Here is a 246,563-nt window from a genome sequence, read left to right on the forward strand (position 1 = left end):
CCCCCCTTCTGTCATTGATGGGTGAAATGCATAACTCTGGGTGGTTCCTATGTCCATCAAGTTGAGGCTGTCATTTTGGAAGATAGCACAAGATGTCAAGATTAGTACAGGGTCTGTGGAAACTATCATTCATGACCATTCGCATATGCATAAGGTGTCTGCCAGATGGATTCCCAGGTTGCTAACACCATTCCAGAAGCAAGAACGCGTCAAGTGCTCGAGGATGAATTTGGAGATGTGCCAAGAAGATGAGTCAAAGTTTTTCAAAAGACTGATTACACAGGATGAAATCTGGGCCCATCACTATGATCTAGGGACCAAAGCCCAGTCAATGCAGTGGAAGCACTTGGACTCATCACCTCCAAATAAGGCAAGGGTGCAGCCCTCTGCTGGCAAGGTCATGCTTACAGTCTTCTGGGACCAGGACGGAGTAGTGATCACAGATTTCCTGGTAAAGGGTACCATAATTACAGGAGCCTATTATGCTTTACTTTTGAGGAAATTAAGGGAAGCTATCAAAATCAGGAGGCGGGGCAAGATCAGCAAAGGCACCCTCCTCCTGCAGGACAACACTCCGGTCCACAGCTTGCATGTTGCCAGATCAGAAGCACGGGCGTGTGGTTATGAAATCCTCCCCCATTCTCCCTACTCTCTTGCCCTTGCACCCTCTGACTTTAACTTCTTCCCAGCTATGAAGTTTTTTGAAAGGAAAGTGTTTCCCAGATGATGCAGCCTTGATTTCTGAAGTCACGTCGTGGTTGGAGGACCAAGCTGGGGTGTTCTACAAAAACGGTTTCCAGAGCTGCATCAAACGATGGGTAAAATGCATAACTCTGGGTGGTTCCTATGTAGAGAAAGACTAATAAATGTGCCGATTTCGTTGTTCTACTGCTATGGGAAGTGGGTCAGGGGCATTACTTATTGCACGCCCCTCGTAGTCACCACCATTCTTAATGCATTTTTGCCAGTGATGAACGATGGTTGTGCATGGGTATTCGGAGTCCATTTTGTCATACAATTTCTATTTAGAAAGACATCAGAAATTATGGGAAGGATCACGTGAAGGTTACCAGCATCCCAAGTGAAAGTGATTTTTTTTTTTTTTTTTTTTTTTTTGTTTTTGTGAAACTAACATAGTTCAACTTGGAACACCCACGTTGTGAGTCCGTGTCATTAACCACTAGACCATTTGGATTCTGATTGAGAATTAAGATAGTAATATTAATGATAAAAAATCTCCTTTGCTCTAAATTTGTATATATATATATATTTTTATTTCTTTATTATTTTTTATTTTTTTTTAGCAAAAAGATCTTCATACATGGATCCGAAAAAAACACAAAATGTCTTGATTCTGATGAAATCGGATATTTTTATTCAGACCGTAAAGAAATTACAAGAATTGATCACCTCCATCGAACCACCGGAAGAAAATGAAATCGATATGATACGCACGTTACAAAAGTAAGTATCTTTCTGTAGCTGACCAGCTGGCTAGCTGACTTTGACCTTGTAGTCATTAGCGTTTTGAATAACCCCCCACCCCACGTATTTACATTCAGTAATTGCCCATATTTATCACTATAAAGAGTAAGGTGTGTTTGTGATGTGACTTGGAATATATATATATATATATATATTCATTTTTATGATAACTAAACTTATGAATTCATGGCATGAAAGTTTAATTTCTCTGTTGCAGATATTGACAGTGTGAGATTCTGAGAAAAAAATCCCTGTAATGGACGTGCATCAGAAGCTAGAGATACGTCATTGAATTCCTGGCAAATGCATTGAAAATGGTGATGACTATATAATAGAATAAATTCTGAGGAACAAAAGGTTGCGCGTTTTAATGACATCATCATCATCATCATCATCATCAAAACCACCACCACTATCATCCTCATGTTTAACTTTAGATATTCTCCGTTTTTTTGTTTTTTTTCCTTATTTTCAGATATCAACCGACTGTGGATGAGGTTGAATTGTACCAAAAGCTGATGGGGGAAAATGCGGAACTTAGTAAAGCAGACAAAATCATGTGTACACTGTCTTCAATTCCATGTCTGCGGAAACGGTTGGAACTTGTTCTGAACTTGTGGACATTCGACAGCCAGTATGAAGAATTCATTGAGGTTTGAATTTTCTTTCGAAGATCTATATCCAAAACAGGGCCAGAAACTTGGGGGGAGGGGGGCGCTGTCATAAATTTTGTAGCTGCAGAATTGGGAGTTAAGGAGTTGGAGTAAATTTATTGCTTTAGAAGTTAGAGCCAGGATGGAAGAGTCAGAGTTAAAGTTATTTTCTTTTTTTTTTGTTTATTTATACAAATGTGTTACTTTTTACCAAAGCCAAAATGCCAAAAGAGGATGAAATTTAATGAGATTTGTTAGTGAAATGATGAATAATGCAATAAGAGGATTTGAAAAAAATGGTTCATGTAAAAGAGAGAATTCTGGTGCTTATGTAAATGGTGTTGTTAATCTAGGGGGAGATAACTAGCATTGACTAAGCATATTTTTCAAGAAACAATTTAGAATGCTAAATAATCAATCGAACAATGAAACAATTTTTAGTAACCCCTCCCTCCCCCCGAAAAACTTGTCTCCACACGTGTCAAATGAAGAAACAAAGAGGGAAGAATAAATGAGGAATAGAGAGAGAGAGATGAAGAAAAAGAATGAGAGAGGGGAAAATAAGATAGAGCCAATTCTTTATTGATTATTATATTGTACCAAATGCATATCAAACTGTACAAATTAATACAATTAAAAGTATAAATGTATATTTACACATGTGTAGCGCATACACATTACATCAAACTACACAACCGCTAAATTACAAATTTTCAATTTTGACCCCTTAGCAGCTCTTTTTCTCCAACTAAAAACCAAATTGGTCTTGTTCCACAGGTTTGAATACCCCATATATCAAGTTTCAAGTAGACCAAAAATTGACAGAGTAATCTAGTAGAGAATATGTTTCTCATTGTGAACACATAAGTTATGCATACTTGGTAGTCAGACTGACGTATAACGACACGTTTTATTTGTTCAATTTCTGTTCAATATATTTTCTTTCTACTATTTTTATTCATACATACCTTCCCGCAAGAACTTAATACACAATACATTGTAGTTTACATTGCACTGTAGAGAACCTATTGTTAATTTTATAAAATTATTTTTATATATAACGACCTTCTACTGAATCATGAATTATAAGTTATGTGCACTTGGCAGTCGGACTGGCATATAAACACACTCTTTATTTGCTTTTTTGATCAATATATTTTGCTTCTACTAATTATCTAGTTGTATCTTTCTTCTGGACCCTTACGGTACCACAGCAAGAATATACTACAATATCCAATTTTAAAAAGCAGTCTTGGACAATCATGCAGACTGTATATAAATATATTCTACTTTCTAGTATGCGGCATAGTCATTAGTTTCCTGGTTATTATTTTCATGACTGAAATATTTTCTGGCTCTTCACATGACTTGTCACACTTTGCTAATTTTTTGGCCAAAATAAATTCAACAAAATTTCATTTGTCATTATTTATTGTCAGTTTTTGAAATTTTCAATTCAAAATTACTTTTGTTTTTCAGTATTTGAAACAACTGTCGATGGCTTGTAATGAGATCTTGACTTCCAAGAAATTTCCCAAAGTTTTGGAGTACTTATTGGCCATTTTGAATCTCATGAACACATCTGGTCCATCGGACGTCAGATCTGCAACCCAAGCATTTCACTTGAAATTTCTTTCACAGGTGAGATTTTTTTACACTTCCATCAACATTTGAAATCACTCACACTCTTCATTTGTTGTGTTTGCTTTTTTGTTTATTTTTTTTTTTTTCGCTTAAACTCGGCCCTGTCGGTGGGGCATTAGAATACACCGACTGCCCCCCTGCAGAGGGTAAAAGTTCCTCAATGGAGATCCTGGATATGACCTTAAACTATATCCAGTTGTGAGGCCCCAGCTTGTGGGCTTTGGGGAGTGTGGAGCCACCCTTTAATTACCATTGCTCCCAGGTCGACTCTGACCCGGAGTGGTAGTACCTGTTAGGGTCCCAACTATGGGTTAAATAGAAACCGACGTGAAAACAACAAATATATTCTATTAAAAAAAATTTTCTTCCAAAATCTTTGGATTCGGCATTAAATAACCTGAAAAGGGTTGATATGCCATAAAAAAAAAAAATATCCAACCAACCAATCCATTTCAACTAAGTTGTGTCTTTTTTTATTTGTAATTTTTTTCTGCTGGATCATCTATATGAAACATAGATTTGCTCCACGTATATTACACGGGGATTTTTTTATAAGATTTACAAATTATATTAAAAAATATATTAAGAAATAATGAAAGAGCTTGAAGAATCTAAAAGATATATATAAAAGTGTGTTAGTTTGCATTTGTGTGTGTGTTTGTGTGTGTGTTTGTATGTCTGTCAAAAACTTTTGACATACATATCGAACCATGCCAAAATTGGTATCATTAGAAAGATCAATCTCTCAAATGCAAAATATGTAGCACTTGCCTAGCTTAAACCACTATCAATAATTTCCCTCTCTCTTTATCTGTGCCTAAACCTAAACGTGGATTCCATGAACAAAGCTTCTTTCTTAGAAATTATGGAAAGTAAAAGTTTCAGCTGACTATAAAAGGGTCATTTTCAAGTCCAGTGTAAACAAATTCTTGTTGAACCATCCTCTTAAATAATGAATTTCTACAGAATTTCAACTATTACCATTTTTCATGGTGAGTCACCTATTAGCCCTTATCCTTGAGTAAACTCTGGACCGTGATAAACAGTAAGTCTCCCTGTATAAAAAAAGGAAATCTCAAGGCAGGAGTGGTCAATTTCCAGGTAGTTAACTGGGAGTGGCTGAGTAAATGAATCATTTTCCATTGATTAGTCACTTTGCGACAAAGACCAGGCATTTAGGATTTCCAGTCAAAGTTGATATATTAAGTAGTCAGAGTTATTCCAAACTGTTACACAAGCTACAACTGTGAAACTCTGTTCTGTTTCCTTGCTTTCTAGCTGACTACAATATGGTCGTCTTCAAGTCCAATGTAAACAAATTCTTGATGAGCTATCGCCTTAAGTAATCCAATTTATCAAGTTTACAATACTAACGATTACTACAATATTGTTCCAATGACTACTGTATACTCATTAACCCTTATCCTCAAGTGGCTTGCAGATCTTCATAAGAGGTGACTCTTTTATAAAAACACACACACACACACGGAATATAACTGATATTTATAGATTGTATCAGAGTTTGTGTTTTTTTAATTATTTTTGGCAATGGGATAGGGATGCTGAGCATTGTAACTGTATCCCTAGTAATTACTGCCCTCCACAGTTGTTGTTGTCTGACCACGTTTTGGGCAACTAATATTCTGGTCTGCTTGGGTAGGATTGAAACCGCTATCTTCTTGCAATCCTCACCTGGAACCGTAGAGACTCAATGTGTCTATCGACAGCACCATGGCTCAGAAGATGAACATTGAAACCACTATCTTCAGACAATGTTCACCTGAATTTTCTTTTCAGTTGGGTTTTTATATACTTGTAAACTAGTGATCGCATTCTCGGCAATCACTAATGTGAGAGACAACACAGCCAGAACGAGAACAAGATGAAGGAGAATATAACCACAGCAAACAGCATTTGGGGTCAGCGATTGTCGAGAGAGGCATGACATAGTTCATTTTGTTTATTCCAGTTCTTTGTTTTATCTCTCATCAGCTAAAAACCATTCATTCCAGTTCTTTGCTTTATCTCTCATCAGCTAAAAACCATTCATTCCAGTTCTTTGCTTTATCTCTCATCAGCTAAAAACCATTCATTCCAGTTCTTTGCTTTATCTCTCATCTCATCAGCTAAAAAACATTCAGAATGCACGTGGCTTCAATCTAATGAACATGCTGGTGAAGCAACTAAAGAAAAACAGTCCCGAACTTCTCAATTTCCACAAGGAACTCAGCACTGTCATCGAATGTGAAGATATGTCGGTTAAAGCCGTCCATGCAACAATTGAAGGTGAGTTTTCCCCGGTTCAATTCTATTATACTAGTAGGCTGCCCGGCGTTGCCCGGTTGTAAAATACACATAAATATAATATTTTAATTAATGCAGAATTCTTATTTATTATAAACAGAACTACCGTAGGTATTAAATGTAACGTTAAATTTCTTTAAAAAATGAAGTAAAAAAAATGAAAGAAACTGAGATATGTGCATGCGAGTATTATGTTGTTTTCTAAACAATTCACTTTTTATAAGTACTCTAGCTGAGATCGCAATTAAAACCTAAAGACAGTGAGTCAAGTAAGATAACCATTTGACCAGCTTGCCACAATCTTTCAAAAGTGTTTTTAAACCTACTTATTCTTAACATAAGGAAGCTGTTATGTTTCACAACCGTACATGTGCAGTTGAGAAGCAGTTGACAGACAGATAAAAATCCAATGACCCCCCCCCCCAACAGTTAATTTTTCTGGATGAAAACCGATTAAAAAGTTTTCCACATGTCTGAATACCCTATATACCAAATTACAAGTCTGTAAATCAAAAATTGATAATTGTTTTCACACACACACACACACACACTTTTACAGATATACTAGCAGGCCGCCCGGTGTTGCTCGGTTGTAAACTATACATAGATATTATATTTTAATTCATGTAGAAACTGACACATGTTCACTTCTAATAAGTAGAAAAAAATATTCAGGCTGAGATCGAAACCAAAACTTAAAGACAGTGAGTCAAGTACAATAACCATTAGGCCAGCTTGACACAATCTTTAGAAAATATTTTCAAATTGCACTTATTTTTAACATAATGAATCTGTCCTGTGTACTATTCAAGTATACGCATTCATGGAATAGTTAGCAAACAGATAAAAATTGACCACCGTCGTGTACACCAAGTGTTCAATTTTAACCTCTTAGCAGCATGTATTTTTTTTCCGGCTGAAACCCGATTTAACAGTTTTCCACATGTCTGAACATTGAGTATATAGGTTGAGAAGTGTCCTCACACATATACACGCATTCTCACTTTTATAGATATATAGATTAACAAATCTACACTTCATATTGCAGTCAACATCAACTATAAGAACAAGATAAATATTTGTTTAATTTCAAACGAATGTGTTTAGAAAGCCTGGAACGATCATCCTAACCCTAATCCCAAATTTATTTAAAATTATCATTTTTTATTTAAACGTATTATTTATTTATTTTAAATTATTATTTTTTATTTAAACGTATTATTTATTTAAAATTATTATTTTTTATTTAAACGTATTATTTATTTAAATTATCATTTTTTATTTAAACGTACTATTTATTTATTTAAAATTATTTTTGATTTAAAAGTACTATTTATTTAAAATTATTCATTTAGTTGAAATTATTATTTATTTAAAATTATTCTCTCTGCAGTTCTTAAAAGTGATTTGCAATTAATTCTTAATGATTCAAAGAAAATCAAATCCATGATAAAGAACCCAACGTCCAGCGAGTCGGAATTTTTCGAAAATATTAAGGTAAGTTTCGATTTTTGACATTTCAACAATAAAATATACCTGGCCTGATGATTTCCTGCGTGAATGAAACATATACATTTCTGTATAGCTTACTTGTCATACTACTCAGGTATTGAGCACTGCTGAAGTGACTACTGAATATCTATACACTATATATTATTAGCAGAGACGCGATGTTTCCTGGGATTGAATTTGGATCAACAAAATTTCTAATACATTTATTTTTATTTTATTAGCGATGGAGGGAGGGGGGCGTCATTGCCCGGTTGCAAAATACGCTTAAATATTATATTTTAATTTGTCCAGATTTTGTATATATTATAGAGTCGTGATTTCAAAAGCAAAAAAAAAAAAAGAAGAAACTATTAGAGTAGAATGCTTTTTTTATTTTTTACAGGGGGGGTCACCACTTATCAAGGCCCGAAGGCCACTCAGGGATAAGGGTTATTGTGTGTACAGTAATCAATGAGATAGTATTGTAGTAATCATTAATGTTAGAGATTTAATAGATTAAGGGGGCGGTTTGTCAGGAGTTTGTTTATGTTGGACTTGAAGACATCCAAGTTGTAGTCAGGTGGGAAACAGGTAAGTGGCAGAGAGTTCCACTGGCGTGCAGTTCTAAGAAAGAAGCTTTGCTAACGAAATCTACGTTTGGATTTAGGCACAGATAAAGAGTGGGGAAAATTATTGACAGAAGTTTCAGCCAGACGGGTGTTTCTCGTGAAAGATTGGCGAGGGAGGATGAGAGATTGGAGCTCAGACGAGCACCTGCCATGGAAATAACGATAAAACAAAGACAGGTTCGCAACGTCTCTTCTGTGGGAGAGAGGTTGCAGGGAAGAGAAAAGGGCCCCCCCACTAAACCTCGAAGTCTATTTTGTACTCTGTCAAGGAAGGATAGGCTGCTTTCAGCAGCTCCTGCCCAGATGTGGCAGCAGTACTCCACATCTCGAGACTTCTACAGTGTTAGGGCATGATTTTGTTGCTAAATGAGTTTGTTGGTGCGGTACATCAACAGGGCACAAGTGCACATCTATCAGATCACATTTCACTAAAATACTTGCAAAACAGGCACAGGGATACAACATTGTGGCGATAAGACAGAGGTTGTAGCTTAGGTAACAGTTTGGAATAACTCTGACTACTTAATATATCAACTTTGACTAGAAATCCTAAATGTCTGGTCTTTGTCGCAAAGTGACTAATCAATGGAAAATGATTCATTTACTCAGCCACTCCCAGTTAACTACCTGGAAATTGACCACCTCCTGCCTTGAGAGTTTCCTTTTTTAAACAGGGAGACTTACTGTTTATCAAGGTCCAGAGTCCACTTGAGGATAAGGGCTAATGGGTGAATCACCATGAAAAATGGTAATAGTTGAAATTGGGTAGAAATTCATTATTTAGGAGGATGGTTCAACAAGAATTTGTTTACGTTGGACTTGAAAGTGACCGTTATAATCAGCTGGAATTTTTACTTTCTATAACTTTTTCTTTTGCGTTGAATCTTTTCTTGGCACTCTCTGGTGTTATGGCTTTGTTTCCAGAGGTGGGGGCAGGATACAATCTATAGTATCACAGTTGGTCATGTTTAAGATTGAAATCACGTTTTCTCAATCGAACATACAGATTGAATATCCATTGCTTTTTTTTTTAATTTTGTTTTGTTATTTGTTTTAGGATTTTCATACGAAGCTGCAGAGAAAACTTGATTCAACGGTGACTAAAACGGACAAAATTGAACGGCAATACAGTCAAATATTGGTGAGTTCGCCAAATTAAAATTGTTGCAATTTTTTTGATTAATATCTTTATTTCTTTAAAAAAAATTTTTAACTCCTTTTTTAATTAACAAAATTTTTTTTTATTTCATTTCTAATTTCTTTTAAACATCTTTTTTAATATTTTTATGAAAAATTTTTAAAACTTTTTTTATTTCTTTTTAAATTTCTACTTATTCTTTATTTCTTTAAAAAAACAAAACAAATCTTAACTCCTTTTTGAATTAAAAAAAAAAATTTTTTTTTTAATTTCTGTTCTCTTCGTTATCACTATTTTTTTTTCATTTTATATTTTTAAACCTGACTTTCTTTTTTTTTTTCAGGTTTGGTTTTTTAATTTTTAAAAAGATTCTTTTTAGTTTTATTTTTTTCTAATTTTTTTCTTACTATTTTTTATTCCATATTTAATTTTTTAAAATCTTTTATATTTTTAAGACCGACTCATTCTCTTTTCTTTCCAGGTTTGGTTTGGCTTACACAAAGATACGTCATCGGAAGACATTTTTAAATACTTGACATCTTTTATGCGAGAATTTATTGAAACTAAATCGAAAAACTAACATAAAAGATCTCAAAATATTACTCCTTACATCTGGAGCATATATTCAATTTTAAAGAAATTGTCAGAAATGAGTTTACATTTAATTTTATAATGCTCTCTTTTTAACTTTAATATATATATATATATATATGGGAGTATCAATGCACTAAGAAAACAATATAAAAATATATACTAATGTATATAGATTTATTCATTTATTCAAAAAGGATGTCACATCACGGTGAATATTATATTTTTGTAAACCCAAAAGCACAAAAAAGGATCTGAATTGATGTATGCATATTTTTTTTTTTTTTTAAATAAAGACCCGTAAAACTTTTTCTTTCTATTTTTTTTGCTAACATATACAACACTTCACCCCCCACACACACCTCATCTTGGGTAAAAGTACAGAATAGTTAACACTGTTAGCATTATCTACTCTTCAACATTTTTTTATGAAAACCACTCCAGACAAGATATGAAGCCACTTGATGTAAGGAGCAAACAAGAATGAAAGACGGTTATTGCAAAAACAGAAAATACCTATTGACTTTAGTCTTGAAAAGAACAAAGCTATATGTAAAAGGAAAACAGTGAGCAGGAAAAGAGTTCCACAAAATTGCAGTTCTTAGAAAGAAGCTACTGGAATAAGAAGCTGCATAAGTTATCAAAACATGGAATTGATGAAGACCACTAGACTAACGAATCAACAAAGCTGGAACAAAGGAAACAGGGAATAGATTAGACAATTCTGAAGAGCATATGTCATAGAAAAGACTGAGACTAGTGAAAAGAGCATATGTCATAGAAAAGACTGAGACTAGTGACATCACGTCTGTGAGTGAGAGGTTGCAGAGAAGACGGTTGGGGGGAGGCAATTAAATCACATATTTCTGCACCTTATTAACCACCCTCAAATGAGACAGATTCACCAGCCCAAATATGACAATACTCAATACACTCCATTTACATTCATCAGAGGGTGTTCTACACTAATTAGCTCCCCTTTTGTGATACTAGAGGGCGCTACAATCCATAATTTTTTTTTATTCCATTTTCACCCCAAACAAGGCAGCCACTTTGATGTAGGGGGCTATTATCGGAGACATAGTTGCAAGAATACTATGTAGGGAGTTGAGCAGCGAGATGTCTGTTCACATTACATTTGAGCTTCTGTATGTCAGTTCAGTTGGGAAAACAGGAACCTGGAAGGGAATTCCAAAGTCTAGCAATTCTGGGGAAGAAACTATTAGAGTAGAAGGCTTTCTTACGTCTAGGGATCTTTACTGTGTAGGGGTGAGATTTTGCTGCTTGTCGAGGGTATTTACATCAAAGGAGTACAAGGGCTTGTAGTTGGTCAGAGCATTCACCATTAAAATACTTGTAGAACAGGCAGAGGGATACAACAATTGTCGTAAACTCCAAGACAATCTACAAACAGCCCCTAACTGTTGCAAAGCTAACTCTAAATATACTAACCTCTATTGCCCGATCTTTTGTCACCATTACTGTCACACCTTGATTAACAATCCTATTTCTAAACGCCTTTGCGAACAACTTCCTCTATTGTCTTTCCAATAACCTCATTTCCTATAACCATTGTTCTGCTGATAAACTTATTTCCTCTTTTTTTCATTTCCTAACATATTTTGGGGTGGAGGGACATCTGAATGATGTACATACCTTTGACGAAATTAAAATATCATGTTCCAAAAATCATGTAAATTGATCAAATAGTTTAAATAATAATATCAACTTGTAAGAGTAACAGAAAGGTGGCCTTCTGGTCTGCCAAAGTTCTGATATTTTGAAAAAAAAAAAAACTCAACAATAATTTAAACTTGCAGAATTTGTTGTAATGCCTACAAATTCCCATTAATTGTGTAGAAGCTAACTTTAACTCTACCAACCTAAATGTGTAATCTTTTGTTCAAGTCATCTGTCACACCTTGATTAACAATCCTATTTAAGCTTTCCTTTGTGTTCCTTTGTGAACAACTTCCTCTCCATTGTCTTTCTACTAAGCTCATTTCCTATACTTTTGTTTGATCAGCTTATTTCCTCTTTTTCAATCACTTCATAAACTTTGCTTTTTATAGGGGGGGCAACAGTGTTATATAATAATAGGTCACAGGTCATCTATTTAAAAAAATAAATAAAAAACAAAATAAAAAGGAAGACTTTTTTGGATTTATGAATTAAAAAAAAAAAAAATGTTTATTTTGGCAGCTACAAAAATGAGATAATGAAAGAAAAATGATGAAGAAAGTTTCCAAAAATGAAAGAAAAAAAAAAAAATAGAAAAACGGGAGACCGTTTTACAAGATGATGGCGTTGTCACAGTCGGTGCCATCGGCTTTACTCTTTTTGCTCTTTACGTCATCATCTGGAAGTTCCTCAGATGCTTTCCTTTTACGTTTTGTGGAACTCAAATCAAGAACAACATCCTGTTCTGGTTCGATGATCAGCAAGTCGTCATCTTCATCCTCAACTGAAATGAATTAAAAATAATAAGCAAATGGCGGGATATGTGTGGAAAATGGCTAATTCATACATATATAATTATATTTTTTTCAGTTTTATTTATATATATATTAAAACACACACACACACAACAGAAAAGAATAGACACTCAAATAAATATTTTTTCTAAGATTAATATATGCTCATTTATATTCACAGATAAGAATAGTGCTGAAATAACTGAGTATCGCATTTAAATTGCATCTAAAAACATTGAAGCATACTACGAACCAAAGGATCATCAGACCTATCAGAATTTCTGCGAGCACGAATCATGGGTTGACATAAAGGTGGTCCTAGTCCACGCAAAATAGCAGGAAATCTTTTCAATACCCTCTTTTACTATTAATAGAATGATCGTAAAGTCACAAAGAACAAAGATGTTTTTGTTTTATTGCATATCAACCCTTTTCAGGTTATTTAATGCCGAATCCAGTGATTTTGAAGAAAAAGTTTTCAATAGAATATATTTGTTTTCTTTCAAGTCAGTTTCTATTTAACCCATAGTTGGGACCATAACAGGTACTACCACTCTGGGTCAGAATTGACCTGGAAGCAATGGCAATTAGAGAGTGGCTCCACACTCCCCAAAGCCCACAAGCTGGGGCCTCACCATTGGATATAGTTTAAGGTCATATTCAGGACCGAAACCATTACGGTGAAAAAGTAGTCAACAAATGGATCAAATGGTCATCCTTACCTTGTGTTTTCGAAGTGGAAGGAAGAGGTGCATTATTTGAAGGTCCGGCCTTGTTTTGGTCCTCCTCTTTCTGCTGCTCTTTAGCCTTCAGTGCACTTGCATCCCCGACAACGGAAAACTCTACATTGTCCTCGAGTTTCTCGCTACAAAATAAAATTTAAAAGATTCTCAAAATCATAATTACAACAGAATCAGTCGTGATTGAAAGCTGCTGCAATTTCTTTTGTTTTTCTCATATTAAACATCTGTGTTGCACACCAAGGGGACCTTGAAGCAGTTCCTGAAGGAGGAAGCAACTTGCAAAGATTTAAAAATTGCTGTTTTTTTACACGACTTCCTAGAACCGCACAAGATCAGCCGTTCCTCAGTCAATAGGTCAAAAGGACATTTCAAAAACGGGTAATAATCTGTTGGCTTTGGAACCGATGCAATTTCCTGGCTGAATAATCACATGGAATATGTGCTTCATGCTACAGAACTGTTCGTACTTAACTACCAGTGCCAAAGAATGATTTATGCAAAAGAACTGCTAGTGCCAAAGAATTATTTATGCTAAAGAACTGCTCATTCCAAAGAATTATTTATGCTAAAGAACTGCTCATGCCAAAGAATTATTTATGCTAAAGAACTGCTGGTGCCAAAGAATGATTTATGCTAAAGAACTGCTGGTGCCAAAGAATTATTTATGCTAAAGAACTGCTGGTGCCAAAGAATTATTTATGCTAAAGAACTGCTGGTGCCAAAGAATGATTTATGCTAAAGAACTGCTCATGCCAAAGAATTATTTATGCTAAAGAACTGCTCATGCCAAAGAATTATTTATGCTAAAGAACTGCTGGTGCCAAAGAATTATTTATGCTAAAGAACTGCTCATGCCAAAGAATTATTTATGCTAAAGAACTGCTCATGCCAAAGAATTATTTATGCTAAAGAACTGCTCATGCCAAAGAATGATTTATGCAAAAGAACTGCTCATGCCAAAGAATTATTTATGCTAAAGAACTGCTCATGCCAAAGAATTATTTATGCTAAAAAACTATTCATGTAAAAGAATTGTTCTGCCAATGAACTGTTCATGCCAAAGAATGATTTATGCTAAAGAACTGCTCATGTAAAAGAATGAACTGTTCATGCTAAAGAACTGTTTATGCCAAAGAATCCAAGCAACTTGCAGTTTTTAAATTTGTTTGCAGTAAACTGCGTTACTTTATAATTTTGCAAAACATGATTGAGTTTTTCAAAGAGAAAGGAAAAGAAAACAATAACATAAACGTTGGGTGCAGTTTAGATCAGGATACCAGTATCTTTAGACAGCCTTATCTTAGCATCAGAAACTATTTAAAAGAATTGTACATTTTTTACTTTGCAGAACATGATGTTTGCAAAGGAAAAGGTAAAAAAAAAACCCACAAAAAACAATAAAATCAATTTTTGGTGCATTTTGAGTTAGACGGATAGTGTCTTCAGAAAGCGACTGAAAACTATTTATGAGAATTGTACAAAAATATGAAAGAAGAGGAGAAGTAGAGGATTTAAAACTTACACGTGTTGGATTGTGATGACCAAATTATAATTTTGCAAAAAGTCATCACATTTTAATCGAGTTCCGTTTACAATGTTGAAGTCACTCAGCATCTTTTCGTCGTTTGCTGGAGGAAAAAAAAAAAAGACAAATTATTTTCTTCATAAAACATCAACGGACATTCTTAGCATTTTATCAACAGGAGTATCTGGACTTGTCCTCGAATAAAAGTGACCCTTATATATTAGATCAGAAGTTCTCAACCAAGGGTGAATTTACCCCTAAGGGGTAAAAAAATTATTAGTCCTCGCGCAAAAGCGCAGGGCACAAAATGTTTTAAATAATAATACAATAACAAAGTCTTTCACTAGCGAGGACTACTATTGAGCATAACCAGTCATACACTCCTTTTGAAATTTTCATCTCTATTTTTTTCGTTATCTACTGAATATTTTTGATGAAACCTATATGAAATATGTTCTTTATTAAATTGTAAAGATTTTCTATTCTGAAAGAAGTTTTAAAAAAATTAATCTAAAAAAGTTTTTGTTAAAAACATTCAGATTTTCTTATTATTCAGACATGTATGACAAAGAGAGAGTTGCAAAAAAGAGTTGTGGAGTGAGGAGAATTACAAACTGAAACAGAAAATATTCAGACCTGCAATAATACAAAGAGGGGGTTGCAAAAATGAGTTGTGTGAGGAGAAATACAATCTGAAATAGAGAGTAGGAGAGTTTTTATAAATACATACAAAATCACATTCATCTTCTTTAAAATCCAAATTAATAAATTAAATAAAATATAATCTTAAAAAGATAGGATAGAAGTTAGAAGAGCATTTCATCCAAGGCATGAAAATTGTTAAACAAAATGTTTTTACTATAGGCTTTAAAAATAAGGGTACAAGATTCAATTTGAAATTTATCTTCAAAGTGCACTTTTATACATTTTACAAAGTAAGGTATTAAATTTGCATACCTTACTTTGTAAAATTTATAAAAATACACTTTGAAGATAAATAAATTTCAAATTGAATCTTGTACCTTTATTTTTAAAGCCTATAGTAAAAACATTTTGTTTAACAATTTTCATGCCTTGGATGAAATGTTTTTCTAACTTGTATAGTCTTTTCCAGCCCTGAGGAGGAGTCTTGTGGATGAAATCTTCTGGGTGACAACAAAGCACGTAACCAAACCAGCAAAGACATCTTGAGAGGAGACTTTGTTGTTAAGAGGATACGTTGCAAGAACGAACAACAGCATTCAAGATAAACTGCTGCCAATGAACATGAAGGAAGCGACACAAACAGCAGTGATCAGACATCTCAAACTTTTGTAGGTCACTTGCTCTCCATCGGCAATATTTCACAGCTGTACTTGGCTTAACATTCACAGGGAACATGAATTTGAACAGATACATGAAGGGCATTGCCAAGGTTGCTGCAAAGAAGATGGGCACTTTTTACCATTCTAGGAAGTTATTTATGTCTGAGAGTATCCTGTATATCTAGAAGGCCACCATTCGTCCACGTATGGAGTATTGTTGTCACATATGGGATGGTGCATTTGCTACTAGTCTCTCACTCTTAGACAGGGTTCAAAAGAGAGTCACCAACCTAATAGGTCCTGCACTGTTAGCTAGGCTTCAACTTCTGTCCCATCGATGAAATGTTGCATCCCGTTACCTGCTTTACAAGTATTTTAATGGTAGGTGCTCTGATGAACTACAAACCCTTGTACCCCTCAACGTAAATTCCCCTGACAAACCCAACAAGCAGCAAAATACCACCCCTACACAGTAGAGATCCCTAGATGCCAGAAAGTCTTCTACTTTAATAGTTTTTTTTTCCTTTGGATGGCTAGATTTTGGAATTCTCTTTCCAGATCCCTGCTTCCCTAACTGTACTGACATGGAGAAGTGTAATGCAAACAGCTCCCTACATAATCTCCCTGCAAATTACATCCCTGATAGTAGCCCCCTACATCAAAGTGGCACTGTGCCTTGTTTGTGGTGAAAATGCAAGAAAAAAAAAAAGGTAGATAAAGAAATAAACACTTACCATCAGTTTCGCCCTCTTCGCTTGTAATAATAATTGTACCTAGAAAAGAAAATACAAACACTGGATTGAAATGTTTATCATAAACACATTTTATAGGTAGAGAAAGCTGACACTGACCGAAGAAGGGGAGGTAACAAACAGCCTGTATCTAGTTTTGCTTTCGAGGGTTATATGTAAGTTATGTAACGTCACCAACATTTACATACATGTTAATATGCAGACACTCAGAACCTAACACGTTGTAGCAGAGTATGTCACAAGGAACATAGGACAAATAATAACTTGACTCACTTTTTCCCACCAACATTTATTTTCGGGTACTTTCCCAAATAAAACATGATCATGCTATTTCTCTTTGACCTCTGTCCTCTTGAACGTGGTTGTGTCTGTGCACACATTCTTTATAACGTTTTTCTTTTGTGATGTCACTTTGCACACAGTTCAGAATTTTGATGCATGTTACATATATCTCACATTCACCTTTGGCGGGTTAGGTTTAAGGTTTAGTGTCAAGGGAATCTTAAATTTAAAAATGATGTATAGTCGCATGTATACCCTGGTTAGGGGAGTTGATGGTGTTCGGTTGTTGCAACTCTTGCAGGAAGGTGTCAACATCATCCTACATACAGCGGCTGGTATTTCCAAATGATCCCTCATCTAATACTGACCAGTCTCAACGTTGCTTAACTTTCGTAATCTACCAAGAACCGGTGTGTCAACATGATCATGGTAATAACCGAGATATCAAACGCCAGGGCAGGAGAGGCGACATGCGTCTGATTTAAACTAAGTTATTGAGCTTACAAAAAGTTTTTTAAAAATTAAAATACACACGGAAGAGGAAAGGACAGAAATAGAATAAAAAAAAGAAAAAAGAAAGCAAACTTCTGCTAAAAAGCAAATGTTTGTCATCCTTGTTAAATAAAGGATTCAGTTCGAAATTCCGTGTATGATCCAGAGTTCAAAAAGATGCAAAAGACAATTTAGTTTGTTCCTATAATAACTAATATGCAATTTTATTTTAACGTAAGATTCTCATACTGACCTTTTCCATCGTCAATTTCCACATCAGGTTCCACCATTCCCAAATGACCTTTAACTATCTGTAGAAAAACGAGAAAAAAAGCAACCAATCAGAATAATTTATCACAATGTTGTATAGATTAGTAATTTTTTTAACAAACGCATTTCAGGTGAAAACATTATTACATACTTATATGAAATGTCAAAATTAGTATGAATTAAAAAAAACTGAAAAAGATAATCTTGCGGGGAGACAATAGGAACACCATCTCTGCAATGCTTTATATTTTTTAAAAAAATTTGTTTATCATGAAAAGCTTTGCAAAAAAAATTGTATTCTTTAATTTTATTTTATTATGCTTTAAATAAATATTTAATACCCCCACAGTATTAAATAAAAATCTGCAAAAGCAAGTTATGCAGGGTGAAACGATAAAGTTGCCACTTTAAAGAAAACACTACAGTTTTATTTTAAAACTTTTAATAAAAAAATCAATTCAGGTAACTTGATTACATAGTAGAGCTGACGTCTATTCAATGTAACCACCTTCAGCCTCAATCACCATCTCAATATGGGTCTGAAACTGGAAGCATGCCTTTTCCACAAGCGGCAGTGGGAGATCGGTGAATATTCTACGGATAGTAGCAATCAGGCTAGCTTTGGTATTGTGGGAGGCCATATTGGTGATGTTCTCAACATGTGACCAAACGAAGTGGCTCAGCAGGCTTAGGTTCGGGGAGGAAAGGGAATCAGTAAGAAAAAGGTCCAAAGTTGTAGCACTGCTTCTGAAGCCAAGCCTGGGTCTCTTTGGACTTGTGGGCAAGCGCAAAGTCCTACTGCCACACCCAGGGTCTGCCAGCAGCCACCTGATTGCACTAGGAGATCACCACACTCTTTAACACATCCAGGTACATTTCGGCGTTGACTTTAAAGCCGACTTTGAAGATGTGAGGTGGCATGATGTGGCCCTTACTTGAAACCATACGAAAGATCATAACCATAGCCAAGAATTTTATTTTCATCATCCTGGGCATGTCCCTGTTATTTGTGTAATTCAGCAATTCATTTTGAGGGTGCTGGCAATGGTCCTGTTGTCATAACTTTGATCGGTAGAGAGCATTAAGCTTTTCATGATAAACAAATTTTTTTAAAAAATATAAAATGGCACATCTCTGATCTCGCTCATTGAACATTGTGTCATTTTCAGACATGATAGAACGCTCCTATCGGGGTCTTGGGATTTGTATACAACTGGCCAACTAGTAAATGGTTCGCAACAAAACAAAAAAAAAAAAACGATTTTCATCAAACGGAAATGGAATCATGTCGTCTTTTCTAGTGCGACAATTTTATCGTTTCAACCTTGTAAATGTAGATATTATTTTATAATTCGACTGGAAATAAAAGCCAAACGGTGTCCTGGCCGTTGCTTATTATGGGATGCATTTAACAAAAAAAAAAAAAAATGTATATTTTATATGGTTACAAATCGAGTGGGAAGTTCAAGGGAGATAAGTAACAAGTTATTTATGGACTATGAAAAAATGGATTGTCTCCCTTTAAAAAATAGACTTGGTTTTTAATAATCATTGTAACCAAACTTTTATATTGAAATGGTCATTTTTCTGAAATGGTTTTTAAGGGGTAAGCTTTATATATATATATATATATATATATATATATTTTTTTTTTTTTTTTTTTATTACATTTTCACCCCAAACAAGGCAAATTGCCACTTTGGTGTAGGGGGCTACTATCAGGGGCAACAACTACTGGGGTACTATGTAGGGATTTGGGCAGCAAGGTGTCGGTTCACGTTACACTTGAACTTCTGCACGTCAGTACTGTTGGGGAAGCAGGGACCTGGAATGGAATTCCAGAGTCTTGCGGTTCTGGGGAAGAAACTATTGGAGTAAAAAGATCTTTTACATCTAGGGACCTCTACAGTGTGGGGGTGGGATCTAGTAGCCTGTCGGGTTTGTCGAGGGTGCTCGCGTCGTGGGGGCACAAGTGATTGCAGTTCATCAGAGCATTCACCACTAAAATACTTGTAGAACAGGCAGAGGGATGCAACATTTCGTCGATGGGACAGAGGCTGAAGCTTAGATGCCAGTTCAGGGCCTATCAGATTTGCGACTCTCTTTTGAACCTTGTCAAGGAGCGAGAGACTAGTAGCAGATGCACCAGCCCAGATGTGGCAGCAATACTCCATACATGGGCGAATGGTGGCCTTATAGAGGTACAGGATACTTTCGGGTGTTAGTAGTTTTCTAGCACGGTAGAGAGAGCCTACCTTTCTTGCAGCGGCCCTGGCAATGCCTTCAATGTAATTGTTCCAACTCATGTTTCCTGTGAACGTTAGGCCAAGGAGTTTGAAAGATGGACTCTCAGATAAAGGGTCGTTGGCCATTGCTATTGGTGGTAGAGAGGGTTTCTTGTAATTATTGAATGAAACTAGTTTAGTCTTGGCAGCATTGAACGCGACCAACCACTTTTGTCCCCATTCCACTACAGATTGGAGGTCTTCCTCTAGTGTTTCTGCCATTTCTTTAGAAATGTGTTCATTCGTCTTCCTGTCGTGTCTGCCATAGAGTGTAGTGTCATCAGCATATATACCCATCTCAGAGGCAATGTTGTCGGGGAGGTCATTTATGAATATCAGGAACAATAGAGGTCCAAGGATAGAACCCTGGGGCACTCCCGCATTTATATCATATTGTTTAGATGTGCGACCGTCGAGGACTACCTGGATTTTTCTCTTATCTAAGAAGGATTTAATTATGTTAAGTATTCTACCAGTGATACCGTAAGATCTAATCTTCCTGAGGAGACCCTCATGCCATACCCTGTCAAAAGCCTTAGATATATCTAGAGCTACCGCTCTGCCTTCCCCCGCTTTGTCCAGTGATTGGTATATACGTTCAGAGATCACGGTGAGGATGTCTGCCGTGGAACGGGCTTGTCTAAATCCATATTGTTTGTCAGTCAGTAGTTTAGCATCTGTAAGATGATGGACTAGAGCATGGTTAATTATGGTCTCAAATATTTTGGCAAAAAGTGGGAGGAGGCTAATGGGGCGATAATTTGATGGGTCTGTCCTTTCGCCAGAATTCTTGAATACTGGTACAACAGAAGCAGTTTTCCAACAGCCCGGAAAGCAAGCTTCATTAAGACATTTGTTGTAGAGTTTGGAGAGAACTGGAGCTACTTCGGCTGAGCACTTTTTTAATAGCACAGCTGGGATAAGATCGGGTCCACATGCTTTTGAGGTGTCAAGGGTTTTTATGATAGCATGCACCTGAGCAGGGGTGGTTTTCAGATCGTCTAGTGTGGCGTCTGTCCGCATAGGAAAGTCAGGTAGGGGGTGGTTGGAAGGGTCCAGTGTGGAGTTTGAGGCAAACCGACTGGCAAGCATGTTAGCCTTGTCGGTTGCTGAGGAGACAACCTCGTGATTGTTGGTTATATATATATATATGATTAAACTCAAATATAATGACAATAGTGAAAATTAATATTTATTCTAATAGAGACAGAAGTAGAGACAAAAACGGAAGGGAGAAAGAGAGGAAAAGAACAGGAGAGAAAAAGAAAGAGAAAGTTTTACGGCATATCAAACCTTTTCAGTTTATTGAATGCCAAATCATTTTCAAAAACAGTTTTATGTTTTAAGTTCTTTATATCTTTGAATATTTATTAATGATGTTTAGTTTAATTGTTTTGTAGGGGAAAATTTTTTTTTTTTACTTTGCAAAGGGAAAGGGAAAACAAAATAACATCAATGCATGGTCAGAAAGCCAGTAACTTAGCACGAACAAAGAAAGAGTTAGAAAGAGAGAGAAAGTGAAGGAGAGAGAGAGAGATTGAAGTAGAGAGAGTTAAAGAGAGAGAAAAAGAAAGAGAAAAAGTAAGAGAGAAAGTGAAGGAGAGAGAGAGTGAAGGAGAGAGAGAAAGAGAGAGAAAGAGAAAAAGAAAAAGAGAAAGTGAAGAAGAGAGAGTGAAAGAGAGAGAGTGAAAGAGAGAGAGTGAAAGAGAGAGAGAGAGTGAAAGAGAGAGAGAGAGAAGAGAGAGAAAGAGAGAGTTATATAGAAATTCAATTCTCTCCCTTTCTTGCCTTACTTTGTCTTCCAATGTTTTGATTGACGTCTTCTGTGTGTTCAACAGCACAGTCACTTCCGGTTTGTCTGCACACACGTAACATTCAGGGTTGGGTTTCACAAGGGCACACGGGGCAAGCAATTGTTTCCGAGAGGCAGGTTGACGATTCAGATAGACCTGTTGGGATCATGCAATTAAAAACATGGAATAAAAAGAAAATTTAAAGAAAAACAAAAAGAAAAACGCAACAAGAGAAAAAAAGCAACCAAATATAAAACACAGTTTCACATTATTTCTTTAAAAAATTTATTCGGGGTTCAATCCTTGCTAGAATTTCCTGTAATTGAATTTTATAGATTCTATCCATTTCTTTTCTTTTTTTTTCTTTGCTGTTAAATTTGTAATTCTGGTATTTGTTTTAATTTTAATTAAGTATATTATAAAAGCTTTCATTTATTGAATTATATATTTTAGTGATGACACAATTCCAATGTTTTTCCAGATTCCAATTCTTTATAAATTGTAAGTATTTAACTACTAGCTGGGCGCCTGGCATTGCCCGGTCATAAAACATGCTTAAATATGATATTTTGATTAATGCAGATTTCGTATTTATTATTATGCTAGCCTGGGTGCCCGGCATTGCCCGGGTGTTTGGAGGTGCTCGGGACCGTATAAACAATGAGAAAATTGAAGCTGATTTTGGACATATTTGTTATTCTTCGGAGAGAAGAATTTTTAATGTCTATGTATCATAAATTTTTTGAGCAAAAGAATATTTTACCTACCCTAGGACGGGTATTACACGTATCAAATAATTGTACCTTATGTAGGATAAGTAATTTATACCATATATATGAAATAATGTTTCTTTGCGGGGATGGGTAATATACAACACATATTTAAAATAATTTTACCTACCCTCGGACGGGTAATTAAAATACATACATGAAACAATTTCACATGCTATTGACAAGTATTGTACAACATGTTAAATAATTTCTCTTACCACCAAGGCTACCATAATTTTAAGAAAACTGAAGCAATTTTTAGAAAGTAGATCATTAGACTTTCCAAATTAGTACATAAATACATCATCCTGGTGTTAAGAATTAGGCAACCATTGCTTCATCATAAATTTCAATATTACTGAGTTTTTTCTTCGTCACTATCGGCACTAAAATTGTAAGAAAAATTATGACATCTTTTAACAATGTCTCAGTAGGATTTTCAAATTAATGCACAGTTAGTGATTAGACAACCCTTGCTTCATTATCAAATTCCACATTACTGTGTTTCATTTTAATTCCCCACTACCGACACCAAATTTTTCTTGAAAAAATACCTCATTTTATGAAAGTTTTACAAACAAATACACAAATCTGTTAAGTTTAGTGATTAGGCAACCCTTGCTTCACTACAAAATTCCACATTACTGTGTTCTATTCCTCCTAACTACCGATGCCATATTTTTACGTGAAGTGATAATTTCTGGAACATAACTGAACAGGTTTTCCAAGTAAGTTTGGAGATGTGTGTTGAGGGGGGGGGGAGAAAAAAAAGAAAACAACACTCTGAGGATGGAGTTTGACTATATACAGGATGATCCCCCCTCTCGAGAGAAAGAGAGAGAGAGAGAGAGAGAGAGAAAAGTGGAGAGAGAAGGAGAGAGAGGAAAAAAGGAAAAAGAGAGAGAGAGAGACGGAAGAGAACAGAGAGAAAAAGAAAAAGAGAGGAGGGAAAGAGAAAAGAGAAAGGGAGGAAAACAGACAAAGAGGAAGGAAAGGAGAAAAAAGAGAAGGAAAAAGAAAGAAATAGGGAAGGACAGTGTGAGAGAGGGAGTGAAGGAGAATGAGAGCGAGGGAGAGAAGGAGGGAGGTAGGGAAATAGAAAGACGGAGAGGGGCGCAGGAAGGAGAAAGGCAGAGAGGGGAAAGAGAGAAAGGGAAAGAAAGGAGAGAGAGAGGGAAAGAGAAGAAAAGCAAAGAGGGAAAGAAGGGGGATGGAGAGAAGGAGAAAGGAGGAAGGAAAGAGGTGAGGAAAAGAGAGATAGAAAATCAAATCTCAAACAACTTACAGTTTTACAGTTTTCAATATTTCCGGATAAAATTTTTAGGGCTTCCATGACAATCAGTCCAGCAATTATCGCATTTGTTGTGGCAATTGCAGGAATGATGTTGCCAGCCATTGCTGTTGACGACAAGAACAACAAAAAAAATTATCGGTAAAGAAAAGGAATTAAAAGTCTGAAAGATTTTTTTTTTGTTGTAAATTCTTACCCCAAATATGAATTCATAAGATGTTAAGTGAACATAATTATGCAATATATATTTGGTAATTGGATTTTGCACTGAATTTGTGCAGATGGGGGTCCATCAGCCAGGTTTATGACAACCAAACTAGGAGAAGGAAACTGTAAACTTGTATTCTTCAAGTATATATATCTCATAAGTTATTATTTCAAAACCAGAAGATGTATTTAATTAATATTCATATTTTATTCATAATTTTATGATGTACATCTTACACATGTTTCATTGAAATAGTGGAAGCTCACAAAACAACTCATCAGATACAAATGATATATATATATATATATATATTATATATATATAGTTAAAAAGTTTGTTATAACAAATTTTCTTACTATATATACATATACACACACACACACAAATATATATATAAAACAAACTTTCTTACTAAATATATGTATATATACATATATATATATATATATACATATATAAAAACGTTCTTATTTAATATATATATATAAAACAAACTTTCTTACTATATATATATATATATATATATATATATATATATATCTCCGAACGGTACGGGTCCCTGCTAATGAAGCCAGACATGACTTCTGTCGTCATGTTCGAATCTCTCAACCGGCGAAATCGTGACACCCTGTGCTGATGATTCCCGAAAGGATGAAACACTAGCGTCTGTAGGTATTTAATAGTTATTATAGTAAATAATGATTACATATGTTTGTATATTAAGGCAGCATTCTTTCTTTTAAGCATATTCATTAAATATTATAGTTATTTTAGTTTTGATCCATTTTAGGTTTTTAATGTATTTTTTTGTTTCCAGTAAGAACTGACCAATATAACTGCCATAAACACTTTACCTGAATACTTTTAAATCCGTTGTAGGTAAGTAAAAGTGCTAGGATATTTATAAATTGATTTCCTGGGATCATCCTTATAAATATCCTTACTGATAATCATTCCTGATGATGGATCCGGATAGATAAAAAGTGATGATAGCAGATACATCGGCCAGTTCTTGCCATAAACAAGAAAATTCATTAGAAAGCTAGAATGGATCAGAAGTAAAATATGCAGACAGAAATTGTCTATAATATTTAATGAAATTTATATAACTTATTCATGCATATCTTTTTAAACACGACTGAACTTGTCTTTTTTCAATTTTGCTGGTAATCTTTTCTATTCGCCGAGCGATCTCTCTTATTTTTGACTGGTAAGTTATATTGTATGGCGCGTAGTGGTTGTTGTTCGGCCATATTATCTAGCGCTTTCCATCGGTACTTCCGATCATTCTCAGGTGTACAAATAGAAAACGCTTGAGAATATGGCCGAACAACAACAACTGGGCGCTATACTATATAACCTACCAGCTGAAACAAGAAAGATTGCTCGACGAATAGAAAAGATAACCAGCAAAATTAGAAAAAAGGCAAACTCAGTTGTGTTTAATCAGACATGCATGAATGATGATTTGCTGCTAAAGTATAGAAATACACACACACACACACACACACACACATATATATATATAGTTATATATTAAGCATCGTATTAAGCGATGCTCTTTGTGTAAACAAATTGAGCTTAGGTATTTGGACAATGTCAAAACCTTGTTAATTCACTGCCCACATAGCAGCAGCAGTATAGCGCAATGGTTAGAAGCTCCGATTGTCGTTTGGGTGGTCGGGTTTCGATCCTGGCTTGAGGTAGTTGCCTGTCTAACCGCACTGATGAGCTGTGAAACAGCGAAACAGTACTGTGTTTGGATGAGTTAACATCATTTTACAGCCTAACACATTTGAAAAGTTTTATCACCACACAAGCAGAAGAGCCCAGCTTATAAAATCAAAGTAGGTTCTTTGATAAGACAAAGGTGTGTTCAAAATTAATGTTTCTATTTAGAGCACAATTAAGCCATCGTACTTGACTTTTGCATTTTGAACTTTAATTCAAGACATTATATAAAAATAATTTTATAAAATCAAATGTAGGTTCTCTACAGTGCAATGTAGAATACAATGTATTGTGGGCCAAGTCATTGCGGGGAGGTATATAAAGTTTCTTTTCAGTGAACCGCGACGGGTTTCTGACTAGCACAAGCAACCAATAGATTTGAATGAAAATTGATTGATTTCACCAATTTCGATGACAATAAAAGTATGGCTGGTATCAAAACATAGCAGAAAGGAGGTAAAGAAGGAAGGAGGGAGGGAGGGAAGAGGGAGGGAAGGGGAAAGAAAGATGATCTGTTAATTGGCTGGACAATGCAGATAAAATTATTTATGTTAAGATGTTTTCATAAAAAAATAACGTTAGGACACAAACAATTTAAAAATAGGTCTGACCTCTAGAGTCTGGCGTAGTCTTATGAGGAGGTCACTTAAGACGACATGGGCTTTAGGGTAGAGCTTAAAAAACACCCATCATTTATTCGTATTATTTGAATGCATCGGACTACTGTTCTCATCTTGAGTGTCATTTTCGCAACGTTTCAGTCAATGTAACCTCCAACCTTCATCAGGTGTATCGTGTCAAACTCAGGAATACAATTGTAAATTATTGTATATTTTGGTGTATAAAGCGACCGTCAGATAAGACGAGGTACAAAATTGGAGCAAATTTTAATAACTTTTTCATATATCGGTTGTATAAGATGACTGCTAAATCATGAAACCAAGTTTGTTTAGTCTAGGCTAGAGATTGCAACACCTGGTATTTTATGAAATGTACACACACACACACACACACACACACACACACACACACACACACACACACACACAACATTGGAAGTGTGAAACATTTGTTGATCCTCATTCAATTCTGGGCAACATTGGGTTTCCCTGTTAGTATATATATATATATATATATATATTATATATAGAAAAGTGAAATTGTGTGTCTGTGTGTGTACATTTCCCTACCAAACTATTGTCAATTTTCAGTCTACAGACTCGAGATTTGACATAAGGGGTATTGCGATTTAGGAAAATCTTTTTAATCGGTTTTCGGACAGAAATTTGGCTGTCAAGGGGTCAAAGTTCAAAGATTTGACCTTTGAAAACTCTACCAAACTCCTCTGCAAATTTTTGGTCTAAACACATGAAATTTTAGATGCAAGTTACTTGGACACAGATCAAACTTTTAATTTTATTTGAGTCCAAAACAATGAATGTTAAGATGTCAAAATTGGGGTCAAAGTTAAAAAATTTGACCATTGCAGTCTCTAACAAATTATTCAGCCAATTTTTGGTCTAAACATTTAAAGTTTTACATAAAGGGTATTCAGACATACAGCAAGCTTTTTAATCAGTTTTTGGGGTGAAAATTTGGCTTCCAAGAGGTCAAAGTCGAAAGAATTGAGATTTGCAGACTCTACCAAACTCCTCTGCCTATTTTGGGTCTAAACACTTGAAATTTTAGATGTAGGTTACCTAGACATGAGTCAAACTTTTAAATAAATATATATATATACATATGCACAAAGTTATGACCAGTACATAGGGCCCAAGCAAAGCCAGGCTGAACTGCTAGTATATATATATAAATGTAAAATCTCAACAAAAGTATATAAAAAGAAAAGCCCATCTGCTAACTAAAAATAAATGGGGAAGGGGTCAAAAGGGGAAAAAAAAGAAAAAAGAAGCGAAAGCTATTTAGACTTACATTTGATATCAAATTTTGATTTTATTGGAATGCTAAATATATGAGCACGGATGTTGCTTGTGGCTGTGACAAAATCCATGGCAACGTCATCGTCCTAAAAGATAAAAAAAAAAACAGAAAATGGGTTTATTAGCAGGAAGATAGTTTTGTTTATAACAAAATAAAAATTAAAATATTTATTACAATATGAAAGCATTTATTTAAAAAGATAATATTTTTGAAATGTTTTATATTTTAAATGATATTTAAGAAATTTTGAAAACAAAATAAAAGCATCACTTTTTTTTTTTTAAATTAAAAATTAATTCTTTTTTTTAAAATAAATAATCAGTTTTTGTCTAGAATTTTTTTTCGAATTTGAATTATTGATGAGTTATTTTCCTTTGTTTCTTAAGATTTTTTTCAAAATGGTGACGCAAGACATTTGCTTCTCAGTTACTCATAAAATTTGATTTTCTTGCTTAAAAATAAAATTACTCAATCAATTCACATGATTTTTGGAATAGGATATTTTCATTTCATCACATAATACAGATATTTCCTTTACTTTTTTTTTTTTTTAATATAGGAGAATTCTGGATAAGAACCAAATAAATTTATTTTAAAACCTGAACTTTTGGGGAAAATTACCCTTTTAAAAACAAAACATCCTTCCTCCTCCAACGCACCCATTTTAACTTGTCTTTCATATTTGAAGCATATCTACTTTATTTTGAAACCTGAATGTTCAGAAATTAAAATTTGTGCTTGTGAAAGCGCAAGTTTTTTTTTCTTTTTATTCAACGCAGATTTATTTCATCTTGGAGACAGTACTCTGATTGTTTGATCAAAATGACTATTAGTTTGTAAATAAACCTGAATATGTGCACATGGTTTTGAATAGTGTCGAGATGATTAATCAGAATCGGGAAAATCAGAATTTTTTGAGGTATTGGAATCGGCATGAGAATTGGAAAAATATTAGCCTATTTTCCAATCCCAAAAATGATTCTTTTAATATCTCTCTTTTTATTTTTTACATTACCAATAATAAAACGATAAATATTTATTGTTTTGAAAATACCAATAAAACTAACACTAATGTATAATTAGTAGGCCAGCCGGCATTGCCCAGTTGTAAGATACGTTTAAATATGTTTTAAATTATGCAGATTATGTATTTACTATTATAGAGACAATTTTCTATCGTCTATTATATTGACCACAACATATAGCAGTGAGATCAAAACTAAAATATATAAGCATTTAAAAAGAATAAATGTTTAATTTCAACTGTATCTCTTGCAGTTATCGGTAGCTGAGTGGTTTGGGTCCTTGCTAATGAAGCCAGACATGACTTCTGTTGCCAGGGTTTGAATCTCTTGACTGGTGTTATTCATGACACCCTGCACTGATGATTCCCGAAAGGATGAAACACTAGTGTCTGTAGGTAATTATTATAGTAAATAATATTATATATATATATATATATATATATATATATATATATATACTAGCAAAAGTACTCGTCATTGACTGGGTTCAAAAACAGCCTACAGAAAATACTCTGATTTATGAAAGTATGATAGGTTATGAAAAAGAAGGGTTATAAAGAGATAGCTTCGAATTTGGGGGTATCAAAACTAAAGCAAAATATGATGAAAGTAAAACTAAAATAGATAAATCCCATAATTTATTATACCATACCTGTTCACACTGAAACACTTATCACAATATTCTGTGGATCTATATTAAAAAACCTTGTTAAACTTTGTGACATATTTCCATTCTATGGAGGTCAGGTGCGAACGAACACCCCATAATTTTATTATACCATATTTCTTCAAACTGAAACATAATTATCAAAGTATACTTATGCAGATAGATATGAAAAATCTTTATTAAAGTTTGTGCCTATTTCCATTCTATGGAGACCAGGCGCGAACGCAGACACCACAATTTTATTATACCATCCCTATTTAAGTTAAAACATACTTATCAAAGTATTCTTATGTACATCTATATCAAAAACACTTGTAAACGTATTTTTTTTAATTTTTAAATTTTTTATTTCCATACTTTGTGGACCAGGCGCGAACGCAGACCCCACAATTTTAATGAACCACCGTTCTGCCAGATCAAACATACCCATTCCTGTGTCTCGATACATCTTCTATCCTTATATGTAATCAGTTTTTTTAAAATAGTCAACCATATAGGAGCCTATTCGTGACCACACACACACAGCTTTATATTATATATATATGAGAGAGAGATAATAATGACTTTAGGTAAAAATGACACATAAAATTGCACAAGTTAGTAAATAGGGACAAACGGCACATGAAAATGTCACAATAAGTTTATTAAATCACTATTTGAAATCAATTATCGGGAAGAGATCAGAGAAAAAAATGTAAGACTTGTTCATTTAATGAGTGACATCTACCCAACACATTTCTTCAGTGCACTTTTACTTTTGTGAAAAATATATGCACACGTTTTCATAGTAATCAGGAAAAAAACAATCAAACAGAAATTTGAAAAAGTAAAAAATAAAAAAATAAATAAAAAATCAGAATCGGGAAAAATATTGGAATCGTCCCATCATTTATAAAAATAATAAAGAAATAGTCGTATCTTTTGAAACATTTTGTATTCAAATGATATTTAATAAATTTGTAAACTACAACAATGTAAATTGCTTTTTGTAAACCTGAACTTTCAGGAGAAAATTTGCTATTTGTCCGAATTCCTCCTATATTAAAAAGCATAAAGAAAAATGTACGATATATGTACTCACGACAAAATGAAAATATTACATTTCAAAAATCAAGTAAATTGAACAAGTAATTTTATTTTTTACTAAGAAAATCAAATATTTTAAAAGAGAGAAGCGACTGTCTCGTGCTGTCATCTTTAAAAAATTTCAAGAAGCAAGAGAAGAGAGATAACACAACAATAATTCAAACTTGCCAGAATTTTGTTATAAGTCTATGAATTTGGATAAGTCACTTAAAAATGATTTCCTTTATGAAAATAAAACTTTATCAATTTATATGATTTTTGGATTATGATATTTTTTGTTTTATCATGAAATTTTTTCTTTTAGACAACCAAAAACTTAGCCTTTTTTTTAAATTTTTTTTTTTTTAAATTTCATTTTCACCCCAAACAAGGCACATTGCCACTTTGATGTAGGAGGCTACTATCAGGGACATAAGCTACAGGGGTACTATGTAGGGAGTTGGGCAGCAAGATGTCGGTTCACGTTACACTTGAACTTCTGCATGTCAGTACAGTTGGAGAAGCAGGAACTCGGAAGGGAATTCCAAAGTCTAGCGGTTCTGGGGAAGAAACTACTGGAGTAGAAGGCTCTATTACCTCTAGGGATCTCTACTTTGAAGGGGTGGAATTTTGCTGTTTGTCGGGTTTGTCTGGGGTATTTACGTCGAGGGGTTACAAGTGCTTGCAGTTCGTCAGAGCATTCACTGTTAAAGTATTTGTAGAACAGGCAGAGGGATGCTACATTTCGTCGATGGGACAGAAGCTGAAGCTTAGATGACAGTTCAGGACCTATTAGGTTGGCAACTCTCTTTTGAACCTTGTCTAGGAGTGAGAGACTAGTAGCAGATGCACCGGCCCAAATACGACAACAATATTCCATACATGGGTGTATGGTGGCCTTATAGAGGTACAGGATACTTTCGGGCGTTAGTAGCTTTTTAGCACGGTAGAGAGAACCTACCTTTTTCATAGTGGTCCTGGCAATGCTCTCAATGTAATTTTTCCAACTCATGTTCCCTGTGAAATAGCATTTATCCAGTTTTACCTCATTCGAATTAATCGGACTTCTAGGAGTAAAAAATATCCGATTCCTAGGTTTTGAAAATGCCCAATTCCTCACATTCTAAAATGCCCAATTCCTCACGTTCTAAAATGCCCGATTCCTAGGGGTCAAAAACTTGGACTCTTTATTTTAATGTCTTTCAATATTCAGACTTTGGTGGAAATCCAAAGTTCAACATAAATAAACAAAAAACAAAAATGCAGGAAAATCTGTATGATGCAGTTACAGAACAAAGATGTCATATTCCAAAAATTATGTAAATTGATCAAGTAGTTTTAATTTTAAAAAAGAAAATCAAATTTTTTGAGTAACCAAAAAGACAGTCTTGCGCTGCTATGGTACCCCCCCCCCCAAAAAAAAAACAAGGGCAGATAAGTCCATAATAGTTCAAAGTTGGGGGATCAACCTTGTAATGCTAACGATTTCATATTAATTGCTTAAAATCATTTAAAAATGATTTTATATGTATAACTACGTGATCAATTGGTGTGATGTTTGGAATATGTCATTTTTGTTCTGTGATGGGTGGATACATCATAAAGATTTTTCTGTATTTCTTTTTTATTTAGACTAGCTAGCCAACCGGCGTTGTCCGGTCGTACAATACACTTAAACATGATATTTTAATTTATGCAGATTGCGTATGTATTATTATAGAATCAATCCTCTATTGATTATTATATATTACGAGGAATACTTTCGCTGGTGAACTAATTTGCAAAAAAAAAAATAAATAAATAAATAAAAATTATAATGTCGTTCATAAAATTCCATTGATGTTTGTTTACAATATCACATCAGCTAATATTTGGGCTTGACGATGAATGTCCAGGAAAAGTCACTTCTGATTAATGTTTACTTTTAAAATATGCAAGCGATTTTAAATGGTACCTCTTCTTTTATCATAAAGTGAACTCGTTAATAAGAAAAAATTTAAATAAAATGGTGAGATACACCCGTGCTTGAACAAGGGATTATTCAATCTGTAGTTGAATGCTCTACCACTGAGCTTTATAACTAAATAGCAATAAATCTTTTTTTTGGGGGGGGGGGTTAAGAAGAAATGCTTTGCTTATATTTTATTATCTCCCTTGGCCAGTGTAATGGAAAATATTCCCCTGTAAAAATAATTCTTTTTTATCTAGAAGAGAGAAAAGCTATTTTTAAGATGAGATTTTTTGGATTTTTGATACTTATTGGATGACTTCCTGTACAAAACATATCTAAGAACACTGCCAGACATATAAATTACCTTTGTGTGAAATTTGCAAAAGATTGGCTCAGCCGTTTCGGAACCTATGAGGCAGGAACTCACACACACATACACACAAAATGACTTTTATATCAGAGTAGAGATATATATATCTTTTTCCTGTATTTTTGTTTTTTTATTTAGATCGAACTGTTGACTTGCAGAGTTGATTCTTCAGAGATTAATAAATCCAACTCTGACACCTAACAAAATTACCAACTCTGCAACTCTATGAAGAATACAGTTTAAGAAACAAAAAAGTTGATCAATTGTTTTTCTTCAGCTTAGATGACTTTCTTTGAATTCAAAAAGACTACAATGAAAGGGGGGGGGGGAGACTATGACAATGGCATTTGAAAATAGAAGTGCGAATGATGAAGAAAAACGTCTTTGAGGAATGCAAGTACGTATAAAATACTGACCTTGTCCCAGACGAGAATGCCATCTGGTCCTTGCTTTGCTAATTCCACTTTCAGGGAATCAAGACAATTTCCAAACATTTCAGCATATTTTTTGACGGAATGAATTTGCTGGTCTTTAATCAGAGATGCTGTCGACTGCACAACTGAAAAATAAAAACAACTGATGTGAAAAGATGAAGATAGATTGTTCTTATTAATCTCCATCGCATTGTTGGGATGCTGTAAAAATTGTTTTAGTTTTATTTCATTTGTACATAAGACACCTATTATCTGTGATTGAATGCATAGAATAGTGAGAGAGAGATGAGAAAGAAAAAGAGAGAAAAGGTAAAGAAAAAAGGGAAGAGAAAGATAAGTAAAAGGAGAGAAAGAAGAGAAAAAAAGATAGACAGAGAGAGAGAAAGAAAGAGAAGGGAGAAAGAGAAGCGAGAAAAGAACGGAGAAAGAGGGGAGAGAATGAAGGGAGAAACAGAGGGGAGAGAATGAAGGGAGAAACAGAGGGGAGAGAATGAAGGGAGAAACAGAGAGGAGAGAATGAAGGGAGAAACAGAGAGGAGAGAATGAAGGGAGAAACAGAGAGGAGAGAATGAAGGGAGAAACAGAGAGGAGAGAATGAAGATAGAGAATAAAGAGATAGAAGGGGAGAATAAAGAGAGAGAAGGGGGAGAATAAAGGGAGAGAAGGGGGAGAATAAAGGGAGAGAATGAATCGGGGGGATGGGGTGAAAAAGAAGAAGAAAAAAAAAGAACAAAAAAGATACAACAAAAAAAAGATAAAGATTTACTGAACCAACCTGAAGTTGGAAGATTGTTAAAATCCAACGGATTCGGACGTTTCCTTTTTTCCCAAAGTTTTTCCATTGAAAGAAGATATTTTATGTCATCATGAAATAACTGAAAGAGAAATTTTCTTTTTTCAAAATAAAAAAAAGAATTCAAATCCCTAAAGTCAAAATTTAGAAAAATATTTTTCTAAATTTTAGATATTATTCATCTAGGGGAACGCAGATCAAGAATATACTAACTTTGTAGGTGTTTGTTTTGATGTTTTTGACTAGCTAAACATACAAACAGATAACTGTTCTTTAAATAATACTAGTGGGGGGTACCCGGCGTTGCCCGGGTGTTTAGAGGTGTGTGTGCTCGGGCGGAGGGGGGGGGGATTAAAACATAATGAGCGAAGTAAATATTTTTAAATATTAAAATGTTAAAACTTAAAAAAAAAATCGAAAAAAAAAAAAACATCCCAAAAAACTAATATAAGGCAAACCAACAATGTTAAATGTAAAAATGGGAAAAACAAAAAAGAAAACGCGAATGTGATGGAAAAATAAAACAGAAAAACGAATGCTAAAACTTCTTTAAAAAATGCAAAAAAAAAAAAAAAAAAAAAAAAAACACTGGCTTAAATAACCCCGTTTCAATATTAAAATTAAAAAAAAAAAGACATCTCACACCATGATTCGAACCTAAAACCTTTAGATAATGAGGTCGCCCTCTAAGCAACTGAGCTAAGATGACGTCGACAAAATTGGATCGTTTTTTTTTAATATTTAAACTAAATCATGTTCCGACGTCATTTGCGCATGCGTAGAAGCGAACTTGTCATGAGAGGATGGTTTTTGCTGACTCCTCCCTGTAGAAAACTGATGATTTTAGGGTGAAGGAATTAATGTTTTTGGCCAATTTGTCGGGCGAAGGTTGGAACTTTTAAAATAACACCAATCTCGTGAAAATCCGTGACCTGTGTCGAAAGTTTTTGCGAGGCATACAAACACACATACATACATACATACAAACACACATTTTCGCTTTTATATATATATAGGTAGACTAGTGGGGGGGGATACCCGGCGTTGCCCGGTTGTTTGGAGGTGTGGTGTGTTAAAAAAAAAAAAAAAAAAAAAAAACGTTGGGTAGGTGTATGAAGATAACATCAATGTTTGGTGCATTCTTTGGTAAGGAAGCCAGTATCTTCAGACAGCCAAATCTGGTAGCACCAAATGCCTTGATAGGTATTACCATTCTGGGCCAAAGTGGACCTGAGAGCAATGGAAATCAAAGGGTAACTCCACAGCCCCCAAATAGGGTTTAATAATTGTATGTTTTTTTACCCTTTATGATGTAAACTAGCGAGTGGTATCCGGCGTTGCCCGGGTATTTGTAGGTGTGTGTGAAAAAAAAAACGAAGCCTTGACGACGCGCAGTTGGAAAATAGTAAAGTGTGAAAAAAAAAAAAAAAAACAGGTGCGTGTTTTTGATTGACGTGATGGCGATAGCTATTCAGCAGTTAGCATTTTGTGTGGGACAGTTTTTAATGAGGTCAATAAATCGGTTTGTTTGTTTTTAAAAACCCGCTCCCCCATCTGATATGACAAAGTCGACATTGACCAAACGTTACTTAGCTCTCTAGAGACCACTGGCTCTGGGCCTGTGATTAGAGTCAAGTTTCGCTTTTTTTTATACCGAAACCGAATGTAACGCGTGCCGATGTGGGAAATGTGAAATAATTAATGTTTGAAAGTCAATAAAATTAAATAGACAGGCGAGCTCCGTGGTTAAGTGTGAGATATTACAATTTATAGATGATATAAAAAGTTTTAAGAAGTTGCGAAGCGAGCGAGCGCTTCTCTGAAAGAAACCTTTTGTGGACATCGAGGAAAAGCGTACATACATACATACATTTTCGCTTTTATATTTATACTAGCGGGGGGTACCCGGCGATGCCCGGGTGTATTGAGGTAAATCAAAACTCCGGGATGGGGGGGGGGGGGGGGTTAAATAATAATAAAATAAAATAAAATAATAATAAAAAGATGTTTTGGTAGGTGAGTATGATAATCGAACCTGTACCCTTGTGTTGGAAATTAATGTGTGAAAAAAAAAAAAAAAAAACGTGCGATGTTACCATTGGGCCACCGCGGCATACAGCGTAGACGTGTTTGAATTTATTTATCTAAGTATAACTATAAAAACAGGCGTGCGTAATGAAAGTTAACTTTGCTGCTTCCATTTGACCTAATTAAGAAGGTCAAATAGCGTCTGTTCCCGGCGCATTGCCGCGAACACGTCCGTTTGAGTTTAGTTTCATTTTATTTATACTAAAAAGCCCAATGAACACGCGAGAAGCCAAACTAGCAATAATTTTGTAAAAATCGACGTAAATAAATCTATACGCTACGCGCTTTCCTAATTCCTAGATATTATGATATAGGACCTATATACAGTTTTAAGCGATAGTAACAACCCCGGGAGCACGTGCGAAAGAAGCCTTTTGAAGACATACATGAAATGATCACACACATTTTGCCTTTTATATATATAGATATGATTAAAAAAATATTTATTGTTGATTTTAGATAGTGATATACTAAATGTAAGCAATCATTAGATCACTATGGACGGATGTCTCGATATTTAATAATAAACGTTTAAATTTTAACAATATTTCTTGCGGTTAAAGTTGGCCATGTGGTTTGTTCCTTGCTAATGAAGGCAGAGATAGCTTCGTGGCTGGGTTCGAATCTCCCGACCAGCTGTAATCATAACACCCTGCATGATTGCCGAAAGCATGAAACACTAGTGTCTGTAGGTATTTAAAAATTATTATAGTAATAATTATATATATATATATATATATATATATATATATATATATTAGTCTAAAGAAGCCTTGAATAAAAAAAATGCAAAAATAAAGAATGCAGTTTAAATTCCCGGATGGAAAAAAAATATATTAACTTTAACCTATCGCAGACTTAGCACCTACATAATCCGACTTTTAAAAAGTTTATAATGACCAAAGAGAATTCATTTATATGAGGAAGAAAAAAAACAAAAAAAAAAAAAAAGGGGGCCTTAACTAAAATTGTTAAATAGAAATAGACATAGCATTTGCATAAGCCGATTTCGCAAAAGTCTTCAATTTTAAACCAGAATTTAACTACATCAGGATGAAAAGAGAAAACCTTAACTAAAATTTTGTAAATAGAAAACGGGGATCATCAGCTGCTTACCATGAAGCTGTTTCGGAGATTTAAAAACAGGACAGCGGTTTAATACATGGCTCTCCAGTGGATAATATATATATATATATAAAATTTTATGAAAAGGCCATTTGAGGTCAAAGGTTAATTAATGCAGTAATCGTTTAAATTGGGTAGAATTTGATTATTTATGGGGATGGTTCAACAAAAACTTGTTTGCATTGGATTTGAAGACTACTATATTGTATTCAATTGGGAAGCAGGCCAGCGGAACAGTGTTCCAGAGGCGGGCAGTTCTGGGAAAGAAGCTTTATTCATTGAATCCACATAGACACAGATAGAGAGTGGGGGAAATTATATATAGTGGTTGTAGCTAGCTGAGTGTTTTTTTTTTTTTTAAAGTTTGGCAAAGGGAATCATAGATTGGAGCTCAGATGAGCACTTGCCATGAAAATAGCGATAGAGAAGAGACAGGTTTGCAACGTCTCTTTTGTGGGAAAGAGGTTGCAGGGAAGAAAAAAGGGGCATCACCTACTAGATTTCTAAGCTGGTTTTGAACTTTATCAAGGCATACATCAGCTTTTCCTCCTCCTTCTCCACCAATGTTTTGTCAGTAAAAGATCTGTTCGTTCTGCTGTCGACAAATTGTCTTAATGAATTAAGCATAAATTTTCTGAAAACAGTTTTACCTTATTAAAGAGTTTCTGAGGGTTATATCCAGTGTCATGTGCCCAGGTCCGAGTTGATTTACGCTCAATACCCCCATGGGCATCGCCTTTGGCACCAGTATTTAATGCAGTCTCCCCTGCATCCCCTATGAAATAAGGAGAGAAAATTTTTTTTAAAAAACCAAAAATACATAAATTAAATCAGACTTGGTCAAAATAATAAGACGGAAAAACTGAAAAAAATTGCGGGGAGGGGGAGAAAGGAGAAGAAAAAAAATGAAAACCGAAAAAAAAAAAACTGAAAAGAAAAAACAAATTTCATATAGTTTGTTGCTTGAGAACATATCGTTATCTGAATGTTGCATGAATTTTCTTAACCAGTTGAGTTTGTTAAATAATTTGAAATCAACAATAGTCTAATCTGGATTACAGGTGGATTAATATTATTAAAATGGAGAGTAAAAAGTGAACTGATGTTTCTGACAAAGGGGAAAAAATAGCTTTCTGGGTCAGAACCTATCCATCTACTAAAGACAGTAGAAAATAGACCTTAGCCTCATAACTTTAGCTTCTTATTTTGTCCTTTAGTCCTCACATTCCATGAGCAATATTTCTGACAAAGGGAGAAGAATTGCTGTTTTCTGAGTCAGAATCTATCAATATAACATTTATCATTGATTAATTTTTAACCTTCTAAGTGCTTTTTGTTTTTAGTTCCTGTTACAAGGAAAGACTGTCCCCTTCCCATGTAAATAAGAAGAGTATTAGGTAAAAATGAGATTAGGATAAGCCGAGACTCGAACCTTGTAAGCAACGTGAAGAAATAGGATGTTAGAAATCAAAATGTTAAAAAGGTCTATTGTTACATAATATTATATTGTTTGTATTGTAAAAAGAATTGATTGTTCATTCTTTTACAAAACTGAATATTAAAAAATGTCAGCTAAAAAGAATGAACAATACAAATTAAAAATATATTGTTGAAAAAAAAAAAAAAAAAGGTTACGTTAAAAAATAGGTTAGCTGAGAATTCTTTGTTGTCAAAAGTGTGTTTGAAAAACGTATGCTTAGCCACGTGAATTAGTCACGTTGGGAAACACACTTCTGACATCATATCAAAAAGGGGGATTCTCAATATAGGAGCTAGAGTCGGTCAGATTGAGGCAGAACAGTTGAGTCTGCTAGTCAGTCAGACAGAGAGTTACAGTCAGAGTCCTTTGGAAGCAAAGGAAGGAAGATTAAACTATGTAGATCCCAAATGTGAATTCCTGACATCATCATCATTCGACCTGTCCAATAAAAATAAAGAATCACCATCGATTTTTGTAACTTGTCTTCGTGTCGTCATTCCACAAATCAAAAGGTAATGTATTAATCATCTTATCATAAACATTGCGTAACCCTTCCAAGAATATGTATCTCCCCTCCTCCTCCTCCTCACTATATGTGTTATAAGAAATATAAGAACTGTGCATCTATCACCCTCAGTATCTATATGAAGTCCCAAGCATCTCAGAACAAAACTGTAATATGTATAAATGCCCTCTCATCATCATCGTTTTTTATATATATATATACGGCATAATCACGTTGACACACCGGTTCTCGTCAGATCACCGAAGTTAAGCAACGTTGAGCCTGGATAATACCAGATGGGTGACCATTTGGGAATTCTAGGCGCTGTATGTGCTCTCCGCTTATCTCGGCATTGTTTCCAGTCGTCTTGTACCTCAACTTGCCACTGGTATGCAACAATGTCGACTCAGAAGAGGTGTGGTTGGAGATTGCGCAACTCTTGCCACACAAATTTCACACGCAGGCACCCTTACAGTGGGTATCCATAGTCTGTCAAGACTGAAGGAAGCCTTTTTATATATATATATATATATATATATATATTATGTATATTTATTTAAAGGGAGTTAGAGCAATGTTCTATAGAGCAGAGTGTATTTTAATGTTATAGTAAAAATACTAATTTAATTAAAATACAGGAAAAGAATAATGCTCGTTGTAAAGCCGATGTATCAAATTATCAATCACCTTACCAAATTATATATATATATGTGTGTGTGTGTGTGTGCCCAATATGAAACCCCACTATTTAACATTCCTTCCAGCAAGTAATTTCATGCTTTGTCTGAAATGATTTCCATTAAAAAGCAAAAAAAAAAAAAAAAAAAAAAAAAACAAACACACTTACCGGCCAATTCAGGATCTTCTGTGTCTGGGGAAACGTCCTGATCAGGATCTTCCTCTCCAAACAGTTGACTAGAAAAAAAAAAGAAAAAAAGTTTTAATCAAAACAAATGTGCAGATATACGGCATAATCACGTTAACACTCCAGTTCTCATTAGATTATTAAAGTTAAGCAACACCAGGCGCTGTATGCAGGACATTGACACCGCCCTACAAAAACCTAATGTCATCATTTCCCCTGACCATGCGACTGGGGACCACTTGTGAATTTAATATTCTCTTGACATTTCTTCCTTTGAAGGAAGCCAGTTAAATCCGCCTAGGATGAAATCATTGGCTGGCTGACTGATGCGCAGATATCCTGCAATTTCACAATCAATTATAAAAAAGATTTTAATAAAAAAATAATATAATTACTAGCAAAATGTTTCTACATTTTTTTTTTTTTTTTTTTTTTACATGAAAATGGATTATTTGGACTATTGTTCTCATCTTGGATGGTATCACCAACAATATTTTGGCCAATGGAACCTCCTACCTGCTTCAGGTGTATCTCGTCAGACTCAAGGGTAGTATACTCTCATTCAGTCAGCCATGACCGGGTAAAAATCTTAAGTAATTCACAACTGTATTCTTAGTATTATCGGCACGGAAGATTGAACCTTCAACTTCTCTGTAAGCTTGACCTTTGACACAAACATTAAAAAATTATACAAGGTAGATCATGACCGATATTTTGATCACGTTTGGTGACAATTGGTCAACTGATGTAAACACGAGGTTGTACACAAAGAAACAAACTCGACTGAAACCATAACCTTCTCTGCAGAGATAATAATTTACTTACTTAAAGAGATGTTTAGCCCAAACAACACAATGAATTGGTTCAGAAGGTGTGTTCCTGATGGTGCATCCTGGGAAAGTCTTTTGAGCCGACTTTGGCTGGCACTCGTAACATTCTGTTAAACCCTGAAATTAAAAATAAATAAATAAAAAATAAAATTAATTTTTCTTTTATATTATTTGGATTCTTCGGACTACTGTTCTCACCTTGAGTGTCATTGGCACAACGTTTTGGCCGATGTAACATCTTTCCTGAACATTCTCACATCCTTACGAACCTTGAACACTTTAGTTTGTTTTTGCTTTCGTTAAGTTTGTTTTTTAAATAAACGATTGAGAAATCAACCATTTAAAATTTATATATATATATTGTTTGTCTGGTTCCTTCTCGCCACCGTACGCTTATTCCTAATATAACAAACTGAAGAATAGATCTTCAACCTCCAGAAGAATGTAACTTACAACTGAATTTTACCAAGCATATTATCCACTACGTCATTGCAGACAATTCTTGTATGAATTTTTAGTTTGGTTGGTTGGTTGTTTTACGGCATATCAACCCTTTTCAGGTCATTTAATGCCAAATCCAGTGATTTTGAAGAAAAAGTTTTTAATAATATATATATATATTTTTTTCAAGTCGATTTCTATTTAACCCATAGTTGGGACCCTAACAGATACTACCACTCCTGGCCCTGTCGGTGGGGCATTAGAATACGCCGACTGCCCCCCCCCCTGCAGAGGGTAAAAGTCCCTCAATGGGGGTCCTGTATATGACCTTAAACTATATCCAGTGGTGAGATCCCAGCTTGTGGGCTTTGGGGAGTGTGGAGCCACCCTTTAATTACCATTGCTGACCCGGAGTGGTAGTACCTGTTAGGGTCCCAACTATGGGTTAAATAGAAACCGACGTGAAAACAACAAATATATTCTATTAAAAATATTTTTTCTTCAAAATCTTTGGATTCGGCATTAAATAACTCGAAAAGGGTTGATATGCCATAAAACAAAAACAACCAAACCAACCAAACTACCACTCCGGGTAAGAGTGGATCTGGGAGCAATGGCAATTAAGGGATGGCTCCATACTCCCCAAAAGCCGCAAGCTGGGGCATCACCATCGGATATAGTTTAAGGTCATATCCAGGACCATGAATTTTTGGATCCTTAAACTTATTTTTTCATTTTTGATTTACATTTTACTACTTATCATGATATATATATTATTAATTACTACATATGAGATGCCTTCGCTCACTCTTTCATTTTTCTTTAGGCAACAGAATCTATGCAGTGCTTTCAATAAATTTCCAGACTTTTTTGTTCATATGGGAACTTTTATAGATAGTAAACATATGAAACTCTAGCCCCCTTCAAAGTAATCTCTTCGGCTGCAATGCACTTACTGTACCGTTTCAACAGCTTCTGGAAGGCTCCATTGAAAATAATACACAATACATTGGATGATAAAGATCTTAACATCATTGCCTTTTGATTAATAAATCAAAAATCCTTTATTTAAAAACAAAAAGAAAAAAAAAAATACTAGGAGGAAGTGTGCATAGTACAGGTCCATCCTAGTTATATCTAATCTTCAACAGATAAATTATTTTTAATATAGCCGATATAAACAAATCAAACAAGACTCATAGGGAAATAAATCTGTTAATGTTATGTAACAGGGGAGATAATTTCTATTGTTTAATATTTTTTTTTTTTTTTTTTTTTTTTTTTTTTACAAAACAGAAGAAAGAAACGGGTTTTATTTGCATTTTTATTAATACGGAGTTATATATGAACATACAAGGTGCCTTAAATAAGTTTCTAGACGAAAAAGTGTAAGGAAAAATTCAAGATGGCGCCCGACTCTCTCTTTAACACGGTAAGATATCCTCAACACGGCACAAGAAGCAACAGCCACACGATTCCCCAGCCAACTCAGTCGTCACTCCCCCACGTCTTTCCCCCCTCACCCGCTTTTATCGTTCTAGGCCGGCTAAATTTGCATATTCCGAGAATTCGTGTGACTTTGCGAGACATCATACTTTACAAAAGACGGCGGCCGCCATCTTGGTCTTTCTTTTCTATTTTTGGTCGGTAACGCTGAGCTGGTCTCGAGGTAAGTCTTTTTCCCCCTCATCCGTCTCTCCCACGTACCCACACAACACGCAAACACGCGGGCACTTATCTCCTGGATGCACATTACACTTTTTTTAATATGGGCACTTTTTTTTGATAGTACACAGATGAAACTCTAGTCCTCTTCAAAGTAATCTCTTCCGGCTCCCATGCACTTGTTGTATTGTTCCAACAACTTCTGGAGGGCCCCATTGGAAATTACTTTAAAGAGGACTAGAGTTTCAAGTGTGTACTATCAATAAAAGTGCCCATACGAAAAAAGCCTGGAAACTTATTTACACACACACACACACACACACACACACACACACACACTTCAGAATAATGTAATGCAATAAATCTACTGGTATGTAAATTAATTACAATACGCTTTGGATCCTTTTACCTTCCTCCTACCAAAAACTCATTTCAGAATTTCCCACTAAATTTGGATATGAAGTTCAATATCCTTTCATTTTGAACCAATATATAATTTCCCTTACTCTATGATTTAAAAACTTTTAATTATGATTTTCTATGTTTATTGTATTTAGCAAATTAAGTATAACCCATTATAATATTTGCTAATATTTTTTCCTCTTAGGAGACGGGTAAACATCGAAAACCTATACGTTAAGCAGATATACTTATTGAAATGTATTCTTTGTCTTGCATATAATTAAAATTCTAAATTTGAAATTTAACCATTTCACACCATAAAATTTAAATTACTAATTTATGAGATATATATATATATATACACACACAAATAAATTCTATCTTTATCCAGCTTTAAAAGTGCCATCTTATTCGTTATCCCTTTCCCAAGCAACACCAGGTAGCCCTGATAGTTAAAATATAAGATATTAATAAGTAAAATGTTTATAAAAAGAAGAAAATGTTTACCTTTTTGATGACAGTAACCTGTCCGAGGTAACCGGCAGTACCACTTTCAATCAGTGGGACATTTGCAGCAAGACAGAGACGGTTGACATGGTTACGAGCCGCTAGAATTAGATAAAAGCAATAAAGAAGGATGCAAATTATTAGTAAATAAAACAGAAGCGAGATTGGTTGAAACATCGATCTGCAGAGGTAATTAATACCAATGCAGTTTTGTTATAGATGCACTTTTACAAAACACGTACCAAAGTGGTCTATTGTGTCTAGTTTATCAGCATAGACATGCGACTTTACATATACCCAAAGAAAATAATTTAATGGGGTTCAATCACACGAAAAAGGTGGGAAGATGATAGGTTGGTTTCCTGACATTATTGCTGCATCAAATGTTTCCTGCTGCAAATTGATCGCATCGTGTGCTGTGTGACATGTGGCTCTGTCCTGCTGAAACCACATGATGAATTGTGAAACCAAACTAAACTTAAAACAATCAATAATTGCCAAATCTACAATTAAAGGAAATAGAATTGTCAAAATTTAAAGGTTGCCGTCTCTCTCTCTCTCAAAAAAAAAAACAAAAAAAAAAAAACATTCTATATTTATTATAAACATAGGCTGCTTTTTCTTTTTCTACTGAATTAATTTCTAAGCAAAATTCTTCCCCGGTGGGATATTAGCCCCATATCGAATTCACAAATGGTTCTTGGGTGCATGTCTATCTATACCATGGTAAGATGACAAACAGCGCCTAGCGTTACCAAATCGTTACTCATCTGGTATTAGCCAGACTCCACATTGCTTAACTTTGGTGAGAAATGATGCGTCAATGTGACTACGTCTTATATAAAATTTTTTATCTCAACTGTTTATTAATAAAAAAAAAAAAAAAAAGAAAGAAAGAGAAGGGAATATTAAAAGAAAAAAAAATTACACTTTTATTTATTTATTTTTTTAACTTTCACTCATCCTAAACAAGGCATATTGTAACAGAGACATAGGGGGCTACTATGATTAGATGTTAGACCTACAGAGCATTGTAAGTGAGGAGGAGTTATTAGTTATTATTAGATTTTTAGTGTTACATGAAAGGGCTGTCCCCTTCTCATGTAAGTAAGACGTACTAGATAAATGAAAATGATATTAGGAAAAGGTTAGAATCGAACCCTGTAAGCAAGTGGAAAGATAATGGAAATTGGAATCTTAAGGATTTCAGTCCATTGTTAATTCTATTAGAATAGCTAAATATTAATTATGTCGGAAAAAAGTCGACTGTCCATTCTTTTGGAAATCTGGATATTAAATATGTCTGTTACAAGAATGCACAATGCGAGTTAAAAAAAATATTGTTTAAAAAATAGGTTAGATATTAAACAATTAGAATTGAGGATTCTTTGTTTGCTAAAAGTGTGTTTGGACGGACATATGAAATCCATGTGAAAATTAGTCACATTGGTAAACACACTTCTGACGTCATAAACAAAGGAGATTTCTCAATATAGGAATCGTGGGTTCAAAGTTAGAGCGAGTTGATGAGGATAAGATAATCAGAGCAGATCACACATGGTGATAGAGTCAGTTGGAGAGTGGGAGCCCCTTAGAGGCGAAGGGAGAAGAGTAGACCATGTAGATGAAAAGGTTTGAATTCCTGACATCACGATCGGCCGCTCGAAGAATAAAGAAATCAACTATGTTCGTAACTGTTTGTCTTGTGTCGTCATTTCTCACAACCAAAAAGGGAAATGTGTTTTTATCATCATCTTGTAACGGACTTTGTACAACCCCTTCCAAGTATTATGTGCCTCCTCCATCATCAATAATGAATCTCCTCCCCTCCTCTAATATGTGTTATAAGAACTGTTGCATCATATCTCCCAGTCCGTATTAAAATGTGTTAACAAGAATCCTCCCAGTCTGATATAAATGTCTCCCTCGTTATCATCGTCATCTGTTATGAGTTCCTGTTATACATGTCTTTCACTATGTCCCCAATATGGACCCCCGACCCGCTACACAACCTTTGTAAATTATTATTAAGTTGTTATCAAGCTATTATCAGGTTTTTAGTAAGTTATTATTATTATTATTTTTTTTTTACATGGAAGTCACCACTTATCAAGGCCAAGCCACTCGGAGATAAGGGTTATTGCGTGTACAGTAATCAATGGGATAGTATTGTAGAATCGTTAGAATTGGATATTTGATAAAGTGTCTTACTTAGGGGGGGGGCAGTTCATCAGGAATTTGTTTATGTTGGACTTGAAGACATCCAAGTTGTAGTCAGGTTGGAAACAGGCGACGGAAGAGAGTTCCACTGGCGTGCGCTTCTAAGAAAAAAAGCTTTGTTCATGGAATCTATGTTTTGGTTTTGGCACAGTTAAAGAATGGGGAAAATTACTGACAGTGGTTTCAGCTAGACGGGTGTTATTAGTTATTATTAAATTATTATTAGTTAGAATGGATGGGAATTATATTTTATTTATTTATTCTTTTTGGAATCCTTTGAGATGAGTCTTCATAATTTGCGCATTCATTTTTTTTTGTGGACTGTTATCCTCATCTTCATAGTTGGTGTTGTTTCATTACATTTCAGTCAACTCATCCTCTGGCCTTCTTCAGGTGATTAACCACGATGGGATAGGAATGCTGAGTCTCTTAACTATATCCCTAGGAACTACTTCCTTCAATAGTTGTTGTTGTCTCACCACGTTTTGGCAAACTAATCTTATCTTGCTTGGGTAGGATTTAAACCGCTATCTTCGCACAATGCACACCTGGAACCATAGAGATTCAACGCCTTTATCCACTGCGCTACGATAGAGGCGTTGAGCCCCTGTGGTTCCAAGTGAGCATTGTCTGAAGATAGCGGTTTCAATCCTACCCAAAGCCGGCCAGAGGATTAGTTGGCCAAAACGTTGTGAGACAACAACAACTATGGAAGGCAGTAATTACTGAGGATACAGTTACAAGACAAAGCATTCCTTTCTGTCACTTGGGTGACACTGCTGTCCGAACTTTCACCTTCCCGTTCCCGCGTCTTCTCTCCACTCCAAAACGCACTTTTGCAACTTTAGCTTTTCTCTTCTCCAAATACACCTTCTCTGCTCGCAATCAAACTTCAGTGTCCCCTCCTTCCCCAAATCACTCCTCTTTTATCTCCAGTCAGGAGCATCTCATTTGCATACCTCGTGGTCACCCTGTAGGCATATAAAGAAACAGGGCAGCCATTTTTGTTTCTTTCTTCTTCATTATGAACACGAGGTAAGCCACACAAAAACGCGGTCGGTCGTTCTTGTTTCTCTTCATTTACACCACACTTTCCATGAGTGTTAAATCATCTGAAGAAGGCCAGAGGATGAGTTGGCTGAAATGTAGTGAAACAACGACAACTAAGATGAAGATAACAGTCTGCAAAAGAATGATACACAAATTATGGATAGGAATTCTTTTAATCTCATAAACAAAGACTCTCTATTTATCAATGTCGTTTACATCAACCCCATCGTAGACATTTTCCTTTGTTTCCAACCCAACATATAATTCTAATCAGAATTTGAATGTTTCTACGTGAATCTACTTTGGAATTTCATTTATTTGCAGAAATCTTAATAAATTATTCCTTCCATTGTCTGTTGACTGATATCATAAAAAAAAAAAAAAAATGCCTAAAAAAATTGCGTTTTTAAAATTGACATTTTACTTACCCTCAGGCCTGTAAAAACCTGCAATTTGGCAGGTTAACTAATAGCTGCGATTAACAAAGAGGTTCATACAGACCAGAGAATCCTGAAGCACGATTCTTCTGAGCTCTATACAGTTCAACTTCTTTACAACAACAGTCAAACGTATGAAAATTCTTGATTTAGGGCATGTTAATTTTTCATCTCGTTTTTGTAACAACATATGTTACAAACACATTTCCATCATGTGACCTGTCTTTTCTCTCATTATAACATATCCTAATACAACAAAAGAAAAACAGGAAAAAGTTTAACTCACCTCTGTTGTCAAGAGCATTCATAACGATGTCAAACTTCTTGAAGAATTCTGTGCTATAATCAGTGCTAAAATAAACAAAAAAAAGAAATAAGTAGCTAACACATATATAACAATAATATTTTTTCAATAAATATTAATAAATTTTTTATAAATGCTATATAATATATATATTAATACTATGAAACAATTTTGTTTTCCATGTCAGCTTTGATAACTAATCGTTTCATATTTTAAAATCTTATTTTTATTATTAATCGAATATTTATTGAAATAGTTAAAAAAAAAAAAAAAAAAAAAAGAAATCGACCATTTTAATAGTTTGTTAAATAGTTGGGTGGGGATCAATTATTTTGTGACCCTTCAAAGTTTAAAAGAAATTTGGAAGCCTTTTAAACTGCTAAATAGAAAATTATTTCTGATCTTTGAATTTTTAGCAAATTCTCATGTATTTGAAAATTTTATAAGCATTTATAAAATTAATAAAATGGAAATTAAAATATCTTAGCAAAATTTGTTTTAGTTTTATAATAATTTGATTCATTTAATAACAGCTAAATGTTATCGTAATAATTAATTTTAAAATCATAGTTTAAATAATTTGGTAAGAAAATAAAAGGCATAGTTAAAAAAAAAAAAAAAAAATGATGCTTGTGTATTTTGGGTAAAAACACTATTAAGTACTTGCATATCATGTAAAAAGTAAACAAAATTACAAAAAATGATCAAGTAGAAAAATAAGTAAAAATAACATTATCAAAGAAGTTTTATCATATTTGTTGGAAACTTCATAAAATCCGGTCAGTAAAAACGGCAGTCTATAATTTTGACAAAATAATTTTAATCTGCTATTTCAAAATATAAAATGATGGATCGATTATATATATATATATATATATATATATATAGCGGTCTGATGCAGTGATTGCAGGTGATTGAATGACTTACTGACTAGATGGTTTTCTAACGAATGATAAAAAATATTTTTTTGTATAGTTTTAAAGGTAAAAAACTTCAAAGACATATATATATATATACATACACATGTATAGATATATATTTGTGTAGAAGTCAATCTTTTTCACTTTTTATTTGTTTTTCCTTTTGTTTTTCTTCTTTTTTTTTACTCACTCCAAATCTTCTCGCCAAGAGAAATAAAAAGTAAAAATGAAAACAAAAAAAATTGAAAAACAGAAAAAAAAAAAAAAAAAAGGATCGACTTATACACAAGTATATAAGAAATAGGAAACATAAATGAAAAATAAAACTGAATAAACAATATTTATTGATCTATCAAACGCAAACAAGAAAAATTCTTTATCCATGGATTTTCAAAGCTAAGCTCTTTTCATCAAAAGATAAATATTGATAAAACAAGTGAAGCATGCATGGTCCACAATGAGTTACCAATGAACGAGGCATAAAAAAAAAAAATAACTAAGTTCAGCATTTTCCCCACCCCCATTTAGCCCCGAAAGTCCTCAGGGGACGTCAAATCCTGATGAAAATGAACCAACGGTGCAAATCCAGGCTTTAACATATTTAAATTTGAGTTCATCACCATGCAAAACTGCTTAATAGACATACACATAAAATTTTGGACAAATATGGTAAAATAGTCCAAAAAATGGAGTGTTTTTATTAGCCCTAAAAGAGCCCCTGAGGCACACCCAAGAGTTATTGCAAAGTATAGACAAACATAATTATATAGAAATCAGTCAGTTAGAACTTTTCAGAAAGTTTTATAAAAATCCAAGGCATTAATTTTTTTTAATAAGCACAAAAGTGTCAATTTAAACCATTTTAACCGGAAAGGCACTTTGGGGGGGGGGGGGGGGGGGGGATTTTTCCCCGGAAAATCCGTTCTGTTACTTTTTTTTTTTTTTTACTCATATCATGTTTAATATTTGTGCAAAATTTCCAAAAATTGAGAAAAGTGCGGACAGATGAACAGACAAGAGTGAATTTACAGGTACCACACAAGCCGAAAGGCCCAACAAATAAAATCAACAGTAGATACTTGACTTTTGCATTTTAACCTTCAATTCAAACCCTTATATATAAAAGATAATTTTATAAAATCAACAGTAGGTTCTCTACAGTGCAATGTAGACTACAATGTATTGTGGACCAAGTCATTGAGGAGAGGCATGTGAAGCTGCCTCTCGGTGTGCACCACGATGAATCCCTAACTAGAGCAGGTAATCAATGATTTCACTGATTTCGAGTACAATAAAAAGATGGGAGTGTGAAATATTCGTTGATCATTATTCAATCCTGGGCAACATTGGATTTCCTAGCTAATATATATATAGGGTGGCCCATAGTCACTTTACAGTTTGAAAATCAAATAAGTTTTTCTTAAATAACTGTATTTAATTAATTCTTTTTTTATTACACAGTTTATAGTATAGAAATTTGTTCTGGCTTAATTACGAAAGATAATGTCTCTTAAGTAGCCTCCATTCTCGGCTTTTGCAAAGTCGAGCTCTTTCTAAGCTATTCTTTATGACACTTCTTAACATCGGAAGTATTAGGGAAAGAATTTCCTGCGTATGTTTGCCTAAGTTCTTGGATGCTTCGGGGCTTATTTGCATACACTTTGTCTTTAAGATATCCCCAAAGCCAAAAGTCTAGTTCTGTCAAATTAGATGAACATGGAGGCCATTCAAAATCGAAATTTTCAAGAGATTTTTCGATCCTGAAACGTCACAGTTAACAACTGCATTGTTGCTCTAGCTGTATGTGCAGTTGCTCCATTTTGTTTGCCACAAATACCCTGGCATGTTTACTAACTGAGGTTGAACAAATCCAATAGCATATCTTTTAAGAGGATATTGAATATTGGAATGGCGCAGAGAACATCTTTGCATTGCAACGATTGACCGTCCATTTTCAAAGTGAAATTCAATTATCCTCACTCATTCTGTTGTAAACTTATCTATACAAAAAATTTCCAAAGATTCTATTTTATAATTCTGAAAAGAGAAATTAAAATATATTAATAGAAAAAAAGTTATTGAATTTTTAAAATGTAAAGTGATTTATGGGCCACCTCGTGTGTATATATATATATATATATATATATATATATATATATATATATTTCGGTAGCATTTTTTCATTTAAACAAACATTTGGTTTTAGTTCTACTCTTTTATTTTTTCAATTTTTCTGATGATTTTTTTTTTTTTTGAGTATAAATCAAATGTATTAATAAATGTTGTATAGTTAGATCTGTGTCTTCGAAGCATGTCACAATTTTATTGTTTTTTGTCTTTCGTCAAGACATCGTCAAGAATGTGTAAGATTTGGTTGTGCTAATGTGTTTGATTTTTTATGGGTTGTAGTGCGCTGCATGTGTTCAAAATTGTTGGACGATATCAGCGAGTCGTTGTGGAATTTCTTTATTTTCTTCTTCGGTAATACGGTTTTTGAGTTTCTGTTCAAATCCGTCGAGTTCGTGGGTGTGTTTAATTATTTCTTCAGCGATGGTAATCTGCCTTTTAATTAAATTGCTTCATAATTTGTGAGTGGTGGCATTATATTACACTGCAGAGTCATGTAACTTGAATTGTATATATTTAGGCAGCATTTTTTCATTTAAACAAACATTATTAAAGACAACAGAAAGTTTTTGTTTAGTTATACTTATAAATAATTTTATAAAATCAACAGTAGGTTCTCTACAGTGTAATGTTGATTACAATGTATTGTGGACCAAAGCATTGCGGAAAGGCATGTGAACCTGCCTCTCGGTGCAACATGGGAGTGTGAAATATTTATTGATCATGATTCAATCCTAGGCAACGTCACCCTATCACAATTGGTATAATGTTTCTTTCTTTCAGAGACCATGTCGTTTTTAAAATAATTTTTAGGTCCTTTTGTTATTTTTTTTTTTGTTTTGCGTTCAGCTCTATTAAGGCCATTGTCATTTGGGACGGTGATATCAATAATATTTGCAGTTCTTTCAGGCTTGTTCCATATTACATTGTCTGGTTTTATATTTATGTGTGTATGTTATTTTTGTTTTTTTTTTACACGGTGGTCACCACTTATCAAGGCCCGGGAGCCACTCAGGGATAAGGGTTATTGCAAGTACAGTACGTTAGTGTGGAGATTTGATGAAGTGTTTACTTAAGGGGGCGGTTCATTAGGAATTTGCTAACGTTGGACTTGAAGACATCGAAGTTGTAGTCAGGTGGGAAGCAGGCAGACGGAACAGAGTTCCACAGGCGTGCAGTTCTAAGAAAGAAGCTTTGTTCATGGAATCCACGTTTTGATTTAGGTACAGATAAAGAGTGGGGGAAATTTTTCACAGCGCATTCAGCTAGACAGGTGTTTTTCGTGAAAGATTGGCAAGGGGGGATCAGAGATTGGAGTTCAGATGAGCACCTGCCATGGGAATAACGATAAAACAAGGATAGGCTCGCAACGTCTCTTCTGTGGGAGAGAGGTTGTTTATAAATTGTAAATCTTAACAGCACAAAGTTTATCCAGGAGAATTCCATCTCAAATCATCCAAAAAAAAAAAATACATCTTTGACACCCTTACCTCTCAGATTTTTTTCCAAACTTTCATCATATGTTGGTATCATAAAAACTAGGGAATCCTGAAAATTTGAGCTTTTAACTCGAAGCGGTTCCAGAAATATCGCAATTACGTATATCGCGTTGAGGCGGATATTTGCGAAATTATGAAATTACGTTTTTGGGCATAAATTAATTTCTAAACTAGGTAGAACCTTGAAAAGTTGCATGGACAAGGTTTTCCACACGCGGAATCCAAAAATCACGTTTAAAACCTCTGAAAATGAACTATTTCTGAGTTATTGAACTTTTAAGCCAAGATTTGGGTATTGGTCTAAGGTGACCCAAAAAAACATGTGGTACCATTGGAAATTGAATTTTTTTTGTTCCGAGACATTCTTGATAGTCTTAACTTAAATTCCACCAAAAAAGGTGCTTGGTTCTTTCCTCGTTAACTCCCAATGAACCGCTTCGAGTTAAAAGCTCAAATTTTCGGGATTCCCTAGTTTTTATGATACCAACATATTGTGAAAGTTTGGAAAAAATCTGAGAGGTAAGGGTGTCATGGTCTAGATGATTTGAGATGGAGTTACCCGACTAGTGTAATACTAGAGTTATCATATTTTTTTATATACTATTATTATATACACCAAAAAGTCACAAAATTCTCATAGATTCAAAGGATCAATTATTTTTATATTAGCAGCATACAATTGTTTCAGCACACCATCAAGACAGATATAGGAAAAAGAGATTTGGTTTTGTTTTACGGCATATCAACCCTTTTCAGGTTATTTAATGCGGAATCCAGTTATTTTGGAAAAAGATTTTATGCTTCAAGTTCTTTATATCTTCAAATATTTATTTGTAGAGTTTGGTTTGGTTGTTTTATGGCATATCTACCCTTTTCAGGTTATTTAATGCCAAATCCAGTATAATACATCACCCCTTTTGTGTTATTCATGCTGCGTTCAGTTATTTTGTAGAAGGTTTTTTATTCTTCAAGTTCTTTGTATTTTCAATCGCTAGTTTGTAGTGTTTCGTTTGATTGTATTGTAGTGGATTTTGTTGTTTTTGTTCCCTGCCTTGCAGAACATGAATGAGTTTTGCAATGGGAGAGGGGAAAAGGGTTATAGTATTAATGTTCGGTACATTTGAAGTTAGGAAACCGGTTGGGAAGTGGGGGAGGGAGAAAGAGAAGGGAAAAGGGGGGAAAGTTAAGTTTTGTAAAAGGGAATAGAAAAACAAAAAAACATCAATGTGAGGTGCATTTCGTCTCAGGAAGCCAATATCTTCAGACAGCCTGATCTGGTAGCGCCAGAAAGAAAAAAAGAAAGAAAGGAAGACTTACGTGGTAATGCTGTCATGATAAGCCACAATACGAGCATCAGGATTGTATCGACTGACACTGTCTTTAGCTACCTGTTGAAAAAAATAAAAAATAAATATGTTAAACAATGGCATAGGGCGATGCCAGAAGGGATAAGTTTGGAAACTGAAGTAAGAAAAAAACTCCTGGGCAACACTAGGTTTCCGAAAAACAGCAAGTAAAACAAAAGAACGCCCTCTGATGTAAACGCGTCCTGGATTCAGACCCATGATGAAAATAGTTAACATAAATGTTTGACAAAGTGAATTAAACAATGGTGAAATGGAAATACAGGCTAATATAAACAAAAGACAGTTATGAGAGAACAGAGTGACAATAGTCACTCGCAATGCATCGGGTTGTTGGTGCCACATTCTCCACTTCTCTTGCTCCTACACGTCACATGTTGATTTGTCAAAATAAAGTTTGTTTTATGGATGAAAGTATTTTGTCATTTATCCGATAAAAACAACTATACACTTGTACACACTGAAAAACGCAGAACTGACTTTCATACATACACAAGCAGGGAGATCTGATGTTGCCCGGGATTGAATGAAGATCAACAAATGTTTCACACTCCCATATTGTGAAATTATTAATTGTACGATCACTATTATCAATAGAAAGGGGTACTGAAGGATTTCCTGCTATTTTGCATGGATTAAGACCAACTTCATGTTGACCCACAATTTGTCCTTGTAGAAATTATGATGCTCCTTTGTTTCGTGGCATGCTTCAATGTTAGATGCAATTTTAATGAGATACTCAAAGTTATTTCGGCACTATTCTTATCTGTAAACATAAATAAGCATATATTAATCTTAGGAAAAATATTTATCTTAATGTGTACTCTTTTCGGTCATGTCTGTGTGTGTGTGTGTATATATATATATATATATAGAGTCATTCACATACAGTACTGTTTCGCTGTTTCACAGCTCATCAGTGCGGCTAGACAGGCAACTGCCTCAGGATCGAAACCCGACTGCCCAATTGACAGTCAAGTCTTCTCACCATTACGCTATACGGCTGCTGCTGTGTGGGTAATGAATAAACGATGTTTTGACACACACACACACATATATATATATATATATATGAATGAAAAGTTTTAAGCTGTTATACTTTTCGTATTCTTTTTAATACATTTCCATTATATATATATATATATTTTTTATTCGTTTTCAATTGGTGACATGCAGAAATACAAAATAATATTATGAAAAAAAAATTAAAAAACTTTTTTGCAGGTACATAATTTTCGACCGATCCTTCAGTCTTCATCGGTATATATATATATATATATAATATAATAATTTGGTGCGTATTCTTGTATTCGGGGAGGCATGAATAATTTGCACACGTTGGTGTATACTGATAAGTGTTGGGATGATTAATCAGAATCAGAAAAATCGGAATCTTTGAGGGCATTGGAATCGGAAAAATTTGTACCAATTTTCCGATGCGAAAATGATTCTTGTAATTATCTTTTTTATTTGATCTTGTTTAAAGGAAAAATCTTCCATTGCTGGTAATAATGATAAAATAAATATTTATTGATTTTACACCACCAGTGAAGCTAAAATTAGTGGTGGGACGATTAATCGGAATCGTTAATTGTAAGAATCGTGTATTTTGGGGGAATCGGAATCGCATCGTTAAAAAATACCTTAGATTTACGATTCTTTCATTACGATTCTCTTATATTTTTAAGTTGAACTGTTTGTTTGAAGTGAGATTAATGCTGTCAAAAATTCATCATAAAACTTTTCATAACATATTTAATAGGATATACAAGAATTTTTTAATTACTTCAAAAATTAATCTTTATTTATCTTAATGAGTTTTCTTATTCCATCACATACATAGGTGCTGTCTGTCTGTTTCGAAACTTCGAGGCCCATGATTAGTTATCTGTCGATCGGCTTTTTTGAAGTATCCAAGAACAAAAACGTTAGAACTACATATGCTGACTGATGGTTCCGCTTAAGTTCTTTCGAAAACTACAAAAGAAAACAATCATTTTGCTATCTGTTAAATAAATGCGATAAGTGAATTCCATTTTTTTTCTTTTAGAAATTTACATTGCATTAAAATATTCTGCGAATGAAGCAATTAAACATTTATTTTGGAACTTCTTTGCATAACAAAAACAAAAAAAACTAAAAATTTATTAAAAAAAGGAAAAAGTTTAACTTTTTTAAAAAAAATCCTTTGGACCCTAATTTTGCAAACTAAGTAGTAAATCAGAGCCGTGCAACTACAGGACTGTAGGGTCTTGGTCGACATTCACTGATGCCTGGTATCACAGTCATGATGTAAGCATAGGTAAATGTTTCCCAACCCCTAGCAAAAAATAAAAATAAAAAGGTTGTCAGAAACAGCATTAAGGTGGAGGCGATTTCGAAAGTTCAATAAATGCCTTTTCTTAAACAATAGAAATAAACAATTGCCAAAAATTTACTTTTTTATATAGAAATAAAAAGATAGATTAAGGCATTAAATAAGAATAAACATTAAAGGACGATAAATATATACGGTAAATATAGCGATACACAACAATAGAACACTGACCACTCTAATTCAGCTTTTTAGAGGTAACTGAGGTCGCTTACAACGAATATGATAATCGTACCCACAAATTTACCATCACAAATTTACCGGTTGCATGGTATTAACTCCTGAACCCAAGGACTATTTTCCGCCATTTTACAGATTCCGTTTTTTTTTTGTGTGTGTGTGTGGGGGGGGTTCTAGAACATAAAATTTTCAAACCCTTTTTTTTTTTTTTTCTTCATTAGCGGACAATTTAAAATTCGAAGAAAAAGTTGTCTAAAACAAAATTTAAAAAAAATACATTATAGTACTTTTTTTTTTTTTTTTGTCTTTTAGTGTTTTAGTTCTTTTTATGTTGTCAACACTGTAAAAATTATAATGGATATGTGAAAGATTGCCAGAATCTGGAAGAAAGTACTTTACTGTAAAGTGTTCTTGGCACACCATGCATTTTGAAGGACCTTCACTTTTCAGAAGGAAGGCGTGGGTTACGTATGTGCGTGTCCTATGCATATACAGACAAAACTATTTCCTTCCTTACAGGGAAGTGTCTACATGCTCCTACATACAGTGCCTTGTATTCCTAAATAGTCACCCATCTGATACTAACCAGGCTCAATGTTGTTTAATTTTAGTGACCTAACAAGAACTGGTGTGTCAATGTTACAAAATTCTTTAGGTTCTTCCTGGAGGAAGAATATGGACAGAGAACTCTTACAGGTAGTGCAATACCAGGTCAATCCGTGGAAAAGAAGTGAGTTAGCTTTTAACCCTTGACTTGAGTTACAAAAGTCAGTTTAATATTGTGATCCCTTCACACAGTCGTCTTTAAAAAAAAAAAAAAAAAAAAAAAAAAAAAAAAAAAAAAAAAAAAAAACACCCAGGATTTATTTACCATAAAAAAAAAAATCTGTTAACTTCCCTAAAAAGCTAGAATAGCTCAAAATTTACATATTACATTAAATTCTAAAATAATTTTTGTTTATCTTTCATATATATATATATATATATATATATATATATATAAGACAAAAAAGCCGTGTGCGTTTTTGTATGCCCAGCAAAGGCTTTTTTCGCCTAGGTTTTCGGGGGGGGGGGGGGTATATTTTTAGAACTTTTTATATACTACCTAGATTATAATATCTACGATTTGCGAACAAAAGTCGTCTCTAACTTTTATTTGAGCGACTTTTACAAAATTCACACTATTCCTTCCTCTTGCATGTTTTTTGTATAAAATCGAAACTAATCAAAAGCGAAGGCAGATTCCTGGCTTTTTTGCCAGGGACGTCCAGAAAGCAATTAGCTTTGATTAATGTAGGGGACACCTCTCATATCAAATAATTGCTATTCATTAAGACACAGCCAGAATTCCCCCTTTTTCAAGGGAATGACCTCGTGGGGAAGAAAAATACCACAAGATAAAGCGAAAGCTTGACTGGCCCCAGGCCAGGTTTAAGAACCACTTTCATTTCTTCTCAATTTAATTATCATTGAGCTAACAACTTTTTGACTGACATCGCTAAATTTGAACGCTTTTCACTTCCTGTGACGTCATAACGTAGTTGTAAGATATCAGGTTTTCTTTCACTTTCTTTTCCGCCTTCATGTCACAGGTTCAAGCCTGTCTGCCTACTAACACTTTTGTTATTTTCTCAACACACACCTACAAACATTCCAGGCAACGCCAGGCACCCCTGCTAGTCTACAATATAAATCTCACCTGTGTTTAAATGTATGTATGTATGTTTGTATGTCTGCCTAAAACTTTTGACAGAGGCGACGGATTTTCACAAGATCGGTATCGTTTTGAAGCTCAACCCTTCAGATGATAAATATCGAAAAATTGGCTAAAAACATTAATTCCTTTCCCTCAACTGGGCAGTTTTCTATAAGGAGAGTCGTTTGTTTTGGTGTCACTATTTTTGCAAGTCATCGTATTGGCTGGATTGACTTTGCCTAATTTTAACGTTCCGAACTTCCGGTTGCGTCATGGAGTAGCGGTAAGACGTCAGATTTTCTTTTCTGTCTTCGCATCACATGTTCGAGCCTGCTTGCCTACTACGTCTTTTTTTGGGGGGGGGGCTCAATACACACCTACAAGCACCTGGGCAATGCCAGGCTAGTTGTCTATAAAGGTACAATCACATATTTTGGAAAGGTGGTCAGATGGGGAGAGATAACGGAAGGTATTAATCTACAATAATACCAAAGAAATATTGCAATATATTCATTTTTAAACAGCCCTAGATTTAGATTTCAGTTTCTTGAACATAAAATGCATTACAATTCAACTGAGTTCTCAAACTTTTTTCTTTTAATGGATACATGGCATTTTTTAGGACTTGCAGCATATTTATGTGCATTTACTGCAGATTTGGAAAACATTAATTTCTGGAGATTTTCAGTAGCATATTCCGATTCCTTACACAAAAATACACTTGTATAGTAAATTTCATTGCTTAATCTTGTGTTTTAACAAATATATAACATTTTTACTGAAAAAGTAGTGTAAAAATATGTGACAAAACACATATGGTCTTAAAGAGGGGAAAATATCCAAACATGCAAGGTATAAAAATAGCCATAACTTCCTTGATTTTAATCGGATTTAAAAAATTTAAAAAGATTCTATCTTAGCTTATCAAGCTCTTTCTATGTATGCTGTTATTAAAATGTTAAGCCCTTTCAATTTTTTCATGTGTATTGCCAAAATATGTGCAAAGATTTCAAAACAAAAATCTGACTTACTTGCGCCTTCGATTTTCCGACATGTTCTTTGTGAAAAAGAAACTGACGATTCAAATTGCTAACATCAATCGTGTCCAAATCAACCTGCACAAAACAAATAGAAAACAAAAAAACATGTCAAATAAAATTTTCATGATCTCTTTTGTTCAGCTGTGAAGAATTCCTGACAGACAAACGGATATGAGAAAGGCTAACTCCAGAATCTATATATTAATACCATAGTACCTTTAACGTACGTACGTACGTACGTACGTACGTGTGTCTCGGTTTCCAGATAATAAATTATTTAATCGGGAGATCCTATTAATTAAAGAGGAGGATAGAACGTAATAACATTACTAACATTAAATTAGCATGGAGACACTAATGGTCATAGTATATTATCACCTCCTATCCTCCGTTTTAATAAATAAGATCTCCCAATCACTTAAGACGCAATGTAAAAAAAAAAAAATACAAAAAAATGAGGTACTTGTACAGTTTAATCAACACATTCCAAAATGAAAATATCGGAAAAAGGTTATATTGTACGTATCCGTTTTGGACTGAAGATCTCCGAAAAAAAAATTTCATTTAATTTGAGCAAGTAGTTTTTTTTTTACAGCAGAAAAACATGTTTTTATGAGAGTGTGTTGAAGTCAGCCATTATGAAATTTGTTGAACATGCCAGTGGAGATAACTCCAGTTAAAACGATGGCACTTCTTCCCCATCTTTATTACTAACTTTTCTTCCTAAAAAAAAAAAAAAAAAAAAAAAAAAAATCGAACCTTTTGCTCGGTATCATAACAAATTGTTTTTTTTTTCGCTGTAAAATAAAAACTACTTGATGAAATTGACTGAAATTTTTTTTCGGAGAACTTCGTTCCATAATGAATACGTACAATATAACCTTTTTTTTTCTCAATATTTTCATTTTTAAATGTCTTGATTAAACTGTGCAAGTACCAAAAATGATGTTGCTTTTGGGTCATACATGAAACTAAAATATACCTTCTTGGTTTTCTGGTTAGGATCCAAGGGTAATATCTGTTCTGTCTAAAGATGACATAATGATATCGTGAGGTTTCTGTTCGCGTCGTGCATCCATACAATGGAAATATGTCAGACTCGTATAAGGATATTGGAGATAAACTGTAATAACCAAATATATTCTGAAACTACATTAACCAGATTACTTAGATAAATACTTTTATAGTTTTAACAAAATGGATACAATAATATTGTGGGATCTCCATTCACACTGAACGTCCACACAGCATTATTACATATGAAAAATACTGCTATGGAAGTTCCACAGGTCCCGCTAGTAAAATTAAATAATTTTGTTAGAAATAAAACCAATCAAATAATTTCTGAATTTTTGAAATGAGGATTGACATGTACTATTTGGATTGTTCATATAGTTGAAGACATGCGTTGCATGGAGAGAAATGATAAAAGACTCATGGTCATGTCAGAAAGGCACCCATTTATTTTAATATATTTTGTTAAAATTTACGTTCGTTTTGTTACTTACACAAAAATAAAAAAAAAATAAAAAGAATGAACTATATTAATTACAAAACATTCGAAACTGAAAATTTTGGACGCTAAACTTATTTTGTCTTTATGGAGAAGTAAACAAAGTTTTTTTTTTTTGTTTTTTTTAAATAAAAATGAAAATTATAAAAAGATTTGTACACTTCATCTTTATAAAAATAAAAGTTATAAAAGATATGTGAATAAAATATATTTTTTAGAATCTTGATTGTTTATACTTGTGATTTTATTATGCATAAAAAATTGCCTCGGTCTAGAAGGATTTCTCCTTTCACTGACAACCTACATATCGCACTTTAAATAAATATTGAATTGTATTAAAAACGCACAAAGATAAACACACACACACACACACACACACACACACACACACACACACACACACACACACACACACACACACACACACACACACACACACTGTACATAAAAATTAATCTTGGTCGCAAAAATCCGAACAAGTCAGTTATTTTATATTCGTTTCTGCTATTAAAAACTTTGGTTATAATAATTTTATTTAAATTTTTTTTTTAAATTGTGTATTTTTTAATTGACATCATCCGAAATTCTCAGTTATAACGTCGGTTTATTTATTTATTTGGTATTATTTTACGACCTGCCCCAGCGTAGTATAAACACCCCCAACCACCCGATGTTAAGAACGGCTTTCGGAATAAACACCTCCCCATGTTAAGAACGGCTTTTGAGGTTGGGGGTGTTATTCCGAAAGCCGTTCTTAACATAGGGAGGTTGGAGTGTTTATAATATGCTGGGGCTGGGCACGTCGTAACAATTTACCATTTATTTATTTGTATTATTATTATTATTATTAATAGTTTTATTAAAAAGTGCTGTAAATATATAAAAAGAGCGCACCCAGAAAGATACCCATTTACTTAAACATATTTTGTTTAAATAATGAATGATGGATACAGAAAGTAAATTAACCTCTCCGAATTGTTTTATTTACAAAAATATTTCTTAAAAAAAAAATTCATTGTGTACTTGTACATTTTAATCAAGAGGAAGGAGTGTCGGCGTTTTAAGTGGAGTTATCTCCCCATGACGTTTATAAACTCCAAACAAAAATTAAGAAAAAATCCAAGATATCTGCCTTCAACGTGCTCGTACAAAAACGTATTTTCCGCTGTAAAAAAAAAAAAAAAAAAAAATTACTCGATCAAATTAAGTGAAATTTTTTTTCGGAGATCTTCAGTTTAAAACGGATACGTACAATATAACCATTTTTCGATATTTTCATTTTTTAATGTCTTGATTAAACTGTACAAGCACCATTTGTTGAACTGCTTCATGCAAACAAACATTTGCTGTTTAAAAAAATCTGTTTTCCTTTTTACGTTGACTTTTCTTGCCTTTGGTTACAATTATTTATTTTTTTTATTTTTTTCACTTCTTCGTTATGTTTATAGTAATAAATTCCGAAATTTCTTTGAATTTTTTCTTTAATTTTTGAATTAAAAAAAAAATTTTTTTTTTTTTTTTAGCTTATTTCGTTTTTTAGTAATAAATGCTTCTCTACATTAAAAACTGACCTTATGTCTAACTCTGCCCTCGTGGGGAGGCAAGTAAATAGGAAGTAATATGACAGCTGAAAAACGTTTTCAGACCACCATAAAAGCATTACAATAAACCCTGAAGAATTTCTGCCAGGGTTGCCAGTTTGGCTTTTTAAAGGCCAAATTTCACGAATTTGGCCTTTTTTAAAGCAGTTTGGCCTTCAAAATTTCTGTTTGTCTTTTTTTTTCTAATTTGGCTTCAAATTTGGCCTTTTTCTAATCATTTTATGTAAATATTTTTTAATAGTAATTATTAAAGAAAAAGACATAATTAGTAATTTAAAAAGTAGTTCGGATGTCCGAAACTTGTAGATTAAAAAAAATTTTTTTTTCTCAGATTCATGGATTTGCATGAGAAAAACAGACCCAAGAATCAACAGCTGCTAACATTTGTCATATCAGGAAAAAAATCCTTTTTCTAAAAGACTAAAGGCTCAACTAAAGGAATCTTACACCTAAATGTTTAAATTTGTTTTCACACTTACTAAACATTTATATGGAACATCTCAGAGAGTTCACAGTTGAGTATGAAACGTTCTGGAGATATTCTTTTTAGTGCTGGCACCGTGGCTCTGTCCAGTCAGGTCACTCGGTCACTTGAAATAATTAATGTTTGTATTTTTCATTTGAAATTCTTTAAATCTAATACTTTGAAATTAATTGAATCAATTTATTTGCAATTTATGGAAATTTAAATCATCTCTCAAATAGCTATTTAAAGTTGTATTTAAAAATAAATGTTTAAAAATAATCTCATACTTTTCCTGAGTAAGTTCCAAAAGTTTCTTTAAAAATCAATAATTATAGATTTTCTAACTATCTTGGATTAATAGGCACATTTGTCTTAATAATTATACATATATTTTCTTGGAAACAAAATCTAGTTTTAGAGTTATGACTAAAATTAAATTTATCAATATTTTAGAGATATTTTAAGTTGATACCCCCACCCCATGAGTAAATTTGGTTGGTTGGTTGTTTTTGTTTATGGCATATCAACCCTTTCCGGGTTATTTAATGCCGAATCCAAAGATTTTAAAGAAAAATTTGTTAATAGAATATGTTTATTTTCAAGTTGGTTTCTATTTAACTCATAGTTGGGACCCTAACAGGTACTACCACTCCGGGTCAGAGTGGACCTGGGAGCAATGGTAATTAAAGGGTGGCTCCACACTCCCCAAAGCCCGCAAGAAGGGGCCTCACCACTGGATATAGTTTAAGGTCATATCCAGGACCAGAGTAAATTTGGTATTGTGGCAACTGAAATAATTCTTCTCTAAGAATATGATGGACAAATAGAGAAGACAAATAGGAACTTATGTACAAACTACACTAATAAACATGGCATGGGAAAATTGGCACTAGTAAAATGGTAAAATTGGTTAAATATGAAAAAAAAAAAAAAAAAAAAAAATAGCAGAAGTGAAAGATATAGATAAAAGTCTCATAAGTTTATGAAAATCTTGGATGCAATGCATAAAGGGAAAACATTAAGAATTTTGGCAAATTAAAAATAAATCATATCTATATTTAAAAGTAGATTTGGAGTCTCAGCTAATAACCAACTATCTTTCAATCATACCACCATCTTAGGACTCTTTCGATTATACTAGCATATTTATTCATTTTAAGCGTTTTCTTAAGATTTCATTTCTAACTCCAAAGCATTAATTATGTCATAATCTTAAAAAAGTTTATATCGCCTATAAACATTTCTTTTATCGTAATCTGTCCCAGTCGTGAATCAATGTTTACGTTAAAGTGTAGTACTTGTTCTGATATTTAATCCAGTCTGTTTTTGGTCAGTGAAAGAAAAATTCATCTAAACTGGGGCATATTTTTGCTATGGGAGATAAATTCTGCATTTTTTACTTTTGAAGGCGATTTCATCTGGGTTTACGATTGTGTCAGTCAGACTTAGAGATAGAAAAAAGTTAATTACCCTAAAAAGTTATGATGGCCCGAAAATGGAGGATCATTTTATGTTTAATTTTTATGCGAAACTAATTATAAAGTATTTCTTTACTGGATGTTCACACGTAATTATTTTAAAAAAGTAGAATCGCATCTTTAGGAGGGATAGCTGAGTTTCCTCATCTACTTTAGAATATAGATATAATTTAATTTTAATTTTACAAACTTCTTAATGTTGTCCTGGTGCTTGTACATAAAAATACCCAGGTGAAAATATCAGTTTCAAACAAATTAACAAGAAAACTCTTTGATATAATTACGTATTAGGCAAAAATAGGTATACACACCAAAAATCTTATCTCCCCGGTTTTAAAAAAATAAACCAAATACAAACATAATAAATGCTCATAAACAGAAAATTAAATACTAATAACCTTACACTTTTCTATGCACACATTAACAACATGCAACTATTCCCCTTCCCCCCAAACAAAAACAAACCCTTAAAAAAAAAAAAAAATGTACAGGTATCATTTTTTATTTTTCGATTTTTTTTTAGCGAGTTATCGAACCTTATATGATATTAAGGTTACATTTGAGTCAAATACTTTGACAACCATCCTCACAAAATGGCCGTTCGTCGTTATGTTTGATTTTAGACAAATTATACGTTCTGTGGAGTATTTTGTTTACTTCTCTTTTTCTGACTCTTTATTGACACTGCACTAGGTGTGTCAGAAATTTCGTGAAAAATAGTGAACAATTCCACCCCATCTTTCCAAGCTTATAACTCTTTGAAAAATGTAATTCAATTTTTTTTTTTTTCAATTAAAGGAGCAAGGACCAAGGTTTCATTAAGGAAAAAAAACAAAAAAAAAAAAAACTGTTTTTTTTTTTTTTTAAAAAGGTTTTAAACTTCGGACATTACAGGTAAATTTCTAAAAAAAACACTACTTTTTTTTGTTTTAAATTTGAATATATTATTTATTGACCTTTTCTCTTCAATTTGTGATACATAACACTTTGGTGAGTAAATTAATTATTTACTTTTTAATAGACATTTCAAAATGAGAGGCGTGAATTATTCGACTCCCTGTCTTTCCAAGCTTATAACTACTCGAAAAATGTAATTCAAGCCTTAATTTTTTTTTTCAATTAAAGGAGCAAGGACCAAGGTTTCATTAAAAAGAAAAAAAAACAAAAGAAAAAACGAACAACGTGATTAAAAAAAAAAAAAAGTTTTAAACTTCGAACTTTACAGGTAAATTTCTAAAAAAACACTACTTTTTTTGTTTGAAATTTTAATATATTATTTATTGACCTTTTCCCTTCAATTTGTGATATATAAAACTTTGGTGAGTAAATTAATTATTTACTTTTTAATAGACACTTGAAAATGGGGGGGGGGGGCGTGAATTTAAAAAAAAAAAAAACGTTTGTCTGAAATATTATATTCAGTTTATTGGAAAGAGCATAAAATTTCACATTGACCCTGAAAATATCATAAAAATAGAATCATTAGAAAAATTTTGATTGATTTTTAAAGTTTAAAAATTGAAAAATATTGAGTTCGTAAAATTCATTAGTTTTTTAAAAAATAAAAAAATAATATTTCTATTACTTTTAAAACAACTTTAATAGTTTATTTTGGAAGTATAATCCATAAAGAAAATAAACAACCCACTTTTAAAAGAGAAATTACGAGTTTTTTATATTTTATTTGCAGTTTCGTGGTAGGGGTGTCAAAAATTCCTACAAAAATTCTGATACACCTAACACTGCACATACATTACCTTTGTTTATGTTTTTTTATAGGTAACTTTTTACTTTAGCTCCGCCTTCACACTTTTCTTTAAAGTGCCGACTTTTCACGGTTTTCGACTATGCTGATTAAGAAAATCTTATTTATATTTGGCAGATACAAGTAGTTTTCAAGATATAAAGACCTGTTTTATGCATTTTAAATCAGTGGCCGCCAAATTTTTATGTACTCGTGAGAAACAAATTTAATTCTCTCCGACCGACACTGCCACCCCACAATTTTTTTTGTTGGTGGGTATCCTGACAACGATTCTCAAGGTTAAATTTGGGGGCAAATATTTTCACAACCCCCACACACATAAAATGGGGTGTCTATTCTGATAGTCGTTCTTAACATGGGGAAGTTGGAGTGTCTATTCCAAAAGCCGTTCTTAACATTGGGAGATTAGGGGAGTCTATTCTGAAAGCCGTTCTTTACATGAGGAGGTTGGGTGTGTCTATTCCGAAGGCCGTTCTTAATATGAGGAGGTTGGGATTGGCCAACAACAACAATCATACTTTAATTTTTTTAAAGGGGGAGGGATAATTCCACCAGTTAACGGGTCCTGCTAGTATTTTAATGATTTAAGTTAATAATCTTGTTTTACAATTTATTTTCTTTTGCAGAAGAAATTCTGGTTATATGCTCTTAAAACGCTATCTTATTAGAAATGGATAATCACTGTATGTTAAATTTATATGTGAGACTGATCTAAAAAAGTAGATCTGTTATTTTTTGGGGACGGGAGCACCTTAGAGTTCTCATCTACAAATTTACCAACTTTTCCTTAAATTATTTAATATTAAAATAATACTAAATATTCTTTAACGTTTTCTTGTATAATGTTAAAAATATCTAAACTTTAGAATGTATTGTAATGAAATTATTTGCCGTAATATTAAATATAAAACCATTCCCTATTAAATTAAAACTGAAAAATATGTTTGGATGGGGGGGGGGAGCATATTTTTCAGTTTCAATTTAATAGGTACCGTTTTTGCCAAAAAAACACGACAAAACTAGTACAGAAAAAACTGTTAAAAGTAAACTTTTCTTTAATTTACAATTTGGCTTTTTTTTTTTTTGCCTTTTTTACATAAAAATGTGGCTCTGCTTTTGAATTCGGCTTTTTTTGGCCTTTTTTCCTGAAAAATTTGGCTTCAAACATTTATTATAGTCTGGCAACTCTGATTTCTGCCATGCGCACTTGTTCTAACTTAACAACTAGCCACTACTTGTGGTTCAAACTTTAAAAAAAAAAGGAAAAAAAAAAGCGCTTTAAAATAGTAAAAACACTGAAGTTTTTTTCGTTTTGGAATAGAGGTTTCAGGCGCCCCTATTATCCCAAAGAACCAGCTATGTAAACACTTTGGGGTTTGTTTTACTGTACTTTTCTAACTAACTGGATATGTTTTTAGTGTTTATATTTAATGTAACATGTTTATTCAGCTTGAAAAACATACAGTGTTTACCGACGTATTGGAAAATTTAAAATGGCAGCCGACTATCTTGAGGCGGTAAGTTTGGGAAAATTAGTTATAAAAAAAAAACAAAAAAAAAAAAACAAAAACAGACAAAATACTGTTAGAAACTCGCTCAATATATGTTATCGTGACATAGGCTGACATATATTCGGCGGGTTTTTAACAGTATTTTGACTGGTTTTTTTTTTATTTATTTATAACTCCTTTTCCCAAACTTACCGTCTCCGAGAGAGTCGGCTGCCATTTTGAATTTTCCAATACATTTACATACATCGGTAAACACTGTATGTTTTTCGAGCTGAATAAACATGTTACATTAAATATAAACACTAAAAACATATCCAGTTAGTTAGAAAAGTAACTTATCTTGCCTTTGATAACATTTATTTGTCATATATTTGTTTTGTGACAACTTTTTCGAATCCTTGTGTACAGTAAAACAAACCCAGAAATTATTTTCTAAAACGTTTTTAAGTAAAACTAAGAAATTAATTTAAAAAATATTGTTTATATCCATCTTCATTCAAAAAGGTTATTTTTCGGTAGCTTCGCCGGTTGTTAACCTAAATTTTCCGAATATCAGAAAGAGGCTCGTCTGCGGAACCTACTTACTTCAGCTTCACAAAAATCGCGGTGAATGGTGTTATTTTATTTTAAATTCTATTAAAATAGTAGAAAAAGTTTTATATTATTCTGATTTTCATATAAAATTCAGGCTTTTATCTTTGTGGAAAAAAGCTGATAAAAAAATAATGGATTTTAATAGATTATAATTCGTTAAAAAAAAATCCCAAAAAACAAAACAACTTGGTTTCTCTTTCACTTTTTGGCCGTGCCTAAGTTATTATGATTATCGATTATCAATACTTATTGAAAATATTCCGATACAAAATCTTTCTAAGAACACTGCCAGGCACAAAAAAAAGTACTTTCATGTAAAATTTCATAAAAATCGGCCCAGCCGTTTTCGCGTCTATAGGGAACGAACTCACGTTTCTTTTATATAATGATAGATAGATAGATAATTATTTCGGTACTAGTGCAAAGAGTGATCCGGACGTAAATAATAACGTTATTATTTAAAAAGCCATTCTTAACATGAGGAGGGGAGGGTGTTCTGTACCTATTCTATACTTCAACCTTAAAATTGAATAAAAAAACATAAAACTTTAATTAAACTTGCAAATACGATTTTAAAAAAATAGCGCGGATCAGTAGTGCACTCTCTGCACTAGCACCATTATTTCCATGTTATTTAATAACTAAAGTCGTTTTTCGGTGATTATTGTGTAGATCGGTGATCTTTTAAAAGAACGCATTTCAGGTGAAAACTATTAGGTACTTGCGTGTCATTTCGAAAATTAGTATAAATTCGAAAAATTGTTGAGTAGAAAAATAATTACAAGTAAAAATAGAATTTATCAAATTCTTGAATTTTATTGTATGTTGTTTTAATATGTAAGAGTTGTGCGACTAATTAAGTGCGACAAACTGATTTATCTCCCTTAACTTAAGGTCCGCAATTTTTTTTTTTTAAACAAACTTTCAAAACGTTGTGGCGGATTTTTTTCTTAAAAATACAAACATTTTTTCTACTGAATCATTTTTTTTTTTTCTTTTGCAATTTATACAAATTTCGACATGACACGCAAGTACGTAATAATGATCTCACGTGAAATGCGACGTTTTAAAAAGTTTACCAATCTACAAAAACACCCGCTTTTCTCCTAAGTTTGAAATTTAAAAATAAGGAAGAAAAAATAGTTTTTCCTTTCGAAGCCAAAGTTTCGTATTCAAGGCATTTTTTTTAACGTTTTTATTTTTAATTAATATCATTATTTAAAAAAATAATAATTATTATTATTAATTGGTTTAAAATCTAATAAATACTCATAATCATCGATGAAGTTTGGTTTTATTAACCGAGGAAACAAAAAAATAATAAATAAACAACTATTTAACGAATAAGAACATGCGGTTAGTTTCTTTATTTAACACTAGAAGAAAGAAACATTGTTTTTATTTCTAGAAATTTTCAGATTTATAATAAAAATTTAAATAACTTATATGAAACATGAATAGAATTTATGTAAATCTTCTAAAAATAGTGTATTTTAATTTGAAATATAAAATGGGTCTAAAAGTTATTTAAATTTTAAAAATCCGTTAATACGAAAATATGGAAGATTTCTTTGTTTTTTTTTTTTAAACCGGATTTTTTTTTTGTTTTTAAATAAAAATGAATATTCAAAGTTTTTAATTTATTATACAAAAAACTTACATCAATTACAAAATCTTTACAGAAAATAATTAATTGGTAAAAAAAAAAAAAAGAATAAACATTAAAAAAAATATATAAAACCGGCGTGATTTTTTTCTTTATAGGAAGAAAGAGAGATGACATGATTTTTCAAAGAAAAAAGACGAAAAATTATTAAAAATAAATAAAACTTACGATTTCAATGTCGTTAAATCCAGTCAGAACCAGATTTTTCATTAATTCACAACCAATTCCTCCAGCTCCGACAACCAATAATTTACAATTTTTAATTTTATTTTGCAACTCGTCGTGGAAGACTCCATTCAAGGAAGCCGCCATACTTGCTGTTTGCGTGCACGCACACTTAACACACACGCATAGAGAAAGCGCGATAAACGCATACACATAACAATCAAGAATTATACACACACTAATAGAAACACCTACACTAACATGAACATACATTAACTAATAAATAAGCACACTATTATTTTAATACGATCTAAGAAACACTCTAAGAAATAACTTAATACATACGCATTATTTATAAGCGTATTCTCCAAGAATATTATTTATTCAATTGTAGAGTAGGAGCGGTTGAAAAAAAAAAGACATTTATTTTCGTCCAAAGTTTAAATAAATCTAACTGTTCGTTTTAAAATTGTATTTTGAGTCTCCAAATTTAAAAATAAAATTGGGTTGAAGTCCACGTTTCAACCTAAAAAAAAAAAAAAAAAAAAAAAAATACTGAAAAATCTCTATGGTGTTGTGCTCTGTTGTGGGTTAAAAATCTCATATTCCTAAAAGATCACATAAATTGATCAAGTAGTTTTTTTTATAGATAAAAATTATTATTATTTTGCTTTTACAATATATGCGATTTTAATAGTAAATCGTAGCCATTACAAGGTTGATTTTGATTTATGTAGTTGTCTCCCTTCATTTATTGAATATGGCGGATCAATACAAAACGTTCTCGTTTCCTTACAAAAACTGATTCTCTAATTGAAAAAAAAAGATATTTGATCAGTTTATGTGATTTTTGAAACATGACATTTTCATTCCATGACGGGTATGTATGTATGAGGTGCCTTAAGTAAGTTTCCAACCTTTTTTCGTATGGGCACTTTTATTTATAGTACACACATGAAACTCTAGACCTCATCTAAGTAATCTCCTCCGGCTGCAATGCATTTTTTGCATCGTTTCAACGAGTTTTGTAAGGCCCCATGGAAATCTTCTTGTTTGAGCGTGTCAATGACCCTCGTCACAGCCTCTTTCATCTCCGCAATTGTTTCATAACAGCAACCTCTAAGGTTTTCCTTGAGCTTAGGGAATAACCAAAAGTCGCAGAGAGCAAAGGCTGGACTATGGAGGGGTGAGTAAGGAACTGTCTTGATGCTCATCTTGGTCAAATAGTCTGTGACAAGGATGGAGATGTGGACTGGTGCATTGTCCTGGTGGAAATGCCACGGACCCGATTTGAAGAGTGCTGGCCTCTTCCGATGGAATCTCTTTCTGAACTTCCTTAAAACCTCAACATAATATTCCTTGTTGATTGTTGCTTTTTTTTTTTTTTTTTTTTACACAGTGATCACCACTTATCAAGGCCCGGAAGCCACTCAGGGATAAGGGTTATTGCAAGTACATTACGTTAGTGTGGAGATTTGATGAAGTGTTTACTTAAGGGGGCGGTTCATTTGGAATTTGTTAACATTGGACTTGAAGACATCCAAGTTGTAGTCCGGTGGGAAGCAGGCAGACGGAACAGAGTTCCACAGGCGTGCAGTTCTAAGAAAGAAGCTTTGTTCATGGAATCCACGTTTTGATTTAGGCACAGATAAAGAGTGGGGGAAATTTTTCACAGTGGATTCGGCTAGACGGGTGTTTTTCATGAAAGATTGGCGAGGGAGGACCAGAGATTGGAGTTCAGACGAGCACCTGCCATGGAAATAACGATAAAACAAGGATAGGCTCGCAACGTCTCTTCTGTGGGAGAGAGGTTGCAGGGTAGAGAAAAGTGGGAGCCCAATGCATGTAGATCATGCCTGTGCTGTCAAAAAAAGGGATCATCATAAGTCTCTGGGTGGATTTGCTCTGTGTGACCTTCTTAGGTCTGGGAGAGCCAGCATGCTTCCACTGGGAACTCTGTCTCTGGGTCTCTGGGTCATAGTAGTAGATCCAGCCATTATCGCAGGTCACGAGCATCAAAAAGTGCGAGATCTGAATTCGTCAGTTCAAACATCTTTCTGCTGTCATGCCGTCTTCTTTTCTGATCTTTTCTGATCACCCTTGCAAAAAACTTTGCGCAAATCTTCTGCATCTTCAGTTCCTTTCAAATAATTGCGTGTACAGTTCCCACATTGACATCAAACTGTGCACTTATTGTGTCCATAGACACGTGACTGTCCTTATCCATAAAATGTTTTATTTGGCCAATCAACTCTGGTGTTTTGATTTCCTTACTCCCCCCACACCTCTCATCATTCTTTGCAGATTCCCTGCTTTCCTTGAATCTCTTATGCCACTCAAAAACTGATGCTCAATTCATGCAAGATGGTCCAAAAACAGCCTGAAGCATTCCATACGTTTCTGTGCCATTTTTCCAAGTTTAAAACAGGATTTTATTGCATATCGTTCTTCTAAAATGTTCTCACATCCAGATAGTATTTTTTGAAATTCACCAGGCTTTAATAGGGTGTATTCCTGCTGTAACCTGAAATCATAAAAATTGGTCAGTCATTTCATAAGATGTATAGTTTTAGCATACTGAATTTTCAAGAGTCTATGACAATTTTAAACGCCTGTACAAAAAAGTTTGGTGTCATGGTTTCCAGATTATAAATTATTTGATTGGGAGATCCTATTTATTAAAAAGGAGAATATAAGGTGATAACATACCACGGACATTAAATTAGTAAATAGATTCGCTAATTTAATGTTCGTAGTATGTTATCACTTTCTATCCTCCTTTTTAATAGACTAGCATTTCAGCCCGGTGTTGCCCGGGTGTTTGGAGCTGTGTGTTGAGCAAAAAAAAAAAAAAAAAAAAAAAAAAAGTGGTAGTAGGAAGGCAGGCTCGAACCCGTACCGCGAAGGACGAAAAGAATTGAAAAAAAAAAAACATGACATCTTTGCTGTTACGACCACCATCAAACCGGAAGTGACATAGGTTTAAATTAAGGCTAGACAATCGAAAAGAGGGGATGACTTTTGAAAATATCAGTGAAAAAAGCGACTCCTCCCTGTAGAAAAGTGCCCAGTTGAAGGTGAAGATATTAATTTTTTAGCCAATGTTTTGGTATTTGTTGTCTGAAGGGTCGAGCTTCAAAACGATACTGATCTTGTGAAAATCTGTTGCCTCTGTGGAAAGTTTTAGGCAGACATGCAAACATACATACACACATTTATATATTGATAGCTCAAATTTTCGACCCAAACCGATTAAAAAACTTGCCCTATCTCTGAATACCATTTATGTAAAATTTCAAATGTTTAGACCAGAAATTTTCTGAATAATTTGGTAGAGACCGCACAGGTTAATTTTTTTTTAACTTTGACCCCTACTATGACCCCTAAAATTTATTGTTTTGGGCTCAAATCAAATTATTAAGTTAGATGCATGTCCAAGGAACCTATATCTAAAATTTCAAGTGCGTAGACCAAAAATTGTTGGAGGAGTTTGGCAGAGCTCTCAAAGGTCAAATCGTTGAACTTTCACCCCTTAACAGCCAAGTTTCTGGGCAAAAACCGATCACATCGATTTTCCCAAATCTCAGTAACCTGTATATCAAATTTCGAGTCTGTAGACTAAAAAAAAAAAAGACTATTGCGTAGGGAAATGTACACAGATACACAGACACGTTCACTTAATTTCATGTTGCTATTTTTCAAAGGTAAGGTAACCAGTGAAATATAACGAGGTTAATATAAGAGTGCTCAATACCGGGGTAGAGCAAGTTGCACTTTCAATTTGTCTTTACATGAGCAGTAATGTGTTGCTACACAGTCATGGGCATGTTTCGGTTTTCTAATATTTAGTAACTAGAGACCTCTTCAGGCAACAACACTTATTTTTAAAAGCGGGATTCTCATTAAGAATCCCATTTTTTGTAAAATATATTTTAAAAATTAAAAAATGTACAAAACTTTTACATATTTTCCAATTATTTGCCAATAAAACAAGAAGTTTGGGTTAGTAAGCAGCATATTTCTAGGGGCTTGTTAAATAGAGTCGACGGATCGATTTTTCCCCCTTAATATATGGTTTTACACAAAAACAACAGCACTTACTTCATTGTCATATCGAAAATGGTAAAATATCAAAAAATTACGAAAATTCATTGAGTAGAAAATTATTTATCGTCAAAAGTAATTTTTACGGAAAATTGTGGAAAACTGCATTTTCGCTAGATGTGAACACCTTGACAATTGCGAATGCAGGGAACATACTTATCTCTCTTTTTTTGCCACTTTAATGGCTTCCGATATTTGTTGTTTATAGCGAAAGACTTTTTTTTATTTTACTAAAAACACAATAGCATAAATGAATTTTCGTAATTTTTGGATATATTAATATTTACGACATGACAAGTAAGTCCTGTTATTTTTACTTAAAATCACATATTAAAAATAATCGATCTGTCGACTCAATCTAAACAAGCACCCATTTTTATATCAATGTGAAATTTTTTCATGTGACACCGCTTTCGGCGGACTTCTACTCGCCAAAATTCAAGTAAAACGGTTTGACTTTCTTATGTAATGGAGAACACATTTTATATTGACACCGTTTTCCTATGTGCGTAACAAAGTTTCAACACCTAATCTTTACCATAACCTCAAAGCTTAATAATCTCGCGTACCAGTCAGAAATAGATTTATGTTGCTTTATGCAATAGCTTTAATTTTTGAAAAAGCAGAATTATTGATTAAGCATTTTTTATTAATTTATTTTTAAAACAATTAAAACAACAAAAAACATTTTAAACAAAAATCCAAACTTTAAAAAGAGGAAATATTCTCGCATTTTTACTGGGTTTGAGATTAAAAGTTTTCTTCTCCTTCCTTTTCTTTCGAAAAACCGATTGCTAATTTTTTAAAAATATTTTTAAACTATGTATGTTTTTTTTAATTATGAATATAATTTTCATTTATATTTTAAGAATTAGCTCGAAAAAGATAAACAAATGCAAAAAAAAGAAATCTAAATCTTAAAATCTATTGAAAATGTCGTAAAAAAAATGATTAAGCCTCGTTTTCAACTTTTTTACTACTTCCGGCGCGAAACTCAAAACTGTCAACTAGGAAAAACATGTCGCTGGTAAATAAAAGTAAGCTTTTTTTTTTTTACTTTTATATTTTAATTGTTCGCACATTATTTATTTTTTTAATTTTAAACTGAAATTTTATATAAATATATTAAATTATCAAGAATTTCATAGAAGTTTCCCTATAATCACCATTATTACGAAAAAAAAAAAAAAAAAAAAATTGAATGTAATTTCATTCAACGAAAATATAAATAAGCATAACGGTTATATTGCAGCGGTTAACTCCCAAATAACTGTTTTTCCTGTCTTTAATTAACGACAGGAAAAATGAATTCACCGTATTTTTTGTCTGATTTTTGTAGACTCATTCATATTTTTCAAATATTAAAATTATAGGGCATTTATTACCACGGACAACAAAATGAAAAAGTGGTTAAAAAGGGGCAATATAAATTACTCTTCTACCTACCTAGATTTGAGTTCCCTGCCGAACACCATTAAAAAACACTGACTTCTGCCTACGCATGAGCAAAGGACATGTTTTAGTTGCCATAGTAACTAAACGATCATGAATTTTTATCGACTTTTTTTTTACTGTTTATGAATATTGAAATAAAAGAAATTACTACACATTAATAATATCTCACTTTTATCGCCTTTGTTTTTTATCACTTTTATCGACTTTTTTTTTTTTTTTTTTAATAGCATTTTCGGTACTGGTCGCGGTAAGAGTTCCCTGCCGAACACCCTCCAAAAACAATGATGTCTCCCGTTTCTCCCGCGCAGCCGCAAAGGACATGTTTTAGTTGCCATAGTAACAACACTTTTTATTGACATTGTTTTACTGTTTAAAGACATTACTACACATTTATTAATAATATCTCACTTTTAATCACTTTTATCGACTTTTTAAAACTTTTTTTAAATTCTTTTTAAATGACAACGTTAATGTTTATGAATATTGAAATAAAACATTAATACACATTTATTAATATCTTTTTTTTTCTTTACTGTTTATGTGTCAATTTTATCGACTTTTTCTTTTCTTATATTGAATATTGAAATAGAAGACATTACTACACATTTATTAATAATATCTTTTTTTTTTTTTTTACTGTTTAACTGTTTGTGTCACTTTTATCGACTTTTTCTTTTATGAAACTTATCGGCGGTTCTTGAAATTTACTTACCACAAAATGATGATAGAATAATAAATTTACTTACGTTTAATCAATGTTATTTTCTTTTTTAAATAGCATTTTCTTTTTAAATGACGACGTTTTTAGTGTTTATGAATATTAAAAGAAAAATAATTACTAAACATTTATTAATAAGAAAATTGAATAAAAACACAAAAAATATATCCAGTTTGGCAGAAAAGTAAATTATCTTGCCTTTGATAACATTTATGTTATATATTTGTTTTTTGACAACTTTTTCGAATCTATGTGTACAGTAATACAAACCCTAAATGTATTATTCTATCACCATTTTGTGGTACTAGTGCACTTATTGATCCGTGCTGAAATAACGTTATTATTTAAAAAGCCATTCTTAACACAGGGAGGGTGTTTTGTACCTATTCTCTACTTTAACCTTACAATTGAAAAAACATTAAACTTTAAGCTTAGAAATACGATTTAAAATATAGCGCGGATCATAAGTGCACTAGCACCCATTTTCTTATTAATAAATGCTTAGTAATTATTTTTCTTTTAATATTCATAAACACTAAAAACGTCGTCATTTAAAAAGAAAATGCTATTTAAAAAAGAAAATAACATTGATTAAACGTAAGTAAATTTATTATTCTATCATCATTTTGTGGTAAGTAAATTTCAAGAACCGCCGATAAGTTTCATAAAAGAAAAAGTCGATAAAAGTGACACAAACAGTTAAACAGTAAAAAAAAAGAAGATATTATTAATAAATGTGTAGTAATGTCTTTTATTTCAATATTCAATATAAGAAAAAAAAAAGTCGATAAAATTGACACATAAACAGTAAAGAAAAAAAAAGATATTAATAAATGTGTATTAATGTTTTATTTCAATATTCATAAACATTAACGTTGTTGTCATTTAAAAAGAGTAAAAAAAAAAGTTTTAAAAAGTCGATAAAAGTGATTAAAAGTGAGATATTATTAATAAATGTGTAGTAATGTCTTTAAACAGTAAAACAATGTCGATAAAAAGTGTTGTTACTATGGCAACTAAAACATGTCCTTTGCGGCTGCGCGGGAGAAATCATTGTTTTTGGAGGGTGTTCGGCAGGGAACTCTTACCGCGACCAGTACCGCATTTTCTTTTAAATGACGACGTTTTTACTGTTTATGAATATTAAAAGAAAAACAATTACTAAACATTTATTAATAAAAAAAATGGGTGCTAGTGCACTTATGATCCGCGCTATATTTTAAATCGTATTTCTAAGTTTAATTAAAGTTTAATGTTTTTTTTTATTCAATGGTAAGGTTAAAGTAGAGAATAGGTACAAAACACTCTCTCCATGTTAAGAATGGCTTTTTAAATAATAACGTTATTTCAGCACGGATCAATAAGTGCACTAGCACCCATTTTTTTTTTTTATTAATAAATGTTTAGTAATTATTTTTCTTTTAATATTCATAAACAGTAAAAACGTCGTCATTTAAAAAGAAAATGCTATTTAAAAAAGAAAAGAAAAAGTCGATAAAAGTGACACATAAACAGTAAAACAGTAAAAAAAAAAAGTCGATAAAAGTGATTAAAAATAAAGGCGATAAAAGTGAGATATTAATAAATGTGTAGTAATTTCTTTTATTTCAATATTCATAAACAGTAAAACTTATAAAAAGTCGATAAAAATTCATGATCGTTTAGTTACTATGGCAACTAAAACATGTCCTTTGCTCATGCGTAGGGAGAAGTCAGTGTTTTTTTTATGGTGTTCTGCAGGGAACTCAAATCGCGACCAGTACCATAAGTTGTTTTGTGTTTTATTTTAGCGCGGTTTATTAAAGTTCGAAGGTAATTTATTATACTTGGAGTTCTTTGAGATGAGTAATTTGTATATTTATGTTTTTTTTTTTTTTATTTATTTATTTATTTGCGGACTTATCTTCAGCAACTATGAAGATGAGGATAACAGTTCGCAAATAAATAAATATTCGAAGGTAGGAATTATTGGTGCTAGTGCAGAGAGTGATCCGCGCTATTTTTTAAATCGTATTTGCAAGTTTAATTAAAGTGGGTTTGTATTACTGTACACATAGATTCGAAAAAGTTGTCAAAAAACAAATATATTTTTTTTTTTTTTTTTTTTTTTTTTTTAATTCAATTTTCACCCCAAACAAGGCACAGTGCCACTTTGAAGCAGGGGGCTACTATTAGGGAATTAATTAGCGGGGTCATTATGAAGGGAGAAGAGTAGAAAGATGTTTGTTAACATTACACTTGAACTTCTGCATATCATTGCAGTTGGGAAAGCAGAATCCCGGAAGGGAGTTTCAAAGACCCGCAGTTCTGGGGAAGAAACTATTGGAGTAAAAGGCTTTCTTGCACCTAGGGATCTCTACTGTAAAGGGATGAGACTTAGTAGCTTGTCGGGTTTGTCGGGGGTAGTTATGTCGGGGAGGTACAAGTGTTTGCAGTTCGTCAGAGCATTCATCATTAAAGTATTTGTAGAACAGGCAGAGGGATGCAACATCTCGTCGATGGGACAGAGGTTGAAGCCTAGATGACAGTTCAGGACCTATCAGGTTGGCGACTCTTTTTTGAACCCTGTCCAGGAGCGAGAGACAAGCAGCAGATGCACCAGCCCAGATGTGACAACAGTACTCCATACATGGGCGAATGGTTGCCTTATAGAGGTATAGGATACTGGCAGGCGTAAGTAGTTTTCTAGCACGGTAGAGTGAGCCAACCTTTCTTGCAGCAGCCTTGGCAATGCTCTCAATGTATCTATTCCAGTTCATATTCCCTGTAAACGTTAGGCCGAGGAGTTTAAAAGAAGTACTTTCAGGCAATGTGTTCTTGGCCATTGCTATTGGTGGTAGAGAAGGTTTCTTGTAGTTATTGAAGGAAACAAGCTTAGTCTTAGCAGAATTGAATGTGACCAACCATTTTTGTCCCCATTCCACTACGGATTGGAGGTCGTCCTCTAGTGTTTCTGCCATTTCCTTGGATATGTGTTCATTTGTTTTCCCCTCATATCTGTTATAGAGAGTGGTGTCATCGGCAAATATACCCATCTCCGAAACAATATTATCAGGGAGGTCGTTTATGAATATCAGGAATAATAGAGGTCCAAGGATAGACCCCTGAGGTACTCCCGCATTTATGTCATATTGTTTGGATGTATGTCCGTCGAGGACAACTTTGATTTTTCTATTACTTAAGAAGGATTTAATTACATTATGAATTCTTCCAGTGATTCCATATGATCTAATTTTCCTTAGAAGAGCATCGTGCCATACCCTGTCAAAAGCCTTAGATATATCAAGGGCCACCGCTCTACCCTCCCCTGTTTTATCCAATGAACGGTATATACGTTCAGAAACTACAGTTAAGATATCTGCTGTTGAACGGGCTTGCCTGAATCCATATTGTTTGTCAGTCAGGAGTTTAGCAGCTGTTAGGTGCTGGACTAGGGCTTGATTAACTAAGGACTCAAATATTTTGGCAAAGAGCGGGAGGAGGCTAATGGGGCGATAATTTAGTGGGTCAGTTCTTTCACCAGAATTCTTGAAGATTGGTACCACAGAGGCGGTTTTCCAGCAGTCGGGAAAACAAGATTCGTTAAGGCATTTATTGTAAAGTTTGGACAGAACTGGAGCAACCTCGGCAGAGCATTTTTTTAATAGCACAGCCGGGATGAGATCTGGTCCACATGCTTTTGAGGTGTCTAGGTTTTTTATAATAACATGTACCTGAGAAGGGGTGATTTTCAAATCGTCAAGTGTGGCGTCTGTTCGCAGAGGAAAATCAGGGAGTGAGTGGTGTACCGAGTTCAGTGTGGAGTTTGAGGCAAACCGACTGGCAAGCAGATTAGCCTTGTCAGTTGCCGTGCAAGCAACCTCATGATTGTTTGTTAGTGTGGGGGAATAATTGACTGTCCATTATTAACTACGCTGTTGTAGATTTTCCAAAAATCCCGGGTTCCTAATTTCTGTGCTTCGATGCGCTTTCTGGTGGTTTCAGAGTAATCTGTCTTAGCTGTGTCTATCACTCTCTTACAATTATTTCTAGCTTCTATAAACTTCTGTTTATTTGAGCTGGACTTATGTCGGTTGAATCTGCGGAACGCATGCTGCCTTTGACAAATGGCAGCTGCACAAGCAGAAGTAAACCATTGGGGAGAGTGGGGCTTGCTATAGTATTTCCGTGCGGGAACATGTGCTTCAATAGCAGTTTTGAACCATTCAGTTGTCTCATTTGCACACTGTTCCGCTGGAAGAGTAAAGATATTTTGCCATGGGGCATTTCTGATGAGCTCCCTGATGGCTTCCCAATCAGCCTTTTTGTAATACCTAGTTGTTTGGAGTAGTGGGTCTTCAGTTTTAGGGCGAGAATTTAGGCTGATTTCTACCATTGTCACAGCGTGATCAGCATTCCCGAATGGGCTGTGGGCATTTGTTGTACAGTCATTGGGAACCATTGTCAGAAAGAGATCTAGAAGTGAGGCATGTTGATCGTGCTGGTCTGGGAAATGTGTCGGAAATGTAACCAACTGAGATAGGGAATGAGATATAGAGAAGCTATGAGTTGCGCTACCAGCTACGTCTGTGTGATTTAATAACGTTATTTAAAAAGCCATTCTTAACATTGGGGAGCGGAGGGTGTTTTGTACCTATTCTATACTTCAACCTTATAATATTTTTGTATTACTGTACACATAGATTCGAAAAAGTTGTCAAAAAAACAAATATATAACAAATAAATGTTATCAAAGGCAAGATAAGTTACTTTTCTACCAAACTGGATATATTTTTCGTGTTTTTAGTCAGTGTAACATGTTTATTCAGCTCGAAAAACATACAGTGTTTACCGATGTATTGGAAAATTCAAGATGGTGCCAGACTCTCTTTTTAACACGGTAAGTTTGGGAAAAGGTGTTATAAATAAAAAACTAGACAAACTACTATTAAAAACCCACCGAATATATGTCAACCTATGTCACGGTAATATATATTGAGCAAATTTCTAACAGTATTTTGTCTAGTTTATTTTTATAATACCTTTTCCCGAACTTACCGTGTTTAAGAGAGAGTCGGCCGCCATTTTGAATTTTCCAATACATCGGTAAACACTGCATGTTTTTCGAGCTGAATAAACATGTTAAATTGAATAAAAACACGGGAATTATATCCAGTTTGGTAGAAAAGTAACTTATCTTGCCTTTGATAACATTTATAAATGTTATCAAAGTAACATTTATAAATGTTATCAAAAGTAACTTATCTTGCCTTTGATAACATTTATTTGTTATATATTTGTTTTTTTGACAACTTTTTCGAATCTTTGTGTACAGTAATACAAAACAAAAATTTTAAGGTTGAAGTATAGAATAGGTACAAAACACCCTCCGCTCCCCATGTTAAGAATGGCTTTTTAAATAACGTTATTATTTCAGCACGGATCATTCTCTGCACTAGTACGGAATTATTTTATGTCAAGATGGGAATTTTAACTAACATGCTCTCTGTTGAAGGCAAAAAATGAGACAATCACAAAACAGCAAACGCTACCTGTAAAATTCAAGACAAACTTTATTGGTACACATATTGCAAAATAGTGCACCCATCTTGCGTCCGACGTGGTGGAGCAGCTGTGCAGTGTCAGAAATCGCCATTAAAAATTTGTGGTAAACACTGGAATATTTCGAAGCTTATAACTACTTGAAAAATGTAATTGAAACCCTAAGTTTTTTTTAATTAAAGGAGCAAAGACCAAATTAAAAAAAAAAAAAAAAAAAATAGCAGGTTTTAATAGCAAATTATGCAATATTTTTTTTTTTAAATGGGTTTCCTTTAAAAAAGATTTAAAGAAAATCAACGAAATTTTACTTACTTCGATTATAAAAATATATATAAATTCCCAAAAAATCACTTGCCTATAAAAATACTATTCAATGGGTACTTCCATTGTTTATTGTTAAGAATTTATCCATATTTATACGTATATTCCATGTCCTTTTTAAATAAAAGACTTTTTTAAACAAGGTTTACAAAAAAACGCCAACTCGGATGTTTTTCAGTGTTCAAATAAAGGGAGACAAATTTCTGATTTTCTTCACGTTTATCTTCCGGTGGTTTCGGCCCTGTCGGTGGGGCAATAGAATACGCCGACTGCCCGCCTGCAGAGGTTAAAAGTCCCTCAATGGGGGTCCTGGATATGACCTTAAACTATATCCAGTGGTGAGGCCCCAGCTTGTGGGCTTTGGGAAGTGTGGAGCCACCCTTTAATTACCATTGCTCCCAGGTCTACTCTGACCCGGATTGGTAGTACCTGTTAGGGTCCCAACTATGGGTTAAATAGAAACCAACGTGAAAACAACCAATATATTCTATTAAAAAAATTTTTCTTCAAAATCTTTGGAATCGGCCTTAAATAACCCAAAAAGGGTTGATATGCCGTAAAACAAAAACAACCAACCAACCAATCCGGTGGTTTCAAAAGGCCACAATTAATGTCTCTTTCTATTGCGTGCTGTAAACAAAAATTAGTATTTTGGGGCCTCCATAGGTATAAAATGAACACATTCACTTCTAAGTTTTTGCTTTTAAACAAAAAACTCACTCTACCGATTTTTTTTTATTCTCTTAATGAAATACACGAGTTTTCATTAATATATTTTATTTCTTCTTTATCGAGTGAATTTTTTTTTTTTTTTAAATATCTAAAAAAAGAAAACATTGAATGAAACAGAAAAAAATTGTTGTAAACGTCGGATATTTGCTTGACAATCTAAGCATAACATAAGCTTCTACTTTAAAAAAAAAAAAAAATCCACATGGTTTTTTTTTTAAAAAAAGGTTTTACACTTTGAACTTTACAGGTAAATTTCCAAAAAACACTTTTTTTTGTTTTAAATTAGAATATTGTATTTTGTTGATCTTTTATCTTCAATTTGTGACATATAAAACTTTTGTGAGTAAATTAATTATTTAAATTTTAATAGACATATCAAAATGGGGGGGGGTGAATAAAAAAAAACGTTTAAAGTGCGCCGGCACTTTGTAAACACTGTTTTTTTAAAAAATAAAAAATAATATTTCTATTATTTTTTAAACAGCTTTAATAGTTTATCTTGGAAGTATATTTCATAAAGAAAATAAACAACCCACTTTAAAAAGAGAAATTACAAGTTTTTTTTATATTTTATTCGCAGTTTTGTGTTAGGGGTGTCAAAAATTCCCTCAAAATTCTGATACACCTAGTGGAGGTGGTAGGTTGCTTCAATGAAGCGATAGTTTTAGTCCTTTTGCAATTCTTATGCTGTCGTAGCCTGTTGCAGAGAAGGATGAATTTAGCCCTAAAAAATTGGTAACAACGCAAACGGGCTTAATACCGAAGATGAAAAGTTCACAATGATGAGAAAGGTCTGTAATGCGGTTGTAGACATCCTGTCTTATAAGTATGTCTAATTCGTAGGCTTTTACAAATATGTTCTATATTTCATCCGCGGCTGAGATCTGATGCATAAAAGGCACTAATGTTAGCGCCCAAGTCTCCTTCTTAGAAGACATAATAAAAATGAGTGCTTCCTTCTTCACTGACCTGGAACGAACTGAAGAAAACTGAAAAGGAAATAAATTGTTGTGAAAGGCATGTGACATGTCTGGTTAGATTCGACCAATCAAATCGATCGATATAATGGCGGTTAGGGCTTGTATGATGACTATATAATTTCTTACACAGTGGGTGATATTAGAAAAATAAAATAAGACATTCAAAAATGGTTCTTCTAACCATCATTACATAAGGAGTCATTTTAGTACTTCTGCAGTTTAAATCCCGTTTTTATGTGAGTCTCGTCGTTCGGCAACGCCCGGCAGACAACAAAAAAAAAACACCAGATTATACTGAGTGATCGGAAATCAGAACAAAAACCAAAAAAGATATTGTAGAAAATTTAATTCCGACCAGAGTTGGGCTGGATGGTCCGAGAAGGGGTTGGTATCAATGAAGGTTGCGAAATGATCGTTATTTCGCGACCCCCAACTCGGGAGTCAGTTAATAGCTAGATGAAGAAATATGACGCATTGTCTCTCTGGTGAGATGTTGGACAAACTCCGAAAGAACGAACGACACCCACATCCCGCAGAGGGCCCCCTGTCCACAGCATACATCATTACCACGCCCAGACTTGGAAAGGTGCATGTACGTCGGAAACCAATTGGTAACAGATAAAGTGCTCATCAAGGTACTGCTAGCAACCTACCGCGTCACGTAGCTTGACTAGACGCAATATAAGAAACTACTGGGCAGACAGAGAACACTGCAGAGCATGGACAACGTCAGCATCCCTCAAAACTCTATCGATGAAGTGGCGTGCACCACTCACCAATCCACACTTGGCCCAAGCGCCTCCCAGTAACAACGTAAAATGGCCGAGTCGAAGATGTCTTAGGGTAGAATCGACTTTCTCAGACCTCCACCCCCTTCTTGGCATTGGTGCTTTCCTTATTTTTTCCACAATACAAAATAAGGTAAAAGTGACTATCGGAATACCCTCGCCAAATCACTGCTAAAAAAATTGTCTGTGTCCATAAAAAAAAGCTTAAAGACCGAACCAGAAATTCGAAAATGAAATGAAACAAAATTTATTTGCTGCACTTCTTTTTTTTTATTCATTTTAATTCAGGTACGCATTTACCAGAAAAGATGTATTTCCCTATTAATATTTTAGTAAGAACGAATGGTAATGCTGACCGAGTTTTTACCATGGGTGTGATTCGACCCAATGAAATAATTTGCCTCGAATTCAAATTAAGACAGCAAAACATCAAACTGGAAATGAAAATATGAAACGAAACTGAACATTACGTATTATTTTTTCCTCCATTTTTCTCGGTTATTTACTATCAAATTGAAACTAAACAGCTTTATTTTTGGGGGTGAATGTTACTTTTAGCTGTAACCCGACGCCAACCATTCTAGTTGAATTTGTGTGCTCCTCAGAGCCCTCGTACTCTCTCGACGTAAATTCACCAGACAAACCTGACAAGCAGCAAATCCCACCCCTACTTAGTAGAGACCTCTAGATGTCAGAAAGCCTTCTATTCCAATAGTTTTTTCCCCAGAACTGCTAGACTTTGGAATTCCCTCTCTGTTCTCTGCTTTCCTGACTGTACTGACACGCAGAAGTTCAAGTGTAATATAAACAGACATCTTGCTGCTCAACTCCCTACATAGTATCCCTACTATGTCCCAGATAGTAGTCCCCTACATTAAAGTGGCACTGTGCCTTGTTTGGGATGAAAATGGAATAATAAAAGAAGTAAATCTCATTTTGCAAGTCTATTATTTATTTCTGGTTAGAGTCTCAAGGATTTCTTACTAACTCGGCCCCATGTTATAATTTAAGGAGAGTAAAAAGTGGATCTTGAGTTTATTTTTGGCAGCCGGTAAACTTTGCTTCCCTTATTTTGTTCTTGTACTTCTCACATTCTATAAGTGATGTTTCTGACAAAGAGGTAAGAATTGCTGTTTTCTAGGTCAGACTCTATTCCAGACTTAATGTTGGCAAGTTTTTGACCTTGAAATAGTTTTTTTTTTTTTTTTTTTTCTTTTTTTAGTTCCTTACATCAACTGGCTCCATGCCTTTGTGCTTATTTGGATTAGGACTTTTGGCGGCATTTAAAATGAAAGAAAATACAGAAATGTCTGTATGATGTAAATAAAAATCATAATCGTCATAGGACGAATATGGTAAATTCCAAAAATCATATAATTTGATCAAGTTGTTTTTTTTTTTTTATTATTCAAGAAAATCAAATTTTACTCTATTTCAATGAAGGTGAAAAAATGAAATCAACAAATTAGTGGACAAAGGTAGGCAATCCTAATGCATGTGGAAACCGTCAAAATAACTGATTACCTCCCCTTACTATTCTCTTTAAAGAAACCTGGCTTGATCTGTCACTTATTGGTAAAAAAGCAACGAATTGGTGGACAAAGGTAGACAACCCTAATGCACGTGGAAACCGTCAAAATAACTGATTACCTCCCCTTACTGTGCTCTTTAGAGAAATCTGGCCTGATCTGTCACTTATCGGTAAAAAATGACAAATTTATTTTTCGTAAATAATAAAAAAATTACTTGATCAATTTTGTGATTTTTTTTTTTTTTTTTTTTTTTTTTTTTCTGAACTATAAAATCTTTAAAGCCGGCCTGAGGCTTACTTAGTCAAAACGTGGTGAGACGACAACAGAATGTAGTCAGGAGATTCAGAGTTCCTATCCATCGCGGTTACCACCTGACAAAGGCCAGAGGAATAGTTGGCCGAAACGTTGTGGAAGCAACTAATAAAAAGATGAGGATAATAGTCCGCAATAAATAAAATTAATAAATAAAACTCATCTCAATGAATTCCAGTTGAAAATAAATCCTATACCATTCACTATGCAATTTTTACTGCTATGTATCTAAAAAAAACGGAGCTATTTAAGCTATTTAATCTGACGTAGTCGTATGAGACTAGAGGGAGGAAGAAATACTCCTAGTACTATCTCCAGTGATATTGGCTTATACAGAGCTGATAAGATCTCCATCATTCCAATAATTATCGGAGCACCTGGACTAACAAGAAAGAATTTCTTAAACTACTTGGCAAATATACCCAGTGAACCAAGTGTAAGAGAGATAAAAACAATTGTACTTAAAAGGACGGTTAGAATCTTAAAAAGATCTCTTAGCTGGAATATCTGTGATAGTGGAGGAATGTCTTGTGTCTGATAGCATGCATATTTCCAGTATAAACAAAATAAGAAAAAAAACAAGAGTTTTTGATTTGTTTTTTATTTAATGCACTAAATATTTGTTGATTATCAAAATTATCACGTCTCAACACTTGAATATTTTTTAAAGTGCCTTTAATTCTAGCAAGACCCACATGCTTCTATTATTTTATAGTTGTGGAATAGAAGAGAAATTAGCTGTTATTTATCGATCTCGTTATCTATCTTTGTATCTATTTATCTAACTGGAAGTAAACAAGAGATGTGGAACTATGTTTTCATATATTATCAAACCATGTCAAAATACATCAAACTTGGTGACCGATCGGGTTTGCACTGGAAGCTCTGACCAGCTCATTGGAAGTATGTGTTGGTCTATCACGTGTTCTGATTAGCTGGGAAAATAGTCGAGTTGGATTAAGGACATCAACAGAGGAAGATGGTCTGAAAGATGTCTTCTCCCTTCCTCCCGAGGGACGGAGAGGGGGGAGAGTCTTAGACGTGGGACGTGTAAGAACTAAGCACCCAAACAAAGATTGTCGATCACTCCTCTGCTAATGTCGACTACCTGGGAGTAATAAAAATATAAAAATACACAGCATCTTGGTCTCTCTTGTAAGCGTCTATGTTTACACAGAATCCTTCTTTTCAAGATTGGCTGAAAAACATCTCAAAGACAGCAGAAAAAGCAGTACGTCGTCAATGTGTGTGCTTATGTATTTATGACTGACACACATATCAACACTTAAACGAAATTATCACGGACCGTGAAATAGACAGTTATGCATGCATATATATATATATATATATATATAGATAGATAGATAAGAACATATGGTTCAGATAGTGAAGAAGCCCTCTATAGACATTAATAACACGTCACACAATTCCATGACATGTATAATAACCCCTCCGTCACATAACACTATTCTATACACATAAGTTATATTAGCTGTATTTTCATACTAGCGGGAGAGGGGGGGTAGCCTTGCCTGGGGTCGTAAAATACCCTTAAATATACTTTAATTCATGCAGATTTCCTATTCATTATTACAGAGCCAACTCTCTATTGAATATTATAGTGTACCTAATATATAGATATAGTACTGATTTCAAAAGTAAAAAAAATGACTTGGGTGCCATCAGCTTGAATCAAAACCAAAAACGATTAGTGCTCCAGCTGCTTCGCTACTCATGTAGCTACTGAGAGATAAGTAAGAAAGATTTAATATTAAACGACTTGAAGAAATTAATTGAATTTGTGCATGCACGTAAATAGAAATATGTCGGCAAGTTAAAATTAACATTTCAACCTGACGATATACGGCTGTTTGTGTTATTCAATCATCAAAACAAAGATTTCACTTGTTAAAAACCATCCTTGGTGTATGATTACTTTTTCCTATTAATTTCAATGTCATGTGACCAGTAGTTTAAGAGTTTATCAGTTAAATATTTACGCACACACACTTCTGTTTTCTTTATATAGATTTTTTTGTTAAAACTCTATTTCAGTTAATGAAGCGTTGCCTGTGTGCATCACAGAAGACGACGTGAAAAACATGCCTGGATTTGCCAGCCTGTTGCTTGCCCTATCCAAACGGATCCAACCGAACGGCATGAGCATGAAGATACAGAAGGAGGTCGATGAGGTAAGACGAGTGAAAATTTGGCACAAGTGCACTTTGACTCATCGGAAGTATTTTTTTTTTTTTTTTGTGTTAATTTTTGGAAGAGTTATACTAGTGACAAGGGAAGACAATCTAAAAATCTATGCTTGTTTCTGAACCAAATTTTTCAAGCTATGTCTCGAAACAAACAAACAAAATGATATCAAAATATTCTAAAATGAATGTTACCATTCTTAAGACATTTTTTTATTAAAAAAAAAAATTTTTTTTTTTTTTTTTTTTTTTTTTACAAAGGAGTCTGCACTTATCAAGGCACAAAGGCCACTCAAGGATAAGGGTTAATGAATGTAAGATTGTAAGTGTAGTAATCGGTAATGGTTTTAGTTGGGTAGATATTGATTATTTAAGGGGACATTTCAACAAGAACTTGTTTACATTGGACTTGAAGGCTACAATATTGTAGTAGTATTCCACAAGCAGGCTGTTCTAAGAAAGAAGCTTTGTTCATGGAATAACTAAATTTATGTTTTCAAAAAAAATAGAAAAAGTTATTTGAAAAATATTTCATCCATTTCATAATATTCTAAACTGGATATTTTGTTGGAGCATTTTAAATAAATATTTTTTTTTTTTTTAAATATTTATTGTGAAATATAGAATCTTCGATTTTACTTGTAAATTTAAAAAATAATTTAATTTGAAATATTCTTAAATTTTTAAAATTTTATATTAACCCTTCATGACCTGAATGATGTAGATGATTAAAAAATATTTGTTAACTTTAGTTCGTTTAAAGTGTAATGATACTATTATTTTAAGACTTTTTCGCTATAAGTCTTTCATTATGAAGTTCAATAGTTAAACTACCACTGAAAATTTTTGCATTTCATAAACGTAGCTTGATTATTATCCATAGTGCTTGAAAAACGTGCGTTAATGACAACAAATGAAATACTCCATTCTCTGAGACAGATGGCGGCATACTGAATTTAATCAATAGACAGTTGCAATCTGGAGGTATCTGGCATCTACCCAGATACTTAACTAATACGTACAAGGCGTGTTTGAATCAATTCCCACTTCATTTATGACTGAACGAATTAAAGGTCATAAAGGGTTAAATTCAATAAATGTTTCATTATTTAATGTTTGTGATATTTTAATTTATTGAACGTGTTTTGAATTATCAGAAAAAGTTTTTTTTTTTTTTTTTTACAAAGGAGTCACCACTTATCAAGGTCTCAAGACCACTCGAGGATAAGGGTTACTGAGTGTACTATAATCAATGGGACAATATCTTAGTAACTGTTAGTAGTGGCAATTTGGTAAATTGGATGACTGAAGGGGACGCCTCATTAAGAACTTGTTTACGTTGGACTTGAAGACGGTTAGATTGTAGTCAGCTGGAAAGAAGGGAAACGGAAGAGAATTCCACAGGTGTGCAGTTCTAAAAAAGAAGCTTTGTTTATGGAATCTACGTTTAGAAGTTTAGGCACAGATAAAGAGTAAGGAAAATTATTGATCATGGTTTCAACTAGACGAGTGTTTTTTTTTGTGAAAGTTTGGTGAGGAGAGACCATAGATTGGAGCTCAGACGAGCACTTGCCATAAAAATAATGATAAAGCAGTAAAGCAGAGACAGGCTTACAACGCCTCTTCTATGGGAAAGAGGTTGCAAGGAAGAGAAAAGAACATTCTCCACTAGGCTATGAAGCAAGATAAGCTGTTTCTAGCAGCTCCTGCCCACATGTAGCAGCAGTACTCCGTCCTTGGACGTACTTGGCTCTTATACAGGTATAGAATTGCATCGGCAGTGAGATATCTTCTGGAGCAATAGAATGATCCAACCATTTTTCCAGCGACCTTGGTAATGGATTTGATGTACGTGTTCCATTTCAGATCAGAAGTAAAGGTCAGATCCAGAAGCTTGTTAGAAAGCAAGCATTAATTTGGGGTTGTCTCCCCGTTTTGCTAGTATAACTCTTTTGAGAATGAAAACCAAAAAATAAAGTGCACTTGTGTCTTTTGTTAGATTTATTTCATTACTAGCAAGCTGCCTGGCGTTGCCCAGTTGTAAAATATGCATAAATATATTTTAATTCATGCAAAAACTGAGATGTGTGTGTGAGTATTATATTTTTTCCAAACAATTCACTTCTTATAAGTAAAAAAAAAAAAAAAATATATATATATACTCTAGCTGAGATCCAAACCAAAACCTAAAGACAATGAGTCAAGTACGATAACCAATAGGCCAGCCTGACACGATCTTTAAAAAGTGTTTTCAACCATATTTATTCTAAACATAAGGAAGCTGCCATGGGAACGATTCATGCATGCACATTCATGAAACAGCAAACAGATGAAAATCCGATAACCCCCCCCCCATTTACCAATTTTTCAATTTTGAGCCCTTAACAGCCTTTTTTTTTTTTTTTTTTCAGATGAAAATTGATTAAAAAGTTTTCCACATGTCTGAATACCCTATATACCAAATTTCGAGTCCGAAGATAAAACATTTGTTGAGTATATAGGTTGAGAATTGTTTTCACATACATTCTCACATTTATAGATATATAGATTATGCTAGCAAAAAGAAAGGGCAATCCAAAATTAATGTTGATTTTTAATCAAACTTTACTGATAATTGAAAACAAATTCTTCTATTATATAAAGAGCAAAATGGGTGCGAGTGTTTGTGTCTATGAAAGGCTTTTTGCATCGGGTTTCTCGCGTCGGTTAGATTCCGCAAGAAATTTTTGCATATTTCCCAGATCATAATATTTCAGATTCGCAAACAGGCATCGTCTTTATCTTTTTTTAGTCAAGTAAAAAAAAAATTCCCACTGTGCCGTCGTCTCCAGTGTTTGTTTGTCTTTTTCGTATAAATAAAACAAAACTATTTGCAAGTCTGCAAGTCAACTTTTGTTTTTTGATTGACTACGTTAAATCTGAACGCTATAGATTTCCGGTCGCATCATGGAGTTGAAGTAAGACGTCAGATTCTCTCACTTTCTTTTCCGCTTTCGTGTCATGGGTTCGAGCCTACCTGTCTACTACTACGCCGGGCATTTTCAGTCATTTTTTTTTTTTATACAATACTTCAAAGTAAATTTTATTTCAAATTTATTTTTAATACTTTTGAAAATAAACATTTTTTTTTTATACAATACTTCAAAGTAAATTTTATTTCAAATTTATTTTTAATACTTTTGAAAATAAACATTTTTTTTTTTATACAATACTTCAAAGTAAATTTTATTTCAAATTTATTTTTAATACTTTTGAAAATAAACATTTTTTTTTATACAATACTTCAAAGTAAATTTTATTTCAAATTTATTTTTAATACTTTTGAAAATAAACAGATTTTTTTTTTTTTTTTTTTAAATTTATAAAGCTCATTATGTCTGTCTGTCTGTCTGATTGTAGAAAATGGCTAGGCCGATTTTTATGAAATTTTACATGAAGGCATTTAATGTGCCTTGGATTTTGTATCGGAATGTCTTCACTAAGTGAAGCTTCCTCTCTGTGTACCGAGATGGGTCCCCAACTAAAGCAGGCAATCAATTGATTTAATTAAGATATGGATGATTTCACTAAGTTCGATGACAATAAAAGTATAGGAGTGTGAAACATTTGTTGATCATTATTAATTCCCAGGCAATATCGGGTCTCTCTGCTAGTATGTATATATATATATATACACAAGCAGTTAATAAAACATGTTAAAAAAACACTTTGAAATGAGTTTAAAAAAAAACATTTAATCTGAAAAGGAAACACTAGATAAGTGGATAGTCCTTAATCCGCGGAATTTCGAAGAAATACTTTCCTTCTCATCAGAGGGTAGGAATTAGCAAAATGCGGGATCAGATTTTTATATATATATATATATATATATATATATATATAGTGAATGAATGACAAAAGTCTATATTCCAAAATTTATGATGTTGACCATCTTACGATTTATTCCTTTAATTCAGTTGACATTTACCATTCTTAACATGATTTAAATCCGAAAATTGAAAGAGAAGCTGTAAATACCTTATATGTTTCCATTACACCATTTTGAATCATGTCAAAACGCACTTTCTTTCATTGTGATGGATTGATTGTTGCTATTTCTTCTGATGCGTTAAGGGCAAAATAGATTCACTAATTGATTGTTTTTGTGCTACGAAACAGATACTGCCATGAATTGTAAATGTCAATTGAATTAAAGGAATAAATTGTAAGATGGTCAATATCATGAACTTTGGAATATAGACTTTTGTCATTCATTCACTATATTGCTCTGTAATTACATTGAGCTTCTTAAAAAGGATTGGTATATATGGTATATATTATTACTTTATCTCTTAAAAAATTATTAAAACAAACTTTAATAAACTCAAAATGACTTCATGAATGTTAACTAATTTGCATATTCCTTTGAAAAACAAACGTTCATTAATTAATTATTTTTATGGCTTCTTATTGGATGATTGGTTTCATTTAACTATTACGCTTAGTTCTATTTATGCATATTTTCTACATTAATTGCATAGCATTTAGGATGAAAAAAATTCTAGCACACACCCATGTGTATATATATATATATATATATATATGAACAAATGATTAATAAAACATGTTAAAAGACATCTTGAAAAAGAGTTAAAAACATATTTAATTTTAAAAAGGAAGCACAAGATAAGTGGAAAATACTTTTTACCTTTTTAATTTTTAATTTTCAATTTTTAATTTATTTATTTTCATTTTTTTTTTTTAATATAATAGACGCTCCATTTTATAAACTTAGCCTTGTTCCTCTGACTCGTGTTTCTTAATTTCATTCTGGGACTTTCACGTGCATATTTAAGTTGACCTAATTATTAACGCTAACTTTCGCGCTTTTTGTCTGCGTCAGTTTGACCTTGCTTTTCAAATCTAAACTTTCACCGTTTTTCCGTTTTTTTTTTTTTTTTTTTTTTTTTTTTTTTTTTTTCTTGAACCTTAATTTACTTGATTCCTCCGGCCTTGGCAGACATGTTTTAAATATTCTCTCCAGTGCTTTTTCTGTGCACATTTGAACTTTTCTTTTAATGATTTGGAACTCATTCCATTTGTGATTTTTTTCCAAGGAATTCTGCCTTTTGGATCATTTTGGACCATTTGGAATTTACCTGTTGGATTGGAAATTTTTAATTCGACCGTGTTTGGATTTTACCATTCTTGGATTTTTTACCCTTCACCGGACTATCCATTCATGTGAAATCTTTTTATCATTTTTCTTTTACCTCCTATTCCCCTTACCTCACCCTTTTTTTTAACCAAGTAAGATCTGTGACTTACTTGTAGTTTCATTAAATACTTTTACATGCAAAATCTGATCCTGCATTTTGCTAATTCCTGCCCTCTGATGAGAAGGAGAGTATTTCTTCGAAACTCAGCGGATTAAGGACTATCCACTGATCTTGTGCTTCCTTTTTAAAATTAAATATGTTTTTAACTCTTTTTCAAGATGTCTTTTAACATGTTTTATTAATCATTTGTTCATATTATAAGCTCTATTTCCTTTTCGGTTTTATTGAGCTTTTACATCTGGTTGAGATTACTTTACTTGTAAATATTAACTCTTTAATATTTATAATATATTTTAAGTTTACCATTTTGATTACCTTTGTAAACTTATTGTAATTTTTATTTCTTTTATATATATATATATATATATATATATATATTATTCTTCTAATCTTATTTAAAAAAAAAAATGTTAATATTTTTCTAGGCTGAAGAATTCCTGCGGCGTGAAAAACACGAATGGTTACAACAAAAGATTTTACTAACAGAATCTCGTGAAGTTGTGACTGAAGGTGAAATGAAAGCCCTTGATGAAGAGTTATGTGAATCTGACAAACAGGTGAGTTATTTAAGAATTTTTGGCATTTAACTGACTTCACGTACCCGTTTATCAGCTACCTTTTGAAATTCTATTCTTTTCTCGAGCCTTTTTGTTCATTTGCCTCCTGATTCAACAAGGAATCAAAAACATTTGCGGTACAGTTGAAACATACATTATTTCTTTTTGATTTTAACACACAAAAAAACATTAGCAAATTGAAAAAAATTAAAGCGATAATTAAGCTGAGAATTTTGCTCTGTTTAATACTGTTTACTTATATATATATATATATATATATATATATATATTAATGAAATCAAAGGATGTAGTGTTTATTTGATATATGCAGTGGTAAACTTCAATCTAATATAAATACCAGTATTTATATATAGAAAATTTAATCTCAACCGAATAAAAAGCTCAATACACAATAGAAAGTAGAGCTTATTATAAGAGAAAGAAAATTCAAATGTGTAAGTTGAACTTTACAATCAAAATTTATTTTAATTTTGATTGTAAAGTTCAACTTACTTTTAATTTTCTTTCTCTTATTGGCCCTGTCGGTGGGGCATTAGAATACGCCGACTGCCCCCCTGCAGAGGGTAAAAGTTCCTCAATGGGGGTTCTGGATATGACCTTAAACTATATCCAGTGGTGAGGCCTCAGCTTGTGGGCTTTGGGGAGTGTGGAGCCACCCTTTAATTACCATTGCTCCCAGGTCCACTCTGACCCGGAGTGGTAGTACGTGTTAGGGTCCCAATTATGGGTTGAATAGAAACCGACGTGAAAACAACAAATATATTCTATTAAAAACATTTTTCTTCAAAATCTTTGGATTCGACATTAAATAACCCAAAAGGGTTGATATGCCATAAAACAAAAACAACCAACCAACTTTCTCTTATATATGTGTGTATATATCTTATTATAAATTTTCCTAGTGTGTGTGTGTGACGCGGTTTATCTCAGCCTACAGGCAATCCACCCAGGCAAGTAAGGTACCGCAATGAAGCTTATGGCCCAGCGGATGTTTTAATGATATTTATATACATGTTTGATGTATGGAAATGCAAAAGAAATAACAATTTACTAAACAACGTTTTATTTACTGGATATTTTTCCGGTATTCACTGGAAGTTATCTCCCTTAGTAAGTTCGATTTACTCTGTGTGTGTGTGTGTGTGACGCGGTTAGCTCAGCCTATCGCCAACCCACTTAGACAAGTAAGGTACTGAAATGAAGCTTATGATCCAGCGGATGTTTTAATGATATTTATATCCATGTTTGGTGTATGGAAATGTAAAAAAAATACAAAAAAAATAACGATTTACTAAACAACGTTTTATTTATTGGATATTTTTCTGGTACAAGGACTCAAGTTTGCCCAGCTGGGCAAACTTGGGTTCTTGTGTGTGTGTGTGTGTGTGTATATATATATATATATATATATATATATATATATATATGTGTGTGTGTGTATATATATATATATATATATATATATATATATATATATTGAAAATCAACTTATCAAAATAAAATCTTTCACTCAAAAATGACACCATATGCTTTAAGATAGTTCTTTAACGATAAACAATCAAAAGGGTTTATGTATGTGTATATATACAGGGTCCTATGGACGAATTTATCTTTAGTTAACCTTTTGACAACTAAATATTTTCTTTTACTAGTAAAGTTACTAGCTAAACCCATGTGATTTTTGGAACATGACATCTTTGTTTCATGATGAGTACGTACACCATAAAGATTGTTTTTAATTAAGTTTATAGGTACTCGAGTAGAAATCATTTCGTATCAGACATTTCTCTAACATAACTAGTTCCTTTTTTTTTTTTTTTTTTTTTTACAAGGTGGTCACGACTTATCAAGGCCCAGAAGCCACTCATGGATAAGGGTTATTGTAAGTACAGTACATTAGTGTAGATATTTTAGAGTGTCTACTTAAGGGGGCGGTTCATCAGGAATTTGTTTACGTTGGACTTGAAGATATCCAAGTTGTAGTCAGGAGGGAAGCATGCAGATGGAACAGAGTTCCACAGGCGTGCAGTTCTAAGAAAGAAGCTTTGTTCATGGAATCTACGTTTTGATTTAGGCATAGATAAAGAGTGGGGAAAGTTTTTGACAGTGGATTCAGCTAGACGGGTGTTTTTTGTAAAAGATTGGCGAGGGGGTACCAGAGATTGGAGCTCAGACGAGCACCTGCTATGGAAATAACGATAAAACAAAGATAGGCTTGCAACGTCTCTTTTGTGGGAGAGAGGTTGCAGGGAAAAGAAGAGGGCATCCCCCACCAAGCCACGAAGTCTATTTTGTACTCTGTCAAGGCAGGATTGGCCCATATGTATGTTCTGTTGTTATATTTTACATACATTGAGCTTCTAAACAAAGGATTGGTATACACAAATATTGAAATATATATCAGAAAACATATTTTACCAAAACAACATACAGTAGAACCCCGGGATACGGCATTAAAAATTCGTAACAAGATACAGTACAGTATATAATACACATGTATATAATCAAATAACATTATAAATAACACTGGAAGACGGGGAAAATACCGTAACCAGGGATTGGACAAACATTGTATTCCACATCACAACCTGAAAAAAAATGTATGCTGGTGCCACCATATCCCGAGGTTCTACTATATATATATATATATATATATATATATATATATAGTAAGTTATAAAATGTATATGGTGATTAAGCTACACTGAATATTCCGCGTTTCATCCACTCTAGGATTCTTCAGGCTCAGGCTTATTTTATAACTTACTAACTAGCTCTATCCCCCCACTCTTTATCTGTGCCTAAACCTAGACATAGATTCCATGAACAAAGCTTCTTTCTTAGAACTGCACGCCTGTGGAATTGTCTTCCGTTTTCCTGCTTTCCGGCTGACAACAATATGGTTGTGTTCAAGTCTAACGTAAAAAAGTTCTTAATGAGCCGTTCCATATAAGTTATCAAATTTACCAAATTTTCATTACTAATGATTACTATATTGTCCAATTTCTACTGTACACTCTTTAACCCTTATCCTTGAGTGGCCTCTTGGCCTTGATAATGTGGTGATGCCTATGTAAAAAAAAAAAAACCTACGTATTGAGCACTTTTTAGTAAATACTTAAAGTTTACTCATAAATCTATACTTTCGTATATTAATTTTATGTGAGTAAATTAAGTAGTTATGTATATATATATATATATATATATATATATATATATTTTTTTTTTCTGCACATACAAGCTGCAACTAAACAAGGCGCAAATATTAACTTTTGCCGCAATAAGTAAAAAATGATGAAGCAAATGGAACTGTATTCTATATTAAAGAAAATGGAAGACTACAGGACCCCCAGGATATGGCATTAAAAATTAGTAACAAAATACATTACAGTATCTCATACATATGTATATAATCAAATAACATTATAAATAACGCCATAAGGCGGGGCAAATACTATAACCAGTGGTCGGAAAAACATTGTATTCCACATCATAACCTGAAAAAAAATGTATCCTGGTGCCACCGTATTCTGGGATTCTACTATGTAATAATAATAAAAAAAAAATACATGTTAGTTTGTGTCCAATGTAATTTCTCATTTAAATCTTATTACTCTTTAATGTCAGTCTTTTTGTTTTGTTTTGTTTTACTTCAGTTTTACGAAGAATTCAATAAATGCCTGACAATTGGTGAAATTTTGCCTTTTATGTATCCAAGTTCTGAGACGGACGTTTCCGTGCTTGGACTCACGCCTGAAGATTTACAAAGACGACATAAGGTAAGAGAGCAAACGGAACCTACATTTTTCTGTCCTCCTTAGCATCGGTCCTGGATATGACCTTAAACTATATCCGATGGTGAGGCTCCAGCTTGTGGGCTTTGGGGAGTGTGGAGCCACCCCTTAATTGGCATTGCTCCCAGGTCCACTCTGATCCAGAGTGGTAGTACCTGTTAGGGTCCCAACTATGGGTTAAATAGAAACCGACTTAAAAAAACAAGTATACTCTATTAAAAAATTGTTCTTCAAAATCACTGGATTTGGCATTAAATAACCCAAAAGGGTTGATGTGCCATAAAACAAAAACAACTAACCAACCAATCCTTAGCAGCACCATTCCCCTTCAGATTTAATTTTTTAATATAGGACCCCCAGAATTATACAACATCAAATATTAATAGAGAAAACGAGTTGTGTATACTAGTGTGTCTCCCAAACTCTCCTCTCCACAGGGTGCAGGCCGGAGGTACAGGATGCGTCTGACATCACGGTTAAAATCCATTGTTTATAAAAGCAATTTTTGTTGGTACATTCTGAAAAAAAAAGACAAACTGACTGATGTGGAGGATCTGCTCACTTTTGTACACCTGCACATGCTTCTTAATATCCGTGATGTTCTAGATCAGTGGTTCTCAACCTTTTTTTACTCATGGACCCCTTTTCCCTTCTTTTTATCTTGGTGGACCCCTTCATAACTATTGGTCATAAGACAATCTTCTATTTTACACTCATACAAATTTTGAGGTTTTAATAATCAAAGACTGGTGCTACCAGATCAGGCTGCCCTGTGGCTTCCTGAGACGAAATGCACCTACATTGACGTTTTTTTGTTTTCTGATCTTTTTTGTAAAACTTAATTATGTTCTGCAAAACCAAAAACAACAGCCTATTCCCCCCCCCCCTTTTTATTTTATTTTTTCCTACCTTACTCCCAGTCCTGGATATGACCTTAAACTACATCCGATGGTGAGGTCCGGCTTACGGGCTTGGGGAGTGTGGAACCACCTCTTAATTGCCATTGCTCCCAGGTCCACCCTGACCCGGAGTGGTAGTACCTGTTAGGGTCCCAACTATGGGTTAAATAGAAACAGATTTTTAAAAGGAAAAGAAACAACAAAAAAGAAAGAAAAAGAAAACAAATATATTCTATTAAATTATCTATTTATTTTTTTTTTTTTTTTGCCCTGTCGGTAGGGCATGAGAACAAACCGACTGCCCCCCTGCAGAGGGTAAAAATCCCTCAATGGGGCAACCAGTTAGCCGTGGGTTGCTACCCGTAAAGTCTTAGGACGTGATCCTGGTGATTGAGCGAACCTAAACCAGGATACATAGAAGTTTAGGCACCGCAACACATTACTTTGGCCCTTACTTCGATTAGACGGGCGGTCGGAGAGGCCCGATCCGACCAATCGGCCAGTCACGCCAAGCCCCACCATATATTGCCCATTCCAAAAACTCACTACTAATACAACACATCCCCCCTCTCCCACAAATAACCCTACTCCCTAATATATGATGGAAAGCGGTGGCTGAGGGTCAATCGATTAGGTGTGAATATCGATGACGAGGCTGTAAACCCCTCAGGATTGCTACAGATCCCATATCAATATCTAGAGAGAACAGATAATCATTATGAAACCACCAAAGTCGGTTATATCATCATTGTACCCCTGTAGAGGCTGGGAAAATGGGTTTCCCCCCAGGCTCTTCCCAAATAGGACTCCGAGGTGGGTGGGGAACAAAGATGACGAAAAAAAAACAAAATATATGGCTTATTCCTCCCAAAAACCACCCAACCACCCAAAGAGAACCCACTCTGATGTCTCTGACATCAGTAGCTCTGACGAAGAGACGATAAAACCAAGGAACTCAACATTCGTAGTAATAGAATCAATGGAGGAAACTCCTTTGAGCAAACTATCACTTTTTAAAATTGAAAAAAATCTTAAAACTCTAAAACCAAAGTCTATTAAAAAACAATTTAACGGCAGCCTACTAATAGAAACCCATAACGAAGAACAAACTAAAGAAATATTGAAACTAAAATTATTTGAAAACATCAAAGTCAAATGCTACAGACATCCAACCCTAAATACCTGCAAAGGAGTAGTGAAAAGCCACGAACTTGCACTTTGTCCCTTGGAGGAAATCAGGACAAACTTACAGAAACAGAATGTGTTAGATGTTCGCAGAGTTCAAATTAAAAAAAAAACAGTGAGAAAATCGATACCAATACATATATACTAACTTTCGATTCCCTCACCATACCCAAAGAAGTGAAAGTCGGATATATGAAAATAAATGTAGAAATTTATATTCCAAACCCCCTCCAATGCTTCAAGTGCCAGAAGTTTGGACACCATCAAGATCGGTGCACACGATTACCAGTGTGTGGAAGATGTGGAGAAAGTGGCCCACACATTGACTGCAGAAAAGATTTCAAGTGTGCCAACTGCCTGGGAAACCATGGCGCTGGCTCTAGATATTGCGAAATATGGAAAAGAGAAAAAGAAGTGACCAAACTAAAACATATAAAGAATATATCCTACCCAGAGGCCAGGAAAATCATCGAAACTAAAACATATGCAGATGCAACAAAAAAAACTAATCCAATCAACAATCAAAATGGTCATATACATGTAACGGATACAACTGACAAGAAAATTGATGTCCTAAGCAAACTAATAAAGGAAATGAAAGAACTATTAGAAGAAATGAGGAAAATGAATAGTGCAATGTCTGCAACCAATCCAAGGATAATATTAAGTAAAGACACTACTGAACCACAAAAAGAAACAAAACCACAAACCATTTCTACAAAAACAACCGAACAACCATCAAACACATCACAAGCCAGAAAAGAATCAAAAATCCCCCCAGACAAAAAAAAAAAACAAACAAAAACAGGAAAAGAAAGATCCCGATCTATATCTCGAACAGGGACTCCGACAGAAAATAGATTTGAGGGATTGGAGACGATGGAAGTTGAACACAATTCAAAATGATGAACAAAATATTACAATGGAATATCAGAGGGATAAAAGCAAACCAAAATGAACTCACATTATTAATAACAAATATGAGCCCAGCACTTGTCTGTCTACAGGAGACCTTTCTGAAAGAAAATAATACCATCAACATAAAACACTACACATCTTACAACTACATAAATAAAGATACGGACAGAGCTTCTGGAGGCACATCAATACTTGTGAAGAATGAAGTCCCTCAAAGACAAATAAATATAAACACAAACTTGCAAGCAATTGCAGTTTCAGTGACTCTACATAGAACTATAACACTTTGCTCAATATACATCCCTCCAAAAGATACAATCAACGAAACTGAGATAACTCAATTAATAAAACAACTCCCTAAACCCTTTTTTCTACTAGGAGATCTCAACAGTCACAATGTAATATGGGGAAGTAAAGAAACAAATAAAAAAGGAAAAGAAATAGAAAACATAATAAATAAAAATAATCTATGCCTCCTTAATAATCAAAACTACACCTATATGTACCCAGCAACAGGTACTTTCACCGCCATTGACCTTACCTTATGTGATCCTTCCATATATATGGACTATGACTGGAAAGTACACAATGACACCTGTGGGAGTGATCATTTCCCAATCATCCTGGAAAGTCTAAGTACTAACACTGAACAAAAAACACCCAAATGGAACCTACATAAAGCGGATTGGGAAGACTTCCAGGAACAGTGCAAAAACCAATTAATTATCGAAAAGAATGATGAAGATGACCATTTGAACTACTTCATTAAAACACTGACAAACATAGCAAATAATACCATACCGAAAACAACCAAAACCAACAATCACAACAAACCTTGGTTCACAAAAGAATACAGAAAAGCCATCAGAGCTCGACGAGCTGCCTTGAGAAAATTCGAAAAGTATCCAACAAGCGAAAATCTGGATTTCTTCAAAAACAACAGAGCAAAAGCCAGACGAATCATAAAGGAATCCAAAAGAACAACTTGGAGAAATTATATATCCAAAATTAATGTGAATACCAAGGCGAAAACAGTTTGGAACATGATGAGGAAAATAGAAGGAAAGTGTAGTAGTACACCAATATCCCACATCTCTAAAGGCAACAAAATATACACCGATCAAAAAGACATTTCCAATAACCTGGCAGATAATTTATCAAAAATTTCATCATGTGACAGACAAACAGAGAAATTCAAAAAGATTAGAGAAAAGGAAGAGAAAAAGAAAATTCTATTTAAATCACAAAATACTGAAAAATACAACCAACCTCTTACCTTGCCTGAATTAAAAGAATCGCTAACCAAATCCCATGACACAGCTACAGGGCCCGATGAAATTCCATATGAAATCCTCAAAAAACTTCCAGAAACCTCAATGAAATACCTACTTGAAATTTTCAACATTATATGGTCCAGTGGAAACGTACCCGAGACCTGGAAAGAGGCCACAATAATACCAATCCCTAAATCTGAAAACTCAAACATCCAATCCCAATCAAGTAACGTCTCAGATCCATTGAATTTCAGGCCAATAGCTCTAACAAGCTGCATTTGTAAGACCATGGAAAGGATTATAAACAAAAGACTAATCTGGTTCCTGGAAACAGAATCTTATTACAGAATTTCAAAAAGGATTCAGGAAAAACCGAAGTTCAATAGACCACATAGTCAGACTTGAAACCTTCATCAGAGAAGCCTTTGTAAGGAAGGAACATTTAACAGCAGTGTTTTTTGACATGGAAAAAGCCTACGATACTGTGTGGAAGTACGGTGTTACAAGGGATCTGAAGGCGCTTGGACTAAAAGGCAGAATGCCAATTTTTATTGAAAATTTTTTAAAAAATAGACGGTTCAGAATAAAGGTTGGCACAGCTCTCTCGGACTTGAAAGAACAAGAGAATGGAGTACCTCAAGGGAGTATACTGTCAGTGACCCTGTTCAGTATCCGAATTAACAACATTGTAAAAAACCTTAACCCTGGGGTAGATTGCTCCCTATATGTGGATGACTTCCTAATATGCTGTAGATCTAGATATATATCTATAATAGAAAGGAAGCTTCAATTGTGCTTAAACAAAGTAATGAGATGGACGGAAGAGAATGGATTTAGATTCTCCAAAAGAAAAACGAAATGCATGCATTTCTGCAAACTAAAGAACATGCATAATGATCCTGTCCTAACCATGGAAGGAATGCCCATACCAGTTACTGACCAGTACAAATTCTTAGGGATTTTATTTGACAAAAAGTTAACATTCATCCCACACATAAACTATCTGAAAAAAAAATGTAACAAAGCTGTAAATCTTTTGAGAGTGGTAGCACATACCGATTGGGGTGCAGACAAGGAAACACTCCTTAAACTTTACAGAGCACTAGTCCGCTCAAAGCTAGACTACGGTTGTTTCATATATGGATCAACCCGAACATCATATATAAAAAGCCTAGACCCTATTCACCATACTGGCCTAAGATTGGCCCTAGGAGCATACAGAACTTCCCCTGTGAACAGTCTATACACGGAAGCACACGAACCCCCACTAGATCTAAGGCGAGAAAAGTTAGCCCTTCAATATTTACTGAAACTGAAGTCTTGCCCAAACAACCCTGCATACCAATGTACCTTCTATCCTAAATATGAAGAACTCTTTAACATGAGAAGAAAAACTATCAAAACGTTCGGGCTCCGAATGAAGGAAAGCATTGAAGAATCGAAAATTCCAATCTCCAGCATTCACAACTTCATACTGCCTAAAACACCCCCATGGACCATGAAACAAGTTGAAATAAAACTCAACCTAAACAAAAAGTCCAAATCTACCACAAACCCTATTGAATACCACGACGAACTTCAACATTTAAAATTACAATATTCAAACTACACCTTTATCTACACAGACGGGTCTAAAAGCAACAATCACACTGGATGTGCAGCAACGTACCATAAAACCACAATGAAGAGAAATCTTCAAAATGAAGCATCTATATTCACTGCAGAGACTATAGCTATCGATCTAGCACTCGACATAATTTCAGAGAAAACCACCAAAAACTTCATCATTCTCACAGATTCTCTATCAGTCCTATTATCTATACAAAATCAAAAACAAGAAAATCCACTAACAACAAAATTAATAGAAAAAATCAATATCCTTTCAACTACTAAAAACATTATTCTTGTCTGGATCCCCAGCCGTGTGGGGATCAAAGGCAATGACAGGGCAGATATAGCTGCAAAAAGATCTTCTAACCTTCCAACTGACAATTTTAAGATTCCACATACTGATCTTAGACCCCAGATAAAAGCATATATACAGGAAAAATGGCAACTGCGGTGGAGTCAGCAAGAGGGCAACAAATTATACTCAATCAAACCTGAACTTAAGGAACGATGTCCGGACATCAAGAGATCACGCCGAGAAGATGTGATACTGACTCGGCTGCGCATAGGACACACCAACTTTACTCATTCTTATATACTAAATGGAGAATCGGCGCCAGAGTGCATCCCATGCCAGGAGACACTCACAGTAAAACATATCCTAGTTGGGTGTGATGACCTTGCCCCAACTAGAAAATTATATTATACAGAAAGCAATATGGAAGACCTTTTTGAAAAGGTCAACTCAGCAAATATTCTAGCATACCTAAGGAAAGTAAATTTATATAAGAAAATTTAAGGAAGTTTAAAGACACCCAAATATACACATCCATGTATAAATACAACATTTAATTTCTTAGTTCCATTTTATAAAAAAAAGGGAGGAAAGGCTGAAAAAGTCATTCCCCCCCCCTCCCAATAAAAAAAGTTAAAAAAAAAAAAAGGACTCTGGCATTAAATGACCACATAGGTTGATATGCCGTAAAACCAATCAATCAATCAATCAATCAATCAATCAATAATCAAAGAAATATTATATAATTAAGCTTTATTTTTAAATGAAAACTAATTTAATGCAAATAAAGTATTCTACAACAACTATAATAATTATGATAATAATGATAATAAGTTTTGTTATGTTTTGTCTGTGGACCCCCAGAAATATTCCATGGACACCTAGGGTCCATGTCAACCCCGGTTGAGAACCCTTGTTCTAGATGAACGAAAAGCTCTTCTTTCAGACATAGAAGAAAACCTGACCTCACAGGCAACTTCAGCTGTCAGTGAAGAATCTGATGACGCTGATGATCGCAATGCATTCCTGAATTATGTTGATACCAACATCAGTACAGAATGACTTTGAAGCAATGTAAGTGCAGTAAAACTGTTGTGTTGTTTCTTTAACTTTATTAAACTTTATTACTATGTTTACATGCAATAATAACATATTTCATTGTCACCATTCTCACAATAATCATCATTATATCACAACTATTATCATTGTTGAAATAAACATGTGTAGATGTGATAGCTTAGGTGTTATGTAACATAGTCGTTAGATGTCAACACTCGGGACCCACACATTGTATGCATACAATCGCAAAGAAAACAAAGACAAGAAAAGAATTTGACTTTTTTTTTTCTTTTTTTTTCCGTTGAACAACAGACATTTATTTACAGGTACTTTCAGAATTATGTGCATGACCCTCAGTCTATGTGGCAACTCTTATCTTCAGCCGTTCGTCAGATGCTCTGATGAATGGCTTGTATGTTGCTCTTCTCAGCTGCAATTAGGCATCGGTGCTGTAACAAACCGTGTTTCAATTCAACCATTTAAAAAAAAATAACTCAGAGCATTTCTTGTGAACAAAAATAATTATTTTTAAAAAAATCTTCACGGTAAAGTTTGTAGGTGGAAAGCTAAGTTCTTCGAGTTCTCAATGACTTTCTGATGCAGGTTGTTACAACTAGGTTCATTTAGACAATTCCCAGCTAGGAACAAGAGCTTTTCAACTTAGCTTTCCTGGCGGTTTGGCCCCGTCCCACCAAGTGGGAGGCCAAGGCAATGTGCACTACTCGATGCTTACCAACAAAAGACTCCTATTTTTAAAAACAATTGTTTTTATCAAACGCCAATTCTAGCCATCTATCTCTTGAGATCACCCTGTTTTCCGCTCCAGAGTTTACTCCTTCTTTTCTTTATCTCTCTTTAATTCCCTCTTTCCTTTTTTTCTTCTCTCCCTTATCTCTCCCTTCCAACCAAATATATGCTTAAGTCAATTTATCTGTCCAAACTAACTCATCAGCTAACTCTCGCATTTTCCAAGTTTCATTTCCATGCTCACTTGGTGGTGTGACACTTAACTAGACCAGGTGACTTTATGGCAATATTTTCCAGATAATAGAGCAGACCTCTTGTTGCCATGACAACTTCACTTTTCTTTTCTGTTTATCATATCGGCAATAAAACATATTCCAGATTTTTGGAGAAAAAGATAAATTTCTAATACCCCATGTCAAACACCTCACCCAACTCTTAGCCTGTAGCAGGGTGAATTGGTTTTACATGGGCGAGTAACATCATTACATATCTGCAGATAAATAATTGAAAAGAAGAAAGGTGAGGCTTAGGCTAAAAAGGGGCTTAGGCTGGGCTAAGGCTAAAAAGGGACAGGCTGGGCTTAGGCTAAAAAGGGGTGAAAGGCTGGGCCCAGGCTAAAAAGTAGTGAAAGGCTAGGCCCAGGCTAAAAAGTAGTGAAAGGCTGGGCCCAGGCTAAAAAGAGGAGAAAGGCTGGGCCCAGGCTAAAAAGAGGAGAAAGGCTGGGCCCAGGCTAAAAAGAGAAAGAAAGGGCCTTTTAGAAATTGGTTTTCAAACTAATATATCTTTTCCTAGTTTTTTCGTTGTTTAAACTTATCACTTCCACCAATGTGTTTCTTGGTCTTTCCCTGCCAACTGACCTTGCTACCTAATCTGTTCTACTTAAGTTACAGTGGCATTTCATGTTTGTGTAGGTGTCACCATATTAATATTGACATTTCATATTTGTGCAGATGTCACCATATTAATATTCACATTGTAACTGTGTTTGCTTATTCAACTTTGTTTTTGTAGAAAAATGAATTCCAATTTTTTTTTTTATTTATGTTATGTTTCAGTTTGAATCGCTTGCTCCTCGCATTCGAAAGGAAGTTGAAAATCAGATGAGAAAGAAATGCATTTCAATTTCGCAGTTTTATGTTCCCGGCGGAAAAACGAGTGAGTCTGAGAATTTTTTTTTTTTTTTTCTCTTGTCTACATGATGCTTTATTGAATCAAATAAGTGGAAAAATATGGTTCTTGTCCAGAATTCTCTCTATTTAAAAAAATAAAGAAAAATCTTTGCAGTTATTTGTAACAAAATGAAAATATCACGTTCTAAAAATTATGTAAATTGATAAAGTAGTTTTATTTTGGGGAAAAAAAAAAAATGAGTAACCAAGAGGACTGTCTTAAATGCGTAGATATGTGTGTGTGTGTGTGTATATATATATATATATATATATATATATATATATATATATATTTTTGTAGAAATATATTTTCTTATTATATATCAATCCTTATATAAAAAGCTCAATTTGATTACAAATCAGTATATAGAATAAATGACAAAAAACTATATTCCAAAATTCATGATGTTGACCATCTTATAGTGTATTCCTTGAAATCAGTTGATTTTTACAATTCTTGACAGTATCTGTTTTGTAGCGCAAAATCAATCACTTAATTATTATATCAATCAGTGAATCTATTATGCCCTTAACTCATCAGAAGAAATAGCAACAATCAATCCGTCCAAAGGAATTAAAATGTGATTTGACATGGTGAAAATCCCAAAAATTGGAAGAGAAGCTGCAGTTACCAGGACAAAATAGATTCACTTCAATCAACTGATTTCAAGGAATACGCTATAAAATTGTCAACATCATAAATTTTGGAATATAAATTTTTGTCATTTATTCTATATATAATATATATATATATATATATATATATACTCACACACTAGGAGGGAGACCTGACATTGCCTGGGATTGAATTCAATACTTGTTTTTTCATCCAAATCTGTGAAATTGCCCATTTTTCAATCAAATTGATTGATTGCCTGCTCTAGCCTCCCCTGTTGCACTGGGAGGAAGCTTCACATACCTACTCGCAGTTACTTAGTCCACAATACATTGCATTGCACTGTAGAGAACCTAGTTGATTCTATATAATTATATAATAGCTTGAATCAAAATTTAAAATGCAAAAGGTGAGTATCATGGTTCAGTTGTGCTCTAAACAGAAACATTCATTTTTAACATGCCCCTGTCTTATCAAAGAACCTGCTGTTGATTTTATATGCAGGGCCCTTCTGCTTGTGGCTGAAAGGGGATATGTATTTTGACTTGGTCCGGCAAACATGTTATTCTGCAAGTCTGCCATTCAACCTTGGAACAATGAGTAACACTTGTATACCCTCCAAAAATAAACATTATTTGTTTTCATTTTTGTTTTCATTTTTGTTTTGGAGGGAAAAATTCCTTTGTGGCAGGACTCACTGGATGGAAACAACTTTGAACCGGCACAACAGGTGGTGTCAATCACGGTCAGTGCAATAAACACATGTGGCGGCCGATATTTACATCTCTGTGTCCAAAATCAAAATTCATGAACTCGTTTGTGCACATATACTATTTTGAATAAAAAAAGTTATATTTCGGACCAATCAGAACTTTCTGAATTTATTCAAAATGATCTTTCTGGGAGTCACTTCAATCTCTTAAAAAGACAGATTTTTCTTCAATAAACCAGCTAAACCGAAATCCACAAACAGGCGTCCTTGGCACCTCTCTGTCAGGCTTATATTATATTGTATACAAGCATACACACACACACACACATCTTAAAACAGTCCGCTTGGTTACTTTTTTTTTTTCAAAATCAAACTACTTTATCATTGTACATGATTTTTAGAATGTGATATAAAGTGCAACAGACACATGCACACAAACTGTTGGAATCCCTTTTTGTTGTCTGCTCTATTAACTCGTGTCAGGACAATTAATCGGAATCGGAAAAATCAGAACTTTTTTGAGTATCAGAAGCAGTATTGGAATCAGAAAAATTTGTGCCTTTTTTCTGATGCCAAAAACGATTCCTTTATTTTTTTATTTTTTTTTTTTTATTTAAAACGAAATCTTCCACTACTGGTAGCAATAATAAAATAATTATTTATTTTAACAACTTGTTAAGCTATAACCCCCCCCCCCAAACACAATTTCACTTTTATAGATATATAGATTCCATTTTATATTAATTCGAATTATTTGTTGACTTTATTTTTTGGAAATTGCAAAAAAAATAGTTTGTCAATGACAATAAATTTAGTAGAACTATACCTGACAATGAATGTATTAAACATAAAAAACTTTTTCAACGTATTAAACGTGGGCACCTTTCTCATCGCATAAAACGTGGGCACCCTTTCTCATCGCATAAAACGTGGGCACCCTTTCTCATCGCATAAAACGTGGGCACCCTTTCTCATCGCATAAAACGTGGGCACCCTTTCTCATCGCATAAAACGTGGGCACCCTTTCTCATCGCATAAAACGTGGGCACCCTTTCTCGGCGCATAAAACGTGGGCACCCTTTCTCATCGCATAAAACGTGGGCACCCTTTCTCATCGCATAAAACGTGGGCTCCCTTTCTCATCGCATAAAACGTGGGCACCCTTTCTCGGCGCATAAAACGTGGGCACCCTTTCTCATCGCATAAAACGTGGGCACCCTTTCTCATCGCATAAAACGTGGGCTCCCTTTCTCATCGCATAAAACGTGGGCTCCCTTTCTCATCGCATAAAACGTGGGCACCCTTTCTCGGCGCATAAAACGTGGGCACCCTTTCTCGGCGCATAAAACGTGGGCTCCCTTTCTCATCGCATAAAACGTGGGCTCCCTTTCTCATCGCATAAAACGTGGGCACCCTTTCTCATCGCATAAAACGTGGGCACCCTTTCTCATCGCATAAAACGTGGGCTCCCTTTCTCATCGCATAAAACGTGGGCTCCCTTTCTCATCGCATAAAACGTGGGCTCCCTTTCTCATCGCATAAAACGTGGGCACCCTTTCTCATCGCATAAAACGTGGGCACCCTTTCTCATCGCATAAAACGTGGGCACCCTTTCTCATCGCATAAAACGTGGGCACCTTTCTCATCGCATAAAACGTGGGCACCCTTTCTCATCGCATAAAACGTGGGCACCCTTTCTCATCGCATAAAACGTGGGCACCCTTTCTCATCGCATAAAACGTGGGCACCCTTTCTCATCGCATAAAACGTGGGCACCGTTTCTCATCGCATAAAACGTGGGCACCCTTTCTCATCGCATAAAACGTGGGCTCCCTTTCTCATCGCATAAAACGTGGGCACCCTTTCTCATCGCATAAAACGTGGGCACCCTTTCTCATCGCATAAAACGTGGGCTCCCTTTCTCATCGCATAAAACGTGGGCACCCTTTCTCATCGCATAAAACGTGGGCACCCTTTCTCATCGCATAAAACGTGGGCTCCCTTTCTCATCGCATAAAACGTGGGCACCCTTTCTCATCGCATAAAACGTGGGCACCCTTTCTCATCGCATAAAACGTGGGCTCCCTTTCTCATCGCATAAAACGTGGGCACCCTTTCTCATCGCATAAAACGTGGGCTCCCTTTCTCATCGCATAAAACGTGGGCTCCCTTTCTCATCGCATAAAACGTGGGCACCCTTTCTCATCGCATAAAACGTGGGCACCCTTTCTCATCGCATAAAATGTGGGCTCCCTTTCTCATCGCATAAAACGTGGGCTCCCTTTCTCATCGCATAAAACGTGGGCACCCTTTCTCATCGCATAAAACGTGGGGACCCTTTCTCATCGCATAAAACGTGGGCACCCTTTCTCATCGCATAAAACGTGGGCACCCTTTCTCATCGCATAAAACGTGGGCACCCTTTCTCGGCGCATAAAACGTGGGCACCCTTTCTCATCGCATAAAACGTGGGCACCCTTTCTCATCGCATAAAACGTGGGCACCTTTCTCATCGCATAAAACGTGGGCACCTTTCTCATCGCATAAAACGTGGGCACCCTTTCTCATCGCATAAAACGTGGGCTCCCTTTCTCATCGCATAAAACGTGGGCACCCTTTCTCGGCGCATAAAACGTATGCACCTTTCTCGGCGCATAAAACGTGGGCACCTTTCTCGGCGCATAAAACGTGGGCTCCCTTTCTCGGCGCATAAAACGTGGGCTCCCTTTCTCGGCGCATAAAACGTGGGCTCCCTTTCTCATCGCATAAAACGTGGGCTCCCTTTCTCATCGCATAAAACGTGGGCACCCTTTCTCATCGCATAAAACGTGGGCTCCCTTTCTCATCGCATAAAACGTGGGCTCCCTTTCTCATCGCATAAAACGTGGGCTCCCTTTCTCATCGCATAAAACGTGGGCTCCCTTTCTCATCGCATAAAACGTGGGCTCCCTTTCTCATCGCATAAAACGTGGGCTCCCTTTCTCATCGCATAAAACGTGGGCTCCCTTTCTCATCGCATAAAACGTGGGCTACCTTTCTCATCGCATAAAACGTGGGCTCCCTTTCTCATCGCATAAAACGTGGGCTCCCTTTCTCATCGCATAAAACGTGGGCACCCTTTCTCATCGCATAAAACGTGGGCACCCTTTCTCATCGCATAAAACGTGGGCACCCTTTCTCATCGCATAAAACGTGGGCACCCTTTCTCATCGCATAAAACGTGGGCACCCTTTCTCATCGCATTAAACGTGGGCACCCTTTCTCATCGCATTAAACGTGGGCACCTTTTCTCATCGCATAAAACGTGGGCACCCTTTCTCATCGCATAAAACGTGGGCTCCCTTTCTCATCGCATAAAACGTGGGCACCCTTTCTCATCGCATTAAACGTGGGCACCTTTTCTCATCGCATAAAACGTGGGCTCCCTTTCTCATCGCATTAAACGTGGGCACCTTTTCTCATCGCATTAAACGTGGGCACCTTTTCTCATCGCATTAAACGTGGGCACCCTTTCTCATCGCATAAAACGTGGGCACTCTTTCTCATCGCATAAAACGTGGGCACCCTTTCTCATCTCATAAAACGTGGGCACCCTTTCTCATCGCATAAAACGTGGGCACCTTTCTCATCGCATAAAACGTGGGCTCCCTTTCTCATCGCATAAAACGTGGGCTCCCTTTCTCATCGCATAAAACGTCGGCTCCCTTTCTCATCGCATAAAACGTGGGCTCCCTTTCTCATCGCATAAAACGTGGGCACCCTTTCTCATCGCATAAAACGTGGGCACCCTTTCTCATCGCATAAAACGTGGGCACCCTTTCTCATCGCATTAAACGTGGGCACCCTTTCTCATCGCATAAAACGTGGGCACCTTTTCTCATCGCATAAAACGTGGGAACCCTTTCTCATCGCATAAAACGTGGGCTCCCTTTCTCATCGCATAAAACGTGGGCACCCTTTCTCATCGCATTAAACGTGGGCACCTTTTCTCATCGCATACAACGTGGGCTCCCTTTCTCATCGCATTAAACGTGGGCACGTTTTCTCATCGCATTAAACGTGGGCACCTTTTCTCATCGCATAAAACGTGGGCACCCTTTCTCATCGCATAAAACGTGGGCACCCTTTCTCATCGCATAAAACGTGGGCACCCTTTCTCATCGCATAAAACGTGGGCACCCTTTCTCATCGCATAAAACGTGGGCACCCTTTCTCATCGCATAAAACGTGGGCACCTTTCTCATCGCATAAAACGTGGGCACCTTTCTCATCGCATAAAACGTGGGCACCTTTTCTCATCGCATTAAACGTGGGCACCTTTTCTCATCGCATTAAACGTGGGCACCTTTTCTCATCGCATAAAACGTGGGCACCCTTTCTCATCGCATAAAACGTGGGCACCCTTTCTCATCGCATAAAACGTGGGCACCTTTCTCATCGCATAAAACGTGGGCACCTTTCTCATCGCATAAAACGTGGGCACCCTTTCTCATCGCATAAAACGTGGGCACCTTTCTCATCGCATAAAACGTGGGCACCTTTCTCATCGCATAAAACGTGGGCACCCTTTCTCATCGCATTAAACGTGGGCACCCTTTCTCATCGCATAAAACGTGGGCACCTTTCTCATCGCATAAAACGTGGGCTCCCTTTCTCATCTCATTAAACGTGGGCACCTTTTCTCATCGCATTAAACGTGGGCACCTTTTCTCATCGCATTAAACGTGGGCACCTTTTCTCATCGCATAAAACGTGGGCACCCTTTCTCATCGCATAAAACGTGGGCACCCTTTCTCATCGCATAAAACGTGGGCACCTTTCTCATCGCATAAAACGTGGGCACCCTTTCTCATCGCATAAAACGTGGGCACCCTTTCTCATCGCATAAAACGTGGGCACCCTTTCTCATCGCATAAAACGTGGGCACCCTTTCTCATCGCATAAAACGTGGGCACCTTTCTCATCGCATAAAACGTGGGCACCTTTCTCATCGCATAAAACGTGGGCACCCTTTCTCATCGCATTAAACGTGGGCACCCTTTCTCATCGCATTAAACGTGGGCACCCTTTCTCATCGCATAAAACGTGGGCACCCTTTCTCATCGCATAAAACGTGGGCATCCTTTCTCATCGCATGAAACGTGGGCAGCCTTTCTCATCGCATAAAACGTGGGCACCTTTCTCATCGCATAAAACGTGGGCACCCTTTCTCATCGCATTAAACGTGGGCACCCTTTCTCATCGCATTAAACGTGGGCACCTTTTCTCATCGCATAAAACGTGGGCACCTTTTCTCATCGCATAAAACGTGGGCACCGTTTCTCATCGCATAAAACGTGGGCACCCTTTCTCATCGCATAAAACGTGGGCTCCCTTTCTCATCGCATAAAACGTGGGCACCCTTTCTCATCGCATAAAACGTGGGCACCCTTTCTCATCGCATAAAACGTGGGCACCCTTTCTCATCGCATAAAACGTGGGCACCCTTTCTCATCGCATAAAACGTGGGCACCCTTTCTCATCGCATAAAACGTGGGCTCCCTTTCTCATCGCATAAAACGTGGGCACCCTTTCTCATCGCATAAAACGTGGGCTCCCTTTCTCATCGCATAAAACGTGGGCTCCCTTTCTCATCGCATAAAACGTGGGCTCCCTTTCTCATCGCATTAAACGTGGGCACCCTTTCTCATCGCATAAAACGTGGGCACCCTTTCTCATCGCATAAAACGTGGGCACACTTTCTCATCGCATAAAACGTGGGCACACTTTCTCATCGCATAAAACGTGGGCACCTTTTCTCATCGCATAAAACGTGGGCACCCTTTCTCATCGCATTAAACGTGGGCACCCTTTCTCATCGCATAAAACGTGGGCACCCTTTCTCATCGCATAAAACGTGGGCACCTTTCTCATCGCATAAAACGTGGGCACCTTTTCTCATCGCATAAAACGTGGGCACCCTTTCTCATCGCATAAAACGTGGGCACCCTTTCTCATCGCATAAAACGTGGGCACCCTTTCTCATCGCATAAAACGTGGGCACCCTTTCTCATCGCATAAAACGTGGGCACCCTTTCTCATCGCATAAAACGTGGGCACCCTTTCTCATCGCATAAAACGTGGGCTCCCTTTCTCATCGCATAAAACGTGGGCACCCTTTCTCATCGCATAAAACGTGGGCTCCCTTTCTCATCGCATAAAACGTGGGCTCCCTTTCTCATCGCATAAAACGTGGGCTCCCTTTCTCATCGCATTAAACGTGGGCACCCTTTCTCATCGCATAAAACGTGGGCACCCTTTCTCATCGCATAAAACGTGGGCACACTTTCTCATCGCATAAAACGTGGGCACACTTTCTCATCGCATAAAACGTGGGCACCTTTTCTCATCGCATAAAACGTGGGCACCCTTTCTCATCGCATTAAACGTGGGCACCCTTTCTCATCGCATAAAACGTGGGCACCCTTTCTCATCGCATAAAACGTGGGCACCTTTCTCATCGCATAAAACGTGGGCACCTTTTCTCATCGCATAAAACGTGGGCACCCTTTCTCATTGCATTAAACGTGGGCACCCTTTCTCATCGCATTAAACGTGGGCACCCTTTCTCATCGCATTAAACGTGGGCACCCTTTCTCATCGCATAAAACGTGGGCACCCTTTCTCATCGCATAAAACGTGGGCACCCTTTCTCATCGCATAAAACGTGGGCACCTTTCTCATTGCATAAAACGTGGGCACCCTTTCTCATCGCATAAAACGTGGGCTCCCTTTCTCATCGCATAAAACGTGGGCGCCCTTTCTCATCGCATAAAACGTGGGCACCCTTTCTCATCGCATAAAACGTGGGCACCTTTCTCATCGCATAAAACGTGGGCACCCTTTCTCATCGCATAAAACGTGGGCACCCTTTCTCATCGCATAAAACGTGGGCTCCCTTTCTCATCGCATAAAACGTGGGCTCCCTTTCTCATCGCATAAAACGTGGGCACCCTTTCTCATCTCATAAAACGTGGGCTCCCTTTCTCATCGCATAAAACGTGGGCACCTTTTCTCATCGCATAAAACGTGGGCACCCTTTCTCATCGCATTAAACGTGGGCACCCTTTCTCATCGCATAAAACGTGGGCACCCTTTCTCATCGCATAAAACGTGGGCACCTTTCTCATCGCATAAAACGTGGGCACCCTTTCTCATCGCATTAAACGTGGGCACCTTTTCTCATCGCATAAAACGTGGGCACCCTTTCTCATCGCATAAAACGTGGGCACCCTTTCTCATCGCATAAAACGTGGGCTCCCTTTCTCATCGCATAAAACGTGGGCACCCTTTCTCATCGCATAAAACGTGGGCACCCTTTCTCATCGCATAAAACGTGGGCACCCTTTCTCATCGCATAAAACGTGGGCTCCCTTTCTCATCGCATAAAACGTGGGCACCCTTTCTCATCGCATAAAACGTGGGCTCCCTTTCTCATCGCATAAAACGTGGGCTCCCTTTCTCATCGCATAAAACGTGGGCTCCCTTTCTCATCGCATAAAACGTGGGCTCCCTTTCTCATCGCATAAAACGTGGGCTCCCTTTCTCATCGCATAAAACGTGGGCACCTTTCTCATCGCATAAAACGTGGGCACCTTTCTCATCGCATAAAACGTGGGCTCCCTTTCTCATCGCATAAAACGTGGACACCTTTCTCATCGCATAAAACGTGGGCACCCTTTCTCATCGCATAAAACGTGGGCACCTTTCTCATCGCATAAAACGTGGGCACCTTTCTCATCGCATAAAACGTGGGCACCCTTTCTCATCGCATAAAACGTGGGCACCCTTTCTCATCGCATAAAACGTGGGCACCCTTTCTCATCGCATAAAATGTGGGCACCCTTTCTCATCGCATAAAACGTGGGCACCCTTTCTCATCGCATAAAACGTGGGCACCCTTTCTCATCGCATAAAACGTGGGCACCCTTTCTCATCGCATAAAACGTGGGCACCCTTTCTCATCGCATAAAACGTGGGCTCCCTTTCTCATCGCATAAAACGTGGGCACCCTTTCTCATCGCATAAAACGTGGGCACCCTTTCTCATCGCATAAAACGTGGGCTCCCTTTCTCATCGCATAAAACGTGGGCTCCCTTTCTGATCGCATAAAACGTGGGCTCCCTTTCTGATCGCATAAAACGTGGGCACCCTTTCTCATCGCATAAAACGTGGGCACCCTTTCTCATCGCATAAAACGTGGGCACCCTTTCTCATCGCATAAAACGTGGGCACCCTTTCTCATCGCATTAAACGTGGGCACCCTTTCTCATCGCATAAAACGTGGGCACCTTTTCTCATCGCATAAAACGTGGGCACCCTTTCTCATCGCATAAAACGTGGGCTCCCTTTCTCATCGCATAAAACGTGGGCTCCCTTTCTCATCGCATTAAACGTGGGCACGTTTTCTCATCGCATTAAACGTGGGCACCTTTTCTCATCGCATAAAACGTGGGCACCCTTTCTCATCGCATAAAACGTGGGCACCCTTTCTCATCGCATAAAACGTGGGCACCTTTCTCATCGCATAAAACGTGGGCTCCCTTTCTCATCGCATTAAACGTGGGCACCTTTTCTCATCGCATTAAACGTGGGCACCTTTTCTCATCGCATTAAACGTGGGCACCTTTTCTCATCGCATAAAACGTGGGCACCCTTTCTCATCGTATAAAACGTGGGCACCCTTTCTCATCGCATAAAACGTGGGCACCCTTTCTCATCGCATAAAACGTGGGCACCCTTTCTCATCGCATAAAACGTGGGCACCCTTTCTCATCGCATAAAACGTGGGCTCCCTTTCTCATCGCATAAAACGTGGGCTCCCTTTCTCATCGCATAAAACGTGGGCGCCCTTTCTCATCGCATAAAACGTGGGCTCCCTTTCTCATCGCATAAAACGTGGGCTCCCTTTCTCATCGCATTAAACGTGGGCACCTTTTCTCATCGCATAAAACGTGGGCACCCTTTCTCATCGCATAAAACGTTGGCACCTTTTCTCATCGCATAAAACGTGGGCACCCTTTCTCATCGCATTAAACGTGGGCACCCTTTCTCGGCGCATAAAACGTGGGCACCCTTTCTCATCGCATAAAACGTGGGCACCCTTTCTCATCGCATAAAACGTGGGCTCCCTTTCTCATCGCATAAAACGTGGGCACCTTTTCTCATCGCATAAAACGTGGGCTCCCTTTCTCATCGCATTAAACGTGGGCACCTTTTCTCATCGCATAAAACGTGGGCTCCCTTTCTCATCGCATAAAACGTGGGCTCCCTTTCTCATCGCATAAAACGTGGGCTCCCTTTCTCATCGCATAAAACGTGGGCTCCCTTTCTCATCGCATAAAACGTGGGCTCCCTTTCTCATCGCATAAAACGTGGGCACCCTTTCTCATCGCATAAAACGTGGGCACCCTTTCTCATCGCATAAAACGTGGGCACCCTTTCTCATCGCATAAAACGTGGGCACCCTTTCTCATCGCATAAAACGTGGGCACCCTTTCTCATCGCATAAAACGTGGGCACCCTTTCTCATCGCATAAAACGTGGGCACCCTTTCTCATCGCATAAAACGTGGGCACCTTTTCTCATCGCATAAAACGTGGTCACCTTTTCTCATCGCATAAAACGTGGACACCCTTTCTCATCGCATAAAACGTGGGCTCCCTTTCTCATCGCATAAAACGTGGGCACCCTTTCTCATCGCATAAAACGTGGGCACCCTTTCTCATCGCATAAAACGTGGGCACCCTTTCTCATCGCATAAAACGTGGGCACCCTTTCTCATCGCATAAAACGTGGGCACCCTTTCTCATCGCATAAAACGTGGGCACCCTTTCTCATCGCATTAAACGTGGGCACCTTTTCTCATCGCATAAAACGTGGGCACCTTTTCTCATCGCATAAAACGTGGGCACCCTTTCTCATCGCATAAAACGTGGGCTCCCTTTCTCATCGCATAAAACGTGGGCACCCTTTCTCATCGCATTAAACGTGGGCACCTTTTCTCATCGCATAAAACGTGGGCTCCCTTTCTCATCGCATTAAACGTGGGCACCTTTTCTCATCGCATTAAACGTGGGCACCTTTTCTCATCGCATAAAACGTGGGCACCCTTTCTCATCGCATAAAACGTGGGCACCCTTTCTCATCGCATAAAACGTGGGCACCCTTTCTCATCGCATAAAACGTGGGCACCCTTTCTCATCGCATAAAACGTGGGCACCCTTTCTCATCGCATAAAACGTGGGCACCCTTTCTCATCGCATAAAACGTGGGCACCCTTTCTCATCGCATTAAACGTGGGCACCCTTTCTCATCGCATAAAACGTGGGCAATTTTTCTCATCGCATAAAACGTGGGCACCCTTTCTTATCGCATAAAACGTGGGCACCCTTTCTCATCGCATAAAACGTGGGCACCCTTTCTCATCGCATAAAACGTGGGCACCTTTCTCATCGCATAAAACGTGGGCACCCTTTCTCATCGCATTAAACGTGGGCACCCTTTCTCATCGCATTAAACGTGGGCACCCTTTCTCATCGCATAAAACGTGGGCACCCTTTCTCATCGCATAAAACGTGGGCATCCTTTCTCATCGCATGAAACGTGGGCAGCCTTTCTCATCGCATAAAACGTGGGCACCTTTCTCATCGCATAAAACGTGGGCACCCTTTCTCATCGCATTAAACGTGGGCACCCTTTCTCATCGCATTAAACGTGGGCACCTTTTCTCATCGCATAAAACGTGGGCACCTTTTCTCATCGCATAAAACGTGGGCACCGTTTCTCATCGCATAAAACGTGGGCACCCTTTCTCATCGCATAAAACGTGGGCTCCCTTTCTCATCGCATAAAACGTGGGCACCCTTTCTCATCGCATAAAACGTGGGCACCCTTTCTCATCGCATAAAACGTGGGCACCCTTTCTCATCGCATAAAACGTGGGCACCCTTTCTCATCGCATAAAACGTGGGCACCCTTTCTCATCGCATAAAACGTGGGCTCCCTTTCTCATCGCATAAAACGTGGGCACCCTTTCTCATCGCATAAAACGTGGGCTCCCTTTCTCATCGCATAAAACGTGGGCTCCCTTTCTCATCGCATAAAACGTGGGCTCCCTTTCTCATCGCATTAAACGTGGGCACCCTTTCTCATCGCATAAAACGTGGGCACCCTTTCTCATCGCATAAAACGTGGGCACACTTTCTCATCGCATAAAACGTGGGCACACTTTCTCATCGCATAAAACGTGGGCACCTTTTCTCATCGCATAAAACGTGGGCACCCTTTCTCATCGCATTAAACGTGGGCACCCTTTCTCATCGCATAAAACGTGGGCACCCTTTCTCATCGCATAAAACGTGGGCACCTTTCTCATCGCATAAAACGTGGGCACCTTTTCTCATCGCATAAAACGTGGGCACCCTTTCTCATCGCATTAAACGTGGGCACCCTTTCTCATCGCATTAAACGTGGGCACCCTTTCTCATCGCATTAAACGTGGGCACCCTTTCTCATCGCATAAAACGTGGGCACCCTTTCTCATCGCATAAAACGTGGGCACCCTTTCTCATCGCATAAAACGTGGGCACCTTTCTCATTGCATAAAACGTGGGCACCCTTTCTCATCGCATAAAACGTGGGCTCCCTTTCTCATCGCATAAAACGTGGGCGCCCTTTCTCATCGCATAAAACGTGGGCACCCTTTCTCATCGCATAAAACGTGGGCACCTTTCTCATCGCATAAAACGTGGGCACCCTTTCTCATCGCATAAAACGTGGGCACCCTTTCTCATCGCATAAAACGTGGGCTCCCTTTCTCATCGCATAAAACGTGGGCTCCCTTTCTCATCGCATAAAACGTGGGCACCCTTTCTCATCTCATAAAACGTGGGCTCCCTTTCTCATCGCATAAAACGTGGGCACCTTTTCTCATCGCATAAAACGTGGGCACCCTTTCTCATCGCATTAAACGTGGGCACCCTTTCTCATCGCATAAAACGTGGGCACCCTTTCTCATCGCATAAAACGTGGGCACCTTTCTCATCGCATAAAACGTGGGCACCCTTTCTCATCGCATTAAACGTGGGCACCTTTTCTCATCGCATAAAACGTGGGCACCCTTTCTCATCGCATAAAACGTGGGCACCCTTTCTCATCGCATAAAACGTGGGCTCCCTTTCTCATCGCATAAAACGTGGGCACCCTTTCTCATCGCATAAAACGTGGGCACCCTTTCTCATCGCATAAAACGTGGGCACCCTTTCTCATCGCATAAAACGTGGGCTCCCTTTCTCATCGCATAAAACGTGGGCACCCTTTCTCATCGCATAAAACGTGGGCTCCCTTTCTCATCGCATAAAACGTGGGCTCCCTTTCTCATCGCATAAAACGTGGGCTCCCTTTCTCATCGCATAAAACGTGGGCTCCCTTTCTCATCGCATAAAACGTGGGCTCCCTTTCTCATCGCATAAAACGTGGGCACCTTTCTCATCGCATAAAACGTGGGCACCTTTCTCATCGCATAAAACGTGGGCTCCCTTTCTCATCGCATAAAACGTGGGCACCCTTTCTCGGCGCATAAAACGTGGGCACCTTTCTCGGCACATAAAACGTGGGCTCCCTTTCTCGGCGCATAAAACGTGGGCTCCCTTTCTCGGCGCATAAAACGTGGGCTCCCTTTCTCATCGCATAAAACGTGGGCACCCTTTCTCATCGCATAAAACGTGGGCACCTTTCTCATCGCATAAAACGTGGGCACCTTTCTCATCGCATAAAACGTGGGCACCCTTTCTCATCGCATAAAACGTGGGCTCCCTTTCTCATCGCATAAAACGTGGGCACCCTTTCTCGGCGCATAAAACGTGGGCACCTTTCTCGGCGCATAAAACGTGGGCTCCCTTTCTCATCGCATAAAACGTGGGCTCCCTTTCTCATCGCATAAAACGTGGGCACCCTTTCTCATCGCATAAAACGTGGGCTCCCTTTCTCATCGCATAAAACGTGGGCTCCCTTTCTCATCGCATAAAACGTGGGCTCCCTTTCTCATCGCATAAAACGTGGGCTCCCTTTCTCATCGCATAAAACGTTGGCTCCCTTTCTCATCGCATAAAACGTGGGCTCCCTTTCTCATCGCATAAAACGTGGGCTCCCTTTCTCATCGCATAAAACGTGGGCTCTCTTTCTCATCGCATAAAACGTGGGCTCCCTTTCTCATCGCATAAAACGTGGGCACCTTTCTCATCGCATAAAACGTGGGCACCTTTCTCATCGCATAAAACGTGGGCTCCCTTTCTCATCGCATAAAACGTGGGCACCCTTTCTCGGCGCATAAAACGTGGGCACCTTTCTCGGCGCATAAAACGTGGGCTCCCTTTCTCGGCGCATAAAACGTGGGCTCCCTTTCTCATCGCATAAAACGTGGGCTCCCTTTCTCATCGCATAAAACGTGGGCACCCTTTCTCATCGCATAAAACGTGGGCTCCCTTTCTCATCGCATAAAACGTGGGCTCCCTTTCTCATCGCATAAAACGTGGGCTCCCTTTCTCATCGCATAAAACGTGGGCTCCCTTTCTCATCGCATAAAACGTGGGCTCCCTTTCTCATCGCATAAAACGTGGGCTCCCTTTCTCATCGCATAAAACGTGGGCTCCCTTTCTCATCGCATAAAACGTGGGCTCCCTTTCTCATCGCATAAAACGTGGGCTCCCTTTCTCATCGCATAAAACGTGGGCTCCCTTTCTCATCGCATAAAACGTGGGCTCCCTTTCTCATCGCATAAAACGTGGGCTCCCTTTCTCATCGCATAAAACGTGGGCACCCTTTCTCATCGCATAAAACGTGGGCACACTTTCTCATCGCATAAAACGTGGGCACCCTTTCTCATCGCATAAAACGTGGGCACCCTTTCTCATCGCATAAAACGTGGGCACCCTTTCTCATCGCATAAAACGTGGGCACCCTTTCTCATCGCATTAAACGTGGGCACCCTTTCTCATCGCATAAAACGTGGGCACCCTTTCTCATCGCATAAAACGTGGGCTCCCTTTCTCATCGCATAAAACGTGGGCACCCTTTCTCATCGCATTAAACGTGGGCACCTTTTCTCATCGCATAAAACGTGGGCTCCCTTTCTCATCGCATTAAACGTGGGCACCCTTTCTCGGCGCATAAAACGTGGGCACCCTTTCTCGGCGCATAAAACGTGGGCACCCTTTCTCGGCGCATAAAACGTGGGCACCCTTTCTCGTCGCATAAAACGTGGGCACCCTTTCTCATCGCATAAAACGTGGGCACCCTTTCTCATCGCATAAAACGTGGGCACCCTTTCTCATCGCATAAAACGTGGGCTCCCTTTCTCATCGCATAAAACGTTGGCACCTTTTCTCATCGCATAAAACGTGGGCTCCCTTTCTCATCGCATAAAACGTGGGCTCCCTTTCTCATCGCATTAAACGTGGGCACCTTTTCTCATCGCATAAAACGTGGGCACCTTTCTCATCGCATAAAACGTGGGCACCTTTTCTCATCGCATAAAACGTGGGCACCTTTTCTCATCGCATAAAACGTGGGCACCCTTTCTCATCGCATTAAACGTGGGCACCCTTTCTCGGCGCATAAAACGTGGGCACCTTTCTCGGCGCATAAAACGTGGGCACCTTTCTCGGCGCATAAAACGTGGGCTCCCTTTCTCATCGCATAAAACGTGGGCTCCCTTTCTCATCGCATAAAACGTGGGCTCCCTTTCTCATCGCATAAAACGTGGGCACCCTTTCTAATCGCATAAAACGTGGGCACCCTTTCTCATCGCATAAAACGTGGGCACCCTTTCTCATCGCATAAAACGTGGACACCTTTCTCATCGCATAAAACGTGGGCACCCTTTCTCATCGCATAAAACGTGGGCACCTTTCTCATCGCATAAAACGTGGGCACCTTTCTCATCGCATAAAACGTGGGCACCCTTTCTCATCGCATAAAACGTGGGCACCCTTTCTCATCGCATAAAACGTGGGCACCCTTTCTCATCGCATAAAACGTGGGCACCCTTTCTCATCGCATAAAACGTGGGCACCCTTTCTCATCGCATAAAACGTGGGCACCCTTTCTCATCGCATAAAACGTGGGCACCCTTTCTCATCGCATAAAACGTGGGCACCCTTTCTCATCGCATAAAACGTGGGCTCCCTTTCTCATCGCATAAAACGTGGGCACCCTTTCTCATCGCATAAAACGTGGGCACCCTTTCTCATCGCATAAAACGTGGGCTCCCTTTCTCATCGCATAAAACGTGGGCTCCCTTTCTGATCGCATAAAACGTGGGCTCCCTTTCTGATCGCATAAAACGTGGGCACCCTTTCTCATCGCATAAAACGTGGGCACCTTTTCTCATCGCATAAAACGTGGGCACCCTTTCTCATCGCATAAAACGTGGGCACCCTTTCTCATCGCATAAAACGTGGGCACCCTTTCTCATCGCATAAAACGTGGGCACCCTTTCTCATCGCATAAAACGTGGGCACCCTTTCTCATCGCATAAAACGTGGGCTCCCTTTCTCATCGCATAAAACGTGGGCTCCCTTTCTCATCGCATAAAACGTGGGCGCCCTTTCTCATCGCATAAAACGTGGGCTCCCTTTCTCATCGCATAAAACGTGGGCTCCCTTTCTCATCGCATTAAACGTGGGCACCTTTTCTCATCGCATAAAACGTGGGCACCCTTTCTCATCGCATAAAACGTTGGCACCTTTTCTCATCGCATAAAACGTGGGCACCCTTTCTCATCGCATTAAACGTGGGCACCCTTTCTCGGCGCATAAAACGTGGGCACCCTTTCTCATCGCATAAAACGTGGGCACCCTTTCTCATCGCATAAAACGTGGGCTCCCTTTCTCATCGCATAAAACGTGGGCACCTTTTCTCATCGCATAAAACGTGGGCTCCCTTTCTCATCGCATTAAACGTGGGCACCTTTTCTCATCGCATAAAACGTGGGCTCCCTTTCTCATCGCATAAAACGTGGGCTCCCTTTCTCATCGCATAAAACGTGGGCTCCCTTTCTCATCGCATAAAACGTGGGCTCCCTTTCTCATCGCATAAAACGTGGGCTCCCTTTCTCATCGCATAAAACGTGGGCACCCTTTCTCATCGCATAAAACGTGGGCACCCTTTCTCATCGCATAAAACGTGGGCACCCTTTCTCATCGCATAAAACGTGGGCACCCTTTCTCATCGCATAAAACGTGGGCACCCTTTCTCATCGCATAAAACGTGGGCACCCTTTCTCATCGCATAAAACGTGGGCACCTTTTCTCATCGCATAAAACGTGGTCACCTTTTCTCATCGCATAAAACGTGGGCACCCTTTCTCATCGCATAAAACGTGGGCTCCCTTTCTCATCGCATAAAACGTGGGCACCCTTTCTCATCGCATAAAACGTGGGCACCCTTTCTCATCGCATAAAACGTGGGCACCCTTTCTCATCGCATAAAACGTGGGCACCCTTTCTCATCGCATAAAACGTGGGCACCCTTTCTCATCGCATAAAACGTGGGCACCCTTTCTCATCGCATTAAACGTGGGCACCTTTTCTCATCGCATAAAACGTGGGCACCTTTTCTCATCGCATAAAACGTGGGCACCCTTTCTCATCGCATAAAACGTGGGCTCCCTTTCTCATCGCATAAAACGTGGGCACCCTTTCTCATCGCATTAAACGTGGGCACCTTTTCTCATCGCATAAAACGTGGGCTCCCTTTCTCATCGCATTAAACGTGGGCACCTTTTCTCATCGCATTAAACGTGGGCACCTTTTCTCATCGCATAAAACGTGGGCACCCTTTCTCATCGCATAAAACGTGGGCACCCTTTCTCATCGCATAAAACGTGGGCACCCTTTCTCATCGCATAAAACGTGGGCACCCTTTCTCATCGCATAAAACGTGGGCACCCTTTCTCATCGCATAAAACGTGGGCACCCTTTCTCATCGCATTAAACGTGGGCACCCTTTCTCATCGCATAAAACGTGGGCAATTTTTCTCATCGCATAAAACGTGGGCACCCTTTCTTATCGCATAAAACGTGGGCACCCTTTCTCATCGCATAAAACGTGGGCACCCTTTCTCATCGCATAAAACGTGGGCACCCTTTCTCATCGCATAAAACGTGGGCACCTTTCTCATCGCATAAAACGTGGGCACCTTTCTCATCGCATAAAACGTGGGCACCTTTCTCATCGCATAAAACGTGGGCACCCTTTCTCATCGCATTAAACGTGGGCACCTTTTCTCATCGCATTAAACGTGGGCACCTTTTCTCATCGCATAAAACGTGGGCACCCTTTCTCATCGCATAAAACGTGGGCACCCTTTCTCATCGCATAAAACGTGGGCACCTTTCTCATCGCATAAAACGTGGGCACCTTTCTCATCGCATAAAACGTGGGCACCCTTTCTCATCGCATTAAACGTGGGCACCCTTTCTCATCGCATTAAACGTGGGCACCTTTTCTCATCGCATAAAACGTGGGCACCGTTTCTCATCGCATAAAACGTGGGCACCCTTTCTCATCGCATAAAACGTGGGCTCCCTTTCTCATCGCATAAAACGTGGGCACCCTTTCTCATCGCATAAAACGTGGGCACCCTTTCTCATCGCATAAAACGTGGGCACCCTTTCTCATCGCATAAAACGTGGGCACCCTTTCTCATCGCATAAAACGTGGGCACCCTTTCTCATCGCATAAAACGTGGGCTCCCTTTCTCATCGCATAAAACGTGGGCACCCTTTCTCATCGCATAAAACGTGGGCTCCCTTTCTCATCGCATAAAACGTGGGCTCCCTTTCTCATCGCATTAAACGTGGGCACCCTTTCTCATCGCATAAAACGTGGGCACCCTTTCTCATCGCATAAAACGTGGGCACCCTTTCTCATCGCATAAAACGTGGGCACCTTTTCTCATCGCATAAAACGTGGGCACCCTTTCTCATCGCATTAAACGTGGGCACCCTTTCTCATCGCATTAAACGTGGGCACCCTTTCTCATCGCATAAAACGTGGGCACCCTTTCTCAGCGCATAAAACGTGGGCACCTTTCTCATCGCATAAAACGTGGGCACCTTTCTCATCGCATAAAACGTGGGCACCTTTTCTCATCGCATAAAACGTGGGCACCCTTTCTCATCGCATTAAACGTGGGCACCCTTTCTCATCGCATTAAACGTGGGCACCCTTTCTCATCGCATTAAACGTGGGCACCCTTTCTCATCGCATAAAACGTGGGCACCCTTTCTCATCGCATAAAACGTGGGCACCCTTTCTCATCGCATAAAACGTGGGCACCTTTCTCATCGCATAAAACGTGGGCACCTTTCTCATCGCATAAAACGTGGGCACCCTTTCTCATCGCATAAAACGTGGGCACCCTTTCTCATCGCATAAAACGTGGGCACCCTTTCTCATCGCATAAAACGTGGGCTCCCTTTCTCATCGCATAAAACGTGGGCTCCCTTTCTCATCGCATAAAACGTGGGCACCCTTTCTCATCGCATAAAACGTGGGCTCCCTTTCTCATCGCATAAAACGTGGGCTCCCTTTCTCATCGCATAAAACGTGGGCTCCCTTTCTCATCGCATAAAACGTGGGCTCCCTTTCTCATCGCATAAAACGTGGGCACCCTTTCTCATCGCATAAAACGTGGGCTCCCTTACTCATTTCATAAAACGTGGGAACCCTTTCTCATCGCATTAAATGTGGGCACCTTCTCTCATCGCATAAAACGTGGGCACCCTTTCTCATCGCATGCTTAATTACCATTTATTTCCCAACGTTTATACACTAAAAAAACAAAACAAGTATTCTTTCCTTTTTTTTTTTTTTTTTTTTTTTTTTTTAAATAAAATATAATACATCATTTCAGATTTATTTCGTTTTGTTTAATTTTTTTTTTTCTGTTTACGTTTTTCCGATTTCTTTTAGAAGTTCAACATCGTTTCTTTTTTTTATTATTGAAACGGGGTTATTACTTCACTTATTCTTTACCCCCCCCCTTACACACACAAGCGTACAAACACCCGGCAAACACCGGGTACCCCCACTAGTATAGTAATAGTCAGCTAACATACTTGCTAACTTCCTGTGTGTCTGCTATGGGAAGCAGTAATAAGACAAATCAGTTCCTTCACTTTTTTTTTCTTATGCCTCTATCTTCCCTGTGCATGTCCTTTTTTTTTTTTTTTTTTTTTTCTGATCATTCTTTATTTAATAAATCATTGAGAAGCTTTTTAAACCTTATATTAATTAAGAATTATTGAAATTAGTTTTATTCTTTTTTTTTTTAAATTATTGAAAAAACTTTTTGTGCTCTTTTTTTGTTTTTTTGTTTTTGAGAAAAGAATTATTGAAAACATGTTTAAAAATTTAATTTAATTATTGAAATTAGTTTTATTTTTTTCTCTCTCCAGAATTATTGGTAAAAGTAAATAGAATTAAAAAAAATTATTTTGTGTATTTTTCAACAATGTCCTTTTCTTATATTTTATTTCAATAAATCACTTCACAATAGAAATACTGAAGGAACAGATTTCTCTTGTCACCACTTCCGGTAGCAGACACACTTGAAGTTAGGAAGTACATTAGATGACTATAACCAAAAAGCTTTCTGGAAACTTTCAAAGCTTTGGGGGAATTTGAAAATATTTTATTAAATATTTAAAAATATTTATGACTAATTCTGACCCATCCGTTCCTAGGTAGTTTAGTATTTAAGTTATTGTTTGATGTCATTTAAGATATTTGTTTTTGTAGATAATGAAAAATTGGACACTGCAAAGGCATGCCAGTTACCTGCCCTTGTTGAGAGCCATATCCACCAGGTGGAGCAGGAGGAGTTACGCCTGGAACAGATGAAAAAACAGTGCAAACTTTTAAAACAGGAAACCCACCAGGTTAGTCACTGACTGCATCGGATGCAGCACTTCCTCCTCTCTTACCCCCCCCCCACCCGCTGCAAAGCTGTCCTGGTAGCCAAGCAATTATCTGAATGTTTCCATTTTCTTTTTTCTCTATCTTTTTCACCTCAAACAACGCCAGGGTTCGCACAGGCTGGAAAGGTCTTTGAATTTGACTTTTGCCTTGAAAAGGCTTTATTTCTAATATTATCTTGAAATATTTCTATTATTACCTTGAAAATATGGAAAATGTCTTGAAAATGCCTAAACATTTTTTATTCTTTATGCCCAGTAAAAATGCGTCGAAATATTAAAAATAAAGTCGAAATAAATACTATTAAATTATTATTTAAATATTAATGAGAAATAATGCTTAAAATATTTTTCAAATATTGAAAATAAAATCAAAACACATTCTGCTGAAATTAGATTATATTATTGTAGATACAAGAGTTATGTCCCTTTATTGCAAAACTATCTGATATTTTCCATATAACAACATTGGGTAGTTTTGTGATAAAGGGACGTAACTCTTGTATTCACAATATCAGAAATTGAAAATTTAAAAGTAAAATGAACACAGAGTGGATCAATTTACAATGGGGAAAAATAACATTTAATCGTGCTTGGTTGGTCAAATATAAGTAGGTCAGCCGATTAAGGAATGTAAATATGATTGTTGACAGGTATGTTGTTTTGTATTTAATTGCAAATTACTTTTGCTTTTGTCAACCATTAAGTTTTTGAGTTTATTATATTATTGTTTACATATCAAAATTTATTTTGAAAACTTGAATTTTGTCTGGAGAAAGCCTTGAAAAACTTTGAAAATCTGTACGAACCCTGAAGGCATATTGCCACTTGTACATAACGAGCTACTATATGGAATCCTATCTAATAGGAAACTTTGGAGAATTGAACAGTGAGATGTTTGTTCACATTACTTTTAAACTTTTGTAGGTTAGTACAGTCAAAGAAGCAATAAACAGGGAGGGAATTGCAAAATCTAGCAATCCTAGAGAAGAATCTATTAGAGCAGAAAGTATTTTAGCATTTAGGGACTCCTATAGTGAAGGGAAGAGATTTTGCTGGGTGTATGTATGTCAAGGGGGTACAAGTGCTATGAGTTCATCAGAGCATATTCCATTAAAATACTTTTATAACAAGCATAACATTGCGATGATGTTGTCATTCATCTTTGCTGTTTGTGAAAAGTGCTGCTGCTAATACTAAGAGTGAACACCTTTATCATGAGTGAAGAGACGAAAATAATCTGCACGAGTGTGTATTCTTTCAACTAAATTTACATGACTGAAGTAGAAATTAATTACCTAAATATCTTTCATATAGTTTCCACACTTTTGGAGAGTCGAGTTTCTTAACATTATTCTGAATAATGCAAATTATCGGTTTTATCGGATTCCCAAAACCAAGCATGTTATTCTGTTATAATTTCCATGTTTTCTTTTTTCTTTTTCTTTTGAAAGTACTTGAAACAAAGTTTGGAAGTGTTGACGAAGATCTGTGAAAAGAAACTGAAGTTGCAGAATGATGTGAAGAACGTTTCATGCCATTATCTCCAAGTCTACAACAAAATCTTGCATTCAAAGTTGGCGTAAGTTAAAAGTTACCCATCAGTTACAACATCGATTGCATTGTTCCATCCTCTGCTCGATTATATACTTATATATATATATATATATATATATATATATATATATATTCTGAAAATCCTATCATAAGTTACTTGCTTGGTTAGCATTGCTGGATGCATCGTCCTTTCGAGTTAAAACTCCTACTTGTAAGACGAAGTAAGTTCATTTCACAGTCGGATTTCGGCACGGTTTGCTTGATCTGTGTTGTTAATAGAAATTCTTGTGTGTGGGGCGGTTACTCAGTTGGTAGAGTGCTTGCCTCACATGCAAGAGGCTCGGGTTTCGAATCCTGAGTTCGGATGTATCTAACTGATGAGCCCAAATGAGGGTGAAACCCGAGTCTTCGACTTCCGGTTCATTGACTGTCATGGCTCTTGTGGGCTGTGACGTTTGGCTGTGGAATTTATTATATATAATCTCTCACATTCTGAAAATATATATATATATATATATACGGGGTGCTTTAAACAAGTTTCCAAAATTTTTTTGTACAAGTATTTAAAATTGTCATAGACTCTTGAAAATTCAGTCATTGCTATATATCTTATGAGATGACCAATTTTTATGATTTCGGGTTCATATGAACAGCTACAGCAAGAATTGGAATACACTCTACTAAAGCCTGATTGTCAAACGTGGTGGATTTCAAAAATGCAATCTGGACATAAGGATACTTTACAAGAACGATATGCAATAAAATTCAGTTTTAAACTTGGAAAAATGCCGCAAAAACGTATGGAATGCTTCAGACTGCTTTCGAACTATCTTGTATGAATTGAGCATCATTTTTGAATGGTATAAGAGATTCAAGGAGGGCAGGGAGTCTGTGAGGGATGATGAGAGGTAAAAACACCAGAGTTGATTGGCTAAATAAATAATTTCATAGATAAGGATCGTCGTGTGTCTATATAGACAATAAGTGCACAGTTTGATGTCAGTGTGGGAACTGGACACACAATTATTCGTGAGGAGCTGAAGATGCGGAAGTTTGTGCAAATGCACCAGTCCACAACTCCATCCTTGTCACAGACTATATGATAAAGATGGGCACCAGGACATTTTCTCACCCTCTCTATCGTTCAAACCTTGCTCCCTGTGACTTTTGGTTATTCTCTAAGTTCAAGGAAAAACTTAGATGCTGTTGCTATGAGAAAATTAAAGAGATGAAAGTCTGACGAGAGTCATGGACACACTCATACAAGAGGACTTCCATGGCCCTTCCAGAAGTGATTAGAACAGTACAGGTGCATTGCAGCTGGAGGAGATTACTTTGAAGAAGAAATGTCTGGAGTATATATGTTACATGACCTCCTCCTCCTCCCTTTAAATTTTATATTTTACTAGCAAAAGTACCCGTCGTTGACTGGGTTCAAAAACAGCCTACAGAAAATGGACTCTGATTTATAAAAGTATGATAGGTTATGAAAAGGAACGGTTGTAAAGAGATAGCTTCGAATTTGGGGATATCAAAACCAAAGCAAAATATGATGAAAGTAAAAAAAAAAATAGATAAATCCCATAATTTATTATACCATACCTGTTCACACTGAAACACTTATCACAATATTCTGTGGATCTATATTAAAAAACCTTGTTAAACTTTGTGACATGTATTTCTATTCTATGGAGGTCAGGTGCGAACGAACACCCCATAATTTTATTATACCATATTTCTTCAAACTGAAACATAATTATCAAAGTATACTTACGCAGATAGATATGAAAAGTCTTTATTAAAGTTTGTGCCTATTTCCATTCTATGGAGGCCATGCGTGAACGCAGACCCCACAATTTTATTATACCATCCCTATTTAAGTTAAAACATACTTATCAAAGTATTCTTATGTACATCTATATCAAAAACACTTGTAAACGTTTTTTTTTTTTAGCTTTTAAATTTTTTATTTCCATACTTTGTGGACCAGGTGCGAACGCAGACCCCACAATTTTAATGAACCACCATTCTACCAGATCAAACATACCTATTCCTGTGTCTCGATACATCTTCTATCATTATATGTAATCAGCTTTTTAAAATAGTCAACCATATAGGAGCCTATTCGTGACCAGACACACACACACACACACACAGACATTCAGCTTTATATAGAGATTTTAAGTAAATAGACCTTTCCTTTTTTCTTCATTTGAGGACTGGTTTCTTCTGTGGAAAGCAATCATTTATTAAGTTGCCTGGTGAGGACTTGTGGCTGTAATTGACCATTTGTCCAAAACATTAGCAAGTCCAGTGTTGTGACAATGTAAATTTGTTTATATATATGTGATAAATTTCTTTATTTATGCAAACATTATTGGCTACATATGTGCATACATGATTTTAGTTGTGATCTCTTTCAAAATCCAGCTTCCTTAGGTTTACATTTTCAAGTGCTGAAAAAGAATTCTGTCTTTGGAGAAATTGAGACCTCAAGTTTGTGAAAGCTGAATTTTGAAAGTGATCTAAGCTGAAACATGTATGCACATATGTAGCCAATAATGGTTGGACAAATAAAAAAATTATATAATACAACTCTGCTTGTTATTAGTTACTCTTTTATAAACATTGGAATTTCATTGGATTAACATCTAAGAAACCACAGCAATACAATCACTTTTATATATATATATATATATATATATATATATATATATTAGGAGTCATGACTTATTAAGGCCTGAAGAACACTCAAGGATAAGGGTTAATGGGTGTACAGTAGTCAATTGGACAGTATCATAGCAATCGTTAGTAGTGGAAATTTGGTAAATTGAATTACTTAAGGGGAACGGCTCATCAAGAACTCGTTTACATTGGACTTGAAGACCACTAAATTGTAGTCAGCTGGAAAACAGGGAAACGGAAGAGAGTTCCACGGACGTGCAGTTCTGAGAAAAGCTTTGTTCATAGAATTTACATTTAGGTTTAGACACAGATAAAGAGTGGGGGAATTTATTGATAGTAGTTTCAGCTAATTAAAAGGAGGTACAGCATGTAAGGGCAATTGAGTTTTGCTAAAAAAAAAAAAAAAAAAAGAAACCAGAGAGTTTTGAATTATAACAAGGGAGGTAATTATTTTCTGAAAACTTAAAATAATCTTAGGCCAATTTAGCAAAACTCAGTTTTTGCTGTCTTTGAAAACTGTTTTCATAAATAATTAATTTTCTACCTTATTGTTTTTCATAATTTTTTGATATGTTCATTACTGTGACATGACAATTATGTAGATACTATTGATTTTACATGAAATTCAATATTAGAATCTTAAATTTCACTCTAATAACGATGATGCACCCTTAATTAAAATTTTCCTTGATGATTTTCCATAATTTTTGGTGTAGATACCTACTTTTTCCTGATACCTAAGTATATCAAGATTTTCCTGTTAAATTATTTGGAACTGTCATATTTCACCTGTGTATATCTAACTACAAGCACCAAAAAATGATGTCGAAAATAGAATAGGGGTTCCTACATTCAATAAAACGTACTTGCAAATGCTCGGAGGTTACATCGGCCGAAACATTGTGAAAACAACAACCAAGATGAGAATTTTCTTTTTCTTACAGTTTGTGCAACACGGACATGTTATGTGATACGTATACCGAGGAAACCATCCCTGCTCTTCAAGCTATAAGGTATGAATATTAATTTTTATTGCCGTTCTTCAACATCTGTGCTAGGTGAACAAGTAATCTATCCCCGACTTTATAATAAAAACCAATGTGTATTTAATGATATCATCTGGTACTATTAGCATAATTCAAAGTTCTTTATAAATAAATGACTGGAGCACTGTCTAGTGGCCGTCAGTGTTTAGATATAAAAAAACATTGCGATATAATTTTACTATTAGAATTCGCCTAGTTATTAGAACTGCCAACAATCAACTGCATAGGTTCGATCGCTTAGGATGAATGCTAGTCCAGTCAGACTCATGACCTAATACATGACTGGTTATAAGCAATAAATATAGCATAAGTATCAAATTATAATGTACTAGCAGTTCAACCCGGCTTTGCTCGGGCACTATGTACTGTTCATAACTTGCCCTTCGTATGAATACACTTTGTGTAAGATTTCAAATGTTTAGACCAAAATTTGTCTGAATAATTTCACAGAAACTGCAGAGGTCAATTTTTTTAACTTTGACCCCAATTTTGACCCCTTAACGTTTATTATTTTTGGTCTCAAATCAAAATACAAAGTTTTACCCATGTCCAAGTTAACTACATCTAAAATTTTAAGTCTTTAGACCCAAAATTGGCGGAGGAATTTGGTAGAATCTGCAAAGGTCAACCTTTTCAACTTTGGCCTTTTAGCAGCCAAATTTTCGCCCCAAAACTGATTAAAATGCTTGCCACATGTCTTAATACCCGTTATGTATAAATTTCAAATGTTTAAACCCAAAATTGGCTGAGTAGTTTGCTAGATACCACAATGGTCAAATCTTTTGAGCTTTGACCCCGTGGCAGCTCAAATGTTCGACCCAAACTTAAAATTAAAAAGCTTGCCCTATCTCTGAATACCCTTTATGTAAAATTTCAAATGTTTAAACCAGAAATTGGCTGAATAATTTGGTAGAGACCGCAGAGGTCAAATTTTTTTTTAACTTTGACCCCAATTTTGACCCCCTTAACATTTATTTTTTTTGGTTTCAAATCAAATTAAAAAGTTTGATCCATGTCTAAGTAACCTACATTTAAAATTTCAAGTGTTTAGACCCAAAATTGGCAGAGGAGTTTGGTAGAGTTCTCAAAGGTCAGATCATTAAACTTTGACCCCTTGACGATCAGATTTCTGGGCATTTGGGGCCATTTTTGACCCCTTTTGAGCTACTGGGAATGCCGAATTCCAAGTGGAAATGGACAAACGGTGCAGTTTCACACCTTTAAGACATGTATATTTGAATTCAGCACCATGGAAAACCACTATATAGACATACATATCAAGTTTTTGAGTAATATGAAAAAAGAACTTCAAAAAGACATGTTTTTTAGTTTTAAAAGTCTCAGAGGAATATAAACCAGAATTTTGCCATAGTCACCCATATTGAATTTATATTAAGAACAATGGCCCTCCACATTTTGGCCAAGTTTCACGAAAATCTAATGGATTGATCAAATGCTATAGGGGGGAAAAAAAAGTGTCATTTTTGGCCATTTTTTAGGCATTTTTGGCCTCGTTTGAGTCCCTGGGGATTTGTTATTCAATGTTTTCAAATACGTGTGAAAGCATACAAGCGACGGAGAAGAATATTACATTGTATTGCCTTGAAAAAAAAAAAACATCCTTTAACACTACACACAATGTTTCAAGTAAACTACAACATCCTTCTCACATACATATATATATATATATATATATATATATATATTAACAGCAGCAGCCAAATAGCATAACAGAAGCATCGATGGTTGCCTAGGTGGTCGAGTTTCAACTACCTCAAGCCAGGTTTGAAACTCGACCGCCTAAGCGACAGTCAGCGCTCTTAATCGTTACGCTAGTTGGCTGCTGCTAAGATGGGCATGTGAATTAACAATATTTAAACATTGTCCAAATGCCTAAGCTCCATTTGTTGAGTTATCTCTCTTGTTCTTTTGAGAATTGTTTCAAAATAGTGAATGAGATAGTCACACATTATATGCTAATAAAGCATTAATTTTTAATTTTTTTTTTTTTTTATTTTATATGATTTTTGAGACAAAGTATGAAATAAGGACACAGCAAATTATGGTTGTCCAAAATCCCCCTTATATAAAGAAAAAAGATAAATCTGTATGATGTATGTACTCATGATGAGCAAGAATATCATATTCCGAAAATCGGACAAAGTAGGGAATAAAGACCCCAGCCGACTTAACTAAGAAAAAAAAACAAAAAAAATATCAATCTAAAGATTAATTAAAGTTATGTAAATATATAAAAACTGCATTCTTGGTTGTAAAAATCCACTTGAATGAGCCAAGATGAAGGTTAAAACAGTGTCAACTGAAATCTGTGTGTTTTTGTTTTCTTAGTAAAGTCGGCTGGGGTCTTTATTCCCTACTTTGTCCGATTTTCGGAATATGATATTCTTGCTCATCATGAGTACATACATTATACAGATTTATCTTTTTTTTTTATATAAGGTGGATTTTGGACAACCATAATTTGCTTCTTATATGAACGTTATCCTAGGTTTTTCTTTTTTAATTTTTTTTTTAGATTTTCCCCCTATATAAAAAAACAAAAAATAAAAATTTGTACGATGTACATACCTGTGACAATATGCACTTCAAAAATTCTTGTTTTATGGAGGTCAATCTGTATTTGTTGACATCCGACTTGAAGGTGATCACGCTATAGTCTGAAGATAAAGTGATATCCTCCACAGGTTGGAAGTTTTGTTATACATGATATTCTTTTTGTTCCTTTTGTTTGCATGTTACACTTTGAAAAAGATCAAATACGATTTTAGAAGGCAAAACTTTGTGTGTGATTGTTTCTGGGAGGATAAAGTGATAATTTTGGTTGCCATTCAACGTTAATTACATATAATATTCTGCGTGTCCCTTTCTTTAGTCTGTTCGTATGTTACACTTTGAAAAAAGTCAAACTGCTTTTAAAAAAAAAAGTCCAAATTTTGCAAAATTTGGCTTAAAAAAGTCCAATCTGGCAAAACTGAACAAGAATGAGTGACCTCCCTTTGATGTAGCCTCGTTTTCAAATATGATTATCACACTGTATGATATTTGAAAATGAATATCTTTATATCCAATTAATCCAAAGATTAATTAAAACTGTGTAAATATATAAAATACGTACTCTTGGTTGTGAAAATCCTCTTGAATGTACCAAGGTATAGGTTAAACTGGTATCGACTAAAGTCTTTTCTTTTCTTAGTGAAGTCGGCTGGGGTCCTTATTTTATACATCATCCAATTTTTAGAATATGATATTTTCGTCTCATCATGAGTACATACATCATACAGATTTTTTCATCTTTTTTTTTTTTATATAGGGGGATTTTGGACAACAATAGTTTGTTTCTAATATAAATGTTATCATAGGTTTTTTTTTTTTCTTTTTCTTTTTTTTTTTTTTTACAATTCTCCCAATATTAAAAAACAAAAAAATAAAAATCTGTACCATGTACATACCTGTGACAAAACGAAAATATCATATTCCAAAAATTACTTAAATTGATCAAGTAGTTTTATTTTTTATAAAGAAAATCATTTTTAAACAATTAATTGGAATTTGTAGACATTACAACATAAATCTTGCTAATTTGAATAATTGAGTTATCTCCCTTCCTTTTTGTCTTTTTTTTTTTTAGATTGTTTTCAAAATGGCAGACAAGACGGCTGCTCTTCTGTTACTCATAAAATTTGATTTTCTTATTTAAAAGTAAAACTATTTGATCAATTTACATGATATTTTGGAATGTGATATTTTTGTTTCATTACGAGTACATACATCATTTTGATTTTTTTTTTTATATATAAGGGCGATTCTGGACAAGCACCATAGTTTGTTTCTAATATGAATATTATGGTAGGTTTTTCTTTCTTGTTTTTCAGAAAGCACCTGGATGATCAGTTTTCAAGAAGCAAAGAAGAATACAAACAAATGACGCAAGCATTACAAGAATACGAGAAGCTTGGCCCGGATTTTACTGCTGTCGTTGACAAGTACCGAAAATTAGAAGAAAAAATCGAAAGCCTGCAATGGTCAGTGGCACGGTTACAGAAGCCGGCGGACTAAAATTGTGGATGTTATACCTGTAGCGTGGACCCTACTTTCAATGATCGCATTTTGCACTAAGATTCACATTGACTGTTAAAATGGATAAAAACGTTGTGTGAAAGAAAAAGAAAAAACATTGTTAATGAACACACACACACATATATATATTTAGAAATGAGTGAAAGTTTTGTTTTTTTTTAGTGAGAAAGTTGTTAGAGTTCTTGTACAAAATTTGAAGAAGGCAATGAAAAAAATCATAAGTCTCTGTGTTTATGTTTGTTTGACTAACGTCGTGGATGTTGACTCTACCTTTTGATGCTGTTTTTTTTTTTTTTTTTTTTTTTTTTAAGAAGTACCAGGATCTACACTGACTGTAAAAATGTTGAAAATGAATAAAAATGTAAAAGGTTAGAAATAAAAGAAGAAAAAAAAACATTAATGAACACAAAAATTTATATAAAATAAATGTAACGTTAAAAATGCAATCACCTTCATAGTTGTTGTTTGACCACGTTTCGGAAACTCCTTCTCTCTTCTTCGACAGGTGATTCAACGACAACACTCATGAGGATGAGGATAACAGTTTGCAAAGGAATAAATTCATAAATTATGAAGCCTCATCTGAAAGGATTAAAAAATGAATTATCTATATATATATATATATATATATATAATTATCAAAGAGTAAATCTTTGACAAAACAAAACTTATCAAGATAAAAGCTCAACACTATTAAGAGGAGCAAACAAAAATATTGAATGAAAGATAAAGAATAAAAGTAATATATTACTTTATTATGTCATCAAAACAATAAGGCAAAGTTAAGGGGAAATTTAAGAAAAATCCTTTTTAGACCATAGCATTTTGAAGCTAAATGCTTTTCATCAGAAAAGAAGGGGCAGAATTATGCAATGTGCAAATCTATATATATAAAAATGTAAATTTGGTTCGTCAAAAGTGAATAAAACCATATTTCTACGTTACCAATTTATTTGAAATTTTCAGACAACCCATCTTTAGAGCCGAGGGATGTTTTTATGTTATTAAAATAAATTTACCTTTTATTGATCCGTGCTGAAATAATAACGTTATTATTTAAAAAGCCATTCTTAACATGGGGAGAAGAGGGTGTTTTGTAACTATTCTGGACTTTCACCTAACAATTTAATAAACAAAAATTAAACTTAAGCAGACAAGGAACAGTACTGAAGCATTAACATTATTTAGAATACAATTGAATAAAAAAAAAAAAAACTTTAATTAAACTTGGAAATACGATTTAAAAAATAGTACGGATCGGTAAGTGCATTAGCACCATAAATTTGTCTAATTCTTAATTTCTTATGTTATTGGAAAACAAAAAAGAAAAAAAGGTAAATATGAGGAATTACTCCACCCTCGAAAATTCCTTTAAAATTACCACTCCTTTAGGTTTTCGGGGTCACTGAAAACGAAAATAACCTTTATAATTAAGGCAAACGAGTAGTTTCCAAGATATGAAGAAATGTTAGTTTAAAAAAGTGAAGGATCACTTTTCCATAATAATTTAACGTAAAATGATCACCCACTTTGTGGCCACTATTTTTGAACAGCAATTTGATTTTTGGGGTGGGGGCTTTCTTTCTACCCTTGGAAAATCCTTTAAAATTACCTGCTTAAATTGGTTGGAGGGGCGGGGGGGGTCGGCCGCCAAAACACCCCCCCCCCCACACACACACAGAAAAATGCCCCTCTCTCAAGTGGCCAGAAAGTGGGTGCTCATTCTAAGTTAAATTTAAATTGAAAAGTGATCTCCCACTTTTCGAAAAAGTAATTTCTTCATATCATGAAAACTTTCTTTTTGCGACGGAAACGGTTTGCAGATTCGTTTTTAGTACACTGAAATCTACAATAAAATATTTCGTTATATACGAACATGAGACGGGCCTTAAAGTAAAATAATACCGGATTTTGGGGGCAGATTTGCCATTTAGTTGTATAATATCCTCAAACCAGGTAATCACTAAAAGGGACTCTTAAAAGTCGTTACCTGTATCAATCAAAATTTAAAACCACTGATTATATGTCAGCCTATATCACAGTAACATATATTGAGTGAGTTCCTAACAGTATTTTGTATAGTTTTTTAGTTTAAATTCATTTTCCCAAAATTTCCCCAAACTTAACGTGTTCGATACAGTCTGCCGCCATTTTCAAATATACCGATAAACACTGCATGTTTTTGAACTGATTAAACATTATACATTATATAAAAACACTACAATCTTATCCAGTTAGGTAGAACATTTACTTTTCTTGCCTTTGATAACATTTATTTGTTATATATTCATTTTTTGACAACTTCTTGTATCTGTTAATACAAACCCTTTTCATTTAATGTAACGTTTAGTCAGCTCGAAAAACAGTGTTTATCGGTGTATTTGAAAGATACAAATGGTGGCGGACACTGTTGATTATGTTAAGTTTGAGAAAGTGAGTTAAAACTAAAAAACTATACAAAATACTGTCACAAACCCACCGATTATGTCAGCCTATGTCATGGTAACATATTCGGTGGGTTTTTGATACTGTATTGTAGAGTTTTTAGTTTTCAACTTAATTTCCAAAACTTAACGTATTCAACAGTCTGCAACCATTTCTGTTTTTCCAGCCGATTAAACATTTTACCTTACATAAAAACACTAAACAATTATCCAGTCAGGTAGAAATGTAACTTACCTTACCTTTGCTTTCATTTGTTTTTGGACAACTTTTTCGAATCTGTGTATAGTAACCCCCCCCCCCCCCTCATCACTCAAATATTAATTACTAACTCACATTTTTGTATACAGAAAAAAAAAAAACATTTAGCGTTTCAACGTTAGCTTTATCCACCGATTGTTGGTCTGAGGATCAGGATCCAATTCTGTAAGAGTACCATTTTTTTCATTTTTTTTTTTTTTTTTTTTTTTTTTTTTTTTTTTTTTTTTTTTTTTTTTTAGTGGATTGCTGTTCTAAGAATATAAGAAACATGCATTTTCTCTTTTTATTAGAATTTCCATTACACCAAATTGAGCCACAGCAACGCATGGCAGGGTACAGCTAGTATTAAATAAAACTGGCTTAATGACAATTAGATATGAAATAAGAAAGGAGGAATAGTATAAAAATGGTAAAAAGTAATTAAAAGTAGGTATAACATATGGGTAAATCGGAAGGGTAGAGTATATGTAGGTAAAAATATATATATATATATATACATGATTATTGCAACATCTTGTCAGACGAGTGCTACTCCCTCAGATATGAGCCCAAAAATGTCTTCTTTCACACGCTCAAGCAGGCATGACACTGAAGACGGTCATTAAGATCAATTATTACATGCTTCCACCATTTCAAGCCTCCATGCATCACAACTTTTCCATCGCCACAGGACCATTTTTATAGACAAATTCCTGAGGGAATATCTATACACAGATGATGTTACAGAGTCTTAGCTTTGTACGACAGCTAAGTCTCTCTCTCGCTTCAAAATGTTGAGATCCAGCAACAAGCAAGAGCAAGATAGCCAGCAACAAGTTAAACTGCAGACCAGCTTAATGCGGGCACTGGTCTCCCGCTTTGTTTTTTTAAATCCGAGATTTGCTTCTAGAAAGGTTACCTTCACCACGGTTTACGGGAGCCCTCTCCACCCCAACACATACATACATACACACACGTTGCTAGTTGGCCGTTGACCCCAAAAAAGGGTTCATACATACATACATTCTATCTACCCTTCTGTTTTACCCTTATACTGTACCTACTTTTAATTACTTTTTACCATTTTATCGTATTCCTTTGTTCTCATTTCATATCTAAATGTCATTAAGCCAGTTTTTTCTTCTGTATTTGTATTTTGTATAATTCTGCCCCTTCTTTTCTTATGATGAGAAGCATTTACCTTCAAAATGCCATGTCCTAAAGAGTTTTTTTTTTCTGTATTTGTATTTTGTATAATTCTGCCCCTTCTTTTCTTATGATGAGAAGCATTTACCTTCAAAATGCCATGTCCTAAAGTTTTTTTTAATTTTCCCCTTAACTTTTCCTAATTGTTCTGATGACATAATAAAATTATATATAACTTTTATTCCTTATCTGTCATTTATTATATATATATATGAGATAAAAAAGTTTTTGTGAGGCGATTGTTAGAAATATTGAGTTCTCAGATTTGTAGAATGTTGAAGAACACAAACTTCTGCTTAAATCACTAGAGTGTCCCATAGATGTTCTGATGAGAAGCATTTAGCTTCAAAATGCCATGGCCTATTATTTTTTTTTTGTTTTTTCTGAATTTTTCCCTTTAACATTTCCTTATTGTTCTGATGACATAAAAAAGTTGTGTATAATTAAAAATTAATTTTTGTGACACGATTGTTAGAAATATTTAATTCTCAGATTTGTAGAATGTTGAAGAACACAACAAACTTCTGCTTAAATCACTAGAGCGTCCCATAGATGTTCTCAGCTTTTTTTTATCGCAAGTGACTCTTGTTATCTTTATTTCAAATGTAAATTACAATATTGTATCTGTTAAACGTTTTCTTAATGATTTCAAAAATAAAAATAAAAAAAACATTAATGAACACAAAAATTGATATAAAATATTTTTTAAAAAAGTATACAGATTTATAAATGATTAAAAGATATTTTTTGTAAGATTATTCTTTCGAAATGTTGAGTTCTAATATTTGTAGAACGTCAAAGAAGATAAAACTTCGTATTATTTGAATTCATCGGACTACTGTTCTCATCTTGCCTGCGATTTTTACAACATTTCGGTCGATGTAACCTCCAACCTTTTTCAGGTGTATCTTGTCGAACTCAGGAATTTCAAGCGAAACCCTTTATTTACTTTGGCAACTGCTGGATACGTTGAATATCAAATCGATTCAACGCAGGCAAGAAAGATATTTAATCATCTATACCTGGTGTATGATGGAGAACTAGGTGCCCAACGCTGGTATACAGCACCATATCTCAAAACGTGGCAGAAGGTGTGTGGTATCACCCCTAACCAGTGCCAGGGACAACTGGATCCGACGGCTCAGGGAATCGAGTTTAAATTCCCGGAGTCCTACGCTCTTCAATTGCCTGCCACGTAACATCAGAGAGATCACGAACTGCAAAACAGAATCGTTCAAGTCGGCGCTGGATACCTGGCTGAAGTCTGTACCAGACGAACCTCAGATCCCCGGTTATACCGCTATGAGACGCAGTGAATCCAATAGCTTACGCCACATGCTTGTCTGTGTAAAGAGGGACAGCAAAACGATGCAGCGGTCTATTGATTCGGCGCCGCCTATACCGTCCCAACTGGAGGCCGCTTGCCGCAGTGACCTTGGAGGGCTCTGACCGCCGAAAGACGTCACACAAATCACACAAAAATTACTTCACAGGGGTAGCATGCTCTTGTTCTTTCAGCCATGACTGGATAGAGGTCCTAAGTAATTCGTAGTTGTATTTTTCGGTCACCCAGACTGAGGATTGAACCTTCAACTTTCAGGAGAATATCACTTTTGAAAATTGATTTTTCCAAGTACTCTAACCGGGTCCTTGCGGATATTCTCCTGAAGGCTGAAAATTCAATCCTCAGTGTGAACAACCGAAAAAATACAATTGCAAATTACTTAGGACCTCTGTTCCAGTTATGGCCGATGGAACAAAAGCATGCTCCCCCCCCACCTCCCCGTGAAGTAAATAAGGGTTCCGCTTGAAATTCCAAATTTCTAAGTTCAACAAGATATACCTGAAAAAGGTCGGAGGTTATATCGACCGAAACCTTGTAAAAATCTCACTCAAGATGAGAACAGCAGAATCCAAATAAGGCAAATAACCAATCCTCATCTCAAAAAATTTAGAAAAGATGAGACTTGTAGTTAAATTGTTAAAGCCTCTCATAGATGTTCGCAGTTTTTTGCTTGAAATCGACAGTTCGTGAGAAGAAACAACTAAAGCACAAAACATTCTGGCATCCAGGAGCCCCCCCCCACCTCCATCACAGTAAACGGATGAGACTCTGCTGCTTGTTGGACGAGTCAATCCTTCATGATAAACACCCGTCTAGCTAAAACCACTGTCAGTAATTTCCCCCACTCTTTATCTGACATATATTCCATGAACATAGCTTTTTTCTGAGAAGTGCACGCCTGTGGAATTCTCTTCAGTTTGCCTGTTTCCCACCTGACTACAACTTGGACGTCTTCAAGTCCAACATAAACAAGTTCCTGATTAATCGCCCCCTTAAGTAAGACACTTTATCAAATCTCCAATACCAACTATTACTACAATATTATCCCATTGATTATTGTACACAAAATAACCCTTATCCCCGAGTGGCTTACGGGCCTTGATAAGTGGTGATCCCCATGTAAAAAAAAAAAAAAAAAAAAGTCAAGGTTATATTGTTATCTTTATTTAAAATGTCTGTTTTCACACCTCAGTTCACTGTAAATTGCAATATTGTATATGTTAAATGTTTCTTGTTTGTTTGTTTGTTTTTTTAATGATTTCAAGAAGAAAATAAATAAATAAAATGTTTATCTTTTTATAATGAAATTTTAGTACTTGTACAGTTTAGTCAAGATATAAAAAAATGAAAATATCGAAACAAAGATTATATTGCACGTATCTGTTATGGAATGAAGTTCCCCGGAAAAAAAATTTCACTTAATTTCATCAAGTAGTTTTTTTTGTTTTTTTTTTTACAGCAAAAAAACAATTTATGATACCGAGCAAAAGGTTCGATTTTTAGGAAGAAAAGCTAGAATTATAGATGGGGAGGAAGTATCGGCGCTTTACATGGAGTTATATCCCCATGGTGTCTTTAGCAAATTTCAAAATGGCTGACTTCAACGCTCTGTTCTGTTACTTTTTTACTCATATCATGTTTAATGTTTGGGCAAAATTTCAAAAAATTCCAAGGCGTAGTTATTGAGAAAAGTGCGGACAAACAAACGGTCAAGGATGAATTTATAAGTCCACCCTCCTTTTGTCAGGGTACTAAAAGTTTTTTTTGTTCTATTATATTTTAATTCCCCCTTTTCAGAATTATAAAATAAAATCTTTGGAAATTTTTGGTATGGATAAAACGAGTGAAGATAATTGAATTTTACTTTGAAAATGGATGGTCAATTGTTGCAACGAAAAGATCTTATATGCGCTATTTCAATTTTCAACATCCTCCTAGTAGGCCTGTCATAATGAACTTAGTGACGCGTTTTCAAGAGCAGGGCTCTGTAAATAAGTCTAGATGTGGATGAGGTGGCTCAGTACGTACACTTGAAAATACTGAAGATGTGAGGCATAGCATTGAAGAGAACTGAATCACATCTACTTGAAGGTGTTCTTAAGAATTTGCCATTTCACAGAGTTCTCTATAGCACATTTGAAGAGACTTACACGTGTCCTTACAAGGTTCAATTAGTGCAATCTTTACAACTATCAGACTTTCTAAAATGACTAAATTATGCTGTTAGGTTTCTACAAACTGCAAGGAATGACAATGAGTTTATTCACAAGTTGATCATGGGAGATGAAGTTCATTTCCATTTGAATGAGTATGCCAATAAGCAGAATACCAGATTCTGTGGCATCGAAAATCCACACCAAGTTCATGGGAGTCCAATGCACCCAGTTCAAGTCACAGTATGGTGTGGAGTAACCTCAGAAAGGATTATTGAGTCATTTGAAGATGCGAATAAAAATGATGTGACTGTAACTGCTGAGAGATAAAGAGATATGTTAGTGAATTTTTTCCAACCTCAGTTAGCAAACATACCAGGGTATTGGTGGCAACAAAATGGAGCAGCTTGAGCCAAAATGCAGTTGTTAACTGTGATGTTTCAGGATCGAAAAAAAACTCAAAATTCAGATTTTTAATGGCCTCCATGTTCACCTAATTTGTCAGCACCAGAATTTTGGCTTTAGGGATATCTTAAAGACAAAGTGTATGCAAATAAGCCTCGAACCATCTAAGAACTTAAGGCAAAAATACGACAGGAAATTCTTTCTTTACAACCTCCGATTTTAAGAACTGTCGTGAAGAATAGGTTAGAAAGAGCTTGACTTTGCGAAGCCGAGAATGGAGGCTACTTAAGAGACATTATCTTTTCGTAATTAAGTCGGAACAAATTTCCACACTAATAAAAAAGGATTAAATAAAGTCATTTTAAAAAAAAAAGTTGTTTCATTTTCAAACTGTAAAGTGACTTATGGACCACACTGTATAAAAGGGACCTATTTATGTGTGTGTTTGTATGTCAATTACAAAATTTTTGGGTTTGTATTACTGAACACATAGATTCGAAAAAGTTGTCAAAAAACAAATATATAACAAATAAATGTTATCAAAGGTAAGATAAGTTACTTTTCTACCAAACTAGATATATTTTTCGTGTTTTTATTCAATGTAACATGTTTATTCAGCTCGAAAACCATACAGTGTTTACCGATGTATTGGAAAATTCAAGATGGCGTCTGACTCTCTCTTTAACACGGTAAGTTTGGGAAAAGGTGTTATAAATAAAAAACTGGGTAAAATACTGTTAAAAATCCGCTCAATATATGTTACCGTGACATAGGTTGACATCTATTCGGCAGAGTTTTAATAGCATTTTGTCTAGTTTTTTATTTATAATACCTTTTTCCAAACTTAACGTGTTAAAAAGGAAGTGAGGCGCCATCTTGAATTTTCCAATACATCGGTAAACACTATGGTTTTCGAGCTGAATAAATATGTTACATTGAATAAAAACACAAAAAATATATCCAGTTTAGTAGAAAAGTAACTTATCTTACCTTTGATAACATTAATTTGTTTTTGTTTTTTGGCAACTTTTTTGAATCTGTGTACAGTAATACAAACCCAAATTTTTACACACGTATCTTACATGCACCAACTTGGCATCATTAGAAAGAGCGATGTCTGGGACAAATAATATGGAAAAAATGGTCAATTATTTTGTATAGAAATTGTTTTATTTCAAGTGTGGGCCGCCTAAAATAGTTTCTTTCTAAACGATTTCAATAACTGTGCATGCATCAACCATTGTTCTCTGAATTACTTTAAATACAAGAATTTTCTACATGATTTCATAATGAGCGCTGTGGCTCAGTGGATTAGAAGTTTGTCTCATAACTATTAGTTTTGAGGTTCATGCACGTCTACTGGTCATCATTTTTTTTTTTTTTTTTTTTGCACTTAATCAGTTGTTTTGTAATTTTGGCAGCTAATTATATTAAAACAAAAAGCAATTTCCTTATTTCAATTTAAAAAAAAATTTTTAGCAGTGGTTTAAATCAACTTGAGGGTTAAATTTTTACTTAAAAGAAACAGAAATTCCAATCCAAATCTATATATATACACGAAAGCGTGTGTGTTATTTTCTGTGTCGCACTTACATCTGGGTCGTTTAATTGTTATGTACTTCCATTTCTTGTAATAAATAATTTTACCAAAACTTCTTCATAAGTTTTGGTTTCGGTTATAACTGATAGTACTTAAGTCATTTAATTTTTTTATAAATAATTTTAGTAAGAATTCTTCATAATTTCGGTTTCTGTTTGGATTATAGCTAATGGCACTCAAGTCATTTTTTTTTAATACATAATTTTACCAAGGATTCTTCATAAGTCTTGGTTTTGGCTTCGATTTTAGCTGATGGAACTAAAGTTTATATATATATATATATATATATATATATATATATATATATATATATAAAGTTTGGGATTCATTCGGTTTCGATTCAAGCTGATGAACCCAAGTCATATAGATATATTTTTTATTTTTGAAATCGCAACTTTATAATATATAAAAACCAATAGAACATTAACTCTATAATAATATATACGAAATCCGCAGGAATTAAATATCATATTAAAGCATATTTTATGACCTGGCTATGCCGGGTCTGCGCTAGCTTGGATAAATACTTTTGCAGTTTTTTTTCTTTTTTCTTTTATTGCAATTTCACCCCAAACAAGGCACATTGCCAATTTGCTGTAGGGGGCTACTATCAGGGACATAAGCTACAGGGGTACTATGCGGGGAGTCTGGCAGCAAGATGTCGGTTCACATTACACTTCAACTTCTGCATGTCAGTACAGTTGGGGAAGCAGGGTCCTGGAATGGAATTCCAGAGTCTAGCGGTTCTGGGGAAGAAACTACTGGAGTAGAAAGATCTTTTACATCTAGGGATCTCTACTGTGTGAGGGTGAGATTTAGCTGCCTGTCGGGTTTGTCGAGGGTGTTTATGTTGTGGGGGCACAAGTGCTTGCAGTTCGTCAGAGCCTTCTCCATTAAAATACTTGTAGAACAGGCAGAGGGATGCAACATTTCGTCGATGGGACAGAGGCTGAAGCCTGGATGCCAGTTCAGGGCCTATCAGATTGGCGACTCTCTTTTGAACCTTGTCTAGGAGCGAGAGACAAGTAGCAGATGCACCAGCCCAAATGTGACAACAATACTCCATATATGGGCGAATGGTGGCCTTATAGAGGTACAGGATACTTTCGGGTGCTAGTAGTTTTCTAGCACGGTAGACAGAACCTACCTTTTTCGCAGCTTTTCTGGCAATGCTCTCAAAGAAATTTTTCCAACTCTTGTTTCCTGTGAACGTTAGGCCGAGGAGTTTAAAGGATGTGCTTTCAGATAAAGAGTCTTTGGCCATTGCTATTGGTGGTAGAGAAGGTTTCTTGTAGTTATTGAAGGAAACAAGTTTAGTCTTAACAGCATTGAATATGACCATTCATTTTTGCCCCCATTCCACTACAGATTGGAGGTCATCCTCTATTGTTTTTGCCATTTCTCTAGATATGTGTTCATTTGTTTTCCTGTTGTGTCAGTTATAGAGAGTGGTGTCATCAGCATATATACCCATCTCACAGACAATTTTGTCAGGGAGGTCATTTATGAATATTAGAAATAATAGAGGTCCAAGGATAGACCCCTGAGGCACTCCCACATTTATATCATATTGTTTGGATGTACGACCATCGATAACAACCTGGATTTTTCTCTTATCTAAGAAGGATTTAATTATGTTAATATTCATCCAGTGATACCGTATGATCTGATTTTCCTGAGAAGACCTTCGTGCCATACCCTGTCAAAAGCCTTAGATATATCTAGAGCTACTGCTCTACCCTCTCCTGCTTTATCAAGTGAATGGTATATACGCTCAGAGATTACAGTTAGGATGTCTGCCGTGGAACGGGCTTGCCTAAATCTGTATTGTTGGTCTCTCAGAAGTTTAGCATTTGTAAGGTGATGGACTAGACCTTGGTTAACAATGGACTCAGATATTTTGGCGAAAAGTGGGAGGAGGCTAATGGGGCGGTAATTTACTAGGTCAGTTCTTTCGCCAGAATTCTTGAAAACTGGTACCACAGAAGCAGTTTTCCAGCAGGCAGGAAAGCAAGATTCCTTAAGGCATTTGTTGTAAAGTTTGGAGAGAACTGGCGCTACTTCGGCGGAGCACTTTTTTAATAGCACAGCCGGGATGAGATCAGGTCCACATGCTTTTGAAGTGTCAAGATTTTTTATGATGGCATGCACCTGAGATGGGGTGATTTCCAGATCGTCTAGTGTGGCGTCTGTCCACAAAGGAAAGTCAGGGAGGGGGTGGTTGGCAGGGTCCAGTGTGGAGTTTGAGGCGAACCGACTGGCAAGCATGTTAGCCTTCTCGGTTGCTGAGCAAACAATCTCATGATTGTTGGATAGTGGGGGAATTGTTGATTGCCCATTATTTATTATACTGTTATAGGTTTTCCTGAAGTCACGAGTTCCTAATTTCTGTGCTTCAATGCATTTTTTGGTGGTTTCAGTAAATTCTCTCTTAGCTGTCGCTATTTCTTTAAAGTTATTTCTGGCTTCTATATACTTCAGTCTGTTTGAACTGGACTTATGTCGGTTAAATCTGCACTACGCATGCTGCCTTTGCGCGATGGCAGCTGCAAACCATTGGGGAGAGTGAGGCTTGCTATAAAACTTCCGCGTGGGAACATGTGCTTCAATTGCTGTTTTGAACCACTCAGTGGTCTCGTGTGCACTGTTCAGCAGGAAGTGAGAAGATATTTCGCCTGATGAGATCCCTGATGGCTTCTCAGTCAGCTTTTTTATAATATCTCGTTGTTTTGAGTAATGGCTCTTCCGTGTTGGCTCTAGAGTTTAGTGCAATTTCAATTATTATCACTACATGATGAGCATTTCCAAGTGGGCTGTGGGCATTCGTAACACAATCATCGGGGACTGTGGTCAGAAACAGATCTAACAGTGATGCATGTTGTTCTTGCTGGTCAGGGAAACGGGTTGGAAACATAACCGTCTGTGATAGAGAATGAGATAGAGAGAAGCTATATGTTGTGCTACCAACTGCGTCTGTGTAAGTAGAAAATCCAAGCCAGTTGTTGTGGTGGCCATTGAAGTCACCAAACACATGCACTAGTGTCGAGGGAAAGTGCTGTATCTATTCTGTCAGAGGCTTTGTTTATTAAGGTACAGTCCTGGGTCGAGGGAGAGCGGTAGAGAAAATAAAAGTAACTAATGTTATGTTGCATGTTAAGTCTAAAGCACATAAAGGCTTGATCATTAAATTCTAGTTTTGTTTCTCTAGTCAAGGGGAGGGTATTTCGAATATAGACTCCAAGCCCGTGCATATTTCTGTCAGAGTCCTTATGGCAGAGTGAGGCATATTTGGGCATATTAAAGTAGTTAGAGGGGATGGAGGAGTGTAGGTTAGTCTCACTTAGTGGTAAGATATCCGGGGTGTTTGTTAGGAGAAATGCTTCAACATCATTTAAATTAGTTCTAAGCCCACGGATGTTCATAAATTCAAGCCTCAAGGAAGGAGGCAATTTGCTTTTGTTTGAGTTTTGTCCTGGTTTAAGTGTAATTTTAGATTGTACTGTCATCATTTTTTTTTTTTTTTTTTTTAGAGTTTCAGTTTAGGTAGGGGTACGGAACAAGTGGTTATGCAGACTACTAGACATGCAATACAAGTAGACCACCAGCTGACCCTCCATCTACTAGGATTGTGACCTCAGGAAAGCCCACTGGGGATGAGTGCAGGGTCCCTTTTCCATGCGCGACATGGCACTGCAAACATCCCGATATTATTCAATTGTTGATGGAGCAGCTGCTGTAAGCGCTACCAAAGAGTTAGGGCCCCTGTACTACCAGTCAGGAACAGCAGCCAGAAACTGTCAATCCGGTACCCTCAACCCATCAGACGATGGTCAACCCAATCTACCTGTACTGGCATTTTGGCATTCATGCACTCACAAGCGCCCAGTTTAGAGGGGTGGGATGTGTTGGGAGAGGGGAAAACGGCGTTCATTGCACTAGTCCGGAAACAAGATCGACCACTGAGTGTTTCTGTCGAATTCCTGTGATTCGACCTCTACGCCTGGCTAATAGGCAAAAAAGAGTATAGAAGCCAGGCGATAGGCAGTGCCTATCTACTCCTTAAGCAGTTTAGGTTTGCAGACCAGTAATTTGTTTGAGTCACCAGCTCTAGGAAGGTTGTCATCCAAGACTGGAGAGGCCTCCCTCCCCTTAGGTTTAGCTTCAGAGTTTTCCTTCTCCTAGACGAATGACCTGGGAAGATCTACAGGTCCATCAGCACCGAGAGGGTTTGCCCTGCGCCTGGGTTTTAATCCAGGTATTTCTGCAACCTCACGTGGGTAGTTAATGTGACTGGGTTAGTATGTAAATGTTATATATCTACTGAAAAATTACACTCCTCAAAGTGATTACGGGACATTGCTATTTTATTGTTACTGGAGGAGGGGGTGAGTAAAAGTTAATGCAATGGAAGCAGCTATATTTGCAATAGGTTTGTTGGATGGAGTTAGTATATGGTTTAATATTTTTCCTTTAAATTTAGAAATTTTTTCTTTTCCTTATTTTTATGTTGGCTTAGGAATAGGATAACACGTTACAAGATCGTTTGATATTAAGAATTAACTAAAAATGTGATTGCCCAGGCTCCGGGTGTTTTAGATGGCAGGAGGGTTAAGATGTATCTTCAATGTAGATACAAGTAACGTCATTTTTGTTATGGTGAACAATACAGTACAGGTATAATTGGAAGTAAAATTATAAGCTATGTCGTGTTCAGTGTGAATAATAGAGTAAATAGATATATGGGCAGATTTCCTGCGGATGCGAATATATGGAGGTTGTAGGTATTAAGTATGTTTCCACTTCTAACGGAGATATCTTCAGCTTTCGTTTGAAAATCATGAAGTTATATTTTGCATTACAGAGAATCGGTTCAGATTTTGTATTTATTGCTAAACTAAGGAAGAGACAGCTATTGCTATGTAATATAGATTGATGTAAATCTAAGTATAGACTATGGCTAGTGAGTATCTATCTGGGTATTAATAAACTAATGCATGTTTTAGCGGTAGCAATGTATAGATGTTTAGTGATAATGTCTTCCAGTCGGTCAGCATGCGACGGTAAAGGGTTGGAACCTAAGAAACACCCTCCACAGCGTGTGTAATGTCAGTGTAGGTGGCAGCGAGGAAAGTAGAGTGGACTGTTAGTTGTTAGGAGAGGATTAACGTACAGAATACAGTAGAATTAATTATTAGAATTTATAATAAAGTAAAGTTTAGTTAGAGAAGGAAAAAAAAAAGAAAGCTAATTATTTTTTCTTCCTTTATTTTTTTTTTAAACATGCAGATCAGACTAAGGCAGTCGTCTTGGAGGTAAAGGATATATTGGATAAACATGATTCTTGTCAGCTATTTTATCGCCAGATTAAAACCAATTTGAAAATATTATTGCACAAATATCACGCATTTTGTAGCCCCCCCCCCTCATATTTTGTTTGTCTCTTTTTACTGAACAAAATATGGAACCCTGTAGGTAACCAAATGAACATTCAGTAAAACCGTATTTCATATTTAATATACAAATGTTTATGATATTATTAATCGTTAAACTGTGTAAATCTTAAAACCTAACAAAATTATAACAAAGATTAATTATTAATTGCAGTTTGAAGAAGATAAACAAAGGTTTAAAAAAAATCATTAAGTCGCTTCTGCTTTTCCATAGTTCGTATAGTCAACACAAAGCTGCGGTCCAATCTTCACAATCGTTTGGCAGTCCCTATGATCATTGTCTTCGATTTGAATTTTCCGTTTTGTTTGTCGCCGGAGTCAATTTGCAAGGGCAGATAACTCTAAGCCGATCAATTATCAAAATGTCTTTTAACAAGAGAGATAACTGTAAAAATGCAAGAGTTGTCTCCCTTTAAACATTATTTCGGAGAACTTTGCTATTGATCTAATTCAGTGAAATGAATAATCTCACCAGTAGTCACCACGCTCACACATTGTTTGTCAAAAATAAACAAGTTCAACAACAGAGTTTGTAATTTCAAGGAAGAATTTCATCTACAAAGCTGCATAAAACTACCTGCTGAGCTATTTTTTTTTATTATTTAAAAATATTTTTTTTTTTATTACATTTTCCCCCCAAACAAGGCACAGTGTGCTACTTTCAAAGTAGGGGGCTACTTTCAGGGACATAAGTCGCAGGAATACTATGTAGGGAGTTGAGCAGCAAGATGTATGTTCACATTACACTTTTGGGAAAGCAGGAACCGGGAAGAAAATTCCAAAGTATAGTAGTTCTAGAGAAGAAATTATTATAGTAAAAGGATTTCTTAAATCTGGGGATCTTTACTGTGTCGGGTTGGGACTTTGCTGCTTGTCAGGTTTGTCGGGGGTTTTTACGTCGAGGGAGTACAGGAGCTTGTAGTTCTTTGGAGCATCCACCATTAACATACTTGTAAAACAGGCAGAGGGATGCAACGTCGATGGGACAGAAGTTGAAGCTTAGATGACAGGTCAGTACAGTTGGGGAAGCAGGGACCTGGAATGGAATTCCAGAGTCTAGTGGTTCTACTGGAGTAGAAAGATCTTTTACATCTAGGAATCTCTACTGTGTGGGGATGAGATTTAGCTGCCTGTCTGGTTTGTCGACGGTGTTTACGTTGTGGGGGCACAAGTGCTTGCAGTTCGTCAGAGCCTTCTCCATTAAAATACTTGTAGAACAGGCAGAGGGATGCAACATTTCGTCGATGGGACAGAGGCTGAAGCTTAGATGCCAGTTCAGGACAAATCAGGTTGGCGACTCTCTTTTGAACCCTGTCCAGGAGTGAGAGACAAGTAGCAGATGCACCAGCCCAAATGTGACAACATTATTCCATACATGGGCGAATGGTGGCTTTGTAGAGATACAGGATAATTTGAACTGAAATTGTAAGTTCTCTTTTCTTGTAGCAATTTGCAGAAACTGAATTCTACTACTTTGAACTTTGCAATAAATCTGCTATCTGAAACACCACTCACCATTTCGGTGCAGTAATGGATATGCTTATTTTTTTCTTTTTAGAAGACAATGAAAGTCTTATTTGGTAACATAAATGTATGTGTGTGCGTAAGTATGCTTATTTATACAAACATTATTGGCTACATATGCGCATGCATGTTTCTGTAGTGCCTTTATTCAGAGGGCACCACTTCGTCAGAGAATTCTAAGACCAAAGTTAAGCTTGATTTTGGTCTTAGAACTGACTACTACAGAAACATGTACGCACATATGTAGCCAATGATGTTTGTATAAATAAACATGACATGAATATGTTCTGTTCATACATCACTCTTGATAAACGCACAGGTTTCAGTTGATTTGCATCTAAGAAAAAAGTATGCAACCATATATATATATATATATATATATATATATATATATATATATATATATATATATAAATTTTTTTTAAAGTTTATTTTTGAAATATCGTTAATTTCAATGTATACCGTTTTCGTTTTTCAGGTCTATATTGTTATGTTAAAAACCAGTCACCGTTAATTTCGAATTAAGCTCAATATATCTATTTAATAGGTGCAAAACTTTTTTGAAATTAGCTAACGAAACAGCTGTAATAAAAAAAAAATCCAGGAGAAAATAAACAAAAGTTATAAAAAAGAAAAGTAAATGTTGCTCTTTCTTTCTATATATACATCTAGCTATCTATATATCAATAAAAGTGAACCTTTCTGTGTATCTGTGTATCTGTGTACATTTCCCTACGCAGTAACTCTCTCAATTTTTAGTCTACACACTCGAAATTTGATATACAGGGTACTGAGATTTGGGAAAATCGATGTGATCGGTTTTTGGCCAGAAATTTGGCGATTAAGGGGTTAAAGTTCAACGATTTGTCCTTTGAGAACTCTACCAAACTCCTCCGACAATTTTGGGTCCATTCACTTGAAATTTTAGATATAGGTTCCTTGGACATGGATCTAACTTAATAACTTGATTTGAGCTCAAAACAATAAATTTTAAAGGGTCATAATAGGGTCAATTTTTTTAAAATTGACCTTTTTTTTCTCAGCATACACCTCCAAACAGCCAGGCAACGCCAGGCACCCATGCTAGTATATATATATATATATATATATATATATATATATATATATATATATATATATATATATATATATATATTAAAAGAGTTTATTTGTGGTACAGAATTTACAAATGACAGAAAAAAGAATTCTTTTGAACCATAGATGTCTTTCGCGCCATCCTCATAAGGCTTAGATCGTCTGACGAATCAGCAGGATAATTTTATTGTCCTGTCGATTGAAACTTGTAATAATTTAAGTAAAAATCCCGGAGGTTGAAATAATAAAAACATATTTATAAATAATTAAAAAAATAAATGTTTATATAATTGTTGCTTGCACGAAAGCATTGCTTCCAAGAAAGCCTCCATCAGATGATGACTCTGGATTCAGACATGGTTTCGGGGCAGAAGCATCATTACCCTTAGCCCAGAGCGCCCCAGTATTGATTGAGTTTCTTGCATTCACACGGTTCGCCAAAGAGAACCATAGGTTTTCAATGGGGTTTAGGTCCGGACTTTGAGGAGGCCAATCCAAAAAAATACATTTTGCTTGTTCAAAAATTCCATTACATGCTTAGCCTTGTAGCAGGGGGTGTTATTCTGCATGAAAATAGGTTTTTCATGCTCAGAATTTGAAGTATTGGGATGACATGATCTCGCAACAAGTTCTTGTATATTGTTCCATTAACTCTGGTATTTAGACGGACCAGATCAGTCGTTCTTTCCAAAGAAATCATTCCAAACACCATTACGCTACCCTCACCAAACTTAACCGTTTTCTTTGTGCATGTTTTATTAAATCTTTCGCCAGCAAACGTCCTTATAAATTTCTTCCCGTCAGATCCATATACATTAAACTTACTTTCATCAGCAAAAAATACATTTCGCCACTGATCATCTGTCCACAACATATACTCTTGAGCAAATCTGAGTTTCTTGTTCTTTTTTATCGACGGTTTCTTAGCTGGTGATCTCGCAAACAGACCAATTTCATTCAGGCGTCTTGATACTGTTTTACGAGACACTTTAATGTCATGATAGGCATGTAGTTCACGAGAAATGCTGGCAGGTGTCTGAAACCTATCGTTCAGTGCCATCTTCTTAATCAATCGAGCTTGTCTAGGAGAACTTATTCGAGGTCTGCCATTTTTCTTTGGTGGTAGAATTTTCCCAGTATTCTTGAAATCCTTTATAACTCTCCCAACAGTACTTTTCGACAGCTCCAAGTCATCAGCTATCTTCCATATTGAATGGTTTCCCCATGAAGTTTAATAGTTGATTTTTTGACGGAAGCATCAAATTTAGGTGTCATAATGATGGTGAAACCGGCTGCAATGACTTCAAAGTGACGTAATCGACTTATTCGTCATTTTAGTACTTAAAAAGTGGAAAAACTGACTACAAAGTCCAAAATTATTTTCTTTGCATTGTCCCACGGTTTTGGCCACTTTAATTTAAAAAAAAACTTGAAATGCCCATAACTTTTTTTTCTACCCTTTATAATGAAGTGTAATTAATACAGCGTATCAACATAAAAGATATGTTAAATGTATGTAAAATTGAAAAAAATTGAAAAAAAAACCTAAATAAATAAATAAAAAAAAACTAAACTGTCCCAGATTTTTGGCCGCTAGTGTGTGTGTATATATATATATATATATATATATATATATATATATATATATATATATATATATATATATATATATAACAACAAATAATTATCAAAGTTTTTTTCCTTAATCCATTGATTTTCAATGAATGGATCATCTCATCGGAGGAAATGTTATTAGTAAAATAAATGTGGGTAATTATAAATTTTGTTTATTGAAATGATGGTGAAATATATATATCATTATTATTATTTCATTAATCTATATAAATTTTTTTGCATCTCTCTCTCTCTCTCTCTCTCTCTCTCTCTCTATATATATATATATATATATATATATATATATATATATATATATATATATTTATATACTAGCAAAAGTATCCGTTGTTGACTGGGTTCAAAAACAGCCTACAGAAAATGGACTCTGATTTATGAAAGTATGATAGGTTATGAAAAGGAAGGGTTGTAAAGAGATAGCTTCGAATTTGAGGGTATCAAAACCAAAGCAAAATATGATGAAAGTAAAAATAAAATAGATAAACCCCATAATTTATTATACCATACCTGTTCACACTGAAACACTTATCACAATGTTCTGTAGATCTATATTAAAAAACCTTGTTAAACTTTGTGACATATTTCCATTCTATGGAGGTCAGGTGCGAACGAACACCCCGTAATTTTATTATATCATATTTCTTCAAACTGAAACATAATTATCAATGTATACTTATGCAGATAGATATGAAAAGTCTTTATTAAAGTTTGTGCCTATTTCCATTCTATGGAGGCCAAGCACTAACGCAGACCCCACAATTTTATTATACTATCCCTATTAAAGTTAAAACATACTTATCAAAGTATTATTATGTACATCCATATCAAAAACACTTGTAAACGTTTTTTTTTTAATTTTTAAATTTTTTATTTCCATACTTTGTGGACCAGGCGCGTACACAGACCCCACAATTTTAATGAATCATCATTATGCCAGATCAAACATACCCATTCCTGTGTCTCGATACATCTTCTATCATTATATGTGATCAGTTTTCTATAATAGTCAACCATATCAGAGCCTATTCGTGACCAGACACACACACAGACGTTCAGCTTTATATATATATATATATATATATAAGCGAGATAAGACACTGATAGAATTCAGATGAAAAATCCTGATAGATATTACTTGAAGTAATACTTTCAGAGACCCTAGCCAAAAAGGAAAAGCTCAATATTTAAGAACAGAGCAATATACAAGTTTCGTGGTTAAATTTTAAATTCTGAAAAAACAACACATAGAGACATATGGACTACCCAGGTTGTATCAACTTCTCTTTTCGTATAATTTTCTCCATATAATTATCCACAACCACTCAAAAAAACTATTTTCAATAATTGTGCTGAAAAGCAAAATAGCGTCCATTCGCAGCTGAACATTTTGCTAACTGCATTTTATTTCTTCTGATGATATGAGCCATTGTTGAAAATCCATGGATTAAGGAAATTAAAATAACCCCTTCTATATATTCCTTTTGTCAAGCAATAAATTTTTAAATCGAATATATGTCTCTATATGTTGTTTTTTTTTCAGAATTTAAAATGTAACGACGAAACTTATATATATATAAACTTATATATATATATATATATATATATATATATATATATATATATATATATATATAGTAGCATCCAAAACCAAGGGACAAAAATATGTTCCAAAATGGGTAAAATAAATTCCGCAAGCCATGCTGCTGAACTTTGTCTAGTATCCTCATGCCAATTTTGATCACAATCTATTACATTATTGTGATTTTATAAAATATATAAAATTCAAAGCTTAAGCTTAAAGAGTCTTAAGAAAAAACTGAAATTTAGAAAATCTTGCTTAATTGGTATCTAATTTATCTGGATCAAATTCAATGTAAATCTGAAATATTAAACTTTTTAAAATTAGAGGTTGTTCCCATATTATTCTTCCTAGACACCTGTGAAAATACTCTGGAAAAATAAAAAAAGAAATTTGATGAATGTTTATTAATTGATGTCTACTACCTATGGTTAAAACTTCACAAAAAGTTTACAGGGAAATGACAGAAGATATGTGTTCAAACAAAAAAGGAATATTTCTTACTTGTAATTTCCAGGCCTTTTTTTTTTTATCCATTTTTAAAAAGATTTTGAAATTTTAAAAATTGTCCACAAGAGACTAAATTTAACTCGACCTGTCAATCATATAAATCGTCTAACTCATTCTACCTAAAGCTCCCCCAAAAGTGGAGAATTCGGAAATTTGGATAGAATTTCGAGTGGAATCCTTTATTTACTTCATGGGGGTAGCATGCTCTTGTTCCGTCAGCCATGACTGGATAGAGGTCTTAAGTAATTTGCAATTGTATTTTTCGGTCGCCCAGACTGAGAATTGAACCTTTAACCTTCAAGAGAATATCACTTTTACAATTTATTTTTTCAAGTATTCTAACTACTGCATCACGGGTCCTTGCAGATCTCGAAATTCTGTTCAAATTCCAGAGTTTGACAAAAACATTCCCGAGTTCAACAAGATATGTCTGAAGAAGGTCTGAGGTTACATTAGCATTATTACTTATCGCATCGTAGTAAGTTCAATTTAAATTCCATACAGGTGTAAAGGTTTGAAAAGGTGCACCTATAGATCAGATTATGTTATATATTAAGGATCCTATGTCAATAGTGAACGAGTCAGCTAGTATAAAGTTTTACATGGGTGCACTAAGTGCAGGTCATGATGACACTAAATTTGCAATACAGAACAGACAAGGATGAATTTACACGTCCATCCTCCTTTTGTCGGGGGACCAAAAACAGCTTTATTGATTATCTCCGTTAGTATGACTTGTATAGAGAAAGGGTTAGTATTGGAAAGTGTTCCCGTGTGGAGACATAGATTAAAGATTACACAGGCCTGTTCAAAGAAAAAGAGTTCATGTGTGTGTGTTGAAGCTATGGTCCGTAGCCGTGATGCATTATTTGTCTCCTTAAAGTTAGTAGAAACATGCGTCACGAAAGATTAGAGACAGTACTGTAGGATGAGAAAGAGAGTGCGTATGTGTATTGCATTGAAGTCTGTGTACAGAGGTAGCCATGTTGGTTTGTTATTATTCAAATTTAAGTTGAACCCTGAGCCTGAAGGTTGAGTGAGTTCTGCTGAGTCCCAAGAAAGAAGTTAGGGGTGAACAGTTCCGTTCCACGTCGAGTTGCTGTCAGTCCAAGATCTAGAGAGAGAGAGAGAGAGAGAGAGAGAGAGAGAGAGAGAGAGAGAGAGAGGCTTAACGTTTTATAAACCGAGTTACCTGACTGAGAACTGGCTTCTGATTGGGCAAGCCACGAAGGACGTGTATTAAAAATCTCCAGACGGGAGAATTCGCTTCTGATTTTGTTCGGTGCAATTTCGTTTGCTACAAATTTCAACTAAAAGCAATGTTATCTATCTACTTGTCAGGCCACAAGTAGTTAAATATTACTGCATTATTACATAAAACATGTATTTTCATGATTCGATGATTCATAGACATCCGTCATTAATTCTAACAAGAAAGACTGCAGTTGCTTCCCTTGACTTCATGCTGTTTATTTAAGTATAATGTGCAATTTATTTCAAAATCTATTTTCATTAATAATTAACTTTTACTTTATCGTTTTTCGTAATTTTTTAATATGTTACTATTTTCGACATGACAATTAAGTACGTATCATTAGTTTGTATTGAGATTCAATATTTCGATTTTTGATTTTCGCCCTATTAACGAAGAAGCAGTGAATGAAGCAGAAGCACCGTTTTTGCATCTTGGAATGGAGGATATTTAATTCTCTCCCACTGCAAGAACTTTGACACCAGGGTCAGAAAGTGGTAACGAGAAGTCAGCGACCCCGGGACTCTGACCTGTAAAAAGTTACTGGGCAGCCCCGTTGGCATTTCCCGATAAGGGCGCCTCCGCCTCAGGCAATTAGCAATAAACTAACCCGTTCTCAAAGAGAGAAGGCAAAGCCTGGGAGGATAGACCTTCTGGAACAGCACAGAGCTAGCATTACACCGCAATCAACATGGACCAAGTCATTACAAAAATGATTTAATCTCGGGGCCGGGGATAAAAATCCTACTTGAAGACCGGCCATCCATTTTGTACTGTGTAAGATCGCTGGATCAGATATTTATTTCGCAGTTGACTGTTCATTTTCAGCACCGGTTTCTATTCACCCGGTGTTACGTGTTTATTTTGTTTTTACGCCCAGCATTTTTCTTACATTTTGTTTCTTCTCTCTTTTATATTTTGATTAAAAATAAGAAATGGATAAAATCGCCGAGAGGCTTTTCTTGGGCGCCTTCGAAGACGTTTTGATGTTAAGCTCGTCCAACGATGCCGGTATTTCACACATTCTTTCATTGCTTGATCGATCTCTGCCGATTTCCATTCAAAATCAGTTCACGTGCAAATTTGTGAAAGTCTTTGATGTTCCCGATGAAGACCTGCTCAGTCATTTCGAAGATTGTCTTCGGTTTATTGACGAAGGGCGAGACAACGGTACTGGAGTGCTGGTACATTGGTGAGTACTCGGATGCAACTTGCATGCGATTATTTTTATCTTTTTTTTTTTTTTTAATTATTTATTTATCTCGTAGTGGTACTTGTACAGTTTAATCAACACATTAAAAAATGAAAATATCGAAAAAAGGTTATATTGTACGTATCCGTTATGGAACGAAGTTCTCGGGGGGGGGGGGAAATCACTTAATTTCATTAAGTAGTTTTTTTTTTTTTTTTTTTTTTTTTACAGCGAAAAAAACAATTTGTTATGATACTGAGCAAAAGGTTCGATTTTTAGGAAGAAAAGCTAGTATTAAAGATGGGGAGGGAGTATCGGCGCTTTACATGGAGTTATCTCCCCGTGGCGTGTTCAGCAAGTTTCACAATGGCTGACTTCAACGCGCTCTCATAAGAACGTGTTTTTCCGCTGTAAAAAAAAAAAAACAACAAAAAAACTACTCGATCAAATTAAATGAAATTTTTGGTGCTAATGCAGAGAGTGATCCGCGCTATTTTTTAAAATTGTATTTCCACGTTTAATTAAAGTTTTATGATATGTTTCTTTATTCAATTGTAAGGTTAAAGTACAGAATAGGTACAAAACACCTTCCCTTCCCCATGTTAAGAATGGCTTTTTAAATAATAACGTTATTAGGTGCAAGTCTATAAATGGGCCACAGCAAATATTTTATACAATAAAAATCTGAAAAAAAATCTGTATAATGTACGTACTTGTCACTGCATGAAGATGTCATATTCCAAAAATTACGTAAATCGATCAAGTATTTTTTTTTTTTTTTGATTTAAGAAAATCAAATATTATCGGAGGTTTAATCGAAGATTTGGCACGCGCCATCTTGTTTGAGAGATAACGCCAAATATGGTCTGTCAACAAGGGCTGTACATGCAGACCATCGAATATTTTATCAATCAAGTACTTTTTTTTTTTTTCTAGGGATAATAAATAAATAAATTGACTTCTTTTAATAAAAAGAACGTGTAAAAAACTAGTTTTTTTTTTGTTCGTCTGAAAACAGACTTTAATAAACGAAGTACTTTTTTTTTTTTTGAAGAAGAAGAAGAAAAAAACAAATTTTACGATTTTTGTGGATAATAAATAAATAAATTGACTTCTTTTAATAAAGAGAATGTGTCTTTGGGTTTGTATTACTGTACACATAGATTCGAAAAAGTTGTCAAAAAACGAATAAATCTCATCAAAGGCAAGATAAGTTACTTTTCTACCTAACTGGATAATTTTTTTAGTGTTGTTATTCTATGTAACATGTTTATTCAGTTTTATAAAACTTTCTGAAAAGTTGTAACTGACTGATTTCTATATAATTTTGTTTGTCTATACTTTGCGATAACTCTTGGGTGTGCCTCAGGGGCTCTTTTAGGGCTAATAAAAACACTCCATTTTTGGAACTATTTCACCATATTTGTCCAAAATTTTCTGTGTATGTCTATTTAGCAGTTTTGCATGGTGCTGAACTCAAATTTAAATATGTTAAGGCCTAAAACTGCACTGTTTATTCATTTTCACCAGGATTTGACGTCCCCTGGGGACTTTTGTGACTAAATGGGGGGGGGGGGGTGCAAATGCTAAACTTAGTCATTTTTTTATGCCTCGTTCACGGGGGACCATGCATGCTTCACTTGTTTTATTTTACTTCAGTCGAAGTTATCAAAATCAAGAGCCTCCTTCCTTATGAACTGGAATAGATACATTGAGAGCATTGCCAAGGCTGCTGCAAGGAAGGTTGGCTCCCTCTACCGTGCTAGAAAACTACTTACGCCTGACAGTATCCTATACCTCTATAAGGCAACCATTCGCCCATGTATGGAGTACTGTTGTCACATCTGGGCTGGTGCATCTGCTTCTTGTCTCTCGCTCCTGGACAGGGTTCAAAAGAGAGTCGCCAACCTGATAGGTCCTGAACTGTCATCTAGGCTTCAGCCTCTGTCCCATCGACGAGATGTTGCATCCCTCTGCCTGTTCTACAAATACTTCAATGGTGAATGCTCTGACGAACTGTAAACACTTGTACCTCCCCGACGTAACTACCCCCGTCAAACCCAACAAGCTACTAAGTCTCATCCCTTTACAGTAGAGATCCCTAGGTGCAAGAAAGCCTTTTACTCCAATAGTTTCTTCCCCAGAACTGCGGGTCTTTGGAACTCCCTTCCGTGATTCTGCTTTCCCAACTGCAACGATATGCAGAAGTTCAAGTGTAATGTCAACAAACATCTTTCTACTCATCTCCCTTCATAATGACCCTGCTAATTAAGTCCCTGATAGTAGCCCCCTGCTTCAAAGTGGCACTGTGCCTTGTTGGGGTGAAAATTGAATTAAAAAAAAACAAAAAAAAAAAACAATTGATCTCAATATGGATTCATGGATATTTGAATATTCAATTAAATCTTCTTTACATCTCAAATGTTGAGTTAGTAAAGCAGTTGACAACATTAATTTTCCCCAGTTGACCATTTGTTATATTTTTCTTATCGTCTCTTGGTTTTATCGGATTCCAGGACAAGAATTCACCTAGACTGGTGGAGTATCCAGCTTTGTTTTTACTTGAGGTAACATCACAGAAAAAAGTGCACCATTCCTTGTAAAAGCCAGTGTGGGTTAGTCCTAGCAAGGATATCTGGTACTAGTACACTTATTCATCCATGCTGAAATAATAACGTTATTATCTAGAAAGTCATTCTTAACATTGGGAGGGAAGGTGTTTTGCCCCTATTTTGTACTTTAACCTTACAATTTGATACAAACAAATATCATAAAAGTTCCTGTTAACTTTCAAAAAGACTTCATCTGTCGACAAAAAACAGACTCAACTAAGTCCAAAAGCTGTTTTTGCCATCTGATGAAGTCTTTTTAGACTGAAACAGTAGATTTGTCGTCATGACTAATGGTAATTTTGTTTACCTAAATTGAATAAAATGATATATATATATATATATATATATATATATATATATATATACTTGTAATGTAAACTTCAATAAAGCTTTTCTAAATTGCCACAATTAATTAAGCTCAATAAAAATAGATTTCCACTTTCAGAGCATATATATCAATGGTAAACATTCCAAAGCCACAGATGTATTTATTTCACATTCGTATTGTTTTGTTATGTTGTGTCTTACACATGTTTCATTGAATGAAAGAAATTCATCAAAACAAATCGTGAAAAAAGTACTTTAACCACTCCCTAGAACTTTTCATATATATATATATATATATATATATATATTTCTGCAGAAATATATTTTCTTATAATATATATCAATCCTTATTTAAGAAGCTCAATGTAATTACAGAGCAATGTAGAGAATAAATGACAAAAAGTTATATTCCAAAATTCATGATGCTGACTATCTTATAATTTATGTCTTTAATTCAGTTGACTTATACAATTCTTGATAGTATCTGTTTCGTAGTACAAAATCAATCACTTAATTATCATATTAATTAGTGAATCTATTATGCCCTTAACTCATCAGAGGAAATAGCAACAATCAAATCGTCAAAAGGAATTGAAGTGTGATTTGACATAATTAAAATCCAAAAATTGGAAGAGAGACTGTAAATACCTTTTTATTTTTCCATTACACCATATTGAATTTTTTCTCTTCCAATTTTCTTGGGGGGGGGGGGGTCATTTTGATTATCCATCAAGAAACAGATGTATTCTTTTAAAACATCAACACCATCATCATCATCATTAGAATTCAATCGTGCAAATTCTCTGAATTCGTATCAATGGGGCCACCCAGACGACGGGCTGACTCTTAATCAACTAGCAAGGTTCTCTCGGCATTGCCCGGCCTCCTCATCAGGTCACACAAATATGCGAAGCTGAAAATGAGCGACATTTAAAAAACATTATTTTTCATAAATAAATATTGTATTAATTTTGCATTTTTTCAGTAAATTTCCTGATTTCTTAGTCAGATTGTGTTAAAATTGCAGAAAGATTTCATCAAAAATAACGTATCTAATAGAGTTCAAAACCCTTCAGTGGCTTTTTGGACATGCTGTATAAATTTATTAATTGGATAAAAAAGTTTTAAAAACCCGTTTAATCTAATAAGATTGTATAAATAGAAATAACTCAATTAAATTTAAAAATGATTATGGTTCTTTAACTGATTATAAACAAATTATGATAAAAAAAACATTAAAAAGGAAAATCCTATATTAATGTTAAGAATGATTAATTAAAAATAATTAAATCACAATAAAAGAATTATAGTTAATATAGTAATAAATTCAATAAAAATATTAATAAAATGGAATTCTATATGTATATAAAATTTAGGTCTAATCAACAAATACTATTACTGGAAACAAAATTCAATATATTAAGTAATTAGTTTTGCATAAAAATTAAACAAATGTATGGACATTAAGGTGTAATATACATATTACAGTTATTAATATTATCTAAGTAATTATAAATATAGATTAATTATAAATAATAAATTAATAAAATACTAAATAAATTTTTTTTTATTCATGTATGTCAAAATGAATACAATTTATTAATACGGAAATTTGGGCAGGAGCTGCTAGAAAGGACTTATCCTGCCTTAATAGAGTTCAAAATAGACTTCGTAGCCTCGTAGAAGATGTCTTTTTCTCTTCCCTGCAACCTCTTTCTCACAGAAGAGATGTTGCGAGTTTGTCTCTGCTGTATCGTTATTTTCATGGCAAGTGCTCGTCTGAGCTCCAATCTATGGTTCCCCCTCACCAAACTTTCACAAGAAATCCCCGTCTAGCAGAAAACACTATCACTAATTTCCCCCACTTTTTATCTGTGCCTAAACCTAAACGTAGATTCCATGAGCAAAGCTTCTTTCTTAGAACTGCACGCCTATGGAATTGTCTTCTGTTTTCCTGCTTTCCACAATATGGTTGTCTTCAAGTCTAATATAAACAAGTTTTTGATGAGCCGTTCCATATAAGTTAACAAATTTACAGAATTTACATTACTAAATGATTACTATATTGTCCAATTTCTACTGTACACTCTTTAACCCTTATCTTCGAGTGGCATCTTGGCCTTGATAAGTGGTGATGCCTATGTAAAAAAAAGTAAAAAGCTTTACTTGAAAATTAAAACATGACGTAATAAAATAAAACATAAAAATTAATTTCAACTTTTCTTTCAATTTTCGGATTTTGTAATCAGAACCATTTTCTTTTCTTTCAATGGATTGATAGGTACTATTTTTTCTGAGGAGTGAAGGGCAGAATAGATTCATTGATTGATATAATAATTAAATGAATGATTTTGCGCTATGAAACGAGTGCTGTCAAGAATTGTGCATGTCAACATACTTAAAGGAATAAATTGCAAGATGGTCAACATCTTGAAATTTGGAATATAGCCTTTTTTCAAATAAATAAAAATTTGTTATACAATTTCTTTTTTTAATTCTGTATTTCAGTCAAGTTGGATGTTCTCGCAGTGCAACAATTGTGATTGCTTGGATGATGCGTACAAAAAAACTGAGTCTTGAAAACGCTCTTGATTTAGTGACAGAATTTCGGCCTTGCGTCAGGTATGACTTTTTGGATATAAATCTCTATTGGAGGTCGGGAGTCATGAGTTAGCCAATCTTGCAAGAGTTATTTGGGTTATTTGGGTACACACTTACAGGAATGTAATTTTTTCTTGCTAACCGACAGGCAGCTAAATATCCCTAGATGTAAAAGATCTTTCTACTCCAGTAGTTTTTTCCCCAGAACTGCTAGACTTTGGAATTCCATTTCAGGTCCCTGCATCCCCAACTGTACTGACGTGCAGAAGTTCAAGTGTAACGTGAACCAACATCTTGCTGCCCAAATTCCTTCATAGTACCCCAGTAGCTGTTGCCCCTGATAGTAGCCCACTACACCAAAGTGGCAATGTGCCTTGTTTGGGGTGAAAATGTAATAAAAATATGTAATAAAAAAAAAATGTTCAGTAATAAACTAAGCTCTCACCAATTGAAGTTTTTTTTTTTTTCCCTCAATGAAAAGATAAATTGTCCAATAAATAGGACAATCCCCTAGAGTAAATGTGGTATTGTGGTGACTGAGATAATTCTAGTTCAGTAGGATAGACATTTTTATCACTTTAAATTAAGGACAACCAAGGAGTTTCATTTTGTGGGAACTGAATTTCCGTGCCAACAGACATACGGAAGCAAAGCAAGCTATGCACGTGTAGCGCATACGTATAACACGCGACGGATGACATGACACGACCTACAGTTCTTGTGACATTTAACCCTAACCTTCCGTTTCTTTTCTTTCTCTTCTTGCCTGGACACGGTAATGAACGGATGTGTCTGCACATGGCTCTGTGAACACAAACACCAAACGCATGCATGCATTTTCGAGGTAAAAGAATTTGATTCCGTCATGAACAATATCTTTAATCACGGACATTCAAATCATTACTTGAATGCAACAGACAACAAACTTTTCTGAACAATCGCTACACTTGCATTTACATACAATGAAACTTTCAGATAACCTATGCCTATTTGTTTTGTGCTACCAGATGAGGCTGTCTGAAGATATTGGCTTCCCGAGACGAAATGCATCTAACATTGATGTTTTTTTTTTTGTTTTTCTACTTCTTTTTGCAAAACTTTATTATGTTCTGCAAAACCAAATAACAAAAACAACAACCCACCTTTCCCCCACCACCTTTTTCCTTTTTCCCATTTCCCCTTATCTCCCCCACTCCCTGACTGGTTTCCTAACTTAAAATATACCAAACATTAATACTTTGTAGATCTTCAGACAGCCTGATCTGGTAGCACCAAACAAACAGGCATAGGTTATCTGAAAGTTTCGTTGGTTTTGCAGAACATAATTAAGCTTTTTCTCTCCCCCATTGCAAAACTCATTCATGTTCTGCAAAGGAGTAAAAGCGATAACATTCACTATAAAGCAATAAAAGCAAAAAACCTTCTACAAAATAACTGGATGCAACATGAATACTATTTCCAAAATAACTCGATTCGGCATTAAATAACCTGAAAAGGGTTGATATGCCGTAAAACAAAACAGCCAAACCAAACTATTCCTATTTGTGAACGCCAAACAGATGTCCCCATGTTTTGTTTTACTCTGTTTGTAAATAAATGTTTCTTTGTAAATATTGTAACTTTGTATTTGGTTGCATTAATTTGAGGTCGGAATTTTGAACATATTTATAACTGCCACAAAATCATGTCGGGGGTCACCATTTTTATACGGTGAAGGAAAATAGCAGTAAAAATGGAGTCTGTTGTGTGTTTTTCTTCAACGGTGATGTTTGCAAATGTGTGAGCGATATTCACGGCACACGTCAAATGAATTAAGTAAACCTTTGCGTTGTACATACATTATTTTTAATTGGAATTCATTATTGAGATGGGTATTATTTACATTAATTTTTATTTATTGCGGACTATTATTGTCATCTTTATTAGTTGTTGTTTCACAACGTATCGGCTAACTATTCCTCTGGCCTTCGTCAGGTGGTAACTGCGACGGATAGGAACTTTGAATCTCCTGACTGTATTCTCAGCAATCACTGCCATCCGTAGTTGTTGCTGTCTCACCACGTTTTGACTAAGTAAGCCTCTGGCCGGCTTTGGGTAGGATTGAAACCGCTATCTTCAGACAATCATCATCTGGAACCATAGAGATTCAACGTCTTTATCAATTGCACCACGGGCCCCGAAGAGTGATGAAGGTTGGATTTTTTTATCTTATAAATCCACGTTTATTCATTATCTGATCTTCCGTGGTCAGCGGCCTTGTCGGTGGGGCATTAGAATACACTGACTGCCCCCTTGCAGAGGGTAAAAGTCTCTCAATGGGGGTCCTGGATATGACCTTAAACTATATCCAGTGGTGAGGCCCCCGCTTGTGGGCTTTGGGGAGTGTGGAGCCACCCTTTAATTACCATTGCTCCCAGGTCCACTCTGACCCGGAGTGGTAGTACCTGTTAGGGTTCCAACTATGGGTTGAATAGAAACCGACTTGAAAACAACAAATATATTCTATTAAAAATTTTTTCTTAAAAATCTTTGGATTCGGCATTAAATAACCCGAAAAGGGTTGATATGCCGTAAAACAAAACAACCAACCAATCCATGGTCGGGTCCGTACCGAATGGTATATATATCATTTTAATTGGAATTCATTATTTGTGTTGTAATTGAAATTTAAACAACGCTTATATCACAGAGAACACAGTCTTTATTAAAAAAAAAATTATTTTTTATTTGTTGAAGGCCGAATGAAGGATTTCACTTTCAACTGGAATTATTTTCAAAGATGAACTGCCAAGTCGATCCTCAGAATTCTCTTTACAAAAAGTTCAAGCTGAAAACCTTATCGTTACAAATGGAACAAGGTAAGTAATTTATCATTTTTTCTCCACCTCTCCTTTACACTAACCCAGTCTAATCTTTACTACAATATCTCTCTATTGTGCTAGAAAACTACTCCCACCTGAGAGTATCTTGTACCTCTACAAGGCCACCATTCATCCATGCATGGAGTATTGTTGCCACATCTAGGCTGGTGCATCTACCACTAGTCTCTCCCTCTTGCATAGGGTCCAAAAAAAGGTCTCCAATCTAATAGGTCCCACTTTGTCAACTAAGCTCCAGCCCCTGTCTCATCGCTGCAGTGTTGCATCCCTGTGCCTGTCTTACAAGTATTTTAATGGAATGTGCTCTGATGAACTCGTTACACTTGTGCCCCCTCGACATACATATCCCCAACAAACCCGCTTAGCAACAAAATCGCACCCCTTCACTGTTGAGGTCCCTAAATGTCAGAAAGCTTTCTATTCTGGTAGCTTTTTCCCTAGAACAGCTAGACTTTGGAATTTTGTTCCTGTTACCTGCTTCCACGGTTGTACTGATATGCAGAAGTTTAAACTAACATCTTAATCTTTCTTAGGTATTGGTCCCAATTAGTAGCCCTTATGTCCAAGTGGCAATATGCCTTGTTCGAGATGAATATGAATAAAAAAAAAAATTCCAGTTTGATAACAATCTAAAAAAAACGTAAAAATAATTAGATTGGGTTTCACCTTTTCATCTCAATGTGCATCACTTACGGGGAAAATTAGACTAGGAGAACGCGACCTGCAATTTAATTCTCTCATGCTTTGAAAAAGGACTGTGTCAATTCAAAACTGCTGGAAGACAGAGAAGATTTATTCAACTTGATTTTCACTCCAAATCACTGACCAGTGTGGGGAAGAAGGGATACAGAGAGAGAGAGAGAGAGAGAGAGAGAGAGAGAGAGAGAGAGAGAAATAATCATAGTTAAATTGTTGCATAGATGACAGGCAATGCTAAGAAAACATTGGATGTATTACACACACGAAAATTAAGGATCTGGGCAAAGCCAGATGTTAAATATGATTGCTGACGTAATTCAGTTAAAACAAAGGAAATCAATCGACATTCCGATCCAAGGAATGTTGATTTCAACAAAAGACATTGCACACAGGCTCTAACAAACATCAACCCGTTCTCATGAGAGAAAACTGCCAGAAAGAGGAAGACATGGAGAGGTGCAGTGCATTATGGCACTGTGGACTTTGAGGAGAAGAGGAGAGAGAATGAACAGACTAGGAGGAGGAGGAGAGAGCGATGAGAACAACACTACGCCCTTCCACCCTCCCTTGCGAACAGTATCCACATTTCATCCACCATAGACTCTGACTACTTAAGAGCCACATCATATGTAGACATCCACCCCAAAAATAAGAGACTAGTAACAAACGACGGGACCCGATACTCGGACACAAGTGGAAGCCATCGTCGCCGCCAAAGACATAAGAAAACAAAGATATGAGTAGAGAGGGCCAGCGGTTAGGTGAGCGATATTTTTACCGTTACTCCGCAGAGATACACCCACCACCAAGCAAAACACATTCTATCTCTCTCTCTCTCTTGTCATAAACCATCAGTTGATAAATGTAAATATAGTTGTAACAAGTTTGTTTGTTTTGATTTCCAAAAGCACGGCGAAAGAATAAGAACGTGTACATAATTTTGCATGCATTTGATAAAAGTGCGACCAATACATTAGATAGACCTGATTATATAACATATGCACATGTTTTTTATACTCGTTACATCATATTTCTACCTGCGTCAGTGTTGTTTGATGGAAATTCTGTATGATATGTTTCGTGAATATTTATGCTGATGATACCACCTTCTATATTGCTTTCCATTCACCTTCATCGGATCAGTTGAAACACGCAGCTGACCTAGAAGTGGGTAATTCCATCTCAAATCATCCAGACCATGACATCCTTACCTCTCAGATTTTTTCCAAACTTTCACCATATGTTGGTATCATAAGAACTAGGGAATCCTGAAAATTTGAGCTTTTAACTCTATGCGGTTCCGGAAGGATCGCAATTTTGGTATTTTACGTATATCGCGTCGAGGCGCAAATTCGCGAAATTATGAAATTACTTTTTTTGGGCATAAATCAATTTCTAGACTAAGCAGAACCTCGAAAATTTGCATGGACAAGATTTTCCACACGAGGAATCCAAAAATCGCGTTTAGAAAATGAAATGTTTCTGAGTTATTGAACTTTTAAGCCGAGATTTGGGTATTGGTCTAAGGCGACCCAAAAATACATGTGGCACTATTGGAAATTGTTGACTTAACAAGTTTGTTTGATGGAAGATCTGTATGATATATTTCGTGAATATTTATGCTGATGATACCACCTTCTATTCTAATATTGCTTTCAACTCGCCTTCCTCGAATCAGTTGAAACACACAGCTGACCTAGAAGTTGACCTCGGTTCAATTATATCGACTGATCTTTTTCTTATCAAATGCTATCAATTCATAAATATAAATAAACTTGTATTGTCGAGTTAACAAGTTTGTTTGATTTCAAAAACCACGCTGAAAGAATAAGAACGTTTATATAATTATTGTTGACGTAACAAGTGGGTAATTCCATCTCAAATCATCCAGACCATGACACCCTTACCTCTCAGATTTTTGTCCAAACTTTCACCATATGTTGGTATCATAAAAACTAGGGAATCCCGAAAATTTGAGCTTTTAACTCTAAGCGGTTCCGGAAGGATCGCAACTTTGGTATTTTACGTATATCGCGTCGAGGCGCAAATTCGCGAAATTATGAAATTACGTTTTTTGGGCATAAATCAATTTCTTGAGTAGAACCTCGAAAAAACAAAGTATAGACTATCTAACATATGTATATGTTTTTTATACTCTTATTACATTATATTTCTACTTGTGTCAGTGTGGTCTGATGGAAGCTCACACAAGACATATCTTTGCTCTTTGCCTGCAAAATTTTAAAGTCCAAGACTTATACAGATCATTTCCATGACTTGTACCGATTAGCTACCCATCAGAAACTCTTCTGAAATTAAACCTGGCTTTCAATTCCAAAACACCACTAAACCCACACTAACAACTCTCTCGCTCTTGTCATCTATATATATATAAAACGCAAAACGTGTGTGTGTGTGGGGGGGGGGTTACTATTTCTTAGAACTTTTGGTACTCGTACAGTTTAGTCAAGACATTCAAAAATGAAAATATCGAAAAAAAAAAAATGGTTATATTGTACGTATCTGTTTGGGACTGAAGATCGAAAAAAAATTTAATTTAATTTGATCGAGTAGTTTTTTTTTTTTTACAGCGGAAAAACACGTTCTTATGAGAACGCGTTGAAGTCAGCCATTGTGAAATTTGCTGAACACGCCACTGGGAGATAACTCCATGTAATGCGCCGATACTCCCTCCCCATCTTTAATTCTAGCTTTTCTTCCTAAAAATCGAACCTTTTGCTCGATATCATAGCAAATTGTTTTTTCGCTGTAAAAAAAAAAAAACTACTTGATGAAATTAATTGAAATTTTTTTTTTTTTTTGGAGAACTTCATTCCATAACGGATACGTGCAATATAACCTTTCTTCGATATTTTCATTTTTTAATATCTTGACTAAACTGTACAACTTTTTATATACCGTCTAAATCATAATATCTATGATTTGCAAACGCATGGTGTGTCTAGATTTATTTATATTGACTTTTATAAGATTCGCCCTATTTCGCTGTGTCGCCTGTTTGTTTGGCTTTTTAGTAGAAATAAAGTGAAACTAAATTGAAACGGTGCCTGTTCTTGGCTTTCACGCCGGAACGTCCAGAAAACAATCAGCTTTTGATCAATGCGGTGGAAACCGTTATATCAGACAATTGCTTTCATTTGGACACCCCCATTTTTCATGGGGAGATCTTGGAGAAACAAAATCAAAGCAAACTTGACTGTGGGATTGATGTTTGACCTAATTCACTTTTGAGTTAAGTCATCACGTTTTTTTGTTTTTTTTTCACTTTCACCTCAAGGATTCGATTTCGAGCCTACCTCCCGACTCTCAAATTTTCTTTTTGGTTTTTCAAACACCCGGGCACCGTCGGACCGTTTGTATTGCATCACGTTCATTTTTTTAATTTTTTTTTTTTTTTTTTTTCATGATTTTTAAAAGTTTTAACATTTTTTTTTTATAATATTCAAACAGGGTTATTACTAGGGCTGTGACAACAGCATATTCTTTTCATCGTTTTGCCTCTTCAGTACATATCCGTTAATATCTTACATGTTTTTATATAGACTGATGTGGTTCTCGGTTGATTGACTGTGTCTTACTGTGTCGGATATATACTTGAGAGTCAAAAGATTGAAAAGAATATTCTGTTGTCACAGCCCTAGCTATTACTTTGCTTTGTTTTCACCCCCCCCCCCACATGCTTCTAAACATTCGGGCAACACCGAGTACCCCTGCTAGTCAGTTGATAAAAGTAAATAAACTTATATTGTTGACTTAACAAGTTTGTTTGATTTTAAAAGCCACAGCTAAAGAGTAAAAGCATGTATATAATTTCACATGCATTTGATAAAAGTGCAAACAACAAAGTATATAGATCAACTATATAACACCTGGGACTAAAATTTGAACTCTGTATCTGATACATAGATATTTGAATGTTCTATTAAAGTTCTTTATCTCTCAAACACTGCATAGAGCCGACTATATCACATAATTATATTTTATCAAATCATTTTAAATTAACATGTTCACACGTGTAGCGCTTTCAAGGAGCTGACAATCTCTCTCTCTCTCTCTTTGAACCATGTGATGTCACATTCGCTTCTATCAATTCCCACAGTTTAGTAAATTCTAACTTCTACTTTCAGAAAGTTGACCCCCAACTGAAGTTTAATAACCTGCTATTTTCAACTAACCAGTTTATATACTAGTGGACCTAGTTTTACTCGCCCAATATTTAAGAAACACTAATAAGTACATACAATTGAACTTGAGACACAATACAATTTTATATTTATACTAAATTAATTTGGCTGTAACATGCAGTGTTGGAGCTCCCTTTGGAGGGGAGATAATGTAACATATTCAGATGAATATTCCAGAAATAAAGCCATTATCTAGCTCTATCTGTACTATTATATAAAAGGAAATTTGTGTCTGTGAGTTTTTTTCCTATGGACTCCTAAATGACTCGGTCGATTTTTATGAAATCTCACATGAATGTACTTTATGTGCATGGCAGCGTTCTTAGATAGGTTTTGTGTCAGAATGCCTTAGATAAGTATTGATAATCGAAATAATCCAATGAAAGAAGGAACAGGCAATTTTGATGGAAGTTAACATCTTACACAGCCTAACATCACAAGTGCATTTGAGAAGTATTATTACTACACATGCTGAAAAGCCCAACATATAAAGAAAACAGTAGATTCTTTGGTATGACAGAGATGTATTCGAAATGAATGTTTATGTTAAGAGCACAATTGAAGCATGATACTTGACTTTTGCATTTTAAAGTTTAATGCAAGTGTTACCGTAAACCTGGATGTGTTCTATTTATTATTTATTTATTATTTATTTATTATTTATTATTTATTTATTATTTATTATTTATTTATTATTTATTATTTATTTATTATTTATTATTTATTTATTATTTATTTATTATTTATTACTTATTTATTATTTATTATTTATTTATTATTTATTTATTATTTATTATTTATTTATTATTTATTATTTATTTATTATTTATTTATTATTTATTATTTATTATTTATTTATTATTTATTTATTATTTATTACTTATTTATTATTTATTATTTATTTATTATTTATTATTTATTTATTATTTATTTATTATTTATTTATTATTTATTTATTATTTATTTATTATTTATTATTTATTTATTATTTATTTATTATTTATTTATTATTTATTATTTATTTATTATTTATTTATTATTTATTATTTATTTATTATTTATTATTTATTTATTATTTATTTATTTATTATTTATTTATAATTTATTTATTATTTATTTATTATTTATTTATTATTTATTATTTATTATTTATTTATTTATTCATTATTTATTATTTATTTATTATTTATTTATTATTTATTTATTTATTTATTTATTATTTATTATTTATTTATTTATTATTTACTTATTTATTATTTATTTATTATTTCTTTATTATTTCTTTATTATTTATTTATTTATTATTTATTATTTATTTATTTATTATTTATTTATTATTTATTATTTATTTATTATTTATTTATTATTTATTATTTATTTATTATTTATTTATTATTTATTATTTATTTATTATTTATTATTTATTTATTTATTATTTATTATTTATTTATTATTTATTTATTATTTATTATTTATTTATTATTTATTTATTATTTATTATTTATTTATTATTTATTTACTGCCATTATTTAATCGTTTACTTTTACTCCATTTTCTTTTTACTTTTACTACTAAGGGTACTTTTAAGTGTCTGTGTTCTTACATATATGGGTGTGTGTGTGTGTGTGTGTTCTTATATATATGGGTGTGTGTGTGTATGTGTTCTTATATATGGGCGTGTGTGTATGTGTTCTTACATATATGGGTGTGTGTGTGTATGTGTTCTTACATATATGGGTGTGTGTGTCTGTGTTCTTACATATATGGGTGTGTGTGTGTCTGTGTTCTTACATATATGGGTGTGTGTGTGTTCTTATACAGGGTGTTTCAAAAGTCTTGGGAACATAAAGATTTTTAATAACTCAAAAACTATTAGGAGTTAAAAAATGAAATTGGTACCGTTGGAAAGGTTAAAGTTTCAAGTTTTGTGGGGAATCTTCAAACTTGCTCAATATGAGCACCATTCGTCACACGGCAGACATCTAGTCGATAGTCCATTTCCTGCCAAACGCATTCCAGCATCTTGACGTCAATGGTTCCCACAACTGCCATTATTCGAGCCTTTAGTTCGTCAATATCTCTTGGAAGGGGCGGCACATAGACTTGTTGCTTGACAAAGCCCCAAAGGAAAAAGTCACACGGGGTAAGATCTGGAGACCTAGGAGGCCAGGGCATGAGAACGTCATCATCTCGCCCAGATCTCCCAATCCATCTACCAGGCAGCCTTGTGTTAAGAAACTGCCTTACTCTAAGTCTCCAGTGTGGTGGTGCACCATCTTGTTGAAAAATGAAGTCATCAGATTCTGCTTCTTCCAACTGAGCCATTAACCAGTCTTCCATCATGTTGAGATAGGATTCACCAGTGATAGTTGCCTCTTCAAAGAAGAACGGTCCATAGACACCTTTCTTGGAAATTGCACAAAACACGTTCACTTTTGGTGAATCTCGCTCGTGCTCAAGAATTTCATGAGGATTCTCAGTACCCCATATGCGAGTGCTATGCTTGTTAACTTTGCCATTCAGATGGAAGGTCGCCTCATCGCTAAAAACAAGCCGGTCATCAAAGCTGTTATCTTCCAACTTCTCTTGCATTGCAATGCAAAAGTCACGGCGAAATGGCTTATCAGTGTCCTTCAACTTTTGGACCAACTTGAGCTTGTAAGGTACCATTTGCAGTCGTTTTCTTAAGACACGCCAGACAGTTGCTGGAGCAAGCTGAAGTTCCCTGCTGGCTCTTCTCACTGATTTACGGGGGCTCTGCTGAAAGGCTGTCCGGACTTGCTCAACTGCATCTTCTGAAGTTGAAGGGCGACCTGTTCGCTTACTTGGGCACAAACACCCATCTTTCACAAATTTAGCATGCCATCTGACAATGGGTTTCCTTTCAGGGACTTCTTTTTTAAATTTCCTGCGAAATGCACGCTGAACACATGTCCACGATTCAGTCTTTGCAAATTGGAGGACGCAAAACGCCTTGTCTTGTTTAGAGAACGCCATTACTGCACATGGAAAGATAAGACGAAAATCATTAGTATGACCAAAAACTTGATTAAGCAAGCTTTAAAATGACACCAGTTTCATTTTTCTACCTGGAATAGTTCATGAGATATACGCATTTGTAATGTTCCCAAGACTTTTGAAACACCCTGTATATATGGGTGTGTGTATGTGTTCTTATATATATGGGTGAGTGTGTATGTGTTCTTATATATATGGGTGAGTGTGTATGTGTTCTTATATATATGGGTGAGTGTGTATGTGTTCTTATATATATGGGTGAGTGTGTATGTGTTCTTATATATATGGGTGAGTGTGTATGTGTTCTTATATATATGGGTGAGTGTGTGTATGTGTTCTTATATATATGGGTGTGTGTGTGTATGTGTTCTTATATATATGGGTGTGTGTGTATGTGTTCTTATATATATGTGTGTGTGTGTGTATGTGTTCTTACATATGTGTGTGTGTATGTGTTCTTACATATATGTGTGTGTATGTGTGTGCATGTGTTCTTACATATATGGGTGTGCGTGTGTGTATGCGTTCTTACATATATGAGTGTGTGTATGTGTTCTTACATATATGTGTGTGGGTGTGTATGTGTTCTTACATATATGTATGTGTGTGTATGTGTTCTTAGATATATGGGCGTGTGGGTGTGTATGTGTTCTTAGATATATGGGCGTGTGGGTGTGTATGTGTTCTTAGATATATGGGCGTGTGGGTGTGTATGTGTTCTTACATATATGGGTGTGCATGTGTGTATGTGTTCTTACATATATGGGTGTGCGTGTGTGTATGTGTTCTTACATATATGGGTGTGTGTGTATGTATGTGTTCTTACATATATGGGTGTGTGTGTGTGTATGTGTTCTTACATATATGGGTGTGCGTGTGTGTGTATGTGTTCTTACATATATGGGTGTGCGTGTGTGTGTCTGTGTTCTTACATATATGGGTGTGCGTGTGTGTGTCTGTGTTCTTACATATATGGGTGTGCGTGTGTGTGTCTGTGTTCTTACATATATGGGTGTGTGTATGCTCTTACGTATCTTGTGTGCAGTTCACTATTATGTGTGTGTGTGTTTGTGTTCTTATCCTTACACCATTTCTTGCCATGAAAGTCTTTGAGACGTGTACGTACAAATGTATAATGCGTACATACCTGGTTGCCTTAGCCAGCGGATGATATCTTCTGGTCGCTGGTCTGCCATTTCATTGGGAAGTGGTCACAGCAGACAAGTGCATCAATAAACAACAAGATGGATTTGAAGCTTCAATCTTTTATTTCAAGGCAAGCTTATCATCTCAGACCCTGATTGTCGGGAGAGACCTCATCCCATGTGGTCGTCAACCGGAAGCCTACGACCACAATTCCCGTGTCACCCCTAATTTCTGGTGCATTCTCTCTAGGTTGATACCTGTCAAACCTAACCTTTTGTGACCCTGCCAACTCGCCGATGGGAAATGAAAATATACTTACATGACTTTCTATTTCTAAAACTACCTATATAGCAATTAAGCTGGGATTCCCAATACTACACAAGCATTATATATAAAAATAATTTCATAAAATCAACAGTAGGTTCTCTACAGTGCAATGTATACTACAATATATTGTGAACACAGTCACTGCGAGAGGCATGTGAAGCTTTTTCCAGGTGTATTGAATGAGTCCAGAATTAGTCAATCAATGGATTTGATTGAAAAATGAGCTATTTTATTATGGAGGTGTGAAACATTCAATCCCGGGCAACGTCGGATCACACTGCTGGTGTCCCTATAAAGCTGAGATATTTTTCTCTATCTGACATTGATATTAAAACAAAATTTTTAATATACTCAGCCGTGGTTATGCGAGCGACTACATGAAGATTAACTAATTTGTATATTCCTTTGAAAAACGAGTGTTAATTATTCATTTTTTTAATGTTTTCTTATTAGATAATTGCTTTCATTTCTCTATTATGCGTAATTCCATTTATGTATAGTTTCTACATTCTGCATAATTACATAGAATTTTAGATGAAAACTTTCCTGCATACAGAAATATTTCATATATGAAAGTGACTTTGTTGGTGTATGTGTGAAATGTCCCTACCAAACTCTTCTCTGAATATTTGGTCTACAAAGTTGAGATTTAATATATAGGGTATTTGGACCTGTGGATCACTTTCGATTTGGTTTTTAGCTGGCAAAACTTGCTGCTAAGAGGTTAAAATGGAAAAAAAAAATAGTTGACTTTGGCAGGGTGTCAAATAAAACATTACTCCTGCTGTTATTTTTGCACATGCGCAAAATTAAACATTCATAGCTCAAAGTCGCTTAATTTTTAACTTTTCGTATCCATCTTTTAGTAGATCAGATGGTAACGACGCTGGAGAGATAAAAAAAAAAATGGCTAAGACTAAATGTTTTGATTTCGATCCTAGTGAAAGGTACACGAGACATATTTTTTCATAACTTTTGAAATCATTACTATACCTATATAATTATAAAACTCAAATGACCTTGTAACTCAGTGATGTAATCCACAATCTTCCAAAGCTCACTACTGAGTGAAAAATATCTTTTCAACTTTTTATTTATTAATTTTCTTTTTTAATAAAACGAACAAAGTTAAATTATGTAAATAAAAGTTTAATAGAACAATATAGTTTTTTTTTGTTTTTAACGAAGGCTGTTTAAAAAAATATCTGAAGAAATTAGAAAGTTTATACGTTCAAGTATTAACATAAAATTTGTTGTATATTTAGAATTACACTTATTTAAAAAACAGAAAAATATTTATGATATACATACTCGTCACAGAATGAAGATGTCATATTCTAAAAATCATGTAGGTTTGACTAGTAACTTTTCAATTTGGCTAGTAAACGAAAATATTTAGTTGTCAAAGGCCAACCAAAGATAAATTTGTCCGTAGAGCCCTAATATATATATATATATATATATATATATATATATATATATATATATAATTATAAAACTCAAATTCCGGTTTACGATATCCGGTTGCATATGCGCGCATAAACATTAACCCATAACAACGTAAACAAATAAACACAAATCGCTGCTTTGGCAGATTTTGATCTGTGCACTGAAATATTAACGTTATTTCTAAATTATTATTTAACATGGGAAGAGTGAGGGTGTTTTGCAACTATTCTTTATTACAACTATGATGTCGCTATTTTCTTACAACTAAACAACTTTAACCCGTTGACAAACATAAGAACAATTGCAGTAAAGCCAAGACTACTACTACTACTATTCTCTATCCGTCCCTTTTTCTTTCTTCCTTCCTTCCTTCTTTTTTTATTTTTTGTTTACATTTGATACAAAAAAAATACATTTCTAGATACAAAAAATTTTTATTTTTTGTTTACATTTCTAGATACAAAATAGTTGTGTGAGAACGGTGAATTTGTTGACACATTTACTAATCTGTTTCAATATTAGTTTTATTTTATTTATTTAGGTTTCTTTTTGCTTCAGGTTTTATTTTTTTTTTTTAGATTTTAAGTTTCTATAACTTGGTTGAAGGATTCCAATATGGGTTTTTCATTCTTATATTTCTCATCGGTAGGGTCATGTGCATTCTTGCTGCTAAATGACTTTCGTCGGCATTCGATTCATAGGAAAATCATGTTTAATTTTCGATTTTTGAGCGATTATTCGGAAAAATAGGTAACTTTACATAAATAGGGAGGATTTTTTTTTTTTTTTTTCATGTTTGAGTGATCCATCCGTGATTTTTCATTTTAGTATACTTTCATAGAAATGTTTCTGTTATGTCAAAAAAAAAACCAAACTATTTTCTTTACGTCACAAGTGTCATGCTCATACATGAATTCCATAGCTAATATAACATACTGACCCAACGGGGCACGGGTAGTCTATTTTTTTTTATAACTTTAGAAATCATTACTATATATTGGATAATAATCAATAGAAAATCGACTCTGCAATAAATAAGAAATCTGCATGAATTAAAATATAATATTTATGCGTATTTTATGACCAGGCAACGCCGAATCCATCCATAGCCCTTGAGCCCCTGGAGGGGCATAGGCCATCTACAACTTCTGTAGATGTTTTTGTAGCAAGGAGTTCTTTTTTTACAGGGTGAGGGTGCTGGCCCCACGCCATACCTTCCCAGAAATTACATACAGCACCTAGCCTTCCCAAAAGGCCACCCAGGCTCAACGTTGCTTAACACCTAGTAGTAAATACATAAAATTGGACTTGGAATACAAATTTATATTTATACCAAATCTATTTGACTGTAACATGCAGTGTTGAACCTCCATGTTTTCTATCTATATACTAGTGGGGGTGCCTTGTACGGCATAATCACGTTGACACACCGGTTCCCGCTGGATCACCAAAGTTAAGCAACGTTGAACCTGGTCAGTACTAAATGGGTGACCATTTGGGACTTCCAGGTGCTGTATGTGCTCTCTGCTTATCTCGGCATTGTTTCCAGTCGTCCTGAACTTCTCCTTGCCACTGGACTCAAAACAGTGTCAATTCAGGAGAGGTGTGGTTGGGAACTGCGCAAGCCTTGACACACAATTACATGTGCAGCTGCCCTTACAGGGGGTATCCTTTGTTTTTCGATTAATTCTAACACTTGTGACTTCTGGTCGCGCCACGGAGACATTTTTTTTCCTCCTTCGTGTTATTGGTTCTGCCTATCTACTACCACTTTTTTTTTTAAAAACCTCCCACAACACCAAAGCTAGCCTGATTGCCGCCATCCGCTGAGTATTTATCGAGCTCCCGCCAGCGCTTGTGGAAAAGGCATGCTTCTAGTTCTGGATCCGTATTAAGGAGGTGATTGAGGCTGAATGCAGCTACATTGAATAGATGTCAGCTCTACTACATGATTAAGTTACCTGAATTGATTTTTTTTCAATAAAAGTCTTAAAATAAAGCCGTAGTGTTGTTTTATTTAGAGCGACACTTATCGTTCCACCATGTACATATATGTATGTGGTAGCTTTCTTCAGTTTTGACAGACTGGATACCTACTGTAAAGGTGCCTGCACATGAAATTATTTTTGTGGCAAGAATTGCGGCATCGATATTGTTAAATGTCAAGTGGAGGTTCAGAACTATTGGAAACAATACCGAGATAAGCAGAGAGCACATACAGCACCTAGGATTCCCAAATGGTCACCCATTTGATACCAACCAGGCTCAACATTGCTTAACTTTGGTGATCTGATGAGAACCGGTATATCAATGTGATTATATATATATATGATGATGATGATGATGATTGCAACGTCTTGTCAGACGAGTGCCACTCCCTCAGACATTTAAAATCCATGAGCCCAAATGCCTGAGGGAGTATCTATACAAAGATGATGTTACAAAGTCTTAGCTTTGTACGACAGCTAAGTCTCTCTCTCGGTTCAAAATGTTGAGATCCAGCAACAAGCAAGAGCAAGATAGCCAGCAACAAATTAAACTGCAGACCAGCTTAATGCGGGTACTGGTCTCCCGCTTTATGGTTTTTTAAATCAGAGATTTGCTTCTCCTAGAAAGGTTGCCTTCACCACAGCTTACGGGAGCCCTCTCCACCCCAATACACATATACACACACAAACACACACACACACACAAATATACACGGTGCTAGTTGGTCGTTGACCCAGAAAAAGAGTTCATTCGCCCTTTATATATATACACACACAAACACATACACTTTAAGTCAAATCTTGTGCTTGCTGCACAGTTTAACTCGACTCATCATGAAATGATGAGTTATGTGCTGACAAAGTTACCTGAATTGATTTTTTTTTCAATAAAATTTTTAAAATAAAGCTGTAGTGTTGTTTTCTTTAAGGCGACAAATTTATCATTCTACTCTGCTTCCCTAACTGTACTGACAGGCAGAAGTTCAAGTATAATGTGAGCAGACATCTTGCAGTTCAACTTCTTCCATAGTAGGCCGGTATATGATATGACCTCAAATATAACATACAAGTAGCACTGTGCCTTGTTTGAGGTGATTAAGAGTAAAAGAAAGAAAAAATTGTGAAGCAAGTGTTGCATAATCTATAACACCTTTCCTGAGTCAGCACTACTTAATTCCTGTAGCAAGAAGAAATACAAGACGACAAGAAACATGTAGAAATAAACAGATAGCACATGCAATATTCCAAAATAGTCACCCATTTTAATACTGACTATGCTAAACATTGCTTAACTTTGGTGATCTAACATGTGTCAATTTGGTCATGTCGTATCCAGTAGATGTATGTTCAATATTTCACAAATATTTCTCGATCATTTTTCTATTTTAACGGATTCTTCTTTTCGTTGCATTTATAGGTACTAGTCCTGAAAATTTCTCTTCAGATATTTTGGCCGCTAGCCCAGTCGAAGGAAAAACCAAAGGCGAAACTATTTACAGGTGTAAAAAATGCCGGTAAGACAACCCAAAGAAAATTATTTTCTTTATTATTAAACATGTTTTGTATTTGTTTTTTAAAATTTGAGTTTGCTGCAAACAAGTCAAGATCCCTTTTTTTTTTTCCAAGTCTGTCACTAGTAACTTTTTTCTAAGAATTGCTTGTGGAACTCTCTTCCTGCTGACTGTTTTCCTCCTACCTATAGTGTCTGTTTTTTTTTTTTTTTTTTTTTCAAGACTAAGGTCAAGACGCATCTCCTGTCTTTGCAATAATCATCTTTCTTTATTGTTAGCTTTTTATATTAAGTGGCTTCATGTTTTATCTGAAGCGATTTCAATAAAAAAAAAAAAAATTACATTGGCCAACAAAAAAAAAAAAATTTTCATGATGCTTAAGATGTGTCAACTGTTTTTACCCAATTTGAGGGCGCTGATTCCAAAAATGCTGTCGCTTTTTTTCTATTAGGTCTAGTTTTTCTGTTATACCCCCTCCCCCACTGCTTTATAGGAAACAGAGTTACAATAAAAACCAGGCAAATCAAAGAAATAATATTTTTATGTAACTTTAAGACACATATTCATGAAATCACACCAAAATATTCATGATTAAATCTTGAAGTTGTAAAAATGCTAAGCATAGACATCGTTATTCATAAATTGCCGTTTTACTGATTTCCTAGAATGGGGGGCTCCAGCATTATCGCACTTGATAGACCAACAGTAGTCGGCATGCAGGATGGCATACCAACGACCTTGACGCATATGACCCATTGGTGCTGTCTGTCTTTTCTCGAATAACTTCGATGTTGCTGATGTCTTGATGGAAGCACCCGCCCCCTCTCCCTCTGCTCGTTGCTCACAAAAGAAAACAAACAATAAATGGGTTGGATATATTCGTTGATACCATGACTTTTTTCTAAAGGAACTCCTGCTGCCATATTTGAACTATGGCCACTCCCGTGACCCTCTCGTTTCTAAATATAGGTCATGCTTAGACTAAACACACAGCTGCTCACATCGAAATGGGGATGGGGAAAAGAAAGAATGACAAGAAAGTCTGCGTGTGCCACATCGAATTCATTGAAGGTATGTGAGGTTGAAATACTTTTCGCAGCTAACGCACCGGATGAGTAGATGGATGAAATGACAATCGGACACCTTCACATTCTTTATATCCGATCTTCGAACTGGTAAACAGACAAGATGGTTGTGCAAAAAATGTCACTTGATACTCATATTTGCATCCAGTTGATGGAGACTTACGAGTAATGTTTCAACAGCCTCTTTGTAGTTGGGCGCCTTCATTTTACTACATTCGTAAATGCCGTCCAGACACTCAATTCTGCAGGATTCATAAAATTAAAGAAATCTGCATCATTCATTAAATTTTGAATCTGGGACCCATGAAAAATTCCAGTTTTTAATTTCTCTATGGTTAAGCCTGGAAATTTCATGCAAATTTTTTTTTTTTTTTGACATGGGGGTCACCACTTATCAAGGCCCGAAGGCCACTCAGGGATAAGGGTTATTGCATGTACAGTAATCAATGAGATAGTATTGTAGTAATCATTAGTATTGGGGGTTTTGATAGAGTGTCTTACTTAAGGGGGCGGTTTGTCAGGAGTTTGTTTATGTTGGACTTGAATATATTTGAAACAGTCGGCATCTTTCTCAAGAGCCTTCACAAACTGTTTCGTGATGCCAAGCTTTATGTGAAGAGGAGGAAACACAATTTTGGAACGCGTCACTAAAGGAGAAACCAGGACATTGAGAAAGCCAGGAATCAGTTCAATGCGCACAGGACAATCTTTTTATCCAGTGGGCTGTTCTTGCCTTGCTATCCCACAAACACAACAAGCAAGAAAATTTTGTGTAGCCACCTTGTAGCCCGAGGAGAAACCCAACCATTTTTAAATCGACACATGACCCATGGTACTGTCTGCATGAAATCTTTTCTAAAACAAATTTGATTTTGTCATATTTTTCTTTGAGAGTTGTTGAATGGCCTAAAGGAACTGATCCGTATAAGTTACCATTGTGAAGAACACATTTTAAACTTCTTTTGTCTATAAAAAAAGTGCCGATCTTGAGAATAATACTGTTCGTTGTTGCAATATACTTTGTCATTTTCTTGAATGAAATATGGCAAGAATTCAATATGGCGTTCAGGTTGTAGATTTTTTTCTTTGAAGCTAAAAATTCAGAAGATTCTTTGCAAAGGTTAAGATCTCTAGTCAGATCATTAAGTTTTCCTTGAGAAAAAAAGCTGTGACAGTAAAGGAGAAAGAAAACCGACATTTGAAACAGTTACTTCACTATTGTCAGTCGACAAAGAAGAGGCTTGGTCTTCTTTGGAACCAGACAATTCAAATTTGGGAAAGCTTTTAAACACTGGAACAGGAATTTCATTACAGTGTGGAATTGACCTAACAAATTCCTAATGAACCGCCCCCTTCCGGGCCTTGATAAGTGGTGATCACTGTGTAAAAAAAAAAAAAAAAAAAAAAAAAAAATTGCAGACTTGAGGTTTGGATAAACCAACAAATTTCTGTTCTTCCTGTTGATTCCCATCCTTTTGACTGCACAGAAATAGCAGTCATCGAAATGGTTTTCCGGTTGATGCCAAACCATTGGAATACCAAAGTGAAATGACTTTCTATCCTTTTTTTTCGACTGTCGAAGATTCTCAACACACATTGCTTGCATACAATCGTGTGTAGATCATCTAGGATTACTTAGTAATTCACTGATCCATTTCCTGTTGGATTGCAACATATATTTCCCGCAAACATAGCAAAACACATTTGGATTGTTTAAATAACGTCGCCTAGGAGATGGTGTAACCATGCTTAATTTTTGCTCCAAAAAATCTGCAACAAAAGTAAAATAATGCAGCTTAATTATTTCTGAATTTCTAACATTAAGAGAATAAATCTTACTTTGATCCAGAAAAATAAGAACAGTAGTTTGAAAAATCTAAATGATACGAAATGTATTACAGGGAGTGATCGTGCGTATGACAGCTATATGCAAATATTAAGCCATGTGTGAAATGACGTCAAGGTAAGGTAAAAAAAAAGGAAGACTGTAAAAATAAGAGAGATCACGTTAGAGAAGACGATCATGTTAGAGATGTGGGTGACATCACTGCCGTCACGCGTGGCAGGAGAATGAGGAAGAAAGGTCATTTCTTAAAACTTAAGACAGAAGTTGAAGTTCTTCCGCTTTCCTATTCTTTGTCCCCTTTGCGACTGAGTCTACAATGTGTTGGGTCCCAGGTGTGTACATGTTAACACGTATGTAAGTGTGTGTACAACGCTACAAATGTTGTTTTGTTCTTATTTTTTTAGTCAGCCATTATTTCGTGACACGTCGTTGCTGAGTCATACGAGTGGTGAAGGCAAAGAAGCGTTCAGTTGGAAAGCAAAATCGTCGAACACTTCGAAAACGAAAAGTGATGTGGTCTGCACGCAATCTTTATTTATCGAACCCGTTCAATGGATGGCAGACATTGTATTCAAACAAGAAGGCAAGGTAAGTCCTGTATAACGAATAAAATAACAAAGATCTTTCTGATTCTCTTTCTTCTGATCTTGAACACGTGGTGCAACGGGGAAAAAGGTGGCTGGTTAATTTTAATGCATCTAAAACCAAGCTTCTCTTTTTTCATCACAATCGCTCTGACCCCCCATCTGGCCCCAATTGAAATGAATGGCTCTCGTCTTGGGAAAGCACCATGTCTTCACAAGCTTCTGGGACTGACCTTTACCTCTGATCCGAAATGGAACACCTACATCAAATCTGTTGCCAAGATCGCTGGAAAAATGGTAGGATCATTTTACTGCTTCAGTAGGTTTCTCACTAGCAATGCAATTCTCTATCTGTATAAGAGCCAAGTACGTCCTAAAATGGAATACTGTTGCCACATCGAGGCAGGAGCTTCTCGCCGTGCTTTATCCTGCTTTGATAGAGTTTAAGTGATGCCCTTTTCTCTTCCCTGCAACCGTCGAGCCTTGATACAGCTGTGCACAGTTAAACATACCAGATTCGTCAATTAAATACCTTCTCTCCCAAACCAGCAACCCCACATTTATTGAACAACTATTCATAGTTAAAAACAAAAAAAAAAACCTATATTTTATATTATTTTTCCTTTTGATAATAATAATATTTGGTTCTTCTCCAGAATTCCCCCAATATTAAAAAAATAAAAATAAAAAATCTGTATGATGTACATAGCCGTCACGGAACGAAAATATCATATTCCAAAAATCACATAAATCGATCAAGTAGTTTACTTTTTAAGTAAGAAAATAAAATTTTGTGAGTAAGCAAAAAGAAACTGTTTCACGTCGTCATCTTAAAGGAACAAGTGCAGATGACTCATAATAATTAAACTAGCGAGATCAGACTTGTAATGTCCACTATTTCCTATTGCTAAAAACACTTTTCTTTATAAAAATAAAACTAATCAAGATTAATTTATATGAATTTTGGAGTATGCTCTTTTTGTTCCATTACATGTACGTACATAATGAAAATTTATATACCATACATTACGACCATGTAATCCCTACAGCCACCTACCTTGAAAATGCTGCTGTGAAACCTGACATAGTTATATGGAATAAGTCAGAGAGAGTTGCAACCTTAATTGAAGTGAGTGTTCCCCAACATTGCCAGAAGGTACATACAGCGCCTAGCCTTCCCAAATCCCAAATGGTCACCCATCTGGTACTGGCCAGGCTTAACGTTGCTTAACTTTTGTAATCTGGCAAGAACCGGTGTGTCAACGTGATTGTGCTGTACTTTGGTTGAAGTAAATGTCCCTAATGATGGAGGTCTGAACAGAGCTGAAAGGGAGAAACAGACCAAATATCAACGTCTCATGTATGATATGAAAATAAACTGGAATTTTAGGGAGATATCAATCATACCAGTTATTATAGGTGCCACAGGGCTTATGAAGAAGAACCTGAAGTCCTACCTAACTAACATTCTTGGTGAACCAAGTGCAAAAGAGATCCAGACAATTGCACTTAAGGGAACAGCGAGGATACTAAAAAGAGTTCTCGGTTGTTTCAATAAAAACAGAGCAATGTTGGCAGCTGGTTTGGCTGCCCCATACCCAGCATTACAATTTTCAAAGTTAGAAAATAAAAAAAAAGATTTTTTTTTTGTATTTTTGTTTTTTTAATGTAGGAGTATTTCTGGACAAGCACCTTATATTTTTACTTTTTAATTCAAATTGTTACTTTTAAACACAATTAGGTTTTCTGTTTTTTTGGGGTGGGGGGGGGGAGAATTCGGCAGTTGAAGAGTTATGCCCCTTGAGTCGTACAATTGCATTGGTACAAAGCTTTCATGTATAAATTTTTAAAAAAGTGCCGAATTTGCGGATGCATCGGACACAAAAGTATACGCTGCAGTTAAATGTCTCTTTGTCAAAGGAATTGTTTTTTGGATTTTTATTTTTGTTCCCAAGTTTTTCATTGGAGATTTTAGTTTTTATTTTAGCGTGAAACGGTAGAATAATATCCGTAAATCTTACGTGTTAACTATGATGTTTACCCCAGGCATATCAAACTCTGAATGCTGTGAGAGCCATACGAGTGACTTTGCGTTTATATACAACGTTGCCCGGGTGTTTGGAGGTGTGTGTTGATTGGGTTGGGAGGGGGGGGGGTAGATCAAAACAACCCTGTTAAAAAGAAAAATTCGTTGGCCGGGTGTTTGGAGGTGTAAAAGAAAAAAAAAAGTTTTAATAGAAAGGTAGGCTTGAACCCTGAACCTTTGACGCGGAGGTGGAAAGGAAATGGAAAAAAACCCTGCGACCTAATCATCTCGACCACGGGAACAGATGAATTGATAAGTGTGTTAAGTTGACGTTTATAAAGCGAAATTAACAAGTGCGAGAACATTAAGTCGCATGATGTTTGACCTAGTTTTGCGCTGGAAACCAGTTTCTGTTTTCCCTGCTACGCAGCGATCACAAAATATCTCGAAAATAGCTTGTAAAAGTGGGATAAATTAAAGATAGCTGCAACCAGAGTTCCTTAGTCGTAGATATTATTATTTAGACAGTATATGAAAGGTTTTAAGAAGGAGCGAGCCAACCGAGAATGACGGCCAAAAAAGCCTTTTGTAGACATACGCAAAAAGCGAACACACATACATACATACATACATTTTCATTTTTATATATATAGATTTAATTGGAATTCATTATTGAGATGAGTATTATTTTTATTAATTTATCTATTTATTGCGGACTGTTATTCTCATCTTTTTTAATTTTTGTTTCACAACGTTTCGGCCAACTATTCCTCTGGCCTTCGTCAGGTGGTATCCATGACTGAATAGGAACTCCGAATCTCCCAACTGCATTCTCAACAATTACTGCCATACAAAGTTGTCGTCTCACCACGTTTTGGCCAAGTAAGCCTCTGGCCGGCTTTGGAGTTCCTATCCCGTTGTGGTTACCACCTGACGAAGGCCAGAGGAATAGTTGGCCAAAACGTCGGGAAACAACATCTAAGAAAGATGAGAATATTAGTCCTCAATAAAGAAATTAATGAGTTTGCGTTGTTAAAAAGGTTGCATTCCTACAATTATGGTCCTGGATATTACCTTAAACTATATCCAATGGTAAGGTCCCAGTTTGTGGGCTTAGGGGAGTGTTAAGCTGCCTCTTAATTACCATTGCCCCCACGTCTGCTCTGACCCGGTGTGGTAGTACCTGTTAGGGTCCCAACTATGAGTTAAATAGAAACCAATTTGTAAAAAAAAAAAAAAAAAAACTCTATTAAAAATTTTTTCTTCCGAATTATTAGATTCGGCATTAAATAACCTGAAAAGGGTTGATATGCCGTAAAACAAAAACACTGTTACAATTTTAATTGAAGTTTAATAAAAATTATGGCGCTATTTTTTATTTTAATTTAAAAATATGCAATTGTTTGGTCTTATTCAAGAATGCAAATACAAACGTACATGATACATGTAGTTTAACAATAAATAAATAAATAAATACATAATATGTATATACAATTATAACTTAAGTCGTTTGATGAAAAAATATTGCATTATTTAAAAACATACAATAGTTTGGTCCTATTCAAGAATGCAAATACAAACAGACATGTAGTTTAACCAAAAAATAACTAAACAAATTAGCATGAAATATAAATGTGTTCTTTATTTCAATCCTAGCCTATCCGTACCCCAGCATTGCTCGGGAAATTAAATCAAATGACAAAATTGTAATACTATTACTATTAATGATTTTTATAATAATAATAATAGACATCAGTCCACGTTGTCATGAAGGCGACACTGTTACAATTTTAATTGAAGTTGTTTAATAAAAATTATTGCAGAATATTTTTAGTCGCGTGCAAGCGACTCTATAAGTCACTCGATCGGTTGGTCAGTCGGTCCGTTGGTCGGTCGGTTTGTCAACTTGTCCGTAACACTTTTGTGCTTGACCTTTTTGGTTAAGATCAAAGATGCTGTTCTTAGCTTTTTAAGCTTTTCTTGGCCTTTTGGCCGACATCAAAGTGTTTTGCTTTTATTTTTTGAATTTCTGATTATTTAATTGTAAAATTTTTTATTACGGAAATAAACTATATAAACAAGATCAAAGTGTAGTATCTGTTCCGGCAGATACTGCAAGCAAAGATCATATGTGGAGGCGACCCCACATATAAGACCTTGGTCAATGTAGGGGCAACCCTTCATACCAATTGTCACTATCCAGCTCCCCTACTCCTCGGAGAGTTGGTCCCCATTTCCCCTTCACTCCTCACATTAAAAATCGGCCTTGTGCCTATTTTGCTTGGTGGGGGAGCAAATAAATACCCTTTTCTTGGCCTTTTGGCCAAGATCGAAGTGTAGTATCTGTTCTTACTACATGATGTACTTATTGTGATATAAAGTGGGGGATCACTTTTCTGTATTAATTTAATGTAAAATGATCACCCACTTTACAACCAGTCAGTCTCAAAGCCATTCAAGTCATTCTCCAGATCATTCAAGTTGTTTTTGAAGGATTCCAGTTATTTTTTAAGCATTCAAGTCATTCTTAAGGTCATTCAATTCATCCTTAAGTTAATTAAAGTAATTCTAAGTCATTTACTTTTTATTTAAGTCATTTCAGCCCATTTTTCGGTCATTTTAGTTTATCTTTAAGAATTTCATGTCAATCCTACATTCACGCATTCATTCATTACACGAGAGCATGCGACTAATGGCTATCGGCCTTATTTATTTTAATTTAAAAACATGCAATAGTTTGGTCCTATTCAAGAATGCAAATACAAACAGACATGTAGTTTCACCAAAAAACAACTAAACAAATTAGCATGAAATATGTGGGCTTTATTTCAATACTAGCCAGCCTGTACCCCAGCATTGCTTGGTAAATTAAATCAAGTGAAAAAATTGTAATATTACTACTATTACTACTAATGATTTTAATAATAATAGTAATAGATATTAGTCTACGTTGTCATGAAGGCCACACTGTTACAATTTTAATTGAAGTTGTTCAATAAAAATTATTGCAGAATATTTTTCTTTTAATTTAAATAGTTTGGTCTTATTTAAGAATGCAAATACAAACATAAATGCAGTTTAGAAAAAACATAAAACAAATTAGCATGAAATATAAATGTGTTCTTTATTGCAATACTTGCCTACCCGTACTCCAGCATTGCCCGGGGAAATTAAATTAAGTGACAAAATTTTAATACTACTTATGATTTTTAATGGTAATAGTAATAGACGTTGGTTTATGTTGTCATGAAGGCCACACACAATTTTAATTGAAGCTGTTTGATAAACAATATTGCAGAATATTTTTTATTTTAATTTAAAAACATGTAATCGTTTGGTCTTCTGTATTCGAGACTGCAAATAAAAACGTACATGGTAGTTTAACAATAAATAAATAAAAACATAACATATATATACAATTATAACTTAAGTTAAATATTGTAAAAAAAACATAAAATAGTTTGGTTCTATTCAAGAATGCAAATGCAGGCATAATTTTAGTTTAACAAAAATATAACAAAACGTTTTTTTTTTTATTTCAATACTTGCCAAGTCCTAAAATCCGCTTAAATATATTTTAATTCATGCATGTTCCATATTCATTATTACAGAGTCAATTCTCTATCTATCTATCTATCTATCTATCTATCTATCTATCTATCTATTATATAAAAGGAACTTTGTGTGTGTGAGAGAGGTAGTTCATTCCTTATGGACTCAGAAACAGCTTGGCCAATTCTTTTGAAATTTCACATGAATGTACTTGATGTGCCTGATGTGGGTTTGGTATCGGAATGTATCTGATAAGTATCGAAAATCAATAATCAAAGAATGATGTTTTTAATTTTCAATCAGTGAATTCAGTGTGAAAAGAAAAAAATGTGGATGACGTGTGTATATATATATATATATATATATATATATATATATATATATATATATATATATATATATATATATACAGGTACAGAATTTATATATAGTTTTAAAAATAGTAAGCGGAAGTTTCTTGAGGGCTCTTTCGGCTATCATCTCGTCAGGAGAAAATCGATAGCGTACAAAATAATATTGTGTCGAAAATTAAAGAATTCTAATGGGGAACTTATTAAATGTGCCAAAAGTACGGGGACACTAAAATAAATTTATTAACGTTTAAAAAAACGATTAAAATATTGGCACAACGAGGAAAAAAAAAAAAAACGGGAGAAAAGATTCAAAGTTCTCGAAAGAGAAACAATGCGTTGGATGTTTCTTTTTGCTGGCACAAAGAAGGTTGACGCACCGCTATAGAGACAGACTCCAAAATCTTTAAATGGTTTTTGGAGTCCGCTCTATGTAGCACCTCGAACCAATCTATTTTATATCTATCGGCACAGCACGGGTTGTCAACCAAATGCTGGCCAATAGCAGAGTCCAAGGCTGCAGAAGGAGGGAGATCACCAGACCCCATCCTCCCTTGTCTGATCTTTTCAATGGAACATGCTGGTTTATACAAGTCAAAAGGTGCAAGGATGTTCGCCCAACATAACCAGCATCGCACTGGCATTTGAATTGATATACAATGTTACTATTTTGGATGTAAGGCATATATATAATATATACACATTTATAAAATTTGGATGTAAGGCATATATATATATATATATATATATATATATATATATATAATATATATATATATACACACATTTATAAAATACCTATTTTTACACCTTTTTAATGTTTTGTACTTTAGCATTCATCAGGAAGTGACGATTGCTACTGGTCAGGAGATTCGAACCCAGCTACAAAGCCATCTTTGACTCCATTTGCTAGAATGTTATTTCCAGACCACCATAAATAACCGTGAGAATTAAGGGAAATTAACAACTATAAATGGCAAATACAGACACAACTTTAAGACGGTCAATAGTGTTCAAACGATTGGAAATATAGTAGCAGAGAGAAACGAAATTAGTAAATTAATACAAGACCATTTACATATGTTCCAAGAATTCAAAGCAATAACAATGTAGAAATGTGTACGGTCGTTTCAGTGATGATACCAAGTTTATTTATATATAGGCTTTTTATCAGCACAAGAGGGATGGATGGGAGAGGGTTGACAACCAAATAACAGCAACCTCACCAATTAGATAGAGTAACAGATTTTCTTCAATCATAACTGTATTTCAGAATTGAATTCGAAACGAGGAATCTAGCCGAGAAAATACTATAACGAATTATATTTAAAAAAGTTTTTTTAGTGGAGCTTCGCGCTTAAAAGCGACAAGGCGTAAGTCAGCGAAGGTCGGGTTTGGCGAAGCCGGCGACGACGTGGTAGCAGCGTTGCGGAGGTAAATATCAACGACACCAGCCGATGATCAGCGGTCAAAGTTAAAATATTGACTGAATAAAAGAATGAACCCAGCGAAGGAAGGAATCATAGAGCAGTGAAACTTTTACTATAAATCAAGGACTTCGATGAGCTTCGGAAACAATAATTGGAGCAATTAACATGCACGCACGTAATGAAACATAAATAATCCGAAGGACAAAAATATGAAAATTAACCTGCGCGCGCAATCAAATATAAATAATTTACAGGAAAGAAATATATATAAAAAAAAAAGAGACAAAAGGAAGGTCGCATTTCAAAGGATATTCAGTGAGTTTTTCAATCAAAACTTTCATTTCTCCAACCTCTCTCTCTTTCCCTAGAACCTGTATCTAATTGAGCAGACGATTCCTTGTTTTATGTGAACATTGACTGTTAATATATTTTTCTCTCGGTAGAATTTGAATCATTAAATCATTTCATTTAGTTAGGCATATTTAATTTTCTTTTCTTGAATTGAATTTTATTTTATTCTTATATAAATAAAAGTTTGTTAATTTTTTGACGATACTTGTCCTCGTTATTTCTTATGTGATTTCGTTGTCCAGTACATTTCATTTTATTGCTGTCTTCGGGACGGTTGTCCCATTCCCATAACAACGCATTATCAAGGAACCTGGGAAACTTAATTGTTTTTATATATTTTGTTACGTCACCATCTCTACCGTCCCCAGTAGGACTAGGATACGTCGGAACAAATTTTTTTAGTATGTAAGTTGTTCTAGAATTTTCTTGGCATTAATTTGTTTCACTGTTAATTGATGGAGGATTTGAGACGCGATTCCAACCCTTTCCCCTGGGAGAGGCCCCGTGTTTTGACAAGCTTCTGGGTTTGACCTTCACTCCTAATCTGAAATGGAACACGTACATCAAGTCTGTTGCCAAGGTCGCTGGAAAGATGGTGGGATCCTTCTACCGCTCCAGAAGATATCTCACTACTGATGCAATTCTCTATCTATATAAAAGCCAAGTACGTCCAAGGATGGAATACTGCTGCCACATCTGGCGAAAAGCTGCTAAAAACAGCCTATCCTGCCTTGGCAGAGTACAAAATAGACTTCGTGACTTGGTGGGGATGCCCGTTTCTCTACCCTGCAACCTCTCTCCCACAGAAGAGACGTTGCGAGCCTATCTTTGTTTTATTGTTATTTCCATGGCAGGTGCTCGTCTGAACTCCAATCTCTGGTCCCCCCTCGCCAATCTTTCACGAAAAACACCCGTCTAGCCGAATCCACTGTGAAAAATTTCCCCCACTCTTTATCTGTGCCTAAATCGAAACGTGGATTCCATGAACAAAGCTTCTTTCTTAGAACTGCACGCCTGTGGAACTCTGTTCCGTCTGCCTGCTTCCCACCTGACTACAACTTGGATGTCTTCAAGTCCAACGTTAACAAATTCCTAATGAACCGCCCCCTTAAGTAAACACTTCATCAAATCTCCACACTAACGTACTGTACTTGCAATAACCCTTATCCCTGAGTGGCTTCCGGGCCTTGATAAATGGTGACCACTGTGTAAAAAAAAAGAAAAAAAAAAGATGTTGATGTGCCCTGATGTAGCATTTTTCAACCGTGTTTTTATATTTTTTAGAAATAATATACTAAAATATTTGAATTTTTTTCTTTCGTTTTTTGCAGCTGGTCTGTCCAAAATGCAAATCAAAACTCGGATCTTTTATTTGGTGCGGTAAGTTTTTGTCATTCTTTCAGGCCAAATTGATTATGGAAGTTGTATATCCAGTTTGTTGCTCAGGGGGGACTGGAGAAATGGTTTCATCATTCTACCGCTATGGAACCAAAGATTAATGGTCACATTCAATGCTACCATGATTCTCTATTTTATTCCAAATATTAACCTTACTTTTATTAATTGTACTATTGCACTAATATTAGCAGTCAAGATTTGTATCTGTCTGTCTGAAACCGGAATTATACTATTAATTGTATTACTAATCAAAAGGTTGGTATCTATTGTCTGAAACGGAAGTATATGATTGCATCTATTAATAAAAATTAGTATCTGTCTGTCTGAAACGGGAACTATACTATTATTTCTATTACTAATCAAAAGTATAATATCTGTCTGTTTGAAACGGGAACTATACTATTATTTCTATTACTAACCGAAAGTTTAATATCTGTCTGTCTGAAACGGAAACTATACTATTAGTTCTATTACTAATCGTTAGATTGATATTTGTCTGTCTGAAACGGGAACTATACTATTATTTCTATTATTAATCAAAAGTTTGATTTCTGTCTGTCTGAAACGGGAACTATACTATTATTTCTATTACTAACCGAAAGTTTAATATCTGTCTGTCTGAAACGGGAACTATACTATTATTTCTATTACTAACCGAAAGTTTAATATCTGTCTGTCTGAAACGGGAACTATACTATTATTTCTATTACTAACCGAAAGTTTAATATCTGTCTGTCTGAAACGGGAACTATACTATTATTTCTATTACTAACCGAAAGTTTAATATCTGTCTGTCTGAAACGGAAACTATACTATTAGTTCTATTACTAATCGTTAGATTGATATTTGTCTGTCTGAAACGGGAACTATACTATTATTTCTATTATTAATCAAAAGTTTGATTTCTGTCTGTCTGAAACGGGAACTATACTATTATTTCTATTACTAACCGAAAGTTTAATATCTGTCTGTCTGAAACGGGAACTATACTATTATTTCTATTACTAACCGAAAGTTTAATATCTGTCTGTCTGAAACGCGAACTATACTATTACTTCTATTACTAATCGAAAGTTTGGTATCAGTCTGTCTGAAACGGGAAGTATATGATTGCATCTATCAATAATAAAGATTGGTATCTGTCAGTCTGAAACAATAACTATGCCATTACTTCTATTACTAATGGAGGTTTGGTATCTGTTTGTCTGAAACCGGAGCTGTATCGTTAATTCTATTACTAATACAGATTTGGTTTACTCTTGCTGCTGACCATGACATCTGGCTATGCACTGTCCACCAGGCTGTCACCTCCTTTGTTGTCTCCCGCACAGAGAATCTATGTGAGAAACGCTGCAGGAGAAAGATCCGGGAAGCCTCAGCAGGCGTACCTGATGTGATTATTAACTGCTGCCGCTGCAACCAAACCTACTGGTCTCGCACCAGGCTTGTTAGCCACAAGTATGCCTACAGTCAACGTGGACAGCCCCTTTCATAGGATCTTCATTCACAAAGTCAGGCCAAGAAAAAGAAGGAAGAGATTTGGTATCTATCTGAAACCAAAACGATACTATTACTACTATTACAAATGCTGATATAGTATCTACCTGTCTGAAACCGGAACTATACTACTACTTCTATTATTAATACAGATTTGGTATCTGTCTGTCCGAAACCGCAACCATACTATTACTTCTAGTAATAGAGAATTGGTATGTGTCTATCTTAAACTGGAACTATACTATTACTTCTATTATTAATAGAGATTTGGTATCTGTATGTCTGAAACTGGAAATATACTATTAATACTATCTGTCTATTTGAAATCATAACTATACTATTGCTTCTATAACTAATGGAGATGTTGCACTTCAATTTCTTGTTCTCTGTCAGTGAAGGAGAAATCCTTCATGACTGAGACGATTTTTATTTTTATTCCTTTTCTCCACGTAAAAAAAACGACCCTGGTGTCTAACTCTGTTCTGTGATGAGGTATTGTAAATAGTAACTAATGAAGATTTTTGTATTTGAAATGTCTTATTCGACATGTCGGTAAATGAACATGCATTTATTTAAAGCAATGGCTGAATTCTTCGAAAGTGTTGTGGGGTACTAATTACCCCTATTTCAGAACTAAGTGGAATCAACCAGACCTATGAATACCACTGGTTTCAGAGACTAAATGGAGACATTCTTACCATTTTTAACCGCATGCTACGAACACGTTCCTCTCATACCACTTTAGTGGCTCCTGTATTCTTTACGATGAATGCATATTATATTTTATACACTTTACACTACTTGTGGTTTCGTTCATTTGTGACCCCTAGCACGGGTCTACAACAGAAACTGACCTGAAGTTAAATGTTGTTATAAAGACATGATCACATTTAGTGCTTCATCTTATTTTTTCCTTTTGTCCTCATCTTCTATGAGCTCTGTTTATGACAAAGGATGAAGAATTGCTGTTTTCTGATTCAGAATTTTGACCTTGAACTGGTAATTAATTGGAATAAGTTAGAAGAGAATTCCCTACTTTGATAGCTTCTTTCCTAGAACCTCTTGTTTTTTGCTGCCCAACTCCCTGTTTAAATTGTCCTTCTATAAAGCTAGCCCCTATCATAGTAGCCTGTACATTATTATTATTAGGGTCTTTTGTAAGTTGATAAAATCTTGAAGTGCTTCTATCATTGATATTGCAGTCTATTAAATCGATTTCAAATTTGATCAGGAAGACATACCCAATCTATTACTAAAGTTGATAGAAAAATGGTTGAAGCATTCTACCATTAATCAACATTAATACTTCCATAGTGTTCATCATCTTTCGGCTGAAATTCATTCAATCTCATTAATCCTTATACTCGAATGGCTCTTAGTTTTGATAAGTGGTGACCAAATAGTAATCAAACACAATTCATATCATTGTTAAATGTTAGTACTTCCATAGTGTTCATCATATTTTGGCTAACAATCATTCAATCTCATTAACCATTATCCTCAGGTAATTCTTGGCCTTGATAAGTGATGACCCAATATTAATTGATCAATGTTAGTACTTCCATAGTGTTCATTATCTTTTGGCTGAAAATCATTCAATCTCATTAATATTTATCCTCAGTTGGCTCTTGGCCTTGATAAGTGATGACCCATTATTACTTGATCAATGTTAGTACTTCCATAGTGTTCATTATCTTTCGACTGACAATCATTCAATCTCATTAACCATTATCCTCAGTTGGCTCTTGGCCTTGATAGATTATGAACCAATATTGATTGATCAATGTTAGTACTTCCATAGTGTTCATCATCTTTTGACTGACAATCATTAAATTTCATTAATACTTATCCTCGGGTGGCTCTTGGCCTTGATAAGTGATGACCCATTATTACTTGATCAATGTTAGTACTTCCATAGTGTTCATTATCTTTCGACTGACAATCATTCAATCTCATTAACCATTATCCTCAGTTGGCTCTTGGCCTTGATAGATTATGAACCAATATTGATTGATCAATGTTAGTACTTCCATAGTGTTCATCATCTTTTGACTGACAATCATTAAATTTCATTAATACTTATCCTCGGGTGGCTCTTGGCCTTGATAAGTGATGGCCCAATATTAATTTATAAATGTTAGTACTTCCATAGTGTTCATTATCTTTCGACTGACAGTCATTCAATCTCATTAACCCTTATCCTCGGGTGGCTCTTGGCCTTGATAAGTAGTGACCCAATATTAATTGATCAATGTTAGTACTTCCATAGTGCTCATCATCTTTCGACTTACAATCATGTAATCTCATTAACACTGATCCAATTTTACAAAAAGAAAAAAAAGACACCAATTTTTCAAGAAGAAAAAATAGAAATTTTATAAAAAAAAAAAAGACACCAATTTTGTAGAAGACACCGAAAGAAAGAAGACACCAGTTTCAAGAAAAAAGACATTAATTTTATAAAGATGGAGACACCAATTTGAAAAAGGAGAAAACACTAATTTTATAAAGAAGGCAAAGACACCGATTTTTCAAGAATTATTTCCCAGAAACGATTCCTTAGAATTATCTTACAATAATTCTTCTGAGCCAAGAAAATAATTCTACAGTCTTTGGATATTTTCAAGCGATTACTTTCCTCGTCTCCTTTTGTGGTCATCCATCTTTACCGAATTATTTCCATAACCCTAACTGCCCGCCATACTTTGCGATAAACCCTGCTCTGTCGTTCGTCATCTTTTGTGGCCGCCTCCAAAACTTGAACTGTCTGTTCTGAAATCCATTCGTTTTGTTTCTTGTGCAGCGAGAATAAATGTTTCGGCTTTGTTTGGCCGTCAAGTTGCCGAGGCGATAATCGAACCGTTATGACTATTTGTCAGACTCTTTTTCTGCGGAGTCTGACGCAAGGGCGCCTTAAGAGTGCAGCAGGAATATCTCAAAATTTTCAGCTGGATTTTTTTTTGCTTTTGACCCATTTGAAATGCCACTGCACGTACAGTGTTCGCAAAGTGTGAGACTTTGTTGCAGTGTTTGGTTGAAATATAAGGTAAAAGGGGTTAAAAAAAGAAGTGTGAGTGAAAAAAGAAAAAGAAAAGAAGAAAAAAGTAAAAAAGAAAAAAGTAGTTTCCTTTTTTTACATTTTTCGTTTTTAGTTTTTCTTTTTTTACATTTTTTACTTTTTCTTATTTTTTCTTTTTCTTTTTTCTCACTCTTTTTCTTGTTCATTATTATTTTTTCTTTCTGTTTTTCTTTTTTCTTTCTCTTTCATTTTTCTTTATCTTTTTCATTTCTATTCTCTTTCTTTTTCTGTTTTCTTTCTTTTTTTATTTTTCCTTTTCTCTTTTTATTTTGTTATTCTTACTTTTTTACGTTCTCTTTTCTGTTTTTTCTTCAATTTTTCTTTTTCTTTTTTCTTTCATTTTTCTTTCTTTTTCTTTCGTTTTTCTTTTTTTCTTCCATTTTTCTTTTTCTTTTTTCTTTTTCTTTAATTTTCCTTTCATTTTTCTTTTTCTTTCGTTTTTCTTTAGTTTTTCTTTCGTTTTTCTTTTGTTTTTCTTTCGTTTTTCTTTCGTTTTTCTTTCATTTTTCTTTTTTCGTTTTTCTTTCATTTTTCTTTTTCTTTCGTTTTTCTTTCATTTTTCTTTTTCTTTCGTTTTTCTTTCATTTTTCTTTTTCTTTCGTTTTTCTTTCATTTTTCTTTTTCTTTCGTTTTTGTTCTTTCATTTTCCTTTCATTTTCCTTTTTCTTTCATTTTCCTTTTTCTTTCATTTTCCTTTTTCTTTCATTTTTCTTTTTCTGTCATTTTTCTTTTTCTTTTTTGGTTTCATTTTTCTTTTTCTTCAATTTTCCTTTTTCTTTAATTTCTCTTTTTCTTCCATTTTTTTTCTTTCCATTCTGTTTTCTTTCATTTTTTCTTTTTCTTTCGTTTTTCTTTGTTTATTTCATTGTTCTTTTTCTTGAATTTTACTTTTTATTTTTCTTCTGTTTTCCTTTTTCTTTCTTCTTTCGTTTTTCTCACCCTTTTCCTTTTATTAATTCATCTCTCTTTTTCTTAACTCCTTTTCTTGTGCTCCTTTTCTTTTAATCTCCTTTTCACTATTTTCTCTTTCTCTTTCATCCTCTTTTTTCACTTTATCTTTCTCCTTCTTCCTCCCTCTTTCCCTCCGACACACCCTCTCCTTTTCTCTCTTTCACCCTCTTCTCTCTCTCACTCTTTTACTCTATCTCTCACTTTATCTCTTTCGCTCTCCCCTCTCTCTTTCTTTTTCCCCCACTCTCTCTTTCTCTCATCTCTTTTATATTCCCAATCTCCTCTCTTTCTCTTTCGTCTCTTTCACTCTCTCTTTTTTTTCATTCTATATCTCACTTTCTGATTTCTCTTCATCATTATAATTCTTTCTCTTTTGTCGTTCTCTTTTTTCCTCTCTTTATCTTTCAATCTATTGTTCACTCTCTCCCCCTCTATTTCTTTCATTCTCCCCCTTCCCTTTCTTTCACGATCCTCTTCTCTTTCTCTCTCCCTGTTTTTACTCTATATCTCACTTTCTGTCCCCCTCTTTACCATTATAATTTTTTCTCTGTTTTTGTCATTTTATTCCCCCCTTCCCCTCTCTATTTCATTCTTTCACTCTGTATTTCACCCCCTCTCCCTCTCTTTCTTTCACTCCCTTTTCTTTCACTCTCCCTCACTCTCAGTCTTTCTCTCTTACCTGTTTTGTCTCTCCTCTTTCTTTCTTTCTCTTTCACTCTCTCCTTTTGTGACTTTATATCTCACTTTCTGCCCCCTTTTTCTCATTATAACTCTTTCGTTTTTGAAGTGCAACACAAGTACATTTGAGAAGTTTTATTACCACACAAGTAAAAAGGCCTGGCATATAAAATCAACAGTAGTTTCTTTGATATGACAGGGCGCATTTGAATGAATGTTTAAAGCACAACTGAAGCATGATACTTGACTTTTGCATTTCAAACTTTGATTCAAGCCATTATATACAATAATTTTATAAAAAAAATAGGTTCTCTACAGTGCAATGTAGATAACAATGCGGGGGAGCAGGTTATCTTTATTATATGTTCTATGAGTAGCAGTCTATATTTGTGGGCATTTGTGAAGCCGAAAATGTAATTGAAATAGTTTAACTTAAAAAAATCTTATATATTTTATTTTTTTATATATATATACTAGCATTTCAGCACGGCGTTGCCCGGGTTTTTGGAGGTGTATGTTGAGCAAAAAAAAAAAAAAAAAAAAGTGATCAATTTTTTAACTTTGACCCCTATTATGACCCCTTAAAATTTATTGTTTTGGGCTCAAATCAAGTTATTAAGTTAGATCCATGTCCAAGGAACCTATATTTAAAATGTCAAGTGTTTAGACCCAAAATTGTCGGAGGAGTTTGGTAGAGTTCTCAAAGGTCAAATCGTTGAACTTTGACCCCTTAACAGCCAAATTTCTGTGTTAACGAGCATCTCTCCCCCCCTCTCTGGCTTTCTTACTCTTTCTATTTTTCTCTCTCTGTGTCTCTATAATAGAATAGAGAAGGAGAGAGGGAGAGGGAGAGAGAGAGAGGTGAGTAAACGTGGAGGTAGACACGTTTACCAGAACCAAAGGTTAGCTGACCAAATTACGTATGTGTGACGTGGTTGGCTAGATCTGGGAGATTTGATTTGAGCTTTGAAGAAGACGGACGTTTTCCGTGGTCTCCCCCCTCTTAACTGGGGAGGGGGGAGACGAACGCTGACGTGTGTGAAGAAGAACCACACAAGCAGATTTCACTTTACACCTGCTGCAGGACCTCTGGGGAAAGTGAAATAAAAAACTATAAAACACATTCATCGTCTTGGAGTGATAAATCTTCGTCAAACAGGTATCAAGTCTCCCTCCAGGATGAGAAATTTCCAGATTGTTCGTTTTGAAGAAACAGAGGTAGGTTCAGAAATTACATGTCACACACACGATTCCCTTTATGATAATCAAACACACAACCATTTATATTAGAGAAAATCATACGCACACGGAATCTTTGATGTTATACAGTGTATACACCCAAACGTAAAAAGTGCCCCTAAATGAAGAACTCTATATAACATATTCAAATGTAACGAAAGCTCAATTTGGTACCCCTCAAGGATAACCTCAATGAAGAACGAATATATAACATCTGGACGAAAATCAATCACAAAATTTTTTCCAAAATCTCATACCTTGTATATCAAATTTTGAGTCTGTAGACTTAAAATTGACAGAGTTATTGTTTAAGGAAATGTACACACACAGACGTTCACTTTTATATATATATATATATATATATGTATATATATATATATGTATATATATACTAGCAGGGGTCCCCAGCATTGCCTGGGTCTATGGAGGTGTAGTAATGAACCCCAGGGTGTGGGATAAAAATAGTAGTAGTAGTGGGTGGGGGTGGGGGAATCAAACCAACAGTAGGCAGTTTGGGTGGAGAGAGGTGTTTAAAAAAAAAAAAAGATAGGCAGACTCGAACCCGTAACATGAAGGAGGAAAAAAAAAACATAACCTCTTAGACGATGCGACCATGGTGCAAGCGAAAGTCAAAAGCATTGAAATTAAGCATAGTCAATCCAACGGTGACGATGACTTGCTAAAATGTTGGCAAAAAAGCGACCCCTCCTTGTACAAAACTGCCCAGCTGAGGATGAAGGAATTAATGTCTTTTGCCAATTTTTCGATATTTGTTGTCCGAAGGATTCAGCCTCAAAACAATATCGATCTTGTGAGGATCTGTCACGTGTTTCAAAAGTTTTTGTGAGATACACACACACACACACACACATTTTGCCTTTTATATATGTACTAGCGTGGGTGCCTGGTGTTGCCTGGGTGTTTGTAGGTGTGTGAAAAAAGAAAGAAAAGAAGGTGGTGTTAAAAAAAAAAGTAGTAGCGAGGAGTGGGGGGAGAAATCAAAACAACAGTCGGCAGCCCATGTGGAGAGGGGTGTTAAAAAAAATGGTAGTAGCAGAGAGGGGGGGGGCAATATGAACAGAGGGTTAGGGTTAGTGGAGAGAGGTGTTAAAAAAATGGTAGTAGGCAGGCAGGCTCAGACCCATGACGTGAAGGTGGAAAAGAAAGTGAAAGAAAATCTGATGCGTTACCGATGCTTCCGGAAGTTTGCAACGTTGAAATTAAGAAAAGTCCATTAAACATACGATGATACGATGACTTTCAAAAAAATGACGATGCAAAAAAAAACAAAAAAAAAACGACTCCTCCCTGTAGGAAATTTGAGGGTGAAGGAATTAGTGTTTTTGGCCAATTTTTCGATATTTGTGGCCCGAAGGGTCGTAGTTCAACACCATACCAGTGACCCATGTTGAAAGTTTTTGCAAGACATGCATACATACACACATTTTGCCATTTATATACATAGATAGATAGAAGATATATCTATCTATATATATATATATAAAGCGAAAATGTGTGTATGTATGTATATGTGTTTGTATGTCTCGCAAAAACTTTCAACACGGGTCACGGATTTTCGCCAGATAGGTATCATTTTAAAGTTCCAACCTTCGCCCGACAAATATCGAAAAATTGGCCAAAAACATTAATTCCTTCACCCAAAAATCATCAGTTTTGTACAGGGAGGGTGCCGAAAAAAATCATTCCTTCATTTTCTCTGCTCCTCCTACTACGACAATGACGTCATGTTTGACCTAGAAAACGTTCGCGTTAGTTTCAACCACCTGCAAGTGTTTTTAAAGGTTTAATTTTATCCGTTATTAAGTGTATGTCTCTTTGGCGTAGGGGTAACGTGTCGGGCATTTTTTTTCTGCCTTAGCCTCGATGTTTCGGGTTCGAGCCTGTCTAAACTTTTTTCCTCTTTTACATTTTTTTTTTTCCTTTTTTTTTTCCTTTTTTTTTCCTTTTTTTTTCCTTTTTTTTTTTTTTTTAAACGTTTGTTCGCTGTTTTGCTTTGTATTGGTTTTTCCAATTTTTCTTAACATCATGTTTTTTTTTTAAATAATATTACAACAGGGTCACCCTCTCCTACATACCCCCAAACACCCGGGCAACAACAAGTACCCCCGCTAGTATATATATATATATATATATATATATAGATAGATAAATATTCCTTTATTCTTTATCGTTTATCATCTAAACGGGTGTAGTATATGTCTCGTTTAAAACGTTTGCATGCTTTAACTTCAAGTTTGATATACAATATAATCACGTTGATACGCTGGTTCTTGTTAGGTATTTAATTTGCCCGATTTTGAAACGTTAATTATTCGACGTTTTCAGATCTGCACGTGTTGCATTCGTTTTTCGGTATAAAATAAAAGCGAAACTCGATTCGAAATACTGGTGGTGTCTAGAAAGCTATGTAACGTTTGGTCAATGTCTGCTTCGTCATATCAGACGGTTGCTTTCATTTCGAGACGAGACACTCCCCCTAATAAACAGAGAGCTGTTTTTTTTCCAAAGTTAGTTAAGCAACGTTGAGCCCGATCAGTGCCGGAGGGGTGACTATCTGGGAATACCAGGCACTGTATGAATTGCAAAAATCTAATGCCGTCATCTCCCCTTATAGGGATATACATGCAATTGATGACCGTTTGTGGATTCGGTATTTCCTAGAAACTTTTTCCTTTGTAGGAAGCCGGTTCACGCTGTCTGAAGTGAATGCTGGAATGTTATTTCTGTGACCTTCAAGTATTGTACCATTTTTTAAAAAATTTTTTTACTGCTTTTTTCATTCCACTTGGATGTAAGGGGCTACTATATTTGCAGGGATACTATGTAGAAAGTTGAGCAGCAAAATGTCTGTCGACATTACACTTGAACTCTATTCAGTCTCTAGACGCAATGGATAACCCTTTTAAGAGTGTGTATGCGTGTATATCATTATGAAGCAAGGGTTGCCGATGTTTTGACATCCAGAATTGGCACTACTTTACTCTAATGGCAGATAGAAATTCAGAACAATTGGAAACAATAAATGAAGAGCACATACAGCACTTGGTATTCCCAAATGGTCACCCACTGTGCAGACTCAGCGTTTCTTAACTTTGTTTATATATATATATATATATATATATAATCTATATATATATATATATAAAAGCGAAAATGTATGTGTGTATGTGTGTTCGCTTTTTGTGTATGTGTTCAAAAGGCTTTTTTCCGGCGGATTCTCGAGGCCGTCGCTCATTTTTAAAACTTTTTATATCACGTCTAAATGATAATATCTATGACTTAACAACGGTGGTCGCCTCTCTATTTAATTTGCCCGATTTTGAAACGTTAATTATTCAACGTTTTCGGATCTGCACGTGTTACATTCGTTTTTCGGTATAAAAATAAAAACGAAACTCGATTCGAAATACTGGTCCACGGCCAGTGGTCTCTAGAAAGCTATGTAACGTTTGGTCAATGTCGGCTTCGTCATATCAGACGGTTGATTTCATTTAGAGACGAGACACTCCCCCTAATAAACAGAGAGCTGTTTTTTTTCCAAAGTTAGTTAAAAACAAACAAACCGGTTTATTGACCTCATTAAAAACTGTCCCGCAGAAAATGTTAACTGCTGAATAGCTATCGCTTACCATCGTCGCATGTGCATTAAGCTTTATCGTATAAAAAAACAGACTCGCATTAAATAAAACACTGTCCCGCACTCAAAGTTCACGTCAATAACTCGTCAAAAACGGGCACCTGTTTTTTTTTTTTTTTTTTCTCACACTTTTCTATTTTCCAACTGCACGTCAAGACTTCATTTTGTTTTTTTAATAATCAACGATTTTTCTTTTTATTTACCCAAAACCACACACACCTCCAAACACCCGGGCAACGCCAGGTACCCCTTCGCTATTAATATATAATTAAGTTATCAAAGTGTAAATCTTTAACAAAGCAAAACTTATCAAGATAAGAAAAGCTCAACACTATTAAGAGGAGCAAACAAAGATATTAAATGAAAGATAAGGAATAGAAGTTATATATTACTTTATTATGTCATCAGGATAATAAGGAAAAGTTAAGAGATAATTTAGGAAAAATTCTCTTTTTCTCCATGGCATTTTGAAGCTAAATGCTTCTCATCAGAAGAGAAGGACAGTTTTTTTTATTGAAACTATTGGAACAAAAAAGCCCAAAAAACTCAAGGTTGAAAGAATAAAAACATAATATATATATATATTTCTTGCGGTTAATGGTAGCCGATTGGATACGGTCTTTGCTAATCGAGCCAGAGATTGCTTGTGTTGCCAGGTTCGAATCTGTCGACTGGTGTTATTAAGCGTGACACCCTGCACTGAAAATTCCTGAAAGGATGAAGCGCTAGTGTCTGTAGGTATTTAATTAACATAGTAAAATATATATATATATATATATATATATATATTTATGTTATCAAAGAGTAAATCTTTATCAAAGCAAAACTTGAGAAAAGCTCAACACTATTAAGTTGGTTGATTGTTTTTGTTTTACGGCATATCAACCCTTTTCAGGTTATTTAATGCCGAATTAAAAGATTTTAAAAAATTATTTTAATAGAATATATTTGTTGTTTTTCAAGTCAGTTTCTATTTAACCCATAGTTGGGACCCTAACAGGTACTACCACTCCGGGTCAGAGTGGACCTGGGAGCAATGGAAATTAAAGGGTGGCTCCACACTCCCCAAAGCCCGCAAGCAGGAGCCTCACCACTGGATATATTTTAAGGTCATATCCAGGGCCAACACTATTAACAGGAGCAAACAAATATATTAAATAAAAGATGAGGAATAGAAGTTATATATAGATTTATTATGTCATCAGAACAATAAGGAAAAGATAAGGGGAAAATTAAGAAAAATCTTCTTTAGGCCATGGCATTTCGAAGTTAAATGCATCCAATTTTCCCTCATTTGTTGTACCTATTTTTAATTACTTTTCACGATACCTTAATTCTCGTTTCATATCTAAATGTCAAAAGCCAGTTTTTTTATATTTGCATTTTATATGATTCTGGCCCTTCTACTCTTCTGATGAGAAGCATTTTGCTTTGAAATACTATGGCTTAAAGGGTTTTTCTTAATTTTCCTCTTAACTTTTACTTATTGCTCTAATGATATAATAGAATTATATATAACTTTTATTCCTCGTCTTTCCTTTAAAATTGTCTGTGTGTGTGTACATTTCCCTGCAAAACTACTCTGCCAATTTTCAGTCTACAGACTCGAGATTTGACATAAGGGGTATTGAGATTTGGGAAAAAATTTTTTAATTTTTTTCGGCCAGAAATTTGGCTTTCAAGGGGTCAAAGTTCAATGATTTGATGTTTGAAAATCTACTAAACTCTAACTTTGGATCTAAACACTTGAAATTTTAGATGTAGGTTACTTGGACATGATCAAACTTTTTAATTTGATTTAAGCCCAAAACAACAAATGCGACCTCTACCAAATTACTCAGCCAATTTTTGGTCTAAACATTTCAAATTTTACATAAAGTGTTTTCAGACATTGAGAAAGCTTTTTAATCGGTTTTTGGACGAAAATTTGGCTGCTAAGGGGTCAAAGTTCAAAAGATTTGAGCTTTACGGTCTCTAGCAAACTATTCAGCCAATTTGGGGTCTAAACATTTGAAATTTTACATAAAGGGTATTCAGACATGCAGCAAGCTTTTTAATCAGTTTTTGAGCGAAGATTTGGCTGGTCAAAGTTGAAAGAGTTGACGTTTGCAAACTCTACCAAACTCTTCTGTCAATTTTGGATCTAAACACTTAAAATTGTAGATGTAGGTTACCTGGACATGAGTCAAACTTATATATATATATATATATATATATATATATATATATATATATATGATGAAAATAATGGAAATAGTATTCTGACAAAATAGAGAAAATAAAAAGGAACAAACCGTATTATGTGTTCATCAACGTTTCGTCTTTATTTCGAAGCTTCCTCTGGATGAATGAGATTAAGAAACAAAAAATACCAGTACATTAACGCAGTTAATATTCTTATTGGAAAAAAAGATATATCTGTTGAAATTCAAATATAGGTTTGTAACAGAAATGAAATGAGTGTTTTTTATGTAGGCACAGGTTAACTTTCTCACACCATTCAAACACCCCCTGTAATAATTAACACATAATCTCAATCAATAAATTACATAAAAAACACTCATTTCATTTCTGTTACAAACCTATATTTGAATTTCAACAGAGGTATATCTTTTTTCCAATAAGAATATTAACTGCGTTTCATAGTTTTAAAATTACATTAACGACTATATGACGTCACTAAAATGTCCTTCTCTTTAACAGCGCCAGCCCTCCCCCCTCCTTTTTGAATTTCCAACGTCTTTTTTCCGTTTCTCTGAAATAGAACTGCGTCACACTGTGCACGTGAAACATTTTCAAATATTATGTACTGGTATTTTTTGTTTCTTAATCTCATTCATCCAGAGGAAGTCTCGAAATAAAGACGAAACGTTGATGAACACATAATACGGTTTGTTCCTTTTTATTTTCTCTCTCTCTCTCTCTCTCTCTCTCTCTCTCTATATATATATATATATATATATATATATATATATATATATATATATATATATATGCACATAAAGTTATGAACAGTACATAGGGCTCGAGCAAAGCCAGACTGAACTGCTAGTATATATATATATATATATATATATATATATATACTAGCAGGGGTGCCCGGCGTTGCTCGGGTGTTTGGAGGTGTATGCTGTGCAAAAAAAGCAAAAAAACAAAAAAAAAAATGGTTAATTTTTTAAAACTTTGACCCCTATTATGACCCCTTAAAATTTATAGTTTCGGGCTCAAATCACTTTATTAAGTTAGATCCAGGTTCAAAGAACCTATATCTAAAATTTCAAGTGTCTAGACCCAAAATTGTCGGAGGAGTTTGGTAGAGTTCTTAAAGGTCAAATCGTTGAAATTTGACCCCTTAACAGCCAAATTTCTGACTGACACCCGTCACATCGATTTTCCCAAATCTCAGTATCCGGTATTTCAAATTTCGAGTCTATAGACTAAAAATTGACAGAGTTATTGCGTAGGGAAATGTACACAGACAGACAGACACACACACAGACACACAGACAGACAGACACGTTCACTTTTATATATATATATATATATATATATATATATATATATATATATAATTTTGTATTTTGTGTACAGAAAGTTGTTAGATAAGATAAGTCATTGGTACCGTCGGTTTCAAGCCTGATGATTAGGACCGTTTTAGATATCCATATCAAGCTCTCTTCAGGAGATGAGTATTGGCTGAAGAGAGCTTGATACGGATATCTAAAACGGTCCTAATTATTGGGCTTGAAACCGACGGTACCAATGATTTATCTCATCTAACAACTTTCTGTACATAAAGTACAAAATATAAATACGCTCTTATTTTTCGTATTTTCCTTTTGAGCACTCTTCTGGATTTCTTTTTCTAAAAAAATATAATTATATATATATATATATAATTTAAAGGAGATTAGAACAATAGTCTAAAGAGCTGAGTGTATTTTAATGTAACAGTGAAATTACTAGTTTAATTAAAATACAGGAAATAGAAAGTGCTCGTTGTAATTTAGATATATAATAAGCTTGATAGTTAAATGTCCTAGAGCTAATTCAATATTAGGTAATGTGATTGATAATTTAAAATTTTAAGAATCAAATTATAATTAAATTAAAAATCCGTTTCATAAGATTCTTAAAATTTTAAATTATCAATCACATTACCTAATATATATATATATATATATATATATATATACACACACTTAATTATATCTTTGGAAAAAAGAATTCCAGCAGAGTTGTTTATCATAATAAATCTCACCTGTCTGTTTAAATGTATATATTCCTAAAACTTTCGACAGAGGCGACGGATTTTCACAAGATTAGTATCCTTTTGAAGCTTGACCCTTCGGACAACAAATATGGAAAATTTGGCTAAAACCATTAATGTCTTCACCCTCAACTAGGCACTTTTCTGTAGGTAGGGGTCGCTTTTTTTGCAGACATTTTCGAAGCCATCTCCTCTTTTCTATTGACTAACCTTAATTTAAGCATTCATCACTTTCAGTTTGGTGATGGGCGCAACAGCAAAGACGTCACGTTTTTTTTTTCACGTTCTTTTCCTTCTTCATGGTACGGGTTCGAGCCTGCCTATCTACTAGAACTTTTTACTTTATTTATTTATTTTTTTATTTTGCTCAACACACACCTTCAAACACCCGGGCAACGCCAGGCAACAAGACTAGTTTATTATGAAGAAAAAATTTCAAAATAAGAGCGTAATATTTATATTTTTGTTTTGGGAAGTTTAGATGAGTTAAGCCATCGGTACCGTCGGTTTCATTGATACCGTCGGTTTCTGCTAGGGAATCATTTTAGGTCCCCATATCAAGCTCTCTTCAGCGGATCTATCTGATCTCTCATCATTAGGTTTGAAACCGACGGTACTGATGGTTTCTCTCATCTTAACTTCTGACAATAAAAATATGAATATATATATATATATATATATATATATATATATAGCTTCTATAATATTATAATTTTTTTTTATATTGATATTCATATTAAAATCATTTTTTTCTATTTATTTAAAAAGAAAATAAAACTTTGTTATATATGGGTCGTGGAATTGCATTCATCTGCAAAAGATCTAGGTAATTTTTCATTTTAATTAATTAGTTGTTTTGGTTTTCTTATGGGATGATTTTTTTTTTTTTTTTTTACACAGTGATCACCACTTATCAAGGCCCGGAAGCCACTCAGGGATAAGGGTTATTGCAAGTACATTACGTTAGTGAGGAGATTTGATGAAGTGTTTAATTAGGGGGGGCGGTTCATTAGGAATTTGTTAACATTAGACTTGAAGACATCCAAGTTGTAGTCCGGAGGGAAGCAGGCAGACGGAACAGAGTTCCACAGGCGTGCAGTTCTAAGAAAGAAGCTTTGTTCATGAAATCTGCGTTTTGATTTAGGCACAGATATAGAGTGGGGGAAATTTTTCACAGTGGATTCAACTAGACTGGTGTTTTTCGTGAAAGATTGGCGAGGGGGGACCAGGGATTGGAGTTCAGACGAGCACCTGCCATGAAAATAACGATAAAACAAGGATAGGCTCGCAACGTCTCTTCTGTGGGAGAGGGGTTGCAGGGTAGAGAAAAGGGCATCCCCCACTAAACCACAAAGTCTATTTTGTACTCTGTCAAGGCATGATAGGCTGTTTTTGGCAGCTCCTGCCCAGATATGGCAACAGTATTCCATCCTTGGCCGTACTTGGCTTTTATATAGATAGAGAATTGCATCAGTAGTGAGATATCTTCTAGAGCGGTAGAAGGATCCCACCATCTTTCCAGCGACCTTGGCAACAGACTTGATGTACGTGTTCCATTTCAGATCAGGAGTAAAGGTCAAACCCAGAAGCTTGTCAAAACACGGGGCCTCACCCAGACGAGAGCCATCCATCACAATTGATGCCAGCTGGGGATCAGAGCGTTGATGATGTAAGGATAGGAGTTTGGTTTTGGATGCATTAAAGGTAACTAGCCACATCTTCCCCTACTGAACCACGCACTCGAGATCAGAGGAGAGAGAATCCGAGAGAACTTCGTCATTTACAGCCTTTGATGTGTTGCCGTAGATGGTCGTGTCATCAGCATAGATGTCAACGAATGATTTAAGTATGTGTTTAGGGAGGTCATTGATGTAGATCAGGAAGAGAGTTAGGCCCAGGATTGACCCCTGAGGGACTCCAGCATTTATATTGAAGGCCTCCGATTTTTGTCCATCTACCACTACTCTTATGAGCCTATCGGAGAGAAATGATTTAATGATTGAGAAAACATTTCCCGTTATACCGTAGCTGGAAATCTTGTGTAGTAGACCCTTATGCCATACTTTGTCAAAGGCCTTTGATATGTCAAGAGCAATTGCCCTAGAAAGGAAGCCTTTGTCAAGAGATTCACTAATCCTGTGGGATATAACCGTCAGCACATCTGCGGTAGATCTTGCAGAGCGGAAACCATATTGTGTGTCACTAAGAAGGTTATTCCTGCTGAGGCGGTTGACTATTTCTCTATTTAATATGGATTCCAGCAACTTACTCATAACACAGAGAAGACTTATTGGTCTGTACTGAGAGGGAGATGACTTATCACCTGAATTCTTAAATACAGGGCAAACTGATGAGGTCTTCCAGGAGGTCGGAAAGCACTTCTCCTTAAGGCAGCGCTTAAATAGTTTCGTAAGTATGGGAGCAAGTTCTGGTTGAAGCTTTTTTAACACTATAATTGGGATGCCATCAGGGCCAGTTGCTTTACTGGAATCTAGGTTTTTTATTAACTTGGCGACCTCATGCACGGATATTTGTATGTTACCTAGCTTGTTCTGTGTTATAGGAGGAAATATGGGGAGTTGATGGCCTTCGTCGCATAGGGTAGAATTAGCTGCAAAGTTCTTTGCAAATAGTTTAGCCATGATCATCGTTAGTTAACTATTATGTGTAATTATATTTATGCAGATATTCTATATGATTCATTCTTGCATAATATTTGCGTAAAAAAGTTATAGCAAACACAAACCTCTTTCTATATATATATATATATATATATATATATTTATGTATGACTATATATATTTGTTTAAAAAATTTTGACTACCAAACTCATCCGTCAGATTTTGGTCTACAGACATGAAACTTAATATATAGGGTATTCGAGCTCATGCAAAATTTTATATTTGGGTTTTAGCTAGGGAAAATCGGTGCAAAAGTGTGAAAATTAAGAAGATGAAATTTGCCAGGTGAAGGTCGAATGACGGCATTACGAATATGCATGCGTGACGTAATAGCTATTGGTTCATGTTTTAATTTTTAGTCTAGTAGTAAAAACATCTTCATGGTACAGTCATTAACGTCAAAGGAAAAAGTAAATCATAAGTTAAACGTTTTGGTTTCAATTTTCGATGGTGGTACACGAGTTATTTCTTTTTTTAAATCATTACTATATATTGGGTTTAATATAATAATAAATACGAAACTGCATTAATCAAAATATCATATTTAAGCATATTTTATGACCGGGCAATCCAGGCGGACTGCTAATATATATGTATATATATATATATATATATATATATATATTATTGAGTTAAAGGCCATGTTTAGCTTCAGAAGAGTTTCTGGTGGTTAGTTGTTCTATACAAGTCCTGGAGGTAACTGGTTCTCAGTAGACAGTTCTTGAGTTGGAAGCCACAGAGCAAAAGATTCTTCCCGTGTTGACACAAAGAAAACATATACGAAGTTGCTACAGAAAAGGTTTAATTTTTATGGAGCAATTCTGGTTTCTGATTGGTTGGTAGCAGAGCATGAATTAATTTTATTTGTCAGTTCCTAGCAGAATCGTTTATAAATAAAATCTCCCGACTGTGAGGAACCATACCTCTCATTAACCAAACATATTGCAACAATTTCATGTCTATTATTATTAAAATTTTTATTTATTTTTTTTTGTAGGTGAGCAATGTCCTTGTGGTGCATGGGTAGCACCGGCTTTTCACATACAAAACGGCAAAGTAGATCTTTCCAAGCCCCTGCTACTGGCTCAACGTTCTGTAGTTCCGTTTTCTACTAACTGAGCCATGTCCTTCATTGGTTCCCTATCACCCTCAAACCCTCCCTTCAAAAAACTTATGTCTACGCGTGTGTATATGCATACGTGCAGTAATAAAGCCCCACCTCTCTTTGTGGGTCGGAATAAATATTTGTTTAACAAACCAATCACTCTTGTTCATCATAAGTGAGGGATCAGTTCATAAGTTTACATAATACAAACCTGATCCCTCACTTTTTTTTTCTTACAATATTTATCTAACAAGCTACTTATTCTTGGTGGTTAATTAAATTTTCATTTTTGTTCATTCATTTGTAAACATGTGCGCATGGTTGCATGTTTAGAGGGGTTTGCACGGTTGCATATTTAGAAGGGTTTGCACGGTTGCATGTTTAGAGGGGTGCGCATAGTTGCATGTTTAGAAAGAGTCGCACGGTTGCATGTTTAGAAGAGGTTCAAACTGTTGGATGTTTAGAGGGGTGCACATGGTTGCATGTTTAGAAGGGATTCGCACGGTTGCATGTTTAGAAGGGATTTGCACGGTTGCATGTTTAGAAGGGATTTGCACTGTTGCATGTTTAGAAGGATGAATATGGTTGCATGTTTAGAGGAGTGCACATGGTTGCATGTTTAGAGGAGTGCACATGGTTGCATGTTTAAAAGGATGCGCATGGTTGCATGTTTAGAGGAGTGCACATGGTTGCATGTTTAGAAGGATGCGCATGGTTGCATGTTTAGAAGGATGTGCACGGTTGCATATTTAGAAGGGTGCAAATGGTTGTGAAGCATGCACACAACCAAAGGAATATTAAACTAAGGGAAGAGAACATGCCGAAGTAAATACGAATGTGTTACGATGGACATTCCAAAAGTAATGCCTCCTATTTTTATTCCGCCCGAATTGATCAGAGGAGATTGCAAATTGCATTGCTATGATGACTGAACTTATGCATTCATGACCTGAAAGTTTCATCTTTCTGTTGCATATATTAACAGTGCAAAACCAAGAAAGCAACTCCTGTCATGGATGTGCATCAGAAGCAAAGGTGTGTCATTGAATTCCTGGCAAAAGTGCATTGAGAATGGTGGTGACTATGTAGTAAAATAAATTCTGGAACAGAAAAGATCACTCGTTTTAATGGTATCACTCCTGTCTTTGTAGCTCTTCAACTTTTTTAGTTTAAAATAGATGAGGCTTCATTTTTTGAATGACTCTCATATGACAAAGTGTTACAGAGGTAAGGGTGGAGTTGCAGGTAGCAGAGGTGTTTCTGGAGAGGACAGTCTGCTGTCTGGGCTTGCAAGGATGATGTCAATAGAGGCAGGACCCTGAAAAATCGGTCAGAGCAGCAATCTTGGATCGAGGTGCACCGGGAATGATGTCAAAGAAGTTCAAAATGGGGGTGCACAATTCCCGGGATTTGGGTCAGCAAAACCTACAGACATTTCAAACAATAAACAAAAAAGGCGTGGAGGAATATTCTGACTTCATCCGTCCTGAATAAAAACGAGACAGCCAGACAACAAGAGGAGAAGCGACAGCCGCAGACAGGAAAGCGGACACATTATATCTCTGCCAATTTGCATACACACCACCGCCACATGTAACCTCTCCTTGCTGTCAGTATTGTCACTGGAAAATAAACATTGTCTTTCTAATCATTCCTGTTACTTGTTATTTAAAAGTACAAGAGACTTTCTTTTTTTTACATCTGATTGTGGAGGCACACATAATTATACGAATTCAAACAACCCAAGACTACCGATCCAGCTACTCTTATGAATAACAGAACAAAAGCATGCTCCAGACGCCCATGAACAGCCATCATTCCTCATGGTGACTATGTAGAAAAAAAAATTCTGGAACAGAAAAGATCGCTTATTTTAATGGTATCACTCCTGTCTTTGTAGCTCTTCAACTTTTTTAGTTAAAAATAGATGAGAGGCTTCACTTTTGGAATGACCCTCGTATGACAAAGTGTTACAGAGGGGGGGGGAGTTGCAAGTAGCAGAGGTGTTTCTGGAGAGGACAGTCTGCTGTCTGGGCTTGCAAGGATGATGTCAATAGAGGCAGGACCCCGGAAGGTCGGTCAGCGCAGTTAGTTCCCCCATAATAGTAGCACTACAATTCATAACCTCAATATCACTCCCAATATTTTAATAAATGAACCAAAGTAAGAAGTGTATGGATACACCACAAATTAATAACTATACTTCCTATAAACCGGCACACCTCTAATTAACAATGGCACTCACTGAAAAACGTTGAAGAAGAGGCTACCATAAATAATTTAGCTAAATTAAGGAAGAAGCCATCCTCTCATTACCGTAATCTGGGGTGACTTTGGTTCCGAATTAGGCATAATGTGCTTATAATCTTTTTAAATAAGGTACACACAAAATTTCTGCTAGTGTTGAATTATAAAGAAAGTGGGCAGGAACACGAAGAACAAAGAGCATTTTGTCAAATATTAAGGGCACCCTCAGTCTTTGGCAGACTATGGTTACCCACGAAGGGGTGACTGCGCGTGAAAGTCTTATTGGCAGTAGGTGCGCAATCTCCAACCACACCTCTCCTGAGTCGATATTGTTAAATACCAGTGGCAAATGAAGTGTACAAGACGACTAGAAACAAATGCCGAGATAAGCGGAGAGCACATACAGCGCCTAGAATTCCCAATCTGGTACTAACCATTGCTTAACTTCGGTGATCTGACAAGAACCGGTGTGTCAACGCGATTATGCTGTATCTAGTGTTTATCCTTCTTACTGCTTAATAAACCACAATGTGTTTGCCAAAATGTCAAATATTACATGCTTAGTAATTGATGGTAGATATTCTAGGTGGCCAAAGTCACCCCGACATGGGATCACTTTGGCTTATCCAACATAAAAACAAGAGTGTACACATTGATTTTAGTATATATTTTGAAATGACCAGAACTCTCCATAACTTGATATTTATTAACAAACCACAAGCTTTATTAATTCTGCACAAATTTGACACATGGTATATACTAATATGGTACCAGCCATTTTTCACTCACAAATGTCGAAAATGTTTTGTCATTTTTTTATGGTGTCTATTCGTCTTCGCTTGGCTCTGACTGATAACAGTATCTGTATCAGCATCTGAAGAGGAAGCAACCATCTCAGACATTGGATCTGCTGCTGGAGAACTAGGAGCTGGCACTATTTTAGCCCCCGAAGAGCCTGGGGGATGGAGACTTGCTGTCACGGGGGATATCTTCAGCAGTATTTCTGCTATTCCTTGCTATGGAGCAATTTCCAGTTTTTTCATTTAGTGTTGGTTGTTCCAAGTTTTTCTCCATATCGAGGTCTTTTGAGCTCCAAAATAAAGACCTCACTGATTGACTCCGATGGATCAGATGGAATTTGTGGAAGGTGTTTCAGAACTTGACGCTCATCAAGAGGAAATGTTCCACATTTCTTGAAGCCCGCCACAAGAAGATCTTTTTGGTTTTTAGTTCTTCTATGAGGTTCTTCAAAAGTTTTGGGAACAAGTTTTTGGAGATAGTGCTTTGAGATTTTTTGGGTATGTTCATGATCGCGGAGAGAAGCCCTCTCTATTCCGCCTTTTTTGGTGTAAAGAAAGGAACATCTAATAGCTGACACATATATATACTTTTACGGTAATCAGGGAAAAAATAACAACTTGATAGTTCAATATTTAAATATGTATAAAGAATCGGAATCGGTAATTGTATCGGAATCGGCAAAAATATTGGAATCGTCCCATCACTAGTAAATATCTGAACATATAAAAGTAGCAACTGAATCGGCGCTCATTCTCTTAGCATTACCTTAGAATGTCTTCACTTAAGTGTCACAAATGAGGGCCACATTTTCCTTGTATATAAGAGCCAGGTATGTCCAAGGATGGAATACTGTTGCCACATCTGGGCAGGAGCTGCTAGAAAGGACTTGGCCTGCCTTGATACAGTTCAAAATAGACTTCGTAGCCTCGTAGGAGATGTCCTTTTCTCTTCCTTGCAACCTCTATCTCACAGAAGAGATGTTGCGAGTTTGTCTCTGATGTATCGTTATTTTCATAAAGTGTTCGACTGAGCTCCAATCTATGGTCCCCCCTCGCCAAACTTTCACAAGAAACACTCGTCTAGCTGTAAACACTATCAATAATTCCCCCCACTCTTTATCTGTGCCTAAACCTAAACGTAGATTCCATGAACAAAGCTTCTTTCTTAGAACTGCACGCCTGTGGAATTGTCTTCCGTTTTCCTGCTTTCCGGCTGACTACAATATGGTTGTGTTCAAGTCTAATGTAAATAAGTTCTTGATGAGCCGTTCCATATATGTTATCAAATTTACCAAATTTTCATTACTAATGATTACTATATTGTCCAATTTCTACTGTACACTCTTTAACCCTTATCCTTGAGTGGCCTCTTGGCCTTGATAATGTGGTGATGCCTATGTAAAAAAAAAAAAAGAAAAAAAAAGCTATATACAGTATGGAAGTGCCACCGAGTCAAACCAATCTTTGAAAGTGATGTGGTCGAACCATACAGATTTGAAACGATTATAGCGAACTTTGTTTGGCCCACCTTCAGTCTATGTTTACCAGAGAAGTTTGTTTTGTACATAACGTACAATGGCAGTGTTTGTCCTGTTACTGTTCCTTGTAGAATTTTTTTGTACGGTGCATAATTTTTTCTGGATAACGAACACCCTTTTTGAAGAGTTGGGTTCAGTTGTTACTGTTTCTGCTAGTATAAGGCTTGTAGAATTCTTTGTACTGTTCATAATTCTTTCTGGATACTGAACACCCTTCTTGAAGAGTTGAATTGTAGCATCTCCCTCCTTGTACGGGTCAATAGGATCTTGGTATAAAACACAGAAATTATCATTGTATAAGCACTACTGCAATTTTTAACAGACAAATAAAAGTTAAAAGATTAAATAACTTAATTAAAATTTTTTTGTTTTATTACATTTTCACCCCAAACAAAGCACATTGCCACTTTGGTGTAGGAGGCTACTATCAGGGGCAACAACTACTGGGGTACTATGTAGGGATTTGGGCAGCAAGATGTTGGTTCACGTTGCACTTGAACTTCTGCACGTCAGTACAGTTCGGGAAGCAGTGACCTGGAATGGAATTCCAAAGTCTAGCGGTTCTGAGGAAGAAACTACTAGAGTAGAAAGATCTTTTACCTCTAGGGATCTCTACAGTGTGGGGGTGGGATTTTGCAGCTTGTCGGGTCTGTCGAGGGTGTTCACGTCATGGGGGCATAAGTGCTTGCAGTTCATCAGAGCATTCAACATTAAAATATTTGTAGAACAGGCAGAGGGATGCAACGTTTCATCGATGGGACAGAGGCTGAAGCTTAGATGCCAGTTTAGGGCCTATCAGATTTGCGACTCTCTTTTGAACCTTGTCAAGGAGTGAGAAACTAGTAGCCGATGCACCAGCCCAAATATGACAGCAATACTCCATACTCTCATAATAATAATAATATCCAATTTTAAATTTTATGCAGAACTGGGGTGGCTAAATTCATCCCACACATCTTCGCACATTGTGGGGTGACTTTGGCCATTCCCAAATCTCACCAATAGTGTGTTTTATCATATTAATTAACTTATTTTCATAGTGTTTATCCTTCTTACTGCTTAATATAACCAAATCTTAACAGAATGAAAAATATTCTTTGTACTCACAGAAGTTTGAAGATATAAATTTCATCAGAGAAAATCATGCAGTCAATCGGCCATTTTAAATTGAAGATATCTCTGCAGTAAATATTTGCTGCTGTACCACAATGTGTTTGTAAAATTGTGAAATCGTATAGGACCTACAAGTTATGTTTAAAAATGCAGAGGTCATATATTATTTACGCATTATTATCTTTATTTTTCTTTTTCTTAATTGTTCAAAGTCACCCCGGGTGGCCAGAGTCACCCCAAATTATCGTACCCCTCAACACCATCTTAAGCGTCACTGTTTAAGACTAAACTAAACAAACAGAAACACAATTTACCATATACCGGATAAAGGTGAGTGCAATTTGCATGCTTAATAATTAAACACCCGAAAATGATTGACTAAAGTAATCCATGGGTCTGGCACGCTAGTAATTGGAATGTTGATATATACCTACATGAAATATGATTGAGATTGTCGGACTTTGACGAGTGGTCCTAGACGTTGTATCAAAGTTTACAGTTACCCAAAGGTTCTGAGTTCAATCCTGAATGAAAGCAGTGAAAAAGTAACATTCAAAACAGAGAATCAGCAACTATGTCCCAAAGCCTAGCTGGAGTCCGAACACGGTACCCCCGTAATAATAATAAAGGGTTGGGTTTGAGACTCCTAACAAACGGTTCCCCAGTTCAATACAAAACACCTGACAAAGGCCGGAGGGCAAAACGGCCGAAACGTTATGACAATAACAACCAAGATGAGGAAGTCAGTCCGACAATCTCAATCAATGAAAACACCTCATCTCAAAAATACAGACAATTACTACATGAAATATTATCATAAATCAGTGGTATATCAGAATACCAACCACATAACCCCAAACGATAATTAAGTACTCTAACTAGAGAACTCTAGGAATGGAATATCCACAAATATAGATAAATATAAACTATTATGCATCTGTTTGCATGTGTATGGTCTGAAGACCCTATCCCTAAAACGAAGCATATAAACGTATCAAATATATACATATTCTAGTAGTGGGGAAAGGATAAACAACACGAATGAAAGAATGCCAACCATCGAAATTAAGTTAATATATAGATATAAAAATATTTGCCACAATAATTACACCAAACACTGCTGTAGAAGAAAAAATATAACTACCGGTATACCACCTTTATTTAAATCATATAAATAAGCCCGTATACCTGTTCAACTAACTGTTAATTGACCATATGGACATATATCTTATGAACAAATAAATAAATAATTTGAAAATTAGAAACAAATAGACAGATAAAAAGTGATGAATAGAGTTTAAAAAATGATAATAACTAAAATAAAACGAATAAATAAATAAAACTTGTCAATAGGAAAATGAAGTCGCCACCAGAAAAGAAAAGACAACCATAAAAACCTAAGATAGGGAAGTTACACCCACATTTGGGTTTATCAGTTGATCACATCCAAACTTGGAATTCAAAACCCAAGTCTCTTACATGCGAGGCAAACTTGAGCAACTGTGCCACACACAAGAAATGAACAAAGATCAAGCAAACGGCAGCGAAATCCAAGTATGGAATGTACCTACTTCGACATCCAACCATTGAGAACCCAAGCTGATATCTCACAAGTAGGGTATTTACTTTTTAAACTTTTTTGTGTGGCGCGGTTGCTCAAGTGGTAGGGTGCTCACTTTGCATGCAAGAGATTCGGGTTTCAAATCCTGAGTTCATGTGTGTTTGGCTGATGAGCCCAAATGAGAGCGAAACTTGAGTCTTGGACTTCCGGTTTGTCAGCTTGTGTGGGTCGCGACGTTGTTCGACTGTGGAAAGAATTATATCATCTCTCACATTCTGAAAATTCTAATATAAAAAGAGAGAAAGAGGGGGCGTGAAAGAGAGAGAGAGAGAGAGAGAGAGAGAGAGAGAGAGACTGACAAAGAAAGATTGAATGTTAATAGAGAGTAAGAGAACAGTAAGAGATGGAGGGGGATATAATAAAAAAAGAGAAACAGTCAAGGCAGAAGAGAGTCAAGGAGAGATATAGAGAGAAAGAAACTTATATGAAAAAGAGAATATGAACGTAGAAAGGGAAAATTGACTTTGAAGCGGGTAAAGATTAAGTAAGTACGGCACAATCACGTTGAAACACAGGTCACCAAAGTTAAGCAACGTTGAAACCAGATCACCAAAGTTAATCACGTTGAAACACAGATCACCAAAGTTAAGCAACGTTGAAACCAGATCACCAAAGTTAATCACGTTGAAACCAGATCACCAAAGTTAAGCAACGTTGAAACCAGATCACCAAAGTTAAGCAACGTTGAAACCAGATCACCAAAGTTAATCACGTTGAAACACAGATCACCAAAGTTAATCACGTTGAAACCAGATCATCAAAGTTAATCACGTTGAAACCAAATCACCAAAGTTAAGCAACGTTGAAACCAGATCACCAAAGTTAATCACGTTGAAACCAGATCACCAAAGTTAAGTAACGTTGAGTCTGGCCAGTACCAGATGGGTGACCATTTGGGAAGGTTAGGCGCTGTATGTACCTTCTGGGAAGGTTGGGCGTAGGGCCAGCACCCTCACCCCATAAAAAGAACTCGCTACAAAAGCATCTACAAAAGTTGTAGATGGCCTATGCCCCTTCTAGGGGCTCAAAAGGCTATGGATGGATGGAAGTCTTTCTCTCTTCCCTTTTTCTGCTCTCTCCCTCTCACAGCTCATTTTTTACTGAGAGAGGGAAAGAATAGAGAAAGAGAGATAGATTGAAAGAGAGAGAGAGAGAGAGAGTGAAAAAGGGAGAGAGAGATATAACGGAACAATTAAATCAGAAGAGAGAAAGAGAGTAAATGTTAATAAAGAGAAAGAGGCTGAGAAAGTAAGAGTCGAACGATGTAGAGACGGAAAGAGAGAGAGAGAGAGAGAGAGAGAGAGAGAGAGTAAGAGAGAATTATGAGAAAGATATATATATATATATATATATATATATATATATATATATATATATATATATATATATAGAGAGAGAGAGAGAGAGAGAGAGAGAGAGAGAGAGAGAGAGGGCGGGGAGAGAGAATTATGAGAAAGAAAGAGAGAGGAGGAGGAGAGAGAGATGGGAGAAACAACCAAACATGTACATCAAATAGAAAAACCTTATTTAAATGATTTCAATATTTTGCCATAAAACCAGCAATAAATTAACTTTTTTTTTTGAGCGTGGAGAGGGGGGGGTCTTCCTGCCATTTTCTTCATAAAAAAGCAAATAAATAAAAGAAAAACCACAAAAACTTGAAAAAAAACCCCAAAAAATCCAAAATAAAAAACAAAACAAATACAAACAACAACGACAACAAAAATAAAAACAACAAAAAAATTAAAACAACAGAAGATAACAAACAAAAAAACAAAAACAAAACAAAAGACGGTTAATTGTTTTTGAGTGAATTGTAATTAATATTAATGAGATTGTTAATCAAATTAAGTGCACATCGCCGGAGCGGAATTAACACTTGCTTGATTCAGTTGAAAAGCGGACCGAACCGCCATGCGAGGGGATGGAAATGTGTGGCAAGGACGGTCGTCTTCCCAATGTCTTTGATTTCTTCTCTGTGGCAGGTGTTATCAGGAATCGCAATTTCATCAGAGCCGACCGAATTCGTTTATGAAAAAAGGAATTATGTCACACAGAAGGAATTTAAATTTTTGCACATAAAAAAGAAAGACAAAAAACAAACTTTATACATGTAAATATATACAGTGCTGCATGCATAGTCGTAATATGTGCTGACGACAGGCCTGCTCTAGGAAAAATATTTAGCTACGATAAGAGAAACAACCAAAGAAACGGCTAAATTAAAATAATACAGCGATACCTCGGTTGTCGAATGTTTCGGTGGTCGAACAACTCGGTGTTCGAACCAAAAGTTGAAGATTTTCTTGTCTCGGTAATCGAATGAAATTTCGGAGTTCGAACCACCGGCTTCGCTTCGAATGTAAACAAGCAGCAGTGTTCTTCAATGGAACGTTGTAATTCATACTGGCCCTGATACTTTTAAAGTGTAGTGTGACAACCCAACCCTACTCAAACTTTGCGTCGAGCGTTATATTTAGAACAGCGTCATCGCAACCCCTTCGATAGTCTAGACGGTATCTGAGTTATTATTATTTTTAGCGCATCAGTGTAGCATTAGAACCACGCAATTTGATTGATCGACTCTTTTTTTTTTTTTGCGTGGGATGACAAAGGAACTTGAGGTGTCTATAAAAAACAACAACAATAACAAAAAAAAAAAAACGAATTTTGGGACGACAGTAATTAATTGCGCAAAAAACAAAAAACAAAAAAAAACTTTGTTGTTCAAATAATCGGTTTAGCGCCGTGTAAAGATTTCAGAAACAAAGAGGAAATAGACATTCTTTTACCATTGGGTAAAAAGAAAAAAAGAGAAATAAAAGCAGTAAAGCGAGTGCAAATCGGAAAACGGTGCGAACAACGATCGAATTTAAAAAGGAACTAATAGAGAAATTTGAAATAGAAATATGTATGTCAGCGCTTGCAAAGGAATATGAAATGACACTGTGATTAAATGCATAAAATCCTCAAAGTTTACGGATAAAAAGGGACTTTTAAATCACTTTATTCTATTTCAGTTAATTTAAAGAGGAAATATCGTTTCAGTTGTCGAACAAATTATGATCGAGTACCGAGGTACCACTGTATTTGGATACAAGATTCTATGCTGTGATTTTGATTCACTTGAGATTTTCCAAAAATAGTGTTCCTATATGTTTTTGAATATTTGAGATGAGGATTGATTCTTCGGACTACTGTTCTCATCTTGAGTGTTATTTGCACAACGTTTCGGTTGATGTAACCTCTGACGTTTGTCAGCTGTACACTGTTGAATTCGTGAATTTTCCTGTTAAACTCGGGCATCTGAGAAGAAAGACCACTCAATGAATGGGCTGATCTTTAAAATCTTGGCTATGACATTTCATGCCATACAAATCTAAGATATTCAAATATTTAAATGGGTATTTATACACGTATATTATAGTACGGCATAATCACGTTGACACACCGGTTCCCGTCAGATCATTGAAGTTAAGCAACGTTGAGTCTGGCTAGTACCAGATGGGTGACCATTTGGGAATCCACACCCAAACACACATATAACAGTGAACTGCACGTAAGATACGTAAGCGCATACACACACCCGTATATGTAAGAACATTGATATAAGAACACACAGACCCGTAAAAGTAAAAGCAATCGTAACAAAAAAACGAAGTAGAAGTAAACAAATAGTAAAATGAATAAATAATAAATAGAAGGACGCAAAAGCCTTCATTTAACACATATATATATATATATATATATATATATATATATATATATATATATATATATATACATACATTATATGTACATATATATACATGCATTATATGTACATATATACATACATACATTATATGTACATATATATATACATACATTATATGTACATATATATATACATGCATTATATGTACATACATATATATACATACATTATATGTACATACATATATATATACATACATTATATGTACATACATATATATATACACACATTATATGTACATACATATATATATACATACATTATATGTACATACATATATATACATACATTATATGTACATACATATATATATACATACATTATATGTACATACATATATATATACATACATTATATGTACATACATATATATATACATACATTATATGTACATACATATATATATACATGCATTATATGTACATACATATATATATACACACATTATATGTACATACATATATATATACACACATTATATGTACATACATATATATATACACACATTATATGTACATACATATATATATACACACATTATATGTACATACATATATATATATACACACATTATATGTACATACATATATATATACATGCATTATATGTACATACATATATATATACACACATTATATGTACATACATATATATATACACACATTATATGTACATACATATATATATACACACATTATATGTACATACATATATATACACACACATTATATGTACATACAGATATATATACACACATTATATGTACATACATATATATACACACATTATATGTACATACATATTTATATACACACATTATATGTACATACATATATATACACATACATTATATGTACATAAATATGTATATATACACACATTATATGTACATACATATATATATATATACATACATTATATGTACATACATATATATACACACACATTATATGTACATACATATATATACACACATTATATGTACATACATATATATACACATATTATATGTACATACATATATATATACACACACACATTATATGTACATACATATATATACACACACATTATATGTACATACATATATATATACACACATTATATGTACATACATATATATACACACACATTATATGTGCATACATATATATACACACATTATATGTACATACATATATATACACACACATTATATGTACATACATATATATACACACACATTATTTGTACATATATATATACATTATATGTACATACATATATATACACACACACATTATATGTAGATACATATATATACACACACACATTATATGTAGATACATATATATACACACATTAGTAGTTTCTGGTAGGGCCTCTCGATGCCATACTAGTGGGTAATTGTTACAGCTCTACCTTATCATATGCCACAAAACAAAACCAAAACAAAAAATTTCTTGTCTTTTTCCTCTCTTATTTTCCCTCTCTGTCCTGCTCCAACCAAGTCTACCGACCTGCTCCACAAACCCCAAAACCTCAACAATCATGACGAATCTCCAAAAAAGAAACACGAATAAACCTAGAACCCCATCCTCCAACGTAGACCCCTACTACCAGGTCTCCTTCTCCAACATCAGGGGTCTACGTTCCAACCTTCCAGAGGTTGAAACACAATTACAGGAGACGAAACTGGACATATTCTTTCTAAGTGAAACTGGAATAGGGCCAACCACTTCTCTAGATGAATTCATAATTAAAGGATACTCCAACTTAACATCTAAATCTGACTCCCAAGATCGCCATGGGCATGGAATATGTGCCTACATCAAAGATGGCTTTCCATGTGGTAGGGATATCTCCAGAGAAGACCCTAATTTACCTTATATGTGCTTCTGGGTTGCACTAGCTTACACCACTGCATTTATATTTGCCCTCTATCGCCCCCACAACAGTGGGGTTACTATCCTTAAGAGCATCTCTGAGAAAATTGACCACATCCTGTCTGCTCATCCTTTGGCTAACATTCACATTTGCGGTGACTTCGATGTCCATAATGTGGAATGGCTGACCCACTCAAATAAAACCGATGATGAGGGGAGGTTTTGTCATGATTTTGCCATTGCCTATGACCTCACTCAGATTGTTCACGAACCCACCCGTGGCCCGATACCCCCGGTCAATATGCAAGCCTTCTAGACCTTTTCCTCACAACATCCCCTGAGCTGTGTTCATGTTCCGTTCTATCTCCTCTGGGATCCTCTGACCACTCTGTTGTAACAGTTAAGATAAAAATGAAATGTAATAAGTCTTCAGACGTACCTCTCCACCGTACTCTATATCGATACTCTATGACTGACTGAGACAGCTTCCATACATTCATATCTGACCTACTTCTGTATTCCATGTTTAAAAAGGATGTGTCCTCTATAGTATCAGACCTGACCGAATGGTTAATTGTAGGCATAGATCGATTCATACCATCCAAAAATTTCCAACAAAAACCTAACAGCCAGCCATGGTTCTCCCCTGAATGTGCTGCTGCCATCACGCACAGAAATCACATTTTCCATAGCTACCAATGTAATAGATGTACTGAGACTAAAGCTGCTTTCAGGACTGCCAACAACCACTGTAAAAGAGTAATAAAATATGCAAGAGAGCTATATGCTCAGTCTGTTAAATCCAAAGTAGCTGAGCAGCGGTTTGGTTTCCACCAGTTCTGGCAAATAGCAAACAGGATCTTGAACAGAAGCATGCATTCTATCCCAACTATCATCAATGGACCTGAGGTCATCTCGTCAGCATCAGACAAGGCCAGACTATTTGCCAAGAACTTTGCAGCTAATTCTACCCTATGCGACAATGACCATCAACACCCTGCATTTCCTCCTATAACAGACAACACGCTATGCAACATACAAATATCTGTGCGAGAGGTCGCCAAGCTAATCAAGAACCTTGATTTCAGTAAAGCAACTGGCCCTGATGGCATTCCAGTTATAGTGCTGAAAAAGCTCCAACCGGAACTTGCCCCCATACTTACGAAACTGTTTAAGCATTGCCTTAAGGAGAAGTGCTTTCCAACACCCTGGAAAACCTCATCAGTATGCCCGGTATTTAAGATTTCAGGTGAAAAGTCATCTCCTTCTCAGTACAGACCAATAAGTCTCCTCTGTGTCATGAGTAAGTTGTTGGAATCCATATTAAATAAAGAAGTAGTCAACCACCTCAACAGAAACAACCTTCTTAGTGACATACAATATGGTTTCCGCTCTGCAAGATCTACAGCAGATGTGCTAACAGTAATATCACATAGGATTAGTGAATCTCTTGAAAAAGGTTTCCTTTCTAAGGCAATTGCTCTTGACATATCAAAGGCCTTCGATAAGGTATGGCATAAGGGCCTACTTCACAAGATTTCCAGCTACGGTATTACTGGAAATGTTTTCTCAATCATTAAATCATTTCTCTCTGATAGGCTCATAAGAGTAGTGGTTGATGGGCAGAAATCAGAGGCCCACAGTATTAATGCTGGAGTCCCCCAGGGGTCCATCCTGGGCCCAACTCTCTTCCTGACCTACATCAATGATCTCCCTAAACACATACTTAAATCATTCGTTGACATCTATGCTGATGACACGACCATCTATGGCAACACATCAAAGGCCGTAAATGACAAAGTTCTCTCTAATTCTCTCTCCTCTGATCTTGAGCACATGGTACAATGGGGGAAGAGGTGACTGGTCACTTTTAATTCATCCAAAACCAAGCTTCTATCTTTACATCATAAATGCTCTGATCCTCATCTGGCATCAATCGAAATGGATGGCTCTCGTCTTGGGGAGGCTGCATGTTTTGACAAGTTTCTGGGTTTGACCTTTACTCCTGATCTGAAATGGAACACATACATCTAATCTGTTGCCAGGGACGCTGGGAAAATGGTGGGATCCTTCTACTGCTCCAGAAGATATCTCACTACTGATGCAATTCTCTATCTGTATAAAAACCAAGTACGTCCACGGATGGAGTACTGCTGCCACATCTGGGCAGGAGCTGCTAAAAACAGTCTATCCTGCCTTGACAGAGTACAAAATAGACTTTGTGGCTTAGTGGGGGGGATGCCTTTTTTTCTTCCCCGCAACACCTCTCCCACAGAAGAGACGTTGCGAGCCTGTCTTTGTTTTATCGTTATTTCTATGGCAGGTGCTCGTCTGAGCTCCAATCCCTCGTCCTCCCCTCGCCAATCTTTCACAAGAAACACCTGTCTGGCTGAAACTACTGTCAATAATTTTCCCCACTCTCTATCTGTGCCTTAATCCAAACGTAGATTCCATGAGCAAAGCTTCTTTCTTAGAACTGCACGCCAGTGGAACTCTCTGCCGCTTGCCTGTTTCCTACCTGACTACAACTTGGACGTCTTCAAGTCCAACATAAACAAACTCCTGACAAACCTCCCCCTTAAGTAAGACACTCTATCAAAACCCCCAATACTAATGATTACTACAATACTATCTCATTGATTTCCGTACATGCAATAACTCTTATCTCTGAGTGGCCTTCGAGCCTTGATAAGTGGTGACCCCATGCAAAAAAAAAAAAATACACACATTATATGTACATACATATATATGTATATACACACACACATAATATATGTACATAGATATATATACACACACACACATTATATGTACATACATATATATACACATACACATTATATGTACAAACATATATATGCACACACACACATTATATGTACATACATATATATGCACACACACACATTATATGTACATACATATACATATACACACATTATATGTACATACATATACATATACACACATTATATGTACATACATATACATATAAACACATTATATGTACATCCATATATATACACACACACATTATATGTACATGCATATATATACACACACACATTATATGTACATACATATATATACACACATTATATGTACATACATATATATACACACACATTATATATACATACAGATATATACACACATTATAAATAGATACATATATATACACACACATTATATGTATATACATATATATACACACATTATATGTACATACAGATATATACACACACATTATATGTATATACATAAATATACACACACATTATATGTACATACATATATATACACACACATTATATGTACATACATATATATACACACATTATATGTACATACATATATACACGGACATTATATGTACATACATATATACACGGACATTATATGTACATACATATATATATATACACATTATATATACATATATATATACACACATTATATGTACATACATATACATACACGCACACATATTATATGTACATACATATATATACACACACATTATATGTAGATGCATATATATACACACATCACATGTACATACATATATATACACACACATTATATGTAGATGCATATATATATACACACATATGTACATACATATATACACACTCACTCATTATATGTACATACATATAAATACACACACATTATATATACATACATATATATATACACACATTATATGTACATACATATATACACACACATTACATTTACATACTTATATATATACATACACATTATATGTACATACATATATACACACATTATATGTAAATGCATATATATACACACATACATTATAGGTACACTTTAACTTTAGTATTTAATAAAAACAGATATCATAAAACTCGAACCGCGAGAATTAGCTCCTGCCTGTGATTGTAGTGAGGTTTGGCTGCTACTGGTTATTTTAAGATGAAATTTTAAATAATATTTTTTTGGGATTCTTCAGATTACTGTTCTCATCTTGATGGATATTTTTTACAACTTTTCAGCCGATGTAACCTTTAACCTTTTTCAAGTGTATCTTGTCAAACTTGAGAATCTTTCTGTCAAACTCGGGAATCTGCATGGCGTTTCAAATGGAACCCTTCATTTAACCCATGATTGGGTAGAATTTTTTTTCAAGTAATTCGCAATTGTATTTTGAGTGCTATCTGCACTAAGGATTGAGCCTTAAACCTCCAGAAGAGTGTAACTTAAAACTGAATTTCATCAAGTACTTTATCCACTACACCATGTGTCTTTGCGGACAGTTCTAGTATGATTGAAGAGAAAGATGTTGAAAAGGTAAGAGAAGAAGAAGAAAAAAGAAGAAAACAAGGTGTAGAAAACGAAGACAAAGAAAAAGAAGACAAAGAAAAAGAAGAGAAAGAAGCAGAACAAAATACATTAATTTTTAGAACGTTAAGTCCGAGTGGCAAGCCACATCTTGGACTTAAGGTTAGTCATAGAGTTACTCATTTTTCTACTATCTTTTCAGCATGAAATTATCTAAAAAAAAGCGACAACAAATTAGCAGCCATTCTTTTCTTTTTAGTATGTTTCGATAAGTCAAGTTAAAAAAAAACGAACAAACAAAACAAATTCAGAGATAATAAAAAGTATGCCAGTCGGTAGAAAAGTAAAATTTAGTGTTTTTGGAATAAGTTATCATTATTTGTGTGTTGTTTACAATTTCTCACCTTGTTTGCATTTTTACTTAGTTTTTATTTCAGAACATATAATTGCAATTTATAACCAACAATGTCAGCCAAAGGTTGAATGAAAATTCGTCACTGCCACCGCCATCATCATCATCATCATCATCATCATCATCATCATCATCATCGTCATCGTCGTCACCAGCGTCACCACTACAACCACCACCACCACCATCATCATTACTAGCGTCACCACTACCACCATTATCATCATCATCATCGTTACCAGCACCATCATCGTCGTCGTCATCATCATCATCATCATCATCGTTACCAGCATCATCATCGTCGCTATCATCATCGTCGCTATCATCATCGTCGCTATCATCATCGTCGTCATCATCATCATCATCATCGTCATCATCATCGTAACCAGCGTCACCACTACAACCACCACCGTCGTCGTCATCATCATCACCACCACCACCACCATTACCACCACCATCATCATCATCATCATCATCATCATCATCATCATCATCATCATCATCGTCGTCATCATCGTCGTCATCATCATCATCATCATCATCATCGTTACCAGAAAGACCACCACAACCACCACCACCACCACCACATCATCATCGTCATAGTCACCGTTACGACCACCATCATCATCATCACCATCATCATCGTTAACAGCACCACAACCATCATCACCATCATCATCATCATCATCATCATCGTTACCAGAGCCACCACCACCACCACCACATCATCATCGTCATCGTCATCGTTACAACCACCATCATCATCATCACCATCATCATCGTTACCAGCACCACAACCGTCATCATCATCATCATCATCATCATCATCATCATCGTTACCACCACCACCACCACCATCATCATTATAATCGTCATCATCGTCACCAGCGTCACCACTATCATCATCATCATCATCATCATCATCATCATCATCATCATCATCACTATCATCCTTATCATCATCACTATCATCATCATCGTCGCCAGCGTCACCACTACAACCATCATCATCATCATCATCATCATCATCATCATCGTCACCAGTACCACCACCACCACCACCATCACCATTATCACCATGATCGTCACCAGCACTAGCACCACCAACAACATCATCATCATCATCATCATCATCATCATCATCACGTTATCAAACCATCACCACCATCATCATCATCATCATCGTCATCATCTTGTTCTGCATTTTCTTTTTTGTGTTTTCATACTTTCAAATCTTTTTGTTTTTATTTTGTTCTGCTTCTTTATCTTTTTTTCTTTCTTCTTTTTTCTTCTTTTTTTTTTCTTCTTCTTTCTTCTTCTTCTTCTTCTTCTTCTTCTTCTTCTTCTTCTTCTTCTTCTTCTTCTTCTTCTTCTTCTCTCATGTTAAACACGTGTTTAAAATTGGTAAACTATTCCAACAGTCTCTATGCTACACTTGAACTAAAAAATCAATACACTAAAAATCAATACACCGAACGAACCCTTCGTTTTTCTTTCTTTTTTTTTTCATGTTTTTTTTTTCTTTCTTATACGCAACTGACCTCCTTTATCGTAAACTTTAGACAAATAAAAAAATCAATGATTGTCGGAAATATAAAAATATTTTCCTCCCATTTCGCTCTACACAGAGTCGTTTCTTCGTGGTCTGAATGAAACAATAAAAAAAAATCTTAGAGGGTACGTCGGTCAGGAACTGGAAGTATATATGTGCCTGATATATAACGTGCCTAACATACGGTTCTTTGTTATTCTAGCGAAATTCGAAAATTGAAATATTGACTTTCAAGTGAAACCAATGGTACCGACTAAACTGTCATGTCACAGTAATGGACATATCCAAAAATTATGAAAACCGATAAAGTAGAAAATTGATTATTAATGAAAATAATTTTCGAAGACAATTGAGTTTCAAGAAAAAAAAAAAAAAAAAAAGAAACCGGGATGTTCAAATTGTAACTATAGGGAGGTAATTATTTCTTCTGAAAACTGAAAATCTTTGGTCAATTTTGTGAGAAAAATCCTTACATAGGTTTTTCCCCTGGCAGAATGGAAGAAAACCAAACAGAATTACAACAAAGTCACCTTTTAAACTTCAACGTAAATTTTATTAAAGCAACAAGATCCATATTGCAAACGATGCATCATCTTCAGCTATCTACCACTATGGGCTGGTAACATCCCCAAAGGGATAAAAGTCATCTTCCATCAAAGCTGGGTACAAAACTTCTGCTGACAAAGAACTGCGCAGATTAAAGAGTTGAGAGAAATCTTCCAAGATGGATACTGCAAGTTGGGGTGGCCTCAAGGAGTTCTCTGTAGATGCTGTCCAATGGCAGACAAGGCAGGTCAAACAGTAGACCTTAATTTCGTCTTGGACAGACATTATATTGTAATGTGCAGTCAGCACCAACCCTATTCAGAGTCTAACCGGCTTCCTCCGAAGGTAGAAGTTTCATGGGAGTATGAAATTCACAAGCGGTCCCCAGTCGCATGTATATCCCCGTTAGGGGAGATGACGACGTTAGGTTTTTGCACCTTTTTGCAGGGAAGTGTCGACGTCCTCCAACATACAGCACCTGGAATTCCCAAATTGGTCACCCATTTTAGTAATGACCAGGCTCAACGTTGCTTCGGTGATCTGACGGGGACCGGTGTGTCAACGTGATTATGCCGTATACATTGTAATGATGAAAGTCAATTGATTCACAGAGCACAACAGCGTGAAATAATGTAATAATTCGCCCAACATAAGGGCATTAAAACGTCTCAAAGTGACAAAGTGAGAATTCGATGTCCATTCCAGCCTGCGTCTTGTTGAACTCTGGCGATCTGAAAAGATAATTTGGCGCCAAGAACATCCTCAGCATTAGTAATAACATGCAATCTGATTGGTTCAAACAAATTCGTGGGCGAACAAACCGTCCAATAAAGAGCCTGTTTATTTCTGCAGAATTTCTTACAATTTAGCAAAACTTAATTTTCGCTAATTGTCTTTGAAAACTATTTTCATTAATAATTAATTTTCTAACTTATCGTTTTTCGTAATTTTTGGATATTTTCATTACTGCTACATGAAAATTCAGTAGATACCATTAGTTCCACTTGAAATTAAATCGCTACAATAACGAAGATGAAACTCACGTACTCGAGGACAGATTTATACATACACAAAAAGAATGACCCTTTAGAAACAGAAAATTAACTTTTTTTTTTTTCTTCTGCAAAATGTTTTTTCGAAGATAAAAAAACGCATAATTGTAGTTTTGATGGTTTATTGGAAAGGCCAAAAATTGACACTTGTGCACTTTAGGGTACCTCTGATAATTATTTGTTTCCAGTTTCGGAAAGGTTCTACAGAAAGGGAGACAATCCAGAATGTTAATGATTTTCAGCGAAACGTTTTACATTACATAAATACAATGGAAAACATTAATTACCGGAACATTTATTGGTATTTTTTTAAAACTTTTTTTTTAAAATTGCTGCTTGTCGAGTTTGATGGCGGTATTTACATCGATGAGGTACAAAAGCTTGAAGTTTGTTGAAGCACCAACCATTAAAACATTTGTAAAACAGGCAGAAGAATGCAACATTTCGTCAGTGGGCCAGTTCAGGACCTATCAGTTTGGTGACTCTCTTTTGAACCCTGTCCCAGGAGCAAAAGACAAGCAGCAGATGCACCAACCGAAATGTGACAACAGTACTCCATACATGGGCGAATGGTTGCCTCATAGAGGTACAGGATACTTTCAGGCATAAGTAGCTTTCTAGCACGGTAGAGAGAGCCCACCTTCTTTGCAGCAGCCTTAACAATGCTCTTGATGTATCTGTTCCAACTCATGTTTCCTGTGAACGTTAAGCCGAGGAGTTTGAAAGAAGTACTTTCAGGTAATGCATCTTTAGCCAAAGCTATTGGTGATAGAGAAGGTTTCTTGTAATTATTGAAGGAAACAAGTTTAGTCTTGGCAGCATTGAATATGGCCATTCATTTTTGTTCTAATTCCACTACAGATTGGAGGTCATCCTCAAGTGTTTCCGCCATTTCCTTAAATATGTATTCGTTTGGTTTCCCCTCGTACCTGGTGTCATCAGCAAATGTACCCATCTCAGAGACAATTTTATCAGGGAGGTCATTTATGAATATTAGGAATAATAAAGGTCCAAGGATCGACCCCTGTGGTACACCCACATTTATATCATATTGTTTAAATGTATGACCGTTGAGGACAACCTGGATTCTTCTCTTTTTTTAAGAAGAATTTAATTATGTTAAGTAATACCGTATGATCTGATTTTCCTGAGAAGACCATCGTGCCATACTCTGTCAAAAGCCTTATATCTAGAGCGACTTCCCTACCCTTTCCCGCTTTGTCCAGTGTATGTTGTATACTTTCTTTTCACGTGAACACTCATCTTTTAAAATGACATCCTTTAAAGATTTTCCAGTATGCTGAAAACGAATATCACGTTAGAATTTTGGACAGACAAGTAGTTTTCTGGATAATAAGGCCTTTATTATCTGATGTAATTCATTATGTTTTCACTGGTGACCATGTTATTTCCCAACTACTCCTGCGCAATGCTACCTCACTCATCTTTCCTCAGCTTATCACTGAAACTAGATTTCATAGAAAGAGAGCGCACAGTATGGCCATCTACACGTGCAGATATCACTATATGAAATACTATGGTATGAGCCAACTCAGTGTCAAACAGTAGTTGCCATGTCATCAAATTGTGTTTCTATTTCATTTATATATACAGGGTGTCTCAATAAAATGTATACACTCTTTAAATTATCTCAACTTGCTACATGAATATGCTATACCACGTTCCCAAGAGATGTTCAGGAATAAAGAATGACACTTCCAGCAGAATGGAACACTTCCCCACTATCATTATGACGTAAGAGCATATCTTGATAGTCACTTGCAAAACAGATAGTGAGGACGAAGAGGAAGTATCAAGTACTGTCCACGCTCACTGGATTTGAACCCCCTTGAATTTTTCTCTTTTTTGGGGGTGATGTGGTGAGCATGTTAAACACAGAATTCACACCACAAAACGAGCTTCAATGAATGAGTTGAAAGTAACCATTGAAAGAAGATGTGTCAACATACCAATTGAATTGATTAGGAACGTTTTTGATTCAATCAGTGAGTGTTGTATGTTCATGGACCACAATGGCCAATAATTTGAATACTTTCGATAAGTAACTGGTTTCTATATTTGTTCACAGTATTTTGATGTATGAAACTTTTCTTTCTTATAAAAAATGTTGGTTTTATGGTCATTTAAAAAGTGTACACATTTTATTGGAACACCCTGTCGAGTGTCCCAAAAGGACCTGACGAAATAGAAAAAGAATTGGTATCTTTTTTACTTGCTTTCCATCTCAACACTCACCCTTAAAATGACGACCGTTAAAAGTTTTCCGGTATGCTGAAAACGAATATCACATTAAAATTTGGGTAGACAAATAGTTTTCTTGATATTAGGACCTTTATTATCCAATCTGATTTATTATGTTCTCACTGGTGACCATGTTATTTCCCAATTGAACAAGTACTAATGTGCAAGCGTGTAACTCCCATCCCCCATGTTAAAAATGTCAAATGCCCCTAACATTTATCAAGAAATACATTGGAGAAAAGAGTTTTACTATGCAGAAAACTACATGTCTGCCCCAAATTTGAATGTGATATTTGATTTTACAAAAAAAAAAAAAACGAACTAATAAATAAATAAATAAATAAATAATAATAATAATAATAATAATAATAATAATAATAATAATAATAATAATATCAACACGAGCAGGCCAGACAAACTGTTACATGGAACCAAGAACATTAACATTAAAGTTGCCTATCTATAAGTTCTCTAAATTGAAATTCATTTGCAAATGATATCAAAAAGAGATGGAGAGTACTGGAAATCTGGGGAGACTTTCTGTCACTCAGCTTCCAGGGAACACCGCAAGTTGTTTTCAAGGAGAGATCGTTGATGACCTGTGTGAAAACTCCTTCTGAGACAATAATAATAATAATAATAATAATAATAATAATAATAATAATAATAATAATAAATAATAATAATAAATAATAATAATAATATTAAATAATAAATAATAATAATAATAAATAATAATAATAATAATAATAAATAATAATAAATAATAATTAATAATAATTAATAATAATAATAAATAATAATAGATAATAATGATAATCAATAATAATTATTAATAATAATAATAAATAATAATAATAAATAATAATGAATAATAATTAATTATAATAATAATAATAATAAATAATAAATAATAATAAATAATAATAATAATAATAAATAATAATAATAAATAATAATAATTAATAATAATAATAATAATAAATAATAATAATATTAGATAATAATAAATAATAATAATAATAAATAATAATAAATAATAATAATATTAAATAATAAATAATAATAATAATAAATAATAATAATAAATAATAATAATAATAAATAATAATAAATAATAATAATAAATAATAATAATAATAAATAATAATAATATTAAATAATAAATAATAATAATAATAAATAATAATAATATTAGATAATAATAAATAATAATAATAATAAATAATAATAATAATAATAAATAATAATAATATTAAATAATAAATAATAATAATAATAAATAATAATAATAATAAATAATAATAATATTAGATAATAATAAATAATAATAATAATAAATAATAATAAATAATAATAATATTAAATAATAAATAATAATAATAAATAATAATAATAAATAATAATAATAATAAATAATAATAAATAATAACAATAAATAATAATAAATAATAATAATATTAAATAATAATAATAAATAATAATAATTAATAATAATAATAATATTAAATAATAATAAATAATAATAATAATAATAATAATAATAATATTAAATAATAAATAATAATAATATTAAATAATAATAATAATAATGATAAACTCTAGAAATTCTTCACTTATCACACTCTCTCGCTCTAATATCATTGAATAGAATATGCCTGGCGAATAACATTATGTAACAAAGCCGCCTAGCGTATTTATCAGCAGCAGCGGTATGACACTTATGCAAATGACCAAGCCAGTGCGGGATGTGACGTCACAAAGAGAAGAGAAAGAAAAAAGAAAAACACAGAAAAATTCACCATGTGGCGAGGATCGGAAAAAGTGCGTGCTGACATAAGATGAACATGCGGCCGGTGACAGTGTGAGACTTTTAAGCCTGTGTCGAGACGGCAGGGTTTTGTAAAGTACATGACAGACGAGATGAACTAAGAAACTTCTAAAACAAGATGCAATGTGTTGCTGTAAAAAAAAAAGTCAATATGCACGATGACACTTCTCTTTGTTTGGAAAGAAACGATAATAAATGCCTTTTGTTTAAACTGAAAAAAAAAATAAGACAAGTCGAATTTCTTTTTTTTTTTTTTCTTTGCGATTGCGTCTGCACGTAACGAGCATGTTACAATTAAACTGTGATGGAGCCGCAATATGGGAACTTAGGGAGTGCAAAGCCACTTCTTAGTTACTACTGCTCTCAGGTCCACTCTGGTCCAGAGTAGTAGATGTATCATAATCCTTTTGTCTACTTTGTCACAGCTGTCTAAATCATTTTTTTTTACATGGTAGTCACCACTTATCAAGGCCCAGAAGCCACTCGGGGATAAGGGTTATTGCGCGTACAGTAATCAATGGGACAATATCGTAGTAATCGTTAGTATTGGAGATTTGATAAAGTGTCTTACTTAAGGAGGCGGTTCATCAGGAATTTGTTTATGTTGGACTTGAAGACATCCAAGTTGTAGTCAGGTGGGAAACAGGCAAACGGAACAGAGTTCCACAGGCGTGCACTTCTAAGAAAGAAGCTTTGTTCATGGAATCTACGTTTTGATTTAGGCACAGATAAAGAGTGGGGAAAATTACTGACAGTGGTTTCAGCTAGACGGGTGTTTTTCATGAAGTATTGGCGAGGGGGGACCATTGGAGCTCAGACGAGCACCTGCCATGGAAATAACGATAAAACAAAGACAGGCTCGCAACGTCTCTTCTGTGGGAGAGAGGTTGCAGGAAAGAGAAAAGGGCATCCCCCCACTAAGCCACGAAGTCTATTTTGTACTCTGTCAAGGCAGGATAGGCTATTTTTAGCAGCTCTTCGCCAGATGTGGCAGCAGTATTCCATCCTTGGATGTACTTGGCTTTTATATAGATAGAGAATTGCATCAGCAGTGAAATATCTTCTGGAACGGTTGAAGGATCCTACCATTTTTCCAGCAACCTTGGCAACAGACTTGATGTACGTGTTCCATTTTCAGATCAGATCAATCCCAGAAGCTTGTCAAAATATGGAAGCTCTCCATTTGCTATATCCCAACATAACCGCTTCGGACTACTTGTATTGGTTGTTTACCTATTTAGCAGAAACTCTGTCCACCTTAATATTTAAAAATATCAGGTTGTTGCATAAGTTCCCGCCCTTTCCTAAAAAAAATTTTTGTTCTAAAACATGTTTTGATATTTGGCAAAGTGTTACATATTATTAGAAAGCACCCATTCTGTTCTATAAGATAATGGTTATCGTTTTTTTGCTCATACAATTTTTTTCTCGTTTTTCAGAACCGTCCAATGGAATGTCAGGTAGATAAAAAAAAAATCACATTTTCGACGCCTCCTTCTTTTCGCCTTTAATCGAGGTCAAAAAGCGAGTGAAGTAACCAAGGATATTTGTGCCGGAAATGGAGAAAGCGTTATAGCTGAGAGAACTGTTTGACCTCAATGACGCTCCCCGTTCGGGAAAACTAATCCAGATAGACGAAGACCAACTCAGAGTTCTTTTGAAAGAAGATGACCATCAGACATGTAGAGAATTGGGTGAAAAGGTGAAGTGTGACTTTGCAACAATTTCACGCTACCTTCAGTCAATAGGATTCACACAAAAAACTTGGAGCTTGGGTCCCACACGAACTTAATTTTGCTGTTAAAATTCTTTGATTTTCTTTAAAAAACAACAAAACAAACAAAACAACAAAAAAAAAAACCCAAAAAAAACGGGGGAAACTTACGCAATAACCTAATATTAGAAATTGTTTTCATAATTTTGTTATTTAAGTTGACTATTACAATATACGGTCTTCTTGCTTGGATGAGGTGAAAAACCAGTAAAATAATCCAACTCCGACGGTATATATATATATATATATATAAACAATATATATATATATATATTGTTTATATATATATATATATATATATAACAATATATATATAATTTATTACGGCGGCTAATACATTAATTGAATAAATATGCAACACACTCACGATTAGAGTTTAACGGTTAACAAACACATAAACATTACGACGCCATATTGAAAAGAAAAGTTCGTTAACTCTGCCTTTTTATAAGGGAGATAACTTAATAAATTATATGCATATTAATGCCAATATAAAGGGAGACAACTTAACATGAGGTTGTCTTTTTTTATTTCTATCTCTCAGAGCTTTACCAAAAAATGACTGGTTTTTGATGGTGATATTTTATCTGAATATTCAAAGCGCAGTTTTCTGTTGCCAAGCATATCATACCCAATCGACGCTGGGCCTTTGTGAAACAGGGAGAGAGCAATGGTGCTTTTGACAATCCTGGCCGTAGCATGAATGGTGGTGTGGACTGAAAGAAGACAATAAAATAAAATAAAATAAAATGGAAAATATCGTAAAAACGTAAGTATAGGGAGACTCAACATTGCCCGGGATTGAATGAAGATCATCGAATGTTCCTATATTGTTTTATTGTCATAGAAATCGGTGAAATCGTCCATTTTTCAATCAAATCGATTGATTACTTGCTCAAGCACCGTGGACCCAGAGCTTGACACATAAAATCAAAAGTAGGTTCTTTGATATGACAGGGGTGCGTTTGAAATGAATGTTCTTTGTTTAGAGCACAACTGAACCATGGCACTTCTCTTTTGCGTTTTAGGCTTTAATTGAAATCATTATATATCAAAAATAATTTTATAAAATCAACGGTAGATTCTCTACAGTGCAATGCGGGCTACAATGCATTGTGGACTAAATCACAGCAGGGAAGCATGTGAAGTTTTCTCTCAGTGCACTACAATGGGTCCCCGACTAGATCAGGCAATGATTTGATCAAACAATGGGTAATTTTACCCATTTCGATGACAATATAAATATTGGAAGTGTAGACCCTCATTCAATCCCGGGTATCTTCGGCTCTCTCTGATATATATATATATATATATATATATATATATATATATTTCCCCCAAACCTGTGACCTTGATGGAGGAGAGACAAAAACTTGCTATGGTTTTAAATGATCTGAAATAACAGCAAGAGGAGACGTGATTCCAAATATTTCTCATATGTTATACCTCCCCTCTTTTGGAAATAGGGTACGATTATGAATATCTCCAGCATCAAATAATCCTTATACACTATGAAATTTACTTTATGTATGAAAATTAAAGAGAGGAGATATAACATGAGAAATATTTGGAATCAAGTTTCCCCTTGCTGTTATTTCAGATCATGTGAAACCATGGCAGCAAGTTTTTGTCTCCCCTCCATCAAGGCCACAAGTTTGGGGGAAATAACAGATATTTTGAAATTCATATGCAAAACTAGGAAAACAAACGACTATGATTGAAACAGTGGTAAACGTGCAGTTTTTTTTTCCATCCCTGAAAAATCCTTTAAAATTACAACTATTAAAAATTTTCGGTGGCGCTGAAAAACGAAAATAACGTTTAAAATTCCAGGAAACGAGTAGTTTCCAAGACATGAAAAAATTATAGTTTTAAAAAGTGAGGGATCACTTTTCTATATTAATTTAACGTAAAATGGATACCCACTTTATAGCTATCCTTTTTAGGGAGAACGGGGGGGGTCGTCTATCTTAAAAAAAAAAACTTGTTTTCTGCAGGTTTCGGGTGTGCTGAAAACGAATATCGCATTTAACTTTTCCACAAATAAGTATTTTTCCGAGCATTAAGCAATGTAATTCTTTATGTTATAAGTGGTGGCTATTGTTGTACGCACAAGCGCACATATTTTTACTTAATACCCGGAAAATACTTATTTGCAGAAAATTTAAATGCGATATTCTTTTTCAGCACACCTATAGAACCTATAGAAAACAAGTATTTTTAAGGTAGGTTTTATGTTGGTTTACTAGACTATAATAAACACCACCTCTAAAAATATAACAGACGCCTCCAAAACAGGTGGCCATAAAGTGGGTGTTTATTTTATGTTAAATTAATATAGAAAAGTGTTCACCCACTTTCTGAAACTATAATTTCTTTATATCTTGGAAAATACTCGTTTCCTGAAATTTTAAACGTTATTTTTGTTTTCAGCACCCTCGAAAACCTATAGGAGTTGTAATTTTAAAGGACTTTTTGAGTGTGGAAAAATACTGCACCTTTACCGAAACATTTTATGGCTGTAAAAAGTGCCAAACATAGGCTTTGAATGATGGATGATCCCCTTAATGTGCGATGTCACATAGTCCACTACACAAGTCAGATCATTAGCTTTCCAAAGAGCCTTCATTTGGTAAATTCTGATTATTAGTCGCTGAGATTTCAAACTTATAAAATTGCCAAAAAAGGTAGTATATCTATCTATCTATCTATCTATCTATCTATCTATCTATCTATCTATCTATCTATCTATATAAATCCCTCTCTCTGTCTCTCTCTCTCTCTTTATATATATATGTATGATTGCAACGTCTTGTCAGACGAGTGCCACTCCCTCAGACACTTAAAGTCCATGAACCCAAAAATGACTCCCATCGCCGCAAGACCATTTTAATAGACAAATGCCTGAGGGTGCATCTATACACAGATGATGTTACAGAGTCTTAGGTTTATACGACAGCTAAGTCTCTCTCTGGGTTCAAAATGTTGAGATCCAGCAACAAGCAAGAGCAAGATATCCAGCAACAAGTTAAACTGCAGACCAACTTAATGCGGGTATTGGTCTCCCGCTTTATGGTTTTTTAAATCAGAGATTTGCTTCTCCTAGAAAGGTTGCCTTCACCACGGCTTACGGAAGCCCCCTCCACCCCAGCACACACATACATACACACAAACACACACGGAGCTAGTTAGCCGTTGACCCCGAAAAAGGGTTCATTCGTCCTTTGAAAGGTCTTGTTTTTAATCCTTCAGGGAGACTAGCTGCCCTCCTCACCAAACAAGCCTTGGGGGGGGGACCAGTTTAGTCGTCAGTGACCCGACCATGAGGCAGGTAGTACTGAGTTACATGGTACCAGTAGCATATGACATGACATGACGTATATATATAAAAGTCTGAGGAAGTTACAGACGGCCAAAAACCGGCCGGGTGGCTGAAACAATAATGTAACTTAACAAAAAGATACGGTAATAAA

At 35.4% G+C, this 246,563-nt stretch overlaps 4 protein-coding genes and 2 pseudogenes across 10 annotated transcripts in view; 5 read left to right on the forward strand and 1 right to left on the reverse strand.

The window, feature by feature from the left end:
- LOC145268715 (uncharacterized) overlaps positions 1 to 10,077 on the forward strand; it is a 144,221-nt gene extending 134,144 nt beyond the window's left edge. For all 6 annotated transcript variants that reach the window (XM_080124258.1, XM_080124260.1, XM_080124262.1 and 3 more), the window contains 7 exons: positions 1,305 to 1,464; positions 1,961 to 2,138; positions 3,618 to 3,779; positions 5,909 to 6,068; positions 7,480 to 7,583; positions 9,264 to 9,347; positions 9,826 to 10,077. In XM_080124258.1, the coding sequence (XP_079980384.1) occupies positions 1,305 to 1,464; positions 1,961 to 2,138; positions 3,618 to 3,779; positions 5,909 to 6,068; positions 7,480 to 7,583; positions 9,264 to 9,347; positions 9,826 to 9,924 (947 nt within the window). In that variant the 3' untranslated portion in view covers positions 9,925 to 10,077. The remainder of the gene's footprint in view (positions 1 to 1,304; positions 1,465 to 1,960; positions 2,139 to 3,617; positions 3,780 to 5,908; positions 6,069 to 7,479; positions 7,584 to 9,263; positions 9,348 to 9,825) is intronic.
- Positions 10,078 to 12,080: 2,003 nt separating this feature from the next.
- LOC145268717 (SUMO-activating enzyme subunit 2-like) lies at positions 12,081 to 70,170 on the reverse strand. The gene is made up of 18 exons (XM_080124264.1): positions 69,983 to 70,170; positions 59,212 to 59,295; positions 53,884 to 53,954; positions 48,003 to 48,067; positions 44,010 to 44,110; positions 40,990 to 41,111; positions 40,147 to 40,214; positions 37,965 to 38,089; positions 34,084 to 34,183; positions 33,291 to 33,433; positions 27,788 to 27,881; positions 23,911 to 24,023; positions 21,856 to 22,011; positions 17,761 to 17,818; positions 16,716 to 16,754; positions 14,675 to 14,780; positions 13,132 to 13,274; positions 12,081 to 12,399 (listed from the first exon to the last, which is right to left on the reverse strand). Exons 1-18 carry the CDS (start codon positions 70,124 to 70,126, stop codon positions 12,227 to 12,229), a joined length of 1,905 nt encoding a protein of 634 aa, XP_079980390.1. The 5' UTR covers positions 70,127 to 70,170; the 3' UTR covers positions 12,081 to 12,226.
- On the forward strand, positions 39,516 to 39,632 carry LOC145268893 (5S ribosomal RNA; annotated as a pseudogene).
- A 4,796-nt stretch (positions 70,171 to 74,966) lies between the features above and the next one.
- LOC145268719 (HAUS augmin-like complex subunit 4) lies at positions 74,967 to 138,695 on the forward strand. The gene is made up of 9 exons (XM_080124269.1): positions 74,967 to 75,120; positions 88,518 to 88,654; positions 94,410 to 94,541; positions 98,219 to 98,341; positions 107,397 to 107,496; positions 128,684 to 128,823; positions 130,314 to 130,441; positions 134,046 to 134,114; positions 138,041 to 138,695. Exons 1-9 carry the CDS (start codon positions 75,102 to 75,104, stop codon positions 138,222 to 138,224), a joined length of 1,032 nt encoding a protein of 343 aa, XP_079980395.1. The 5' UTR covers positions 74,967 to 75,101; the 3' UTR covers positions 138,225 to 138,695.
- Positions 138,696 to 161,506: 22,811 nt separating this feature from the next.
- On the forward strand, positions 161,507 to 243,187 carry LOC145268720 (dual specificity protein phosphatase 12-like). Of its 2 annotated transcripts, none has more exons than XM_080124270.1 (7): positions 161,507 to 161,873; positions 167,321 to 167,434; positions 170,150 to 170,271; positions 184,542 to 184,638; positions 187,971 to 188,154; positions 197,191 to 197,239; positions 216,308 to 216,571. In XM_080124270.1, the coding sequence occupies exons 1-7, from the start codon at positions 161,617 to 161,619 to the stop codon at positions 216,427 to 216,429; spliced, it is 945 nt and encodes a 314-aa protein (XP_079980396.1). In that variant the 5' UTR covers positions 161,507 to 161,616; the 3' UTR covers positions 216,430 to 216,571. The 2 variants fall into 2 exon arrangements, with proteins under 2 accessions (XP_079980396.1, XP_079980397.1); XM_080124271.1 differs by lacking the exon at positions 216,308 to 216,571 and adding an exon at positions 242,756 to 243,187 and having other exon boundaries at positions 161,509 to 161,873.
- LOC145268910 (U2 spliceosomal RNA) lies at positions 192,479 to 192,605 on the forward strand (annotated as a pseudogene).
- Positions 243,188 to 246,563: the final 3,376 nt, after the last annotated feature.

Source organism: Euprymna scolopes, chromosome 44 (assembly GCF_053919585.1).
Source record: "Euprymna scolopes isolate OS-2025 chromosome 44, ASM5391958v1, whole genome shotgun sequence".
Taxonomy (NCBI): Eukaryota; Metazoa; Mollusca; class Cephalopoda; order Sepiida; family Sepiolidae; genus Euprymna; species Euprymna scolopes.

What these genes read in the sequence shown, in the direction of transcription:
- LOC145268717 (XM_080124264.1), bottom strand. Translation starts at nt 70,126, where the DNA reads ATGGCGGCTTCCTTGAATGGAGTCTTCCACGACGAGTTGCAAAATAAA. An exon ending in TGGGCTAAACATCTCTTTAA is followed by an intron (nt 40,215 to 40,989) that starts GTAAGTAAATTA and finishes TTTTTTTTCTAG; the next exon opens with TCAACTGTTTGGAGAGGAAG. An exon ending in ATCAAAATTTGATATCAAAT is followed by an intron (nt 24,024 to 27,787) that starts GTAAGTCTAAAT and finishes TGTCGTCAACAG; the next exon opens with CAATGGCTGGCAACATCATT.
- LOC145268719 (XM_080124269.1), top strand. An exon ending in TACAGAAGGAGGTCGATGAG is followed by an intron (nt 88,655 to 94,409) that starts GTAAGACGAGTG and finishes ATATTTTTCTAG; the next exon opens with GCTGAAGAATTCCTGCGGCG. An exon ending in TATGTGAATCTGACAAACAG is followed by an intron (nt 94,542 to 98,218) that starts GTGAGTTATTTA and finishes GTTTTACTTCAG; the next exon opens with TTTTACGAAGAATTCAATAA.
- LOC145268720 (XM_080124270.1), top strand. Translation starts at nt 161,617, where the DNA reads ATGGATAAAATCGCCGAGAGGCTTTTCTTGGGCGCCTTCGAAGACGTT. An exon ending in TACAGGTGTAAAAAATGCCG is followed by an intron (nt 184,639 to 187,970) that starts GTAAGACAACCC and finishes TTATTTTTTTAG; the next exon opens with TCAGCCATTATTTCGTGACA. An exon ending in CGGATCTTTTATTTGGTGCG is followed by an intron (nt 197,240 to 216,307) that starts GTAAGTTTTTGT and finishes TTTTTTTTGTAG; the next exon opens with GTGAGCAATGTCCTTGTGGT.